The sequence below is a fragment of the Drosophila novamexicana genome, unplaced genomic scaffold (genome assembly GCF_003285875.2).
Source record: "Drosophila novamexicana strain 15010-1031.04,08,12 unplaced genomic scaffold, DnovRS2.1 tig00000308-arrow-arrow-pilon, whole genome shotgun sequence".
Lineage (NCBI taxonomy): Eukaryota > Metazoa > Arthropoda > Insecta > Diptera > Drosophilidae > Drosophila > Drosophila novamexicana.
In genome coordinates, this window is record NW_020824799.1 from 1197286 (window position 1) to 1404664 (window position 207379).

The window sequence follows — 207379 nt, forward strand, 5'->3', positions numbered from 1 at the left end:
CCTTACCCTCGACTTATTATTTCCTTCTCATTCCAGCTCAATCCATGCCCGTTGATTGATTCTCATTTCCTTTTCCCAGCGAAGCGCTTAAACCAAATATTTTTGCATTTCCTCAACGTTCGCGTCTGGATTTTAACAAATTTATTTGCATTTTTCGATATTGAACTTTTGTTATATATTTAGCCCGCACTCTGAACTTTTGTTAAAGTCCAAACATCCAGCATTGATTGACAAGTTAAATGAATATTTTCCGCCTTAGCAATTATGATGATTGATGGCTTCATTCATTTGCTTGTATTTTCATTAAGGGGCGCTCGATTTGTTACAAATATTTCTATATATAACTATGCACATGTGGATCTATGTGGTAAAAACAAGAGTCTAAATCATGGCATCTATTTGAACGTTTTTAATATTTGGATTTGATGCATTTACTTTAAAAGTAAGAGTGCGCTTGTCGGGAGTGCCCGACTGGGGGATACCCTCAATATCAAAATCGCAAGAGGCAAACCATCTAAATACCCTACAGTATTAGGCCATGTCTTTAATCGCATTCATTGTAAATATCCAAGCATTGTTAATACCCCTCAATGTAAATTCCATCCAAACATTGTTTCTACTGCTTTATATCAGAGTCTTTCGCAACTCTGTTAGAGGATTCAGATCCTATAACGGATCGGTCGCTCTCAGGAGCGACGTGTTCGTACATAACATACAGACCGAAGGATGGATGGATGCAACCAATATACCCTCTTTATCCTGTTTCTATGGGTTCAGGGTTCAACAAATTACGACTTGCACGTTCCAGAAAGGAATATTTTCCTCGTTCTCTAGCGTACTGCCCGGTCTTTTCGCCTTCTAGATTCTCTGTCTCTTAATACTGTTAGTGAACACTTAACACCAAACACTGATCTGAGCACTAGATGGAAAGGATAATAAATTTATAAATAACTATTATTATTACTTAGATAATCCTGTCAGATAGATCCTTTAGATGGCATCGCATATGTCTTACCTTTCGTATCTTAAGGAGCCAAGCTCCACTAATGTATCATCTAGTTCTTCACAGGGAAATATATTGAGTTGGGTTGGAAGCGAAGATCCCAAAAATATCATTTGTCAGATTGTCGAATTACGTGTCTTATTTTGGGAGCTCTCACATAGCTCTCAATATCCCTAGTATGCATGTGCCAAGGATTCTTCTGTTTTGTGTACCAAATGAAAAAAGTCTAAAAATAACTTTTTGTTTTGTTTAAGAGCTTTAATAAGAGCTCCTAATAAGTATATAACGAAAAACTTATCAACATCCAAAAATACGTACTCTAGTGCAAAACTTTATTTATCTGCACATGTATACGTAACTATATATACATATATTCTTAACTTTACAGTTATCATTTGAATCATTTGTTTATAGACACAAGTTATAAAATGATATCAGTTTGAACAGTATTAAAAGTATTACTGATTTGCTATTGATTGCTATTTGAAAGCCACAGAATACTCCAGATCGGCCTTGCCTGTGACCCAGTCTCTACTAGATTTCAGTTTCAGCTTATCGACATAGACAATGGAACTCAAGAGTCCAGCCCATTGAGCTTTTAAGACCAACATTGAGCAAACACTCGTCGGCAAGGCAAACAACTAGCTCCAGTCATAAATTCTTATCAACAACTTCAATATGCCACGCATAATTAAGAGACCTTTAAGCTGTCCAAGCTGACCCTTTTACCGAGTCTTATATACAACCTGAACTTTAGAGAAAGCAACGATCTTCAACAGCGTCTCGAGAAAGTCCCATAAAAGACTCGATGCCCGCCAAGGCAGATGCATAATTCACCTGAATGGATGCGTTAATGAGGAAAGCAGGGAATAAGTGAAAACGTTGCAGTCGATGTTAACCGACCTGGTAATATCCTACTTCTAAATTGAGATTTGACGAGGCTCTTTAGTAGTCCATTTCCATCAAAACAAACAGTTGCCAAAAAAAACAGACAAAGCAAAACTTGAATTGAGCCGCAAAAAATGGTTCAAATTAAAACAGTTAACGTTTCATAACATTTCTTTTACCATATTTGATAGAACGGAAAAATATAAATTAGAAGTCCGAATATTTCATTAAAGATATGAAGATTTTTCGAAACGCAGCTCAAGGCAGGAAGCTGGTTCAAACCTTAAAACCAGGCTAGCAAAGCCTGCCAAGATGCACAGCAAGATATTCGATTAATTAAACAACATACTCTTGTTCCGTTTTAACTTTATCTCATTTACCCCTAAATATCAGATAATTTGCAGCTTTTAGTTGCCAGCACTGGGCACCAACTGGGACTGGGAACCGAAGCCACAGATAACATGTCTACAAATATTAAATTAATATAATTAGGCTAATTAAACATTTGGTTCTAAATAGTTTTTTTCTTTTTTCTTTTTTTTTTTGTAATATGTGCTTTTATTTTGTTTATCAATTGTCAGCAAAAACAACAGCAACAACAACAAAAGCAACGTCAGCAACCAGGCGAACAGCCAACCAGGCGAACAGCCAACCAGGCGAACAGCCGAGCAACTGCCTATTACGATCCGACCAGACGAGCCGGCGCTGAGCGAGTTGTAACTGCAACAAAGCGGTTCGAATCAGTCTTATTAATGACTGGGCGATGATGCAAAAAAAATAAAATAAAAATGAAAAAAGCTGAAAAAAAAAAAACAGTAAAACTTGAAAAAAAAAGTACTGAAGTGAGATGAATTAACTGAGTTGAGCGCAGAAATCAGCAGAAATACCAGGCGCCAAGTCCCAGGTCCAGATTGCAATGTGACTGTGTGGGGAATGGATCAGCATACAACTAGTTAGCTCAATTGACAAATTGAAAGCTGAAAATGATATAACAAACGTGTATGCAGCAAGTGCTGAGCATGATTCAAGAATTTGATTTCAATACTTCAACATTACTTGCAGAAAATTTTATTTAAATTTTACACTTATCCTTTTCGATATTATGGCAACTTGTTAAGACTTTGTAGACTTGAAGTTGAGCTGCAGCTAAGCTCAATAATCCCTTAGGAAAGTACAACCAAAGTTGGGATACCCCTAGCATTTGGGATTCTTATGAGTACTCACGAGCACTTACGAGTACTTACGAGTACCTACGAGTACTCAGATGGTGCTTAGCTCATTTTTGATTACTTCCCTGTGCTCTCCGGATGTCCGAGTGACGTAGGCAATGCATAAATGAAAAATATGTTATGTAAAAAATTTACAATTAGTATTAAACAAATAAAGAAAATTTATATATAGTTATAAAATATATAAAATACAATCACAGACATTATTGAAAAGGATTGCAAAATGTATGCAAAACAGACTACAGAATACCTAAAACAAAAGAGTGTTAATAACATTTGAACTTTCTTATAGTAAATACGTGCACAAACACACACACACACACACACACACTAACATAAACACACCTTCCTGGGCCTGGGAAATGCGCTCATGATTTACATCGATGCTTAGAGTCCGATCTCTGTACAATTTTCAGGTCTTAAATAGGTCTTAAATAAAAAAAGTACATAAATACTAAATGAAAATGTTGTTCCAATATATTATCTATATTTTGTAAATGAATAGAAACACTGATAAAAAGAAAAACTCATTCGGCTTATGACATTGGGAGAATATGTAAGCGAAATTTTAGGAATCTAAGTCTTCATTAATGCAGGCCGAAAGTCGGACGGACATGACATGACAAGAGACTTTCTTATCATGAATATATATACTTTATGAATATATATACTTTTTACGCAGGAAACATTTTTATGTTTCCTTCCCTTTGTCTCACCCATTTTTAATGGGTTCAGCGCAGCAAATTAAAAAAAAAATATATTACTTATAAATAATCTAAGCAATTGCCTTCTTATCCAACTGAGCATAATTGACTAAGATTCTGGTTAAAAAATGACTTGCTCTGTTGAAAATTGTCAGGTGCCAATGGCAATTTTCACTTTCAGGCAGCATTGTTATTATTATTATTGAAGTCCAGGCAACGTTGGCAGACTCAACTGTTCTAATCTTTGCCTAACCACTTAACAGGCTGCCAGATATCTGGACAGACTCCTAAGTGGCTGCATAAACATCCCTTGATTGGAGAGGAATCTAATTCACAAGCCAATTGACGTCAGGCATTCGCATTTGGGTCCCCGATCGGAGACAAAGGTTCTGCATTGTCGAAGCGATTGTATCTAGATACTTGTCGATCTGGGCGGATATAACGCATCGACTGGCGCCAAATTAAAACCTTTTTAAAGTGGTATAAAGCAGTTCATTAAATTGATAATCAAGTTTTCGTTTTCGCCCAAAATAAAGGCAGCTAATTGATAGATGCACGCGACCCCGAAACCAAACCCCTTTCCCCTTTCATTAATGTTGCAAGATTGTCTCCAAGTCGTCCAAAGCATATCTAGATATAGATATTGGTATATTCGTAGTGTAACAAGTCCATTAATTAGCAGTTGTACACTGTTATACGCTGTTATACGCTGTTATACAATACAATACAACTCTTAAGCATTTGATTGCCGAAACCAAACCCCTTTCCCCTTTCATTAATGTTGCAAGATCGTCTCCAAGTGTCCGACTCATATCTATATGTAGATATTGGTATATTCGTATTGTTACAGGTCCATTAATTAGCAGTTGTACACTGTTATACACTGTTATACGCTGTTATACAATACAATACAACTGTTGAGCATTTCATTTGCGTTGTAAAATAATCAATTTGTCTGTTTCACGAATTGTTTACACTATTTATTAGACGAATTTGTCCCTAGGCCAGGTAGATACAGCGCCCACGTGGGTCTAAATGTGTTTCGGACCCGTGCCTGTAAAAAGGTGCTAATCACTGAATGTCAATTAAACCGCTTGCAACAGGTTTGGATTGGTTGCGCTTACCTTGATTTCCATAGAAGGTGAACAGCAATAGATTCAAGTCTTATCAGAAAACGTTATCTCTCAGAATTTGTATGATAAGCCCATCGATTGGAACCTATCCCAAGAACGATTGTGAGATATTTTCACCTGTAGGGATTTTCGGCTAATGAAGACCTTAAGCAATATCCCGTTAATCAATAGTGTATTTCAATCGTTGATTAGTTTCCTTGAAAATATATCTAAAACGAAAGCGTATCTCAATTAAACTTATGTTTACAGTGCCATAACAATAATAAAACGCTTACCTACATATTGATAAAATGAAAAAGAAACAAAACAATAATGCTGAAATCCATAGTGATCGACGGGGGATACCCTGTAATCAGGAATGATTTAGCCATTATATGGAAAAACAACATTTGGTATCTTTAAAAAGAACATATTGATAAAATGAAAAACAAACAAAACAATAATGCTGAAATCCATAGTGATCGACGGGGGATACCCTGTAATCAGGAATGATATGGAAAAACAACATTTAGTATCTTTAAAAATAACATATTGATAAAATGAAAAACAAACAAAACAATAATGCTGAAAATCACAGTGATCGACCAGGAGGATACCCTGTAATCGGAAATGATTTTGACATTACCAACTAGACATTCGTATATCAAATATGGAATAACAACATTTAGTTATTATTTTTTAGTTAGATTTCAAACAAAATACAATTAAGTTGGCTAAATAAATACAAATATCTTTTTGCAAATGAATAGTTCAATATATTTCGAGAAATTCAAATCTGTTATTAGCAAAACAATGAAAAACTTTCCAAAAGGCTTGAATATTTGCTTATCAGTCCGTTTTACAGTATTTGTTATACTGAGTCGAGTAAATTTTTATTGATTACAGGGTATAAAAGTGACTGAAAATCAAAGCAAAATTCCAATTATACAGCAATTCAAGTTTTATTGCTAGCCGCTCATAAACAAATTAAGTTTATTTCTTTCAACCAAATAAGAAGGCGAAAAGGAATATTCCGCGTGTCATCTTTGAGGCCAAAAATGAAAGAGAACAACCTCTCGAACTCGACTATCTGCACAGTCAGAACCACAAATTGAGGCAGATTAACAACTGATGAGCGAATTGGGGCCAACAATTGAATTATGGCAGCAAAAATAAACCATAAGGCACTCGCCTGGCGTCTAGAATCATATATACATATGGTATTTAGCTATATATATAGAGCCTAAATTACATATGGCCATTGAAAACATACGAGTTTACTAAACTATGCAATAAATTTGGGAATATTAGTTTTTATGGCGTCTCAAGTCGAATGCATAGGAAGAAATTTAAATCGAATGAAAATTATAAACAATGTGTAAACTATTAATAATTAGCATGGGAAATTGTCCAAATACGAAAGCCAACTGAGTGTGAGAAATACGTCGTAAATGTACACACACACACACACACACACCTATTTACCCATATATATAAAAATATAAACTCATTATTATATTCATAAAAATTTAGGACTCTCGATTTTAGTGTTATTGGGCTTATATTCCATTGTTAGGTAAATGCATTGTAAATGCAATTATTGCACTTAAAGAATAGTTAACCAAAACAACCATAAAGGCAACGAAAATGTTCAAACCTAATGCTGATCAAAACGTGGATATAATTAACAATTTTTGCTGTAGTTTGATGTATCTGCAGCAACTAGTTATTACATGAGCATAGCAACAGGCATTTGCGAAAAGCTGGCTTTGATAATGAAACACGAAATAATCATGTTTTTAGATGTCAATGCGAAACGAAAGTCTATTCGCCGAAACCTTTAATACACTTTAAGCTCTTTAGTACGGCTACAGTGTAGATAATTAAGTGCGTTCTACAGTGCGTATGAGCAATCCATGGACAACTTGAACTGCATTTGGATTAGTCTACTACTCCAGAACGTGCAGGCAAAACCAAAGATAAGATACGCCAATTCTCTGCAAATCTGCACAGAAATAACCAAACATTCGTGTTACGATAAGATCTGTCCGTGTAAAAGTTTTGAGCTAAGTACATTTCAGGTTCGTTAACCTGACGTGTTCGAGTAATGCAAAACCAAACACGAATTCTAAATTGCATTATTAAAACTAGTTGTGGGACTCATTTCACAAAAGGGTTGACAACTTGTTTATGTATGAAACTGTGGGAAAATTAGCCTTAAATGACGTTGAAATATTGCAATACAAACAAGTAAGAGGTTTTAGTCGGGAGCTGCCGTCTAGGGGATACCCTGAACCCTCTTCATCCAACATCAAATGCATATATATATATTCTATTTTAAAAGCAATATGTCAGGTTTGGTGACTCTAGCTCTTATTATTTACCGAAATTGCTCAAAAAACAGGATATCGATATCGATTTTTATCGATTGCTTGGAAACTGAGTAAGTTATCGATTATCGAAAACAAACTCGATCTGCGCAGGCACTAGGAGCACCTACATCTAAAATTTCTCTAGTTCTTGTAGGTTCTGAGATCCATGCTTTTATACATACGGACGGACGGCCAGACAGACAAACAGACAGGCGGACATGGCTAGATCGACTCGGCTATTGATGCTGATCAAGAATATATATACTTTATGGGGTCGGAGATGCTTCCTTCTGCCTCTTACATACCTTTGGATTTTGCACAAATACAATATACCCTTATACCCATTTTAAATGGGTTCAGGGTATAAACAGAAGCCCAGTTGTACAGCACGTACTGCAACTGCAAAGAGAGTTGTGGCCAACAGTTTCGGCCAGAAGCTGCTATAGTACAGCAGCAATAATTTTAAGCATGTCAACGTCTTTCGACGCACAGTCGGTTGTGGCTTTAGTCGGTTCCGATCGGTGGTCGGAAACATGAGCGAAGAGTGACTCTGATATAATTAAGCAGCAGCAGCAGCAGCAACTCTTTGCTGGTTTTGTTTGAAGTGTAACTGCTTTTTGGCTCTGCTGGCAACAAGTCAGCCAGTCAGCGAGCCAGCCAATCAAACCAGATAAAACCGATTTTAATTCGATTAAAGGGGTTTTCGCTACGCTCTTTGGCCAGGTTGTGGTTGTTGTTGCTGTTGTTGTTGCAGTCTGGGTAGTAAAGATGTTATGAGCTGGTGTGTGTGCGATAGTGTTAGTGCGATTCGCGTCACATTGTTACGAATTAAGTAAACAAAAGAAACGAGCTAATAGCAGCCTTAAGCACCTCAAAGAGGAAATTCTTAATAAACCGCAATAAATTATGCACAGAGAACCAAATTCGAGAGGCGTCAGTGTTAAATTAACAAAATGGCGTTACAATTAGCACTGTTAACATTGCGCCGAAAATACCACAAAAATACCAACGGCCAGCAGGTCCTAGCATGCAAGCGTGTGAATATACATATATGCTAGAAAGACAAATGCTGGTCACACTACATGACGGTTGCTGTTAATGTAAATTACATACTGTATTGTTGGTTTTAAAGGACTTTACTTTTATTCGCTGTGAGATTAACACGCTGCGGCTGCTAGCTGTTGTTGCATGCTCTTAACAGAGAGAGAGCGGCAACGCCACTGTTACTATTTTCCACATATGCAGGCCTGTGCGTTTGTGTGGGTGCGCGTGTGTGTTGAAAATGAGCAGGCAGCAAGCAAACAAACACTTGTTGAAAACTCACCACACTCACTCTCGCACGTTCGCACACACGCGCACTGCGCGTTATTCTTACGCTATACGTATTTGATTGGTGGCGTTAATCAAGCGAAAGCCGCAGCAGCAAACAGTCAGAATGGTGTCCATAATCGAAATGCCATAATAATCCAGCGGCAAACACTTGACAACGCTCAAACGACGTGCGACAGCCAGCGCGTTAAGTTGTAAGCTGTAAACGGCGCGTACAGCATTTTGTTAAAGCTAAATAACGTCAAGCGTTTCGTTAACGTCGTACTTCCCCTATGCGTAACAAGATTTAGTAGTTGGAATGCTAAGCGTTAAATATATGCCAGCATTTCGCATTGGCTGTTAAACGTTGCTGAAACTTCGTCGTGTGCACGTCATTGACGCTCCGTCCGGCTTCGTTTATACGAAATATACGATAACAGATAACGCCGTGCCGCAAACTCAAAGCTGGGCACACTCTTCACTCAAAGGTCCTGCTGGGCCCCTAAGTGCAATGCAAATGTGCGCGCTGAACAACATCAATCATTTATTTTAACGCGATAAAAAGTTGCACATAACAAGTGTTGAACCCACAAAAAAATACAAATAAAAAACCCCAAAAAAGTTCAGTTGATTCACCAGCAACAACAACAACAACATCCATAAAAATGGCAGATCGCTTTCAGATCTCAAAGGTTAATGGCAGTGCCAATGTCAATGCCGCCTTCGACGCGGAACCCGGTTGCGCCAACAACAATGCAGCCTCTGCGGAGCACCCCCCAAATGGTCCCGCCACAATTGTTGCAGACGGCGGCCACGCCCACGACAATCATCTGCAGCCCAAAGCAGCAGAGGGCGGCGAGAATCGTCGCACCTCGCGCCTGTCCTTTCGCGGCTTTGGCCAATTCCTGCGCAAATCCGACGCCGAGCGCAAGTTCAGCCTGGCGCAGCTAACCAAGTGAGTGCCACAGAATATCCATTTACTAATTATGAAAAAGCGCATCGAAATATTTTGCATTATTTTAGTTCAAGTCATGCATTTGCCATTTGTAATGCTTGAAAAATGTTTTCAAATCTCCGAACGGTTTAATGCCCCGTGTCAATTTTAATGCCCAGAAATATCAGAGTGTTTTTTATACCCTGAACCCATTAAAAATGGGTATAAGGGTATATTGTATTTGTGCAAAATGCAAATGTATGTAACAGGCAGAAGGAAGTATCTCCGACCCCATAAAGTATATATATTCTTGATCAGCATCAATAGCCGAGTCGATCTAGCCATGTCCGCCTGTCTGTTTGTCTGTCTGGCCGTCCGTCCGTATGTATAAAAGCATGGATCTCAGAACCTACAAGAACTAGAGAAATTTTAGATGTAGGTGCTCCTAGTGCCTGCGCAGATCGAGTTTGTTTTCGATAATCGATAACTTACTCAGTTTCCAAACAATCGATAAAAATCGATATCGATATCCTGTTTTTTGAGCTATTTCGGTAAATAATAAGAGCTAGAGTCACCAAACTTGACACATAGCTTCTAAAATAGAATATATATATCCATTTGATGTTGGGTTGGGAAGAGGGTTCAGGGTATCCCCTAGTCGGGAGCTCTCGACTGGAACCTCTTACTTGTTTTTTTTTTTGCGTATACAAAAACACTTTGGAGCACTTAGAAACAATAAACGATTTTTGCTCAAATTTATTTTGCAATTGTTTCTATTTCTCTTAATTGAACTGCATTTGCATAAAGGGGAAAATGTTTTTTACTGTTTTTGCTTAAGCCGAAAAGGAAGTCTGTTGTTTTTTTATTCGAATCTCACGAATGGAAATGGAAATAAAATTTCCACATCTTCAAATATTGTTAAGCCAAAAACTTGTTGATAATCTTTGTGATGATTCGGCAAGTTGAACTTTCGTATAAGCCATAAATTGAAGCCCTGGTATCTACGATACGATTATAAGTATATGGTATTATAGCTTGATAAACATAAAATGATTAAATTTTATTTATTTGCATAGATTTTTATTGCCAAGAATTTAATCAATTTCATTGAGTGCGATTCAGTTGAGCTAAATCATGCGAAAGTCGATTAGTATATTTAAATATTAATTGTCTCTTTTTTTTTTTTTAATTTATTTATTATAGTTTTCTATGTGTTTCTATAATTTATATAAATACGATTTGCATGCCAGGGTTATATTTCGTTTAATGTTGCCCTTAAACCTGAAGTCTGAATATAAAATATTTAAATTTAAACGTGAAAGAAAGGCTATCTTTGGCACGCCGAACATCTAATACCCTTGCAGACCCAAGCTTTTCATAATGCTTATAGTGCTTTGCCCGTATCTAAGAAGCGCAGGGAAAATAGTTAATAAAGGTTCTTAATCAAAAACCTAGTTTTCGACTGAGCGTTTCTATGGCAGCTATATGATATAGTGGTCCGATATTGACGGAATTTTGGATATATATGAGACGCATAGTAAAAGTAAAAATGCCGAGTTTAAGATATCTTGATAAACAAAAAAGTTTTTCATACAAGAAGCTACTTTTCGACCGATCATTCCTATAGCAGCTATATGATATAGTAGTCCGATCCAGCTGGTTCCGATGTACTGCTTGCAACAGAAAGAGGCATTTCTGCAAAGTTTCATAACAATAGCCTTAAAACTGAGAGACTAGTTCGCATCGAAACAGACAGACAGACAGGCGGACATATATCGACTCGGCTGTTGATACTGATCAGGAATATATATACTTTATGGGGTCGGAGATGTCTCCTTCTATGCGTTACACATTTCACGACAAAATTATAATACCCTCTGGAAGGGTATAACAAATACAAGGCGACAAAGAGAGCGCAAAAATGCATTCAAACGAAGCGTAAATTGTTAACTGAGTGCAAAATGTTGCCAAAAAAAAAAAAATGCGAAATCAAACAAATAAATAAAGTAACAGTGAGAAAAAGGCATGAATGTTTTTATTTGTAAAACTAAAATCAAGGTTACTTGACCTTTTTTTTTTTTTTTATTATTATAATCACGTACTCGAAACAAAAACTCCAATTGTTTTTTGTTTTTCTTTAGAAGAAGAGACGACCTGTAAATTGAAAATCGCATATCAGAGTGTAAAAATCGGCAGAAGTTGGCCTTATATAGTAGGAAACACGTGATATGGATATGGGAAATGGTCTGGGATGGGTTGGCAAAACATTGTCGATAAGAAAGGCAACATTATTAAATTGTTGCTTTAATGGGCTTGGAAATTGTTGAGAGTTTGGCAGAGACATGAGCTCGACTATCTAAATTATAGGTTATACGTTAGATAGATGTGAGAATAAACAAAATTAATTCAGGTTTTCTTTAGGCTTCTAGAGGTGAGCAACTCGGCAGCGATCGCATATAAGATTTCTATGGAAATATATTAAAAAGGTTAACTTTAAATGAGCCGATTTATATTTGAAGTGTGGCTAGAGTGCTCTTGTTGGGCGTGACCGACGAGGAGATACCCTCTAGCCAAAGCTCTAGGCTTTAACTTTAGAAATGATCTTATGTCAATTTTGAGGGGGAACGAGAGGAGACATTCAGAAAGTGATTCACTCTCAATCTGTGTGTACTATTCGAAAGCCTACGAGTCATGTGTATTCAACTCTTCCAATCTTCGAACTGAGGCTCAAATCGATATTTATCGATATTGTGAAAATGGTAGAAATATCGAATTTGCATTTGTATTCTCCATATGATATACAAGAATGCAAATTTAAACAAGACAAACTCAGCTCAACCTCAGCTCATCCTCCTGTTCAAGAATACCCATATATTTTATGCAGTCGAAGATGCCATCTGCTGCCTTAAATTTGAGCATACACCCTTTAACAAGTTTTTGAATGGGTTCAGAGTGCACGCAAGAATGTTAATGTAAGCACAAGACAGGTCATAAGGTCAGCATTTCGAGCCGCGGCTCAAGATGACATTAATCAAATCAACAGAAATTAGCACAAATTTCAGTTGGTTTCCTATTGATGCAAGTCGTGTGCTTTCGCAAGAACAAAATATGAGAAAACTGACAAAATAGAATTCAATTACCAAGAAGCCGTTCAAATTTTGTAAATTGAAATGTGGACGTAAATTCGATTTTGAAAACTTTGCGAACAGGGCAAACAAGTTGCATCAGCGTCCAGTTGCAAAGCAATATAAAACTGAGAAACTGTGAAACTGTGAAACTGTGAAACTGTGAAACTGGGAAACTCAAATGGCAACTAGTTTTCAAAGTCGAGCACTTTATTGTTGTTTTTGTGCCCGATTAAAACGTCGACACCTTGCATTCATATTTAATTGGAAAAATCCAAGCAATTTGTACCACACACACAAATAACTCTCAGCGAGATGCGTTTGTTTTGATTCAGTTTGGCAGCAGCTCTGATGACTTCTGTGTGACAACAACAAATTAGTCATTGGCAGATACCAAGAGCTGTGTGTGATATCATGCCCGAGCCGTAGACATCGGCTCCTAAACGAACTCAATTGATCGGACAGACAGCGGGCATCAGGGAGGGATGGGAACTGAGCTGGGACTGAGTTGTGTCTGGCGCTGGGCCTGCACAATTCCTCTTCAATTGTACAACTAAATTATACTAGCTAAATCTCAACGAAACCGCCGCACAACCAATAGATCAATACCCACAAATACACACACACACACACGCACACACAAAATGCAATAGGAATTGTTTATATTGTATCTTTTGGATGCGAGAAGGCGCCTCTGTCGCTGCCTCTGTCGCTGTCGCTGTCTGCCAGCTGAATTGAACATTAAGAAATCAAATGAATAACCAAAGAATATTGTCTTAACTTTTTCGAATTACAGCCCTCGTTAGTGTTTTTATTTCTTTCATATCATTCTCCCATTCGAATCTTTCTTACATGCACAGCCGTAAAACGCATCTCATGAGCTATTTATACCCTGAACCCATTAAAAATGGGTATAAGGGTATATTGTATTTGTGCAAAATGCAAATGTATGTAACAGGCAGAAGGAAGCATCTCCGACCCCATAAAGTATATATATTCTTGATCAGCATCAATAGCCGAGTCGATCTAGCCATGTCCGTCTGTCTGTCCGTCTGTCTGTCCGTCCGTCCGTCTGTCCTTCTGTCCGTATGTATGAACGCAAGGAGCTAGAGACTTGAAGTGTAGGTGCTCCTAGTTCCTGCGCAGATCGAGTTTGTTTTCGATAATCGATAACTTACTCCGTTTCCAAGCAATCGATAAAAATCGATATCGATATCCTGTTTTTTGGGCAATTTTGGTAAATAATAAGAGCTAGGGTCACCAAACCTAACATATAGCTTCTAAAATAGAATATATAAGTATATCCATTTGATGTTGGGTTGGGAAGAGGGTTCAGGGTATCCCCTAGTCGGGAGCTCCCGACTAGAACCTCTTATTTGTTTAACTATGTTTTCTTAAAGAAACTTTCAAAATAAATACGTGAATGTATAAAAGAATTAAGGCTTTTTTTTATTCCGAAAGAAAGTGGAATACAACGAAGGCGTTTAAAACTTTAAAACTGCAAAACTTAAACTGAATATTGCCAAGAAATATTGAAAATATAAAAAGTAAGATTTTCGTGTTAGACAGCCAGCCTTAAAACAAGTTTCTATTATATTTTTCAATTTCCGTCTCATATTATTTTAATTTATCATATTTTATTTCCAATCTATGCTTTATACTCTATAAAGTAAACTATTATTGGAACTCTATTAATTTTTTTTAGGCTTTCAGTTTTTAAATTATTTAAGCATACCCTCAACCAATCCAGTTTACTCAAAAAACAGCTGAGCTAAGTTTACAAACGAATCAGAATCTTTTTCAAGGTATTTTGGCTTTAAACAAAAAAACAACAACGAAAATTGGGCCCATACAATTGGATATATCCAAGCATACTAGATAGATGCCAATTTTGGGTAATAATCAAATTTAGCCCGTAAGGTCTATATGAAAATATGTACCACATGCCATATTTACAGAAGAGCGGGCAATTATAAAATAAAATGTTTCAACCAAAACCTGGTAACAAAGCGAACCTGAAGACACGAAGTTGCAAGCCGTTTACTTACTTTTATTAAGAGTCGATAGGTCGATGATTTGAAATGAATATAAAATTCGTTTGGACACTCAAAATTTACCTATTTCCGAAATTGTTCAACACTAGTTTGATTCACTTTCAGACATAAGTCACAGCCATTTAAGCGTTTCCTATAAGGAATCTTTGATTTATCTAAAATTTACCAACTGAAATAGAATTTCAGACTTTTATGCAAAAAGTATGCAACATAAAAATTATATTCTCTGTGACAAAAATGACAAGAAAAAAAAACATTTTGAGAATCATTGCTGGGCATCTTTAAAAGACACGTAGAATTGAAGGTCTTCAGCCAATTAATCTCTCTTTTATAATCAACTTATTTATGTTTATGCTCTTGTTTAAGACTTTTCTGTAGAATCAGCTGCATTATTATTTATTTGATATCTTTTAATAAGACTAAAATAAAATATAAAAAAAATAAATAAATAAGAAAAAACTGAGAAACAGGATTAACTAAAAATATCGCCATATAGAATTACAAACATATAATTAAATAATAAAATTATAAATAATTCTATGCGCTTATTTGTTATGATTCGCCCTCCGTACGTCCTTGAGGGCTGCCACAGGCCGATCTGGCGATCCCAATTTCTGTTTTTCGGCTTTCAATGCATTTTTTGCCTTTTTTATACTCTTGAGGAGAGTATTAGAATTCGCCATGAAATGTGTAACGCAGAGGAGCAGACGCCTCCGACGCCATAAAGTATATATATATTCCTGATTAGCATAAACAGACGATTTGATATAGCCATGTCCATCTGTCCGTCTCTCAGGCTCCCAGTTTTAAAGCTATCTTTTTGAACTGGAACTAGCCGGAGCGAGCCACTATATCATATAGCTGTGGTAGAAACGATCAGTTCTAAAGTTGGTTCTGCAATGGAAACCATTTTTTTATACTAAGATAACTTCACTTTCATTACTATCCTCATATATATGCCAAATCTTATCAATATCGGATCCCGATATCATATAGCTGATGTAGGAAAAATCGGTGGAATAGTGGGATCTTATGTGGTAAAATACTCTGTTCTTAAGGTAAATGTCTACAAGTGTATTAAATCTTCGGCGTGTCGAAGATATTCTTAGTTTCTTGTATCAAGCTATCTTTGGCTGTGGAATTGCTGTTTCTGTTTTCATTTCCAATCAGTAAATATACATAATCGAATAGAAATAATAATACAACATGCAAAGAGCCTGCACGTCTCAGTGGGCGAACCAGACAGAAACAGATCAACAAGCAGTGCAACAAAAAAAAAAAGAAATAGTATAAAAGCAAGGGCGATTTTTCATCAACTTATGAGTGTTTGCTCCCTGCCCCAACTTGGCCTTCCCCTTGGGCACCTTGACCAATCGTTTTTCTCAATTCTGCGTGTTTTATTATTATTATTTTTGTTTTTCAATTTTGTATTTTATTGTTGTTTTTTTGCATTTCCATCGAGCATGTTTTTTGCGGCACTCTAGTTGGTCTTTGTGCCTCGCTAGCTGCGGGCTACATTCATGCTGCCCGAGGCGATGTTAGTCCTAATGCCGTTTCATCAGTATGAAAATCCTTAGCTCTTCCATTGCGCAAACAATACTAATCGGATATTGTACTTCCTTTACAGGGAATCGCTGCCGCGCTTGGATAACTATCGCATCTCTATGCGAAACTTGAAACGACCCTCAATTGGCGAACTTCAGGGCGAGGCAGCAGATCAGGTAAGTCTTGACTCCGTTTACTCAAAGTGCTGACAATTGGAATTGTAATTGAAAACAAGCATTCAATTTTCATCTGTTTACGCAAAATCCGCTCACATGAGTGAATTTATTATTGCATTGAAAGTGTGAAAGTGTGGTTTCTTCGGCAAGAGTACGGCTCTTCTTCATCAGGATATTTAGGAAGCCCCTCCTATTATCAGACTTCCCTTACATTGCCGAATTATCATCATCATTATCATTATCATTATCATTATTAATATTATTATTATTATATTTATATTTATTATTATTATTATTATTATTATTATTATTATTGTGATTATTGTTATTATTATTATTATCATTATAAAATATTATTATTATTATTATTATTATTATTATTATTATTATTATAATTATTATTACTATTATTATTATTATTATTTTTATTTTATTATCATTATCATTATTTTTATAATTTTCATTATTATTATTATTATTATTATTATCATTATTTTGTCATTATCATTACTATTGTTATTATTATTTATTATTGTTATACATATTATTATTAATAAATATATACATATACTCCTTTTATGAGTATAATGTTGACTAGATATTTGTATAGCTTTTTTCACCAATTTCCACCCTTTTTCCAACTGTTTTTAATAACAAATGTGTCAACTATATAAATTATATAATCAGCTAACTTTTTACATAAGAAGCAGGACATTAGAAGAAATAGTTTACATATAATTCACAATATATACCGGCTACTAATATGATTAGCTATATGCATTATGGTTTAAAATGTTCAAGTGTATCGTGAGTATTTTTAATGAGCATGTGCTACATGCATCAACATTCCTACAACAATTCGTTTTGCTTGAATAATATTATTGTAATATACAGCAATGAGTCGATGCGAGGTTTGCTTTTTGAAATGAAACTCATGCTGTTTTACCGAACACTCTAAGCCCTTTAGTGCCGTGCCATAATCTGTGCTGTCCATTTCCATCGCCATCTGCATCTGTTTATGTGTATTCAAAAACATTTCAAGTGCCCAACCAATAAACAAAGCAAATCATAATATACACACGAATATATACTTGGTAGAAGCCCAAACTAAATTCGGCAAGAAATCAAAAATCAAAATTGTGTTGCTTTCCATATTCGTATGCTGGCAGCTGAGCATATATTATGTACAAACAAGTAAAAGTGCACTAAGCGAGAGTGCTGAACTAGCTGATACCCTGTACACAGGTACTGACAAGCATACAAAATATTTACAAATATATTCATTGATATATTAAAATTTCCATCGATCTAATCATTGATTTACATCAATTTCTTATCGTGGAAGAGGACATCCTGTGCATGGCTTGGAAATACCCTTTAGGCCAGTTCAAAATATGTTGGGTATTTAGTCGGCGTATTTTATAAGTGTATGTACATTATTTATTAAGACGATTGCTTTATTTATTTACTTGAACAATTTTCACATTTCTCATTTTCAATGTGCTCTCCATGACGTATACGCAATGTTATTTCTTGCACTTATCTAGGGGCCAACAGATTTGTGCGTGTAAACAATTCACAATGATGACGTTACGGCTCGTTCAACGCTATCTACGTCGAGTATTTTGCGTGTACACCTTTGCCAAGGGCACACCCTCGCCCTGGAACGCCTTATCATTCAATTAAGAGTAGCTGAGTAGCTCGAAGACCCTCCGGCTACTTAGTCAGAGTTCTAGTTTTTATGCTTATCGCAGCCAAAGCCGTAAACTTTATGCGGCTATTGCGGCTTGTGTATTACACATTTCTCGCATATTGTTTAATTAATTCGCTGCTCGGTCCACTACGGGCTACTGTGGCGCTTAGTGGGACAGCGTCAACGCGGCGTATAATAGATATCATAAAAATTGCATTACAGCGCCGCGCACTCATTAAGGGAATACCAATGAAATCGTCACATAAACTATAATTGGCAGCGTGCCTTAAAGTCTGTGTCCCAGACAAGCTGCAATAGTAGTTATTACGGCAGATAACGAATTTAAGTGAGACTAGCAAAGCATTATAGAACTAACACATGTCCGAATAGCAGATGCTGATAAATAATGAACAGTTAATGGGATCAACTTGATTGGAAATCTATTTGAGCCTAACGAATGCCATTCGCCAAAGGAAAACCATTAAATACTCTTGCAAAAGGTATTAAGGTTGATGTATCCATCATTAAATCAATAACTCTGCTTGCATCGGCAACAGCTTGAAACATTTACAATTTTTTCGATTTCAAACTGTCAGAAATTGTGATGTCTGTTAAAAATCGAGTTGCCAGATGCTTGAAAAAAATGCACTAATGATAAAAAATAGTACTACGGTCACACTCTCTCTCTGTTAATAAAATCTACGAAAGATTTATATCAAAAACCTATTCAATTGAATTGCCGCAGATAAAGAATAATTTAAGAATGTGCCTGAAAAGCTGATTCCTTTCAGCAAAAGCATATCAACTAAATTGAAACTAAATCTTTCATTAGAGCAGCCAGAGATTAATATTGTAGACAGTTATATTAAGCATAGCTAGACGATTGTAAAGTAACTCTCATCTTTTTGCAATATTATTAAGTTAAGTTAAGTTTTTTCAAACAAGATTCGACCCATTGCCAAGATATATCCATTACAGTTCTATGCAAAAAATTGACTTTAGATACAAAATTTAGTGAGATCTTTAAGCAAAACACAGTCATTATCAGTTCATTTTTATATTAAACTCAATTTTACCTATAACTAAAAAGATGAACCACAATTATTTTACAACTCAATATAAATTGTTGAAGAAGGGAAAAAGCTCCTGAATCGTAATCAAGGTGTTAATATGAATGTTTTATGAATCTAGACAGGCAATATAAAGCCTTAAGTAGATATTCATGTACTCAGTATACTGTGCAGCGAACCCACCGCCCCCCCCCCCCCCCCTCCTCACACTTCAACAAGCGTCTTGAAAGATGACACCAATAAGAGCCTTGAAGCCAAATTAATTGTCAACACAATGACTGGAGCCATGCAGGGCCACAAGGATATTGTTCCATCTATACCGCAGCGTTAACCCCCGCACGCTTGATAACAACAAGGAGCAGTGCAATAACAACAATTAGAACGCAACGCACGAGTCGGTCAACACACGCGCGGACAAGTCTCACAAATGCACAGGGCGTATCATTAAAATTGACAGCAGCAGCAGCCGACAGATGGCGCTGTCGTTGCCATCGATCGATTGTTAGCGCATAACGTTCTAATGCGACCAATAAGAAGAGTGTTAAAGCTGCTGCTCGTCAAACTCAACAAACACCCCACACCCCACACCCCACATGTACGCACACTATTCAATGCGTGTGTGTGTGCGTGTGTGTAGCACGTCTAAAATGCTGACAGTTTGTCAGCTCGATAAGCATTCACTTGAAAAATTGTTTACACACAACTTTCAATGAATTAAAAAACGCGCCAGACCACTAGAAAAGTGCCAAAAATTAAATGAAAAAAAAAAAAACAAAATATAAATTAAAAATAATCATAACAGTTCAAAGCACTTTTTGACACATTTTTAATAACACTTTTACAGCTCTCAAGTGGACACAATTTGTCATCATTTGGGTTTATCCTATGACGTTATCAATCGACGCTATCGATGTTAATAAGTATGCCCTAGCCAACAGTTGCTTAATAAACAGTTTAGCGGCTCTTAGTTAATACCAAAATCTGAGAAGCTGTAAATTAGAATGATTTGACGAGAATCATAAATAACAAATGCGCCAGGATTCAGAACTTGACAAAGCAGAACTTGGCACAGCAGAACTTGACTGTACAATAGACCCTACGAATGGTATAAAACCTATCAGATACAATGGCACAAGCAATTGGAATATACATTTCGAGTGCTTCGGTAAATGTTCGAGAATAGTTTCGGCTGGTACCACGCTGCGTATGAGCATTATTTGGCAGTTGTGTTTACATCATCGACAGCGCCTTTGGCGCATTTGGATCGACTCGTGCGACCGACATTTTCCATTTTCCATTTTGTATTTTTCTATTTTTCATTTGAGTTGCGCCCCCCCCCCCCCCCCCCCCCCTGCTGCACATGCCGGGCATTGTACAATTTACAATTCTAATTTGCAATTCATTTCAAAAGAGTCTTTGCTATTTATACAACATTTATCGATTCTTTTATGCGAATTCGCCGCTGCTGCTGTTTATTTAGCGCATTTCTCGAATCGTTTAACCATGCAAAACAACAATATTTTCATTGTTCTCGTCATTCACATAGATTCTAATAGGCACACTTCTAACGCCACAAAGGTCTAAGGCCCCTAAGGTCTCGAGCTCTAGGTTAAGCACAGTTGGCAAATATGAAAAACAAGGACTCCCGCTATAACTCAGAGTTTCGTGGAGGAGCTGACATCAGATAAGACGAGTTTGTAAGAAACTGCTAATTATCCTAGGATGTAGCTTAATAAGACCATGTGTAACAGGGTTATCAAGAGTTTGTGTATCTAGTTCTAGTCATATCCGTCTATCTTTATAGAAAGAAGACAGAGATTTGTAATTTGAATTGACAATTTTGAAGGTTAAGCTAAATTTAATATGCAGACTCTGTGTATAATATACACAGATGCAAAATATTTCACTTTTCTTAAGGTAAATCAGTAAATCAGAATCAAATCGAAATTCACTCCTTCAGTAAATCCACCATTCCAGGTGGAACCATTCTTTTCTTTCTAATGTTGTTTGCCACTTCAAATACTCACTTATTACTTAACGTAGAGCCGTAAATAATTTTAATTTAAATATAATAACTAGCTGTAAGTTGTCTTAAGGCATTTCTGATATCGGCCCTTAACTGATATGTATCCTCTTTTTTGTCTATAAATTTCCCGCTCTCAATCAGCTGTCGAATGGCTGCCACTTCAGACTTATTCCATATACATATTTATATATCTATCCCGCATGGCGCAATTCAAATTCCAATTGCAATTCCAATTCCGATTCCGTGTACGCATGGCTTGTGTGCAAAAACAAAAAGAAGAAAAACGAAAAGGAAAAACAAATTTCCACGCTTGGGCAAGTGGCAAACGAAATGCGCCTTTAACTAAACTAAATTAAATTGGCCCGGCCAGCGAGCATACAAACAAGCCAGTTGCCAGTCTCCCTGTCTGTCTGTCTGTCTGTCCATGTAATATGGATGTCCAGCTGGTTGTCGGGGCTAGCTCCCTGTGGGTGTGTTTAAGTGTGCTTGAGTGTGTGTACGTGTGCGTGTGTGTATCTGTCTAGCTGCCCCGCCGCTGAGCGCCGCCAAAAATGTGTAAACAATCAACATTGACCACCCATGGGGCCAGTCTAGGGCCAGGAGCCGTGCCGGGCTCTACTCAGCTCCAGGCTGAGTCAGTAACCAACTGCTCGGGACTGCTCCGAAGGGGTGTGTACGTTGTCCAACGCTGTCACACAATGCCGCGGCGTGTCCTGCCAGTCAGTCCTCCAGAGTGCCGAGTCACATTTTAAAAACATTCAATTATGTTGGCAAACAATAAAATAGATGATCTGCTGTCTGTCAGGCACAGCTCGCTGTACTGCGAAATATGTCGACCAAAATGTATTAATTTGTCACCATTGTAAATGGACTCGGCCAACAAATTTGTCATTTCACTTGTCCGATTTTTTGTTTTCTATTTGAAAAGTCGCAATAACTTCATTTCTCTCTACAATCAAATGATATCACAGATATTAATTTACAAAAAAGTAAAGACAGTTTTTCATTTTCTTGTACCAGAAATCGAGTTTCTAAGAATTCTTTTCCATTTCATAAAACACATAATTTGTGCAAAAAGAGTTAAAAACCTTATGAATACTTTGAATATTTGATATGAGTATTTGAATATTCGTATCCAGCCGCACTTCTTTTAAATAGATACTCAGAGTACTTTCTCCACCTAAATAGATACTCATAACGGCTGATTACTCTTTTAGCTCGACAAACAATTCAATTAGCACAAATTTTAATGTATATTAATTTCCATATGGCAATCAGAAATTCACAGGAATTTTATTGACTTTAATTCAGATGCCGCTTTGGTAACACACGATTTTTAGCATAGCTATAAAATCTACACGAGTTCCATTTACATGCAACTTGACTTGGTGTTAATTGAAAAATGGTACAATAAATTCATCAAGTGCGCAAATACCCTGTACTCAGGTATTTAAATTTAGACCTAGATATAGATATACGATATACTTATTTAATAAAGAGCAAAAGGGAAAATTCGTACTGCTATATTCTTTTAATTTCTAGATAAATTCTTTTGATCTAACTGTAAATTGATTTATAAATCTAAAAATGAAATTTCAAAGAGAGAAATAAACAAAGTAAGAGCCAGAGTGTTAAGTAGAGTGCGACTCAGAGCAACAATAATTGTTATCAGCAAAACTTGTTAAATATAAATCAAAGCATAAAATTCATGAGAATCGCATAGTAAGGCAATGTTGAAAAATACAGATAAATGTGCAGCTCAGCGGTGAAGTCAAAAAAACATAAAGTGAACTAGGTCTGTGTTTGACATAAGGGAGCGTACCCAGTGGGTATTACCCGGCCTTACCAGGTCCAAGTTTTTAACACTTCACTTTTCACTCTTGCTAAAACCTATCCAGCTTCAGCCACACTTGAATTGAAACAGAAAAGCAATTGCAACTTAAAATTAATAAATGTATATAATAAATCATATTAAATTGTTTAAATTTTAAAGATCAGATACAATACACAATAATCATAACGTATTGCTTAACAAGCTATTTTCCATTGTTCTGTTTCATCATCCGTAGAGCATCACGATACCAGATGCTGCGGAGCCGGAACCAACTGGTGGTAACATCAAGCTGGGATGGATTGTCGGCGTGCTCATACCATGCCTGCTCAACATTTGGGGCGTTATGCTCTTCCTGCGCCTCAGCTGGGTGGTCGCCGAGTCCGGCATTATGTGGTCGTTAATTATAATCGCCATCTCGACGGTGGTCTGCGTCATAACCACGCTCTCGTTGTCGGCCATTAGTACGAACGGGGAGGTGAAGGGTGGCGGCGTCTATTTCATTATATCCCGCTCGCTGGGCCCGGAATTTGGCGCCTCCGTCGGAGTTGTTTTTGCGTTCGCCAACGCGGTCTCCGCCTCAATGAACACAATTGGTTTCTGCGAATCGCTAAATGTGCTGCTGAGTGAGTAGCTTGACTCCTCCCGTCCCACCGTAATGAATGCATTTGAACATGCCTTAATTATTGCAGAGAACAACGGGCTAATTATCGTGGACAACGGCATCAACGATATTCGCATTGTAGGCTCCATTACGGTCCTGGTCTTGATCCTGATCTGCTGCGTGGGCATGGAATGGGAGACCAAGGCGCAGAATTTCCTCATCGTCACCATCGTCCTGGCCATATTTAATTTCCTGATTGGCGCTGCGATCGGACCGCGCGACGACGAAACGCTTATATCCAAGGGATTTGTGGGCTTCTCCTGTAAGTTGAAATGGGATGAGCTCCGCAAGGACTCGCTGCTAGCGCTGTGTCTCAATTGAATCATTTAACAGGGTCCACCTTTAAGGAGAACTTTGTCTCGGACTATCGCTACGCCGAGGGCGTTAACCACGACTTCTTCAGCGTGTTTGCCATCTTCTTTCCGAGCGTGACGGGCATCCAGGCGGGCGCCAACATCTGCGGCGACCTCAAGGATGCTGGCGCTGCCATACCGAAGGGCACATTCTGGGCCCTACTCATTTCCATGACATCCTATGCATTGTTTGTGCTGTTCGCGGGCGGCGCGGCAGTGCGCGATGCCTCCGGCTTTCCCCAGGACCTGGTCAATGGCAGCATTGTGCCCTCGGAGCTGCCCTGCATGCACGACGGCAGCTGCACCTGGGGTCTCTTCAACTCCTACGAGATGATGCAACTGATGTCGCTCTGGGGGCCGCTCATCTATGCCGGCTGCTTTGCGGCCACGCTGAGCACGGCTCTAACGAATTTGTTGTCTGTGCCGCGACTGGTTCAGGCTCTGGGCATCGATCAGATCTATCCGGGTCTCATTTACTTCTCGAAGCCCTACGGCAAACATGGCGAGCCCTATCGCGGCTATGTGCTGACCTATTTCATCTCGACGAGCTTCCTGCTGATTGGCGAACTGAATCTAATAGCGCCGCTCATCTCCACCTTCTACCTGGCCTCGTATGCCCTCATCAACTTTTGTACGTTTCACGCGGCCTTCGTCAAGCCCCTCGGCTGGCGTCCCACCTTCAAGTACTACAACGCCTGGATAAGTCTGTTCGGGTTTGCGATGTGCGTGGCCATCATGTTCCTTATCAATTATGTGGCCGCCATTCTGACCTTCGGCATCATCTTTGCGCTCTATCTGGTAGTCATGTACCGCAAGCCGGATGCCAACTGGGGCTCCACCACGCAGGCGCAGCAGTACAAGGCCGCCTTAATGGCCGTGCATCGTTTGCAGAACGTCTCGGATCATGTCAAGAACTATCATCCCCAAGTGCTAGTACTCGCCGGAGATCCAAAAACCCGCCCGCCGCTCGTCGACTTTGGCTATCTGCTGACCAAGAACAACTCCCTCATGTTTGTGGGCAACATAATACCGGTAGGTGTCCGTCTAAATCATGTCTATATCATTTGGTTAATCGATGGAATAAATATATTTTAGGTACGCGTTGGCTATAAGAATCGCCTGAATCTGCTGAAGGATGGCCAAAAGTATTTGGACGCGCGCAAAATCAAAGCTTTTTACAATGTGATCGACGGCTTTAGCATCGAGGATGGGATCAATGCATTGATCAAGACCACGGGCTTTGGCAAAATGTCGCCCAACATTGTGCTCGTGGGCTATAAGCCGGACTGGAACAGTTGCCGCAAGGAGGAGGTGGAGAGCTACTTTGCCATTTTGCAGTAAGAAACCAAAAAAAGTATATGATGTTGCAGCAACACCTTGAATCCTAACTACCCTCACTCTTGCAGCAACGCCTTTTCGCAGCGCATGGGCGTGGCATTGCTGCGGCTGCCCAACGGCCTGGACTTCTCGGAGCTAACGCCCGAGGTGACGATGCCCGAAGGCAACTTGGGCCACTTGCAGACGGCCAACGCCCAAGGCTTTGCCAACGAGCTGCTGCCCGCAGCGAATGCTGCCTCCGAGCTGCTGCACATCGACTCGAACTTGAACCTGGCCAGCATGGATAGCCCCAGTCCCAACGCCTCGTTCACCATGCCACAACAGGCGCCCATGCCCAACATGCAGCGCGGTGCCCGCAGCTACAAAGTCAACAATAGCGACGCCGCCGCCATTACCTACCACACTAAAGGTGGCTCCGAGGTGCCAAAGACTATTCTGGACGCGATGACCATATTCACACGCAAACAGGCCAAGAGCACCATCGATGTCTTCTGGCTGTACGATGACGGCGGTAAGTTCAACAATATTATTTACCTTCTTTGGACTTTGATGAATGTGTTTGCCAATTGTCAGGTCTGACTATTTTGCTACCCTACATCATCTCGATGCGTTCGCATTGGCAGAACTGCAAGCTGCGCGTTTTTACCATGTGCCATGGCAAGGACGAGGAGCAGGAGGAGAAGAGGTAAGCTGGGCCAGACAAATGCAAGTCCTTAAACAAATTTATATATATATATTCCTTTTGTTTTACAGCATGGCCAGTCTTCTGACCAAATTCCGCATCAAATACTCAGAGCTAATTATGCTCAAGGGCGTCCAAGACCAGCCACGTCATGATACGATACTCAAGCACAAACGGCTCATCGAGCCCTTCCGTCGCAGTGCCCGCAACGAGTTTGGCATCACAGACGAGGAGCTGCACAGCATGGCGGAGAAGACGCAGCGGCAGCTGCGCATCCACGAGCTGGTCGTCAAGCACTCATCGAACGCCTCGCTGGTGGTCATGTCCCTGCCTATGCCGCGAAAGGTGTGTATGCAGACTAAACATATTCCTGACTTTATTCCTACATACATTATCATTATCTTAATTGCAGGAGGCAATTTCGGCGCCGCTTTACATGTCGTGGCTGGAAATGCTAACGTCAGATATAAAGTGCCCCGTGGCGCTGGCACGCGGCAACCAGACGCCGGTGCTGACACTCTACTCTTAAGGCCAAGCCAACGTTTCCAGTTCGAGTACAATTTAGTATTATTAGCGTTTAGGCGTTCAAGTTCCGCGTAGCCACCCACCTACGGAATATGTACTTTTTATATAAAACACGAAGCAACTCCTAAAACACAATCCCCAAACACAACTTGATAGTCCTTAGAGCGTACATTATAGCCATAGCTTTTAAGTTGATGACGAACAATACTGCGCGTATATGAATATTGTCTAAATATAATGACTAATAATAAACACAACTACAATTTGTGGTATCTAATCCAGTTAAAGAACTTCAGCAAATCTTCATTGTGGTCAGCGGTCAACGTACTTTGAACTTTATAATTCGTGTATATGAGGGTGATTAGAATATGAACGGGTCCAGAAAGTGAATCTTAAGAAATATAAAGCATCAGTTATTACTTTTATGCGTTGAGGCTTGCAATTTGTGAATTAGTAATAGGCGCGACGTGGATTGTTCTGCAAAAGAAAAACACATTTTTAAACAATCTTTAGATCACGTAAACACAATCGAAAACTCACCAGCGGATTGGGTCGAAAACGATAGGCCAACATCATGCGCTTACGATATGCATCATACTCATTATCGCAATCCTCTGGCTGAGCGGCGCTGCCAACGCCCAGGCCCTGGTTGCCATCACGCTGTGGCGCTCTGCAAATAAAAGTTTTCATAAATAACAAGACATCTTAGAGATTTTTCTTAGCTCTACTCGCATTTGGAGTAAACTAATGGCACCTAAACCCCTATTATAATAATTTGAGAACAGTTTCTCTTCACTTACTTGTTGACGGGATCCACAATGCCGGCACCGTCTTGGCCTAATCCTTGGCCCTCTTTCCAGCCTAGCTTTTGTAGCATTTGGAAGCCAATGTTATCTTCTTTTAGTTTGTACTCCTTGTAATCACTTAAATCCGGCTGCCTGTTGTTTTTCTTTGCTTCGTACTGTTCCATGAACTTTTTCAGCTCCTCGGGCGGCAGAAAATCACCAATGTGATGCTTGCCCTCGCTCTGTTTGGTTAGCGCATTGGCCCACAAGTGTGTGGCCTCCATTTCAGCAGTACGCAGCTTGTGCTCCCAGGTGCCGCCCTCGATGTCCTCATCAGAGTCATACTCGTATTTAAACTTTCCGCCTCGTGCCAGGCGATCGATCTCCTGGCGCTTGCGCATCATGTCCTGGTACAACAAATTGACTTTGTAGTGCTCTTCGCATTGCTTCCATTGGTCCTCCGACAATTGAGTGGATCCATAATTAAGACGTGCGTACTGCAGCAAGGCCGGATCGTTGCGCGTGACTGTGCTCAACATGGGCTTGTTCTGGTTTCCAAAGGTTGTCGGTGCGCCTAGAGTTGATCGTACAACATTATATAAATTTAATGTTAATCCAATCTTAAGCTTTTCACTCACCTGAACCGCTTGGCAGCTGCTCCTTCTCGCCCCAGCGACTTTTGCGCTCGCGCTTGCGGCGCTGCCGCTGGGTCTCTCTATCGTCCTGGTGCAGCTCGTGCGGATCGCCGGCAGTTGCCATTGCAGCCTCCTCTTCTCGCTCCCGTCGCTCCTCGTCGCTCAGCTCGTTGCGGCACTCGATGCGTCGCTTAATATTATCGCGATTGCGATCCATCATGCCGCGCATATACTCATCATCTGAATCAAAATCGGCGCTAATTGCCGATTCCGGATCGTATTTGTCTGCTGCTGAGTTACTGTGGTCATCCTGCTGCTGCTGCTGTTGTTGTTGTTGCTGTTGTTGTTGCTGCTGCTGTATCTTGCTTAGCTGCTGCTCCCGCTCCCGCTCAAGCTTTCGCTCGCCGCGCTGGCGTTCGTAATCGAGCAGTTGTGAGCGATAGCTTCGATATTGCTCGCAGTTCTTATCATAAAGAAACCTATTTTAAAATTTTAAAGAAGAAGTGAAACTTACAATGAAAAATGCCCAATTGCATTCAGTATACAAAGACATTATATGAGTTGAGTAACTGTTTGTTTTTTTTTTTGGCGCCCATTTAGTAGTGTGCTTTTATAGAATCCTTCAGCTTACTCCTCCAGTTGAAAGGCGACGGCAACATACGGCCAGTGTGTGATATGTGTGTGATGCGTGCGCCCTAATCTCTAACATATTTAGCCTCAATCTAGACAAATCCGTGGAGTTCGATGCCATGGGCCAGCACCACCCGGACTACAACTGTACCAAATAGCTCCTACAGAATCGATTGCACAAGATGAGCTTCAGAGAACTAAGCAAATATTAAAATTTGGAAACTTTTTCATGGGCATTAGTCGTAAGTATGTCCAGTTCTGTACGTTTAAGCGACCGTGAACCTATTAGTTAATTCTATACCCCTGCAGAGGGTGTTTTTATTTTAACACGAAATCTCCGACCATACAAATATCAAGAGGTCGGTCAATGTCCGTTTGTTCATCCGTTAATCTATGTAAACTAGTCCCCCAAGCTACTTGTTTGTCTATCGGACTGAATCACTAAAATATATAACTCTAGAGCTGCGACAAGAAATATCGGAATATTAAATAACTTTGCCCATGGGAACGATCAGTCGAAGATTGAAGCTATGTTTTGAGGTCTGCAAGGGTATTAAATCTTCGGGAAACCGAAAATACCTGATCTTTCTGGTAATTTTCTAAATGCTGTCCACCACTTAATAGTTAAAGTGCCCTGCGCATGATAATGTGCAGCTGATTTACCACAAGGCCGGATGCAGTTCGCTTCTATGCAAACGTATTTTATCTTCGTAATCTTCACCATTTTCGGCGACCAGTGCGATAAGGTTTTCTATGCACGTTGGCAATGGTATGCACGTTTCTGAAAAAACTACACAAATTGCTTTAAAATCGTGCACAACGATTTGTAATATATATAAAATGAAAATAATTGAGATGTAGGAAGTTTTCAATTTGAATGGTAGGATGAAGGATCGAGGATATAGGTTACTGGATGGGTTACTAAGGGTTTTTGGCAGAACAGAACAGACAAAGGCAATTGCCCAGCTAACAATACACACCTTCGGCTGGAGGTGTCGGTGGCTGCACTTGCAACTGCATCTGCTGCAGCATCTGCAGATTCTGGTGCTGCTGGGGCTGTGACTGCGGCTGCTGTGATGCTTGCTCCTCTGACTGCATAGGAGGCGGAGGTGGTGGAGGTGGATTGATCGTCACATGCTCCGGCAGCAAACCCAGCTGCTCTGCCTGAGTTACATTGGGCATCTGTATGGCTTCCAGATTAATCTGCGGTTTTGGTATAGCATTCAGGTCAAAGTCTTTGGGTGCCGGTATGGCGTTCAATTGATGCATAGCTGATTCGGGTGGCATCTGCGTTGGTCCTAATTGCATATAAATTGGCGTCAAATTAGCCAACGACATGGGCAGCTGTGGCGGAGGTGGTGGCGGCGGCGGCGGTGCCACCGCAGCGGGATGTAGCTGCATAGGCAGATGATGGTGTCCATGGAAGAAGGCCGGCATTGTCATTTGAGGTGGCCCCTGTGCCAAAAGTGTTGGGTTGAATGCAAACGGTGGCGGTGGCGGTGGTTGCACAGCCTGCGGCATCGCTGTTGCTGTCACTGGCATGGTAAATGTTAAATGATTGTGCCCTGCGCTGGATACTGTTATGCTGCCAGCCATGGAAGTAGCTATCACAGCCGCTGCACTTGTCGCTATAGTACTAACCGCCAGATCCACCGACTGCTGGGGACTGTTGTTTTCGGTGCTGAGAGTATCCCCAGTGCTGTTTTCCTCAGTGCTGTGTGGGAACTGAATGTTAAGGAATTTCGCTGCAAACAAGAATAACAGTTCCTTACCTTGGCATTGGAACGGGCGCCACCATAATGGGCGGTTTAGGTTGTTCGTGTTTTTCAAGGATTTTCTTAAAGTTCTCCAGAAACGAACCGTCATTACAAAACGTATTTTTCACTTTGGGTGGTGGCTGCTCAACACTGGGCTGCGGCAGCTGTTGCCGTTTCAGGCTAAACGTAATTTTGCCCGTCTTACCAGTAAAACTGTTGAGCGTTTTGGACGTACCATCGTCGTTTTTAGATTTAGCAGCTGACCCCGTTAGATCGCCGTTTTCTATTTCCAAACCGTTTCCCTCATCGGCTGGCGCCGTTGCTGTTGGTGAAGCTTGCGATGGTGCTGGCTGCTCTTCCTCCTGCTCATGCTCTTCCAATTCCTCCACTGGCGTCGTCGTTGACGTTGACGTCTCAATGGTTTTCAATTGGGCAGCCAAAGTTTGAGCAGCTGCCACCGCCTTAGCCAGCTGCGCCGTGCGCTGTTTCTCAAGTATTTCCTGTCGCTTTTTGGCAATTATCTCCTCCTGCTTGCTCATTTGCGCAAAACGATCTACTCGATGATTACGTTGCGCCATATTTTATTCTTTTTAATCCTTTTTATCCGGGGCGCTTATATAAATCGTCTGGTTTGGTAGTTTCGTTCACTGCAAGTAAGACTATGCACATATAAAAATAAGAATGGCCACCCTGTTCGCCAGCAATGTGACCAGCGCTATTAAAAATACCAAATGATGCCAAATTCACAATATTGCCGCAAATACCAAATTGTCAACAGCACACTTTTATTTTTATTATTATAGACTGCTTGGTTTTGTATGATTTTATTTAAATCAGTAATTGGTAAACACATAGATATTGGGAAAGTAATATTTTTTCAATTATAACGATTTCAAGATTTAAGACACATATATTTTGGTTAAATGGCAATTTCACGCTTTTGATGAAAGTAGAACAATATTATTTTGAATTTTGTTGAAGATTGGCAGTGTTAATGATCCAAATATTATGTAATATGTTATTATAAGTATCGAATCAATGTTCACTTTAAGTGAAGAAATTTGAAAATATATAATTGGATATAATTAACAAGTATATCTAAATGCTTCTAAAATTCCAAACTGTTGTTAGTTCGAGTATGTATATATGTATATATATATATATATATATAAGTTTACACAAAAATAGTTAGGAATAAATAGTTAGTATTATATAAGAATTCCTTTAATAATTAAGCTAATTGTATTTAGGTACTATCAATCCTTTTAGCATATCAAAACTGTTTCCATCGGGCTGAACAGTTTCAATTGTGCCATTCACTAGTCTTACTTTTAAGAATCCAAAGTCATCGATTCCAATAATTGAGGCTTCCTTTTCTTGATCATTTTGCAGGCATATAGTAACGTTTTGATCACTAAAATATATAATGCGTAGTAAAAATATGTCCATATTTTTTAAAGCTAATAATATTACCTATGCAACCAAAGTTCATAATACAAGGAATAGAAAGTATCGAAATCTCCGTTTTGTACTTCAGCCAATATTCTTTCCATTTCATTAAAAATCATTGCAATAAATTGCTCATATTTGAGTAAAGGCAATTTAGCATTAGGCATTCGCACATTATACTCATTTATCATATCATTAATACACACCGTCGGTTTTGAATTGTTTAAATTAATTCCGCAGCCAATATTGACTATCGCTTGCGAGCCCAATAATGTGGTATTCACGATAAGTCCACCAATTTTATAGTTTCCATTGGCAATAATATCATTTGGCCATTTTAAAGCTATATCGAGTACCTGCAAAAAGCCAGATCAAAACCATATTTGTTTGATTAATTGTGATCTAATGTGAATGGCGGGGATGTGTTAACAGAAAACTATTGATACATCTTAACTTCGTTGAGTTAAATAATTAAGTTTACGAAAATTTACATATTATATATACCAAAGATCTAGTTTAAATACATATAAATTGGTTTCAATAGTATTTAATAAAAAAAAAAAAAAGTCAATTCAAAATTATATGCGGTATATACTATATATTGCGATAAAAATAATTAATCGATACATCTACTTAATCGAAGAGAAATATATCGATACAATCGACGATAGTTACGCAGCTCTACTACTTGGGTGTAGAGAAATTTCGTGCGTGCAGGCGACAACACGGCACCCGTTTTGTCTGCCCCCCAAAAACTATAAAAATTTTCGCGTTTTTCTCATAGCAGAAGCTGTCTCCAAGTCCGCATTTCGCAGGGCTGTTCATGTGTGCTTGCAGCAAGCAAAAAAAGCTGGTTGATGTGGACAGAATGTGTGTCAAAGTGGTGCAAACAACAAATGATTTGTAAGTGCGTCTGAAAAAATCAATCAGTTTGTACTGCTGGAAGGGGCGGGCGGGCCACAACAAAATGAGCAGCAGCGCCGCCGCCCAGCTGACTGCGCCGCCAGTCAGCAACAGCAGTAGCAGCAGCAGTAACAACAATACAACGACGACTGCAAGCGAAAGCAATCTAATCATCATACAGGATATGATTGATCTCTCGGCCAACCATCTGGAGGGTCTGCGAACACAGTGCGCAACGAGCGCGACGCTGACGCAACAGGAGATCCGCTGCCTAGAGTCCAAGCTGGTGCGCTACTTCTCCGAGCTGCTCTTGACCAAAACGAGACTCAACGAACGCATACCCGCCAACGGGCTGCTGCCCCACCACCAGGCTACCGGGAACGAGTTGCGCCAATGGCTGCGCGTAGTTGGACTCGGTCCGGAGTCACTGAATGCATGCCTAGCGCGTCTAACGACATTGGAGCAAACATTGCAGCTGAGCGACGAGGAACTGAAACAACTGCTTGCCCATAATTCGAGTACCCAGCTGGACGAGGAACTGCGGCGTCTGACCAAAGCGATGCATAATCTCCGAAAATGCATGGAAACGCTGGACAGCAGCGGCGCAGTTGCGTCCAACGTCGATCCGGAACAATGGCACTGGGACTCCTGGGATCGACCCCATCCGCATCACATGCACCGCGGCAGCATTGGCAATATTGGCCTCGGACTAAGCAGCGCCTCACCACGCGCCCATCATCGTCAGCATCAACATCAACATCAACATGCAAACAGCAAGCCGAAAATTGTTAACAACTCTGCCTCAAGCTCCCGCAGCGAACAGCAACCACTGACTGGCTCTCAGTTGACCTTAACACTGACGCCCTCGCCACCCAACTCGCCCTTTACGCCCGCCTCAGGGACGGCATCCGCCAGCGGCACTCCGCAGCGCAGCCGCAGTACTACAACAGCGGCGGGAACGCCACCACCCGCCAAAAAACATCAAACGCTGCTCATGCACAACAGCAGCGCTTCGGAGACGGCACTCGCAGAGCAGCCTCCACGGCCGCCGCGGAGCCGACTACCCACAGATCCTAGCCCGGATAGCCACAGCTCGGCCAGCAGTTCGGACTTTTTTGTGGATGGTGGCAGCATCAACAGCTCCAATGTCCTACTAGTGCCTCCCTCGCCAGGTGTGGCGCATGTGGGCATGGGTCATACTATTAAGCACCGCTTCACCAAATGGTTTGGCTTCGTGGCCACGTGCAAACTGTGCCAAAAACAGATGATGAGCCACTGGTTCAAGTGCACCGACTGCAAATACATTTGCCACAAGTCCTGTGAGCCGCATGTGCCGCCCTCGTGTGGCCTGCCACCCGAATATGTTCACGAGTTTCGCCAAACTCAGGTGGGCGGCAGATGGGACCCAGCACAGCACAGCAGCAGCAAGGCGTCGCCAGTGCCTAGGAAGAGCACGCTGGGCAAACCGCAATTGCAGCAGCCACAGCTGCAGCACGGAGACAGCAGCTCACCAAGCTCGAGCTGCACCAGCTCCACGCCCAGCAGTCCAGCATTGTTCCAGCAGCAGCAACTACAACTGGCCACGCCCAGCGCCTGCCAGCCGAAGCCAGCACCAGCAGCGGTAGCAGCAGCAGCAGCACAACAGGGTCAACAGAGTCAATTCAATTTCCCCAACGTGACCATCACCAGCATCAATGCCTGCAATAGTAACGCCAGCGCTGCTCAAACGCTCATATCCAATGAATCGCAAGCTCATATGGCCACAACGGAGTCTACGCTGACCAATGGCAACAACAACAGCAACTCCAACAACGGGAGCAGCGCCAACAACAACAGCAGCAGCAGCAGCTGCTCCAATGGTCACCTGCACTCGCTGACTGGAAGTCAAGTGTCCACGCATTCGGCTACCTCGCAAGTGTCGAATGTGAGTGGCAGCAGCTCGGCCACCTACACCTCCAGTCTGGTGAACAGCGGCAGTTTCTTTCCGCGGAAATTGAGCAATGCTGGCGTGGACAAGCGAGTGCCCTTCACCAGCGAATATACGGACACACACAAGTCGAATGATAGCGACAAGACGGTTTCGTTGTCGGGCAGCGCCAGCACCGACTCGGATCGCACGCCTGTGCGTTTGGACTCCACAGAGGATGGCGACTCGGGCCAGTGGCGGCAGAACTCCATATCATTGAAGGAATGGGATATACCCTATGGCGATTTGCACTTGCTGGAGCGCATTGGACAGGGTCGATTTGGCACCGTGCATCGGGCTCTGTGGCATGGCGATGTCGCTGTAAAGCTGCTCAATGAAGACTATCTGCAGGACGAGCACATGCTGGAATCGTTTCGCAACGAGGTGGCCAATTTCAAGAAGACGCGTCACGAGAATTTGGTTCTGTTCATGGGAGCCTGCATGAATCCGCCGTATCTGGCCATTGTCACGGCGCTGTGCAAGGGCAACACCCTATACACCTATATACATCAGCGAAGGGAGAAGTTTGCAATGAATCGCACGTTGTTGATTGCCCAACAGATTGCCCAGGGCATGGGCTATTTGCATGCCAGGGACATAATACACAAGGATCTGCGCACCAAGAACATTTTTATAGAGAATGGCAAGGTGATCATTACGGACTTTGGCCTCTTCAGCTCCACAAAGCTGCTGTACTGTGATATGGGCTTGGGTGTTCCACAAAACTGGCTCTGCTACCTGGCCCCGGAACTAATACGCGCCCTGCAGCCGTGCAAGCCACCAGGCGAGTGTCTAGAGTTTACATCCTATTCGGATGTTTACTCATTTGGCACCGTTTGGTACGAGCTAATTTGCGGCGAATTCACGTTTAAGGATCAACCGGCGGAATCTATCATTTGGCAAGTGGGGCGCGGCATGAAACAATCGCTGGCCAATCTGCAGTCTGGTCGCGATGTCAAGGACCTGCTGATGCTGTGCTGGACCTACGAAAAGGAGCACAGGCCGGACTTTGCACGCCTGCTCTCCTTGCTGGAGCATTTGCCAAAGAAGCGCCTGGCACGCAGTCCTTCGCATCCCGTTAACCTCTCGCGCTCAGCGGAATCTGTATTCTAACCAGCCAATATACAAATATATACGTTTATAGACACATATGTCATATATGTAAGAAGGCGCGCACACACAAACACACACACTCACACACTCTGATTCTATTTAGCACAATTTCACGTTATATGTAAATGTAAGCTACACACACACACACATAAGCATACATATGTATGTCATTTTAACTGTAATTGTTGTGCGTGCAAAATGTCAAATGTGAAAGTAGCTCTCCGGTAAGGGAAGCAAGAGAATGCGGAGAGCAAAGCTCACTTCCTCAGCCTCATGTATGTGTATGTACGACCCTACGACTCTCAAAGAAAAGTTCAAAGTGCATGTGTTACAAAAACAAAAAATTGTAAATATACATTTAAAGCAAATGAAAAGAAACTATACATATATGTGTATATCCAAATTATAGCAATTTACAAACGCATTGTAAATTAGTTTTATCTTTAATTATGTATTGAAAACAAATGTTTAATTAAAAGACAATGTTTAAATGTTAAAGAGCAACAACTAAATCCGAACGCATAACATAGGCATTAGACATTACAAATTACAAACATTAAAGAAAAACCAAGCACTGTGGCAAATCTAAATGTAAACGTAAATCAGGTGAGCAATTTTAAAATTGTTAATTATGTGTAAGCAAAGCTCTAGGTATATATTATATATCTATATATAAACAATTATATACATACATATGTAAAATGTGTATATAGTAGCAAACAAGTTGAATGCAAAATATACGGAAAAAAATGTCAAAATAAACTATTCACCACAAATCGAAATTTATTGTAACATTTGCAATTGGCTAAAAACTATGCAATATCAACAATTGAATTTACATATTCCCATTTGATTTCCACAGAGTTCTCATAATTTGTAAACTTTATGAATGTTCGCAAATTGTAGTTCAGTTTTAATAGAAATCCGAAAGATCAGATCACAAAAGAAAAAACAGAAATCGATGAGAACCTTTTAGACCAATTTCTATTGAAGCCCCTAGATAAGAAGCTTCAAAATATACAAAACAGATACTTAATGGTTGTCTCCATCATCTGTTTCACTGTTCGATTCAATTTTACTGAGGTACATAAGCCATAGGTATTGCATTTATAATCGTATTTAGGAAATTCAAATTCGGAATTTATATAAAAGTGCAAAACTGTGCAAATTATTGAACAAAATAAAAGTCATTTATATGGCTGAAACAATCGTCTTTTGCGATTGTTTCGAAAAATCATATATCTCAGATGTTCAGATTATGTTTTAAAAAAAATATTTGTTGTGCAAAAAATAATTAATATTTTTATTAAAGCCGATATATTACCAAACAAATCTGTCAACTGTTTAAGGCTTATTCGGGCTCTCAATGTAAAACCAATTGCAGTTTTCGTTTTTTGTCATACATAATCACTTACCCTATAAAGTTTATGGCCTCGTAGGGTGTTCACAATGGCAGCTCCTATCATGTGCTGTATCAAGGAAAGTCGTGTGCCCAGCGGCGTATCCATGGCGATGTGCAGCTGTGTCGAAAACATTGCGCAGCCCATGGGACTCAGCCACTGGTAAATCAAAAAAAGACAGTCATTGAATAGAATTGTATTGTTGAATGTTAAGGTTGCTGCTAGAACACTTACCTGATTCCCGCTGCGACCCGTGCCCGCTGTCTGCTGACGTGGCAGCACGGCAATGCCATGCATTAGCTCCAGATCGTTGATTACATGCATCGAGCTTGTTAATACTGGCGCATAGATAACCAAGCGTCCAATGTGCTCCGTTTTCAGATTCTACAAGAATGGAACAACTTGAGTCATATATACTGAGTGATTTTGATTAACAATGCGCACATCAAAGTAGTCAACAGTGGAGAAATCATCTGGACAAGCATGTATCACAATGGGCAACACATTTGTGTTCGCCACCGGCGCCTTATCATCCTTGCCACAGAACTTAATAGTCAGCTTGGGCGTTACGATGACATCGTCATTACCGCTACAACGTGGTCGCAGCTTCTCCAGTAGCTCAAATTTCGACTACAACGAGCAAAACGATTAGGACAAGGCAAGGCGCATAGCAGATAGCAACTCACCTCATGACGGCCCAAGAAGTAGGCCTGCTTGAAGACAATTCCGGCAGGGAGAGGAACTTGTGACTCACCGACTTGCACCTCGATATCCAGGTACTTGTGCAAGAGATCCGTAAAGATCTCAATGCGTGTGCGTTCGCTTTGTTTTAGGATTGCGAACTTAGTTTCATCAAACTCAAACTCACTGGGATTTGTCTCCAGGTGAACCTGGAACAAAAATTATTTGTATACCATCGGTAGATTATAGTTATTCGTAATATTCGTAATATACCTGAGAGAAGACGGCTTTTCCGCCGCTTAGCAAACTGTTAGCCAGCAATATACTGGGCGTGTTCCAGGTCTCCTCAGTGCCCAGTACTTTAACGTCCAGCTGGTGTGTCTGGCCGGTCGTGTCCTTCAAATCCATGGACCTTGGACATACTAGAGCTCTAAGCGGCGTTCGTTTCGTATTTTGATTTGGTTTTTGGTTTGTATTTTATCATGTTGTTGTTGTGAGTATTATCGTTTCAGTTTTGGGAAATGGTGGATAGGATAATAGTTTTGGGCACACATATAGCACATACGCACACACACAAAGCAGAAAAGAGAAAGTCAGAGAGAGAGAGAGAGATCACACGCAAGAAAAAGAACGATAGCACACGAGGAAAAAATTAAAGAGAACTCAAAATCAAGCAGAACAAAAATCATAGAACGATTATCAAATTCGTTGCGCGATTCATAAAAAAAAGAGTACATTTTAATGGAGTTAATAGTATATTTAAAAAGGGAAGTGCAATACACCAATTTAGAATTTGTACAAATTAAGAATAGATTGTAAAAAACGACACACAAGAAAACACATATGAAGATGAGATTTTAAGATAATATATTCGATTATAAAAAAGGTACAGAAATAGCGCCAATTTGAGCATGAAAGGTTCAAGAAACACAAAAGAGATTGGAATTAGTAAAAACTTGTTATATATCTTGGTTAAGGTATTCGAAAGTACAATATTAAGATTGGCGTATTTACAGTTAGTTAGTTCCAAAAATAGATTTTATTGCACTTGATAGATTCTAGCGTGCGCCTGCAAGTATGCAGCTTTTCGATGGCTGGGAAAGACCAAATGGTAGTCGCCTAAGCCAACATAACATGCATTGTAATACAAGAACAAGCTATCTATTCTATATATACATATGGAGATGTGATGGCAGCTTTGTCATGGGCAACACTCCGTGTAACTAAAAGGCGTGTTCATAATGAGTTTTATTTCGAAATAAGTCCACTTCAGTTTGTGGAATTAAATCGAAATCTAATTTTTAATAATAATGTATATCTTGTGTGGTATGTTTAAGTGTAGTTAAATCACACAGAAGATGACTTACGGTTTACGTGAATGCGTTTGGCTGGTTGACTCCTCGCTGTCGGTGGAAAAGTTTTTCTTAACCGGAGACGGTTGGTAGCAGAAAATGTGATGCATCATCTTCACCCGCTGCCACTTGTCATATGAGAACTGAACCAACTCGTTCTCCCGAACCTGTAATAAGAATGGGTTTAAGACCTGGATTTCGCTTGCTTTGTGACACACGATGCGACTTACCTCGGCCGTGCGATAGTTAGGCAATATGAAGTGTAAAATATCCGAACAGAGACTCAAGACCTTGCCGCCATGCAGAAAGTAGTCGACCAATATCTGGCCAATAGCCGGCGCCACAGAGCCGCATACCACCAGGAGCGCCGTCTGCTCGAGCCAATGCTTTTGTCCCGCCTGTTGCGGGGTTAGTGCATAAATGGTATACACGTTAGGCTCTAGAAGCTGGCGAAGAGTTGCCATTGCCGAATCACGTGCACTGGCGCTGTCCGAATAGACGAGCACATTCAGTGGCTTACTTTCGCCCAGGCTATCCTTATTGCGGCGCAAAACGGGACGCGGTCGGTTGGAGGATGAGGCTTTCGGCGGTGGCGAATTGGGCTTGACGGACACAAAGCTTTTGCTGGGCGTTGATGTGCTTGCCGCTGCCATGGTAGAAGTGTCCTGGACTGCTGTTGGCTTGGCGATAATCGTTTTTTCCTCTTCCTTGGGATTGCTCAAAACACTTTCAGCTGGAGAAGGCTGACTCAACTGCGTGGGCGATTTGATGGCCGTAGTAGTTCTTCCAATATCTTCAGGTGGAGCCGGTTTCTTCACTTGAGTGGGTTTGGCCGGAGAAGGCGTCTTGGTGGTGGGTTCCACCACAGCTACAGCCTTAATAATGCTTTGTGCTGCTGCAGGCGACTGCTCCGCCTGTCGCTGAAGCAACAAGTCCTGCTTAGGAATGCTTGCCTTAAATTCGTTGCGATTCTTTTGCTGCTCGAATTCGGTAGCCTGGCGTGCCAGTACGCTTAGTGCGCGTAGATCCTCCAAATGCTTCTGCCAGCCCTCCGCGCTAATCTCAGCCGCATTGCGCGATTGCCTCTTCAGATGATTGGCCAGCAGTTCAAACGGCTGCGGTTGACCCTCTCGCTGCACAGCTGCAAATGTATACGGTAGATATTATTAGATTATGTGTAGATCAATTCGAATTGCAATCAGCTAATGGGCTTACACTCAATCCTCATCAGTGGCAGCTGATCATTAATGAATAAATTATTTTGTAAAAATGTCATTATCAATAGTTTTGTGAAATGCTCAACATCCGTTTCGATGAGTACTGCCAGGTGGGAGTCTATTTTCCATGCAATTAGCTTACCATAGCATTCCAGCTGACGACGACGACGCCGGCGGTGATTGATACGGAGACAGCATAAAAAGAGACGAGTAAACAAAATCTGCATTATACATATATACTTTGTGCGAAAATAGCTTAGATATGACGCAATATTTTTTTTTATTGACCAAACACACGCAAAAAAGTGCTTTAATTCGCTTGACAAAATTAAAGCTGGCAAAAAACTAAAGTGTTTGAACTAAATGTAGATAACTATTTTTCAGTTTCAACTATAATTTTTAGATCCATTTTCCATCACATTTCTTATAAAGGGATATTAACAACAACAAGAAATTTTTGGTCCTCTAAACATTTGTTCGGGACATTTGTAAATAAACTCAAACTATATTATTTGACACTTCGATGTTAATAAGATTTGGCCAATATGTTAGTAGGATATTGAAGCTCAAAATCGTTGAGTCTAGTTAGAATAGTTTCCCCTGGTCCGATCCGACTGATTAGTTAGGAAAGGTTTCAACAGTCTAGCTTAAAGCCCAACGAATGATTTGCACACAAAATGACAAAAAGGGGCACTTTATTTGATCGGTTTGGCTAGGGACTCTAATCAAGTTTTAGAGTCGGAGATGTCGGATATCGAATGGCATATGACTTACCCGCACCGGTACGCTGTGTTGGGCGCCCGCTTCCCGTTGCAGCTCAACTTGCGCCTCGAGCAATAGTTGCAAATGTTGGCTCTTATCCGGTGAGAGAGTTACTCTGGGCTGCGGTTCCATTTCCGTTGGAGTCGCAGTGGGTGTAAGGGTGTCCGCTGCATAGGCGAACGGCAGCCAACTGGGCGCAGGAGGAAAACTAATCCATGGCGTTATTTGCACCGTTTGCAATGGACGCAGGCAGCAACCGTGCTGATTGCCATGCAACCACAATATATCCGTGACCTTGGCCGCATTGCGATTACCGCACAGCTCCGAGCTGGCAATTGTAGCATCTGCTCGCACACGACAACAAACACCAAAAATAATTAATATGGAAGTAGAGTGTGCACAATTCGGTGTGCCACACTACTCACCGAAGCCGTCGTCGTTGCCAGGTGGGATTGCATAGAAGGCAACGCTCGACGACTGTGCTAACTGCTCGGCAATTTTATTGCAGGCCCTTTGAATTCGCCAGGACTGCAACAAAGTGGCGCTCACGTAATAGAGGGTTAACATCTTGGACAAACTGGGGGCAACGGTCACAGAGCTTCGGTTTTAAAGTATGACCATTTGACACTAGAACGCACGCACAATAATATGGACACGGCTGCTGCCAAAGCTGGCAAAATCAATTTGCGGTTTCGTAATGTAAGCAAATTAGATTTGCTTTTATCACTGCTGGAGCACTCTGCCTCTTCCGGGCTTCCTTGGCAACGGTTTGACACAGTTTTTGCATTCCGCTATGCCATGACATTTATTGTTGATTTCTGCACACGCAAATTCGACGCGACGCATCAAAGCTTATCAAAACGCTTGATAACAAAGTGCGCCATTCACAATGAAGCGTTTAAATCAGCTGTTCTTTTGAAAATGGCTCCCAATAGAATATTTTAAATCGCATTCGAATCGTTCTTACCAAAGGAGCTAAATCTATAATTTATAATATTCTTCCTAACAATGTTAGTCATTAGTCTTTTAAATAAGGGAAAACGGCATAGCGCCAATTATCTATTTATTATATATTTCCAATTAAACAGTGTATGTATTTAGATATTTTCTTTGAATTATTTGTTAAAAATCTTACCGGTTGTGCACCACTTGCTGCCTAAGCCCTGCTTATAATCGATATCGATAAGTCACTATCACTATCACTATTGTTATCGAAATGGCTCTAAAGTAAGAATCGCTGTTATGATGCCGTTTGGATGTGCTAAGTTTCTAACTATTATTTTTATCACAACAATTATTATTTTTAACACAATTATTGTAAACTATTTGTCACTGAATATTTTAGCCAATATTTTTTTAATTTAGTGAACAGATATAAGTCATGGCAGATTTTCAGACATTGATGCACTCTGTTAATAACATTTTAGTACACTGTTAAGTGAGTAAGCAAAAGACAACACGAAAAAACACGCGTCAAAAAGAAACATCAAAAAAATAAATAAAGTGGTTTAACAAATATTTTAAGTGGAATTAAAAGCCCAGCGCTTACAGCAAATTGTTAGTTGGTTATATTTACATAAGCATAAGTGAAGTTTTAATAATATGATTGAAGACTCTGACATAAATTAGAAAACATTTGTGATAATGCAATTTTACTTGAGCCGAAGAAGCTCTTGCACTTAAACGAAAACGCAATACATTTAGGGCTTAGGCGGCAAACGGCATGTTACTGGGCTTGAACGAGCTGACCACAACGCGGCGACTTTTGTTTATTGTAGCTGTGCTGCTGATTGTGCTTTATGCAAAGAATAATATTTTGCCCAAATTGGAGTGGTATTGGACAGCGATTAGCTTATAGTCGACATAAAGATGACTGACAGACGTGTCTCGTACTTCTACAACGCCAATGTGGGCAATTTTCACTATGGTGCAGGGCATCCGATGAAGCCGCAGCGCTTAGCCGTCACTCACAGCCTGGTTATGAACTATGGCTTGGACAAGAAGATGAAAATTTACAGGCCGTACAAGTAAGCAATTGTTATTGCATACGTGACGAAATTAAATGCCTTTTTCCCACATTACAGAGCAAGTGCACAGGATATGCTGCGGTTTCACAGTGATGAATACATCGCCTACCTGCAGCAGGTGACTCCACAGAATATACAATGCAATTGTAAGTAACGACCTCCCATCATGCACTTACAACTCTACTCTCATTTTATTTTTGTATCCTAATTGCAGCCGTCGCTTATACCAAGTATTTGGCTCACTTTAGCGTGGGCGAGGACTGTCCCGTCTTCGATGGGCTTTTTGACTTTTGTGCCATGTACACGGGCGCTTCACTGGAGGGCGCACAAAAGCTGAATCACCATCACAGTGACATATGTATTAATTGGTCTGGCGGTCTGCATCATGCCAAAAAATTTGAGGCCTCCGGCTTTTGCTATGTCAACGATATTGTAATTGGGATACTGGAGCTGCTAAAGTATCATCCGCGTGTTCTGTATATAGACATCGATGTGCACCATGGAGATGGAGTGCAGGAAGCATTCTATTTAACGGATCGCGTGATGACAGCTTCGTTTCACAAATATGGGAACTACTTCTTTCCGGGCACTGGCGATATGTATGAGATTGGTGCCGAGTCTGGCCGCTATTATAGCGTTAATGTGCCTCTCAAGGAGGGTATTGACGACCAGAGCTACTTTCAAGTGTTCAAGCCGATCATTTCAGCGATTATGGACTTTTATCGGCCTACAGCAATTGTGCTGCAATGTGGCGCAGACTCATTGGCTGGAGATCGGCTAGGCTGCTTCTCGCTCAGTACTCGCGGTCATGGCGAGTGCGTTAAATTTGTCAGGGGTTTAAATGTGCCCACATTGGTAGTGGGCGGTGGCGGATACACTTTGCGCAACGTTGCTCGCTGCTGGACACATGAAACTTCGCTTCTAGTCGACCAGGAAATTGCTAACGACTTGCCCGTAACGGAGTATTATGATTTCTTTGCGCCAGACTTCACACTACATCCAGAGGTCAACTCACGGCAGGACAATGCTAACTCAAAACAGTATTTGGAGCTGATCGTGAAGCATGTGTATGAAAATCTTAAAATGTGCCAGCACTCACCAAGTGTGCAAATGGTGCAAACGCCGCCGGACGTTGATATAGAGGAGCTACGTATGAAAGAGGAAACGGACCCAGATGTGCGCATGTCACAGACGGATGAGGATAAACTGGTTGAAGCAAAGAATGAGTTTTATGATGGTGATCAAGATCAGGACAAACCAGATTCAGTAGAAAGTTAATTGTATACAATAATGGCACAGTATAAGATATAAGATATAAACAAAATGCACCTTTGGCTTTGAAATAGACAGACATGTATTTATTATATGTATATATATTGCCGACCAAAACTGGACAATGCTGAACGCAGTTTGTACCATGCAACAATTTACACGAATCCTTAATAGTGATTATAAATTTTTCGAAAATAATTATAAGATAACTAAATACATTAAATGCTGGCGACTTAAAACATTGTAAGTATTCTACAGCGCGGATAATATTTTACTTGTTTATAATCACTATTATTAGAGCTGGAAAATTGTCAACTCAATTGATTGAGATATTATTGGATGTGCGACTAAAAGTATTTATGGACTGAAATATTAAAGCTTAGTTAGCAAATCTAGTGACTTTTTTCCAACTCTTAGCCGTGTACATTGATAAATAATGGGGTGGGTGACAGGAACAATCCGTTTCGACTACCAGCCCGTTGTTGTATTGGCCAAACGTCGCATGCGTCGAGTGTTTCGATCCTGGTCACGTATTTTCTTTTCCATTTCGGCATCGGTTAGCGTCTCTAGGAATGGTGCCCAGGCATCCGCATCGCTCGGATTGCGAAAGGGCACATCGATTGTAGACAATGGAGCCTCGCTAAACGCATAGGTCCGACAATGCCATGATAGTTGACCCCGTATGCTATACGCAATCGCCGTAACGAATTCACCGCCCAGACCCAATTCGGCGCACAGCTTGATGGCAAACTCTTCGGGATTATTATTTTTCTCTGACATGTCCCATTCGACTTGGTCAACAAGCGATGTGTTTCCCACGTGAATGTTGAGTTTGACTATAACGCGTTGGTCACAGCTCTCCTCCAGTATGGGCGGATCGTTGGGGAACGCTTCGATTTGCTGGCGTATAGCCTGCGCAATGGCTGGAACGAATGGCAGGGGATTCAAATCGAGATCATCGCACAGAACTTCGGCGAACTGTTCAGGGGTTATCATGCTCTCATTTTTGTTCCATGTGAAAGTATCACGCAACTTTTGCCCCTCAAGTTCCATATCCAAACGTATGGGAACTAGGCACTCCTTCTGTGCTGCGTTCTCCAGACTCGCGGTTGGGTCTGTGTCGTCAAAACACATGGGAAATGTCCGCACCTTTTTAGTGTGCACCCGATTGCGATTGATGGGCGTCGCCTGAGGCACTGCATCAAGGTGGCTAGAGTTTGGCATTGTTGGTACATATTGTGGCTGCTTCTTTGATTTGCTCTCCCGCGGTACTGGTGTATCCGAAGTGTTTACCGAAACGGCGCGATATCTAGAAATGCATTTAAAATGTTAATACAGATAAAAAATGATATAAGTTAGACTGAGCCCACTTCTCATCATTGCCGGCCATAATGTCATCAACTTCTACAGCACGGAGTAGCGACACCGAACTCGCCAATATGTGTGAGCTGAGGCCAGAATCGGCGAGACGCTTCCTCTCCTCATTGGAGAGAACAATACGGGTCATACCCGGATACTTTTTATAGAGGATGCCACGGAAGTGCCGCATATAATTGCCCACCTCCGAGCCCACATAATAGTACTCGCCACCCTCTTCCAGTTGGAATGCCACTGGCTTATCACCGTATGTCTGCAGCGCCATCTTTAAAGCGTATGTACACTTGTGCAGGAAACTCTGCTTTATGCAAATTATAGATAAGTTTTATCAAATAACTTATTTCAATAACTTTTGGTTACAAAAAAATTTTCATGCAAACAGCGACATGGCGTCGTTAAGGTGACCAGCTCTCAGTAATATTGTGCCAATACAGGGGTGCATCAAATTAGCCATATCGCAAAAAACATCGTGTAAATAATTAAAGTTATCGATTATTTTACAATCATAAAGACGTACGGTGGCAATACTGTTGTCTATATGTACGAACGTTTTGATTGAATATTCTTAATTTAACAAGAAAGATGTCCTTATTGCGCTGTGTTGCCGGTGTAATAGCACTTGCGAGGCCCATTAACAATGCCAGTACAAGTATATTATGACAAATTTGTAAAGTTCATATATTAAGTACAATTTTTTTCAGTTCAAACACAGCGACACTTTAAACGCTGGGTCTCACCAACGTTACGTGAACTAGCACACCGGGTTAAGAAACAAGGACCACAGAAACCGGAGCCACGCTCTGGATTTGTTGAATGGAACTATCGCTCTGAGCTGTTTGCTTTCGGTAAGCGATTGAATGAGGAATTCCAGTTGCCGTTGCTGCAGGCAGCATTTACGCAGCGCACATATGCGCACCAGGAACAGGAGCGCCAGCGAAAGCTGGGCATTGCGGAAGCGGATCTGCAAACAGCCGACAACAGCCAACTGGCAGCCAAAGGCGCACACATTGCCAAGGCCTATGTGGAAGCCTATTTGCAGCATGCGCTGCCCAAAGTGCCATCGGCTGGACATCAAGCAATTGCAGCGTACCTGCTAGGCACTGAAACATTAGCTCATGTATCCACTCACCTGGGAACCAAGGAGCTCATCTTTTCCACAGAGTATCCACCAAGCAGCGAAACACTGGCACAAACTCTGCAGGCGATAATTGGAGCGCTGGCTGATTCGAGTGGCGTAGAGCGCGCATTTTTATTTGTGCGAGATTTTATTTGCACACAACTTAATCAAAAGGATTTGCTTGAGATATGGACACCAGAGCAACCACTGCAGTTACTCAGTGAAGTCTGCACACAACGGCAATTGGGTGAGCCGGAGCCACGCTTGTTAGGCGATTGCGGCAAAAATACTGTGCTGGCTGCAATCCAAGTTGGCATTTACGCTAATCGCCAATTGCTGGGCAAGGGATTTGGAGAGAACGTGCAGACGGCTACAGAGACGGCCGCTATCGATGCATTGCAAACGGTCTTCGAAATGCACGAAAACCGACGTCCCTTTGACTTTCGGATGCAACTGGAGGCCAAAAACGTGAAGCTGGGTTAGCTTGGGTGTTGCTAGTCAATTATATTTTTATTTGCTCTAAACACATGTACTTCCTGAATGGTCAAAAAAAGATTTGAGTTTGAATATCGTTAACCACGAAACAACTTGTCTATTATATTTCTTTAATCACTCTCTTCGCCTGCGGGCGTCCCGATCGGTGGCGTGCTAGCATCGTCCGGCTTTGACTCGAGCGAGAACGGCGGTATTTTGCAGTCAAAGGCATAGCCATCCTCGCGCTCCAGTCGAAAAGTTCCCCACATATGACCGCTGGGCGCCTGTAGACTCACATGGCTACTGTATTGAAAAGCTGGCAGTCGTGGACTCAGTATGGGCTCCTGGCCAACAACCCCGCGACCGCGCACTGTCTCCAGAGTACCAGACAATGAAAATATACGCCAATGCCGTTCACGCAGCTGCACACTGAGTTCGCCCAGATTTTCCAAACGTATGCAATACCGCCACTACAATAAAAATGAATGTATAGTGATTCTAAATGTTGACGCTTGAAATTCTATTCGGTTCTTTTCTCACCCAATAAACCGAAGATGCGGGCGTCTCGCGGCAGCCCATATAGAAAGGTATCACGGTGATGCGCACATTTTCGGTTGTCTCCTTGTGCACATCGCTCATGTCCAGCCATGGATGATTCTTTTCCTGCCATGCTTTAAGCGTATCTTGACCCACAAATGGCGGCTCAGAATCTGGAGCATTTGTTAGAAACTTGTCGAAGAGTTCGTGCTGCAACGGATGCTTATCGGTTGAGGAATATGGCATGATGTCATCGTGTGCAACATAATCCAATCCAGGAATCGCATACAGGCTGCGATTCGAATCCTGATTACCTAAGAAGGTGACAGCCTCAGTTTGGGCCCGCTAAAATAATGTATCAGTTAGCTTATTGCAAATAGGGAAACAAAAACATTCACTCACAATATACGGACAGTCCCTGGTGTCAATCAGCACCTGATAAAAGGTTTGCGTTTTGCCCTTAACATCTTTGGCATCGGTAGCACTGCTCGTGTTGGCATTAGTTGTCGTTTTGGCAGTACCCAAATTTGTGGCTCTCTGCGTGTCAGTGGCACTATTGCTTGCGTGCCAGGACGTGGGAGCATCATCGAGCTGTGAGGTTGCTGTTGTCCCACTGCCTTCGCTGCTCCCCGCGTTAACTCTCAGTGGTGAAGCCTCTTTGGCGCATTGCGTCGGCGTCGGCGTTGTTGTTGCCGTTATCTGCTTCTTAGGATTGTCCGAATCGCGGTCATAGACGCGAGCCGTCCATGGAAAGAGTATAACACCGCGATAGCCAAAGATTCGATGCAAGAACAGCTGTCCGGTATCGTATTTGCCTTCCTTTGCTTCTAACAGACGGCCAACCTCGGCTAGTCTAGAAGAATAAATATATAAGTCATATTATGCAACTTTTGCTTTTTGTTAGTTGGCGGTGCGCAGTGGGCCCACCTCCTAAACCCCTGACCCCACATGATAAATAAGAGAACTCTTACTTGGTTGGACTGACGGCCTGCTTCTTTACGTTTCGCTTCACTAATATATCACATTTATGCAGCAGTTGCCAACGCTTGTCCCATTTGAAAAAGTGCAGCAGTAAACCCATTTGTTGTCAATTGCAATATTTTGTAGAAAGTGCAGCAGAAGTCCGTTGTCGCCCTGAAAGAATCTTGGACCAGCTTTTATGCAACTGAATTGCGGTATGGCGACCAGTTATGTTGTTACGTTTTTCAAGTACATACAGTTGAAAGTAGGTACAAGAGCTAGTGAATTTTGTAATTTTCCTAATTTTGTTATTCTGGAAACATTGTTATTGAAATATTTAGTTTTGTTTTTTTTTTTTATTTTGACTTCTTTCCCAAGTCAATACGATTTATTTTCTGTGTTGCGCAGCAACACTGCGCAGAAATGTACTATCGATATATATTTAAGAAAACAGCTGCAATGCAGCTCTGTCTGACAGACCTGTCATCGTCTCGCTCTTTCGCCATTCGACAGATTTCCGGTATGTACGCGGATTTTATGCTATGGCTTGAAAAAATATGAAAATATAGCCGAATATTGTAATAAAACCTATAAATTATTGTGGATATGCATAGATGAACAATTGTATTGTGTCAGCAAAAAGTTTATGTGCTCTTAAAAAGTGCAACCGATCCGATGTTTATGGCTAGAAACCAAGTTGCCCACAAGTCTGCCAACCAAAACAAATGAAAAGCCAACTAATTGTGAATTCCAATTGTTTTTATGTAACGATGTAATTAAACTTTCGTTGTCGTTTATATTTTCAGTGAACTATGGCTGACACACAAGCTAAGCCCGCTGCGTCTAAAGCCCCCAAAGCGCCAAAGGCCGCCAAGGCGCCGAAGGCCGCTAAGGCACCAAAGGCAGAGAAGGCTGCCGCCACCGAGACGAAAGTATCTGCCAAGAAATACAAGCGTCATGGTCGTCTGTTTGCAAAGGCTGTCTTCACCGGATACAAGCGCGGTTTGAGGAACCAGCATGAAAACCATGCTATCCTTAAGGTAAGCATCCCGTACTTATAAGTTTGTAACATAATTGAATAAATTCGGTGGCTGTTTCAGATTGAGGGCGCACGTCGCAAGGAGCACGGCGAGTTCTACGTTGGAAAGCGCTGCGTGTATGTCTACAAAGCGCAGACCAAGAAGTGTGTGCCACAGCATCCTGAGCGCAAGACCCGTGTCCGTGCTGTTTGGGGCAAAGTTACTCGCATCCACGGCAACACTGGATCTGTGCGTGCTCGCTTCAACAGGAATTTGCCCGGTCATGCAATGGGACACCGCATTCGCATTGTAAGTAGCTAAATAAGGAAAAATCTGTATTTTCTCACTCATGTGTTCACTGTTGTTTCAGATGCTGTACCCATCAAGGATTTAAGTTAATTATTAACTTTAAATGACCTACAAAAATCCGTTTTCTATAATAAATGAAACAATTTAAATTTAAATGAAAGCAATGGTGTACATTTTTTTTATTTTAGCCGTAGCGCGGACCGTTCTTTCCCTTTACGAAATATTGGTGTAGGTGGCAAATATGTGTCGAAAATTAAATTGTCTAATTCTTTTCCATGTAGTTATTTAAAACAAAAATTGCGTTTCTTATTGGACTTTTTAACTTCGATAAATGGCCAGCTGTTGAATATAACAGCGGAACCAAAGAGTGACCAGCCTGCGTTAATAAATGTTATTTCAGACATTTTTTTAATTTCTCAAACAGCTTATTAACGTGGATTTTATTTTTAAAGGAATGCAATTCGTTTACATAATAAAGATGTAGCATTTATACATTTCTTGGATATTGATATTAGCCAATACGCATTTGAATAAATAAGATATTGATTTTAATACAATAGCTGTCACTTACACGACATTTCACAGCTAGCATTCCATTTAACCTTTCAAGTTTGATTGAAATTGAAATGCCAAGCGAGCTGTTTTGACATGATTCTTGTTATTGATAGGTTCATATATATAATAATATAGTTATTGTTATATGAAACGGAATATTTCATTGTTCTTGATTATATTCAAAAATATTATTTGCATTAAAATCATTGGAGGTATACCCTTATTGTTATCGATTTATAAATCGGTTAACAGAAAACTGTTAACGATTAAGAAGCAACTATGTATTAACATATTTGTAATTTTTATGTTTACCCCTACGGTCACACTACTTAGTCCATTTTAAATAAACCGTTCATTGCCGAAGGTGGCGTCGTTTTTCGCAGTACAATAATTGATAATTATACAGAAAAGAGCAAATTTTCCTCAAGAAATACCAACGGTATGTAAATAATTTACAATTGTTAGCTAATGAATAGCGCAGCTCAACATCGACTTGTTGCATATTGCGCTAAACAAAATCGATAATGTTTCGAAAGAGAATTATCATCTATTCACTTGTGTGTGTTTGTGTCATGGAATTTTGAGGCTATCCAAACTATGTATTTGCTTGCGAATGATGATGATGATACCGATGATGAAGAAAGGCTTCACACGGGCAACCATGTAAATGTATCTGTGTTTGTGCATGTATAGATGCATTCGTGTTGTGCAGCTGCTTTTATATTTTATTTAGAACATCTGCCAGAACGCCATTTGCACATATACTCAAGCATAAAAATAACACAGCACATCCCATACCCCGATATTCCTGATTACGCTCCACACTCGCCAACCGCACCAGGGCCTCTCGGCTGCCTTAGTGGCCATGTTTGCATTTAGCTTTTTTAGGCGAGCGACTGCATGCATCATACTTAATAATCGCATGCGCTGGCTAAAAACTAGCTACAGGCAGTTTTAACCGAACTTTTAGCACTGGCTAAACAAGGCATGCATACATGCGCTCATACATACATATATGACATACAAACTGTGTGCATATGTGTGTTCATTTTTTTTTCTTTGCCGTGTGTGCCGTGACGCTGCTCTTCGGGTCACTTTTTAGGCAGCGCAGCAAATTTGTCTGCTAATTTTCATTAGCCAAATGAGTAATATCGGTTGGTCAGCACTGGTTAAACTAGATTTGCTTTTTGTTATATGCGTAAAATATGTATTAATATTACGATATCTTATTGTTATTTTCCTATATTAATTTTGTCATCCGCTTTGCGTCTAGACATTGGGCAATAAACGTCGTAAACATTGACAATAGCGTAACAAGAGAGCGAGAGAGTCAAATCGAACCGGCGTAACTTCGATTTCAAGTTTCATCCAGATTGCTCATTACTCATAATTTCTGAAAAAAAAAAAATACTTACACAGACTGATAGAGCCGCTATTAATAATAACAGTAATCGCATTTGTATGTGTTACCTATGGCAGAGAAGTGCCGGTCGACGTGACCAATACATCGAAGTAAAAAGAACCATTGTCAATTATCATTGACGTATCTATATACATGTAAATATGTATGTACATATTTAAGGAAAATACATCTTGCATTACAATTTCAGTGCTCCATTTAGCATTTGTGATTGCATTTAAATAATGTTAGCAATAGGATAAAAGTCTGCTATTTAGAGATTTTAGACTTTTTGCATTATTCGGTCATTCACCTTGCTTTGTCTAACATACATATGTACATGTATTGTATATACATGCCTCAACATAATTGTGCTGGTGTGTATATGTATGTTGTGCATCCCCGGGGGAACTCGCTCATGTTTGCCGCCTCCCACCAAGCATGACGCATCATTGCCCGCGTTTTACAACACTCGCAAATGTGACCGCCTGTTGCCCCCACTTTGACCTCCTTCATGACCAAGCTGACTACAAGCTGAAGAACACACTTGCCAAAATCTTGAAAACAGAATATTGAGAGCAACTTGAGGGCCTACAACTTGCTTTTGTTTTGGGTGTTACTTTTCAGCAATCAAGAACAGTTCAGTCATGTTTTTGTGCATAATGTGCAACAGCTTGAAATCAAAATGAATTCCAAATAAACAAAAAAAACATAGTAACAATGAGAAAGTGTGTGGCTGGCTGTTCCGCAATTATAGTTAACGGGAAAGTGCAAAAGAACGCGGCGCTCAAAAATAGAGATAGAGCTTATGTATGTAAGTATGTGTGCAGTATGTACATATTATATTCGTAAAAATATATGTATGCATAAATGTATGTGTCTGTAGAAAAGTGAACACAGCCGACTGGGCCGTATGTGTGAGGTGGATGGATGGGGGTAAATGTTGTCAGTGCGAATGCTCCATTCTGCTGTTGTCTGAATCTGTTGAACGTTTCTCTCTATTCTGGCATTTTTCCGCATGGTTCAGTTGGCTAACGCCCGTCACCGTTGTTACTTCATTGTTGGCCGCTTTTGTAAGTGGCGTGACTGTATTCGTTATGTACTGTATCTATGTACATAGCAGATAAATGAGTGTATGCTTACAGTGTGTCTAGAAAGTTTGAGCCAATATTTATATGTAATCCTTATTTATGTGTATATACTTATATCTTTTCCCTTTATGCATTTACAGTTACTTTAACATAAGCATTAAATATGACATCCACCGAATTGAAAATTGGCTTGGGTACCAGCGCTCGTCCTTCCAGTCGCGTACTGAAGCCTCCAGGCGGTGGACATACCAACATCTTTTCGGAACCCGAAGTAGCTGTTAATGCACCGCGTTCCAAATACAATCAACAAAACTCTTCCAATATGAATGCATGCATAGGCTCGACAGATGCCAACAAGGTTGTGGAGAAGCTACGTGATGAGGTAGCCAGCCAAAAGGAGGAGCCAAAGCCAGCGCCCGTCAGCCAGCCCAAAGAAACAACCAATGGCAACAAGGCGGCGACAAATGAACCGGCACGTGGCCGTGTTCCACCAGGCGGTTACTCATCAGGAGGTTTTTGGTAGAAGATGAAAGATGGCTAAGCTGTGTGGCTGTCACGCATTTACTGACGCTCTTATACACTCATGCATACACACACACACACATACACAAACACAAACTCACCAAGCATCCTCAAGCCCATTATACATTTATATATATAAATCGCTTAATATACACTTATATAGCCTATACATTAATATTCATATTTCAAATCGGCTACTACGCAAGATGCCTAAAAACTTAAAATGAGAGTTATGCTTTATATCAACCTCTCTTTATCCTGCTCTCTGATTTTTGCATTTTATGTTTTTGTTTTTGTTCTATTAAGCAAACTATTTAATAACGTCATACGCAATGTTTTAAACTTTAAATGACTTCCGAATCCGCCCTAACGTACCATACAAATATGGAAGAAGCCCGACTTTGCATTTGTACTTAAGTGTTCCAATTGAAAATTGTTATGGTCTGCAAAATTTGTTCTAAATTCATTTCTAATTACATATATGTATTATTGCAAAAAATAAACTAAACATTTAAAATTGGATAAAATTGTTGTTTGAACCAATATATATCATATCTTCTGATAGATCAGTAGGATTTAATTGTCCCTTTGTTAGCGTAGGAAATTTGATGGGAGAAAAAAAAATGCCGATACGATATGCATGGCTGCGCCTTAAGTTTGGAATAAAAAACCCATGAAAAAGTTTCACATTCAACCCGAAGAAATACTCAGTAGACTTGACAGAGCACGCACAAGTTTTCCATTCCTAAACTTAATAGTATCTAATCAAATTGTCAATGGAGACTCGTGTGGCTGCATTAAAATGTTCGATTCATTTCTCTAGAGGCACATACATTCGACGACATGATAATTACTCGCGTATTAAACTTGGGTTTGTCATTATATCTAATATTTATTATACCTGATTTTACAAATATCATGACCATCTTGTCATTGTTCTTTTATAAAGTAAAATTATGTTTACGAATAAATACATTGTTATGTATTCATGAATTATCAACTAGAATGGCGCCACATTGACACATTTAACAAATTAATGCGCAAGCCCAAACAGCATTATTTATAATTTAAATGAAAAATTATGTAAGATGTTATAGACATTATGACTAAAAGCTGTTCTCGAACAAGTTCGGTTCGTTGAATTGTTCTGGTTGTTGAACCATAATAATGAGTCAATATTTTTGTTTTAGGCTAAGTTCATACTATAGCTAATTAGATCTTCATGTCATTAATATACGAATCTAATTCAGCATCTAGTTCTTCGGCAGTTGGAGCGGCTTTCCTCTCGCGCCGTTGGGCACCCGCAACCGGTTTTCCTCCAGCTGGACGTTTGAAACTTCCACGACGCGGTCCACCACCTACCTGCCCACCTAAAATCGAATTACTTGTTATATACAGGAGCATAAAGATTATTTTTACTTATACATACCACCGCGCTTAAATTGTGACCCTGCAGCTGCGCCAACACGACGTTTCACATCATCGGCAGGGACTGGGCGCGTCAGAGCGGCTACATCTGAGACGGCAAGTTGTATTGTCATAGGGCGACCATCTAAGGGTACGCCATGATATTGTTTAATAGCCTTGAGGGCGTCAGAACGACGCTCGAATATTACATCAGCGGTGCCTGCGGGAGATTATACAAATGCAACATTATCGAAAGGTTATAGAAAATAAATGCGTTGACGGACTTACCCAACGAGCGACCTGAACGATCATAGTGCACGGCAGCCTTCTTCATCGGACCAAAGTCATTGAATAGCTCCTTGATGTCCGTATTTGATACTCCGTAGTCCAAATTGCCGACTATCAAACGAGTTGGCCCCGTACTGTTGCCAGCACTGCCGTTTCGTTTTGGACCATCGTACATATCATGCTTCCAAGCGCTGTTTACATCACCCTAAAGGGGGGATTAGGTAGAAGATTTGTTGGTTGATTCGAACGGTACGCGTGGGGACAAGTTTCTGATCAAATATGTGGGAGATGTAGTAGTAGCAGCAGCAGCAGTTGTTGTATCCTAGCCACATCAAGAGGACGCCATCGAAGAAATGCAGAAACACTAAATATGTATGAATGTACATTGATTGACTGCCATTCTTTGGTCGCTTTGACAAGTGCAAACGAAAAATATTGAACGTGTTATAAACGGGGAAAGAAAAAGAGTTCGCAAGAAGCGCTAAGTCCTCAACGAAATGTAGGTCTGTAAAACTTTTAAATACATAAATGGGTTTGATTTCGATGCAATTCTGTGTATCTCTAGTTTTGCTGATGCCGCGCCATCCTTAACACAACCGAACAGTGCGGCTGTGCAATGTTTTTGTTTAATTTTTGATTTTTATAATTTGTATATGCCCACTGGCAGCCGCCATTTTGCAGCTATGCTTGTCCACATGGTACATGGTAAAAGTAACGGTGCAGATACCGTTTGTTCTGCATATGGTGGCCATTTTGATTCCTTGTTTGCAGCTGTTAGCACATTTGATATTGTCAGTGTTTGTTTTTATCAGATTACGTGAAAATCGCAAAGAATCGCGAGTGTCCAACTCGGGCTGTCCTTTTTATGCATATGCATGGATAATTTGCTGCTTTTTTGGCTCTCTACATGACAAAACGTAACGTTTCAATTACCCTTGCGAGCCGAGGCTTCTGTATTGCGCCGCTACCGCCACCGCGGCGACCTTTGAGCACACCGCCGGCACCACTCGCTGGTGCTGGCTTGCGTGGCGAGCCACCAGTAGGACCACCGCCACGGCGTGTTCCTCCAGTGCCAAATCGCTGTTGTCCGCCAGGCCGGCGTGTTCCACTTGGTCCACCGCGACCACCCTGTGGTTTCTTCTGTGTGCGCGTCGACTTAATGATATCATCCAAACTCATTTCAATTTTATCCACCATTTTGCTGATTTTATGTTTTCCTTCCAGATGCTAAAGAGATCGCTTAGGTTTCGTTGAAATTGGTTTTTTTACTCGCGCTGTAAACAATTTCCTGACACGAACGCGTGAAAATTTCGGCAACTGATGAAACCGACGCACGAGAACGAAAATTTACAAAAGTTAAAGATGGCTGACTTTTCAATGAAAAAGTGTGCTGTACAACATTGAAAACATGCCTACTTAGTGTTGTAAAACGCTTACGCAAAATATTAGCCTATCGATAAATTCACATCCCTCATCCGATTACAGTGTAATAATTTACACAACTGTCAACAACAAATATAAAAGCTTTAAAACATTCCAAAGATCTAATTTTAATATGTTTATTGTGGCTGTAACTGGTGGTATTGCCACAGGAAAAAGCACCGTGACCAAGGTTTTCGAACGTCATGGCATTCCAGTTATCGACGCGGATAAAATTGCCAGGGAGAGTAAGTCATACATAATACGAGATGTTGTAATTGAACGCAATTAGCGTACCTCAACTTAAATTAACTATACGTGACTACACCACAGTTGTAGAACCAGGTCAACCATGCTGGCATAAGATACGCGCCGCTTTTGGCGATGAAGTACTGCTGCCCAGCAAAGAGTTAAATCGTGCTGTACTGGGACGTCTGATCTTCGAGAACAAGGAATTACGTGGGAAACTAAACCAGATTACACATCCTGTAATACATCGCACAATATTTTGGCGTATCTTTAAGCTTTTCATGTCCGGTCATGCCTGGATCGTGCTGGACTTGCCATTGCTCTTTGAGACGGGCATTCTTATGGATTTTATACACAAAATTGTAACTGTGTCCTGGTGAGTGTCGCCATGATTAGTAGAATATATATACATGTATAATTTATTAAATTATTAGTGACTCGGATAAGCAGTTCCAGCGATTGTTAGCTCGAAATGAGCTGTCTGAAACGGAGGCGCGTCATCGCATTGACTCGCAAATGCCGCTAGAGAAAAAGTGCGAGAAATCGCATTTTGTTGTTAACAATAACGGCGACATGGACGAGACTGAAGCCGCTGCCATGCGCATTTATACCATGATGCAGGAGAGCAAACAGCATTGGTACAATCGTTTCTCACTTCTTGGCGTCATTTTGATTGTATGCGTCACAATCATTTTCCTAAGCACAACATTCAATGTGTGGCCCAAATCCTGGCGCCTTTAAGTGTTCCACGTGTACGTTTGTGTGTTCGTTATTTATTTTCTTTTATATGTTTATGTTTGTTCACACACTCACAATGCCGGGCACAATAAATAAAGACGCCTTCGCTGGATGCTATTACGACAAATCATTTTATAATTTTCAGGATTCGATGTACGAGTTTAAAACAAATTTTATCTATGATGTTTATATATAAAACTAGTTGAACTTAAGATAGGAAGTTGGTGAAGGTGGTGAAGAGTTTCAAATAATATTCATTCCACTGAACGCGCGTCCTTTATTTTCAAGTAGTTTAATTTAATTTGCCTTGCGCTAATTCGGCGAAGGCGTGGCAAGCAGCGCCGCTGTTTGTGCACAGAAATCAACAAATGTTTTTAATGCATATTTTGTCACCGCCTTTGTCACGTTATGGTTCAGCTGTATGGGATCTTGAACGACCATAGGCTTCTGAATCTGCAGCTCCGACTCTGGATTGTTATAAGCGTATTTCGTATACCTAAAGACAAGCAACAACTTAAGCAACCTCTACATTCATGATTCTATCTTATATTTACCTTTTTGGCATCTCTTTTAGAATTTTTGAAATAGCTACATGTTTTCTTCCAAAATAGGGGCAAACCATGTACCGCTCATAGTTAAACGTTGCATAGAACTCAAACAGTTCTTTCACTTTCTCCTTAATCAGCGGCACGCTAACCTCAATCTGCTGCACTCCCATATCGCTGAGTGACTTTTGTGCGAAATTCGCAATCCAAGCTGCAAGCGATACATATATATTTAGGGGAAGTACAACAAATTGTTGTCGTTAACAGCAGCACTCACGTCCCACCAGCTGCTTGGCTGGCAATGAATCCTCCTGTTGCATAAGTTCAATTGATGGAAGCAGTTGTTGGAGCTGCAAAAAGTAGATGACCATCAAAGCCATGCTGTATGTGGATATTTGTTCTGTTAATTTGCAACGCTCTAGCCAGGTTTTCAAATAGATGCACATGTACTGGGCTGCAAAAGGGGTCGAAGATACGAGATATTTAATGCATATATATCAATAAAGGCCTATGAGTAACTTACCTAGTGGCTGCGTTTCGAATATATATTTAAGCAAGTTTGTGTTACAAAATCCCAAGCTATTTAGGCATATATCACACTCGATGCCAGAGGCCAGATGACACGTCTTTATTATAGGCACTCTCGCCTGTTCAATGACCTATTAAACAAGGGGAAGAACAAGTTACTAATCTTAAAGCAATAGAAAAGCAAAAAGTCCCTACATTGATAATACGCCATTCGTTGCTTGCACAGAACAATTCCCGCAATATCCGAAGCCTGAAAAGAGTATCCTTGGAAGCGCGATGCTCGAATGTGTGAAAGCTATTGCCTGCATGTAAAGTGTTTAAATACGATCAATATGCAATATGCAAGTGGTTGTGTTTTATCTAGTACATACCAATATCTACAAATACATCCAAGTCAGATGAGCACGTGCCAATACCCGTTATCCGCGATCCGAACTTATATATGCGAACAGGTTCATTAGTAAAAGTGGATGTAAGTAGCTTGCATAGATCCTTTTCAATATCATCGTACTCCGGCATTACTTTAAGCTTATCCGCAACCTGATACTTATCTTTGAACATATGTGTTATGTCGCCTGTTGCCAGAGCTTTAACTTCTGCAAGGAAAACTGTTAGCACTGAAGATCTCTTCCGCTTGTTGCTTACTTTTTGGCAGCTGTATGGTCATCTTTGAGCGTGCTTCCACCTCAACACGCTTTTTCTCCTGTTTCGTCGGCATCGGTCGCTGTCCATTGACGGTGCCATTTGGATTGGGATTCGGATGTTGTTCGGCCAAATGTCCCACCGCCTTGGCAATTGTTGTGCCCACAATGCGATGCGTGCAAGCAGTACAGTTGAATGTTCGCTTGATTTTCTGCAACTCACTGGGCGGCACAAAGGTAAGTCCCCCAGCTCCTGTTACAGTTGGCTGGTTATTGGGAACCGGTTGGGCAGCCTTGGGTACTATGTAGGTTGGCTTCTTGTCCAGATACTTCTCAATACCGACAACAATGCGCTCCAACAAGTTCGTCAAATATGGATCCAATTGTAGATTACTTTTGCGGTTAACTTCTTCAAGGGTTTCCAAGAAATAGCTTGCCTCCAAAGTCAGGGGGTTTAGCTGTTGGTATAATAGAATTTTTTTCTTGCTCGCATTCTTCTAATTTGCAAGAAACTCACGTATAATAAGTTTATATGTTGCTGTTGATTTTCCGCCATGGCCTTTCGTTTTTTAGTCTTTTTTGTGGTTGTGACAGGGACGGTATGGACGGCTTTCTGTACAATTTACACAATTAATAAAAATAATAAATTCGTATAAATTTCCGTATTGTGTGTAAAAAAAAAAAGTTTAAACAAATGGGGGACGCTTTGTGAGAAGCAGCTGATTTGTACAGGGTAGCCACCTACAAGAAAGTTTGCCGGTTTGGGCTGCCAGATCAACTTGCTGTGTTCTAGTGTGCACATGAACATAAATACATATATATTTACATGTACATATGTATATGCCTACACTTTAAATGCACACTGAATAATCCACACAATTCAGCTGAAAGCCTTAGTGGCCTTTGAAGAACTCCAGCGTTGTCGACATAACGCTGCTCACCATCTTAAACGCAGGTTTTTTTTTAAATCAACTCACACTAGGTTCTGGTTTTCTTTTGTCAACTCCCTCATAGAACAGTTGCTCGGCATTGCTGTACGCCACTTTATCATGCCAAAATGAATCTGGGTCTTCGACTCTCATTTTAAGTTAATTATAATGAATCCAAGTTGCAAGGCAAAACAAACGCGAGACCAGTACGTTTTAAAACGCGCATGAATGGTACCAGAAAAATATACACACACATACAAGCAATCACATATACATGTACCATAAGCATGTATTCCCAGCAGGGTTGTCACACACCGATTATAAATTCATTAGATGTGTATGAAATGTGTAATGTTTGCTCCAAAGTTAAGCCACGAGACGGGTTATAAATAATTTTAAACATTTTCCGTCATAGTTGAAGCTTCGTTTTTGTGTTTATTTTTTATTATTTTTTTTATTTGAATCTGACGTATAACTCCCAGAACCTGGTCAAAAGGCGATCGTGCTTTTTGGTGCCATCCAAATACAAGATTTATCTTTCTGTTTAAACTTGTTTGGGACAAGATTATGAATATTCATACTACCGACGCTTTCCGAAGCAGATACAAGATGTAATGCCTACGAAAAGAAAAAAATCAAAGTTATAAAAATTCTACAAGTAATTTAAAGGCAAACTTGATTTAAACAATCTGATATTAACGGACGGCAATATTGTAGAATGTCTGTGGTAGGAGATATCTCCATTAGTTCTTTATGCATTTCTTTAAAATTAGAATTCGCATAAGGCCATAAAGTGTTGGATATTTACCTAGCTTTTAATAGTAAAAATGCTTCAAAATAAAAAAACACATTTAAATAAGGCGCGTTTAAAATTTCGCTTATGAATAAATATGTGTGGCAACGCCGAGCCAGGTAGTGTTGTCTTTAATAAATATCGATACATCGGCTGATGAGCCAACTCGATATCAAGCATCAATGCTATTTGTACTCACTTACACATGAAAAAACTTTCGTTTCCGAGAGTATAAATAGCAGTCGCTGAGAAAAATTTCATTATACGTTTGTGAAGCCTCATAGCCGGTAATTCGAACGTAGATTCTCTCCGAGATAGACCTGAAGCAGTTGCTCTACAGATTTCTGTGAATTTTCATTGTCGTGTGTGAAAAAAACATAAAAACTCAATATGGTAAGTTATATATATATTTAATTTTTTTTTTTTTTTTTTTACAATTTTCCTTTATTGTAAATAAAATTTTTTCATTGGCGACTCACCGAGTGCAGCCATGTTTCAAGATGGCGTTCTCGCAAATGTGATGACGTCATGAAGTAATATAGTTGAAAAAGTTTGTTGTGTAGCGAAATTAACATAAACCCAAAATTTGTTGCCTTACGGTTGATTTTCGTTGATAAATCTATGTGAACTTTAATTTCTTTCCACGTTGCTGAACGTTTTCTCTACATAAATTTGCCATCTCGCTCTCATAGATACATACGAGAGTTTGGCATCGTGATGGGTGCGGCTTTCGTCATTATCGATTTTTTTTTCGCACAACTCTGGCCTGCAATTAAACTTTCGCCATTTTCTGCTCTTTTCGTTTGCAGCGCGAATGTATCTCTATCCACGTTGGACAGGCTGGTGTCCAGATTGGCAACGCCTGCTGGGAGTTGTACTGCCTGGAGCACGGTATCCAGCCCGATGGACAGATGCCGTCCGATAAGACCGTTGGCGGTGGCGATGATTCGTTCAACACCTTCTTCAGTGAGACCGGCGCTGGCAAGCATGTGCCTCGTGCTGTGTTCGTCGATCTGGAGCCGACGGTGGTTGATGAGGTGCGCACCGGCACATACCGTCAGCTGTTCCATCCCGAGCAGTTAATCACTGGCAAGGAAGATGCCGCCAACAACTACGCTCGTGGTCATTACACCATTGGCAAGGAGATTGTCGATCTGGTGCTGGATCGCATCCGCAAGTTGGCTGATCAGTGCACTGGTCTGCAGGGCTTCCTGATCTTCCACTCTTTCGGTGGCGGCACTGGCTCTGGCTTCACCTCGCTGCTGATGGAGCGTCTGTCTGTGGACTATGGCAAGAAGTCCAAGCTGGAATTCGCCATCTACCCAGCACCTCAGGTGTCCACTGCTGTCGTCGAGCCCTACAACTCGATTCTGACCACGCATACGACTCTGGAGCACTCTGACTGCGCCTTCATGGTCGACAATGAGGCCATCTACGATATCTGCCGTCGTAACCTGGACATTGAGCGTCCCACATACACCAATCTGAATCGTCTGATTGGCCAGATTGTGTCTTCGATCACAGCCTCGCTGCGTTTCGATGGTGCCCTGAATGTCGATCTGACTGAATTCCAGACCAACTTGGTGCCCTACCCACGTATCCACTTCCCACTGGTCACCTATGCTCCGGTCATATCCGCTGAGAAGGCCTACCACGAGCAGCTGTCGGTGGCTGAAATCACCAACGCCTGCTTCGAGCCAGCCAACCAGATGGTCAAGTGCGATCCCCGTCACGGCAAGTACATGGCCTGCTGCATGTTGTATCGTGGCGATGTTGTGCCCAAGGATGTCAACGCCGCCATTGCGACCATCAAGACCAAGCGTACCATTCAGTTTGTCGACTGGTGTCCAACTGGCTTCAAGGTAGGCATCAACTACCAGCCACCTACTGTTGTGCCCGGTGGCGATTTGGCCAAGGTGCAGCGTGCCGTCTGCATGTTGTCAAACACCACGGCCATTGCCGAGGCCTGGGCCCGTCTGGATCACAAGTTTGACTTGATGTACGCCAAGCGTGCCTTCGTCCACTGGTACGTCGGTGAGGGTATGGAGGAAGGCGAGTTCTCCGAGGCCCGTGAGGATTTGGCCGCCCTGGAGAAGGATTACGAGGAGGTCGGCATGGACTCTGGCGATGGTGAGGGCGAGGGTGCCGAGGAGTACTAAACACGCTCCACACTTCCAGCCCGCACAGGGCAAGCGTCATTGGTGGGCGTTGAACACGTCGAAACCAATGCCCACGCATTGCCTTCGTTAACAAGATATAAAACAAGAAAAAATTCATAAAAAAAGAACACACTGGAGTAACGATGGGGAAACCTATAAAGTATTTTATTGACAGAAAGACAAAAAATATATATACACAGCAGATCGAAAAAGAATTTAAAAAAAAATCAGCTCTAAAATTGTGTACGAAATAAAAGTCAGCGAATAGTCAGTGTTGCCAGCAGAAAAAAAGTCGAGCGCATTTTCTTTCCATCTTTCTTCTTTTCCAAGTATTCCATTTGAGTTCACTGAACGGGCCTCTTGTAATTGAAGATAATCGCCGACGTGGCTGGGGAAAGCGGAGCGACAGCCTGACGCTCTATTAATAGTGGAAAATGGCTTTGGCTTTCTACACGACTGCGTTTTCCGCTGCGACTGTACCTGGGCGTGGCATGCACCCAAATTTAGCGCAGCCCCCCTTAAAGTTCACTACTATTGAAGTGCATAAGTACTTGGCCAAGCCTTATATCGATTTAGTGATGAGTCATGCTGCAGCATAACTATTTCGGAGAGGGGGAGGGGAGCACTCATCGCTAACAGTCAGACGATGACTTCATTTCTGTGCGGTAATTGTCGCCGGCCTGTACCTCTCCTTTTATGTATGCTTGTGCGCATGTACACACATACATACATATATATACTTATGTATGTAAATCTTTTAAGGGGTTGTTTTTGCCAATATAAAAAATTGAAACCTAGGTGAACCGGCTTGTTGTTGCCTCACGCGATGGCAAAAGTAAGCTACACCCTCCCTGCGCAAGTAAATGCCGAATTTTCGAGAAGCAGGCCAACAGCTGCAGCTATCGAATTTTCAGAAAATGAGAAGAACAACAGGAAATGCACAAAAAGCCGCACAGATGGCCGTTAGGTACATACATACATACACACAAACATGAAGTACCTACATATGCTAGCAGACAGACACCGTATGTGTTTTGAGGTTATAAACGCATACACTCATGCAAACAGTATGTGTGTCCGCCTATTATGAGCCACAATATACTCTTCAAAATGTTTTCTTAGATGCATCCATCTTGAAGTTTATCAACTATCTTACATTTCTGAAGAATATGAATAACATATACTAACAAATGCGAGTTGTTTTAATTACTCTTTATAACAGCTGCCATGATTACACATTATTCGCCTAAAAACAAACCCAATAGAGCGAAACAAAACCCACCATGTATGTACATACATACATACATACTCCCGTCTGACCATATCCGAAAATCTTATAAATACATACATATGCATGTAAACGTATGCATGTGTGTATGTGCGACAAATTTGTATTTGTGTGATTCAAGTTCAACTCAAGCGGTGATGACGACAGCTTCAACCCGCGGAGCCGGCTCTATCGTATTTTTGTGGGCGGGTGAGTGGGCAACAAATTTAGATTGATTTTAAGCACCACAAATCGGAACAATGCAAATGTACTTATGCATATATACATTCATACATAACCAAGTCTGGTTTTGGCATAGTGATCGAATGTTTATATTTTTGTGTTTGATCAATAAAGCATGCTATATATGAACCTAAAAGTGAAAGATTTCAATATACATATGTATGTAGATATGATTTGTACATAAGATATGTGTGTGTAGTACACTTAGGCACATCGTTACGATATACATACATGCACATGTACTTACAAACACATGCAGACATTTTACTGAGTACATTTATACGCCTGATATTTTAAAGACAATTCCGATAGTATCGATAAGAATTAATCATTGAATCAAAGTACCCATCTGGCTACTTTTACAATAAGGTGGCAGCACCATTAAATTGCCGGGCCTCGCATTTAATTCAAATACTGTTTAAACACTTTGTTTAGTAATATCACTCAGATACTTTAATGTTGTGTGAAGCGGTAGTGAAATTGAATAAAAAAAACTTTATGCAATCGTTTTTTGCCAATTTCAAAATACAGCCAATGGCCTTTTTTTCACCCAACATTCGTAAAACTCTCAAATAAATTTCATAAAGATCTTCGAAAATGAGCTTTCGATCCAATCGACTTTCAAAAAGATGATGGGTTTAAGACTACGGGAGTATCTGATATATAGCTATGGCAATATCGATTGGGCTGTTAATACTGATAATAAAATATATGCACTTTATTGTGACGGAAATGCCATAAAATTATAATGGCCTCTGCAAACAAAGAGTAGGCAAAACATCTTACTTTACAAATTTTTAATATAGTTCATTATAGGAACTATGAAATAATGTAATGCTAAGGAAATCACAATATCTGAATTTAACAATCATACTTAAAATTATTGCCCAAAAATACTATTTCGTTTATCATGTCTTCGGCACATTGCATTCCATTCGGCTGCTCGCTGAGAAGAGTTCGAGCTTGCAGAAGAGCCCGCTGGGAAGGGGCAATGCTGGCAGGTGTACCCAGTATTTTGCAGCTGACTTTGTAAAGCAGGGGAAACAGAACTCTATTTGCATTCCACCAATCCAAGACATTCGACATTTCGCGGAGTGACATCTTTCTGCTCAGATACTCGTTTATTTCATTATTTATTATATCAAGTTTCGAATCACTGGACATGGGCTCCAGAAAGTCCGTAAAAATACCATCTCCACAGTATTCAACATCGAATTTGATCTTTTTCCGAGTATTATCGGTTTCAACATAAAACTGCTGCATCATGCGCTTACAATCTTCAATTGTCGCCCTTTTATCGGATTCCTCAAATAGAAGCAGTTTATTTGTGGGCGGAAAAAGAAAGAGCGCTATTTTATGATATTTTGTAATGTGAACTCTTTCAATTGAATCCAAATGGCTCCTCAATGCACTCTTCAAAATCGTGGCTATGGAAATGTCTTCGGGATTATTGGAACAGAGCTTTTTCAGCTTATGCAGATGGGGGATTATGATGTGCAGCGTGGGCATGGTCTCTTCTGCCATGGCCTGAACAGATTGTTCAAAGCTGAGTAAAATATTGACAACAGCTTTAATGTCAGCGATGAGGATCGGCGTTTCCGACTTATCAACCAAAATTTCGGACACCAAATGCCAGTTGTCCTCCACAGACTTGATGTAGTACACAATTGTATTACCATGTAAAGAACTAGGCAATGATTTCGCATTAGTTAATTTGCCGGACTCTTGACAGTGCTTCACCAAGCTAATGCATGTTTGTAGCATTTGCTGCAACTCGCTAACTTCCTTGAAAACCTGATCCATGGCATTGTTTAATAAGCTGCGGATGCAGTGCACATGCTGCTGACAATCCGAGGCAGGCGTAGAGGCTTCCCCGCAGTCCGTAACAATGATTGGATCATCCACGTCCAAGTCGCTTTCAAATGCACGCAGGCATTTTTGAATGTGCTCTCTGATCTGGTTACCTGCAAAGGCAGAGAAATATTAAAACCTATTTCAATAAAATAGAACAAGCTGCCTAAAAATTGATCAAATAAATGGCATTGTTTTTGCTGTCCTGAAAGGATTTTAAATAGTTTAGTCTAAGGGTCTGTTTGCGGAAACTAGATTAGTTAAAGAGTTGTTTCTATTTGGGAAGGGATTACAAAAAAGGAATCAATGAAACTTTCATTAAATGCTTTAACAAATGAGTTCAAGCTGTGCCCAGACTTAATAGAATTTACCAAGGACTTGCAAGAGTTTAATTTTGTGGAGATTCCTGGCATTACCTTTCCTTGAATCCCTGTTCAATGGGGACACGGCGAGCAAGCGACTGATCATCGCAGATTTCTGGATATAGTGCACGGTTACGGCTGCAACAGGTTGTTTCAGGTAGTTGTCCATCCAGATAGACGATGTTATGCTGTATCCGATGTCCTTAGCCGTGTGCAGTTCCGCAGCAATAGTTTGGCGCTGGGATTCGTACAGGTCGGATATATTGCATGCTATGGTTGCTGGGCTTGGCATTAGAGCGTCTAGGTTGCCATTTTCACCGAAGTTGGCACCGATTGAGAGAAAGATGCGAGCAACATTTTTCAGGCCCGAGTCCTCAAGTATTGTCCAGGAGCGACAATTTGTCACCAGCCACTGGGCGGCCGCATCGTTTAGTCTGCCTAGGGTTTCACTGTCTACTTCCACACCTTGGGAGCTGCGGACACCATGCTCTTTTGCCTCGGAGTTGATGTAGCATTTGTGCTTGACCAGATTCGAGGTACAGGCCGAGTATTTGTAGACGTTGAAACAGTTTCGGCAGGCCACAACATTTTCAATTTTCTCGCCATTTTCATCAATCATTAGGGCAAAAATATTCCAAACCTTACTGCGACCGCGTTTTTCCCTAAGTTTAATTTGGCCATTTACTATTTTCCTCCTGAAATTTGAAATATGACCATAATTATTGGCACTTGTAGTTCCGTCTAGAGGCGAAGTGCATTCGGATTCCGAATTCTGTAAATCAAATTAATAATTAAAAAAATGTGTTGGCTTTTAAAATAAATATGTATATACCTGCTCGTGGTAGCTCATTTCGCTTTTAATCTCAAGCAGGTCCATTTCACTTGCATTCGTTCGAAATGTTTGGCCTCTTTTATAGAATAGTACGAATGTTGACGACGAGTGGGCCGAGAGTTTTCCACCACCAAATGAGACATTCGAATACTTAGAAAATTCAATGTAAGTGGTTTGGTGATTCGAAATACTCGGTTGGCGTTTCTGTTGTGCGTTTTGTTGTTGAGTGAATATGGGGTAGCTGCATTTCTACAAAGCGCAAGCGTATTTAACTCGTAGAAATCATAACTCACGACATCGATGTCTTTTATTTATACACAAACTCTAAATACCTGTAAATGCTCAGTATGTTTCGCTGCTGTGGTGGTCGGTCGATAACCGATAAATGCGATATGAGTACTTGAGTCTTACTAAAGTATCGATTCCTTTAAGTAGGCTTTGAATAAGCCGATTTTAAACACAAGCATTTCTTATTATTTGATAGGCAACAAGTATAACGAGCCAAGTTCAAAAAATTGTATAATGGAAAACAGCAAGGAGACGGGCATCGGCACCGATTCTGCGGCTGTAGACAAAGCCACGCTGAACACTGGAGACACCATGGCACTCAAGGATTTGCTAGAGAAGCGCCTAATTGACTGTGGCTGGCGCAAGGAAATTGAGCAACTGATACGCAACACCTTGGAGGAACGTGGAGTGGCCAATATTACGCATGACCAGCTTGCCGCAATGATCATACCAAATGTGAGTTAATGTCCATTCCCGTGTTGCACATTTAACAATTCGTATGTACATTCCTTTAAGCCAGGCTCGTGCTTTGGTGCCCGATGTCGTACGCCAGGAAATGCTGCTGCGTGTGCGCGAAGCTCTACAGTCTCCGTTGCCACCTCCTGGCAAGAAATGATGGACTCCCGGATGGGTATCTCTAAGTCAAATTGTTCTCGAAAGTAGTCATAGCTTAAATTCTATCATTGTTATGGTTTATTAACTTGTAATTAAGTAATCGTATATGTACATATGTATGCTTACGCCTGCTAATGCTACTTATGAATTGCGCCATTGGTTGTACAAATATATGTAATAAATAAACAACTTAATAATATATTTATATATATATATATATATTCTATTTGTATGTTAATGTGTCACATCCTGTACGATTGGCTAAACAAAAATAAATATACATAATAGTGCGGGGGGCATTGTAGGAACGCGGTTTGCGGGTGGCTGTGTGAAGAATTAGGCTATAAATAATAGGGCTAATTGTTAATTGTTAATTGTGTTACGTTTTACTTATTCAAAAGCGAGTCAATTGAAAAGTCTCTGAATTTGGCGTTGGAATCATCAATAAATAGCTGCGTTTGCTCTTGTTCTATTTGTTGCTGCTGTATCGTTGTTGTTGTTGTTGTTGTTGCTGTTGCTGTTGTTGTCGGCAACATTTTCATCAATTTGTTACGCGGCTTACGTAAAAATTTTGTATTTATTTGAAATTTTTGCGGCTTGCAGTTGGTGAACTGAGTTTGTGCTGTTGCTGCTGTTGTTGTTGTTGTGGTTGCTGCTGTTGATTGTTGCAAGGAGGATATTGTTGCTGTTGCTGTTGTGTTACCTGCAACTGTTGTTGTTGAGCGATAAGTGCGACGCCAATTGCGCAGCTCTGTATTTGAGGTTGTGGCCGCCTTTGGCGTGTTTACAGTGCCCATTGACGCAGTTGACGCTGTTGAGGCTGTGCCTCGCACTGTGGCGCCTGCATAGGCATTGGCACCAAAGCATTTCAGAAAGTTCTGCACATGTATGAGGCTGTCGTTCTCATCTTTGTGACGCCTCTGTCGCTGCCTGTCCTCGTTCTCGTCCTCCGCCTCGTAGTCGACCGACGAATGCTGCTGCGAGGACGATGAAAAGGTGGAGGAGCTGCTGGTGCTGCTGCTGAGCTATAATAGAGAATGCCAAGTTATTCAATAGCAAAATATAACTGGGGTGTTTCTGTGTGCTTACATCGTCTTCTTGGTTGTCGCGCAGCTGCTGAAAGTTAACAGCCGTTTGTTTTAGCTTCTTGTATGTGTGGGACTGGGGCTTGTTGGTGCTGGGCGGCAATTTGATGTGGCTGGTATTGCCGGGCTGGCGGATACGTCTGGCCGGGGTTGACTTCTTCTTCATGGGTTGCTGGGCCTGCTGCTCCCGACATGACTTTCAGCTAGATTTGGCGAGGTTATCGTCGCGCCTTAGTTGGGACTGTAACAGAACAACATATGTTGATTAACGTCAGGCTGCAGCTGTTAAGTAAACGGGTAGCATTAACAGTAACAGTTTTCTTTTTTTTTTTTTTTTTTTTTTTTGTCTTTTTCAGCGCTGGCACACAAAAACAACAAACAATTTTCCATATACGATTATAATACCGATTATTATTTTGCGTTTATCTGTGGCAGTAAATAATTGGAATGAGAAAGGCGGTTGCAGTTTGGAGCAAAAGAAAGCACATGATTTGGAATTGATAGAAATGTTGTTGAATGTCGATGGTGAGTTATTATGTACATTAAATGTTGAATAATGGGGCGGCATAAAAATAAAAGTCACGAATATGAAACAACACTCATTGAATGAATATATTGTATGTGTGTGTATCGAAATAACGAATATTTGCTGATGCTCAAACTTGCGCGCACACACACACACATACACATACACATGCACCCACACGCACACGCACACACTACCTGGTGATGCGTGCTGTAGAGCGCATGTTGCGCTGCGTAGGAGGAGGTGGAGGAGCTACTCAAATCATCAACGTGAACGCCGCCGGCACCCAACTGAACGTGAATGCTAGGATAGTGGTGTGGGTGGTGCGTATGCGAATGCGGAAGCGCGTGGTGTGCCCCACCATGTTGCAAACTGCCTGAGGAGGTTGTTGTCAATGTAGCTGTTGCTGCTGTTGCTGCTGTTGTTGTTGTTGTTGTTGTTATTGTTGTTATTGTGGTTGCAGCAACCGCTGTAGCTGACCCACCTCGTCCAATTGCCGCAGCGGCAGCACTGCTGGTGCCCAGGCTCATGCCCACGCCCAACATGTGCGCAGCAACTGCGGCACTGGCATGATGCGTTTGATGCAAATGCTGTGGCTGTTGTTGCTGCTGTTGCTGCTGCTGTTGCTGCGTTTGTAAATACGATGCGTGTTGTTGCTGCTGTTGATGCGTGTGCATGTTGTTGCTGGCGCTGTTAGCGTTAACATTGCTGCTGCTGTTACTGCTGCCGGCGCTGTTATACGCATGAGACGTCGCAACGTGTCTGATGGAGAGGTTCAACAATGATATTGCGATATATTTCGGCAGTCAGAGACTCACCTTAGACCCAAACTAGTTGAATTCCCCATGGGCAGGCTGCTAACCGAGGACATTGGCGTCGCTGTTGTTGTGCTTGGATTGGAATTTGATGATGCGGGATTGCTGCTTATGTTATTGCTGCTGCTGTTGTTGCTGTTACTGTTGTTGCTGCTGCTGCTGTTGTTGTTGTTGTTGCTGCTGCCACGATAATCCAGGACACCGCTGGCGCTGCTGGCCCGACTGTTAGCCATTGTCGGTATTGTTGTGTTTATAGCGGTCGTGGCCAGCGAAACGGCTGCAGCAATTGTTGTGGCAGCATTGCTGTTGTTGCTGCTGCTGTTGCTAGAGGCTAACGTGAAAATGACAAAAGTTGTTCGATTTGTTATATTTACATATGCCATTGCATGTTGTTAGTTTGTCGTGTGTGCGTGTTGTGTGTAGCTCAGTTGCATGCAACAAATTACGCGCCTGTAGAAAATGCCCAACAAGCTTCACCATTAAGCAGTAGCAGTAACAGCAACCGTTTCTGTTAGCAGAGATGTTAAATTCATATGAAAATGTTAAGCTCAGGGCTTAAACGTAACAGTAGACGCCCCTGTTAGTACATGCCATGCCCCAACTCGGCTTACAGTGAGACAAAATTTAAAAACGATTTCAAAAGAGATTTGAACAAAGAAAAAACACAAATTAAATAAATTTAGAATTTGCTTGTTTTTGTTTTGGTTTATAAACACATTTTATTCATTTTGAAAACAAATAAAATAAGGTAAGAATTCGGGTTTGTATGTGCATTAAAAGATAACTTAATTTTAATCATAGGTTAAGTAAAGAAAAAAGTAAGTTCTTGTTTCTGTTTGTTATATTAATCAAAAATTAATCTTAAATGTTGTGTATACCTAATTGAAGCTTAAAGCTTTGGCTTTAAGTACTTATGTGTGATTGATATTTAATAGAAAACTGATTGAAAGTGTAAATGCTTTGTACAATTTAACAATTAAGCCATTTGTTTTGTACCATCCATAGTTTTATTGTTAAAGATGTGCTTTGTTATGTGTGTGTGTATGTACATGAATCACTTGTACCCACTTAAATATAAATTAACATAATTAATGCGATATTATACGAAAATGCCATAGCATTAGTGTGTAGTCTGGCAACGCCAAGCAGCTCGTTACAAGCATAACAGAGACTGTTAATGTTGTATTTCATATCTGTACATTTACATAAATTCTGTTAGTAGCTGAGTGAATGGCGCCTCCATCTGTTTGTGTTTGTGTGTGTGTCTGTGTGAGTGTGTGGGTATGGGATTTGTGGAGAGCAAGTGCATGTGCCGACACCAAGAACTGACTGAGAGTGGATGCAGTGGCATCTACTTACCATGCGCCTCGGCTTTGGCATTGTTGATCGCACTGTTGAGCGGAATCTGGAGGCGGGCATTCACGGCCAGCAAATGATCGCGACGCGCTATCAGACTGGTCACATGCTCCTCCAGCCGCAAGTTCTCGCTCTGCAGCTGATGCAGACAGTTAAGCAGCGAGGCAACTAAGGATGCAAATGGGTGAGAGCTTTAGTCGAAGCACTGGGCGAATCTTGTGTCTGGGGGATTAGCCATACTCACTGTCAAAATGCTGGGCCTGTTCCATGAGAAACTGCGAGCCCTGCTCCCACTGGCGCTCCAGTAGCTGTTCCAGACTCTGCGGTATGGGCATGTTGCCATTGATGCCGCCGCCGCCGAACATCGATTGCAGCGGATTTGGTGCTGGCGTCGCACAGCTCGAGGACGTCGTGCTGGCATTGCGCTGCATCGGAGGAGACAGAGATTAGTCGGAGGCTTCCGATGTGGTTGACTAAATGTGATGTTTACCTGCTTGCCAGGAAACGGCACGCCCGAGAACTGTGAGCTCATGGAGTCGGGCGTGTAAATGGCATGATCCTGCACCTCCATGTGCAGCTGCTCCGATAGCTTCTGGGCCACGCTGCTGTTGGGATTCACATGGTTGCCCAGCATATGGGTGGCCGTGTGCGCTATGATCGAGCTGCTGCCCGAGACGCTAGAGACGCCGGCGCTCGTTATGCTCGTGGCGGGCGTGGCTGGAGGCGTGGGCGCACTGGCGGCGCCAATGCCGTTTTGCAGTATGCGCACATCCTTGAGATCCTGTTGGGTGGCAGCCACGGCTGCTGTGGCCGCTGCCGCTGCAGCCGCGACCAATGTGGCATCCTTAGCCTTGCGTCCGCGCTTGCGCACATTGCCGGCAGCAACGGGCGCAGCAGCAGCATTGATTGCCGACGCGACGGCCGTATGCAAGGCGGCGCCAATTTCCGAGCCGGGCGAACTGGGCGGCGAGTCCTTGATGGCGCTCACCGGCAACATGGGCACATCCAGCTGCGTGCTTAACGTTTGCGCCTCGTACGTGAACTTGAGGCCCCCACTATTGTTGTTGTTGTTGCTGCTGTTGTTGTTATTGTTGTTGTTGCTGCCCAGATTGATGCTCAAGAGGCTGCTGGTGGTGGTTGTTGTCGAGGTGCTGCTGCTGCTGGTTGTTGAGGTGCTGCTGCTGGTGCTGGTGCTCGTCGTCGTGTTGAGATCAGGTGTCCTGTTGTTGCATTTCGTTGTTGATTTCGTGTTGTTGTTAGTCGTTGTCGTTGTTGTTGTTGTTGTGGTTGTTGATGTTGACGTCATGGAAGAAGCATTTGTATTTATATTAGTAAATTGCAAAATTTCTAAATCTTGATGTTGCTTAAGCTGTTGCTGCTGCTGTTGTTGCTGCTGTTGTTGCTGATGTTGCAAGTGCGCAAATTGACTACTGACTGAGCTAAGGTTTGTGGGTGAGGGGGCGTTTGCGGTTGGTGCATTGCTAAGATTAACATGTTGCTGTTGTTGTTGTTGTTGTTGTTGTTGTTGTTGCTGCTGCTGATACAGTTGCGTTTGCTGTGCGCGCAACATTTTCTTATTCAACGGCTTGGCAGCATTGTTGCTAGTGCTACTTCTATTGTAACAGGCAACATGTTGCTGTGGCTGTGTGGACATGTTGACGGGCGAGTCTAACAGACTGACCACAGCATTGCCACCGGCCGAGGACATGGAGGATGTGGACGAGCACGAGGAGGATGTTGAGCTGCCGGCATGCTCGGTGGCAGACACATGACTGTTGCTGTTGTTGCTGTTGTTGTTGTTGCGCGTATTACGCGTTGTTGCCACAGTCGGCGGCGAGTCAATGGATGAGGAGGATAGGGTCTGCAACATCACAACCGGCGACGCGATCGCCGTCGGTAAGGTTTGTGCTGGGGGCGGCGTGGGCGTGGCACGACAGTGTGGCGAACTATGGCGACTGCTGCTGCTATTTCGGGCCAGCTTCTCGACTGTTGTTGCTGCAGCTGCAGCTGCAGTTGTTGTAGTTGCCGTTGTTGCTGCTGCTGCTGCTGTTGTTGTTGTTGTTGTGGCTGCAGCTGGCTCGGTTTTGCTTAGCGCAGCAGCGCGCTTCTTACCCGAACGTGACTGTGACTTGGTGGGCGTGGGCGTGGTCAGTGATGAGTTGGACGTGGAGGAGGATGCGGTGGAGTGCAGCGATTGCGATTGCTGCTGTGGCAGCTGGTGTTGATGTTGCTGCTGCTGCTGCTGCTGTGACGTTTGCGATGGCTGTTGTTGCGGTGTTTGGTTGTGACTGTGGTGGGTTTGGTGAGTTTGCTGATTCTGGTGATGGTGGTGATGATGGCTACCACTCTCACCAGACCGCGATCTACGTGTTGTCGTTGTTAGTTTGTTTTTTGGGGATTTGGTATTTGTTAATTATTGAAATTGTGGTTGGGTTAATTGCATGGTGATGGCAAAAGCAAAACGAGAGAGAAAGAGAAAGAAGAGAGTAACATTTTCTTTAGAGAGCGCATCAAGTGAGTCTGTGTGAGTCTGTGTGAGTGTGTGTGTGTGTGGTGAGTGTGGTGAGTGCAACACTAGTTAATAACACAAGGAAATAAATAGGGAAACACACCACGCGATTGATTTGCGCGACGAATTAAATCAAACTGTAAGAAAATCAATCAACGTGGGCAACATAACGCAACAAAACAACAGAACAGAACAGAACCGAAACTAACATTTGCTATATGTATATAACATAATTATAAACTGTAAGCTGGCAGCACGCTGTTAACCGCAGCATGTTGAATTTTGCGAGTGAGGTGAATTCGCAAGCCTCGAATATTTACCTGCTGCGGCGCGCCGGCGAAGCTTCCTGCTCCTGCAGCTGCTGCACCCTGGTCGTTTGCTTCTCAAAGCTGATCTTCAAATTGCCGCTCTCCGTCGTCGTGGCCGTCAGGTTGCCCGTTCCGGCGCTGCTGCTCACCAGAGCGCCCAGCGAGGGCGATGACTTGCCGCTCTGGCTTTGTATAACGGAGGCAGAGCCTCCTGCGCCCGCACTGCTGTTGCCGCTTGCAGCTGCTGTTGCTGTTGCATATGTGGTGAGAGGTGACTGTGCGGCGACTTGTGGCTGGTTGTGTTGTGCGGATGCGTGTGTTTCTGTTAAGGATTAACAGTTCATTTACAGCCGCTCTACATTCTGCTTGCTGAACAAAACTCACCACTGACACTGCCGCTGCTGCTGCTGCTGTTGGGCAAATTGATGCCAGGTACATTGGCCGTGGACAACGGCACCGATACATACAAGCTGGGTGCACTGCTGCCGCTGCTGGCAGCTCCCCCACTTGAGGCAGCATTGCTGCTGTCCTTGCTGCTGCTGCTGCTGCTGCCATGCTTGCTGCTGCTGCTACTCGTTTTGCTTGCCTCTATTTTCGCGTAACCACCAATGGCAGCTGCTCCCGTTAGGCTGCTCGCACTGCTGCTCGAGCTGTTGGCTGCGGCTGCGGCGGTCGATGTACTCGTTGTGGTTGCCGCTATCGTCGTCCCACTGGCCGCTATCGTTGCACTTGTTGCACTCGCTAACGTTGCATTCACCTCAGCTGTGGCGGATGTTTGGTGCGTGGGTGGACTCAACTCTGTGCGTTGCTGCAAAGGATTACAAAATGAAATTATTATAATATTATTGAATGTTTAATGAAACTGATAAATTAAATGTTTCTCTAATAAATTATTTGCGTGGCGACTGATTAACTGTGAAATCGACACAAACTTAAATAAACGGTCTCCATGTTTATATTTCACCACAAAAAAAGAGTTGCCATATCGCGACAATCATAACAAAATCTAGCTTAGCATGAGTTTTTGCAGTTAAATTTTAAAAATATATGTTTAAAGACAGGTTATATCCATCTAGTTTATGCCCTAAATCAAGTGGTTAACAGTTATTTGAAGTTAAACCTAATCTGAATAAATAGAATGTAGAATGGAATACTCTAATAAGCCGAACTTTTTCTATAAAACATTAAAGAGAACAAAATTTGTTCTCTATAAACATTTCCAATGTTAATAGCTTTGGCATGTGTACAGTATGTTTCCAAGTTTTGTCTTCCTCAAATGCAATCTTCCATTGGCATCTCTTGATAACCTTTGTTGTTGTGCTTATGTTGCTCATTTGCTGGTGTTTTTTTTTTTTTTTTTTTTTTTGTGGTCATTAAGAATCTTCTCGACACTTCCGGCCGCAAATTGCGGCATGTAAACACACATGTTTACAGCCATAAAGCATAACAACAACAACAAACAACTGAATCAAAACACAAGATTAACATTAACATTGGACAGTAACAGCGGTCTGTTAACAGACGCCACAATCAAAGCAAAGACCAGCCAACCACTTTTCGTGTTGTTGCTTTTTACTGAGTAGGGGGCACGGCGGCGCCGCATGTGTTCCATATAGATTATAAAAGCTGCCAGCAAACGGACGTGTGTACAGAATGCAACTCAAAGCTTATCGGCTGCGTTGACGTCGTTGTCAACGGTAAAAGCAGCAGCAGCAGCAGCAGCAGCATGTAATAAAATGAGTCAGAGTCAGAAAAAAGCAGCAGCCGCTGTCAAAACTCGGCGAGGGCAAGAAGTGCTGCAACAATGGACGAGTTTTTTTTTTTTTTATTGTGGTTTCCCATATGCTGCCAGATGCAACGATATGTACACACACACATACACACACGAACATGTGTATGCGTGTGTGCGAGAGTTTTAGATCGAGCAGCGAATGTTGCTTGCAGCTAATGCACAAAACAATAAACAGACGCTGAGAACAGCCGTTCCCATTCTCTCACGGTGTCGCGCTCATTCCCTTTCGAACTGTTCCCTTTGTTTGCGCCCTCTCTCTCGCTCAATCTCTCCCTCTCTTCTCTTCTCTCAGTGTGCGTGAGCACACTGTTGTTTATTTGGGTGGTGGGGGTTCAGTAGCAGTCATTATTGCTGTTGTTGTTGTTGTTGTGTTGTAGTCACGTAGACAGAAACTATGCACAGTGTTGCCACCTGGTCACAATGTCAAAATTCCAATCAGAATACCTGCCAGGCCAGCCTGTTCCAGCCTGTTGCTGCGATAAAAGTGTCGAATTTCCGTTAAACACCTCACACCTCATTAGATTTGGCCAAGGAAAAAGACAAATAACGCTTTTCATGGTCATCTACCACGAATTCCATTGACGGCAGCTGCTCGCGACCACCAAAAATGGCCGCCATTATTGAAAGTGATTATCCTGTTGCTGTCTGGCCCAGCTAATATTGCGTCAACCCCTTTTCGATAGCGTGCTTTGCATTTCGCATGGGTCACACTGTACTTCCGCACATAATTCAATTGTTGGACTTTGTTGCTTTAGGTCCTCTGCCTACTGCGAATTCAATAAAATGCGACAGCCGGAAACAAAATACCAACTATAAATATTATATTGTCGTATGTCTGAGCAGCTTTCAAAGGGGATTCTCTCTCTCTCTCTCTCTCTCACACACTCGCCCGATCAGGATCCAGGACAAACAACATTGCCTGAAAGGGTTGTCCTCGAGCACAGCAAATTTGTTGAATTACCTAAAATTGAAATAAACGACAAGAACTGATTGGAACAATGCGAGACCCAAGGAACTAAGCCAGGACCTTGTCCTCGCGATTGTCAAGCATTTCAAATGGAAGGGAAATCGTTAAAAAAAAAGGCTAGAATGGAAACTAATTCCAATGAAAATACATATATTGGCAATTTCAGGTATTAGAATATTCTGGTATTCAATTTATACCAAGAAGAGGAAGAACGAAAAATGATTTAAGGATATGCGAAAAGATTATTTAAGCTCGTAAGTACTCCGATCCGATTGATGTCAATATATATATGTGTACTCTATAAAACAGCTTTAAAACTGGAAGATAAAGGAAGATCCTGTCTCCTCCTTCCTCTACAAGGATATAAATATGTATATATATATATGCATAAATAAACTATGTTTGAGATGAATAGAAAAACTAGTGTAGAAAGATCATGTTGCAAGACATTCGCATGATTCGGAGCAGGGCATAAAGGAACAAGCGGCCCGCATACCTGGGCCACAAGACGAGCCAGAAGAAGAAGAAGAAGAAGCAGAAAATGAAGACGGGACACAAAACTGGCAGCTGTAACAAGATCGAAGGCAGGATCAGGATCAATCAGCTGCCAGGAAGCAACAGCCGCAACAGAAACACACAATAAACTCGGGGTAGCTACACACACACACACACACACAGGAGACGGGCAGCTGTCGTCAACTAGGCAGAGCCTGCAGGCACAGGATACATCAGGCATTATCCTTGAGCGCGCAAAACTGAAAGGGCTAAGGAACGAACAGCTGTCTGCGCCGAGAGCTCAAGAGCTTGCCCCATGCGCGTCACGTAGGCCACAAGAAGAAGAAGAAGAAGGAGCGCCCTAAATGCCACATGCCACATGCTACATGCCACATGCCGCAGACACCAATCAATAATCGGACTAGATGCAGTTGGCCAAAGCCAACTGGCCCTGTTCCCAGCATTACAATTGCAAGTTGCCCCGCTCGCCCCTCCCGAACGCCCTCGCCCTGGCCATGTGCCGCAGGTGCCGCTGCTCCCAGGTGGCAGGTGCACACAAGTGCAGCAAGTGGCAAAAACGATTGCATGACTCCGAATTATTGATTAAGTGCCAAAGATATATTTCGCCGTGTATCTGCTCGAATCGAACAGGATGTTAAATGGGCCGCATTTCTTATGCAAATTGAGGACTGCTTCGAAGGACTTTTGCACAAAGGATGTTAGCTGTCGGTGTGCCCTAAATGAAACAAAACACTTTTTGACAAAAAGTTGTTAAAAATACGCTCCTTTTAATAACTTAGATATCGATTCGAATTCCAGGCTTAAATATGGTTGAGGACAGTTCCTAGTCAGTTCCAGTTTCTAACTTATAAGTTTATAATAATAATAATATCTTTCAAAGAATTCCTTTAAGATTCCAATCCTAACGACAGCTCTTTATGATTTTCTTTCTATCAATATAGTTTGCTTCTTGAAATGAGTTTCCTGTGTTTTGGCCCTTTATTTTACCAACAATTTTCGGACAAAATGAAATGTAGCCCAATTTGAGATCCCATTTGTATACCCTGAACCCATTAAAAATGGGTATAAGGGTATATTGTATTTGTGCGAAATCCAAATGTATGTAACAGGCAGAAGGAAGCTTCTCCGACCCCATAAAGTATATATATTCTTGATCAGCATCAATAGCCGAGTCGATCTAGCCATGTCCGTCTGTCTGTCCGTCCGTCCGTTCGTCCGTATGTATGAACGCAAGGATCTCAGAACCTATAAGAGCGAGAGACATGAAATGACATGAAATTTTAGATGTAGATGCTCCTAGTTCCTGCGCAGATCGAGTTCGTTTCCGATAATCGATAACTTACTTCGTTTCCAAGCAATCGATAAAAATCGATAGCGATATACTGTTTTTGGGCAATTTTGGTAAATAATAAGAGCTAGAGTCACCAAACTTGACATATAGCTTCTAAAATAGAATATATATATGCATTTGATGTTGAAAGAAGAGGGTTCAGGGTATCCCCTAGTCGGGAGCTGCCGACTAGAACCTCTTACTTGTTTAACCATCGCGTCTTGAGCTTATGCTCTTTATATATTTATATATTCTCACTATATATCATACTTCATTTCATTGACTAAAGATCTTAAGTATAGAACTTGAATGAACTGAGAACAATTTTATTTAAGAGAACCCAAAAATTCCTACATATGATGATATAATTCCCCCATTTCATTACAATGATTTTCAGCTTTGGAGTACGATTAATCGATAGGCAATTAGAGGCGGGCCAAGGAACAATCGATTAAACAAATCGATAGGCAATTAGAGGGTGTATCTGACAAATTTGCAATCGATTCAACAAATCGATTAAAAATCGTTTTTAAAATAAGATGTTTCTAAGTTCAAGGATATTCAAAACTCTATTTTGAAATCTGTTTTATTTTGATGATATTTGATTTTATATTTCTGTTGTTATTCCTGATAAATCTGGAGAATAGCGAGAATATAGAAAAACCCTAAATCACTGCAACTCTAATTTAACTTTCATTTTGAATAGAATTATGTAGTTATTTATTTTTTGGGATCTGGCAATATTTATGAGTGCATTCCGGACTTTGGTTATCCCTATTTAAGGCAATCTTGTGGGTTTGAAAAAGTTCAGGATATGCTCGAAAAGAATCTAAATGGGATTCATGGAGGTTTTCCAAGAGCCAAGAGATGCTGTGAACAACATGGCGAATGGCAAATTTCTGAAAGTTTTTTCATCAGCTGCCAGATAAAACTCCCCAAAGCGCTCAAAATAGAACGTGAACTGTTAAAGGTGTCTTCGGGCTCGGTTGCAGTTGCAGTGGCAGATGCCACGTCTTGGGCGACAAGGGCGCCAATTGGTGGCATCAACTAGACAGATAGAGAGTGCGTCTTGGCTGGCTGCTTACCCCGGAGAGCAGGAAACGTATTTTTAAATTGTGCGGGTATGTGGTAGCTGCGGGGCCTCCTCCTCCGACCGCAGTGACAGCTGCTGCAGTGCCGCCGCCGATGCCCAGATAGGAGGGCGAGGCCGAGGCGGAGCCGCCAACGTACTCGATGGTGGCCGACGGCGTCGTCGAGGCGGACGAGGGCGATGATGAGGCGGATGTCGAGTGCTGGCTATTGTTGTGATGAGGATGCGGCGGCTGCTGCTGCAGATGGGCTGAGTCTCGATCTCGGTCGCGTTCCCGATGGCGGCGATGCTCGCGATGCTCGCGATGTTCGCGATGCTTGTGCCGATGCTCCTTGTCCTTTTCGCGTTTCTCGCGCTTCTTCTTCTTGTTCTTGCGATGCTCCTTGTAGTCGGCCATCTCCATGTGATTGTTGTTGTTGTTGTTATTGTTGCTCTCCGCCGTGGCGGCCATGCTCACCATGGTGGCCGTAAAGTCCAGCGTGCTGCTAACTGTGGTCGCCGCGACGGCCACAGCGGGCGCCACGTCCATGGGCTGGGCGTCCAGTGTGTCCATCATCATCATTTTGTACGCCGTGTGTGCGTGTGTGTGTGTTGTCCCTTTGGAGATCACAGTTTGGGCTTCTTCTTCTTCTTCGTTTTCTTGTTTGCCTTTTATTTTGTATTTCTGTTGTTTGGCTGCAAGCCAAGTTCACGTTCTCCGTGCTTTGACTGTTCTTTTAGCGTCAATTTTGTTTTGTGCCCACTGTGATTAGCCGAATGGCAGCATAGTCTTGGTGTCAATCTCAGTTTCACTCTCTCGCTCTCTCTCTCTCTCTCTGTCGCGCGCTCTCTCCCTCTGCTCTTGTTGTTGTTTCAATAGTTGTTGATTCGTTTTCAATATTATTATTTTGTATGCTCTTTAGGCTGTTATTTTTTTTGTTTCAAACCACGCACACACACACACACACACATACACACGTAAATCACAGTGCACGTACGTGAGAACCAACTGTCAAAGTGTGCGTATCTGTGTTGTTGTTGGGGTGAATAACTTGCGTGGCGGCGACTGGGCTGGCTGGCTCTCCCTCTTTCCTTCTCTCTGTTAGCGCAAAATACACGCGCTCTCTCTCTCTCGCTCTGGCACATACATAAACACGACTCGTTGTATCGTTTTATTTTCTTCTTTTTAGCTTCACACAAAACACACAAATTGAATTTCTTTTAGTTGGAAATTAGCTTTTTTTCTGGCAGCATTTAAAACATGTGCTTGGCTGGCCACGTGAACGAGTAATATTTGTTCAGTTTTCATACAAGAAAAACAACTTTTTGTTGTTAACACTGATGGCCAGAAAATGGTGCACACTTTACGCGCGTTCAATTTGCATTATTTGCGCCGTTTCCAGTAGATAAATTAACAAATTTCGACAAAATTGAACAATTGCAAATTGCCTGGATTGCAACAATGCACAAAAAACGAATACACATGCACTTCTTATGCATACACAAAAAACGACAACTTAAAAGACGAAAACCAGAACAAGACGGCGGCCGCGACAGCGTTGTGAGTTGCTGGCCGTGCGGAGTTATACTAAACTCTGCTCTCCGTCGACGGTTTTTGTTGCTGCAGTAGCACACACAAACATGACCCAGCAGGAAAACTACCTATGCATATGTCTGCCTTTTCGTGTACAGCGCGGTGGTGTTTTGCCTGCACGTACATACATATGTATATATAAACGTCGCACATTGTAGTGGTTACTTCAACGCTGTTTCTTTTTTTTTAAGAGTTTTGTAAATAGGATTCAACAAGTTTTCATATGTGTCTAATATTTTAAATATTATGAAATAATCTAACAGATTCTTAAAATAATGCAACCACGACTGACCCAACTGCATGCATGAAAATATGCTTCTAAAATGCCAGCAAATATTTGATATATTTTATATAAATTTATGTTAGTGATAAACTGATACGTACAGAAGCGCTTTGCACTTCATCGCTTCCTACTGGGTATTTGAGCATTAAGTGAGAGAGGAAAGCGCCGTTCCCAGTTGTTGTTGTTGTTGTTATCTGCAGCCGGTTTTCAGTGAGGGATTATTGAGGTATGTATGTATGTGTGTATAGACTGCATGTTATGTCTGCACGTAGGCCAGACACACACACCATCACCAATACAAACGACAGCGACGTGTACAAAAACAAAATGAAGCGCGCATAAGAACTCCAACTTAGCGACAGCATAAAAATAAACACACACACAACTACAGAAAGTAAGCACAATTTAACTGGAAAAACGTCACCCAGTAAGCAAAATTGAGAGCACAGCGATAAGGTTTAGTGACGCAAAAGCTTAATTGGTAATTATATTAGTTTTGAATATAGGGGAAATTATCAAGAAATATTTTAATCATACAAATTTCCCTATGACGCATTAGTTCATACTATTTTGAACTTCTCATAATTATTAATATATAACAACTACAAAAATTAAATAAAACATTGATTTTGTTTGACTATTCTTATCATATTTTGTATAGCTAAAGATATTTAAAATAATAATGAAAGCACCTAAGGCGTCCATATAGAATACATCTTAGCTGAAATGCCTTTCGTCGGACAAAATGTTGACTGGGAAGCGTTCGACAAAGGAGAACGCATAAAAGTGAATCTTTCACAAGCGCTCAAATACACAGATACAAATGCACACACCAACACATATGCAAGCTCTAATACACAGCGAATGTCGTAATGCTGTTGATGTTGTAATAATATAATACGGCAACAACAGTGACGACAGTGTTATCAATGCAGACAGCCAACTTTAAATGACCAGGAAGCGAAAACGACGAAAAGCTTAGCAAAACAAATTGTAAGAAGAGGAGATAACAAATAATAGAAAAAGTACTGGAAATTATTTGCTCGTTTAATTGGGCTCAATATTTATAAATGTTTTATACGATTAACTGTTCCTAACCACTCGCATCTTATGGGAACAGTTTGAGCTGCGCGTGAGCGCAAATAGACCAAAGAGCGAGAGCGAGAGAGAGCCCATTGCAACATACTAACAGACAACAACAATGTTTGTAACGATTGCTCGCGCTCTCTCCTTCGCTCTCGCACTCGCTTCTGCGTATGTGTTTCGTGTGCTTTATGCAATGCTATCAACGGGGGCGGGTGCTGCATGCAGGTTAATTCTGTTGTTGTTGCTGTTGCTGCCTGAGCCAGACAGCGCCGTCGACGGTTGAAGAAGACAAAACAGGAAAATGAAAAATAATTGAATTGTAAGACTATGTTAACAGGAGAATGAGGTGGCAGCAGAGGAGTCCCACAGACCAGCGACCAGACCACCAGACAGACGTTGGCAATTGCCAATAAATAAAAAAGAAGAAGATTATTTGCAGCTGGAGTCGGAAGAGCAAGAGGTAGCATAATTTGTGATGCAAATAAATGGAAATACAAAGACCGAAAAATCATGGGGTAGAAAAAATAACGTAAGTGGCATTTACCTGGCGACGCAAAACAGCAAGAGGAGCTGCAGCTCGGCTGAGCGTGCCTGTTTTACAAAACAAACAACGCAAAGCGACTGGAAAATGGGAACGGCACAAACATTGCCGTTGCATAGTCAACGGTTGGTCATGTTCCTTACCCGCTCCCGCTCCCACTCCCACTCCCACTCCCACTCCCACTCCCTGTTATCTGTCCCGCTCCCACTCAGTCCGCTAGCTTGCTTGTAATCAAATCAAAGAAGGTGGCAAAGAGCACAATAATGGCGCCGGATTGTCATAAACGTACAAAGCTACAAAATTAATTTTAATATGCAACTGTTGTCGTTGTTGTTCCTTCGGGTTTCTGTGACAACAAAGAATTTTCGCTGTGACGAGAGCGACAGCAATTCGACATGCTTAATTAACAGACTCTAAAGCTTGAACCAATGTAATATCCATTAATGCATATGCATCAGACCGAGAGGCTCTGCTCCCGGGCCAGACAGGTGCTTGATGCTGGTCGCATTTTGGGTTTTCGGTCCGCTCGGTTGGGTCATTCAACTTTAAAAAGGGCAACAGGCACATCAAGGGGCAAACAGAGCATATTGGGTGCAAATATTTGGTCAGGCCACGTTTCACTGAATAAACTCATTTCATGTGGCTTAAATTGATAAACAAAAATGCATAAAGGGGCTATGGATAGGCAAATATATTTCAAAGATCAAGTTTTATTAAAAATGTCAACAGCCAAATAAATATTTACAGCGCGCGCGCACACACACACACACACATGGGTGGGTGGGAACAGTGCATAAGAGAAGAGTTACTGTCTACGCACTGTAAGTGAATTAACAGTCATTTAACAGATACAGCAGTAGATTAGCTGTAACTGGCAAATGCCAAACAGTATTAACATCTATAAATGCAACATCTGTTAAACTATTCTTTATAACAGTTTCCGTGTCAACTATGAGAATATGTAAAAGGTAAACGAGTAGCGTTTGGCGTTATAAAAGTAATATGTACGGCAATAAAACTCAGACAGGACACGTGTCGCGCCTATGAATACGTCAAATGCAGTAAGGACGAACGCCGGCAATGCACACCCGCAGCCAAAAAAAAAAAAGGTGTCGATTTTGTTGCCGGGTAAACCTGACTGTAGGTCTGATGATGTATAAAACAGTTAATTGCTTTCGGAAAAACATTTGCCGAAATGTTTAATTTTTATGACTTCTTAGAGCGGGGAATCAGTTAAGCCGCCGGGACAACAATTTTTATGAGGCACTGTGTCATAAAACGACAAGCTGCGTCAGCAAAAAAAATTTGTGCGATTCTCTCTTATACGCAGTATAAGCACGTGTGCAATAGTTCAATATCAATTTTGATATGCGCTCATAATTGAATACAGTTACGGGTGACAAATTTATAAATTATCACCAACCACCCCACTCACACACACAGACACACACACACACACAGCAGGCAGAGGGCATAGACACAACCACCACCAATACCACAGTACTGTAAATAACACAGCATGAGGTCCTTCCGATTATGATTATTCTCTTTTTGATACACTTGCCGAGGACAATACCAAACTTGTCGCGAAATGTGTAGAAGAAGCTATTTTCGATCTGATAAAGTATAAACATATACATGTTCTTGATCAGTATATGTATATGAATGAAAGTTTTTTTTAGTTTCGCATTAATCTTATACAAATATGAAACTCTGCTTCTTGAATACGAGTAAAGTTATAGATGAATACTTCTGCAAGGGTATTTGATCTTCGGCGTGCCCAACATAGACGGGCTTCTTGTTACTTTTGCAGTCTGACAAACCCCCCGTAGTTTGTGATTGTTGCTCTTTACAATAAATGTGGTTATTGTTCCATGTTAAAAATGAATTGCAATTTCGACTTTAGAATTTGTAGACAATGTGACCAGCTTGAGAACAGCCCCAAATGCACATCCCCCCTCCCCCCGTTAGAGCGGAGAGATTTGGTAATGTGAAATCGATATTTTGGTCACAGTCACGTAAATGTAATCGATATATGGGAAGTGGAAGGTAATCAAAATGATGAATGTTATGAATGAAAGAAATGTGGAGTATATCAATCAAATTATAAATGGATTTAAAAGGCATAATGAAAACCATTTATTTGCGTTGATTTACCAACTTGGAAGCCTTGGGATATGTGTATGTTCCTGAACCTCAACACGCCTACTCACGTATGTCTTAATGCCATACTTTATTTCTTAATCAAGATCGCCTTAATATGCAGATAGACACACATATTTCAATAACACATAAATCCATTCGCGCCACTGATCACAAGATATTAAAGATTAATTAAAGCCAAAAAGAAAAGTATATATATACGCTATATATTTATATAAATATATGAACTATATTTAGAGCTCATCAGCATAGTCATCCGCCGACGTTGTTTATCAATCGGAAAATGTTAAGAGCTGTTTTCCATGTGTCATATGTGCAAAAATGTTTGAAAAACGATTCACTCAAAAATAGACGCTGACTAGGAAGGTCTAAAATTATGGCATAGCTACGTATCGCAGCGCGAACAACGAGTGAATAGCATATCGAAAACACACCTGGCTGGCTGCAAACGACCTCAGACAATTTATTTCATTTATTTTTGCTATTGAAAAAAATTCATGAAAATAATATATGTATATATGCTTGTTGTATATGGTATGTGGCACTCGGATGAGTGTGCCGCTCGCCTGGCATGGCAACGTCAGCTATTTTTCGTTGCCAACGTCATTTCAAATACTAAGTATACCGAGAAGAAGTGTTCTATTGCTCGACTTGGAGATACCCTATACTTAACAATTAGTTCTTTAATATGACATACAAAAGATATATACAAAGGGCTTTATCTATTTCAAATACTAAGTCAACTAAGAGAAAGTGTTATATTCCACGACTTGGAGATACCCTATACTTAACGATGAGCTCTTAAGTATGGCAATACAAAAAATATATACAAAGGGCTTTATCTATTTCAAATACTAAGTCTACTAAGACAAAGTGTTATAGTCCACGACTTGGAGATACCCTGTACCCAACGATAAGATCTTGAATAATACCCTATACGTAAAGTTGAGCTCTTAAATATGTCATACACAAGTTATATGCACAAGTCACTACTTATAAAAATGATTATTATCCAGAATGCTAAAGTAAATATCAAATACTCTATTATATTAAGAATTTAACTCAATTTATAGGGTATTTTAAGACCTATCACAAAATAAGTGCAACGCTTTTATAAAATGTATTTGGCAACATTGAAAACATTTGAAATGAATATCAAAAGCCTTAAACATTATGTGTTTCATTGTACTAATTGGCATTAAATATGGAATATGTCCTCAAGGATATTTCACGTTTTCCCAGCTGAATATAGATTTTTATTTCGATTTGTTATAAGAAGAAGCACAAACTTGAACTGTTGTTATTCAAACTATTTTTTGCGAAAATCAAGTATTTGCTCAATTTAAAGAGAACCCATTAAATAGATGACTTCCTTGCTCTTAAGTGTCATTATTTTATTTATTATTATTATTATTTTTCCATATATGATCCTAGTATTCCATCGATCTTTCCTATAGCAGCTATATGATATAGTGAACCGATGTTAATAAGATTTTGCATACATGTGGGGGGTATGCTAAAACTAATAAATGTCGAATTCGGGATAAGATATCTTACAAAACAAAAAAATTGCCCATACAAGTACTTGATCTTTGACCGATCGTTCCAATAGCAGCTATATGATATAGTTATCCGATGTTGATAGGAATTTACAATTATGTGGGAGCATAGTACAACTTCGAAACGGCAAGTTTGAGTAAGATATCTTGACTTCCAGAAAAGTTTCTCATACAAGAACCAATTTTGGGCCGATCGTTCCTATGGCAGCTATGTGATATAGTGGCCCGATCCGGTCGGCTTCGATACATGTACTGTCGGCAACAGAAAGCAAAGTTTGAAGACGATAGCTTTATATCCGAGAGACGACTCGGCTGTTGATACTGATCTAGACGATATATACTCTATATGGGCGAGTATCTATGCGTTATACATTTCATAACAACATTTTAATATCCCTCACATGGGGATAATGAGCGATATGATCATTTTTGACAACAATAAGATACTAGATTAAGTATTCATCCTTCGTAAAGAGAAAGTATTAACTAGTTAGCCAAGAAACTTACATGCAGTATTTGAAACGTTTGCCGTAGGAAATAAAAGGCATTAAAAGTATTGTAAGGAGTTTTGAGAAATTTTCGGTTGACATTTCCATTACCTGAATCATATCATATTTACTTTGAGGAACGTATTCAATTCTCCAAATACTCTATAATTCTTCAGTACAACATCAAGCTGTGCAGGCTTAATTAGTTAGCTAAGCAACTTTTATTCATATGTAACTTTTGCCAGAATATAGAGATTTGTAAATATTGCAAGAATTGTAAATATTTTGTTAGAAATTTTCGGGTGATGACGCTGACATTAAAAGTCAAACGTCGCCATTTCAATTAGTTCAAAGTGCTTTTCAGTTTCGAAAATGCGACATGACATGAATTCCAATTTCAATACTATAACTGACAAAATCAAGTAGCTCAAGAGCGCATTTTGCAATAGGATAAAAAGCTGAATAAGCACGTGGCAAAACAAAATGTGTAATAAACAAATCAACTCTCTTGAGTGAAACGTGGCAGAGGCAGAGAGGAGCTTTCTCTCTCTTGGGCGCAATGCAGCATATTAGCATCATATTTATATTTAGAAAATCGTTTCGAATACGCTTATGGAACATTTCGTATGCTTCGAATGAGAACCGACTATACACAGTATATATGTATATATATATATATATATATATATATATATATATATATATATATGTATGTATAGCCACGTCGACACTTAAGTATAGCCAACGCAAGTTGAGCAATTATTTTGTATTTTTCACGAAGTCGGTCGATCGGTCGACAGCTAAATATAGACCAAATGCGGTGGCTCAATCTGAGATCCCAAAGAAACGTGAAATCTATATGGACCCCCACTGAAAATCAAATAATACAGGTATGCCAACAAAGAAAACAAAAAGAATATTAATTGTTAAGTCAGAAAATACAAATTCCAAAAGATTCGCTTTGTTTCCATGGAACCCACTGGGGCATATATTATTGGATGTTATGTGTGTTGTATATAGAGCGAGTCCAAGTATTTGCATGAAACCGAACATTGCTCATTGAATTCGAATTAGCAGAAATAAGGAAAACAAAAACAAAAACAAAAACGAATATTTCAAAAATATCATATCATCAAGATTTCGCAAGTACTTATTAATATACAAACTAAATAAGCTAAATATACATACATATATCATCATCAACATTATTTATCATTTATCATTTATCAGTTATAATAATTATCATCGGGAGCAATAGCTCTCTACATTAGTTCTCTGGTTTTATATTGGAGCATATTAGATACTTTCTTTCGCATTGAAGTCGATGAACAACATAAATAGAAATATCTCCGCGGTACAGTTGCCCCTCCAAACTGTTAGCTGCAACTGTGCCCAATGTTAGCCTGCATCATCTGCTATCTCTATTATATTCTTTTAGTTTTATAATATTATTGTTATTATTGTTAATTTATATTATATTTTTTTGCCTGTGCCATTGTCGGTACTTGATTCGTTAGTTGGCGTTCGATAGTTAATTTCGTATTATTTGTTTTGGTTTTTCGTAAGTTTTTGAACTTCATTTTTTTGTTGTTTGGTTTATTTTTCAAAGTTTCTTTTATTTATTTTTTTTGTTTAGTTTTTTTTTTGCTGTTTTTTCTGTTTGTAAAGCTTATTCTCACATAACCTAAGACAAAAACATAAGCAGTTTCTGCATTTCGTTCATCAAAAATCGTTGGAAAACCGAAGACTAAGTTAGCTAACATTTTGGATAAGTTGAATTAGTTTCTGGGTAACAGCTAGAAGTTGATAACGGAAAATAATGGTCGGAACGATAGCTGCTGTTGCTGGTAATTTGAATAAGTTGTGGCTGGGGTTTTGCATTTGTTTTCTTTTTGTTTAGAACGTTGTCAAAGCGCCCGCGCCGAGGCCATAGCCCACGCCCTTGGGCCCGAAATTGCGGCTGTAGCAGGAGCGGCAGTAGATGTCGCCATCGGGTCCATCGTTGAGATTCGTCGAGTCGAGAGATTTGCGGCAATCGGAGCAGTAGAAGCAGCGCTTGTGCCAGATGCGGCTCTTGCTGATCATCTGTTCGGCGGCGAAGACAGCAAAGCCGCAGCGCGGGCAGCCGCCGGAGGTCTTCTGACCATTCAGTGGACCACCGTCGGGAAACTGGATGGTGGACTCGCCGCTGGTCGAGACAAGCGTGGGCGCATGGCCATAGCCAAAGCCCTTGGGACCAAAGTGCTTGCCGTAGCAGGCCTTGCAGTAGATGTCGCCATCGGGACCGTCGCAGGCCAGCATCGAGTCCAGTGGACGATGGCAGTCGGTGCAGTTGTAGCACTTTCTGTGCCACATCTTGCCCTTGGAGAGCTGCTGTTCGGCCGCAAAGACGGCACCGCCGCAGCGTGGGCAGCCCTCGCCTTCGGGCGCCTTGATGGAGGTGGTGTCGGGATTGATGAAGGGGCGACTGGAGCTGATCTGATCCTCGGTCAGGCCATCGGTTTGCAGGAAACCAGAGCCGCAGGCAAAGCCATAGCCATGTGGTCCCCACTTCTTGCCGTAGCAGGTCCTGCAGTAGACATCGCCGTCGGGTCCGTCGGTGGCATTGATCGAGTCGAGCGTCTTTTTGCAGTCTTTGCAGTTGAAGCACTTCTTGTGCCACTCACGGCCCTTGGACAGCTTCTGCTCGGCGGCAAAGACGGCGCCACCGCAACGCGGACAACCCTCGCCGGGACGCGCCTTGATCTTGTCCACCTCGATGGCGGCGCGCATTTGCGGTGCGCCCTCGTCGCTAGCAATGCAATCGGACTGGAGGGCGCCACCGCCCTGGCCATAGCCGTAGCCCTTGGGTCCGAACTGCTTGGCATAGCAGCCCTTGCAGTAGATGTTCTTGTCGGGCGCCTCGCAGCACAGTATCGAGTCGAGGCCCTTCTTGCAGGTGCCGCACTTGAAGCACTCCTTGTGCCAGCCGCGTCCGCGGGCCAGCATCTGTTCGGCGGCATAGACATAGCCGCCGCATCTGGGGCAGCCCTCGCCCTCCGGCGCCCTGGCGATGGCGCGCGGCTCAAGACGGGCGCCATTCCTTACCACATCGTGGCCGTTCTGGAACTGTGCGCCGTTGTCCATGGAGAGTGTGCCGGCGCCGGTGCCAAAGCCGTAGCCCTTGGGACCGTATTTGCGTCCGTGGCATACCTTGCAGTAGAGCTCGCGCTCGTGCTCTGTGCAGTTGGTCGAGTCCAGGGATTTGTTGCACATGGAGCACTTGAAGCAGTTCTTGTGGAATACATAACCGCCCGCCAGTCGCTCCTCGGCGGCGTACACGCTCTTGCCGCAGCGCGGGCATTTCGGGGATTCAATCGGTTGTAGGGGCATTATGCGACTGACTGTATTTGTTTATTCGAGTTGCGATATATATCTATGTATATATATATATATATATATATATATGTATGTTTCCAATCAAATTGAGCACTAACCACGACCTGGGGTACAATTAACCGTATCTGTATCTATGTATATTATGCTTATTATCTGAAAGTGCAAACAGAGAGCAGAATATAACACCACATTCAGTGCGAGCATTGTCTCGGGCGAAGCGAACTGAAGCAAAGCTCTGGCGTTGCTGGTTTTTTGATGGAGATGTTGGTTTTTGTATTCTTGTTCTGTTGGTTCTGGTGGAGGTGATGATGATGATTTAAGCGCTGCATGAGACGAAAAGTAGCTGATCTAAGAGTCTGCATTAACTCTACATTTTAGTACATGTACCAAACACAAATTTCAAGCAATATTTTCCTTCAATATATTAATTTTTCCTCTTAAATGAGCTCATGTATGAAAAAGCTTAAAATTTAGCATTGTTTTATGTTTTAGTACATGTAAAACAACATGTCTGTGTCGTTCTAAATATTCATGTCATGTTAGTCTCAATGCTGTTAACTGATCTAAAAGTCTGCATAAGCTCTAGCTGAGGCTGTTTACATACTTTTTAGTACATTTACAAACACAAATTTCAAGCAATATATGTTATTTTCATATATTTATTTTTTATTTTAAAGTCCATATCTGAGTTTAAAGAGCTTGAAATTTCGCCATGTTATATATTTTAGTACATGTAATAAAAGTGTTAAAACAATGTCTGTGTTGTTCTAAATGCTCGTAACAGGTAGCTGATCTAAAGTCTTAGTAGCCTTTGAACATTTTTTTAAATAAAGCATACTTTAATTATATTTACATATAAGTTAGAACTGACATGTTGATAACTTTTTAATCTGTATTTATATTTCGACTCTGTTTGCTTTAGCTGATCTAAAGTCTGTAAACATTTTAGAACATGTGCTAAATTCTATTCTCTAATAGCTTTTCGCATTCAATCTATATATCTTCATCTTAAGTCTGCTCTTAGAGATTGTTTTATCTATCTAAATGATCACAACAAGGTATTTATCGAAATATGCTTGGAAATTTAGTCCGAATTCTTTTAGCTCTTAGCTAATCATCTGTCATAATCAACATTATGGAAGCGTTCATAGTGTATGCTAATGAATATGTTTTCTTTTTTTAAAGAAAATTACCCAACATCCACGCATACAAACACACACACACTATCTATCTATGATGGGCTAAAAGAAAAACAGAAATATTTCTTTTTGAATTGGAAAAATTCGTGTATTGTTGCTTGCAAACAAATTTGAGCAATAATAAATGTGTATCTGTCTCTGGCTGCGAGAGAAACTTTTATAAAAATAACACAGGTGAACACATAAAAATATGAACGCTTCTCGCTTCTCTATGACCAAAATCCATCTATTCCAATCAGTCTGAGTCACTGTCCCGGTCCGTGTCTTGGGCTTGCGGTACAGTGGGTCAAATATGTATACATGCATGCGAATGAAGATGTTTACTTTTGGTAACTGAATTGGTTAGTGCAGGTGCAATATCGTTACAGCGGCCACCACGTTTTAGATATGCATATAATATATATATATATATATATATATATATATATATATATATATACATATATATGGATATATGTGAAGGAACAGCACCTACATCGACACAAACACCACACACGGAGGAACTGAGTACTGAACTGGAAGATTGCTCAACGCAAACTAATCTATAGAATTGTGAGTGCACACGGCACACGGCGCTGGCTTTTTGCTCCGTCTTCAGTTTTATACGATTTTTCTATATTTTTGTTTGGTTTGTTTTTGAGTTGATTTGAGAAACTTTAGATGCGGAACAATTTTCATCTAATATCTCGCCAGAGAGTGGAATGGAAATATGACTGTGTGCGTAGCTCAGTGTGTGTGTGCGTGTGTGTGTGTATGTGTGTGTGTATCTCAAAAGCAACCAAGGCAGCGGCGTCTGTGGTTTTTCAACTTGTTCTACACACACACACACACACACACACACACATGCACACACGCGCGCATTGAAAAGTTTTTCATTTCACATCATTCGGGCGATTCTCTTGCTGTTTTTCTTTTTGTATTTTTCTTTTTTATGTGCGGTAACAGGGCGAAAATGTTGTGCGAAAATTCTTGCTACGCTTGTGCAGCTCAACAATTCGACTTGAAAAATGCATTATCATGATTAGCTAATTGAATGCTAGGCGAATCTCCATTCCGATTGTTTACAATACCGCCAGGTTCCATCATAAAGGTCATCAAGCATTTCGGATTTATGCTTTTGCACAAATATATATAAGATAAATATCTAGATATATATAAAGTTTCTATATTGGAAGTGTCCTGGAAACTTTACGCACATTTTACTAGCCTCCACACATTTGTGTGTGTGTTTTCTTTTTCACGCCAGGCAAAAAGCTTTTTCACTAAAAAACAGATCTATAAATACGAGTTCGTGGGAAATGTTTCCCCAATGGAGCTACATTTTGATTCTCTTTAGTTTCGTTATTTCTTGGTATTCTTTTTATTTTTATTTCTATTTTTTTTTTCGTGGTGTCAAAATGTGTGCCAAATTTGTGCGGCGCTTCTATAATTAAACTTCATCATATGCAGTTTGGTGGCAGCTTTAACCGATATTTTCAGAGCACAGTACGACTTTTTCTATATATATATATATATATATGTATATATATTTGGATGTATATGCAGCTGTGTGCGAGACTCTCGAATATATTTACTTTTCGTTCGTAATAATAAAAATTCGCAAAAAATGTTCTTTCTTAATTGTAGTAGAGCCTTTTGGCTTCGGTTAGCAACGATTTTCGACTGAGCGTGCTAGAAAATTGTCAACTTTTTGTTGGGGGGCCCGATACCCTGGCGCTACGTGGGCTGAGACTGAGCAACTTTTGTCTGCACACGGCACAACGATAGCGACAATGACAACGAGATGTTTGTCGCCGCAGCCAAACGATAGGGATGGCAATATACCCAAAGAAAAAACAAAAGACAAAAGACAACAACAAAAGCAACCAAACAGGCCCAACAAATCAAAATGTTGCCTAGTATAAGACGTCTTCAATGCGATCATTGTCGTAAATTTGATTGAAAATTTAACATCGCATATTGCCGAATTTTCCAGTAGCCAAATGACAAGGCAAATGTTAATCTAAAAATCAGTAATTATTCATTTAATACCCTGTAGCCACAGTTGTTGGGCATTATAGAAACATATTGCACACTCTAGGGCCACAGCCAACAGGGCATCTTCCGGTCGAGCAAACATTGATTCTAATTATTTTTGTGGTTTGTGGTTATGTTGTTCATAAATTAACGTACACTTTGCATTTAATTAAAAATGAATATGCATCGTTTTGGCGTGCATATTTTTTGTTATTAAAGGCAAATTAATGGGGCATGGACACGTCAATGTACATCAATCACATCGAAAAATAGAAATGGAAAATACTTGATCGAATCGAAAACAGACAGCGAAAATAAAAAATACCCTAATTGCTGCAAATCAAAACATGTTTAAGCGCTCTAATCATTGATTAGTAAATACCCTGTATCTGGAAAAAAAAAAACGATTCGATAGCATGCAAAAATAAAATCAATAGAAAAAACAAAGCTCAAACTCTAATTTTGCTGAGAATAAATTTCAATATTTCATAACATTTAAAATAAATGACTTCAAAGTACTTTTTCACGTTTTCGTTTGGATCTTACAGAAATTATATCGCGTCTTCAAATCGCCTCTCAAACCAGAGAATTACAATTCGGATGCGACCATTGACAAAGTTTTTACCTTATCAGACATAGTTTTGAATTTAACTTCAGTTTTCACAACTTTATATCATATTTTTGTTTACCCATTTCATTAGCTTGGATTTTGATTTAAAATAATGCTCGTATAATTATGTAAACATAATTAACATTTTTATATTATGTTAAGACAATGCTGTTGCTGGTATAACAGAAGTATAACATTGATATTTATGTATACATATAAATTGTTAAATGTGTAAAACAAATATTTGTTAAATTATTATCGTTTACGTGTAGATTTGGGTGTTTTTCTCTTCATAAGGTGTATAATATATACCTTTATTTTTATCGAGAACAGAAAATAAATAAGAAATAGCCGGGTAGATCGATTCAGGTTAAAAAAAGTAAAGAGCTTATAGCATCTTCATACAAGTTGTTTACATTTAACCAATCAGTTCTATGACAGCCCGAGGTAAATAAGATTTTTTTCCATTAATAAGAAGCATAGTGAAATTACTAAATGCCCAGTTTGGCCTAAATATGAAGATATAGAAAAACCTAATAGTTTTTATTTTTATACCGATTCATCCTATAGAGCTATATTGAATGCTGGTAAGATTTTGATGATGTGTCAGAACTGCTAAAACCAAGTTCGGTAGAGATATCTTAGGAGCAAAAAGCTTTAGGGTTTTTTGCAATAAATAACTACATCATGATATAGTGGATCGTTTCGACTGACTTTTAACTGAGAGACTGCATTTGAACTGTGAGACTAGTTTGCATAGAAACATACAGACTGACGGCTGATCCAGGCTATATAAACTGATGATACTGGCATGGCATTACGTTAGATGTGTCACAGAATTTATAAAATGATAACACCCTTTGCGGGCGCATAGAAATATAGAGGGTATTATTGAAAAACACGAAATTCTCGAGCATTTCTTTGGGGTATGCGCACCTACATAACATATATTGCACATGTATCGAGATGCGCACCTTGTGTTTCTAGACGTTTCATTTATATATTTTCAGAAAGGTGTATGCATTAATAATTGCATTTCTACTTATAAATATGATACGAAAGTTGGCAAAGCGCCTGCGCCGTCGGCTGCGCGAAGCGAGCGAGTGAAATGGTTATAGATTCGTGTTGGCCAAACCAGCCAGCCCATCCTCTCCAACTGATAGTCGGGTGTGGGGGCCGAGAGCGGCAACAGCGCTGGCACTTGACAAGTTGTAGACAAGTGTACAAGATTAGAAGACTATTATTCAAAAGGCAACTTTGTAGCCAGGCGAGAGCATGTTGGCAGTTGAAGAGAACTCAAAGAGTGTCGAATTGACTCAAGAGCTTTTGCTCTTGCTGCCGTTGAATTGCTTATTGTACTATTTATAGGGCGTGCTCGCAGAGAGCCAGAGATATAAACAAAACTAGAAATTGACTCACCCGCTTGGAGCTCTTCTCGATTTCCTTCTCAAAGTCCGTCAGAGGCGTCAGCGTCACGTGCACATCCTTGATAATATTCCGAAATGAGCTGCAACATCGAAGATTTATGTTTAAGCAGAGTCGCCTAATTGATACATGATCGTTGATTACCTGTTGTGATCGTCCAGGTTGATGCTGGTGATCGATTTGGCTGCGTCCACCTTGCGCTTTTTGGACGCCGAGGAGTTGCTCGCTGCCGACGGCTGACTGTGACTGGTCGTTGTTGTGGATGTTGCTGTTGCAATCGATGATGATGGAACTGTCTTGCTGCTGCTGCTGCTCAAATTATTGCTTGAATTGGAGCTGCTGCCACCGAGGCCAAGTGGATTGGCCACGCTGTTTGCGGACGTACCAGCGCCCGACAAACCCTCCAATTTGCCTGCATTGCTGTTGCCAGTCATGGAGGCAGACGCTTCCTTTAAGGCATTGCTGTTGCTGCTGTTGCTTGTGGTTTGCAGCTCGGCTCCGAAGCCGCCGCCCAAATTGCTGGCCAATTGCAGTTTGCCCGTGACACCGGCCCCTGAACTGGGCAAGGCAGACGTGCTCAGGTTCTGGGCATGATTACTATGCTCACTTATCGAGGCGGCAGTCACGCCGCTGCTAGATACATGTGATGCCGAGCTGGAACTGCTGCTGGCCGTTATGCTGCTGGCACTGGGCATGTTGCTGCTGCTTGTGGCAATACTGCTGCTGCTGCTGGCAGCTACGACGGTGGCTTCCTTCGCGATGTCCTTGCTTTTCGATGACTTTGATGACTTCTCGCGCGACGACGATGAGGAGGAGGACGATGACGAGGCTGATGAGTGTGTAAAACTGTTGTTCGATGAATTGCTACCGCCATCCTTATCCTTGCCGTCCTTGCTGGCACCTGAGCCGGACTGTTTGCCCAAGCTTTTACTATGCTTATCCTTATAGCTGCTGCTCGAGCTGGTGGCTGATGATTTAGTACTTGAATTGCTGGGCCCTATTGCACTGTTTCCGCTGCCGCTGCCGGCTCCAGATACAGTGTTGCCTGTGATGGAATTGCCGCTGCCGCTGCCGCTGCCGCTGGCACCGCTAGGGTTTGAGGCATGTGTGGCGGCAACGTTGCCGCCGACAGCGCCCGCTAAGCTGTTGCTTATGGCATTATTGTTATTGTTGGCGGAGTTGCTGCTGCTACTGCCGGATAGAAAGCTGTTTGCAGTTGAAGGAGTTGCCGCAACGCCTGAATTGGAGGTGCTTGAGGAATTTGGTAGGCCCGTTGCTGCTGCGGAGCTGTTGCCCGATGACATCGATGATTTACCGGAGGCATTTGATTTGCGCTGCTTGGATGAGGATGAGACATTGCTGCCACTGCTTGACAGGCTTGTGGAGCTGGCGGCCAATGTGCTGCTGGTTATTTTGATGCTTGTCGCTGAGGTGGAGGCTGAGTTCATGGTTGAATCGATTTCCTTCTCGGGCGACGAGCACGAATCGGAGGAGGTGTCATGTTGTACGGGTTTGTAGGGTGGTATAGTTTTGACGTTTCCGCCCTTTTTCTGCAATATATATGACAAGGCATGAGTGTATAACAAAGAACACACAAAGACATACTAACCAATTTACTGTAGTGATGCTGGCAGTAGCCGCAGTACTTAACATTGTCCAGATAGTTGCCAGCCTCCTCGCAGAGCAGGCCCAAGCTTTGGGCGCAGGTCACATGGAACTGCTGCTTGCAATTGGCCTTATTACACTGCATGCAGGCTCCGACATTGGCACGATTTGGCTTCCCGATTTCCAAGCAAATGTAGCAGGCTGTAAATGAGATGGAAAACAGTTAATGAATGCCACAGCTACTGCAAATATGACTCACTCTTGGAGTAGCGTTCTTGCGGTATTAAAGTCAGTATAATGGGTTCCATGGTGGTCACGTTGCCAAACCGAATCTCGGGTATGTACAGGGCGCACACAACATGGGCCCAGCCGCTGGTGTCTGTCTTCTTGAGGGCGCCATCTCGTGAGGGGCAAATCTCGCAGCGTACACGCGAGGTGCGCTCCTGGGACTCGCATTTCCGACAATACCAGGGTCCAGTGGGCACGGTAACGATGCCATAGCATGCCTGATGCACGGCAACGGTACAGTTTTGGCCGTCACAGTAGACGAGCGGGTTCTCCGGCCACCCCCGCTCGTCCGAACAAACGCAACAGCCGCCCACCATTTCCTTCATATCGTCCAGCTTAAATTTTTTAATTTTGATTAATTTTCTATTCAAGTTGGTGGACTGAATGGTGTCGTCGTTGCTGCTGGAGTCTAACAACTCCAGTTTTGCATTTACTGATGAAGGAATTGCGTCTGTTTACAAACACCCACTGCAAAATCAAAGAAAATATATAAATAATTAAACCTAGACTTACATAAACTCGACTTTTCAACAAGAAACAAGTCTATCTGGAACACAATTGACTATATCTTCATTAATGTCTAATATTTCTAATACCCCGTAAAACTTGGGAAACATGTTTTTAGTAGAAGTTAGCTAGGATTCCAATAATATTGTGTTTCATAAGCTAACATTTTTCAATCATATTTTTTTGAATATATAAATACTAGCCGAAGCTTTTTATTGTATTTGATTGTTTTTAAAGAGTTTACAGGATTTAAGATATGCAAATCTTGTAGGCAGAAAAAACTTATATGTGATTAAAACAAACGTTTATAATTATTTGAGTTAACATATCTTTGATATCGTGATATTATAAAGAAAAACAGGAGATTGAATATAGGAAATATTGATATTCCACAATATAAAATTGTGAGTTTATAAGTTTAAAACGGTTTATCACAAACATAATTGTATGTATACAAACATCTAAGCTGGTTCTCTAATTACTTGCATAAAATTGTCATTTTATATGCATTTGCTTATATGTATTTTATTACAGAGTGCTCAAATTCGAAACGCTGATTTTTGAAGAAACTTTTTAACTCTAAGTTCGACTTTCTTTAGGTTTGACCAGCTAGACACTCTTCCTTTAGTAAGAAAACTTAAGATACGCCTAATAATATATAAATATATATATATATATACATTGTCACATATGAGTATAAGCTGCTAGATCCTTTAACAGAGACTGTGAAATTTTGAATGACAGACCGAATTTTTGTATATTACAATTTCTGTGCGTGACGATACTTACCGGAAAATGATTAGATTTGGTCAATTGACACGTGCAAGCAGTCAACTAACCTTGAAAAGCGTATAATGCTAAAATAAATAACAGGAAATATATATGATGAAAATGTTTAAATAGCTAAACAATTAAGCTTAATTGCCTTTAGGCAAGTTCTATACAGTTGACACAAAAACGAAAGTCTTTCAATCGATATATCGGCTAATTGTGTTATCGATATTTGCAGTGGCCGGTTGCATTGCAGGTGCCATATGCAAGGTCATTGGCGCATTCATTAACAATAATATTAATCATAACAATAACAACAACAACAACAACGAAAACAATGACAAGCGGCAGGCCGGGCCGGTTTATTTATTAAATAATACTCAACGCAAATACACTGTGCGCAAGAGCGAGACAGCATAAGCGCACAATTCACACATACAAAAGTAGGTTCTGTTTGCAAAACACAAAAACATGCACGCACACACGTACATACATAAGCTGTCAATGTCAAGGTATACATTTTGTTGGTGCCGCCAACGCACTTCGTTCAACAACTGTTGTTGTTGTATTTGATTTTGATTTGGGGCGCACAAATTATGGCGATAAACATATCAACATCGTCCGACTAATGGGCACAATAATCGAATCCCATAAAAATACCAACAAATTTCGGTTACGTGCACCGATCACACAAATACACTCACACTCTCACACACATGGACATTCGAACGGACGAGCATTCCAATGTTTGGTTGGTTCATTGAACTTGACGGTGGCTCGCTTTTTTTTCATTTCTGTTTGTCTTGATGTAAACAAATTCACCGACAAAAATAAAACATAGTTTAAATTCTACACAGCTATTGTTTTAATTTGAAAATGCACTTAGTGTTGTTCTTACGCCACGGTACAATATCATATTATGTTTAATTAGCACAAATATTATGCGCATGCATATGTGGGTCGCATCTGCCGAGATTTTGTAGCTACTGCAGCAGCAGCGACAACAACAACAACAACAACGACGGCACAAGCATAATACCGACAGCCGCCGAGTGCCAGCCATGCTGGCTTTCATTCATGCTCAGTCTGTGTGTGTGCTTATGTATGCGGGTGTCTCGTTGTACCGTTATTGGGTCAACGCGTTGCCAACTGCCGAAAAGGTAGCGGCACCGATGCGCGTGTTGCCAACTGCTACGGGACCAACATTTATACGGTAAGTGTAAATAAAAGATCTGAACACATATACACACTGATACACACACACACACACATACACAGACGGATAAAACGAGGCCGTCCCGCACGCAGCTTTTGTAATGTTTACAATATGACGTTGGAGCAGGGGTAGCGGCAGAGCAATGCACTTTCGACGAGAACGCCTACACGCAGACAGATACACACAAAGATTAGATGTATATAATGGTGTATATACATAAATATGAACGTATGTGTGTGTATATAACGCGAAATGCCGCATAAGGGGGCGCATTGGGGGAGGAATGTAACGGCACTTTATGTGTATATATTTTATATGTACATATGTATGTATTTTCATCACTTGAAGCAAGATGCTCTGAAGGGGCTGGGCTGGGCTGCGCCGGAGTAGGAGTTGGAGCAGGCAGCGATTGCGAGGGTGGTTTGTGTTCCGCTTTCACACTTAAAGCATGCCACACAATTGAATTTCAACCAGTTTTCCACAAAAATGTGTATACCCAAAGCTTCAAATTATTGATTTTCTGCAATTACATTAAAATTAACTAGACATGGGCACTTTAAAACGTCATCACATTCACTGGCAGGGTGAAAATTAAACCCAAGACAAAAACAACAACAAGATCAGCAACAGAAAAAAAAACAACGAAAACTAGTTTCAGTCCAAAAACAACATGAAAATGCGCGCGGTCAAAGTGGTCAAGCAACGCGAAGCGGCACACGCACGCACACACACACACACACACACACACACACACACGTACGCATACACAAATAAGCTAAGCCAAGAGGCATAAAAGAAATATCTGTTTAGGGAGCGGTAGCAGGCCCACCGTCAGCGTTTAAGCAAGAAATTCTTTCGATACGCGTTTGTTGTTTTCGTGAGCGTACTATATATATTCTTATTGGAAAACCGGACACAATGTGAATATTGATTTTCTTTACCAGGCACTTTATTTGTCCAATTTGCGAACTCGTTCGAAGGCTTTTCTTCTTGATTTTGCGTTCAATTTTGAAGTTGCCAAGGATTTACCTAGTTTTTCTTTAGCCGCAAAAGCCGGACGGTGACGATTCAGCCGCCCACGAGTTACAGAGCACGCAAGTAAAATAATCAACACACAAAAAAGGCGCTGAACATCCACCAGCAGCAGCAACAAAAACAACAACAACAACAACAACAGTATGCACGAGTATTTACCTTGTAACTTGTTTGTTGTTGTTTCGCTCGCACTGCAACCCAACTCGATGTTACGCCCGAATGAGACAACAACACCTGCACACTGACTGCTGTATACAAATGCAATTCTTTGACGACGTTTCAAACTGCGACACTTTTACTAGATAAACCGCTTTTAATAACACTTTCTAGCTTCCCGAAGCTACATTAAAACATTATAAATTATAGCGTTTTCAGTCGACTTGCAACTTTTACAACGTTTTTAGACCACTGCGACCGTGACTCGCAATGGTAATATTGCAAGAACAAGAAAATCAATCGATGAATTACAGCAGTCGATATATGAAATATCGTTTGCAGCGCAGTCAGCGCAATTTTGCGCTCGCAGCCAACTTCAAGCAAAATCAGCTGTCAACTAACAGAATTCTGTTGACACCAATTAGCATCAACAGACTGTGTTGCAACAGCTGTTGCGAAAAATCAATTTTGCAAATCCGCCTGTGTCTGTGCACGTATTTTATTTAAACTATAAGAAAAATGTCCTCCAATGCCGACTGCTTTGTTGTGCTACCCGTTAACTGTGCATCTGACTCTCTAATTTTCGGTCGCAATGCCGAGGACGCAGACGCCGTAGGCGGCTTAGGCGTGTCAACGGAAGTCTGCTACTATGATGTCAGCGACGTTCTGGAGGGGAAGGTAAGCCAACAGCCAGACATACCTTAATGACTCATAGTGAACACTTGCCACATGTCAGACTGATGGCGGCGCTGCTTTAGAGCCGTCGGCCGATGCTCTGCGCGTTATATTGCAAAAACCGAAGCCGGCCCTTTGGGGCGGCGACTTTGGTGCTAACGAACGAGGCGTGGTCGTCAGCTTGACATGGAGTGATGGGGAACAGCAGGCGGCAGACAGCGACAGCTTGCTGGGCACGGACATTGTGCGGTAAGTTAAATTACCTATATATAAGCAAGTATATTTTAATTAACATGTCCTTTACAGCATCACGCTGGCCGAGTCCAACGAGGCGGAGGCGGCCGTTGACCGTATTGGGGCTTTGGTAGCCAAGCACAGCAATGACAGTGCCAAGCTGAACTTTATAGTGTGTGATCCCACGGCTGCCTGGATATTAAGCAGCGCCGGCAAAGTCTGGGCCGCCGAGAAGCTGCAGGCCAGCTGCCTGCGTGTGCCCAGCGGCGGACTAACCGTAACCACAACCATTGACAAGTCCAGCGAGGGCTTGGATACGGCCGCTAACTTTGCGGCTGCTCATGATGCGGAGGCGCAGGCGCCTGAAGTCGATTGGTGCGGCCCGAAACCCGACGGTGATGGCAGTTACACGCAGCAGAATATGTTCGAGACGCTGCGCGTGGCGAGCGGTGCTGGGTCTCGAGCGGCAAACGTTTCAATGCTCAGCAGCAAGGGCAGCTCAATTTCGTGCCACTGGTTTACTGGCACGCCAAATGCCGCCGAGTCAGTGTTCAAGCCGTTTGTATTTGCGCCCAAGCCGCGTATATCGCCGCTGACCCAGGTGCAGGCTGACGCAGAGCAGACGCTGCTGCATAGTCTGCATGCCAATCGTAAACCGGCTGCATTGGAGCATTTGAGGAGCTTGGAGCGCTCCTGTGTCGATGAATTGAACAACTACTTTTCGCTCCAGGATCATGCCAGCGATGAGCTGGACGAGCTGCTCAAGGATTGCGTTGAGGCCGAGGTCAAGTTCTATCGCTAGACCAAACAAAAGGCGCATCGCATCACGTTATTATGATATATTGATAATCAACTAGCTTGCGACCAGGACGATGCTCCAATTCGATTCGACTTGTGCATTCCACATATACATATAAGTACATCATTAAATTGATAGGATACTCGAAAGATTAGCTCACTGCGAACTATTTAGGAATTTGTCTCGTTTATTTTATAATTTTCTATGTTAGTTTTGTGCAATTATTTATATGTTTATGCTTTTGCGTGATATTTAATTATTTTTATAGAATTTATTGTCTCCTATGTGCAATCATGATCTTCATTTCTAAGTATTATGCGTCCTTTTAGTTTGCAGTTTGCATTTAGCAGCTAATTAACGATTTAAATACTTGCATACTTGCATATATACATATTAAATATACAAACATACATAATATAGCTCTCAAATAAACGCATAAAAAGCTGCATTTATACAAATATCTATGGAATTTTAATTACAACCGTGCAATGTGGGCAATTAGACGGACTCCACGACCAGATTCGTTTTGAAAATTGTGTTCTCATTGTGCAGCGCTTCCAGTTTGGTTATCTCGAAGGCCTGATATACCTCTCGGAAGTCCATTATGTTGCGCGGCGAGCTGTCCATCCAGAAGCGATCGAATTCAAAGAACAGGTAGCAATACAATTTATGGAAATCCTCGAGCGTGCTGAAGTTCTGCTTATGCAGCGCCACCTGATTGTAAAAGTGTGTCTTGGCCGCGCCCGTGCGCAGCAAGTTGAATGCTAGGGCGGTGAGATTGATGCCAACAATGGCATAGGTATAGCCCACAGTGGGATGCATCGAGTGCAGCAGCACATGCTTGGCGGCGTCATTGTAGGCGCTCGCAAAGTACAAGAGATTTTCTAGGCCCAACATGCCCATGCCACGAAAGTCCGTTTTCGGATCGTCCCCCTGGAAGCCGATGTCCTGCCACTGCTTGGATATGCGACCTGTCAGCGGCGTCTCGGGCATCAGTAGCTGCCACAGCTGCAATAGCTTCTGCTCGTGCTCCAGGTTCTCCGAGTCATATGGCTCGGCACGCAGCTGCTCCACCTGATGCATTAGACGTTTATAGCCCCAAATGGTGGTAACGCAATTGCCAAAAAGCCTGCCGAAATCCGGATGCACAGTACTCTTGATTCGTTTTACATGCGAAACAACTTTAACGGCGCGTGGAGCTGCAAAGCCAACTTCTATTGTCGAATACACAGATTTAATTTAATTTAACGCTGACTCACCAAAGTAAAGCAACTCTCTATCGCTAGCATAGGGCGCCGCCTCGTCAAGTTCTCGTAACATGGTCTTTATTTCTGGCTGATTCGACTGTAAAAGGGAGCGTTCGATTTGGCGGCATCTCGGCGTGCCCGCTTTTGCTCCGTAGCATATTCGCTGGAGCTCGGAGAGGCGGGTAAACACATGTAGGAACCACTTAATAAACGGCCGTATATAGCTAAATATAAACGGTAGAATTTTGTCCAGTATAAACATTTTGCGATATAAAAATGTTCGTGCAAATCGAATGTTTAGCATTTGTTTAGCGCAGCGTTGCCATGGCGTTGCGTTTGTTATTCACAAGAAAAAATATGGACAGCGTGGCCAGAGGTTACGTGGTGTAAATGCGCGTATATAGAACTTTTATTTAACAGCTGATTGCAGCAATAACAATAGAATAACAGCGAAACTCTTTTTTTCTTGTAAGATCTGCGGCAGTGTTGTTAAGGTGTGTAAAGGTTTGCTCAGCTGTTTCATTCAAAATATACATATTTAGCAATCCAACTATGTAAAAACACAAATCAGCTGATCGAGAATTTATAAATTGATATTATCAAATAAACTGAAGTCACATTTTTTTTGTTTTATTTTTTTTTTGCAATAGGCTCTGTAATGCCCGCAAAGTAAGTTTTAATCCTTTTTGTGAGTTACCAAACTTGTTATGGACTTCATTTTTTTCTTTAAAAATCCGAGCTTATTTATATACGAACTATGTACATATATATATATTTTTATTACTAAAAGATAATAAAAAACGTCGACCTTCCTTAAAATGGAACCTTATTCAGTCTTAAACTTGCGCTTCATTAAAACAAAAGCCAGATGATAGAACTTAATAGCATAGTCCCAAAATGATAAGCCCACTTTGCTAGCATAGTGTAAAAAAAACCGGTGCTAGCTCTCCGTTAGAGTTATCAAATTCTTTATAGCTTAGTTACAATCGAACTTTAGAAGGCACTCGTTGTTTCTATTCCATTCAGTGAGATAAGCGTCAGTAATGCGAGCCCAGAACGGCAAACTTTGGTCAACTTTGCACGAAGGTGCGTGTAGTTAATGTGTTTTCAAAATAAGCCTGTGTTTATATAATATTTTCAATAGCTTGCTGTATATCTAATTATCAAATGTGATTAGTTCCATTAACATTCATGTTATATGTAGGACTTCTGTTAAGGTTGTCGGTAGCAAGTTGATATTGTTTAACGCACATGAAAGCTTTTTATTATGCTTTAAACACATACAAATATGTAAAATAATAATGAACCCTAACATATTTTAAATATTTGGTCTTGTTCTTTCTAACGTCTCAGGCAAGTATGAAGTCTGCAGTCTGGCTAGGGCGGATTTGGAGGAAGCGCTTAATGTATGTATAAAATAAAAGTATATCACAAATAATAAACTGTATATTTGCATATACATGCCCAAATTCATCTACATGAATACATAATTAGTTATGTCAAAAATGTAGACGAGAAATACAAATATGTTCGCGCATTTTATTAAAGCTTAAAATTAGCAATGCCGCATGATGTGCTGAAAGCATGATACAAAAGCGATTTGGAGCGCCGAGAGCTCCGTGGCGTCGGTGGTGTAATGGTTAGCATAGTTGCCTTCCAAGCAGTTGACCCGGGTTCGATTCCCGGCCGACGCATGTCACTTTTTGCCTTTTCTTTATTTTATTTGTTTTTTATTTTATTTATTTTTTAATATTCAGTTAAAAAATATTTGAATATATTCTAATTTTACCATATTGTAGGTGTTGGACGACTCGTTCTTTATCAATGAATCAGTTTGCATCGCCTGTGAAATAAACTTGCCTCAAAATGCGCAGGCGCGTCAAGAGTTGCGGGAGCTATGCCGTATCACCGCACAGGATGGAGTTTCCTTAATTATGAGACACGTGGAGAGTTGTCGGATTGTTGCCGTTTCCTTTAACAAGTTGCAGGCAAGTAGCATATGGGTCAACAATTATATCTAGCCTATCTAAACTTGTATTTAAATTCTAGTTCGCTCCTCCGCCTGGCGAGGATAATTTCTTTGTTAAGTTCTACAATGAGCAAGTGAAAAGTCCTCAGGCTAAGTGTCTGATGGATTATATGATTACGATGGACTCAAAGGTCGACGTGTGCGCCGTGTACAGCCTGGATTGCGTATGTGAGCTTATGTTTTTGGCCACTCTGCCGGACTTTCGGCGCCTGGGACTTGGTCGCGCTCTTGTTGAATCCACCGTTCAACTCACTCGTGAACTTGGCCAGGGTCGTGGCTTACAGGATGTGGCAAAGGAATTGCAGGATAAACGTCCTGCGGCGGTCACTGCACTCTGGACCTCCGTATACACCCAAAAAATTGGCAATGCTGTGGGTTTTACAGTGCTGAACACAGTACCTTTCAATGAGTTTGAATTAAATGGCAAACGCTTTGATGAGCGTATTGGACCAGAGCATGAATTTAGTCAACAAGTTATGTACAAATTTTAAGAACAACAAATTGTCTCAAAAATATAAAGAAAAGAACGGTTGCAGCAAAAAATTTCGATGTGCGTCGGCCGGGAATCGAACCCGGGTCAACTGCTTGGAAGGCAACTATGCTAACCATTACACCACCGACGCCACGGATAAAGATATTCACTTTTGAGTACTTAAGCGACGTACGTTTAACAGGGATGGTTTACATTTTGCATATTATTTTATTTTTAAAACTTATTCCATGTTAAATAGCACAATGAGTTAACAGTATTTGCTCTTTCGCTAATTTTATGAATGCGTGCTTCTTTTTTTTTTATTTAAATTAAATTTGAGTGCAAAAATGCAAGATTTTTGTGTTCGTTTATTCGTTCTGAACATTTTTATCGTTTATGTGGCTTTCAAAAAGGTACCCACTGCCAACTGCATTGCTATGAATCGTTTCTACTTATCCCAACCCTTTATAAGGTCCATTGTTGATTTCAATTTTTGCACTTTACATAAGCACTTTGAAAAAAATAAAGTAAAACTTTTCAAATGAGATTAAAATGTACACACATTGCGTTACCCAGTGTGCTCGCCCAGGCATGCACTCAAGAGGATTTCGCCAGCCTTAATGCTCAGTGTCAACACTGTGGATGGACGTGGACAGGGATCAAGGCATCAGTGTGATAAGCATTTCGGAGCGCCCCGACCCGGATTGCTTGTCTACCTCAACAATACATTTGGGTTTTTAATTAGAATTCGAATAAAAAACGAATTGAAAATCGTTGTGCCAAATGACAATGCGTTGAGGTCGGGACAACCCCCTTCGCCGGCAATTGCGTGTAATGATATAGGGTCCGGGGCATTGGCATTGGCATTAGATAGGGTAAGTCGGCATAGAGGCGGTTACGCTTGATTGTGCTATATGACGTGTACATAATTCGCAGCTTGATATTAACTAGAGTGCGGCAGCACTTAATTTACCGGAGCTTTAATTACATAGCACAAGTTAGGGAAAACTTTGCAGGTGCTGGACAATATGGAATTTTTAAAATTAATAATTATAATTCGAGCTAGTTGGCAATATATTAATGTGAATTTTGATATCATATATATGTCTGTATACCTAAGTTACTCTCTGCAGCAATAAGACGTATCGCTTAATTTAGTTTTAGGACTGAGTTAAAATTTATTATGATAACAGAGATATATCTTTAAAAGCTGATCCGAACTAGAATAATTATAGTACGATTTGTATTTTTGAGTGTATACATTTCGTGAGAAAACGGATACTAAAACATGGCTAGAGTGGTTCGTCCTTTGACTCTGTACTCCCTTTTCTATGGAGTTTATACCATCTAGCTTAAGCTGAGATTGTTTTAAGAACAAATTGGGCATCATTTAAACTATATTAGCTTTATTCCAAGACAAAAATTAAGATCATTTGGGCATTAAGCTCAATTGGACTGAAAAATAGAACAAATTAAAATTCAATTTAATTTTTTTCACTAAAAAGTTGTGCATGATAATAAGATCTTTATACTTGAATCAAGTAAAACCGGCATGAGCATACTTTCAAAGCCAGGATTTTATTTTATTTAAGTACAAAATTCTTTACAAATAACCGAGATTTAAGGCCAGTTTTCAATAGGTTTCAATTTGTCTTAGGAAAATATGATATAACATTTAGCCTAAATAATATTTTCGGGACTTTGATCTATGCGTGAGGACAACAAATATGTGTGTGTTTGATATGAGAGTCTTCATTTAGGTCGGACCAACGTCGTCTGGGCCCTGCGTTCTAGCTGTTATCCTCAATCGGTTGCCACTAGGCAACAACTTGATAAAATTGAAAACTAATTTGTTTATACAGCTGCACAAAACGAGCAGCGCTGGCAATGAAAACAACGAACCAACAACGCCGAGATGGCGGAGGCAAAACAATTTGTTTATCATGGGTAGCCTTAGTGAGGTCGCCGTCAACGATGATTTGGCTGTCGGCAGGAGCAGGAGCAGGGGCAGGGGCAGGGGCAGCAACAGACACGGGAAAAAAGGACAACAAACAAGCTGGTTTGGGCTCGCAGGAAAGGCGCATCGCAAGCAGCCAGGTTGAGGGGTGAATAGAGCTCTTGGTACTCGGATCTCGCATATTTTGACACCCCTGTCTGGGTTGTTTGATATGCGCGCCGTAAGATATGCAGCAGATATATTTGTGCAACAGACGCCTTTTTAATGGAGTTGTTTCGCCCGAATGCTAGACAATGCAAATATTTGCATTTGTATTCGGCGCTTTGCTAATGCTTAAAAATTATGCTGGTTGACAAATTCTTTTTTATTTATTTTTTTTCTGAGTCTCTGTTTGGCTGCCACACTTCATTAATTAGACTTAGACGCTGCTCGAGAAAATCATCGAATCATCCGGCAGCAAACAAATTGCAGGCAGCTGCTCTGTATCCTATCTTAACCCTGTACTCTTGCCTGCCGCCCACTATTTCACTCCCAATCAAGCCGTACACTTGTCCTGCGCATTCCATTCTTAAGCATATATGTATACCGTGGCACTTGAATGCCATTTGGACAATAATTCCGCTTAAACAGATAAACGTGCCCGGAATCAATGAACAATTTAATGTGTCTACCATGTGAATACAGTGCATCTCTCCCCCTGGCCAACAACAGCAACAACAACGCGAAAGAACCCAAACTTAATAAGCTTATAACACCCCAAATGCAACCCTGGCGAGTCCAAAGTTTCGACTGCCTCACGCTGATTGGCCAGCAGCACGGACTCCGCCCATTTGGCCACACTTTTTGCTTTGATATGGCACCGCCATTGATATGATAGACGACGTTCTACGGTGTGAGTTTATACGGAATAGCAACCCCTCGCTCAGCTCTTATCGAACGTGTCCTGCTCCTGGTCCGGGAACTGGCATTCGTTTTGTAGCTGTCGGCGCGTTCGCTACCAAATCGCGCTTCAATGTTGCAATTCGCGTTAGAAATATTTTAAACATTTCGCATTGACATTGTCTATTGGCGTAGTATTAGACGGACTATGAGTGTTAAAGAGTGCGGAAGCATCTGATGTATAAATTATTTATGTGCAATTTGAAAGTATTTTGATTGTGGTGTATTTTAAGCTTAGAGGATATTGGATACAATCCGATGAACAAGGTAAAAGATGTTACCTGGTACCGTCGCTACTTTATAGTTGAAAGAATTACTTTTAGATTCTTGTTTTAAAATACAATAATAATAATAACAATAAAAATCGAATTTCGAATTTCCATTAACAAACTTCTTAAATGAGCTTAAGTTACGTCTATTTATATTAAGTTATATCAACATTAAAACATAAATGAATTATAAATAAAATTCAAATTAATATTATATTATATTCTAACTTGGAAGTTTGATTTATGATATGTTTATATGGTTTACCTATGTCTATAACTAACCCATAAATACAATGATATTTTCATGCAATTCAAGCCTCGATCAATTGTTTTATGCTACCTTCATGATGTCAAATAATTTTATCAAAAATGTTTATTTAAAAACCAAAGAGTCCCTTCTGCCATAACTTATATGTGGACAGATCGTTTTCCACGCTTTATTTAACTGCATGCTGCAAACAGAAGGATTTTGGGCTAATATTCAGATATTCATTTATGCATGAATATTTTTTTTTTGGAAAGGCTTATAAAGTGTTACATTTCGCGGCGTAACAATATTAATCCTTGCACGAGTGAAAAACGGAGAACTTTTTAATTGAGCTAGTTTAAATATGGGTTAATTTGATCAAGAATAACTTAAGATTACATTTTAAGTGATAACCCTTCAAGTTTGTTGTTTGTATTCGAAAATATGCCTTATATGAAAATCGATTTTCATAGATTTTGGTAATATGGAAAGAGTTAACGATTATTTTAAACAAACTTGATCTATTCATTCATATATCAGTTGGACAGCTCATCATCTCAGCTGTTGGTGATGATCGAGAATATGTTTGGGATCGGAGATGCCTCTGTCTGCTATATAATTGCAAAACAAAACAGGGTATAAAAGTCAATTTGGTTTAGAATATTGAGATTTTCTTCTGTGGAAATTTTAAACACTTACAATTAAATACGGTTTCTTTAGGAACTACGCATTTACTGTTCTATAATCCTTTCATTTTCAATAAGTTTTATATAACAAACTTTACTAATCCCATATGCATTTCAAAGGGTGTGTGATATCTAACCAAGCCGATGCTCTATCTTATCTTATCTGGAGTATTTGTATGTTAAACATGTTTATTATCTATTTAACAACTGAACAGGCACTTACCACATCGACATGAATTTATATGATTACTCAGAAAAAATCTATAAAAATGATGTTGTTTATCATTTTCAGATTGTTCAACTACTGCTAAAAATCAAGAGTCAAAATCAACGGCACGCGCCGCACTTGTTCCACGCAGGAGACGATCGAATCGAGTCGTAAGGTTCCTCCGTCCGGCACGTGCTGGGCACGCGTCGCCAATCAGATTTATATCCGGAGGCGTTTTGTTTGGCGTTATGCACTTGTCGGACAATTAGCTGACATTAAATTGAATAGGACAAAAGAAAAGAGACAGAGAGAGAGAGATAGAGAGAGGGAAAGGGAGACAGAGAATTGCACTTTGTAAAATGTTTTCCATGGACAATTTCGACTTGGAGGCCACCATGGCTCGGCACTTCTTCGAGGGATCGCAGGCGACCAACGCCTCGAACTCCAGCTCCGAGTACTACTTCGGGGACGAGCACAGCTCGGAGAGCGACGACGATGACGATGCGTACAGCAGCGGCTTCAACAGTGACCAGGAGAACAACGAGAAGACGTAAGTCCATCTCGACCGGCTTACTCGAGCTCAGGTGCTCCGATAATAATCGATTCCAGCTACTCTCTGTCTAGCCGTCGCAGTCATAAGCCACGCCGCTTGAAGTGCGCCTCGCAGATGGCCCAGCAGCGGCAGGCGGCGAATCTTCGGGAGCGACGACGAATGCAGAGCATCAATGAGGCATTCGAGGGTCTGCGTACCCATATACCAACATTGCCCTACGAGAAACGCCTCAGCAAGGTAAGAAATACCTAAACACGTTTTCTCAATTAGAAACTATTTGTAGGGATTAATCAAAGTTCATATCTTATGGTTAATGTTTATTAGTTGAAAGTCGCTAAATGGGATAACAATTGTTTCCACCTATTTTCCGGGCTTAGTAGCGAATGCTTAATTCGATCGGGATAATATGGAAATTTGCATACATAATCTTAGGCACAAAAGCTCTTGTGAACAATTCATCGAGAGTAATTTGAATCAATTTATTTTAGTTAATACATAGGTAGTCTTTTTTTAATAGAGATGGCCGGATTTTAAGAGCTCAACACGATCACGCAACTAACTCTTTCAATCACGCACGGGAAAAATTACCCAGACACGGTCCAGTCCAGTCCACCGCAGTTCAACATGGTCGAGAATAGCGAAGTTATAATTTATTCGATTTCAAAATTGAAGACAGTTGTGTTTTATTGGAAGATTAGAAGATACCTTCAGGATCTCTTAAATCTCATAAAATTTTGCAACGATTTCAGGTCGATACGCTAAAGCTGGCTATTAGTTATATAACCTTTCTGAGCGAAATGGTCAAGAAGGACAAGAACGGCAATGAAGCTGGCCTCAGCTTGCAGCGCAACTACCAAAAGGAGCCGCCCAAGAAAATCATTCTCAAGGATCGCAGTAAGTTGTCAATCATCCATCAATCATCAATGTGAGGTGGGCGGTCAGCGGGTGCTGCTGGACACCAGGTCTACATTTAATGATATAATTCAGCCGGACTGTTAGTTGCATATTTAAAGTCCATTGGTGCGGTTTGTTCCCATTTGGATTGGGAATGAGGGTTGCTCGGGTCTGAGCTGAGTTCCATCTGTGGGCAACCGAGCGCGGCTGCTGCGTCTGCCTAAGTGTAACTAATTAGAATTTTCACACTTCTAGCCCGCTTCGCTTTGCGGGCTTTGCGTGACTGCCAGTCAAGCAAATTGTTTTGCTCATTGCCGTCGCATCGATCATGAAACACGGCTGTACACGGGCCTGGCTCTGGCACGGATGCGGCTGCGACTGCGAATGCGTACACGAAAGGTTTTCATTAGCCTAACGGGAGGGGGATGCCACAACGGATTAAGGGTTTCCGTGCGCCAGCTCATAAAAGTAGCTTTAGTTACGGTTTTTTGGTTAATAATTTTTCTATTCAATATGTATGACACTGCAGTACCCTCGACTTCTCGTCGAGAGAATCCTGATCGAGCCAATGCATCTGCATAACTAATAGCCAACCACTTGGTCTGCCAAAGGGTGCTATGCATATATATAGTAATAGGGTGCGATTTCTCCGTCTGATTTTGAATGATTTGCTCAATTTTTAAGTTTTTTTTAACTATTTTTTTTTTTCTAATTTCAACTTATGTGTGTCACAACAGAAATTTATACTGGTTAAACTTGGGTTAGAAGCTTGTTTGGTTGGAATTTATAGCAAAGTGCTTTGCACTTAGCTGAAAATTTACAGCTCTGGGCCTATGGGAATTTTAAAAATATCTTTATTAGGAGTTTTATTTGTAGACAAATTTATTTGCATTTCAATAGGAACTAACATTTTTATACCCTGAACCCATTAAAAATGGGTATAAGGGTATATTGTATTTGTGCAAAATCCAAATGTATGTAACAGGCAGAAGGAAGCATCTCCGACCCCATAAAGTATATATATTCTTGATCAGCACCAAAAGCCGAGTCGATCTAGCCATGTCCGTCTGTCTGTCCGTTTGTCCGTCCGTCCGTCCGTCTGCCCGTCTGTCTGTCTGTCCGTCTGTCCGTCTGTCCGTCCGTCTATAAGAGCTAGAGACTTGAAATTTTAGATGTAGGCTCGACCGAGTTTGTTTCCGATAATCGATAACTCCGTTTCCAAGCAATCGATAAAAATCGATATCGATATCCTGTTTTTTTTGGCAATTTTGGTAAATAATAAGAGCTAGAGTCACCAAACTTGACATATAGCTTCTAAAATAGAATATATATATGCATTTGATGTTGGAAGAAGAGAATTCCCTAGTCGGTTCCCTAGTCGGGAGCTCCCGACTAGAACCTTTTACTTGTTATAGATCAAGTTGTATACATTTTCTTAATAATCATTAAATAGATCAGAAAATATTGTAAGATTTGTTTTTAGGTTTCGCCTTAGAAAAAAATTCCATATAATCTTGACAAAAAGTAGAGAGAATTTAATGAAAAAGTAGACAACAACATCAACTGCAGTCGATCAGTAGGTATACGATAGATGTGTTTGGTTCTTATTGATGATTTTGGTTTACGCACTTAAGTTTCTCTAAACAAAGAAATGAGAGAGATTTGACGGATATAAAAAGCCTAGTTTTTAAAGGAAAGATTAAAAATGGAAAATATCTTTTCATACAAACAGATTTTCTAATAGATATATACCTAATGGGTTCGGGGATATTTATATTTAACACATTTCCTTACAAAAGTATAATATAAACGGCAAAGATATAAAAACAAATTGAGAAGGATTATAGAGTTTACACTATTTTCGCGATTACAAAAAAAAAAAAAATCTCAAACTAAGATTATCTACTTGCTAAATGTTTACAAATATAAGATCCAATACTAGAAAGAGAAGATTTTTGAACAGATAATAGATTAAAATAGTTAATTAACCCAGTGTAATCATAATCAATATCTGCATCAATCAAAATTCTACAATTAGTAAAAGAAAACAGATGAAACATTTGGATTACACTTGAATATAATTCAGATAGGGAAACTGACTATGTATATAATATTATGGGAATCAGACACATGAGCTAAACTCAAGAATAGAAAGATCAAGATATATATATGGATGCTTGCCGTGATTATAATATTTAACGAAATCCCCAATATAAAAAGAAATCATCAGTGAAGCAGAATTAAGTAGAAAATTTGTCATTTATTTAGTTGCAAGGTGTAGTAGAGGACTGAGGCCTATACCAAATCCCTGATAAAGCATTATTTAAAGAACATGCGACATGCCGACGTACAATTTGTTATGATAAAATCCAACATGACAGACACCTTGCCCAAGTTCCAACTACAGCTCCTACTCCCATCCCCACACATAACAATCGACATGAGGAACAACAAAGCACAATCGACATAATCATATCGTGAGAAATTCGTCACAGTCCAGCAGATGTCTGCTGTCGCCATCGCAGAACAATTCATGGGTCCTGTTAAAGGGCAACCGAGGCCAAAGAGACCGGAGACCTGGTGGTGGGGGCCGGGAGAGTGCGGGGCATGTGATACGGCAAAAGCGTTTTCATGCTTAACGGGCATTAAAAATGTTGAGCAAAAACAAGAATGAACAAAAAAAAAAATGAAAGAAGAAAAACAAAAGCGAAATAGATAAAAATCGCAAGCCCCCAAACGAGCATTGGGGGGAAGGGGGGCAACAGAACGCCCATTGGTTTCTGGAATCGGTAGGATACGGCTGCAGGGCACGCGCCTGGCATATGTTCACACCAACATCCAAGATGACGGGGTGGAGTGGGAAGAGTGTGAAGCTGGGTGGTAACCGGATGGGGTGGCATGTCGCATATTTGAGCAACACCCGCATGAGGCACTCGAAAACTGTGTGCGCTACAAATTACCAAGCTTGGATTGTGATTGGAATGGGATGCTATACTGCGTGCAAGCTGATTGGACGCGGCAGTAGATGCGGGGGTAGGAAGGATTTGTGTTTGTTCAAGGCAAATGGTGGGTCGCACAGCGGGCGGCCAGCTGCAACAACAGCAGCCGGGGCAGACAAATAGCAGGAATCATGCGAGGAGTGTGAACCCTTTCCCTTTGCTTGTTTACGCTGTGGCCGCTGATGTGCTTGTAATGTGCCCGCTAATGGCATTTGCTCAGTTTTTGGCAACAATTTTAATTGACGGGGCGGCACTTGACTTGCTCAAATTGTTATAGAATCTCATTTGAACTCTTTGTTACAGCCGGCGGCATGTCGCATTCCTTATCGTGGTATCGCAAGGGCGATCGCTATCCGGGCAGCAAGCTTTACGCACGCACCTGGACACCAGACGATCCCAATGGAGCAGCCAACCAACATCCAGCTCAGCCGTTGTATGCCAACAATACCGCAAAGGGCAGCATCAGCTCGAATTCTAGTCAAAATCACAACAGCAATCAGAGCAGCGAGGACTTCAATATCAGTGGAGCAGATATAAGCGATGCCGGTGCCGCAGCGAGCATCTTTGGCAGCGGAGGTGGTCTTTAAAAGAATATTACGACAATTTGCAGTGCAACTCCTCTCAACTAGTCACGTATGCTAGTCTACGACATTTAGTGTCGCCTTTAACATATATTTACTATATACATATATTCCAATTTTAAAATATATTAAAAAAACATGTTCTGTGGTATTTAATTGCTATAAGTTTGCTTATATCTAAATGTTATACTATACTTAGTGGCTTAGTTTAAAGTTAAATAAATTCGAGTATTTAAATGAAACGTGTACAGTTATTTTAAAGAAATACCAAAGATGATGCAAGGAAATACCAAATGAAAAAATACCATACCCAAGTTGAACCTTTAATTTTTGGCCATTTGCAGTTCAAGCGAATGGGGCAAAAGGTGCAATTTACAACTAAATAACGTACTTATCAGCACAACATATTGAACACCTGGTGTCAGCCCCTGTTGCCGATATCATAAAAAATAAAACCAAACAGACAGAACCCAAGCACAAAGCACAAGTGCAGTTTTTGGGGGTGGGTGCTCGGCTCGGGTTCGGGAGTGCAACTAGAAAATTATTTCCGGTCTTCCGACATGCACACGCAGGGCAGAGACTACAACAAATTTGATAAAAAGACAAGAGAATGGGCATTTATTATTATTTTTAAGCGTTATAGTTTTGCTGCAAGCGTAGCATTTAAAAAATCATTATGATTGTCATGTTCAGGCTGGGAGAACCGTTAGATGGACAGCTGTCGTTTCTTTCGCTGTCCTTTCGGCGCGTGTATACATTTGGTAGCACAATTTAGATGATTATCAGCAATTAGGCTTAGCTTCAGCAGGGTGGGCACAACTGTGGTGTGATTGAACGTTTTTGATAAATCAATCCGATCATATGTAAATTAACGCGTCACATTTCTGTTTATGATGTCTGGCAGTTAAATCGCAGATTTAATTAACTCAACAGCTGTACGATGAGATCTGGTCACTTTCTATTTTAAATCTGTGAGACAGCACATCGCGGCGTTGCCACACCAGCGCATATGCCAGAACGCAATAAAGCTTTTTTGGACGCCTTTCAACACTACGTCGGCCGCACGCGCATGCAATTTGCTTGCGTTTATTTAAAATTTTAACTAAAAGTTCAAATGCGTTTTGCACAAATTGTTGTGGGACCCGCTGGCAGCGGCAAGGCATGCTAAAAACATACAATTTTTAATTGGCCTGGTGATGATCTAATTGCCTTTCACAGTCTACATATTGCAGCTATATGCAACAACATGCGACGGACAGTAAGAGAAACATTCAGGTTGTGAATTTGGATCCAGCTGCGGAGCACTTTAACTACTCGCCGCTTGCGGACATACGAGAGCTAATACATCTGGATGATGCCATGGAAGATGAAGAACTACACTACGGACCTAATGGGGGCTTGATCTTCTGCTTAGAGTTTCTCATTGAGAATCAGGACTGGCTCAAGGCGCAACTGTGCGGTGGCGACGATGAGCTAATGCTGGGCGAGCCAGACGATGATTATATACTGTTCGATATGCCGGGCCAAATAGAGCTGTTCACACATCTCAAGATGGGCAAACAGTTGGTGCAGCTGCTAGAATCCTGGAATTTCCGCATTTGCGTAGTCTTCTGTCTTGACTCGCAGTTTATGGTCGATGGCGCCAAGTTTATATCAGGCACCATGGCAGCACTTAGCGTCATGGCGAACATGGAGCAGCCGCATGTGAATGTACTGACCAAAGTGGATCTGTTGAGCGCAGAAGCGCGCAAGCAGCTGGAGCTATATTTGGAGCCAGACACGCACAATCTTATGGGGGAGCTGACCATTGGCACGGGATTTGGTGAGAAATACCGAAAGCTCACTGAGGCTATTGGCTCGCTCATCGAGGATTTTAGGTGAGTGTCTGTAAACTATAGTAGGGCGTGAAGGAACAAGAGTTATATACATTCTCTAAGTTTTAACGAAGCTTATTCCATTCCTGCATAGTCCATCCTCCTCCTCGGAGTCACAGTTATAGGTTTCACCGTTCTTACACTTAAAATTTGGCCCATTGCTCTCCAATTAAATTGATTTTTTAGTTAAATTCTTAAAACTGTTTTAAAAAACCTTTACTTAGCATGCAAGAAATGGCATATAACATTCCATATACCCATTTTTTTAATTTGTTTATAAAATATTTCTGTGTATATTTCAACTATCAAAGCTGGCCTTAATGCAGCAAATGCACTTAATATCTATAATTCGGCACTAGATTCATGCCTTGTTCTTGCGCGTTGGATGAAATGGGTGTTCCATTTGGGAAAGATCCGGCGGATTGTGCTCAAATGCATTGATCTCCTGCATGCCGCTGTTGGCAATTTGCCAAAGTTCTGGATATTCCGCCTTAAAGGTGGAGTACCATTTCTGTACCAGCGGATACGGCGATAAATCAAAGTCAATAGCTTCCAGACACAGTGTAGACGATACCAATGCAAAGTCTGCAATGGTAAGATTGTCACTGGCTGCATATTTGGTGCCCAAGCGCTGCAGATACGTCTCGAACACATCGAGCGCATTCTCCACCTTCTTCAGAGACATGGGCGTGCGCTCGTAGTCGAAGAATATGGGGGCCATGCTATGCGCCGAGATTGGCGCATAGTAGAAGCTCATGTTGAAGCACAAACGTTGATTGACCAGCGCCCGTTCGTTGGGCTCCTCTGGATATAGCGTCGATAGCGGCGCATACTTGTCGCACAAGTATTGCATAATAGCAATGCTCTCGGACAGATGGAAGCCATCGTCGTCCAGCACTGGTATCTCCTTTTGTGGATTCATCTGCGGGTAATAAAATATTCAATTATAAAATCAATTTTACTGCTGGGATTTGTGTATGTATCATACCTTGGCATAGTCCGCTGTGCGGTGCTCCAGCGCACAAAAGTCCACATTGATTAGCTGATATTGAATGTCCAACGCCTTGAGGGTCATTCGTACGGCCAGCGAGGGCGGACCATCGGATACGGCGTACAGCTTCATCGTGTAAATGGGTCTGTTTGAAATTATGCAAAAAACAGAAAGAAAAAAAAAACACGATAGCAAATGAGTATTTGTGTCTAGTCGAACCGGTTTCGTTTGTGGCCAACAAGCGAGTTTCCACTGGACAAAAGTGAATGTGTTACATAGGTGTATTTCTTGTTTTTGTCATTTATTTTATTTTTTATATCTCGGCATTTACCTAATTGGAATCTACTCCGTAAAATTGAAGTGCGCTCCTAAGCTCCTAAGACCAACTGAGGCTAAAAGCCCAAACCGTGGTTAGTTTTCAATATTTGTGCAACATTTCAAGTTGTTTAAGTTAAGCTTAGTCGACCATCAATTGCCCTGTAAATTAGTTCGTCTAATCTGCAACCCGGCAAAGTGTCTATTCCGCTACGGACTCAATTTTATTGTTGATGCTCTGCTTAACCCGAATAAAATTCTTATTGTGCACCTATTGTGTGACATGCCCCTTCTACTCCAAATAATCTGTACTTACTCAATGCTGCCATAGTTTTCCATATCGGTCACTTCCTCGACCACTTCGATGATTGCATCCGTGTTGTCCTCCTCAACAGTCATGAACTGCCCTTCTTCGGGTATGCCTGCTTGCTCGTGATCCTCTTCCTCCTCGACGACTACGTCCTCCTCATAGTGCTGGTGCTCCTGCTCTTCTGCTTGCAACTTCTGCTTGGCCACATCTTTATTTAAGGAATCTTCCCCTTTCGCTCTTGTTGTGGATGTGCTGCTGCTATTGTGACTGCTGCTGCCTGCACTGTTGCGCGGCTTTTTATGGACCACAATGCCGTCGGTGAGATTGGACACGTTGAGCTGTTCGACGGATAGGTCGCCGTATTCTTGTTTGATTTGCTCCAGAGACTTGCCGATGAAGTGCAGTGGTCGGAACTTGAGCTTTTTGTTGTTCTTCTTGTTGATCTCATTAAAGAGTCGTCGTTTAATGTCGTCCTCGCTGAACGGATGACTATGGCTGTTGTAGACGCGCAGAACGCGTATGGAGCCGTCTTTTTGTGTGGCCGTTGATATGCGGCTTTTGCAATTGATCTCCGGATCCCGACTCTTGATGCACACCCAATAATTGCGAGAAATGAGGCCACGATTCTTGGCATGATAGATGTATCCATCGACGCAAAGCATCTCGCTGCCTTTCGCAGAGCGTAGTGTGCAGATTTTGGTTAGATCCATGTCTGATGGCGTTGCTGTCAGCTGCGTGTTGTTGCTTGTGGGCGCTGTGTTGGTGCGACGCTTACGTAAATTGGTCAGTTGCGGCTTGGGTGTCGATGTGATGGGCTCGATGACCTCCAAATCATTGGGAAGTATTTCAATTTTGGCACTGATGTTGTCGGCGCCATCGTCCATATACTCGACAATCATTGAGGCCGCCTTGGCTTCTTCGGGCTCCATTTTGATGCCATCAATGCCAATGACCTTTTTCATAACCACGTTAGATCGTGGTGACTGGTCTTTCGGTTTCTCATATTTGCCTTCCTGTTCAGTAATTGCCTCTCCCTCCTCCTCTGTTTCCACCTCGTCCTGACTCTCAAACTCAACTTCCTCATTGCCAAGTGGCTGTCTGCCGACCTGTACAGTTTTTAGATTGCCTCCTTGCTTCTCTATTGCATGCAGTTTTTCCTGCTTCTTCTGCTGACTTATGCGCCGCACTATCTCCTGCAGATCGGGCTTGTGCGTATGCTCGCCATTGATGCGCAACACCTGTGGCCCGTGCTCGACAGGATCTAATGTAACGCGAACGTGACAGCTTTGCTGTTTGTCGCGCCGCATGATGCACGTGAAGAACATATGGCCATTTGCACGGCTCTGCGAGTCGAAGTGAAATAGATGCCGATCCAAGCACAGCACCTTGCGACCCTTGGCCGAGGGCAGGAATGTGAACTTGGTCAGATCGGTTTCGGTTAGCGGATCATAGTTGGGCGGTGACATATAGTTGTCAATGATATCAGCTGCATTGGGCCATTTAATTTCGTCATCGGGATGGGGCTGATCCTGCTGCTGAACGGGCTGCACAGACTCGGAGGTGTCTACGCCATCCATGTTCATGTACACCTCATAGTTCTCCTCGCAGTCTTCTATGATAATTGAGGCGACATCGTCGCCCTTCATCTGCGACTCTAAACTCAGCTCGGGGTCAAAGTACTCCAAATTGGGGCACTCCTGAAGCACTTCCACTGTTTGCTCATCGTCCACCAGAAGAATCTGGTGTCTGGCAAACATTTGCATTAGCTTGTCCGCCGAATAGTGTGGATGTATATGCGCATCCGATTCCATAACATGCAAACGATGTGCACCGGCTAGCGTCGCCTCCGTGCAGATCCAGGCGGTGCATTCAATGTCCCGCTTGCGCACACACGTCCATCGGTACATGTCACCCTTGTACGACTTGCCCGCCAGATAGTAGAGATGCCCGTCGATGCAGACCATGACGCGTCCATCGCGACGCCGCAGCATATAAACCCGATCTCTGTCCTGTAACAATTGAAAGGAAAGTTGTCTAAATTTATATATCATTTTATGCTATGCTCTTTGTGGGGATAGAAATGGACTAAGCCCGATTCCTGAAAGAATATTTTAAGCTTAAACAAAGCTCTTATCTTATTCTCTCAATACTCAAACTAATGAACTTTACTCTTGAATGAGATTATTCTAAAACTTGAGTATTAGATATACTAATGCAAGGGTAGATACTTTTTACAAAAAGAATTACGATTTAAAAAAGTATATACTTTTTTCATTAAATTTATGTGAAAGATTATTAATTGGGGGCGAATCCAGAAGACGAATATGTGTCCAGTTGTGAGAACAGCATATCAAAATAGAAGAAATAGTCTAAATCAATTAAATTGCGATTAACTTAATCAACAGATATTTCCTAAAATATATATGGCAATAAATTAAAAACTTTATCAGGGTTCAAGAGTTCCAAATTGCTTTAAACAAAATTGTTTATTACAATAATTGGCATTGGCGCACACCTCAAAGTCCAGTTGAAAGGAATATTGCAGTGATTCGCTGTCCCTGCTTGTGGATATCCATTCGGGTGGATTGAGGCCCGCCGTAGCGCGCTCGTATAGGCGGGCGCGCTTGGGCTGGGTGGTGCTGTAGGCATCGTTCATTTTCATATTGGATAGACGCTTGCGCTGGGAGACTTTTGTTATTTCGTGATCGCTGCAGCGTGGATGCACATGCTCCTGAATAACATCGACTACAACGTGTGTCGTCTTGTCCATTGTATTTGGCACTATGGTAGAGATGCGGGATCGACACGGCGTCACTTTATCCTTCCGCCGATTGCATAGCCAACGATATGTGTTGTTTTTGCCAATGCGATCAAAATGATAAAGATAATCATCCACGCAAAGCATATCTACGCCCTTAGCGGAGCGTACCACATACACTTTGGACAAGTCCATGTCCGTTTGCTCCTCCATTGTTTTGAATTATAGTGCGGTTGTAAATTCAGGGTTTTTTAGCTGCTTTGCCGTTTTTGGTGTGTGCCCAAAAAATGTTGTATCAAAAATGAGTCTATTTTGCTCTTGTTGTTGCTGTTGCTTGGGATTTTTTGGGGTATTTTCGACACACTTGTCCGTCGCGCCAAAAATTTGTGGGCTTTGCACTTAAGTGCTGCAATTGAATTGTATTTTGTTTTATTACGTAAAACTAAGCTTTATTTGTAATATTAAGGTTGAGTTTATGCGCACATTTTACGACGCGACGAAAAATTATTTGCTCTAACCAGGGCTGGCAAATATGCCGCGTTGGCGTTGCCACTGTGCAGCCTGTACATTTATGAGATTAAACTAAAGTTTTTATATATTTTTTAGTTTGGTGCGTTTTTTTCCACTGAATGTGGACGATGAGGAGAGTGTTGGTGATCTTTTGCTGCAGATAGACAGCATTATGCAGTATGGCGAGGACGCGGATGTGCAAGTCCGTGATTTTGATGAGCCGGATGAAAACCAAGACCGGGATCCGGATATGTAGGGGTCTTCAAAAGCAATGTAAATAAATTAAAATAGGTATAAATAAAAATAAATAACAATTAACGCGTCTTATAAGGCATTATCTACCGATGTTTATGTTTAATTTGAAGCCTGCAGCCCTGGTTTCTGTGCTGTTTTACCAACACTTTCCAACACTTTAATTTAGGTGTTTTTTTGAATGCGTAGCGTCGGATCCCATGCATATAAACAACCAAAATACTTCATGATATTCCAAGCAAAATATGGATAGTTCAAATGAAAATAGTATCGCCGCTTCAGCTGCAACGCCACAGGATATATCGGCACGCTTAGCCGCACTAAATCGTTGGCAAGAGGAGCAGAAACGCCTGTTGGAGGAGCGTCAAAACACTCAGCGTTTAATGTTGGGCTTGGAGCAGCGCAATATGTACCAAATGCTTGGACTACTGCAAAACGAACTTAAGAGCAGGGACAACGATATTGCAGATGTGACTTTAACAGAAAACAATGACAAGCAAAGTAAAGAGCAGGACCAGGAGCAGTCATTTACCATAGAAATGCCACGCCATGCAAACTACCAGCAGGAAGAGGATAAAGCTCAACAAGAGTTCGAACTCACAGAGATTGCTACTGGCCAAATAAGTCCGCGACCAGCGAAGCCCAAACGTCCGTTTCTACGCCGTGGTGATGGTCTAAAGCAGCGCTTTAAAGTTGATCCGGATAAATTACGTCTTAATAATTTGCCGCGCTACAAGTTTGCCAATGCACATCCACAGTATCGCACGCCAACATCGGACAAACCGAAGAAACGTAGTATTTTAAAGACCCACAAAGAGTCAGGTGCTGTAGAAAAGGCAAATGCACAGCCTTTACCTCTGCTATCGCTCAAAGAGCAGCGCTTTCAGCAGCTATTGATGAATGCCAAGCATGTGTGCAGCTCCACCCCGGATCTAAAGTCTTCCTCTAGCTCGACCAACAATACCAAATCCAGCGTATCGCCTAAGGTTCACTTTGTCGAGCTTAACGACGCAGAACAAACCAAAGGACAAACAGCTGATGATGAACAATCCTCCTGCGAGACAAACTCCAGTGCACTGGTAAACGTGTGCTGGGCCAAGGTGCTGGACACACAGCAAATAAAGCCTCCAGTACTGCATCGACGCACGGCCCAAATACGCGTTGAAAACGACGACAATGTCAGCATATTTGAGTTGCTTGAACAGAAGGCGCGTGAGGGCAACATTGATATGAACTCCAGCTTCATACGCACATTTATGGCACGCAAGGAACAGCGACGTCAGGTGGACACCGCCGACGATAGTGATCAGATAGTAATTACCGAGCAATTGCGCGAAATGCGACTACAGCCAGAGGTGTCTGAGGTTATCAGTGAAAATGATGAAGATGAGGATGAGGACGAAGAGAACGCTACCTTGATAAGGACGCCGCTAAAGATTGGCGCAGGAAAGACTCAGGTGCACGTGCGCTTCTCCGACTCCAATGAGACTCACGAATATTCAGATGAGGCAACGCTGCAGGAGGGCACGAATGTGCAGCTCTTCGAGGAATTTAAAACGGCGCTATTTCAGGCTCTGGAACAGAGAACGGCTCAACAGGCAAAGAGCGTCGCAAGCAATGAGCCATTAACGGAAGAGCTACAAATCCAAGCGAATCTGGTGCGGACGCGTCTACAGGAACTGGAAACAGAAATAGCCACATTTAAAGAGCAAAATGCGCAGCTGCTGCGGCTGAAGCAACAGCACGAGCTGGATCAAGCCAAGTGCGCCCAGGAGCATTTGGAGGCAATGGATCGTGTGCATGATGAAAAAATACAAGCCGAGATCTATTTGCATGATGAGCGGATGAAGATAGAGGAGGAGCGTCGCAAATTCGAGCAGCAAATGCGTCTTCAAAAGAGCAATGTGAATAGTAAAGAGAAAAGGGAGCTGGCGGCGCTAAAGCAAGAGGTGGAAGCCCTTCAGCTGCAGCTCAAGCAAAAGGATCAGACTCACGTGTCAGCGCAGGCGCGACTTCGTGCTCAGCTGCGTGCCACCGAAAAGGAACAGCGCAGCTACAGGGACGAGATCGAGCTGCTTAGTCGCGAAAACAAGCGACTGGAGCAGGAGCTAGTAAAGATTACGCGCGAGAACAACAGCAAAATGTTGCAGGAAATCAATCGCAACATTGCGCGTTTAGCGCCAAAAGTGGTAAGTACTGACTATCATATTGAAATGAAACGAACTCAAGTTATAAATTTAGCAGGAGACAGCGCTGACTTCGGCAAAGCATATGGACGAGAATGGCAAACGCCAAGCTAAATCCATAAGTGACATCTTGCAGGACTCGGCGGCGAGCAAGCAACGTGTGTCCAGTCGTCGCCACAGCTGTAGTCGTAGTCGCAAGAAATCGGAACAACTGAATGAAAGTTACGCTTCGAGCAGCTCCTGTGATATAGACGAGGTTGTGCCCCAAAAAGCTTCAAAACCAGCACCTGCGGGCCCAGTCGATGTCGAGATAGCCCGTGCCGAACGTAACAACAGCAGCAACAGCGAGTTTAAGCGTGAAATTGTAAATGCAGACGGTAGTAAGGACATTTGGTATCCAAATGGCAATCTCAAGAAGATCAGCGCAGATGGCATGAGCGTGCGCATGTTGTATTTTAATAAGGACATCAAGGAGACAGATATACGCGCCGGCACGACCAAGTATTATTACGCAGAGACGAACACGTGGCATACAAGCTATCTGGATGGCCTAGAAATACTTGAGTTCCCCAATGGACAAACCGAGCATCGGCACAAAAATGGCATCATCGAGATTCACTTTCCAAACAATACCATCAAAACGGTCGATCCCAGTAATACGGAAAAACTGGAGGAATGGCGCTACGCGGATGGGACGCATCTGGTGCAGCTACGCAACGGTGACAAGATATTAAATCTGCCCAATGGTCAGAAGGAAATACACACCAAATTGAATAAACGGCGCGAGTATCCCGATGGCACTGTCAAGCTCGTCTATCCCGATGGCAGCCAAGAAACACGCTACTCCAACGGGCGTGTGCGTCTCAAAGACAAGGATGGCGTCCTGATAATGGACACGGATTATGCCAAGTATTAGACGTGTTTATCAGCTAGATATAGGTTTAAAAATATTTAATGCAATTTAATGTAATTAGTTATGCATAAAATAAATAAAAATTGTTGTCTTTAATTTGTCGAAGGAATTAAAATGCATTTTGAATTACACCATCGGTGCCTCAGCAATATTCAGATGAATATTTCAGTTGTCAATCTGCAGCCCGATCAAAATAAGAGAATATGATTCATGGAACAGATCGAGCGTAGACGTACTGCACCTCGATTCTCCTCAGCCAGTCCGCAAATGCATTACCCAAAGACAAGTCAAACTCCTGACTGATGAACTTGTCAAGAGATCGATTAAGCTGCTCTAAACCCAAACCCTTGATTATCTCGTTTCTATTCTCCACAGCTTCATCAAAGACAGAATGGTTGTTTGGGTGGTCGACAGCACTTTCTCTGAAAGTCAGGAAATCGAAGCTGGAGTTCCCCAAGGCAGCGTCCTTGCTCCAGCTGTTTAGAGCACAATGCTACCTTGAGAGCAGGCCTACATGGAACAAACACAACACAATATGGTTTAGGGTTTTATAGTTTCTTATAAAGGGTTTGCTGAACAAAACACTACTTTCCCTAGTTTGGCAGAAGTACTCAGATAGGGTACGGGAGCGCCTTGGTGAATCAGCAGTCGGGCTCTGGGCAAGGGATCTTAAGAGTCCCTTGGAGGGTCTACTAGGAGAACATTACTGCTTACTTTGCCATAACAGGAGAAGGCCTTACACATTATTTTTTTATGGGTTGTTTTTTTGAAGGGATATAAAGACGATTAGGGACTAATCTCTTGGTTAACTGGCTATTATCAATTCATTTTAGCCTTTTTTACAAAGTAATTATCATGTCATATTGTAACAAATCAAAATTAAAACAATTGTTTTACTGTATAAAATACACTTATAATAAAGTTACACTTATATTGAACGACTCATTGGCTGTCAAATGCATGTTGTGACTCGGAAAAGCTGGCATCGGTGTTAACCGCGGCTAGAGAAGATGCTTGCAGCATCTCAGGATTATCCATGCCTTCAGCCATCATCAGCTGTTGCTGAAAGAAGGCTTCGTCCTGGTCAAACAGTTTGGATGCAAATTGGACAACTTGCTGATAGGTGAACTCGCATTTGGCACGCAGCCCCCAACTGTAGGTAATCTTGGGATCGTCGTAGGGACTAAGCTGTGATCGCTCTCGCTTCAGATATTGTTGTTTAACGAACGTATCCTCGATCAGTTTGGATATGTTTTCGCCAAAGTATCCGTGCTCCTCGCGCACGTTAACTCCCATCATGTCCAGCATGCCGTAGAGCTTGTCCTCCTCTATATGATTGCCGCGCAAAAAGATGTACGTAAGTATAATGTAGAGCAATGTAAACTGTGGACGCTGGGCGGACGTTAGTTCGTATGTGGATGCCGCCGGTGCCTCGGCTATGCAAACGTATCTCTTGGGAGTTCCTTCAAGCTGGACAAGCTTAATGCCATAGCGTGTTTCGAGTAGTTGGGTGACTAACACGAATCGCTTGCTCAGCTCGTTCTTGTTATCCGCCAATGGCATCAAATCATTGTACTTGATCGGCACCTTATTCGCCGAATGACACAGTATATAATTCAGAATGGCGCGCACTTGGTGGTCTATCTCGACTTGTGGTGCTTCCGCCTGGGTTGGCACCGTCCGCGACTGCGAATGCGTTGTATTCGTTCTGCGTGAGGCATTTCGCGAGGTGCTGGCCATTATTAGTTTGATATTTACTTAAACTAACTTTTACTTGAGCGCGAAATCGCAAGCAGCTGCTAAAAATAGTCACAGGGTTGTCAACATTGCGAACTGCTGTTACATCGTACAGTTGCCAAATGAGTATTCTGTTAAATGTAATCGATAACTTATCGAAGTACAAATTCCAATAAGCAACAAGCCAGGAGGAACACTTTAATAATGTATATGCAGTTTTATTAGATTGATTGTGATGGGCAAAAAAATCCGTAAAAATAAAGAGGTTCGCCCAATATCTTTTTTATTGACCTATTATATATTTTATATATTATTTTAATGAACAATATGCAACGCTTTTGTCTACTGTTATATCTCTGTTATATTTGCTAGATTAAATGTTAATTTAAATAATTTGCAGTTTTTTTTGCCAATAATTCTGATAAATGTTTTCAATAATGTCTTGAATCTTTTTAAGCTCTTTGGATTATTGTATTTTATGTATTAAACGGCTACAGAATTGCAAATCGAACGAACGTATTGTTTAAACTTTTGAGGTAAGAAAATAGCTAAGATCAAATATGGTGTGCTAACATGAATTGAGATCTCTTGAAATACCGTTAGCGGCTTGATTTGCATGTCTAAGCCGGCCTCAAAGTGTGATTTATATAAATCCCATTAACCTTGCACTTACAATTTTCACTTTGCGCACTTTCATTAACAATCAGCTCATTGAAGGCATCAAAGTGTGCCAAAGTACTTGAGCACAGTAGTCCTTATGTTCATCTACATACTCTAACAATGGGCCTATGATTATTATTGATTAATTGCCGCCTACTGCTCGGCATTTTGCTAGCTTAGCACAGTCCAATTGCATTTCAGTTAACTGAGGCTCGTCGGCTTGAAAAGTTCTCTAAGCGCAAAGGCTTTTCACATATCCCAGCAATTGATTTTGATGAGCATTCAAATTGCATTTATCGTTGAAATTGTGTGTAAAGTGTTTTTTTTTTTAATTAAAATGGCAAAAATATTCGCCGATCAGCAGGAAGCAAACAACTTTCAAAACTAAATGCGAATGACATGCACGGTCAACATTCACCCCGTCAGACAGACAGACAGTCGGATGAAATTGAAATGCATTTTGTGCAGACACGCGCCCAGACTGCGCCTTGGACCCGTCTGCCGGCTTTGGTTAAACATAGTTTATTGCCTTGAAATGTGTGTTTTAGTGAAAACTAGTTATGTACCTGCGTCTGGATCTGTTGCGACTGCGTAACTCTTGCCACACGCACACACACACACACACACACACACACACACACACATGTTGTAATTATGTGCAGGCGGAAAACTCTTGAGCACATTTTGAAACTGTTTGACCAGGCGGCAAGCCTTTATTAATGCTCCATTGTGGCACCTAAAACAAAGTAAATTTTAAGCTCAATAATGTATGCGTTTCTTTTGTTATCGCCTGTCAGAAATGGCAAGAGTTCCGTTTATTTGTATCTTCTTTGATGCTCGAACAAGAACTTTGACTTGGCCAAAAATTAGCATATGAACGGAGAGTTCTCATATTGGGCGAGGTCATAATTAAAATCCACCTAAAGTGAAATGTCACGAGTTGTACAATTTTGTAGAAACTTGCTGGCCACATGCATGAGTTAACAATAACAAAAACGCAAACACACACACACACATAAATGCGTTGACGTTGGCTTTCTATACACACAGCTTTGGCTTTCAAAAAATGCTCAGTGTAATGTCAACTTTGTCAGATACAAGTGCTTTTTTTTATGGCGTTTGGCTAATTGTAGTCAGCGAAGAAAATGTTGAAAAGAAAGTCAAGGTCTTTGGCAAGACTGCGACAACAAAGTTGCCCTACAGCTTTGTAAGCTGTAAAAGCCATTAAGATATAGCGAATGATAGACCGCAAGTCATTTAGAATCTCCAACGACTTGTGTTGAAATGGCTTAACAAAAAACTATTAATAAATTAATAACAAAAATTCAAATAACAAAGAGCATGATCGAGCTCAAATGCGAAAGTCGTGGCTGGGACACACTGATGGCAAAAGTGTCTTAAATATTTTTCTAATTTCAGTACAATAACTTGTTTTTCTTTGAAAAGTAAACTAACACAAGTTGGAGTGCTCGACTAGGAGATACCCTGCATGCTGCAAAGAGCTGCTGTGATAAATATTCTAGCTGCATTCTATACATACATACACGAAAAGAAGCAGGTGTGCTTCATCTTACCTTAGCCCTACACTTTTACTGTCCGATCTTTATAATATTTTCAGGTCAAAACTTTCCCCTTCCAAATGTATGTCAATAGCAAAGCCCAATCTATCCTATAGCTGAGTTAATCCTTTTGGATATGTTTACAGTCTGCAAGAATCTTTGGCTTCTTTAGCTCTTAAAAGCTCCGAAGTATGCTCTAAGAATAGGATATCAATGCCAATTAGAAATCAATTTGATCTGTGCTAGCAATAGGATCTATTCGCTAGCTTTTATGATTTCCGAAATCGACGCGTTCATATGTACTTGTCGACTTGTCTCTTGATGTTGAATAAGAATACGTGTACTTGTTTTCGATCGGAGATGCTAAATGAGTATTCCTAAAACCATAATACCCTTCAATGTATTCGTTGGGTATAAGAAAAGTAAGACTTAAGTTGTGATCCATTTTTCATTCAATTCATACATGTGCTACAAGCACTTGAACCAGTCCACAATATCCGGCGCAGTGTTAGAAAAATATTCAGCCATATTAGCCGGCTGTTCTTGGCTTAAGCTGGTTGCGTGCTGTGCTGTGCTGTGCTTGAAAGTGGTCTACCTTCAGCGGGCTGTTTGGCATTCTTGTCGAACGGGTGTCAAGCTGCTCGTGAAGTGCACACGCGCCTCCGGCAACGGCAACAACTCCAGCCTCTGAGCCGGCATTTTGATTAGACGGCAAACGCAAATCGAATCATGACTGTGCTGCGCGACCAGTTTTGGAATTTGTGCTAAATATCAATAGGTTTAACAATTAACAACATATTTCCCATTTGCATTATTCTTGCTGTGAACTCGTTGGCATAGCCAAACGTCTATAAGTTCTGTTCCAATTAAGATATTGCCATGTTGACCTAAATGGGCCTCAACATTTAATCAGTTTTGCTTGCCTGACTCACAGACAAATGTCTGCGCTGATAATCAAATTAGGCGCTTATCAGCAATTTTGCAAAACAACAATAGCACTAATTAACGAGTAATAAATGTGTGTAAATATGTAAATGCTGGCGACCAAGTTCACTCGTGCATGCCAAATCGCGCATACGCACCGTGTGCTGCGGCACACAAAAGCCAGCGAACTGCATGTGGCGCTGGGTCCAGAGTATTTTCTCTATTTAATATATAATAATAACACGCTAAGCGGATTTCAAATATTTGTGGTGGGGACAAAACAAGACCTGCAAGCACAGACTGTACGCTTTGAGTAGAGCTCAACGTGATATTGCCAAATAGAAAATGCGTGCAGAGTGACTAATTTATTAAAAGTTAGCGGATGAACAATTAATACTTATAAATGACCCGCACTTATCTTCTATTTATATACCAATACATGCATATACGCTTATTGACTCTCTTTGGCCAAAATATTTGTGGCTACATTTCGTGAAGGTCATCAAGAAGTTGCTTTTTTTTATTTTTATTTATTTCCTCGGGCGCTTGTTGCGGTCTGTGTTTGGGTTTTGCCTTCAGTTTTTATGGCTTTTGTTGCTCTTGAGATTCACGATCACGCTGGCTATTCTAACTGCTTTTTATTTGAGTTTTATATCTAATCTATTAACGGCATGTGATCTTTATGGCTCCAAAGTGGGCCAACAAAAGCCAATGCTTCGTCTACTTCGCTTTATATAAAAAAAAATTGTATTAATTATGAATTAAATACAATCGCATCTTAAGAGTCTAATTAAATGTTTGCTGCTTGCATATAAATCAGCGCGTTTTTTTGTGGGCCTGAAATACCCGTGCCATGCGTCACCTGGTTCTTCCAAAAATACCCCACATGTACGTTGGGCAAATATTAAACAGTTGCTCATAAAATTGAATTCCGTTTTTTTCGAACAACGCGAACATTTTAGTGACGTTTTTTAACCAACTTTCGCAGCGCGTGAAGGTCGATTGACAACTTTTTTGATTTTTTTTTTTTCAACAGACTCAAATCGAACGTGACAAATGTGAATCACAGTGTTTTTTTTCGTATTTAGTATGCAGTCCTCAACTTTGTCGCCAACAGCCTTGGGCGAAAATTTGCATTTGAGAAAATATTTACCATAAATTGATTACATAAAACTTGGCCCGCTTCCTGTGTGAAAGCTTTCACAACGGTCACATAAAAGTGCAATATTTTGCTATTATTTTTTTTTTTTATAATTTTTGTATCGCGTCGCATAAATTTGGCAAGATTTTGGGCCAAGTGATGCTCACACAGATCACTGAGGAGTCACGGCCATGGCTCATAGACTGGCTGGCTGACTGGCCAATATGTCAACGACTTTTGCGGCTGGTGTCAAAATGTCAAACGACTATTTAAATGACAATTTGAAGTGTTTGTTTTTGTGGGTCAATTGCTCGCTAAACAACTTGAGCTTGTTTAGGCAATGACTAAATTTGAAATGCATTTGTGTTATAAAAGCTTTTGTTGTGCATATTATACATGTAGTATTCGGCATTGGACAAGCACACATTTGTACACCTGTGCAAATAATTTACTAGTTCTAGTTTATTTAAACAAGCATACTTAACCGAACACTGTGGTGCGCTGAGGGATAAGGGAAGAAGTCAGACCTATAAATTAATTAAATAATTATGAAATATCATACATCATAAATGCTATTGCATTGACTCTGGTCATATTTTATTGCAAATTTTTAGTTATACTCAAACAAGTGGAAGAATGTGAAAAGCTTGCGAAATACTGAAGTAAATTGCATATACCCGTAATCTTTGCTTCTTTTCACCTACATTCCAGCATTCTTTCGCATAAAAGTTAATAAAGCTGGACAAATATTATCTGAAATTACCATAAGCAAATGCTCTGTCGGGAGTGACCGACTTGTGGATACTTTGGACCCAGCTCTGAGCTGCCGTTGCAATTATTCTAGCTTCCTTCTATTCATACATATATATATGTACATATGCATACATAGATACGAAGCACGCGATTAATGATGCATCGATTCTTACAGATCTCGGGGAGACGATGCAAGCTTTCGATTATTTATAACAAACTAAAGCTGCGTGTGTAATACAATTAAGCAAAATATTTTGCCAATAGCTATGAGGCTCATATTAATTTATATTTATTTGTTAGTATATGCTCGTTTTTCGTCATCCATCTGTCCATCATTTGATTAAACTAGTCTCAGTAATTCGATATGCGTGTGATTTGTCATCAGTAAATCGCAAGAAATCTGATGCCAACGAAGTGACTGCAGTCTGGGGAAAGTTTAATAATAATTTCCTAGCATGATTAAATGAATTAAAAACACGAATTTTGTACAGAAATCTACATAGAAATGAGCCGAATGCCAAGCCAAATATATTTCCACGTTACATAAAAGCGCAAGCGAATTTTAATGAGAGGCCAAGTATATGGTTTTATTTTTATTGTGAGGTATTCATAGCTGATGTCTTCATTTTGGTTACACATGAAAATTTGCGCGTCAAATCACACAGAGGTTTTTGTTATTTGTAACGCAAAGTCAAACCCGAATCATGAAATCAAAGTAATCTCATTTCGTGGCCCAGGCCAAGCCGGTTGCAACAATTTCAAAGAGCTACAGATAGCAACAAATGTGTGATTCAATTCGTTTTTCGCTTTTCCTTATTTGGTCATTAAAAGCGTTTAGCTAATTGGTTTTGCAACGCAGCTAAATGTTTTGGGCCTCATTACGTCAATACTTTGCTTTTCGGATCACTTTATTTGTTGGCTAGTCGCCAGTTAAGTAAATTAAAGCCATAGTGAGATCATATACGAAATAATCTATTCAAAATTTATACTGCAATTTCGATAAATATTTATATATTTATTATGCATCTGTGCATGTATATCTGATAAGAGCATTAAATACGTGTACATGTACCAATACATTACCAAATTAATTGATAAAAGTATTAGCCGCCTTAATTGAGCAAACCCGGGCCAGATTGAGCATATGGCCAAGCGAATGTGGCCGAATGTGTAGCAGCTGCTGTTGCTGTGTGTGAGTGTGTGTATCTGTGTGTGTGTGTGTGTGTGTGGTGTTGTCAAGTCGGTTAAGCGACATGCCACCAAAAATGATTGACAATCACTTTATAAACAATTTCGTTTGTGGCCCGTGACTCGGAGACTGCCAGACACCGCGAGACACCCAATACATTCGCATTCGCTGCTGCTGCTTCCCCATTGCAGTCGACGGCGGCAACCAGTTGCATATGAAAGTAAAAGTAAAGCAACGCAGTCGAAAACAAATGCATGCCTCAGCCTATGTATGAAATACGCCTTTATATATACACACACACACTTGCACACACATAAGCAGCGTGCATTTTAATGCAGCCGAGCATACATATACACATGTCTATATAAACATGCTGATACATATATAAAACAAACAAAAGCCAAGCTCAAGCAGACAGCGACACCGGTTGTGCCTGCAGACAAGTTGTTTGTATACGTATATATATACATATATGCACATATATATATGCGAGCATTTAGTCACAAATGAAATGCGTTCAAAAAGGCCGCTGCGCTTGCTGGCCGAAACGCAGACTCCTGATAAAAATATTGAAAGCCCAACCGAAATGTATACGAGCCGAAATGCTTATGAGCAAAATGATATTCAAAGACATGACATCATAGGAACACAACGTTCTGCGTGAGCCTGGGAATGGGAAACGGCAATTGGGCATTTCTTTGAATATTGAAATGACTCAAAACTTGTCATGTGTATTTCTGAATTTCTGCATCTGTTTGGAATACGTAAATAAAACTGTGTCCTTGCCTGTATTGTTTTGTTGCTCGAAAAAGAGTTTGTTGCCTAAGTCATTTGTTTATACGGAGCGTAAACTTAGTTTTTCGTTGTAAATGTGCTTGAAATATTATGTTATATTTTTTAATAGTTGCATTTAGGATTTTGTTGTCTAATTTTCGATATCCAGGACGTTTTTTCTGTCCGTTAACCGTGACTCATGCAGCTGCTGCAACCTTTTCTGGCTAGCTTCCAGTCAAGCTAATATGGTTATTGTTGTTTTCTATTATGCTTTGTTCACATTAGTTATCTTTCAAAGCCATGTTCAGCTAGCAGCTTGTTGCTACATTCAAGAAATGAGTGCATAAGTAAAGTTGCAAAGTTTGTTTGTTTTTTATTATTCTTTGCAGCAGCAGCAGCAGCCCAAGATAAGCGGCAAAAACAACAGCAAAACACACAGCTGACAGTGTGACTAACAATGGAAATTGTACCACAGTGCCATTGTGGCGCTCACTTGGCCAAAGTTTGTGCAATAGCATAAGCGCATTTTGGAATTTTTGCATTTTTGCATTTAAAATTACAACCGCAACAACGCGAACAACGTGAACAACTCTAACGCTAACAGACACTGCTGCACATTTTCATGATAGTTGTGGGCTTTAGGTTTACAGCTTTTGACGTCTCTTGGCTTTTGTGCTGAACTCATTGAGTCACATTTCTTTGACTGATGAATTTGGCCAGAATTCGCCCTGCCGTTGATGTGTGCTGACGGTTTCTGGGCGCGTCTTCGCTTCGATGGCATTTCAGCAATTGCATGTTCAGGCATTTTTCGGGGCGCAGCCTGGCATTGAGATGATTATGGCTTTTTCTTAGTCCGCCTACGAGTGCTTACTTACTACCTATATATATGTGTGCGACACGCATGCAGTTAGCTGGAATTTTGTAAGCCGCCTTTTATGCTCGCTGAAAGTCAGACGGCGAGTTTATAGACCCCGCGACAAATCTTAAGCAGTGGGCGTAATCGCACCAATAAGTGTCAGCTGATCTTTTCATTGAGACATTGAGACTCGCACTGAGACTGAGATTTTGGTTGGCCGGTTCAAAGAAATTCGCAGAGCTTACCTTGTCAAATTTATGTAGCTGCAGCCTTCCTTTGGTAAATTCAAAAATCCAACGGCTTTTGGCAGCAGCAACACACCCACCACATACACACACACACACACAGGCACAGGCACAGAATAGACACACCTGAGGCATGCGAGAGCGCGACTTCGATTTCGATTATGTCAAGCAGCGCTCTCTCACCTGTTGCGGGCCTGCAATTGCTCAGCTGTTGCCGCCAGACAAACTCAACACAGTCGAAACCGAAATCAAAAAGCAACTCAAACCAGTTGGCAGGCATTTGCTGTTGCCTGGTCTCGTGATTAGAGTGTTGGCCACGACGACGTGGCCGGCGCCGTGGTGAGTTAATATCATGAAAGATCGTCATGTTGTGCTCTGAGCCTAGTTCAGGCCCCACCGCGCGCTCAGTTGGTGTATGTGCTTCAGCCGGAGCGGTTGCTAGACCAAAACGAAACGCACGCGTGTTAAACTATTCTCTAGAAACGTGGCCCGTGCGCTTGGCCACCTTTGAAAACCTTTGCGCAGCGGGTTAGTGCAAATCATAATACCAACAAGTATTCAAGTGTGCGGCTTGTGCATATATGTATGTGTGTATGTGTGTGTAATGGTTATATGCAAAGCACGGCTTTCTTCTTAGCAGACGCTCAGACAACGAATGAAATCCAGTGAAACATTCAGCTGAAAAGGCTGAATGAAAAAATTCCATTAAAAATCCCGAAACGAAAAAAACAAACAAGTTTTTCACTCCCTTCACAGTCTCTCTCTTTCTGTATCAACTGTTGTTTTCTTGTGTGTTTTGTTTGATTTTTGCCGTTGCCATTTCTACATAAAAGGAGTGAGAGTGAAATGTGAAATGTCAAAGTAAATAGCCGGGCACAGCAACTTTTACAATGACATCATTTGGAAAACAAACTTTAGCCGAAATAAATAAACAAGTATTAGTTATTTATTTAAATAGAAACATGCGCAGTTCAACTGTGCGAACTGTAACGTGCCGTGCATTGTTTTTGGCAGCCGCTAACTAATTAAAATTAACCCAATATGCAAGCCAAAACATGGCCAAATGCACGACAGCAGCAGCAGCAGCAGCAGTAATAGTCGAGGCAGCATTGATAGCATTTGTGGTTTTCTAGTTAGTCGCAGTCGGCCAAAGTTGCCGCAAATAATGCCACAGAGCCGCTTCCAGTTGTGGTTTGTTGTTGGCGTTTGCAGTTGCTCGCGGAACCGGTTCAAATATACATTTTTGCGGCTGTAATTTGGATCTAAAATGTTTCTTGTTGTTGCTGCTGCTGCTATTGCATTATTGGGGATTGCATGCGCATTGAATATTTCTTGAATATTTTTACCAGTTATTGCTTTTAGGACAGAGCAGAGAAAGGCCAGAACTAGAGAATGGGGCACAGTTTGAACTGAGATAAAAGACTTAGGAAGCGAACTTGACTGCAACTAAGTGACATAAGAAATCAATCAAAAAAGCGCATGCCCAGAAAATTATATATTATTATATTGAGCAACATTTTAATAATATATTTAAAATATTATTAGCGTATGTAACACGAAATATAAAAGTTGCAGCTAAAATTAAACCCCCAAGATTGTTTAACTCAACTTTCAACGGAAATGACAGCGTTTCGGTTACCAAATAGATTGCAAAAAAAAAAAACCGTTACGAAGGTACAAAATCACACACACCAAAAGCAAAACAAATGTCAAACGCGAAACGTGCAAAAAATTAACGATATTTAACAAATGCGCGGTTTAACAAAGTATTAAAAAAAGAGAGAGGCAGAGAGAGAGAGAGAGAGAAAAACATCATAACTTATGATATGAAAGTGTTGTTAGATAATGATGCGGCTTTGAGACCTTTAACTAATTTGCTTGAATTTAATTTTTTAGTCATTTGATTATTTCGAAATTAACAACAAGTGCAAAGGTGTGTGAAAAACTTACCAAAAATCCATACCGAAAATACAAAAAAAAAAAAAAAACAAAATCAAAATCAAAATGCAAGCGTGTAGAAAAAAAAGAGCTCCGGGCGACACAGCGTCGATTTTGTGGAGTAGACTCTTTGTGGCCAGTCTCTGTGGATTATTGCTGCTTGGCATTCAAATTGAGCGTGCGGCGTCTGCGCCTGCAGGCGAGGATGATGCTGCAGCCGTTCCCACTACGATTATGCCAGCGCTGGATACAACAACTGAAGCTGCCTCCACAACGAACATAACAACAACAATTGGCGTAGAACAAAGTAGCGAGTCGACTGCGACTGCGACTGCGACTGCGAGCATGCTGGATAGTTCAACGACTTTGGGTCCCAACAAATTGAACGCGAGCGAAGCTGGTGAGTTAGAAAAGCGAAGGCACGAAAATTATAGATAGCATAGACATCGCCCGGGCGCGTCTCGAAAGCTTTTCAAACACTTTAATCTCACTGTTCTCGAGTCCGATGACTCGGGCCCCATAATCAAATTTCGTTCTTTGAGTTACCAATTAACGCCGCTACGCGACGTCGTGTGCCGCCGCCCGTTTTCGTATCGATCGGTAAAGCATATTTCCATAATTACTCCCTTTTTCGCTTAAATGGAGCGCACCAGCTTGATAAACGAAATTTCGGTGTGCGTCATTTTCTTTAGATTAATCATAGACAGAATTTTGTTTCGGCATCTGTTATTAGTTTCCTGTTGAATTATTTCGTTAATTACGCGGCGCTTCAAAGTGAAACTCAAAAAAATGAAAACTTTTCTTTTAGCTGCTGCGGAAATCATTTTCAAAGTTGAAAACAATTTCGGTATCAAGTGAAGCATTAAGCAAATAGTAGACAAAAGAGAGATATGTATCAAATATCTATGTTGATAAATTAAACTCTAATATAGATTTAAAATTGTACTTATGCTGAAAGTTAGCCATAAAGCTGCCCTTCGTTTGAATTGAACTAAAAGTAAATAGAAATTCGTCAATAAATTTCTAGACACATTTGTTCTAATTCCTTTATTTAGATAAGCTTAGTTTCTTTAGTAAAGTAAGTGAAAGGCCCCTGCTCCGCTCACCGATCGAAGCCTTAACTCAAAATACACTGCTCTAAATTGGGTTAGCACTTTAATTGCTTAGCTCTATTCTCTGTGGAGTCTGTGGCAACAGTGTCTTTTATAATTAGTTGGCTGTAATTTTAGGTTTAATGTCAGTTGCACATCAAACGTGTCACGTTGCCGGCGCTTTGCAACAGAGTTAACAGCTGCTTTGATGACATGAAACGTGATTATAACTGGTGCTCTTTTACCTGCTGATGATACGATTAAAAAGGGGCCACACAGATTGTTCAAAAGCGAACAAAAGACTTGAACAACGAACTGAGCCAAACGCCTTTTACTTATCGTAGATGTTTTGACTAGCAGTCTTTTATTGTGACAAGCTACTTAACAAACTTTGTGATGCAAATAGATATTTGAATATACGCATGAGTCATGTCCTTCACCTGCGTGCCCACTGACAACTGTTACACCTTTTAAATGTATGTCATAAATGTTTGTTTAAGTCATTTGTAGATTTGGGTGCCACTTGAAGCTCGTGTAGGTACTGTGTTATGTGTACACCAACTCCGCAATAATGTTATGTTATGTTGTTTTTGGGCAATGCCAATTAAAACGGCGTGCAGTAAATTAACTTGAACTCAGATGGCAAAAAATCATCATAAATCATTTAGATGCCAAACACCCCCACAAAAAACCTGACGCAACTCTCAAAGATGCTGAACACATCTCAGCCCCCATGTACAGCATTAGTTAATGAATAAAAGAAGTTACCACATATATCTTAACAAAGATCTGATGAGCTGGCTTTCGTTAACTGATAAAAAAAATGTGTGGGCTAATTACTTGCATAAATTAAATATAGTTATATAAATATGCCCAGGTCTGAATTGCAATACATATATTCATACGTACACATTGATCTGCCCTATTTATAGATACAAATACATTTTATGTGCTTACTTCAATGCTAGAAAATAATCTATAAATGTTACAATTAGTGCCTAATTGCACGACAGTCGTTAAACTAGTTTCCAATTGACAGTTTAAGCTCAATGCCTTGCTAGTTATTAATTACGCTGTCGTTAGAAAATCTTATATAAACGCAAACAAGAAATATGGTTTTGTTCCAACTGGAAAGTTGACCATTTGTAAGCTTGTTTTTTAATAATTTATAAAATGTATTTTATTTTTAGTCATGTCTGTTTTTAATCCGATTTAAGACAAGCTACATGTATCTGTATTTAAGCGAAAAGAGACTAACTTTTTGTTCTTTTTGTTTTCATAATCGAAACTTTCTAATTTTGACATATTGGACATTTTAATATTTTACAGATTAAAATAACAAGTCTGCTTTTAATTATATGTTTATCATCAAATGTATCAAAACAATGTCGAACTCGTGTAATCTTCAATAGTTGGAGCTTTGCATTCTCTTTTGGAAAGGTCTGGTTATCTAGTCATATAGCTTATGTTTAAATTAATACATCTTTATATGGTGCTCATACTGGAATGATGTTCCTTTATTAAAATTTTATTAACATAAATATATCGTAACAGATATGCAATACATTTTTTATACCCTGAACCCATTAAAAATAGGTATAAGGGTATATTGTATTTGTGCAAAATGCAAATGTATGTAACAGGCAGAAGGAAGCAACTCCGACCCCATAAAGTGTATATATTCTTGATCAGCATCAATAGCCGAGTCGATCTAGCCATGTCCGTCCGTCTGTCTGTCTGTCCGTATTTATAAACGCAAGGATCTAAGAACCTATAAGAGCTAGAGGCTTAAAATTTAAGATGTAGATGCTCCTAGTTCCCGCGCAGATCGAGTTTGTTTCCGATAATCGATAACTTACTCCGTTTCCAAGCAATCGATAAAAATCGATATCGACATCCTGTTTTTTGGGCAATTTTGGTAAATAATAAGTGCCAGAGTCACCAAACTTGACATATAGCTTCTAAAATAGAATATATATATGCATTTGATGTTGGAAGAAGAGGGTTTGGGAGCTCCCGACTAGAGCCTCTTACTTGTTTAAAATATATTTGTCATCGGAGGGTCACCTTCTAATTAGAAGCTAGTTTAGCTATTTAACTTTACTTAATCTAATATTTTAATATATGTTCTCCAATCAAGCAATCAGAGTATAATAAATAGATTAACAAGTAATTTGTTTATTAGCACTAAAGTCGAGTTTTTGAAATATATAATTTCTGTTTGCCAAGCTTAATAGACTTGACCGCTAAGGCCCACAATTGCTGTACACGTTACAGGCTTGTAAAAACAGAAACGAAGCAATATGCAGCGAGATATGTAAATGGTTTTTGAACAAAGCCAAGTGCAAATAAATTGCAGCTTGTTAATGAGTTGGAAAATTGCAGAGCACGTCGAAAAGTTGAGTGCATAAATCATTTATGTTAATTTTTTGCGGTTTGGCCCAACCCCAGCGAAAATTGGGCGCTAATTGATGGCCTTGCATTGGCTAGAGTCGAGGTGCAGATAAATCGAAAAAGTGCAAAATCCTATTAACTGGCTCAAACGCAAGTCAGGGCCTGCGTTCGTCATGGCTTGCCAAAATACAATATATTGAAATATATATATGTATATATAATTATATATTGTATATACAGCTGTACTTATTTTACAACTAACTTATGAAGGTCCCCTTGCACAATAATACACATCACGAAATATTAAATTCAATATCATAAACAAAACCAAAGGCCAAGTAACGACCTCAATTATCGGTGCAGCTCATCATTTTCAGTTTTTTGGTTACTTTCTTCAAGGAAAGAAAAAAGTAAATAAAAATAAATTTCAATTGGGAAATCATGAGTTGCGATTACGTTAATTGTTTATTACCGCTGGCTTCTTATTATTGCAAACGAACGCACTTGGAAATTTGCATTTGCATACTTGATGCACGATGTCGTGGAACTTGAGCGGAAATTGAATTTTGAACTTTGCGAGTTGACAAGACTTCAAGCAAAAACTATCTACTTTTAAGGAAGCGTTTCGATATAAAACAACAGTCTGTGAACGCATAAAGAAATCTTTTATTTTCGCACAATTTATCATCGGAGTGTCGCAAGTCTTTTGTTTGATGCTTCCATTTTTCATTTTCTGCCGAGTTTCTTATTAATATGTTATTTTTAATTTTGTTTGTTTCTCGTACGAATTCTGCAGAAAACCGCAGATAAACAAGTTTGTGGCCTAAGTTATTTGTTATGTGTGCTCTTTTTTTTTCAAGGATAAAGATGAAATTTGCTGTGTGAGAAATATGCCAAAAATGAAAAGTATTTTTCACATAGGTGTGGCATGTGTTATACGCATATATACATATGTATATATATATATATACGTCTGTTTCCCTTGGGCTTACCTTTCGCTTGGAGTTCATGCACGATTAGCTGGCAAAATTTAACGTCCGTTATAATGAACCGATAAGTAAAAGTAGCTTAAAACTTTTTAACAAAAATAGCTAAAGATCGTTAAGACTTGTGTGTGTACGTACGTATGTGTGTGTGTGTGGACCAACAACAACAACAACAACAACTACGGCAAATAGTTGTTAATTGCAGCTTGTTTGTTGTTGTTGCTATAACTCCTCTGTACATTGACACTAGCCAGAGGCTGAATTTTGAACGCGTGAAAGTGTAGACAGTGCTTGCATTTAACAATTAACATTTCGCCCATAAATATGAGTGCATGGATTTTCGAACTGAAGTGTCAAAAAACATGTCGCAGTCAGTACATAAAACAGTGGTCTATGAACTTTCCGTGAGATTTTTCCTGCATCGATCGCTTGACTTTCTCCGTGCACAGCGTCATCCAAAAAAAAGAAAAAATTGATTGCCTGCATCAGGTGATAGAACAACTGGTTAACACCTGACATAAATAGCAGCCAAATGCCAAGTGAAAATCTGTATAGCTGAGCCCGAGCTCCTGGCTATTTGTGTCAGGGGCAATTCAATAATGCAGCCAGATAATTATAACTTGTTTTTTCAGCCAAAAGGCTATTTTATTTATGCATTTACTCAATTGCATACAGTCAAAACGCTATGTTTACGTACGTAACGCCCTCTTGTCTAGACGTGCGTTTTTCTATCATGATTTTCCATTAGGTAATTTTTTATTTTATGTGCGCTGAGAAAAATGTAGCGCAAAAAGTCGACTCCAATTAATGCAATTTAATTAATGTGTGTGCGTGTGTAGAGTTTGTGTACTGGGGTGTTTATGCAATTAACTATGTCATTGAACGGTGCACAGAATGCTTTCAGGAAGTGGATACTTAGTTAGTTGGCTGGAAAAAGAGGGAAAGAGAATAAGAGCATGAGTAAATTGCCTTTGGCGTTAGAAAGAAAAGAATATATAATGAAAAAGAGGTAATCTAATTGAGAATAAACTGTAAATCAAATTGATTATTTATGAACTGCGCATTTTTTTTTCTGTTATCCAAGCTGTGCACACATATATAAAGTAAAAATAAATTGCATTTTTATAATTTTTATAAATTATGTAGTTAAGCTCTACATAAGATATGCCCAAAGGCCGGGACGCTTGCGCTTTTTCCTATAGTATTATTTATAATATAATATGAATGTGTTAAGGTTAATCTTTATAACAATAATAAAAAGATATTCGTAATCCAAACTGAAATTCTTTCTAACATGAGTCTAAGATTTAATTAAAGCCTTAGTCACTTCCATTTGTTTTGTAGCTTATGTGCCCAAATACCCTTTAGCTGGCCGTGTGCCATTCGGGTGACCTTCAAATGGAAACGCACTTAGCACAAAGCCTCTCACATACGAAACACTTGCAGCTCCAATTCCAAATCCAATTGCAAGTGGATTTCATGGCCGGCCAAGCAACTCGGCGAGCATTCACTCGGCTGTTGTGCCAACTGAAATGTGTGGTGTCATTGCATTGAGATACAAATATAGTTATAGATACGCAGATACAGCAACTGTTGATGTGATACGGCTACCATATGGCCAAAGCCATCAATTTAGCCAAGTTAAGTGGCTTTTGTGTAAAGTCATATGTAATTTTTGTTGGGGTCTTTGTCTTGGCCTCTCCATGGACGATGACACGCGCTGAAACGTGTTTCTGTTTTCTTCTTGCCTTAGAGCATTAGATGCGCTGGCTTCCCCCACAGCCTCCCCCTACGCCGGCCTCTGTCCGAATTCCAAGTCAAGTTGCATTTTTCATTGGCTGGCCCGGGCACATGAACTTTCGAGTTGAGCAGTTGAAAAGGTCAAATGCTGTTTTACACGCTGCCTTTTATAGTGGAAAATAATTTTGTTTTATGGCTAGCCAGCTAGTCTAACTGCCTGACTATTTTCCCTCCGAATTTGTTGTTGTTGTTGTTGTTGTTGTTGTAGCGGACTTTTCTAATGCCTTTGGCTTGGTATTTTACCCCATCGAAAATGTCTGCCTCACCGCTAAACATTATTCTCTGTCTTCTCAGTACAAGTCATTAGCTAGATTGAAAGGTAGATAAGGCGCAAAAAAACAAAAACCTGGCATCCAGCTATCTAAACTCCAACTATGTACTGTTTAGCCTTAATTTATTTAACCCATATTAAACTGCCTTAATTGAGAAAAAATATGTTCTTTGTTTGCAGTTGAAAAATCATTGGCGCATTCAACAAACCCACAAAGCCTTGTTTTCAATTATTTACATCTTCAATGTATAAGAAAATCATATGAATATACCCAACCTAGGATCTATTAGACCGTGTTGGCTGGGTGAAGGGAAAATATCGTCAAAAGCTTTTACTTATAAATACTTTAGGGTTAGCTAGTCTTGGTAGTCTTTTATTTTCTAAGCTTAGTTTCAAAACGGACGAAATCTATTTGAAAGTATTTTTTAAAATGCGCTCGAGTCATCTTTCCACAAGCATTATACTATATGTGCAAATCCCTCTCCCTTCACTCCAGTTTTATATCATGTTTTTATTGTTTCAAAAATTAACATATTACATACGAGTAAAACCAACAACATGCACTATCATCTCCTCATCCTCGGCCGCACAGAGACAAAGACTTTAAAATTTCAACGAACAAAAACAAAATAATCAAATTTCTACAACAACAAAGAAAATCCAAAGTCTGGCTTTAATTATTAGGCCACATTAACACCCTGCCAAAATGCGAGTATATATACATATATATATATCCAAAACTGTATACAGCTTTCCAAATGCAGGCGACGCGCCGCAAAGTGCCGCTGATTGCGTAATATCCACTCGTATTTGTTTATAATTTTCAAAAGTTTTGTCCAAATCAAACTAAAACCGGATCAGATGGCAGCCAAAGCTGCTCAAGTGGGCAAATCAAATAATTTTGTTTTGATTCGGTTCGGCTTTGTGAATACGTGGATACGTGGATACGTGACACACACATTATGAAGCAGACGCATGCATGACCGTTACATTGCCCAAAATCCAAGCAAATGTAAATGAACATATACATTTACACATATATATATATATATATATATACATACTATTTACTGTCCCCCCATCATTTGTTGACACTTTTTGCGCGTTAAAAAAGCTTGACCCAACGGACAGACCCACTTCGAAGCACCATGAAGCATGGACTGTGGTTAATGGTCATTATGCAGTGCTCATTATGAATACCGAGTGGGCCGTATGTGACGTGCTTCCGGTTGGCTGGCTCGACATTATTTACCACCAAAATAAATAGACGAATGTCGACCAATGAGTGAGGACTCTTTTGATTATACAATTGTATACCCTGTATACATTGTAAGGAGGAAAGGAGGCTTCTCCGAGAGCGTATTTAGTGTATTCTCAATGAGCATCCGAGTTGATCTACCCAAGCCCGTCTTCCTTTCCGAATGTATGAGACTTTAAATGTTAAACATAATTCCTCTTACAAAAATGTCAGCTTGTATGGTATGCAGAGTTCCAGAAAGCTTTACTTTTTGAATACCTCAATCCATTCACCCCGAAAATTGGAAACAACTCACTCACCAAGGTCTCATGGTCTTTAGCTATAGTATTTACACACATTTGAATACACAATTTGTGTGTGTTTTGTGGAAGAATTTGTTTGTGACGGCAGCTCTCTGCTGGATACAGGGTATTTCCTAGCCGGATACTCCTAACTATAGCACATTTACTTGTTTTTATCAGAAGACATTCGTTATGGCATTAGTCTTAGCATTAAAACTGAACTAAATAATTTGATTAAGACTTTCCCACACAATTCTTACGTAATATTCAAGATCTATCAAGTTGATGATTTCAGAATCAAGATAGAGCTGATGTACAAAATCGTAATATTTAGTTAATATAAGCTCCAAGTAGAAACGACTTTTTCCCCAAACAAGATGCGACCAGTAACTTATAAAATTCCTTGAAATTCTAGCAAAAACCTCGGACTAAACTGCTCTGTCATAGAACGAAGTTCTTCACGATTGTCCATATTCTTGATACAGTCTTATGTACGGAGTTCCGTTTAATGGTTTGCTACTGTAAATCTATTTGGTTTGCTGAGCTGCCAAGAAAGACATCCGGTTTGCATGCATGCAGCTCGTAGTGACAGCTTGTCAATTCTAAGCACATCATTTGTAGACCTCTTATGGACCCCTGACCAACTCCTTGCATTGCTGTCTGTTTGTTTAGAGCCGCAAAACGTGCGGCGACTTGAAAAAACCGCAAATGAGTTTCAACTACCGACAACGTTTTGCATTTCTGCATAAGTGCTTGCTTGGTATTGTTGAAGTTGTTGTTGTTGTTGTTGTTGTTGTGGGTGCTGGTATGTTGTTGCCCACAAGTTGTGGGCGTATTAAAGAGAGGCATGCGGATAGAAGCCATTGTCATATATCATAATCAAGCAGCTGCTCGGCGTAACTGTGCACATCATAAACAAGGCTGAGAGACTGAAAGTCCATTTGACATGGCTAACAAACAAGTCAAGTTCGTTGCCTGAGTCTTTTGTATATGGCAGATAAGAAAAAAATATCCGATTGAAATGAAACAAACTTGCATAACGGCAAACCAGAGACCACCAAAAGCGCAGCAACAAACTCTACCTATCTGCCCGTAAAGGCATCTAGGTGTGTAAGCGTACAAAAATAGTTTGAAGCCAGTTGGGAGCGCTTAACGAGTGCCAGTGAAAAATGAAAATCAATGACAGTAAAAGACAAATTGTGCACCAAGTAAAAACGGACAAAACAAAGGAGCTGAAAAAACGGCAAGAACTGCAGCATCGACTATTATAAACGGCTAACCGTGACAACAGCAACAGCAGCAACAGCAACAACAACAACAAGAACAAGAAAGAGAAGAACAACTACAATAGCAACGGCAGCAGTAAAAGCTGCAGGCAGCATAACGAACTGAAATTCAAGGTTCAAGTCAGTAACCCTATCGCAAGTTCTGGCCCCTCAACTCTCGGTAAGAGCAACAATAAAAGCAACGTCTGGGACCAAAGCATAAAATACACACACAGTGGAAAGAGACGAGAGCATTTACGAGCATGCTGCGGCCCAGCCCGGCCCAGCTAGGGCTCTGGGTCTAGGGTCTCTGTCTGGGCTAACGAACTGAGCTGAGCTCTCCTATTTTTTACTTTTTTTTTTCTTAGCGTTAAATTGGCGTCCGTTGAACGCGGACTTTGGCTCGGCCTGCCGCAGCAGAGCCAAAGGCACTTTTTCTTATTGGAGCGACGACAACTGTGCCTGGCTCCAAGACCAGATCGGTGCCGCCTGCCGCCTGCTGCCTTGCCTTTATGCTTATTACCACGCATGCATGACAGACCCTGCGTCCATAGGCACACTCGGACGCATAGCTCTCCGTCTATGTCTTCGTCACTGGCACTCGACTCGCCCCCATGGGGGCACATTTGCAGCGCTCGTCAAGTTGACTTGCGGGTGTTTTTCTTTTGGCTTAAGTTCTTGCCTGCTGGCTGCCTTGCCATGAGTCAGCGTAGGTACTATGGATTCATATGAAATATAAAGTAATGGACGCATGTGCCTCGTAACCTGAGTAGCTTAAGTTAAAGGTTGCAACTACATGAAAAGAGTGTGTAAATTATATGCAAACTACATTACAAGTTCTTAATAAAGAACTTTGCACGCCCAAATAGATAAATCTGCAGCCAACAATAATTTTAAATCTTACAGCTGCATAGATGTACATTAAATCAAGACTGGGGCCTAACTAACAAAGTTTGTACTAAGTATATATGTTTTTAAAAAGGATGCAAAAAGACTGCTTGTGGGTAGAATTTTCCAAAAAGCTTTATTAAGTTCTTATATGGACCTCTAAAAATAAGCAGAAAAACCTTTGATCCCATTCTACATGCGCCTGATATATTCCATATATTGTGCATCTCAAACTCATGGGGTAACTAGTTTTATCCCCAATTAGTTAGTTAATTAAACAGTCAGGAAAAAAAGTTGTACATGAAGCGAAAATATAGAAGAAAACCCTTTTTGTACGAATCTCTACTCAAGTACATACTTATTGAAATTTAGAGAAAACATGATAATTGATTGTCACGAAAAAAAAAAACATATATTATGTTAATCTTGATTACATTTTAAACTGCTGCAATTGGTATTTAGACCAACTAATGTTTTATTCAATTTGGTTGCCTGGTTTGGAACGAGTTGATATCATTTGGACCCACTGTGCCAAGTTAGAGTCAAGTGTGTGGCTTTTGTTGTAGTTGTTGTTGTATAATACAAGCTAAGAAGGCCATACTAAAGTCATCATTTATTTATGACATGAGCTTTTTGCCCCCAAACTATGCCCGAAAATAAATGTAATTATATAAGAGCGAAGGAACAGAGAAGAACCAAGATAAAAAACTTAACAACAACAGAGACTCTGAAGAATAACAACTTGCCCAACTCAAAGTTCCAGCCGCAGTTGTCGCGCTCTCCGTCGTTCCTAACCGCGTTAAAGCAAAGCTGAAAGAAGAAAAAAAAACTCTGAAGAGCCAAAGACAACACACAAAAAAAAAAAAATACAAACAATATAAAAAACAGAAATATCAGAAGAGATGCGACTGGCTGATATTTTGGCATCGCGGGGCTTGTCCGTACGCCAATGCTTCCAAGAACGGCGGGCCAGGCCCGATGATTCAGCTGGCGAAGACGCAATCGCAGCTTAATGAATACCTTGCCGATTCTGAGGAACTGATGCTGCGTCTGCGCAGTGTACAGCCAAACAGATATTACGAGCAGCTTTCAATGATGGCGTTGCAAATGATAAGACGCGTGAGATATTTCCAATACGTTAAGGTTTAGCTATTTTTCTTTTCTTTTTTTTTTTTTGCTACGGTTTCCGCTAGCCTTGCGCAAGAATTCTTGCTGATGTACCGGTACCGTAAATGTGGGCCAGCTTAGCAAATAGATGGGCAGCTTAAAGTTTATTTACCCCTCGAATGGGTCAATAATGTCAGTTCTAACTGTCCGAGAATGATTGAAATTGGCCATAGCTCTTTGCGGTGCTTATTAAACAGAAAACATTTGCAGAGCTGAGAAATGTCTTCTTAATATCGCTCAGCGATCATAAATATAGCTCGGCAGGTATTAAAACAATAATAATATATGTTACAGAAGTTATGCGCTCATCTTGGAAATATATTCTTAAGAATTAAATTTATCACAATTAACAAAACTTGAATCGAATCCTGATTACTCAGCTCCAACATTATAGTTGTACTTCAAGAATTGCCGCTTAGCCTTGACCTTTATTTTTAAGCTAATTAAACTAAGGTCTATTTAACTTATTAAAAAAATTATTACCCCATTCAGATTGGGTGTTATAGCTAAAAGTCTCTATCATCCTCATGTTGATACATTGAGTAGTACTGAAAAATGTATACTCTCATTTATCGTCAAATATTTCAAGAATTCAATTGGGAAAAATTGAAGCAGATGGGATACAAAGAATATACCATTATTTCTTATGCATTTATGTACGATGAATAATGCATCCGAAATGAGATAAGAAAAATTAGAATTGAAAAGTGGAATTGGGGTAGCTCATATTCCGACTTAAGTGCAATTATATTTGCTAGTATTTCTATTGCTTAACTCTGGTCTTTTTTATGCAATGCCTAGTTCTATTATATTTAACTAATTAAACTAATATTCCATTTCCCTAGTTGCAGCAATCACCACGATGCCGCCAGCAGCTGTCGTTGGCAGCGCCACCGAGCATGGCAGTCCCGAGCAGGAGGAAACTACGTTGCGCTCCACGAGCATTGAGCCGATTACATCCACGGAGCCGACAACTACGCCGCGCGCTGAGAGTGAAGCTGCTGTGCAGCCGCAGTCGATTGTGCATCCGTCGGAGCTGGATCAGACGCATATACAACACATTCCTTTGAGGGATGAGCATGCTGAGAGCGTGGGCGGCGATGCCACCACGGAGCAGCAGCAGCTGCAGGAGAAGCAACAGCACCAGCAACAACAAAACGAACTGTTGCTCAACCAAATCTCCAATGAGAACGACGACGACGCCAAGGATTTTAATAATTTCCGACATCCGGCAACGCTCATAACAGCCAGCAACAGCGATGAGAACGAGCCCGCCACCAATGAGAATGAAAGTGACAACGAAAAGCCCGCGCTCACATCGACAACCAGTGCAGCAACAGCAGCAACAACAACAACAGCAACGTCGACGTCGACGATCACAACAACTGCAGCCCCAACAACAACGACGACAACAACAGCAGCAGCAGCAGCAACAACAACAACTGAGTCCGAAGATCCCTATCATGTGCATATACTGTCCGAGAATCATGATCGCCTGGCCGAGCACGAAGATTATCAAATGCTGTCGAGCAGCACCGAGGAGGGCGAGCCGGCGACAACAACAACTGCAGCGACAACAACAACAACTGCAGCGACAACAACCGAATCGCGGGCTGGCATTATTGTCAGTATGGAGAACAAGGCAACAGCGCAGCCAGCAACTGAGACGACATCAACATCCCGAGCACGCGCCATGAATATGAATGAACCCGAGACCCAGCACCCGACGGTGCGCGCGGTTGACGCGGAGGAGGAGGCCACCACAGTCATGCCGCGATTCGCAGTGGATGCGGCTCCAGTGATTAGCATTGTTGAAGGACAGCATGTGCATGGTGTGCAGCACCCAATCGAGGACGAAACAAGCAACAGCACAACAACAACAACAACAACTCATACGCCATTGGCTGCCTTTGCGGGCGAGGGTCGCTCGGCAGGAGGCGGCAGCAACGAGGACGTTGAGCTACTGTTCCGACACAATGCCACCATGCATCAGGCTCTGATGGATCTCAGCGATGTCAGCATGGACGAGGAGCGCACTGAGCTGATTACAACTACAACAACAACAACAACAACAACAACAACAACTTCCAGCACGTCAACGCCGCAACCGGAAACGGAAGTGCCGAAAATAGTGGAGATCACGGCCAGCGGGGATACCATGCATCGCGAATGCTTGGCCAGCAACAAGAGCTATAAGGTGCGTACATATAGTACTAATTTATTTGAAGGCGACCAGCTATGCAGCTAATAAAGAGGTGTACACCCACCTGGCAGCCAACATGAGCTAGGCATGCAGATTGTGCGAATGCATTTATGTGTATGTATACAGACGCCTTCCTTTTTGTCTGCTCAGCAAACTCTGGCACTTCCTGGCACGCAACTCCAATTTGCCTTGTCGTCACTTGATTGCATAATGTTCAACAAGTTTGGGCCACTCATAAAAACCGGTCAACTGGCTGTAAAGAGTTTGTCGCAGCTGCTGCTGCTGCTGTTGCTGTGTGCACTCGAAAAAATATATTTGGGTGCACATTTCCCTTGTTGGCTGTTTTCGCGGTTTCTTGCCGCAATTATGCAAATATTTGCGGGTCTTAAATCGAAAAATGCCAGCAAATTGCTGACCTATGATTGATGTCGTTGTCGTTGTCGTTGTCGCTGTCGCTGTCTCATAATCAGGCCCAGCCTCTGTTTTAGTCTGGGTCAATCAACGCCACAATATGTCGATCTCTGTTAGCTGCTTTGTTGTCTGACTGTAAGAATCGCCAGCTTTTCTATCTATCAGCTTATTAACGCCAGCGTCTAATATCCATAAATTGCTACACGCCTCTGTGCGTCAGTCCGAGTGTGACGTGTTCATCAAACATTGCACCCAAGCCAGAGGCATTAAACGAGTCGTGTGTACATTGCTCGCCAATGGATCGCAGTCAGACTAGCAGCAGCAGTAACTGCAGCAGTAACAGCAGCAGTAACGCCTCCGGCCTGCGCTACTGACCAACCCATTCAGCTGTTGCTGTTGTTGCTGTTGTTGTTGTCGAGAGCTCTGCTGTTGATTTTGTTTTAATTAAGCGGTCGCTTGGGTTTTCTTTTAATACCCTAACAACAAATTATGCTGGGCCCTACGAATTTGTTATGCTCTTTGTAATAATTGTAAGAAAACAGCGGGCTAATTAATGCATCTATTTCAGCTCTGTTTGCAGGGCATATTTTTGATTATACAACAATTAAGTTTTCGTTTTTCGAGTCACCTTTAAATAACAGAGTATTTTCACTGCGCTCCTTAATTAATTTAGTTATTTTTTATTTTTTTTTTTTTCATATTTTAAATTGTTTTTGCTGGACTATTCATAATCGGGTTTACGGCACGTTTCGATATGAAATAATTTTGCTTTCACTTTTAATGAATTGTCTGTTGTTTTTTGCTCTGTTATTTCTTATAAATTGCGATCGATCGGCAGCGGACACGTGCAACATGCCACGCCGCATGCCCCAAATAGTTTTTACACTGAGCAGGCAAATAGCTTTTAAATTGAACACGCTTTATGGGCCATACGAGTATATAGTTTAGTATGCCAACGCGAGCTTGGCTTTAGTCAGCATGTAATGGCCATCGCTTTATGGCTTTTCAGATTAAAAGTTCTCTGGAAAGCCTAATGTACATTTTGTTCAAAGGCGTTAAGATGTGGCTAGGGCGCGAAAAATCGCACATAAAGCGTATTCAGAGAAACAAACCTACGCAATGCTTAATTCAAAGAACAAAAGACTGCATAGCTCTGGGTGCTAAGCAAAAGACTCAGGCAACGAACTTGATTCCAATCTGTGCGTCTAGTCGTGCGTGTGGGTCGTGCCGCCAGCCAGTTAAACCGGAGCTTTGACATATCTGCTTATTGGTGCACTCAAGTCTCCAAACCCAGAGCAGGAAATGTTTACCAATTTTCTTCAGTACCCAGTTAAGCAGTCGACAAATGAACAAATGAACAAATGATTGATGAGCTTCCCCCGCGCACAGTCTGCTCTGCAAATTGACGCAAAATTGTGCACAATTTGTGCTACACCCGCCTTTCACATAAAATTCGCCAAACTGGAACACTGAATCTATTGTCATTAGCTGTCAATTGGGTCACAGTTCTAAGGCAATCACTAAAAATAACCAGCTACTTAGTGCTGGTGAGATGTTTTTTTTTTTTTTTCAGAAGCGAAAGCTGCAAGCAATATAACTCGAATAACTCGAATGCCACCAAATGGAACTGAAACTTGTTTTTCGCATAATTTGTATGCACACTTAGAGAATAAAAAATATATAAAAGTACATTCTTTTTTTTTTATTATTTCAATTGAACACAATTGAGTTTATGCTCAAGCAAATTGTAATTATTAAAAGTCTCAAGGGACATTTTCCCGATTCGAATTTTTGTAATAGCTTTCGCAATACTCTCATTTTAGTTCAACTTTTTTAGTTTAAATTACAAATGTGAACCCTGAAGGAGACCTACTCCAGCTCTTAAGTATTCCACATTGTGCTCGCTGTTCTGTTTATTTCTAATTTTTTGATAAATATTCAGTTCTATATTTGACTTTTATCTTATTCATATCTGCCTCCTATTTATAATTAACAGTCAAATGTTTTGTTGACATCAATCTTAAGTTGAATGCATGCGCAGATATAATACAAAGATTTTAATTTACGGATTTCTCTTTTGCTTCAAAAGCATGGCGAGAGCATGGAGCGGGACTGCGATGAGCGTTGCACCTGTAATCGCGGCGAGTGGATTTGTGAGCCGCGCTGCAGGGGTGCCACCTATCCGCGTGGCAGCCAACGCACCATGGCCAATCCGCATTGTCACGAGCGTCTGGTCGAGGAGGACGAGTGCTGTAGGACAATGGAATGCGACGAGCCATTGCTGGAGCCCAGCGTGGCCACAGCCGAGTCGGGCATGCCAGCTGTTGCTAACAACAATGAACAGAACGAAGGTGAGTCCAGGTCAATGCAAGCCGGCAGATGCAGAGAAAGCTCTTGCTGTGGTTTGCCAGTTGTTGCTTTGTAGCCTTTGGTCCATGCTTTAACGCTGTGTTTTCTGTGCTTTCCATAAACGTCATGTGCTTTCCACACACAAACATATTCTGCCACCTTCCATACACACACATACGCATCTGATCAGACACCACACCCAAGCCACGCAACGACTGTCATTACCAGGGCGGCGTCTACAAGTTCCGCGAGCGCCTGGAGATCGGCTGCGAGCAGATCTGTCACTGCGATGAGGGTGGCGTCATGGACTGCCGACCACGCTGCCCGGAACGCAACCACACGCGTGCCGACAAGTGTGTCTATGTAAAGGATCCCAAGGACGTATGCTGCCAGCTGGAGCTGTGCGATGTTACGCTGGACGATCACGAGCAACAGCAGCCGTTGGCTCCATTGCCATCGCTGCATGGTGGCCAGAACAGCATTGGGGACGAGCACGAGCAGGAGCGCAGCTTCGGCCTGGAGGAGCAGGCGCGCGACGCTGGCGGCGCCACGCCCACCTGCAGCTTCAAGGGCGCACAGTATGAGCTGGGCCAGCAGTTCCGTGACGGCTGCGAGCAGCTGTGCATCTGCAACGAGCAGGGCGTACATTGCGCCAAGGTGGAGTGTCCCTCCACCTTTGGACTGGACGTGCTCAATCCACATTGCATACGCTGGGAGCCAGTGCCGTCCGACTTCAAGCCCGTGGCGCCCCACTGCTGTCCGGAGAGCATGCGCTGTGCGGATAACGGCACCTGCACTTACCAGGGCATGGAATTCGAGAACTGGTCACCCATTCCGGCCAATCTGACGGGTAAGCTAACAACACATGCTCATTCAAAACATTTAGCCATACATGGCCTGCCTCCTTGACATATTCCAATCAAGGTTGCGAGAAGCATTGTTACTGCGAGAACGGCAAGGTGGAATGCCGTCCGGCTTGTCCGCCTGTGCTGGCGCTGCCGCCAGCAGATTTGCCCTGTCATCCGGCACAGGCACGTCTGCTGCCCATTCCCGATGATGAGTGCTGCAAGCACTGGACATGCGCACCGCTGGCGCCTAAGCTCGGCGGCGCCGGCCAGCAGCAGGAGGAGGAGGAGGCGACACAGCAAGAGCAACAAAACCAATCCTCAAATCCGACTGGTAAATATGGCTAGTGAATGCATAAAAGAGATTTTCTCTTAGTGTATTGCATGCAAAAGTCTAACCGAACAATTCAATCTCTTGTTTTAGCTCCGTTTACACTAGACTTGAGTTTAGTTTATGGTATATTATTATTTATGTCTAAATTTAGGTTGAGGTGTAAACGGAGCAATTATGTTAATTGAAAGCAATTGGAAAATAATTCGAAAACTCGTTATCAAACATTTTGAAAGCATATTCATTTATATCGCCCATCTCTCTCGCATGTTTCCAAAGCATTTTTGGCTTTTCCATTATGATTTCATACCACATACTAAGTTTGTGTATATTTTTGCGCTTCTGCTACTTATCTTGCGTTCTTTTTCTCTCTTTATTTATTTATGTTTTTAATGACCCCGAATTTGTGCTGTATTATATATTTTTGAATTTCTATGCTCATACGAAACAACAACAAACTTAACGCTATGCATTTGTAAATAATCAAAATACCATTCAACATGCAACCAATATCAGAAACAACAACAACAACATCATCGACAGCGACAGCGACAACTACAACGACAACAGCAACCACTTCGACGGCGGCTAACAAAGGGTTCCACGAGAAGCCAACGGATGTTGACTATGAAAAGAAATCACAGCTAAACGCCTTTTATCCCACGCTGGATGGCAAGCCGCCCAAATCGGGCGCGGGTGTCTTTGACAAACACGATAAGCTTCACAAGAAGGCCCAACAACAGCAACAGCAGCAACAGCAACAGAATGATATCAAGTACGATGTGCACGAGGATCAGCAGGAGGACGAGGTGAACAATGGGCCACCATTGCCGCCGGGCGGCGGCTTCGTGCCACTGCAGCTGGGCGGCCACTACAACGATTATCAACAGCAGCAGCAACATCAGCAACAGCTCGGACCCTTTGGCTTCTACAATCCAGGCAAGCCCGGCTATGAGGCATACAATCCCTATGAGCCGTATGGCATTAATCCGAACGGCATACCGCAGGGCAAGCCTCCGCCGGTGCCTACTAGTCAGTCGGATCTATTCAATATCCTGGGTGCTGAGCAGCCCGGTCATCCGGCACAGACACTGCCCCAGAAGGACAATCACAATCTGCCCTCGCATGTGAGAATCGAGCAGATTCTGCAGCACTTGCAGCAGAGCGTACCTGGCGGAGCAGCACCTGGGCCACAACAACAACAACCACAACAGCAACAAGAACGACCGCTGCCGCCGCATTATGTGCCCATTGTGCACAGTGGAGTGCCGCCGCCACCGCCTCCACATGGCATTGCCATAGTCGATGGCCAGCCCGTGGCCTACGAGAGCTATCCGCTGATACCCGGCCTGGGTGTGCCACCCCCATTGCATCATCCCCAGCAGCAACAGCAGCAACAACAGCAAAAGCAGCAAAAGCAGCAACAGCAGCAACACGAATCCTTGCAGCAGTTGCCTAGCATTACGCCCAGCTCGAGCACCAGCTCTGGCCTATCCACACAGGCCAGCGAGCACAGCCTGCATCAGACTCAGAGCCAGGGCCCGGACAAGCGACCCATCCAGCAAGCAGGTTGAGATCCCACTATTCTAGTCAAATCCCTCATTGCTTATTCTAGTCTTTCTCTCTCTCTTCATGCCGTATGGACACTGCTATACTGATATACACAATGACAGGGTTAAACTGTACTAACTGTGACTACTCCGAGTTCCACATTCAATCCACATACACTCTCCCACACACACACACATACACTCACACCTCCATTACCAGTCATCCGCATCATTGTTGCGCTTCTTAGAAAACGCTTAACCTAAACTAATCCAAACTTATAATTAGAAATAAGCGTGAATCAGCCAAGCCTATTCTAAATACCTATTCCAAATCAAAGTCTGCTCAGATATGTAGAACTTTATTGATTTGTTTTGGAGTTGGATCTGGGAATAGACATCATGATGCAATATTCAATACTTGGATTCTTTTTACAGGCTTCAACAATCTGCAGCCTGATATCGAAGTGCACACGCTGGAGCCCATTGATCCGCGTACCATTCGCATAGTGTTCACTGTACCCCAGGTCTATGTGAATCTTCACGGACGCGTGGAGCTGCGTTATACGAATGGCCCGAGCAACGATACGTCCAGCTGGGAGCAGCAGATATTTGCACCGCCCGAGGATCTGATTGCCACCTCACAAATGGAATTCGATTTGCCTGGCCTGGAGCCCAATTCGTTGTACAAGGTGAAAATAACGCTGATCCTGCGCGATCTCAACTCGCAGCCAACGAGCAGAGTCTTCACGGTTAAGATGCCAGCGGAGAGAACGATAACGCCACCGCCGCAGATTTCCGACTATAGGCCGGACTTCCAGGATATATTCAAGACCGTAGAGGATCCCGAGCTGAATGTCAGCGAAACGAATGCCACCTGGCTGCAGCTGACCTGGAAGAAGCTGGGCGACGATCAAATGGAGTACGTTGATGGGGTACAGCTGCGCTACAAGGAGCTCACGGGCATGATATATTCCTCCTCGCCGCTGATACACCGCACCCTCACCAGCTACACCATACAGAATCTGCAGCCCGATACGGGCTATGAAATCGGACTCTACTACATTCCGTTCGCGGGCCACGGAGCCGAGCTGCTGGCCGGACACATGATCAAGGTGCGCACCGCACCCAAAACGGATGTCTACGGATTCGATGTGATGGTCAATGTCACCAAGGTAAAGACACAGAGTGTGGAAATATCCTGGAATGGCGTGCCGTATCCCGAGGACAAATTCGTGCACATTTATCGCGCCATCTATCAGAGCGATGCCGGCAAGGAGGATTCCAGCGTGTTCAAGGTGGCCAAGCGGGACAGCACAACTGGCACCCTGATCATGGACCTCAAGCCAGGCACCAAGTATCGCCTCTGGCTGGAAATGTACCTGACCAATGGCAACACCAAGAAGAGCAATGTGGTCAACTTCATTACCAAGCCAGGTGGTCCAGCGACGCCGGGCAAAACTGGTACGTCATATATTAAATAGTTCGAAATGTCTTTAAGCTGAGCTTTTCCCATTTCAAGTCTTGCGTGTTTTTGAAAGGATTTATTTGAGCTTTAAGAATCTTGGTAACCCTTATCAATCATCATATACATATATCTATACTCATATATATGATATTCAATATCCAAAACATTAGCTTGCATTAGAACCATTTGACCTTTATATCTCTTAGCCTTTTACAAGCATCATTAATGGCCATATAGATAATGATCATGTTAAGCCTCCGTTTATTCAAAACGAATACACTAATGTCCGTCCGCTTATTCGTATAATCGTCGTCTTGAATTCGTTATTAAGAAATTTCAAAAATTATTTTCTGTTTCAGTTTACCTCTAGTCACGAAATTTATACTAAATGTAAACTGTGCTCTTTATAAATGAGCTATATCTAATCATTAAGAGGCTTTAAAATCGGTCGGTTGCAAAATGAGTTTTTCTGTGGAAAAATACGCAGCTTTTCAAGAAATTTCCACTAAAAATTAACAATTACGAGCAACACTATTCTCCACACGTTTCATAGTTCTACAAGGGTATTCAATCTTCGGCGTTCCGAAGCCGTATTTTCTTATTTTATATAAATATTATTGCCATAAATGTTATAACTTACCTTTACCTTTCTTTTATCTATAATTTGTCTCGAAGATTTTCCATTCTTATTTAATTTTCTGGGTTTTTCAATTTCCTCAGGAAAACTGCTCACTGCGGGCGTCTCAGATCAACCAGTCGGCGACTATTACGGTCCGCTTGTTGTTGTTTCTGTGATTGCCGCACTGGCGATAATGTCGACGCTTGCCCTGCTGCTGATCATAACCAGGAGGCGAGTGCATCAGACGGCTTCGATAACACCGCCGCGAAAGAGCGATGCGGCCTATGACAATCCCTCGTACAAAGTAGAGATACAGCAGGAGACAATGAGTAAGCGCTGACAATCTGTGACTTCTTCTTATATGTTTTCACAATGAGATTCTCGTGCTTGCAGATCTGTAACGGGCCAATCTGATGGGCAATACTCAACGCACCCCAACTAGCTAAAAACAATGTTCTTGTAAATACTTCAAAACTCAAACTCAGTGTCAGTAAAAACGATGAAAAGAATATAATCTTCCATTCCCCGGCGCAGGATTTAAAGGATGTCCACACTTAAAGGCCGCCATGTTGTATGTAGTGATTAAGGATTCTTCTAAATGAACTAAACATTTTTTTTGTTAAACAATTGTGACTCGTGTATATAGAGAAATAGAAGAGAAAACTGAGACCCCAAGAAACCAATTGGCCTCGTCTGGGGCGTGTGAAATGTTAACGTTTACGCAATTCTTCTAGCGATTTCTAAATGCATAGTTAGTTTAACTTGTAAATTGTAGCTTTACACATAATTTAAGAACGAACAACAGCAGTTCTTCAAGTAACAGTCCATAAATATTTAATTAGCTTGTAAACGTACAGAGATATGCAAACCTTATATATAAATAAAATATTAAAATTATACCACTCGTTTTTCTTTATCAGGCCACATTATTCTTTTTTTAATTGTTGATAATGGAAATATCATTTCGTCCCATTATCAGCTAATTATGGCTACAATTTTCCCAGTTTAAATGTATTTATCAATTTTATTGTTTTAGTTCTTTATTGTTTGTAGTAAGAGAAATAAAAACATGCAAAAAATTTGCCGAATTTCCATATTCATTAAGTTTCAAAAATCACATATTCCTATAATTTTTTGTTGTTGTAACCAAACTTTTTTTTGGGCCGCATTAATAATGAAATGTTTTATAAAATATTAAGAAAAATATATATATATATATATGTTATTTGTTTGGCCATGATTTTTGTGACATTAAACTGGTAACTTTTAGATGACTTTGCCTCTTAAGTTTTCGATTACATACTTTACTTCAATTTGCTTGCAGCACCAACAACATATATACTTAAATACGCACGTATATATATATATATGTATGTATGTATGTATATACAAAATGCACAACTAGATTTTGGTTTGAAGAATTCAAAATTCAAAAATTTCGTAAACTAATGCCACGCTACATGCTAAGGCTTTTGATTTATGTGTTAAAACAAATAATATTATAGCAAAAAAGGGGGGAAAATATATATGTATATATGTAAATGTATATGCAAATATTCTTTCGCATTTGGCATGAACAATTTCTTTGTGGTTTGCTTTAAAATTCTTGTACACATTAATAATTAAATGGGGGTTTTTTTAGTTTGTGTTAAAAAATTTACAGTTTGCGTTGTTTCTTTTTTGTGTTTTTTGTTTTGTTTAGTTTTGTTTTGTTTTCGTTTCTGTATTTTACTTTCGTATCTCGCTTTCGCATTAAAGTAATCACTGTTTAGCCTCCGTTCTTTGACATTAAGTTGGTTTTTTGCTGTGTTAGTTGGTTGCTTGGTTGGCTTAGACATGGCAGGAGAGACAACATGGAACTTTGGCAATGTCTACGTCTACTTGGTGCTGGTGCTGGCGCTGGCACTAATGCTGGCGGCAGCCTCGCTGTTGCTGGTGCACTGCTCGATGACGCTGTTGCCCTCAGCGTCGCTGGTTGTGGTTGTTGACGAGTTGCTATCGTGGTCGTCATCGTCCACCTCCGATTGCTCCTCTTCGCCATCATCGGCGTCTCCTTCGTTGTCTTCGTCAACGGCATACACATCGTTTTCAATTAAACGCAAGTCCATGCTATCAAACGAGTCGGTTATAACGCTATCATCGTCGGTCGTCGTCTCATCTTCTTGGCCGGACGTATCGTTATCCATATCCATATCATCGTCACCATGGTTGCTCTGCTGTTGCGAGGGCGACTCGCTGCCGCTGCCCGCATCGATGCGCATCTCCTGCATCAGCTCCTGAATCAGTTCAGTCTCTATTTCGATGACACCTAGATCCAATTGCCGCTTCGTCACATCCATTAGCACATTCTTGACATTGCGCGCCAATAGACGGAGATGCTCATCGCTGCACACCGTCGCGTTGCTTATGTAGCGTATATAGTCCTCCAGATAATAGTTGTTGAAACTATCGCGACATGGCTCGCCACTGGCGAACTGCTGGTGGGTCAGCAGCAGCTGATTGATCAGCCAGTTTCGACCACCCTTCAGTACTTCGATGGCATCCCTAATGCATTGTCGTCCCAATTCGAAGTTTCGATACAACGGATAGGTGATAACGCGGCGCAGAAACGCCACCAGGACGTCCCGATAGTTGTCGAACTGCTCAAAGTAGCAGAACAGCGGACACAATATGCTGCGCGTCCAGCCTGATTCACAGGTGGGCTCGTTGTTGGTGGTGCGCACATCGTAGCATATGGCCAGCACAATGCTGATGAGGCCACAGTCTATTTCGTTCTGCACTCGGCGATCGGGTTGGCTGGACTGGAACAAGGCTGTCGCCGTGGACTCTTCAGCGATGTCTGAGCGACTGCATAGATTGTGCAACAAATGCGCCTGCTCCTGTGTCATGGACGTTTCGTAGATTTTGGGCTTGTAGCGCAGCGGGTTCTGATGCCCAGCTGGTACCTGCAACTCTACAAAGTTCATTTTGTACTGTTCGCGCGAAAAGCGCTTCATCTCATCCGCGACACGCTCTAGACGTCGTTGTAGGGGACTAAGCCGATCTGGCTCCGGAACACGGCACGTTGACCTGTCCAGCTGGAATGATTGACAATGGAGATCCTCGAACTGCTTTGTATAAGCTTACAAGAACTCACCTCACTAGTCTGGAGCGAACCATTGTATCGACTGGCGTACCCATAGCAAAAATTGCTGGTCATCTTATAGGTGCGCTCGTGGGCATCAAGCTGCAATTGGCACTGTTCGGTAATGCGCTTCAGTTTCCACTCATGCACCAGCGGCTCCTTGTCCTGCAGGGTATCCGCCAGCGAGGGCAGGTTGAGAAACGCGGCGATATACTCCTTACGCGCTGTCTTTGGTTTCGGTGTCACGGCGCTGCCAGCTGCACTGCCGCTGCCCACAATGGCAACGGGCGGAAGGCAGCGCAAATATAGCTGGTAGCAGTTCTCGGTCGTGTCATATTTGACGTACAACGTTTTCAGGCCCCTCAAGTCGAAAGTGCGACGGCTATGGAATCTGCGTAGGAGATTGCGATAAACGCTGGGTAAATTACATACACACATATTAATGAGGCATGACTCACCTGTATAGCTTGACATCGGCGTAAAAGTACAAATCGTTGTCGCCAATAAATATGTCGACGTTCCTTATGCGATCCAAATTCACATGTACTGCAGCAACTGTCGCCGTCGCCGCCGTCTCCGCCTCCGCAGCCACAGCCCCTCGCTCACAACAGGCCTCCTCCGATTGCTCAGGTGATGGCGTGGACTTTGGTTTTTCTTTGACATGTGGATGTGGTATCACAACGCTGCACGTGTTGCCCACATAGCTGTGTGTAATTTGTCCATTTAACATATTTTAATTTTACAAAGATACTAATGCTTTTCAAGTATAAACAAAAAAGAATTTTAGAGCAGCAAGACTATCGGCGACAGATTGTGGTGGCTGGTCGATTGATTGTTTCAAAGTAGCCCTGTGTAAAACACCATGCCACTGCTAACCAACACTATCAATTCAACGAACCATGACCAATAGATGGCGCTTCAAGACGGTGGCGCTATTGTAATTATGCCTTTAAAAAGATAATTTTAATTTATACCTATTGTGCTCAACACGTTCTTTAATTAATGGAGTGATTTCATCAGGAAATTAACGAACTTATAGATATTGTTGATAATATGCTAATGCAGAGTGTCTCCCTATGAAAATATCACAATCCTAAATTCCAAATGGCCAAACCCAAAATACTTAAATTTACAACTGCTGCCCCAGCAGCAACACAAGTTGCTTTGCATCTCTTGCCGTCCCTCTCGCTCCAAGCGGCTTGAATGCTTTCTTCAGACGAAACAACAATAACAACAACAACAACAACGACAACAAGAGCCCGTCTTGAGCGAAGTCGTCAGCGTGATTTGCTTTTTAGTTGTTGTTGCTGTTGTTATTGTGGCTGCTGCTGTATTTTTTGTTTTTGTTTTTTCTTCTTCTACATTTCTGGCTCGTTTCATGCTGACCCACTTTTCGTGGCAATACGTGCGATGTTGACGCCGCAGCAGCAGCGGCAGCAGCAGCGGCAGAAGCGACTGCGGTCTGCACAGTGGGCTGCAGTCATGGTGAAAGCTTTGCCTTGCTATAAAATAACGCTTGCCGGGTCAGTTTATGCGCACTGGTTACACTGTGCGGCGCAAAAAGTCATAAACTGAATTGCCAACAGGTTATAGCTGCAACACGGTCGCAGTCGCAGCCGCAGTCGCAGTTGCTGGGAGTAGTAAAAAGGGCCATGACAGTGACACTTTGAAGTTTGAGGTTAAATTGTCAATGTTGTTGGTTGCTGTTGTTTTCTGTTGTTGTTGTTGTTGTTGTCTGTTGTCTGTTGTCTGTTGTTGTGGTTGCTCTTCGGTTGCCCTGTGCCCAAATATTGTCGACATATTTTGTGGCGGGCACTTTTGTTGTTCGTTGTTGCATTTCAAATCAAAAGACTTCAGCAACAAACTTGCATTGACTGTGCACTTTTCTTAAGCCAATGTGCGTGGCACAAATTTTGATTGGCGCACGCACCGAAATGCTCGCATGCTTTTATTTAGTTTATTAATTATTTTTATTTTTTCTACCTACACTCACACACACATACACACACACACACACGCACACATTCATATTTGAAAAGTGAAATTTCAAAGTAGAACAAGCCACAACAAAAACAACAACAACTACAACACGTACAACTGGCCGTGCCACGCAACTTGCCGAGAGGTTCCAATAAAAATGAGGTCACTTGTCGCTGACCAACAGCGCCAGCAGGCGTCTCTCCTACCCAAGACTTCTGCCCCCCCTCTACCCCTCTGGCTCACCATTGTTGACTAGATCCCGCGCCAGAGTTTGGCAGGCAGTCGTCGTTGCTGGTTGCCGTTGCTGTTGGCAGTCGTCTGCCTTTAGAATACTGCATTATAAGTAAATTAATTGCAGTCGCGTCGCACTTTTCGGCTTTAACTGTTGTTGGCCAGTTTTAGGCCAAGCAACGTGTGTGCCATTAAGAAGCACCACGAACTTGACAACGAAAAGGAGCGCATGGAAATGAATCGCAACACAAGTTGGCCTCAAATCATAAATTGATTAACTATCGCAAATATGCTTAAGATAATATTAGTTCACACACAAGATTTATAGATTTTTTAATTTTGTTATAAAATAACCAAATAAATAAATGTAAATACACAAACGTATTTAAGTTAATACGCTTTATTGACAAAATAAATAAGAGTTCCGTCTGTGAATTGTTTTTATTTTTACTTTTTTTATTTGTTAGTTTTTAACTTTATGTATCGGTGTCAAAAGATCCATAAGTTCATGCTAAACGCGAAAGTTTAACTTTGAAACTTTGAAATTAGCCCAATTTCGTATTCCCATAAAAGTTAATCTGATCTTTGTTGGATTCTTTGCTTCCTCTGCATATAATATTTTCGTCTGTTGATATTTATGTGTGAAAATAAATGTAATTATTTACTGTTCAAAGCAATAAATCGTATTATTATTACTTATAAATTGTATTATTATTTTCACGAATATTTATATTATCCTATTCTCTGAAATCAAACCATTTATTTTAAAGATAAACTAATTCCTTAATAAACTAATTCCTTTGATAAACTAATTCCTTAATAATAATAGTTCGTAATGAAAATATTTAATCTCTCAATGAAAATGCAGAGCTTTTGCTGAGAAAAGACTTAACTTGTTTATACATACATATATTTATTATAGTAAAAATCAAGTCTAATTGTGTATTTCATAAGATTTTCGTTGTGCACTGTTTGCTTTTGCAGTTAATTAAAGTTGAACTCGAAGTTGGAGTTGCAGTTGGAGTAAAAACAAAACTGGCACAGTACTTAAATATTAATTTAATATAATGTAATTATAGCTATGATTTATTCTGCCAAGAATCTTGGTCAGCTGGCCGGCGAGGCGTGAAGACGCCGCATTGCAAAATCGACGCCAAACTTGAAGTTTGTATTTTGGTTTTAATTCTCTTGTGCCTCGACAATTAACCGAAAACTCAAGTGAATAAATTATTAATATACGAACATGATCAGAGCTGCAAATGTTGCAAAAAGTGCACATTGTAAGCATGGCTAATGTGCAGACTTTTCTCACCTGGTCACCTACTCACCTACTCCGCCTACTATACCACCTGCTCCGCCGCCTCCTTCTGACCCATGCTGCCACTTCCTGCACGCGAGCCACTTCCGTTCTGTTTTGCCAGCTCGAACTCAGTGTTGAGCTCTTCATGTGCATCCATCAAAGCCAGCTCAATCAAGAGCAAAAGTAATCAAAATAACAACAATAACAACAGCGATGAATCAATGGAAAAAACACAGCAAAACAAACAAACAAACAAATCATGAAAAGTGGAAAAGAGACAAACCCAAAGGGGAGCAGCAGAAGCATACAAAGCATATACACGCACAGACACAGGCACACAAACAACATTGCCAAGAAAATCATTTAAAAAAATATAACAATAAATAAACACACACACACACACACCTGGAGCTAGACATGTGTGTATTAAAATGGCATGCCAGCAAATAGCAAATAGCAAGTAGCAGTAAATAGCAACAGAAACAACAATAACTACAACAACAACAACAATTTCAGCAGCAACATCAAAGCACAAAATAGAAATGGAGAGCAACTTTCACCCAAGGTCATTGTGTCTTTAACTGCGCTGCAGCAGCAACAGCAACAACAGCAGCAGCAGCAGCAGCGGCAACATTCACAACTGCCGGACAATATGCGACAAAGTTAACAGCGGCAGCGGCTGCGCAGCGACTGAGGCGTCGCTGTTGCCATTTTGCCAACTTTATTGTAATGTCTATCCGTCTGTTTTTCTGTCTGTCTGTCTTTCTGTCGGTCTCTGTCTCGATTTTTGTCAAAGGCAGAGTTGCAGCCAGGCGAAAGGCGTTGCCCATTTGTTTTTTTTTTTTGGTAGCCTGCACCCAACGAAAATGCTTATTGCAGGGTATGCAATGGTTGTGCGGATCCCATAAGTACCCACAATCAGTTGACAAAAATAGCTATATTATCCTTATAACATAATATTATACTCATAATCTAAACATAAAAAGCCCTAACAATGAGGTAAGGGCATAAGTATGAAATGGCAACATAATGGGAGAGCCCGATAGATAAAGAGAGAGAGAGAGAAAGAGAGAGGGAGAGAGAGAAAAGGCAAGAGATTCATTTAGTGTAAGACAAAATGCAGACACAAAGTTTATATGATTCGCAACACAGCTCGTATACATAATTGTTATAAACAAAACATGAAAACTTGCTAATTGTAAATGAATTTATGAGAATCGTAGAGTAGGGCAATATTTTCAAAATGCTTTTTTATTCATTTTCATTGGGATTTAGTTTGCGTTTCATATAGGAGAGAAACAAACATGCGTACATACATATGATTTTTATGCATATCATAGATATTCTTAAATGATATTTTTTTATATTGTTAATTAATTTAATATAAACATAATATTTAAGATACTCAGGTAACTATTTTCGGCGCAGACCTGTATGACCGGACAAGTATGTTGTATAAAAAATTACAGGGTATTTATCCAGCGATAATCTTTATTGCTGGTGGTGTAACGCCCTTTTCTGCACCGAATATATAAACTCTGACTAGTTGCTTAGTTAAATTTTTATGTGACCAACTTGTTTCTGCTGCTGTTAAAGAGATCGCAGTTCAGTGATTTTTTTGGGTAGTTAAATATAATGGAACTACAGACATTCCATAATCCAAAAAGGAATGCCTCTGTCGAAATATTTGTTTATAAATATCGAGCATTTTATGCTCAATCGTAGTTGTAGGTATTGGGGCTTATATTTTTTTGAATGAATAATATTTGATATCAAAAAAGTCTTAGTCAATATTGATGATATTAATGATCAATGTCATACTTTACCTGAGCGGGATACAAGACCGAAAAAACTGTTTATCGCTCATACGACCTGTTGCACTGCATTTAATATTTACTATTCTCAGCTAATTCTTAACTAAAATCTCACCTGTTTTTTTTGTTATGACATGTAACAGAAGGAAGCTGCTTAAACATAAGAACCACAAAGTACGCTGGCCGAGAGTGTCGCAACCTAGAGCCAAGCTACCCTTACGAAAGCTAGCTACCCTGTATTTCGGATCTACTGGTGCACCATTAACTGATTTTCTGCCTCTTTAGGATAAGTGCTGATCTCAAGCCGATGTCACCCAGCGATTTATATGGTGCAAGAGGTTTGTCTATTTCGTTCGTATATTTAAGTGAGCGATTATGTTGGAGGAAATATGTTAACTCCATGAACTTCTGATTTGAAATTATAATTTCTATATATACTTAAGCAAAAATAAGTATAAAAATATGCAGCGGCTATGCTTCTGATAAATACGTTCTTAATAAAAATCGGTGTTTGTAATTCGATTTTTATTGTCGACTCAGCTGTTTGTTCCGATCAATATAATCCTTATCTTTATCGGATCGGTGATGCTTGCTTCTGTCTTTTATATATATTTGCCTAAAAAATGATACCCTGTTTAATGTGTAAGAAGAGATAGTTTGATTGTTGCCTAAATATTCCATCCTTATCGTTTATGGTCGTGAGTTTAAAACCTGCTCATTATATTATATTAGTTACACCCTGCCCCGAATGATGAAGAGTATATGGGTCTATCCATTTGTCTGTGCATCCAGTCTGGCTTAACTCATTTGATTCACAACCACGTACATGTGTCTCCATGGCAGGCGATTAGCTGTTGCGATGCTCAGTTATGGCACCCACGCCCATAACTGTCCCAAATGAGTTGACTTGGCTGACTTGTCGGATTGTGGCCGTCAGAATCTTGGCCAGAAAGTGGGTCGAGAAGAGAATGGGAATGAGAATGCGAATGCGAATGAGCAGAAAATTACATTTAATTGGCATAAAACTCAATTAAAAATGCCAAAAAGATGAGAGACAAGCTGAAGATGCTCATCCAAATGAATTACGGCAAATCTCATTGTTAATTTGTTGTTTGGCTTTGCGACGGCCAAAATGTTTGCCAGTTTTTATTATTTTTGTTTGACCCCCGACCTGGGGGAGCAGACAAACACGTAGCACATTTTGATTAGAACAAAACGTGGACACTATAAAAGGGGTTGCGTCTCGTGGCGCGAGCAGCGAAGGGGGAGTCCGGAGACAGTGCCATGATGTTGCATAAATTTAAGTGCCACAGATACGAGGCGCAAGATACAGAAACGAGTTACAGATACATGCAACAACGACGGCTACGTTGAAGAAAACTGAAACGAAGCCAAGCTGAGATACAAAAGCAGCATAGAAATGCGGATGCGATGCAAACTACACAACATACTCCAGACTCGTATTGCTGAAGCTATCTCTGTGTCTGCGGCTCGAACCCAAACTCGAGCTCGAGCTTGAGCTGCGGCTCCGACTCGGACTCCGACTCGGTCTCCGTTCCTATCTCCGTCTCTGCGGTGAAAGAGCATGCGACCGGGCAAAGTATCTTTGTATCTCATTGCCGCTCGCCTCACCTCGCCGCGCGCCTCTTGCTGCCAGGCCGGTTAACATTTCAAATCCGCTGTGGCTGCCTTAGTCGCTGCTGCTGTTGCCTCTGCCTCTGCTGCTGCGGCCTCCTCTGCTGCTGCTGCTGCTGCTGCTGCTGCTGCTGTGGCTGCTTCGTGCGGTTCTCCAGCTCGAGCAAGAAGCGATGGAAAAAAACGAGTCTGGAAATTAGGTCAGTGGCACAGTATGCATGGCATTTTGTTACTGTATTCGTGCCGCTCTCTGTCGCTGTCTGTATCTGTGTGAGTGCGTGTGAGTGTGTGTGTGTGTGTGGGCTTTGGGTTTGCCTTTGGCTCTTAGCTCTGCGCATTGCTTTCTTTGCGGCGGCATTTGTGGTCAATATAATAATTCTGACTTGTTGGCTCGCTTTGGCGCACAGCTCGGCTGGGATTGACTTGGTTTGGTTTGGTTTGGCTTTTGTTGGCATCGTTGTTTTTGTCGCCGTCTTCAACTTACCGCATATTTTACCATAGCCAGAGCCGGAGAGCTGGAGTGCTGGCACTCGCACCTACTCAGTTTTTCTGTTGGCACAGACTGGCTTCTAAGTCAGGTTCCACCTAATTGCTGGCGGCACATGTGTGTGCGGCATTAGCAATGCGGACACCACACAGTTGCCACCTAATCAACCGAATCACTCGAATCACTTGAATCATCTAATTTGAGTTAATAATTGACTTGCTTTTGGATAACCTTACGTATACTTGATTTGCAGGGAACAAGAGCACACAACATGTTTTCTGTTTTTTAAATATTATTATTTTTGTACATTTAAAATGACAAAGTTTGTATTTCTAGAAGGGTAAACATTAAAATTAGAAAAATAAATATTTACAATCGAATTGTTTAGAAGTACAAAGTGATTTGTTGCTCAACTTGAATAAATAAATTGCACAAAACTAAAAAAACATTAAATATTGATTAAGTTATTTAAATTAATTACTTTATTAAATAATATGTGTTTTGTTTTCTTTTGTTTTTTTTTTGTAATTGCCTTTATGCATAATGCATTTTCGCTTAAGTAAATAGCTTCAACAATATTCGTTTGTTTTAATATGTACTAAGGATTTGTAGCGTTAAATATTTCCAAGATTTTCACACGAACATAAATATATATTTAATATATTATTTATTGGACATATATGCATGCATGTTGAATTCGCGCGTTTAATGTATTGTAAGATTAACATAAACTTTAGCAACAAATTTTTAAAAAACAAATTAACAACTTTTAATGTAAGTGTAATAAGATTTATTACTTGAGTACTTTACTATTTCATAAATATCTTTATCATCATTATTATTATTATGTATTTAATTTGCTTTGTGTGTGTTTGTTTTTTTGTTTCCGATTTAAGTTCTTATTTCTAGTTTCTAATTAAAAAATTTAACACATATTGTTATTTTGCCAAGCCCGCTACAACTTATGCTAAGTATATATGATATATAAATATATATATATATACACAATATATAGTTTTATATATATATATATATGTGTGTGTGTGTGTGTGTGTGTTGTTGTTTTTTTTTTGTACATTTACCTAATATTATTATTTTAATTTATAATTGTATTGCTTGTATTGTTTAACGCTTAGAGTTTCTTTTCAACACAATGAGGTACATAAATTATACAAATTACAGACATACAAATTTCTTATATGCAATTACTTAACGAACATTCGGCTAGACTTTAGCTAAATTCTAGCTACATTTGCATCTCTATTAAATATTTATACGTGTTTACCTGTGCCAGGGCCTTAGGTGCACGAAGCGCGCAGGTTTGCATCAAAACAGAACAACAGTTGCAAAAAGACAATTGGACGCTTCGTTGTTCTTACATTGCTTGTGGTCTCTTTGCCATGGAAATCGTATATACAATATACGTATATAGTATATTGTTGTCATTTTAAGTGCACCAGATAGGTACCGAGAATTCTGCTAAAATACTATTTCTTTTGAATTTAAAAATAAATGGTATATATTTCTAAAACAAAGCAAATGTTGATTGAATGAGGTCTATAAAATAAAATCTATAAAATTATTGACAACTAATTTGCAAATACTTCAAATATATGACTGAAAGCATAGTAAATATTTTTAAACTGTTGCTGCATTCCCAGATTCATTTCGATCTATAATACTTCATTTATAACTTAAGTAGGCTGTGCGATAATCAAAACATGAATTCATAATAGTTGGTTTATGCTTACAGACAATTTACATTCGAATGTTCGCAAACATTCTCAATGGAAATCGATTCTAAGAGTGACCAACTTATAGTAGTAATGGAATGCGGCGTTGCCAGACATTTTGCTTAGCTCACAGTTAAGTTGGCTGCGCCTCAATTGACTTTGCTTGTGTTTACAATTTATAAGCCAGAGCTAGTTTCTATCTGCTATTAAAATTTATAATAATTATGCAACAGGTATTACTGCTAATTTTCACATTGGGTCAATCCGAACAAGCGCAAAAAAGCTGATATCCTTCTAGTTCTAAGAGAATGCTAATGAAATTGTGTGGAGGTAGTAGGTTGATATTAAATACCATCAACAATGCGTATTGAAGAATTTCGATGAAATAACATTTGAATGAATCCAGACCAATTAAACTATTTAGTTCTGTCATTTACCCATTTACCCATCCTCCGATGCCCGACCCCTAACTAAACCGGGTTACTGACTAACTACCAAAGAGCGAAGAGATCAAAAGCAACCAACAACAACGAATATCAAGTGCTATGTGTATGGCATTGCTTCACATCCCTGGTTCTTAGGGGGGGGGGGGGGCGATGGCAAACAGCCTGTGGGCTACGTGAGCAGCTCCAGACTGGCTTTGGTCAAGCAATGCGATACACGAGAAGCTGCCGCACCCAAAGACCCGGCCATGCACACCCAGTCGCCGGTTGCTCGGCGCCCGGATTGTGGTGGCCGGGTGGCGTTGGCGGGCACTTTCTCCGGCACAGCACACAGAAGCGCGACAGCAGACGGCGGCTGCAGTGCAGCGGATCTGGCTGCGTGCTCTGTGTGCTCTGTACTCTGCGTGGCTGCGTCAGCGGGCAGAAACAGTAGCTGCTTTTGTTGCTGTTGCTAGTGGCGAGCGGGTTGTGGATGTGGCCGCGGTCAGTCACGCCCAATTCTCTTATGTATCTGTTGATGTTTGAGCAAGTGCGCCTTCTGGCGAAAGGCCTTGGCGCACACGTCGCAGCGGAAGGGCTTCTCCCCTGTGTGCGTACGCAGGTGCACCTTAATGTTTGACTTGTTGAGGAAGCCCCGATTGCATATGCTGCATCGATGCACCGGCTTCTCCTTGCCCAGCAGACCGCTCAGATCGCTGGCACTGAAGCTGGCCACGCCCGACGGCGACATCGCGCTCAGCTGAGGCGCCCCACTCTCGCCCTGGATCTGCCCCTGGCCGGCCTGCTGCTGCTGCTGCTGCTGGCTAGACTTCTTCTGCGCCCTGGAGCGCTTGGCCTTGGGCGTGCCAGAGGGCGCATTCGTGGTGCTTGTCGTATGCGGATAATTGCTCAGCATGTCCGGACTGCACAGTCCGCCGTCCTTCAGTCCAGCGCCAGACAGGCCGCCGTTGGGCGTCAGCTGGTACGCCGACTGCTGCTGCTGCTGCTGCTGTTGCTGCTGCTGCTGCTGGCTGGAATTGGGATTGTTGGTCAAGTAGCGCGGATTGATCATCAGATTGTTGTCCGTGGTGCTGACCACAGAGCCCGGCGGACTGCAGCTGCTGCTGGCCGCCGACAGCTCGTTGCAGTATGAGGTAGAACTGGGCGTCTCGGTCTTTAGTGTGGTGGTTGTCGCCGCCGTCGAGCCCGCGCCTGGTGGTCCATGCTGCAGGCGATTCTGCAGCAGCGGCATATAGCCATGGCTGAGTAGACTCTGCAGCGTGGAGCTGCTCGCGTGCACCGGCAGCGGCGAGTGGGGCAGCATAAAGTCGCTAAGCGAATCCTGCTGCGAGACGAGCACCTTGCCCTCCTGCTGTATGCAGTTGCCATCGATCCAGGCGTCCAGATCCATCCAACTGTCGCGCGTATCGTTGCCCTCCTCTTTGTCCAGCTGATTGGGCACCGTGGTGTCCGCTATCGCAGATCCAATAATCGCAGCAATGTCATCAATGCTGTTCATGTCCACGTACTCGGTCAGATCCTTGTAGATGCGCACTCCGCTGCCGTGCAGCGAGTCGGCCACTTGGTCGATGGGCGTCAGAGTGGATCCGCTGCTGGCCAGAGAGGAGACACCACCACCACCACCATTATTACCGCCTCCGCTACCATTGCCGCCTGTGTGCCCAGTGGCGTTCATAACACAGCTGTCCGCTACGGAGTAGAGCTTAGAATCTAACTGACTATCGGCAAAGAGCTTGACATCGTTCAGGCAGGCGTCCGCATCTGCGCTGAGTACGCTCTCGGGCAGGCCGGTTGACGAGGATACGATATTCTGCTCCTGGGAGGAGCCGCCATTGCCACCACCGCCGCCGCCCGTTCCGCTGCACGTCGTCGCAGCCGTTGTGGACGTGGGATTCGCATTCTGATTGCCGTTGTTCGACTGCTGATGCTGATGCTGGTGCTGCTGCTGCTGGTGGTGTTGGTGTTGCTGATAGGCGCTCTGTATGTAGTTGTTGTTGCTCTCGTCGGGCAGCCGCTGGGCGATCGCATGATAGTGGTGGCCGGAGATGCCATTGATGGACAGGTGGCCGGTATAGCCGGTGAAGGGTGGCAGCGGCTTCAGGTCGGACAGCGCATTCAGCGAGGAGCTGTTCAACAGCAGATTGTCCAGCACATCCAGCGAGTTCTTCTGGTCCGCATCGCTGGGCAGCGAGTCAAGGTCGTGCTCCAGCAGCAGCTTGTGTCCGTCCAGCAGATATTGGTCCTGGCTGCCGGTCTGTGTGGGTCCCCAGCAGGGGCTCATCAGTAGGCTTTCGACTTCTGATTCACTTGGCCCGTTCATGCTGCACAACTTCATTGTCAGTTGACCCAGCCGATTTGTAGAAATTTTTGGTTCTTCTTCTTGCGGAAAATATCGAATGGTGAAGCTGTTCTTGCTAAAATACATACAAGAAGAACAAAAATACCATCATTAGGCGCGAAAATATATTGAAAAGCACATTTGAGGTCATCTCAGCTAGTTCAGATACAAGAGTAAGTATTATACTATAAACTATTTAAATATTCTACTACGTTTTATATTCTAAAAGGAGCTTTGAGTATTTAGCAATTAGTTCGCAATGATATGTACTTTTTAGTCCCAAAAAGCGGTGCAAGCAAAAGGAACTGTTCGGAAATAAGGACTTTGAGTGGAATTTAAATAATTTAAGCATTAGACATTTTAAAATGTGTCTACAAGATCATCTGTATATAAGATTTATGTTTAGCCGGAATATTTCCATAAATGATTAATAAGATCAATAACTGTATTTTAAACATCAATTCACATTTTTAAGTCAAATCTGAGGAATTCATCAATGTCTATGTCGGTTTATACTAAGCGCGGCTTACACGTCACTTCCGTTAGATTTATAATCCATCTTTGAGTATCTGTAAGATCTACAGTTGCCCCATCAGGCGGCCGCTGCACTTGCTGACAGCTGGCTAGAGAGACAAGCAAGCTGATGGCCCCTAATCTGAGTTTAATAAAAATCCCAATACGGATTCTCTAAATACGAATATTAATCGAAGTCCATTTGGGCCGAGCTGCATATCAAAACATTTCCACGGCGATTACTCATGGTAAGACGCTGCCAAGTGGTGGAGAGGGGGAATACAAAAAATAACAACAAATCGATAGCCAGAATGGCCAATAATAATTTCCAAACGGAATTTGGGTCACAACATTAATAATCAGTTAAATTAGCATATAAATTGGTAGAAATAAACGCAGCGACAGAGACGCAGCAGAACTTGAGCCCAGCTACATAGTTGGATTCGGATATATATGTATATGGATAGACTCCACACTCTGACAAAGATATGAGGGACCGACAATGAAAGTACAACAACAACAACAACAACAACAAGCAGTATGCGACACAGGTGCAGAGTGACCCCCTCCCGCCTTCATATTCAAATAAGAAACTACAAAATATTCAAGACCAATTGAATAAAAAATCCAAGAAAATCGACGAGAGACCCCAACAACAACAACAATTGCTAGTGCGAGTGTAGAATTTGAGTGTGTTAGCTTTTTGGGAGAAGCGAACGGTAAAGCAAATGAGCCAACAAAAATAAAGACTTTTTCTTATTTTGTGCATAAACAGTTAAGTTGAGTTTTTGAGGCTTGGCCACTTTTATGTATAGCTGTCTGTGTGCCTGTCTCTCTCTGTGTTTGTGTGTGTGTGTAGAAAGAAGAAAGCATACAACACCAAATTGGCCAATATACTTACTCGCTCGCAGCTAGACTTGTTTGGCATTGGTCAGCGTGTGAGAGAGTACAGACAATTTCGCTTTCAACAGGTTGTCGTAGCAACATGTTGCTAGCTCAGCCTGAGAAGAGGCGCAAAGAGCAGCAGAAGAAGCAACCGACGGCGACGGCGACAGCGACGGTGAGTGCGACTGCGACTGCGACTGCGTTAGCGGCAGCGACGTTAGCGTCAGCTAAACATGAGCAGCTAAGCGTGGCAGCGGCATCAGCCAAACTACCGTTACACGAGAGACCTGCTGACATACTTCCGTGTTCGGCAGAGCCGAGACGAAGCTGCCACGAAGCTTCGACCAAAGCTCAAGCGCAGCTTTGCGTGCACTCACACAACAAATTAAAATAAAATGGCGGCCAATGCGTCTAGGCTTAATTTGTGTAAGTAATGATAAATAAATAGTTGATGCACAATTATTATTTTTACAATAATAAATAAATAATTGTAGCATAAAGGTGGAATTAGATGGGCTATATTTTAAATTTCAAACAGTGTTGTAAAATATTGCAAATATGTGTTAATCAGTTGAACATTTTTCATGTGAGTCTTTTATGCTTTAGATATCAAGTGACTGTTAAACGGATACATAAAATAAATAAAATATATAAAATATAAAAAGAAATATAAAATATAAAAAAAAAATAAATAAAAACTACGATTTTTACAGTCTTGACTTGTTTTTAGGTGCCATTACTTGCACTATCCCTCTATCTTCGCATGTCTCATGTTCTCTTCAGCTTCTAGTTGGCTTTTTATTTATACCCATCCCTTTTTTTGTCTTCTTCTTATTGCTGATATTTTTTATTTGTTTTTTTTTTTTTGTTGTTTGTCTCCCCTTTGAGTGACGTTTTGGATGCGCCTACAAGATTGGCGTGAAATATTTTATAGACATTCTGATTCTTTTATTGTTTGACTGAGCGTCACTTTTTACACATTTTTGTTTTGTTTGTTTGCTTTTTTTATTGTTAAAGTTAAACTTTTATTATTGTTGCTGTGGCTACTCAACATTTTTTTTTGTTTTGTTTTGTTTTAATGAGCCACATTGTAACGGTTGTTCGCTGCTCTTTTCGCATTTGAATGGCCCCAACACCTACACACACACACACACACACACACACAGACAGAAATTGCGTGGGTGTGCCGCACAACAACAACAACAACAAGAAAGCAAACAATGCGCCTCTATTGTAATTTGAGCTTGTAAATGGGATTTTCAGATTATGGTCAGAGAGCTACACATTTGGGCTCCGATTCGGGTCGGGTACGGGCATTGCTGTGGGCATTATAATTACTCTTTCTGAGTGCTTGTTGTAACCTGTGTGTGTGTGTGTGTGTTGGGCGATTTTAACGGTTGTTTTTTGAATGAATTAGTGCAAATTTTTGACAAGCGAGTGATTTTATGACCCTGAGCTGAAAGCCTTTTATGCATAACTCGGTCAGTTTGTGGGCGCACTTGAAATGCCGTTAAGTAATTATAAATCAGCTGAGATTGAATTGAAATGATATATATATATATAAATATATGCATATGATTAAAAGCTGTTCTAGCTAGATAGAAAGCTCTTAAATCAGGAGAATATATTAACTGCTGCGAGTTCAACTAACTCTTCCATGCCGCAGTCAAATTCTTGTTAACGTAGTGAAATGAACTTTTCGACTTCAACAACTACTTATGGCCAGAACAGCAACAGGCCGTCAACAAGAACGCTCCAACAGCTGCTGCAAAAGTTAAGAAATTGAGTTCTTAACTCTACAGCAAAAAACAAAAAAAAAAGAAAAAAACGAGGTCCACAAGAAGTCGACGAGGGCCAAAGTGAGAGACTTCGGCTGGGCATCTTAACGGAAATTGAGTTTAACCTTTGGCGGCAATCAACTTCCGTTTAAATGTTCGAACACGAAGCAGCGGCAAAGGTCAAAACGTTTTTCCACAGCCAAACACCAAATGGCCAATACTGAGAGAACTGGCAAACAGTCGGTTTTTTCCTGTGGCTATACGGCCAAAATGAAAAGAAAAATCAGGTCGCGCGCTGGCGTCGGAAAAAGCGAATGAAAAATTATTTGATTGCAAAATTTACAGCCGCTACGATTTCCACTTGGAAAACCGCACGTACAATGCCAGCAACACCTCGAACAACAATAACAACAACAACAACGAGGCAAGGCAAGGCTACCAAGCGGTTTTCCAAGCAACCAACTTTGACCAAGACCGAGAAGCCGAAAAAAGCAGCCGCAGCCTCACAAAACGTGTGGCTGGCATTGAGGTCGCCATCACTCAATGAAGGTTGCCCCAACGCCGACTCTGCCTGTGCCGCTGCCTCCATCCTCAACTGCATCTGCGACTTTATCTTAAGCTGTAAATGTGGATGCAGCAAATTGCTGCGAGTAAGCAACAGCAACAACAGATAAAGGTGGAACAAATACCAAGAACCGCCAACTGGCAACAATGGGAGACGAAGACGTGCTCGGTTCTTGTTCTGCTGCGCACTTGACAGCACATGTGGCACGTGTGGTGTCTGTGTTGTTGTTGTTGTTGTTGTTGCTGCTACCATCCACACAGACTCCAACTGCGACTGCGACTGCGACTGGCCAACTAACCGCAACTGCACACAGAACTTCAGCTGATTCCCCAGACTTAGATAGAGGTGTGGGCTCCGGTACAAACTGGACCAGGTCGTCGTTGTCGTCCAATGGTGGGCGTTGCCGATGGAGCAAGGCATAAAAGCCAGATACGACGGGGGTGTTGCATATGAATGATGGCTCAAGGTGTAAATTAAGTTCGTTATTAAATGGTTCAGTTGCTGGAAAAGGGGCTTGCACCCGACACGAAAGCAGCTTTTTAATCAAGTTTTGCGGAAAGGAAGTTAATCGAGAAAAATACAAAAATTAAGTCCGTTTGAAGGGTATATAAAAGACCAAAAATTATGACATTAATAAATTGCAAAGTACCCTGTAATGATCAATCAGAAAAGATCCGAAGGAAAACAATTTAATTGTTAGGAAACTGCAAAAATTAAAATTGAAAATAATTTTAATGCATAATAGCTCAAAATGTTGTATAAATGGAGAGCATTTAAGAGCTTTAAGAATATGCTAAATGCAAATATAAACCTGTTTAGGTAGTTTTATCAAATTCCAGAGATAGTTTGCAGAGCTGACAGCTTACTTTGAATACCCTGTAAAGGGTAACTAAAGCCTGAAACTGACAGTCGAATTCTTTGTAAATACAAATAAGTACAGCGTATCATCTAGTCTAGCATTAATTATTTCAGTTAAACTGCCAATATGATCATAAAATATTGCAATTAAACTTTAAATAAAACAACAACAAAATTGCTAGAGAAACAAGGTTTATGCCTCAATTATGTAAAAATGACTTTTATTTATATATTTTTTGAAGAAAACTGTAATTTAATTGAATTATTTCAACTTTGTTTAAAGAAAGTGCAATATATTTACTAAATTTTAATGTTTTTCTAAAGGTTTTTATAACTAAAAGATTAGAATTACTTTCTGAGGAATATCAAAAGTATTTGAAATAAATTTACGTTCAATTTTAAGCTCGGCTTGGGATTTTTTTATTTTTTACACTCAAAACAATTTTCTCCGTTCGACTGGCAAATTGTGTGCTCAAAGCGAGCATCCTTTGTAGTTTGCTAATTTTATGATTGGAACAATAAGCCAACAAATATCTAATGCTCGGGCTGGCAGACCTTACTGGCAAGGTGGGCAGCCAATATGAGTCCGACAACGACAGCGCCAATGACAGCGAGATGACAGCCCGGCGATAAAGCCAAATGGAAGCGCGGTCAGTTTGCCGGAAAGCTGACTGCGCAGAGGCTTGGCGCTATTTTTATGGCTGAGGCTGTACAAGAGGCCCACAAGAGGAGTCAACACCACACCCTGTGTCTGCTTGGCGGTCGGTCTAACCAACCAACTAAACAGCCAAACAGCCAAACAACCCAACCGACAACTAACAACAACTATGCAAATTTTGATGTTGTTTAACTATTTTTAGTTGGTTTTTACTTTGTTGTTATTTAAATGACGCCCTCGTGCCTCATGCGTTCGTTTGCCGAAACACTACATACCCTGTACTTTGTCCAGGCATGGTTCGGGGTATGCTGATACAAATAAATGCAGGAATTGAAGCCAACTCAAGAAAAGTGTTGCTCAATGAAAACAAATGGAGCTGCATGTTTTTCTTATTTAGATGATCTTTAAATAATCGAAGAACTGAAGACCTATAGGTTAATTTATTGTTCATATAACCTGTTAGAAGAAACAAATTATTCAGACATTTACAGAGTATGTGGCAGTACATGATCTTATTGTCTGTTTTAAAGCTTAATGTGGTCATCTGAGCCGGCAACAACAACAACAACAACAACAATAAAGACAACAATCCGGCGTGTCTGGCGAGCTGAATCCCCGAAAACCCTAAACATTGGTCAGGTCAGCGAACTTTTCAAAAGCGCGCGTCTAAAATTGATGTTTATTGTTGTTGCTGTTGTTGTTGCTGTTGTTGTTGCTGTTGTTGTTGTTGTTGTTGCCGCTGAACACATATTATTTGCGTAGTGTTTTGATTTTGCTGGCAAATGTGCAAATTGAACATAAAAGCAGATTCCATAGCCTCGAACGGGACTATTAGTATAAATATTCTAAGCTAATTTCGAATTATATCACATTGAGCAATAAATTCAAATTAATATTTGGCAATGGTAACAGTCATGGGACAGTTATTCGACTGTTGACCTGAATACCTATACGAAAAGGTGGGCGTCGATTTCAGCTTGATTAAAGCCAAATTCAATCGTTAGTTGGAAAATAAGACTGAAAATAATTGTCGTCTCTCAGCGGGTGGGAGGGGGGTAGGCAAGCGCATAAGAAGATATAAAGTAATTATCAAATCTTCAGTTAGTTTGCTTTAGTCAAGCTTCACTGTGAATGAATTGATATGCCACAGCTGCAAAGCTCATCGGATGCAGCTCAAATCGCGGCGGCTTTAATTGATTTAATTGTGTGCTCAATAACTGGGCGCACAGGTTGAAAAAAAAAAGCACTAAAAAGTTCAGTTAATGAGGAGAGAAAAGTAAACCCAAAATCTAAAAATCAAATCCCCCCAACACCCGAAATGCAACTTAATGCTCAGTCGAATTCGCTACGCCCGTTGCCGCTGCGGCGCACTAATAAAGTTTTCTTACACTCTTCCATAGGGCATTTTAGTTGTGCCATGCATTGTGTAACGCCTAGCAGGAGTCAACTACGAAATCTACAGTATATAAATCCTTGCTCAAGAAAAACAATTCAGACGATATAGTCTATCTTTCTGTCTAAGAGAGAGAGAGAGAGAGGGAGAGACTTCTCTTAGTCTTAGAGCTATCTTCTTGAGACCTTGTATCGCCAGAATAATATCACGTTATTATATAGCTGAAACAGGAAAGGGCAGCCTGATTGAAAAATGTGTTTGCTTTTCAATATATCTTGACTAAACTTGGCATTTTCTAACATATAAGCAAAATCTTATTAACAATTTTTTGCTATTTTATATAGCTCTATACAAAGAATCGATACCCTTAAATGAATTTGTATATGGAAAACTTATTTGCTATAGCTTTAGGCTACATATATTTTTTGATTAAAATTCTTTTATTTACAACTGATATGCTGTTGCTATAGCTAAGCTACATTTATCCTCGTGAGGACCCTATGGGCTCTATGAGAGCAATCAATCATAAATGAAGTTTTTGCATAAAAGAGTATTCAATCTTCGGCGCGCCATTAACTTTGCTGTTGTTGTAGCAGCTGTGCCTATTTGGTGATGAGCGCAATGCGCTCCCAGCTTGACTTTGACGGCGACTCCGGCTTGAAGCTCTCCTCTCTTCTCTGGAGCCGCCGCCTCGCTGAATGAGTAAGCGTAATTTTGCGTCATATAACGGTACAAACAGCCGCTACTGTTGTTGTTGAGGTGTGTGTGTGCGTGTGTGTGTGTGTGTTGGCTTTTTTTTTTGGCTGCCATTCTGTTGTTGTTGTATTTTAGACCATTTTGGTAGACAAACAAACGGTTTTTTATGATTTATTTTTAGCTTGGCAAAAGCGCTTGGCAACAATCTTAGCTGTAAACGCAAAGAACTTTACTTCCGAGTGCAGTTAAGAGTTTGGGGTTTGGGGTTTTGGGTTTTGGGTCGGGGTCAAGCGGCTCGATCACCTTTAAGAAGCGCCTCGACAGAATACGCTCTTGGATTGCGCACAAAGGTGAACTTGAAATAATTCGAATCCTTTCTTTGCATTTATTTCAAAATTGTTTGGAAAAGATAGATGGATTAACTAACAAAAAAAAAAAAAAAAGCGGCGATCCACTCTAATTACAGCACTAATTAGCAGGTGCTGTATTTGAGTATCTGATAGATGCGCGCCTACTTGTGAAATTCGCAATTGTCTCTTATGTAAAGCAGCTCCCAGTTCTCAGTTCTCAGTTGGATTGGCTATGCCCCTCTGCACCCCTCTGCTCCACTCTCCCGCGGGGCCAGTCCTATGTATTGCGTTGTATTTCGTAACAGGTGAGTAATATCGGAAACGAATACGGTCAATGACTTTTCGCTGATTTGTTTATAAGCCAGGCTGGGGAATGTTCTTATTGGAAGGCCATTGACTTAAGTTATTTGGCTCCTAGAATATTCAGTCACATATTACTTACTTTTTCGTTAAATTGCAGCCTTCAGCTGTTGCGCATCTTGAACTAAGTTTCAGAAATTGTTCAGTTCTTTTGTTTATCTTCTATTTGTTATTATTATTACAATTACAATTGCATAATCCTTGTTCGATTTTCAGCTATGGTTTGCTTGTAATCCTTTGACGCACAATATTCCAATCCTTTAAGACAGTTTGTTATGTGGTTAAATTTATGGCATACATTCATATCCAACTGGATGTGTCAAAGTGTTTGCATGTTCGATATGGAGATGTCATCATACCTGAATATTAATAATGCGTGCTTAGTTCTAGGTAAGTTAACGCCTTTGGCCCAACAAATTAGAATGATTATTAACAGCAAAACTTTAATTGGAAAATTATTGTAATATTAGTTTGGAAATTGTTATTCTGAATGGCATGCACACAAAGTTATTAAATAAGAGTACTAATGTTACGGACAACAAAATAAAATTGAAATGAAAAGCATAAACATTTTTGTATACTCACAAAAACAATGGGAGGAAGACATAAATATATATATGCATAAAATAATGAACGGGGAGTAGTACGAGTGGGTGGTATATAGTATATATATCTTTTAATCCTTAGATAGCACACAAAAACCCTTGATGTAGGCTTTTAATATATGTATGTATATATCAATTTATTTCTTTATTTATTGCATTTCCCATGTATGTACAATGGACGACTTTTGACTGATTGTATTTTCGAGGGGACTCTGAGATGACGACATATATAGGACATATATTCGTGTAATATTTCGATTTTGGTGTGAAAATATTTACAACAGCGTTCTTAAGGAGTTCGTTTTGATTGTTGTTGTTGTTGTTGTTGTAGACGGGTAGAGTATAGATATTTTGTTGAATATGGATATATATGTATATATTTATATCTTTGTTATATTTGTTGGTTTGAATTTTAACTTTTTTGTGTATTTCCTTTGCTTGTTTTGATTAAATGTATTGCACGTTTGGCTGATTGCACTTGCACTTCTTTTTCTATTCTATATGCTTGTATATATATATATAATTATTATTTATTTATTTATTTTCATATATATACGTATATGTGTAGACAATTAATTCGATATTCAGACACTATCTGGAGCAATCTGTAGGCTTGCTCTCAACTTTTTGTCAACCATTTTCACAATTTTTGTAACGCATTTTAAACATATTTATCTCTGTTGTTATTGTTGCTGTTGTTATTGTTGTTGTTGTTGTTGTTGTTGTTGCACACTGGCCACTTATTTTATTGGTTGTTCCAATTTCTGTTGCTTGCTTTTTTTATTATTATGCCACTCTACATGCGGCGCGCGCGTGTGTGTATGTGTATGTGTATATGTATGGGTTGCAGTGTCTATCTGAGAGAGTCCACGTCCACAGCGGCTGTGTAGCTGAAGCCGAAACGGAAGCACACGCGAAACCAACGCGAAAAAAACTGCTGCGCGCCAAGAATCGCACAAATCCGAAGACGTCAACGGTAGAAAGCCAACTGTGCGCAGGCGCAACACGAAAAGAAATTTTCGAGCCGCAGCGGCCCAAGAAGTCGCTGTCAACGCTGACTTCGCAGTCGTCAGCAGCATAAGCAGCGATCAAAGAAGTTGCGCTCACCAGGCCGGCCACTGAGCGCGCACCAGTCGTCCGAGAGAGCGAGAGCAAGCACGAGAGCAAGCCGCTGCAACATGTTGGGCTGCCAACATGTTTGGCCGCAGGTGCTGCTTTTTTTCTGCCGAGGTCACAGTTGCCTTCTGCGCTGGCGGTCAAAGTCAGGGCTAAGTTTGTTTATGTTGCGTGCGGCATCTGAGAGAGGTCAAAATGAAGTCTCAGCAATTGATTGCAAATTATTGGCTAATATTATTTAAATTTCAATCAATAATGTACATTATCTAGAGTTATTTACATATTTTTGTGCAATTTTTTAGGTAAAAAGTTTGCTAAGTTCTAACTTTGCTGCCATACTTGTTTGATGCTCGCTCTGATGCTCTTTTGCTCTCTGGAGCACTGCGTCTCTTTCATTTGTATGCGACTTCTCTTTCCCACTCAGTCTCTCTCTCTCTGGCAGCACAACTTGACCTACTTAACAAAAATTTAACATTTTTTCCTGTTATTTCGCCTTGTAAACATGCGAGCAACAATTACAGTTGCCGGCGTCGATATTGTTGCTGCTGCCGCTGCTGCTGCTGTTGAGGGAGCGTCGCTGCGACGCGTCGCTGCATTTGCCATTTTGTTGTTGCATTTCCTCTTTGGCTGCTCATTTCGCACTTGTTGTTGCTTTGCAGGCAGCGTTGATTGCCGCTGCTTGATTGTTGCTGTTGCTTTGTTGCTTGCTTGCTTCGTTTGTTCGTTCGTTCGGTTTTTGTTTCTGCTTTTTGCTTTTTAGATTTTTCTGTTTGTTTCCAGCGCTTTACAGCTAACGGTATCGCTTCGAAAATGAAAGCTCACACACAGACAGAGCCAGAGTCAGAGCCAGATACAGATGCAGATACAGATACAGATGCTGATACGAAGACCGCAGACCACAACACCAACTCGCAGGTTGTGAACATTTTTGTTTTTGCCCACGACACTTATTGTTGTTGTGCTTCTTGTGACGGTATTAGCATAAGTCCAAGCAGCAGCAGCCGCCTCATCATCCGCTTGGCCTCTTGACCAAATGCAACCGCGTCACTTGGCTTCTTCTTTTCGGGGCTTTTTTCCCTGGCACCGCCAGCTTCAGTCTGTCGCAGCCTTCGCTGCGATCATGTTCATGGCTCATGATTTGCTTTTTATTTTTTTTCCTCTGAAACCAGCTTGCAATTTTTTTGTTTGCATAAATATTTTATGATTTTACAAGATTTTTACTCATGTTTTTAATATTATTTATTTGTATTTTTGTTTTGCGTGAGTCATGCGAACTTCATTTTTTTTGGGTGGGTTGTTTAGGTATTTCTTTGAGATTTGTCACCCGGCTGCATTAAAGTGTTGCAATGAATGGCAAGTTTGTTGCCTAAGTCTTTTGATTTTGAAGTTGGAAAGTAAACAGAAATTTATTTGTATGCGTGATATTATAATTTATCTAATTTATTTCTAGTTTGAAACAGGTACTTCCCCCACCCGAACCCCCGATTTCAGACGTTTTTGATTAAAAGTTGTATAGGGTCATCTTTACGCTGCAGGCAGAGCATAAGTCTTTCCGTCTTATGGTTGATTAAACTTTATCTTTTGAAAGATATTCTTACCAATAGGTTAAGCTTATTTGAATTCCACCAAAATACATTTTTTTAAAATTTCATATCCGGCGATCTACAATTTCTTGTACTTAAATATTTCTTGACATATTTTGAAAAATATACTTAAACATACTAAAGTAAGTAGTCCTTGATAGTCTTAGCCATCCTTCCAAGTCTGCAGCTCTTTTTTTCATGTCAACAGCGGCAAATAGTTGTTTGCCGCCAGAATAGACAGAGCCCGAAGAAAGAGCAACGAAATTGAGCAGAAAATGGAGAGTCAAGCTCATGGGTACGGCATGTAATGAACGTCACACGGCACACACGAAAGCCAAAATACAGTTAGACAAATTCTATGCACGTCAAATGTCAATCTCAGAAACAGTACAAACAGCACGGCAACAACAATGCGCCAGAGGAGGAAGAAGCAGAAAAATAAAAATCAATCTTGGCATTAAACATGGCAGGGCGCAGAGCTTCGGCGCAGCTTTTGAAGAGCGGCATACAAAACTAATTGAACTTGGACAGCGTGACACTTCATCAAAAATAAGAAAAACTAAAGAACAGGGGGAGGGAGAACGGAGAACGGAGAGGGCCCCAAAAAGCGAACAATGTAGGAAAGTGCTGGGCCAGGTCGAGCTGGAGTCAGGCCCATCACTCAAGCTATTTGCTCCAGACAAATAAAACAAGCTATCAAATTAAGGCAAACGCCACGGGAGTAGCACCTGGAATAGGGCCCAACGGTAAAGTTCGAGTGCATTGCCATTAACCACAACCAATATTGACACGGGGGTCAAAGTCAAAGCCAAAGCCAAAGCCACACACATGCGGCCCGAACAAGAATTGTGCATTTGATAGGGCCAACTTACGAAAAATGGGTTAAAGACACACACCATATATACTTATATGGGTTAGGCAAAGCTCTGTAGCATGAGCCTGGCAGTATCTACTTGATGGTGGAACTTCAAGAAAATCTTTTAGCACCGCAGGCGGCACCTGCTGACCGCAAAAGATTGTAAATTAAGGTGCAAACAATGCTGAGACGCACACAAACACTTTGTCAGGCTCTCTTTCAATTTCTGCGCCTTTCTATTTGCCGCCGCGGCACCAACTGCAAATGTGACAGAACAGTTGCAAATCGCCTTGGGTGGGTCCAGGACTATTCTACCTGTGCTGCCCGAGTTCTGACATCAATTGAATTGTCTGCCGCCTGTTTTCTTCTTTCCTTGTTTGTTTGTTATTTTTCGTTGCCAAATTGGCAAAACAATTCTCGCCCAAATTGCGAGTAGCGCTAAGAGCACACTGAGGCGACGGTGGCAATATTCTCAGCAGGAGGTGGTTCCAGCTGCCAAGCACCCCCTGCTATCACAGTCTCGGTTGTGTTTTCATCACTTTATTTCATTTGAGACGGCAAAAATAACTAAATTGTTGCAGGGAAGTCGTTGTATATACAAAATTTGATTTAAGTAAGCGAGACACGTCGAGAGGGCCGACTACGAGTTACCATGTATCCATAATTTGAGCTTTTCTTTTGGTAAATTTGCTGGAAATGTATCCGTTAATAGCTTCGGTGCTTAAATTCTGATCATTATGTAATTATCAGGGCTTAAATATATCATTTAATGTGTGCATATGCCAAAACGCAGAAAGGAAAATGTTCATGGTCTCTGTATATTACTATAACTAGGAGATATGTGCCTGGCGCTTATATCCACCATCTCTAGATATTGTATTATAACAGATCACCCGTTCATGTAGACAGGAAGACGAACAGCCTAATGGACAGGCAAATATCTGTATCCACTCCTAAAGCAGACCAAGAAAATACCTTAGCGGCAGTAGATGATTTCAGCTGCCTGTTACATGCTTAAGCACATAGCCATAATACTCTCTTTTCTTACCCTTATTTTTAATATGAACATAACTTTATTAAAACTTTAAGATACAATTAAAACAAATTCGCTCTACAAATCTTATATCAAGCAAGTTTCTAAAATAATGCTAAAAAGCTTATGCTTTTATGTAACCAATGCTACACAAAGAAAAACTGTTTGGGTATGGATAAGATATCTAGAAAGACAAAAAGGTTTTCATACAACTTAATTTCGGACTGATCGTTCCAATTGAAGCTATATGATATAGTAATCCGATGAAAATAAGACTATGCATAAATGTAGGGAACATAGTGAAACCTATAAATGGCGAGCTTGATCAAGATATCTTAAAAAACAAAAAAGGTTTTCTTACAAGAGCCTACTTTTCTTCTCCTAAGCGTTACACATTTCACGACAAAATTAAAATACTCTCTGCAAGGGTATACAAATATTTATGTAAAATTCAAACAAATTTGGACCGCGCAGGCCCGGCGCATGACCGATAGTAAAATGTATAAATAGAAAATTACAACTTATTGAAACGAAGCATTTTACCATAAGCAATCATATTCAGAGCATTACAAAAATGGCTTTGCTCAAAGCCACCAAATATATGTCAAATATTGCATAAATTTCGCATAATCCAGCATGAACAACAACAAAAACAGGAATGTAACAAAAACAACAACAACAACAACAGGGTAATTTTTGCATGCATAATTTGTTGTAAGCTGTGCCAAGGTGCGGGCGTGAGGCCACAAGACAAAAGAATTCAAAGTCGTGGCTGGCAAAGGAAGCAGGGGGACTTATCAAAGCTAATAACACGCAAACAACAGCAACAACAACAAGAAGTGCAACAGCAACTACAGACAATAAAAATAGATGGCAGGCATAAAAAAGCAGAACAACAAAACGCACCACTATAAAAATGGTAAATAAATTGCCATGTAGGAGCAGAGCGAGAGCGAGCAATAGGGATAGAAATAGGGTTAGATAGAGATGCGATAGAAAGAGAAACAATAAACAAAAAGAACAATCTACGACAACAGGAGAAGAAATGGCAGTCGACAGACGACGACGACGAAATATGAATGTAGTGCAAAGCGTAGGCGTTTTAACAGACTATGGAGCTCCATGTGGAGACTGACCCGGTGGCTGAGCAGAGGTGCAGATCATGATAGAGCCGAGCCGACTGTTGTAGGTGGGCAACAAGCAGTTAGCAGTTAGCTAGTGTGTATGCCAAGGCGAGGGCGAGACAAAGGTCAAGCCGAACGCAACTGGCAACTGGCAGCCAGCAACTGGCAGCCGGCAACTGGCAACCGGAAGTGGGTCAACGAAAACCGGATCCGCATCGCAAACACCGAAACGCCAAACGCAAACGCAGCTGTGTGTGGAGAGAGATAACCGACTGCAACAGCAACAGCAACAATGACAACGACAGTGACAACAAAAACAACAGCAACTGCAAAACAAACAATGCAAAAAGCAATTGAGATGCAAATGCAAATTGCATTGCCCACATGTGTATGCATGTGTGTGTGTGCGTGTGTAGATGTATGTGCTGCCTGCCATGTTGCCAGCAACATAAATAAACATCAAAATAATGCACACCATTAACATTGCCAATGGCCCCCAAAATGCAACAGCTCTTCGATGAGGCGCACGCGAAGGTGCAACGGGAGCAGCTACAGCAGCAGGCAGCAGGCAGGCAGTCAGGCAGACTGGCAAACAGCATGGCCGTTGAGGTGTCATGGGCATGGGTATGGGCCAGGGGATGCTGATGGTGCAGCATGGCACCAAGTCGATGGCAGACAATGCACGGCCGACTAACTCTTTCGTCGGCAAGGGGCGACGCGACAACTTTTTTGTACTCGTCAGTTGCCTGTTTGCCGTTGGCTCTAATGAAGTTGCATGGCAGGCAACGGCGCAGCTGAAGTTGGACTCAGGCAAATAGAAGAGGGTACATACACATGTCAGGCGGTGTCCACAAGTTGGCTAGTTAAGTGATATAAGAAACTGTTTGCCACTTAATCTTAGGTGATCTCAAGATTATTGAGCGAGTTCCTAATTTAAGTACACAATTTGTAGAAAAACATATGTATATATATATGCAAATATATATATATATATATATATATATATATGCATACTTAGATGGATTCTTATACAAATATTTTGTATCTTTGATTCTATTGCTCGCTCGCCAGCCAGTTTCCGCGGGATTGAGACATATTTATGCGCTTTTCATTGATAGCTGAAGAGTTTATTGCATTCAAAACGAAAGACTGAGGCAACGAACTTGCTTACTTGAAAACAGCAATCCAACGATTGCGCGTTGTGGACTTGACTTTATGATACATCTGGGCTGGGGCGAGGTGAACTTTTTGTGCAGCCAAGCGCAGCGCAGCAAGAATCACAACGAAGACAGCCAGCATAACGGCCGAAAATCAGTTGGAAAACAGAATCCCAAAAATAAAACAGACGACGCTTGGAAATTATAACGCAACGCAGCGTTTTGTATAACGGTTACCGGCGAGTCTTAGTTGAGCCAACAGACAACGGGCCTTTTTTCACTTTTGCTGCATCTATGAGATACAGATACTCGCACAAAGCCAACTGACTGCCACCTGCAGCTCTGCGACCGTAGAAGATGCAGCGCGATGACTGCGCGTTTTTTTCTGTTCCATCCCTCCCCCCCCCCCCCCCCCCCCCCCCCCACACTCTCCAATCCCCCTGTCGATGTGTTGTTTTTATATCAGTTGACTGTTTTTTAATTAAGTTTTGGGTGGGGGACATCTTTGAAAATGTCGAAAAGTCGGCAGCTTTGGACGCTGATAATCAGTAAAACGTAATGGGCCGTTGAAGTCTGTGCAGGATTGGGGAAGGGGGCCAACGTCATCGTCGCCGCCGTCGTCGTCGCCGTCGCCGTTGTCTTGCCCGACTGGGTTACCGTTTAAGCGCCTTAATTGTTTAATTGCCATAGGCATTGTTGCACTGCACGGTTGGGGGGCTTTTGGTGTACCGTTGTGACAGTCCACTGAAGCAAATTAATCGATTTGCTGCCACAGTCACAGTCACAGTCGAGGCTTCACATGAGCTCGATTACCAATTCTGCCACCGCAAAGCCTTAGCAACGTGGGTGAACAGCCTCCGAAGTACAGCTGCTGCACTCGCCTTTGCTGCCCGATCTCCCGATTTGCAAATACACCCGCCCAGTTATCCCAAACTCTGTGACGTCTCAGCTTCTTGTTTCTGTGTCACTTTGCAACCAGTTTGTCATTAAATTCAAAGCAAAGTTTCCACTGCATCTCTTAAATACAAGTGGAGAGTGCAGGTATCTGCCGACGAACAGCCTTTTTCTTCTATTCTTATAACAAATGGCTGAGCTAGCTCAGTTACCTTAATAGCTTTTAGTTCGAATCCTGATAGTGGCAATGTGTCAAGTTTGTTGCCTAAGTCTTTTGATTTCGTGCGAATTTGTTCAATTACTTAGTGGTGTATTATTTTTTGACACACTATTTGAAGCGAGAAGAAGTTTCATAAGGCCTAAAGCCAAGCCATGGAACCAACTTAGGGCAGAATTCCTTACCCAATATCTTACCCCAATGTTTTGCAAATATAATATAATATTACTCCTCTCACAGTCTATCTTAATTTCACAGGGAAATCCTCTTCTTAGTCTTTTTTCACTTGAAAAAAACTTTGATTTCAATACAAGTGAATATGAAAAGGCACATGTATTGGGGCTTACTGTATTAGATGGAATTTAATATTAGACCTCATATATCAATATATGCTAAGCTTCCGAAAGGCCTTCCAAATAAATTAAATTATTATTCAGAAGATACAGAAATTGCAATTTGAGCACTCATTTATTATCTGTTATATTCGCATAGGTCACGCTTGTCCAAAACGTTTGCATGTAACCGATCGGAGGAATTGCCTTTCCTTTGCTACCTACTTAAGGCGGCTGTCAAAAAGTTCTCAGAGCTGAGCCTGGCATTGCCCCTTTGAGCGTCGCATTGGATCTGGAATTGAAACTGTAACTGGGGATTGGGGCGTCAGCTTTGCGGTTGCCACACAAAATTAACCCAATTATGAAAGGCGCAACATAATTAAAGTGGACATGTGGCCGCTGACGCCGCAGAAGAGCAGAAGGAGCACAAGACTTGGCAAGTTAACCACTCGTGGTTGCAGACACCACCAGAAGCACCAGCAGCAGCATCAATACCGCCAACAGCACCGGCACCCGCATCGGCACCACAACGATATCCACCCCACCAAGACAAGAAACAAACCCGAACCAAATTGGGTCACGTGCTCAGCTCGCATCGCATCGCAGCGGCGACTTCAACTGACAATTTTACGATATGGCCAAGCTGGCTTGGAGGTGACTTACAGAGTGGCTGATGCAGTTGGAGCTGGACTTGGAGCTGCAGATGGAGCTGCAGATGGAGCTGCAGTTGGAGACTGCGGCGCAGGCAATGTGCGTAGCCAAAAGGTAAGTTGCTGTGCTCGTTTGCAGCGCAGTTTGCCTAAAAGATTCGCACCGCTCGACAAGTGCAATTCATTTTTATTGTTGTTGTTGTTGTTGTATTTGTTGTTGTTCTGTTGTTATTGCTGGCGTCGCGCCCATAAATTAAATGCACAAACAAGTTTCGCATCGCATTGTGAGATTAAGTGAAAAGGGGGCAGCGGGTGACTGTGAGACGGATTCAAAGACGGCTGCAGAGACTGACACTGAGACTGAGACAGAGACAGAGAATTCGCTGCTTTCGCATATAATTTAGCTTTGGGCTACATAATTAATTCCGCCAGGCCGCCCAACGTTTTATGTAGGCCCTAACCCCAGTCCCCGGCCCTGGCCCTGGCTCCGACGACGGCCCCAGTTCCAGTTGCAGACCCAGTCCAAAGGGAAGGAGTACGCATAGTACGTGATATGGGCCAACAGGTTTTCCGGCGCACTTGTGCCATCGCCAAGACGCCAAAAACAAAAAAATGGTAATAAAAAAACTAAAACCAAAATTTCATATGCGTCGTCGATCCGTGGGCTTGAAGTGGGTTTCGGGTTGGCCGTGCAGCGCTTCCACTTGATTTGATTTTGGTATTCCATGCACCGTTATTCAAAATATTCGAAAAACGTTTTAGCCGCCATCTGTGTGTGTGTGTGTGTGTGTATGCATGTGTGTGTGTGAATGGGTGCGTGTGCGTGCTGCTTTCAAGTTACAGAACCGCCGACGACGACGCTTAGCCACAGTGGTCAAAACTAATTACAATATTATAATATTTAACTAATTTATTAAAGCTAGTTAGTATACCAAGATCTAGGTCAGGTATTTCAGATACAAAGTATCTAGCTATCTTTATCTAAAGAACAACATTTATACTTTCTGCCTTACAATTGGAAATTAGGTAAAATAATTGTTAAATTCTTTCGCTCCACTGTGCGATTGAAAGTGTGGATTATTGGATGCACTTGCACCTGCACTGAGCCAGGCAATAAGTTTCATATACTACAATTTCGACGCACTTGAGGCCCATCAATTCTGCTCATTGCTGAGGCGAGTTACGAGCGGACTCACAAAATGCTTAGGTCGACGGTTAGTTTTCCAGCTTCTTAGTTTGTTTAATTACAAGCAGCTGGCGACCGCATTCGCAAAGAAAATGGAAATGGAAAATTGTGCGGGCAAGTTGAAAGTATCCAACACAGAAAACTTAGACTTAAAAGCCCCACAGACGGACAGACACACAGCCAGAAGACAGAGGCAGACTTAGACTGCGACTGAGACTAGAGCAGGCCAAGTGTGGAAACTAGTTGAAGTCGGTTGGTATAATAATTGTAATTGTTGCTGCTAGTTGGCATGGTAATGAGCAGCAGGCAGCAGGCATAGACTGATTATCATGAGTAAGCATGATTATGCTTATATGTTTATGTTTATAGAGCCATGCGAGTGTGCAGAGAGTAAAAGTGTTCGCATTGTAAGTGGATGTGTGTGTGTGTGTGTGTGTGTGTCTGTGTGTGTGTGTGTGTGATTAGAATAGTGAGTGATGGGGAATGTAGGCCAAGTCTATTATACTGCTATTGGTAAGCCGAGTCTGAGTCAACGTCTACAGCCGCAGGCTTGAAGTGAGCTTTGAGCGGCACCCAAGCACTTCCATGCACATGTACTTACACACACTCGAGTTTGCATGCTTGGGTAGCTTTTAAGCTGTAGAAAACAAAGCTGCAAACCGGTTATGAGCTGAACCGGTTCAAACCCGAAATTCAAATCTATTTTAACACTTTTTACTTGGCATCGAACCTTAAAGCAAACCGGTTGCCCAAAAATAAACCAAACCGAAACCCTAACCAAAGATTATTTAGTACTAAATATAGTTTAATTGATATAGTTTAATATTAAACTATATTAAAAAGACAAAAAAGGGAAATGGTTTTAGCTCGTCAAAGAATTATACTATTCATTTATTTGGGATTTCCATCGACTGGTCACAAAGTTAGGGTATCCAGTATGTACAGGTTCCTTCCCGGTCTTCCTTAATGTATATCCCTTGCTGATATCCTTTGCTGTACTGAGTACCCTGCATGTATTATGTATGCTACATCCATTTGCTGACCCCCATCCGACATATCTATTTTCAAACAAACAACACAAACGATTAAAAAGAGGGCGTGGCGCCCGCACGCCAACTACAAGTTAGACGCTGAGCCTTACTTGAGTTCCGCCTCAGTCATCGACGCTGAGCTTGGCTGCTGAGTGACGCCTGGCGCTTAACCTGCTGGCCAAAGGAAGAGCCAGACGCCGACACAGAGACCCACAAATGTCATCATTGCACAATGCAACGTGCTCGCGTCTAATGGACACTGGCATCGGGATCGGGATCGGGGGCCTCAACGCGTCGCTGTCGACAGTCGAAACAAATTGCCATGGCATATGGCGATACAAGGGGAAGCGGGGACTTTATGTGGCTTGCAACTTCCTTGTGTAATTTGGTCAAGTTTAGTGACGCATACAAGTTCCAAGTCCGGCTTGGCCAAGTATGCCAAACAGCAACAACAACAACAACAGCAGCGACTAGTTAGTCAGGCCCAAGCCTATGCTATCTGGTATCCATTCATGCCAAGCGCTATCGCCACAAACTCACTCCCCGTTTGTTTCTTATTCTCTTTCTCTCTATCTCCCTCTCTCTCTCTCTCTTTCACTCTCTCTCGCGCTCTCTGTCACTCTCTGTATATGTGTGTTAGTTTTGCCAATTATGGTGTCCTCCTTATTTTGTGTTGTTGTCTATCTAACTGGCTAGTTGGCTTGGCTCTTGGCTGTTCGCTGTTCGCTGTTGACTGTATTTGTTGTAGTTTTATTTGTATTTGTATTTGTTGCCGTGGCAGTGGCTCTATCTTTGGGCTGTCATATTTGTCTGTCTCGTCGTCGCGTTCGTTGCTTGAGTCTTTCGTTTAGCTGCCGTTGCCGTAGCCGTAGCCGTGTCTGTTGCTGTTAACGTCGTCGTCGGTGTTGGCTCCAAGTGGGTCACTTGCGATTTCATGACCGACTTTTAGTTTTTTCATACTCGCACACACTGTCTCTTCAGTCTCTTCCCTCGTTGTGTGCAGTTATTTATGATTGTTTAGCTGCTGGCACAGGCGAATCCCATTCAATGCCAATGGCCACTGTTCGCTGTTAAAGAAATGCTTTCTATGCGTCAGCGTATTTCAGTCCGAATACATTCCATATATATTTTGATGTACATAGTATATCAAAACCTTAAACGCTATTAATTGGGCTTGGGTCTTGTGTCGCCATGGACATGCAAATGGCAAACGTATTTGCAAGTCGTTTCTTTTGCCCGCTATGCTCCATTTTGAAAGTGACAGTTAGTGCTGTGGTCTTTTGTGATCTTACTAATGGCCTTTTAGGCGAGATACATAGATACTTGTACGTATGTACGTGTGTGTGAAACAATGCGAAGGTTCTTGGTGGTTCGCTCCGGCTATTTGTTCGGGCTCGTCGTAGTCACATATTTTGCTTTCGTTAACGCTTCAGTTGCGAAGACAAAATAAATATATCAAGATGCCAATTATGCGCTTGGTTCCCTCGCCGTGCTCGATACATTGTTATTATATTATTCTGGGCAGCAGCTTATAAAGTGCCCTCCACCTAGGCCCTCGTCCCGGCGCTACGTGATTTACCGTATATACGTACAATCGAAATATAACTCACAAAGACCAGCAATTAAATAACAAAAAGAAAATTATCTGTATGCATTTGTTTGAGTACTTTTCATAACTGTTAACAGCCCCTCCCCGCCCCCTCCCTTCACATACCCCTTTTGACCATTGCCCGACGGCTTGGACCATCCCATCGTTATGGCCATTTCACTGCAGTGGCCACAAATTGAATTTAATTGCCTTGTTTCGGGTTCGAGCTGCCTTTTTGTTGCTTTTTAACGACTTGCTGAAATTGTTGCTTAATTCTATAATTATTTATGCATTCTGCGGCGTTGTTAACAAGTCTCGTTAAATCTTTATTGAATATAAAATGTGGGCATGACACTCTCCAGAACCGTCAGAGCCGGACGAGTTCATCCTCAGGCTCAGGCTCGGCTTTGCCAGAACTTTATCTCTCGCTTTTATGCGATAAGCGATGTCCGATGCTAATTGTTTCGACATGTACACATATACAGATACACATAAATGTATTTGTAACGCATATGCTGCAACAATATGTGTGTGTCATGAGATGAGATACGGCGAAAACATGTTTTCTTTTGAGGACAAATAAGAAGAACAATTTTTATTACATCCAATTGCTACAGAACGTACTGCCAATAAAATAAAACATTTCTTTATTATCAAGCTTCATATAAAATGCAAATTTAAAATTTCGTAAATTGAATTGTACAATTATTAAGACATTATTATTTTTCTGTCGAAGAAAATAAATATGTATATATTTCCGACAACTTTTAAATAAATAAAAAGCTCTCCTGCTTATGGCAATAATAATTGATTTTGATTGAAAGAGATTATATCTCATTCTTATACTCTTCTAGAGGGTATTCGATTTTTGTCACACAACGTGTAAAGCATTGGAAAAGCTGTCGCCGGCCTCATAAATTATATTCTTGATTAGTACCTGCAAAACGCCTCTCAGTCAATAAATTTATAAAAGAGCGTATTTTTGTTGCAGGCAGCCGTAGTCGGCCGAAGTGGATCATCAGATAGCTTCCAGTCGAAATTCGATGCAAAACCGTATCGAGTCGGGGTATAAATGTATCAATCCTTCAGGAACAATCGGTTTGAAAGAAAGCTTTGGCTTAAAAGCACCCTAGGCCACAAGCCATATGTGAAGATAGCTTTTCTTTATTTATTTCTTCAATCAGTCCCAAGAACTTAGTTCCATGTGATGTTCTATGAATACTTCCACAACAATTTAAGCTGAAAGTTCAGATCACAGAATATTCGCCTCCTTTGGCATTGCAAACCGTTTCAATGCAAAACAATTAAGTACGTCTAGAAATGCATATAATAGCCGCAGCGTGCTAAATGCGGCACGGCTTAACCAGCTGCTGGAATAATTGTTAAGCAACAGCAGCGAGTGGAAGACGAAGCAGGACTGAGACTAGGAGCTAACTGCTGCTAAACGGCAGTCATCATTATGATCATCATTTTTATTTAACATAGCTGCTGGTGCGCACATCAACGCGGCAATCAAAAACGATTAACAAGATCGCGACTGCAACTGCGACTGAGACTCGAAGTCCGAGTCGAGCTGCTGTGGCACATCCCCTTCTGCTGCCGCCTGCCTGACCCACTTGGCTCACCTGACAGATGTGTGTCAACTGCAGACAGAGAATTTTACAAGTTGTTAAGTGTTTTGATTAAAAAACTAGGAACTGCTTTGGCAGCGAGTGCGAATGTTATTATAGTTGCCAGCCAACATGTGCAACAAGTTTAACAACTCCAACTTTTAAGGCGACTCCGGTTTCTGTTTACTCTGAAATCCGGGTGCAGGAGCCACAGCAAATGTAGTGCAACAATTTGGTGTCATGTTGCCATGTGTCATGTTTTGGGGTGTTTTAGTCTTTGCCACAAATAAGCACGAGTACACTCGTACCTCACACGCACACACCATTTGAATCTGAGCTAAGCGAGCCGAGCGTATCTTTTTAGCCAGCCCAAAACAGAGCTAAATTTTAATTATCAATCTGAACACCCGCCCAATATAGTTTTTGGAACAGAACCAAAAGTTTAACAAGCATGACTTAGGAAGCCACAAGGGCCACATTGCCTACTAAGTACCTCGGTGCCTGCTACAACCACAGTCATATATACACACTGCCAACCACTCGAGCAAAGCACGCGCCACCGAAAAAGAAATAATTCGAGAGGCCTAAATAACTATACTTTGTATGACAATAAGGTCTAGTTATCCGGAATCAGCCTACTTTTAAGTTTGTAAGATATATTTAGATACATTTGTTTTTGTATCTCTATATATGAGCTATCGAGCACTCAGGCGACTAAGAAATAGAGAATTCGTAGCCCAGCCTTTTAGCCATAGCCTACATTTAATTTAATTTGTTATCAAGTGTTATTTTCTGCCCTGACGGTATAATAGTTCAATGAAAATAGATGTCCTACGCCTATAATTATTCATTTCATTCATTCTATCATTTTCGACCTAAGAAACTAAAAAATAAAAATTCTTGTATACATACTCTCAACATGTTTATTATGTATTTTTAGTTAACCTCTCCCATTTCAATAATATGGGTGAATATTGAGTTTGGGTGTAAAACAAAAATTATAGCTTTATGATCATCAAACTTGATTTGCGAAGCTCGTATATAAAGTTTAGATATGTGTCAAAACCTAATCCATTCCATTAAAAGTTGAATGGAACTCATTTTTGGAAGCAAAGCCTTGGAATTTGACATTTCCATGCATTTGGCTGTCATTTTAAGGCGTTGAATGTCTCACAAAGCTCGGATGACAAAAAAAAAAAGGAAAAAAGAAGCAAGCCAAGATGTTGGATAAAGGAAGGAAGAAGAACCAGGCAAGCGGCGAGAAGAATGCCGCACACGCTATTTTAGAGCTTGACTTTCGGATATCTCCTAGTCAATTATGCCCGACTAGAGTGATACAATATGTTTTATTAATACTGCCTATTTCCGGTGTGTTCGGTTAACAAGACTTCAAGTAGTGTTACTGAGCATATCAAAAGACTCAGGAAACGAACTGGCAATAAGTATTATAACTTTTGTTAAATCTTAAATGCACCAAAGATAGCACATCCTTTAATTACATCTTAACGAGCTTGATTTTCGATTATTGATTAAACGCCAGCTAGCTTTTCTTACGAACCAAACTGCATATGATTCCTGTTCAGTTGCCCAAACGAGCTACCTTTAGATCTGTGGCACAATACTGATATGTGCTGCCTGAACGCTTTAAGAGCAACTCCAACAGGCTTGAACAACTTTCATTTAAGTGCGCCCTCTTGGTAAGCAAAACAACAACAACAAAAACAACAACAACAGAAAATACCATTACAATACTCAGCAGCAGCCAGTCAAAAAATATTATAACGACGTGATTCTTTTGCATTGTCTGGCATCTCAATCTATATATATATACTTTTTTGGCACGAGCAGAATTGCAAAAACATACTAGAAAGAAAGAAAAAAGCTCATGCCTGAAAGTGTGCGCATAATTAGCCCTATTTGTTGTTGTTGTTGTTTCTGGTTGCTATTATGATTGTCGTCTTTGTGCCAGCAAATGAGCATCTATTACACTTCTTTTGTTGTTCTGTCTGCTATTGTTGTTGCTTTTGCCCTAATCTCGACTCTGCGCCAATGTGAAAGTAACAGTTTTTGCCAATTTTTGGCCACAGCAAACATTTTAGCCTAATGTACTTATAAGTTGGGCTTCTCTTATTATGAGCACCGGACAGCTAACAGTTTTGCAATGTTAGCGGAAAATTGTGTGGGAAATGCTTGCAAAAATTTGAGTAGAATCGTTGAGAGTTTCGTTTATTCAATTTTGCATGAATTAACTCTGTTTTACCTGAATTTAGGCAATTTTGTTAAATGACATTTTATTTTGGCTCAACACATCAAAAGACTCAGGAAACGAACTTGCAGTGTGTATTGTAATATTATTTGTTCAAGCGATGGATTGGCTAAAATTATTAAAATTTATTAAAATAACTAATGTTATGTATTTATTCTCTGTCATCTTTTGTTATGGTCATATGAATGTCAAGCCGATTTTATGCAAACATAGGAAATGTCGACAAAGTACAATAATAAATAATACTAAAAGCAATTGAATATTGGCTGTAGACATAAGTAAAGCTAAACTATTTTCTGTAACACTTTAATCAAGCATTTCTTTAGATTTTCAGCCCATTGACAACATAAACATACCATATGCTTGTGTAACTCTCTTGCAATTCCTGTCAAGGCTGGCAAATTGCACACACGTGTGCGAAGCGTGTGTCCTGAAAAGGATACCAAGGGCTGGCTGAGTCACGACGCGTGTCATTTGGATATTATGTAATAGATTACAAAATATTGTCTGTCAAAAATATACTCAAGGTCATGACAGTTCTACATCATCCGTCATCTATAAGGCAGACATTCTAACGGGTTAAGGCTTTTGAGTTTTGCATAAGTTTCGAGTCTGGGGAATTGAACGCTGCGCTGCGGGTTACTCGAAAACTGAAACTGGGTCAATTTTGTGTCACATGCAAAACATTGCCGTATGATTTACGACTGCCAAGAAACGGACAGCAACTGCAACTGCAAATGCCACTGCAAACAAGATACGATTGCGGATGCGCTGACGCTGACAAAGACCAAGACGCAAACGCAAACGGGAACAGAGAGGAAGATAGGCGACGCTGTCATCTTTTGTCATGGCCATAAAATGTCGTTTTTAGCGTGCCTTGCTCTAAGGCGTGCTCGCTGACTGTTTCCACTTAAGTTCGTTGTTGTCGTCGCATCGTCTTTGTGTCGTAAAATCGCGCATTTCACTGTTTGCTGTCCTTTGACACGCCTGCCTATCTGCCTATCTGCCTACCTGGCTGGCTGGCTGACCACCTAAGAGCGGAGCAACCTTTCTTTTGCCATGGTCTGGCAAATGATGCAAAAGCGCATTTTACTTAATGACCTTTCCATTGGGCCCGGGGACGAAAGGGTTTCCAGCTCAGTTTTCCATTTGTGGGCGTTTTGTTGTCCCAACTTTATGGCCTCACTGGCCTGCAACACTTTTGCATCATCAGTGAACCGAATTCGAATACTTTTACCACCTATTTAGGCGTAAAACAATTCGTTAATATACTCAATGCATATCAGTTCTCGAACCAGGTTTCCACCAGGCAGCAGCAGCAGCAGCAGAAGTCGCTGAGATCATGCGTAAGTAAATAACAGACCCGTTGAAAATTGGGTCAGGGCACACCTCTTTATAGCTGCCGGCTCATTGACAGATCGATCTGGCTGCCAGGCGGCCCAGCACAGACGAATCTACATCTCACATAACTCATAATAAGCAACGCCTACAAACCATATAAACACAATATCTTGACCGAACTGACGCGCTTCACAGCTTTTTAACGAGTCCACACTAAGAGTTATAAAAGAAGAAATGCTTTACAAATATTGAAAAGTCTGGCAATGTTAACATTGTTAGGGTAAAGGATTCGCAATTAATTTAACAAAAATTTTGTTTTCAAGTTATATATCTATATACTTTATCAGGTTGATATTGATGAAATTTTTCTGGAATGTGTATCATAGCGAAGCTCGAAACTTTCAAGTTGGTGAAAATGTATATGAACACGAAAATACGTTGTTTTTTGTCAAAACTCTGCTTTTAAGTCAATGTTCCAAAAAGAATAAAAACAGATAGATATTGATTAAGAAATTATATACTTTATGGTCTTTAAATATCGCCTTTCATGCATTACTAATTTCAAAGATCGTAAGGATTATTAGATTTTTGGCAATATTGTATGATATTATGGTCTACTGACCATTGGAATTTTCTAATGTGAGATCTGGGTTCGCTCGAAATATATAGGGAATATATATTATATATTAATTAAGTTTAACAATATTAAGAAGTGATTAATTGAAGCTCGCTTATAACTTCGTTCGTCTAAAAGCATTTCCAGAATTGATGGCCCATTTACAGTTCGCCTTTTAAGGTGTTGGGCATTAAAACGCAACCGCAGCTCACATTTGGGCAAATAATGCGCATTTTGGCCAAGAACATTGACATATTCAGGTTAAAGAGATGCGACTCAAGCCCACTTTTGATCTCATTTGCTTTGCAAAGAGCGCCAGCAAACCCAACACCAACATCTAAAGAAACAACGACAAAACCAACAACAACAACAACAACACGACTGTTAACATTCTGATTCACTTTCATGCGCAGCGCGATCGTCGATTCCGATTCCGATTGTGATTGTGAGCCAAGCGGCTAAAACCGAAAGACGCTTATACAAATAAAAGCCACGACAAAAACACATACACACACACACACACTCACACAAGCAGACGCATACACGCACAGAATGAAATGCAACAACAATTACAACAAAGCTGAGAATGAGATTTTATTTGCTTAACCAACGCTGTGAATATTTAATTTGCACACACGCACACACACACACACACGCACACACACATACACTCGCAGCTTTAACGACGCTGCTGACCCACTTTTGAAGCAGAGGCAGCTTTAAAGCTGACTGCAGAGAGCCATTCGACGCTAATAAGAACAGCAATGCCGCCATTACGAATACAAATACTCACACACACACACACACACACACACATATTGTTGTTGTTGGTGTTGCGTGCGTGCCGAGGAAAGATACTCACTAATTAACTCAACCAAAAGTCAGCCGAAAGAATCAAGCGACTCATTTGCAAATTATGCCTGTGAGAGCGAGAGGTAAATATGCCCAAAAGCTGAATGGAAGACGGCTGCGCGAGCGAGAGATGAAAAGAGTGTAAGGCTTTGGTGAAAGGGCATGCATCAGCGAAGAGGTAACACCCATATAAATAATGCTTAGGAAACCCCAAAAAAAAGTTGGCCAAAAAATACAATGACATCATTTTATCCGTTTAGTCAGTGGGTTAGTTAGCTGGGAATGTAAGATCGCCAGAAATGCTGAAAGAGCTCATAGTGTGTATGCTATATAAACAGGCATATGGCATATAGGCATATATATTTGCGACATATCCGCATTTTGTTTAACCAGTTAATTCGAAAACAACATCAAAGTTCTTACAACCAACTAAGTTGAGTAGAAAAGTAAATGCAGGTTATTTGAAATGAATTTTGGGAACTTTCGTAAAACAAGAAATCGATCTGAATACTACTGACATAATGCCACATTCTCAAAGAACAGCTTTCACTGCATTAATAATTATTTTTGCACATTTTTATAAAACCCATTAATTTGCTGCAGCTTAAGTTCTGCACTTGATGAATCAATCTGTAAGTCCCAACGCTCCTGCATCCAAATTGTCTCTCTCTCTCTCTCTCTCTCTCTCTCTCTCTCTCCTTCTACTTGGTAATAATCGAGATCAGTATTTCAAACACCCACACCTAACTAACACTAACGCAGCCATCACGCACCCTTCTGCATATGCTATATGTAATTGTGTATACATATGCATGTATGGGTCTACCTCATTTATTGTTCAACACTGTTAAGTAACCATCATCATCCAAGTTTTGTTTATGTTCGCTGCTTTGGCCCAAATTCTTGAAAGCTGACAGAGACACACACACACACACACGTACAGTGCGGGAGACAGAGGGGTTGGAGGAGAGTTTCAGTTCCATTCCCAATCGTATTCCAGCTGTGCGAGTGCGAAGAAAAATGCTGCGGTTCTTTTTCTTTAGGTAGGGTAATCATTGTCATGCTGGCGATTCTGTGCATTATTTCGTACCCACGCTTCTGCCTTGGTTACTTTTGGCTCTTCTTCTATCTGCTGCTTCTTCTTCTTCATTTTGTGATGATGATTATGATGATTCCACTTGATAGCAATTGTAATGAGCTTTAAGTTGAATGTTGGCGTTCTGCCCGCCTGATCATCATCATAATCGTGATTTTCTCAAGAGATGCAGATGCTGGCACCATCGTCATCATTTCTTGGTCACGCTGCGGTTTCCCCCTTCCCCCTCTACCACCGCACACTCCATCGTAAAAACTTACTTTTTGTCTTCTTTCTTCGTTTCTTTCGTTTTCATTGTTTTTGCTTGTTTAACCAATATTTTGCCGCTCGATAATGAAAGGAAAGCAAAACAAGAGACGAGTCGAGCCGAGTCGAGTGCCCCCAAAACAACAATACTTTATAATCATCAAGAGTGAATCTGCTTGGGCATCGACTCGCCTTCAAGCTGGTGAAATGCTAGCTGTTGTTGTACTCCGGCTGCTCGGCTCTCCAGTATTTTGTGGGCACCCCACGGGCACAGGGCACAGGCACCGACTTGACACTGTGTTGGCTGCTTTCTTTCATTCTGTTATGGGGGGATTTCATAATATTTGCAGTGTGTGCAGATGTGCGAGTGCGTCTCTTTCACTTACAGGTGTGTAACCCACTTTTACACGCCAACAAAGGTCTGAGAAAAATTCTTAAATGGTTAATGAATGATGCGACCCGCGTTTCCTGGAAACGACATCGTTTCGTGTAGTTACAGGCTTACTTCGGCCCATTCGCTTAAAGGGCCCATTACCAGAAAAGACAGTCGGCGGCATTTATAAACATACCAAAGCTTTGAAAAGCTTTTCTGGCGCCTAAAAGTAGGCAACGAAATCGCTTCAAGTTCAATTTCGCTTCAAGTTTTCAATTAATTCATTTTGTGTGTGCTATAGAAGCCCTAAAAAGCGAATTGCCAATGCGCAATTATCATTTAAACGTAGACAGATACATTAACTTATGAGTCTAATAAACTAATTAAGCGATAAGAGATCAGACAATTTAAATATTGTACTCAAGTTGCTTTTATGTTTATTTCATTTTGTTGTATTCTGTCTCATGGTATGAAACACTGTTTTTGCTGCAAGCCGTATGCAACCCTTATTCTATAGAGCTTTTGCAGTGTTTATTTTTTTTTTGTGTACAGGGTGTTTTCTAGTCTGGCAGCCTTTAATCATTCAATGACCTTGCATAGACATATCTGAGTTATGGTAAATTGTTGGAATAATGAGTGTTGAAATATACACAAACACTCATTCATACAAAAGGTACAATGACCATGTAGGCTTTTGTTATTTTCAGTTTTGATGCAGAAATGCCTTTATAGTTTAACTTTACTCTTCTCTGAACTTTAGAGAGTAAAACAAAAAAAGTAATTTATTAAATATTGAAATCGACTAAAAAAAACAAAGTGTTTTATTTAATTGTATACATTTCAATATAAATAGACAAATCAGGCCATCGAAAATGGCTTTAATGATAATTACACGCACAACTACAGTGTCCAGCACCAGGAAGCCATATAGAAAAAAAAGGAAATTATTACAATCGTATCAGCTAAAGTATATTGCCGCCTCCAGATCCGCTGATAAGTACAGACTGGTCAGTGTCGTGTTTCTGGGTGTAGTCTGTCTGGAAGTTGCCAGCTGTTTCCCTCCCGTTTCAATTATGCAATTGATTCGCTCACTGTTGCCGCAAGCTACAAAGTTACAAAGCAAATATTACAGCATATTCTAAAAAAGAGAGGGCCTCCCAGGCGCCTCGACACTGGCCCAGTTAAGGTGTGTTCTAGTTCTAGTTTATGCAGACGCAATTTATCGCTGGCGACGTCATCAACCACATGCGAGCCCCCTCGACTCTCTGATTGAAAAACGTGCAATGGTCGCTCTCTGAGCGAAAAGTGCGACGCACAGAGAAGATAATAC

General features: G+C 41.3%; 28 protein-coding genes, 1 long non-coding RNA gene and 2 other non-coding genes across 52 annotated transcripts; 17 read left to right on the forward strand and 14 right to left on the reverse strand.

The window, feature by feature from the left end:
• The first annotated feature begins 8813 nt into the window (after window positions 1-8813).
• On the forward strand, window positions 8814-26919 carry LOC115759627 (bumetanide-sensitive sodium-(potassium)-chloride cotransporter). Of its 2 annotated transcripts, none has more exons than XM_030700614.1 (10): window positions 8814-9571; window positions 16357-16450; window positions 23309-23696; window positions 23763-23996; window positions 24068-25119; window positions 25183-25424; window positions 25494-25936; window positions 25999-26110; window positions 26179-26452; window positions 26520-26919. In XM_030700614.1, exons 1-10 carry the CDS (start codon window positions 9282-9284, stop codon window positions 26634-26636), a joined length of 3246 nt encoding a protein of 1081 aa, XP_030556474.1. In that variant the 5' UTR covers window positions 8814-9281; the 3' UTR covers window positions 26637-26919. The 2 variants fall into 2 exon arrangements, with proteins under 2 accessions (XP_030556474.1, XP_030556475.1); XM_030700615.1 differs by lacking the exon at window positions 8814-9571 and adding an exon at window positions 16216-16290.
• On the forward strand, window positions 17418-19321 carry LOC115759629. Its single transcript, XR_004017540.1, has 3 exons — window positions 17418-17695; window positions 17796-17877; window positions 17998-19321. It is a non-coding gene; the product is annotated as an uncharacterized LOC115759629 (long non-coding RNA).
• A 91-nt stretch (window positions 26920-27010) lies between the features above and the next one.
• On the reverse strand, window positions 27011-31199 carry LOC115759628 (SURP and G-patch domain-containing protein 1). 3 transcript variants are annotated; one of them, XM_030700616.1, is made up of 7 exons: window positions 30455-31189; window positions 29663-30396; window positions 29346-29472; window positions 28056-28531; window positions 27433-27991; window positions 27173-27302; window positions 27011-27109 (listed from the first exon to the last, which is right to left on the reverse strand). In XM_030700616.1, the coding sequence occupies exons 1-7, from the start codon at window positions 31015-31017 to the stop codon at window positions 27083-27085; spliced, it is 2616 nt and encodes an 871-aa protein (XP_030556476.1). In that variant the 5' UTR covers window positions 31018-31189; the 3' UTR covers window positions 27011-27082. The 3 variants fall into 3 exon arrangements, 2 of the variants coding, with proteins under 2 accessions (XP_030556476.1, XP_030556477.1); XR_004017539.1 differs by lacking the exons at window positions 27011-27109; window positions 27173-27302; window positions 27433-27991 and having other exon boundaries at window positions 28462-28531; window positions 29262-29472; window positions 30455-31199; XM_030700617.1 differs by lacking the exons at window positions 27011-27109; window positions 27173-27302; window positions 27433-27991; window positions 29346-29472 and having other exon boundaries at window positions 28340-28531; window positions 30455-31198.
• Window positions 31200-31312: 113 nt separating this feature from the next.
• LOC115759617 (biotin--protein ligase) lies at window positions 31313-42090 on the reverse strand. 5 transcript variants are annotated; one of them, XM_030700596.1, is made up of 12 exons: window positions 41708-42090; window positions 41295-41626; window positions 40519-40675; window positions 39534-40444; window positions 39319-39470; window positions 38225-38381; window positions 37957-38160; window positions 37715-37900; window positions 37505-37654; window positions 37286-37429; window positions 31913-32244; window positions 31313-31853 (listed from the first exon to the last, which is right to left on the reverse strand). In XM_030700596.1, exons 1-12 carry the CDS (start codon window positions 41847-41849, stop codon window positions 31676-31678), a joined length of 3045 nt encoding a protein of 1014 aa, XP_030556456.1. In that variant the 5' UTR covers window positions 41850-42090; the 3' UTR covers window positions 31313-31675. The 5 variants fall into 5 exon arrangements, with proteins under 5 accessions (XP_030556456.1, XP_030556459.1, XP_030556458.1 ...); XM_030700599.1 differs by having other exon boundaries at window positions 40663-40675; window positions 41708-42088; XM_030700598.1 differs by having other exon boundaries at window positions 38225-38363; window positions 41708-41849.
• Window positions 32618-37136, forward strand: LOC115759619 (kinase suppressor of Ras 2). Its single transcript, XM_030700602.1, has one exon. The coding sequence runs from the start codon at window positions 32856-32858 to the stop codon at window positions 35868-35870; it is 3015 nt and encodes a 1004-aa protein (XP_030556462.1). The 5' UTR covers window positions 32618-32855; the 3' UTR covers window positions 35871-37136.
• Window positions 42091-42747: 657 nt separating the features above from the next.
• LOC115759620 (histone deacetylase 3) lies at window positions 42748-44606 on the forward strand. Its single transcript, XM_030700604.1, has 3 exons — window positions 42748-43309; window positions 43367-43455; window positions 43524-44606. Exons 1-3 carry the CDS (start codon window positions 43152-43154, stop codon window positions 44585-44587), a joined length of 1311 nt encoding a protein of 436 aa, XP_030556464.1. The 5' UTR covers window positions 42748-43151; the 3' UTR covers window positions 44588-44606.
• Window positions 44607-45026: 420 nt separating this feature from the next.
• Window positions 45027-46352, reverse strand: LOC115759621 (SWI/SNF-related matrix-associated actin-dependent regulator of chromatin subfamily B member 1). Its single transcript, XM_030700605.1, has 2 exons — window positions 45952-46352; window positions 45027-45890 (listed from the first exon to the last, which is right to left on the reverse strand). The coding sequence occupies exons 1-2, from the start codon at window positions 46221-46223 to the stop codon at window positions 45050-45052; spliced, it is 1113 nt and encodes a 370-aa protein (XP_030556465.1). The 5' UTR covers window positions 46224-46352; the 3' UTR covers window positions 45027-45049.
• A 125-nt stretch (window positions 46353-46477) lies between these two features.
• LOC115759419 (39S ribosomal protein L44, mitochondrial) lies at window positions 46478-47578 on the forward strand. The gene is made up of 2 exons (XM_030700316.1): window positions 46478-46607; window positions 46660-47578. Exons 1-2 carry the CDS (start codon window positions 46541-46543, stop codon window positions 47556-47558), a joined length of 966 nt encoding a protein of 321 aa, XP_030556176.1. The 5' UTR covers window positions 46478-46540; the 3' UTR covers window positions 47559-47578.
• Window positions 47579-47584: 6 nt separating this feature from the next.
• On the reverse strand, window positions 47585-49404 carry LOC115759418 (polymerase delta-interacting protein 2). Its single transcript, XM_030700313.1, has 4 exons — window positions 49058-49404; window positions 48489-48939; window positions 48090-48431; window positions 47585-48019 (listed from the first exon to the last, which is right to left on the reverse strand). The coding sequence occupies exons 1-4, from the start codon at window positions 49165-49167 to the stop codon at window positions 47681-47683; spliced, it is 1242 nt and encodes a 413-aa protein (XP_030556173.1). The 5' UTR covers window positions 49168-49404; the 3' UTR covers window positions 47585-47680.
• Window positions 49405-49833: 429 nt separating this feature from the next.
• On the forward strand, window positions 49834-50529 carry LOC115759420 (60S ribosomal protein L35a). The gene is made up of 3 exons (XM_030700317.1): window positions 49834-50086; window positions 50147-50374; window positions 50436-50529. Exons 1-3 carry the CDS (start codon window positions 49859-49861, stop codon window positions 50457-50459), a joined length of 480 nt encoding a protein of 159 aa, XP_030556177.1. The 5' UTR covers window positions 49834-49858; the 3' UTR covers window positions 50460-50529.
• A 743-nt stretch (window positions 50530-51272) lies between these two features.
• On the forward strand, window positions 51273-54017 carry LOC115759471. The gene is made up of 2 exons (XM_030700405.1): window positions 51273-51368; window positions 53560-54017. Exon 2 carries the CDS (start codon window positions 53583-53585, stop codon window positions 53940-53942), a length of 360 nt encoding a protein of 119 aa, XP_030556265.1. The 5' UTR covers window positions 51273-51368; window positions 53560-53582; the 3' UTR covers window positions 53943-54017.
• Window positions 54018-54812: 795 nt separating this feature from the next.
• Window positions 54813-57007, reverse strand: LOC115759470 (THO complex subunit 4). The gene is made up of 4 exons (XM_030700403.1): window positions 56570-57007; window positions 55637-55841; window positions 55371-55568; window positions 54813-55311 (listed from the first exon to the last, which is right to left on the reverse strand). The coding sequence occupies exons 1-4, from the start codon at window positions 56831-56833 to the stop codon at window positions 55154-55156; spliced, it is 825 nt and encodes a 274-aa protein (XP_030556263.1). The 5' UTR covers window positions 56834-57007; the 3' UTR covers window positions 54813-55153.
• Window positions 57008-57123: 116 nt separating this feature from the next.
• On the forward strand, window positions 57124-58201 carry LOC115759582 (dephospho-CoA kinase). Its single transcript, XM_030700550.1, has 3 exons — window positions 57124-57303; window positions 57389-57680; window positions 57739-58201. Exons 1-3 carry the CDS (start codon window positions 57192-57194, stop codon window positions 58043-58045), a joined length of 711 nt encoding a protein of 236 aa, XP_030556410.1. The 5' UTR covers window positions 57124-57191; the 3' UTR covers window positions 58046-58201.
• An 89-nt stretch (window positions 58202-58290) lies between these two features.
• On the reverse strand, window positions 58291-61116 carry LOC115759580 (terminal uridylyltransferase Tailor). The gene is made up of 9 exons (XM_030700548.1): window positions 60734-61116; window positions 60274-60369; window positions 59761-60214; window positions 59487-59711; window positions 59311-59417; window positions 59111-59246; window positions 58865-59041; window positions 58597-58798; window positions 58291-58538 (listed from the first exon to the last, which is right to left on the reverse strand). The coding sequence occupies exons 1-9, from the start codon at window positions 60836-60838 to the stop codon at window positions 58355-58357; spliced, it is 1686 nt and encodes a 561-aa protein (XP_030556408.1). The 5' UTR covers window positions 60839-61116; the 3' UTR covers window positions 58291-58354.
• Window positions 61117-61746: 630 nt separating this feature from the next.
• On the forward strand, window positions 61747-63920 carry LOC115759581 (tubulin alpha-1 chain). The gene is made up of 2 exons (XM_030700549.1): window positions 61747-61871; window positions 62288-63920. The coding sequence occupies exons 1-2, from the start codon at window positions 61869-61871 to the stop codon at window positions 63635-63637; spliced, it is 1353 nt and encodes a 450-aa protein (XP_030556409.1). The 5' UTR covers window positions 61747-61868; the 3' UTR covers window positions 63638-63920.
• Window positions 63921-65047: 1127 nt separating this feature from the next.
• On the forward strand, window positions 65048-69278 carry LOC115759439 (enhancer of yellow 2b transcription factor). 2 transcript variants are annotated; one of them, XM_030700354.1, is made up of 3 exons: window positions 65048-65114; window positions 68677-68936; window positions 69001-69278. In XM_030700354.1, exons 1-3 carry the CDS (start codon window positions 65063-65065, stop codon window positions 69094-69096), a joined length of 408 nt encoding a protein of 135 aa, XP_030556214.1. In that variant the 5' UTR covers window positions 65048-65062; the 3' UTR covers window positions 69097-69278. The 2 variants fall into 2 exon arrangements, with proteins under 2 accessions (XP_030556214.1, XP_030556215.1); XM_030700355.1 differs by lacking the exon at window positions 65048-65114 and adding an exon at window positions 68570-68588 and having other exon boundaries at window positions 69001-69277.
• Window positions 69279-70289: 1011 nt separating this feature from the next.
• On the reverse strand, window positions 70290-100057 carry LOC115759434 (protein AF-10). Of its 7 annotated transcripts, none has more exons than XM_030700342.1 (12): window positions 99575-99989; window positions 99320-99516; window positions 97855-99260; window positions 97705-97792; window positions 76079-76502; window positions 75707-76016; window positions 73368-74097; window positions 73122-73302; window positions 72881-73045; window positions 71525-71852; window positions 70904-71468; window positions 70290-70421 (listed from the first exon to the last, which is right to left on the reverse strand). In XM_030700342.1, the coding sequence occupies exons 1-12, from the start codon at window positions 99927-99929 to the stop codon at window positions 70380-70382; spliced, it is 4791 nt and encodes a 1596-aa protein (XP_030556202.1). In that variant the 5' UTR covers window positions 99930-99989; the 3' UTR covers window positions 70290-70379. The 7 variants fall into 7 exon arrangements, with proteins under 7 accessions (XP_030556202.1, XP_030556203.1, XP_030556205.1 ...); XM_030700343.1 differs by having other exon boundaries at window positions 70327-70421; window positions 71191-71468; XM_030700344.1 differs by lacking the exon at window positions 70904-71468 and having other exon boundaries at window positions 70338-70421.
• Window positions 90895-95324, reverse strand: LOC115759435 (muscle LIM protein Mlp84B). The gene is made up of 2 exons (XM_030700350.1): window positions 95234-95324; window positions 90895-92613 (listed from the first exon to the last, which is right to left on the reverse strand). The coding sequence occupies exon 2, from the start codon at window positions 92452-92454 to the stop codon at window positions 90979-90981; it is 1476 nt and encodes a 491-aa protein (XP_030556210.1). The 5' UTR covers window positions 92455-92613; window positions 95234-95324; the 3' UTR covers window positions 90895-90978.
• A 3641-nt stretch (window positions 100058-103698) lies between the features above and the next one.
• Window positions 103699-105023, forward strand: LOC115759436 (secernin-3). Its single transcript, XM_030700351.1, has 3 exons — window positions 103699-103966; window positions 104025-104212; window positions 104270-105023. The coding sequence occupies exons 1-3, from the start codon at window positions 103808-103810 to the stop codon at window positions 104997-104999; spliced, it is 1077 nt and encodes a 358-aa protein (XP_030556211.1). The 5' UTR covers window positions 103699-103807; the 3' UTR covers window positions 105000-105023.
• A 453-nt stretch (window positions 105024-105476) lies between these two features.
• Window positions 105477-106625, reverse strand: LOC115759437 (ELMO domain-containing protein 2). Its single transcript, XM_030700352.1, has 2 exons — window positions 106256-106625; window positions 105477-106195 (listed from the first exon to the last, which is right to left on the reverse strand). Exons 1-2 carry the CDS (start codon window positions 106545-106547, stop codon window positions 105495-105497), a joined length of 993 nt encoding a protein of 330 aa, XP_030556212.1. The 5' UTR covers window positions 106548-106625; the 3' UTR covers window positions 105477-105494.
• A 180-nt stretch (window positions 106626-106805) lies between these two features.
• LOC115759438 lies at window positions 106806-109044 on the forward strand. Its single transcript, XM_030700353.1, has 4 exons — window positions 106806-107329; window positions 107597-107649; window positions 108043-108231; window positions 108293-109044. Exons 1-4 carry the CDS (start codon window positions 107287-107289, stop codon window positions 108761-108763), a joined length of 756 nt encoding a protein of 251 aa, XP_030556213.1. The 5' UTR covers window positions 106806-107286; the 3' UTR covers window positions 108764-109044.
• Trnag-ucc lies at window positions 107866-107937 on the forward strand. Its single transcript has one exon. It is a non-coding gene; the product is annotated as a tRNA-Gly (tRNA).
• Trnag-ucc lies at window positions 108824-108895 on the reverse strand. The gene has a single exon. It is a non-coding gene; the product is annotated as a tRNA-Gly (tRNA).
• Window positions 109045-111705: 2661 nt separating the features above from the next.
• Window positions 111706-118265, forward strand: LOC115759513 (pancreas transcription factor 1 subunit alpha). Its single transcript, XM_030700457.1, has 5 exons — window positions 111706-111907; window positions 113135-113600; window positions 113675-113840; window positions 114353-114497; window positions 117800-118265. Exons 2-5 carry the CDS (start codon window positions 113410-113412, stop codon window positions 118081-118083), a joined length of 786 nt encoding a protein of 261 aa, XP_030556317.1. The 5' UTR covers window positions 111706-111907; window positions 113135-113409; the 3' UTR covers window positions 118084-118265.
• Window positions 118266-119114: 849 nt separating this feature from the next.
• Window positions 119115-125154, forward strand: LOC115759490 (GPN-loop GTPase 3). Its single transcript, XM_030700428.1, has 3 exons — window positions 119115-119236; window positions 119296-119954; window positions 124932-125154. Exons 1-3 carry the CDS (start codon window positions 119192-119194, stop codon window positions 125089-125091), a joined length of 864 nt encoding a protein of 287 aa, XP_030556288.1. The 5' UTR covers window positions 119115-119191; the 3' UTR covers window positions 125092-125154.
• On the reverse strand, window positions 119993-124895 carry LOC115759489 (glutathione S-transferase 1-1). Of its 2 annotated transcripts, XM_030700425.1 has the most exons (4): window positions 124083-124895; window positions 121574-123576; window positions 120940-121087; window positions 119993-120873 (listed from the first exon to the last, which is right to left on the reverse strand). In XM_030700425.1, exons 1-4 carry the CDS (start codon window positions 124536-124538, stop codon window positions 120313-120315), a joined length of 3168 nt encoding a protein of 1055 aa, XP_030556285.1. In that variant the 5' UTR covers window positions 124539-124895; the 3' UTR covers window positions 119993-120312. The 2 variants fall into 2 exon arrangements, with proteins under 2 accessions (XP_030556285.1, XP_030556286.1); XM_030700426.1 differs by lacking the exons at window positions 121574-123576; window positions 124083-124895 and adding an exon at window positions 121274-121346 and having other exon boundaries at window positions 120015-120873.
• Window positions 125155-125324: 170 nt separating the features above from the next.
• LOC115759486 (trichohyalin) lies at window positions 125325-128216 on the forward strand. 2 transcript variants are annotated; one of them, XM_030700422.1, is made up of 2 exons: window positions 125325-127276; window positions 127329-128216. In XM_030700422.1, exons 1-2 carry the CDS (start codon window positions 125333-125335, stop codon window positions 128187-128189), a joined length of 2805 nt encoding a protein of 934 aa, XP_030556282.1. In that variant the 5' UTR covers window positions 125325-125332; the 3' UTR covers window positions 128190-128216. The 2 variants fall into 2 exon arrangements, with proteins under 2 accessions (XP_030556282.1, XP_030556283.1); XM_030700423.1 differs by having other exon boundaries at window positions 127332-128216.
• A 778-nt stretch (window positions 128217-128994) lies between these two features.
• LOC115759501 (MAGE-like protein 2) lies at window positions 128995-130125 on the reverse strand. Its single transcript, XM_030700442.1, has one exon. It carries the CDS (start codon window positions 129924-129926, stop codon window positions 129129-129131), a length of 798 nt encoding a protein of 265 aa, XP_030556302.1. The 5' UTR covers window positions 129927-130125; the 3' UTR covers window positions 128995-129128.
• Window positions 130126-138469: 8344 nt separating this feature from the next.
• On the forward strand, window positions 138470-161612 carry LOC115759429 (putative epidermal cell surface receptor). 6 transcript variants are annotated; one of them, XM_030700337.1, is made up of 10 exons: window positions 138473-138607; window positions 139921-140362; window positions 152209-153560; window positions 156067-156328; window positions 156517-157176; window positions 157251-157460; window positions 158022-159071; window positions 159488-160513; window positions 161238-161465; window positions 161530-161612. In XM_030700337.1, exons 2-10 carry the CDS (start codon window positions 140029-140031, stop codon window positions 161535-161537), a joined length of 5130 nt encoding a protein of 1709 aa, XP_030556197.1. In that variant the 5' UTR covers window positions 138473-138607; window positions 139921-140028; the 3' UTR covers window positions 161538-161612. The 6 variants fall into 6 exon arrangements, with proteins under 6 accessions (XP_030556193.1, XP_030556197.1, XP_030556192.1 ...); XM_030700333.1 differs by lacking the exon at window positions 158022-159071 and having other exon boundaries at window positions 138470-138552; window positions 157251-157505; XM_030700332.1 differs by lacking the exon at window positions 158022-159071 and having other exon boundaries at window positions 138479-138607; window positions 157251-157505.
• A 712-nt stretch (window positions 161613-162324) lies between these two features.
• On the reverse strand, window positions 162325-165032 carry LOC115759431 (protein SHQ1 homolog). The gene is made up of 3 exons (XM_030700338.1): window positions 164719-165032; window positions 164273-164651; window positions 162325-164213 (listed from the first exon to the last, which is right to left on the reverse strand). Exons 1-3 carry the CDS (start codon window positions 164988-164990, stop codon window positions 163014-163016), a joined length of 1851 nt encoding a protein of 616 aa, XP_030556198.1. The 5' UTR covers window positions 164991-165032; the 3' UTR covers window positions 162325-163013.
• Window positions 165033-174367: 9335 nt separating this feature from the next.
• On the reverse strand, window positions 174368-176218 carry LOC115759560 (ichor). Its single transcript, XM_030700526.1, has one exon. It carries the CDS (start codon window positions 176216-176218, stop codon window positions 174368-174370), a length of 1851 nt encoding a protein of 616 aa, XP_030556386.1.
• Window positions 176219-207379: the final 31161 nt, after the last annotated feature.

Excerpts from the sequence above, each read along its gene's own strand:
- LOC115759627 (XM_030700614.1), top strand. The coding sequence starts at position 9,282 with ATGGCAGATCGCTTTCAGATCTCAAAGGTTAATGGCAGTGCCAATGTC. Across the intron at positions 9,572-16,356 it reads AGCCTGGCGCAGCTAACCAA|GGAATCGCTGCCGCGCTTGG; the intron begins GTGAGTGCCACA and ends CTTCCTTTACAG. Across the intron at positions 23,997-24,067 it reads GGGATTTGTGGGCTTCTCCT|GGTCCACCTTTAAGGAGAAC; the intron begins GTAAGTTGAAAT and ends ATCATTTAACAG.
- LOC115759628 (XM_030700616.1), bottom strand. The coding sequence starts at position 31,017 with ATGGCGCAACGTAATCATCGAGTAGATCGTTTTGCGCAAATGAGCAAG. Across the intron at positions 29,473-29,662 it reads ACCGACACCTCCAGCCGAAG|TTTTTTCAGAAACGTGCATA; the intron begins GTGTGTATTGTT and ends CAATTTGTGTAG. Across the intron at positions 27,303-27,432 it reads ATTGTGGATCCCGTCAACAA|AGCGCCACAGCGTGATGGCA; the intron begins GTAAGTGAAGAG and ends TTTTATTTGCAG.
- LOC115759619 (XM_030700602.1), top strand. The coding sequence starts at position 32,856 with ATGAGCAGCAGCGCCGCCGCCCAGCTGACTGCGCCGCCAGTCAGCAAC.
- LOC115759617 (XM_030700596.1), bottom strand. The coding sequence starts at position 41,849 with ATGTTAACCCTCTATTACGTGAGCGCCACTTTGTTGCAGTCCTGGCGA. Across the intron at positions 38,161-38,224 it reads GAAAAGCCGTCTTCTCTCAG|GTTCACCTGGAGACAAATCC; the intron begins GTATATTACGAA and ends TTTTTGTTCCAG. Across the intron at positions 32,245-37,285 it reads GAGGCCATAAACTTTATAGG|GTACTCGATATAGCTTTAAA; the intron begins GTAAGTGATTAT and ends GGCTTTTTGCAG.
- LOC115759620 (XM_030700604.1), top strand. The coding sequence starts at position 43,152 with ATGACTGACAGACGTGTCTCGTACTTCTACAACGCCAATGTGGGCAAT. Across the intron at positions 43,310-43,366 it reads AAAATTTACAGGCCGTACAA|AGCAAGTGCACAGGATATGC; the intron begins GTAAGCAATTGT and ends CCCACATTACAG. Across the intron at positions 43,456-43,523 it reads ACAGAATATACAATGCAATT|CCGTCGCTTATACCAAGTAT; the intron begins GTAAGTAACGAC and ends TCCTAATTGCAG.
- LOC115759621 (XM_030700605.1), bottom strand. The coding sequence starts at position 46,223 with ATGGCGCTGCAGACATACGGTGATAAGCCAGTGGCATTCCAACTGGAA. Across the intron at positions 45,891-45,951 it reads ATGGCCGGCAATGATGAGAA|ATATCGCGCCGTTTCGGTAA; the intron begins GTGGGCTCAGTC and ends ATGCATTTCTAG.
- LOC115759419 (XM_030700316.1), top strand. The coding sequence starts at position 46,541 with ATGTCCTTATTGCGCTGTGTTGCCGGTGTAATAGCACTTGCGAGGCCC. Across the intron at positions 46,608-46,659 it reads CATTAACAATGCCAGTACAA|TTCAAACACAGCGACACTTT; the intron begins GTATATTATGAC and ends AATTTTTTTCAG.
- LOC115759418 (XM_030700313.1), bottom strand. The coding sequence starts at position 49,167 with ATGGGTTTACTGCTGCACTTTTTCAAATGGGACAAGCGTTGGCAACTG. Across the intron at positions 48,940-49,057 it reads CAGGCCGTCAGTCCAACCAA|ACTAGCCGAGGTTGGCCGTC; the intron begins GTAAGAGTTCTC and ends TTATTCTTCTAG. Across the intron at positions 48,432-48,488 it reads CCAGGGACTGTCCGTATATT|CGGGCCCAAACTGAGGCTGT; the intron begins GTGAGTGAATGT and ends ACATTATTTTAG.
- LOC115759420 (XM_030700317.1), top strand. The coding sequence starts at position 49,859 with ATGGCTGACACACAAGCTAAGCCCGCTGCGTCTAAAGCCCCCAAAGCG. Across the intron at positions 50,087-50,146 it reads AAAACCATGCTATCCTTAAG|ATTGAGGGCGCACGTCGCAA; the intron begins GTAAGCATCCCG and ends TGGCTGTTTCAG. Across the intron at positions 50,375-50,435 it reads TGGGACACCGCATTCGCATT|ATGCTGTACCCATCAAGGAT; the intron begins GTAAGTAGCTAA and ends CTGTTGTTTCAG.
- LOC115759471 (XM_030700405.1), top strand. The coding sequence starts at position 53,583 with ATGACATCCACCGAATTGAAAATTGGCTTGGGTACCAGCGCTCGTCCT.
- LOC115759470 (XM_030700403.1), bottom strand. The coding sequence starts at position 56,833 with ATGGTGGATAAAATTGAAATGAGTTTGGATGATATCATTAAGTCGACG. Across the intron at positions 55,842-56,569 it reads AGAAGCCTCGGCTCGCAAGG|GGTGATGTAAACAGCGCTTG; the intron begins GTAATTGAAACG and ends TCCCCCCTTTAG. Across the intron at positions 55,312-55,370 it reads GTCACAATTTAAGCGCGGTG|GTGGGCAGGTAGGTGGTGGA; the intron begins GTATGTATAAGT and ends ATTCGATTTTAG.
- LOC115759582 (XM_030700550.1), top strand. The coding sequence starts at position 57,192 with ATGTTTATTGTGGCTGTAACTGGTGGTATTGCCACAGGAAAAAGCACC. Across the intron at positions 57,304-57,388 it reads GGATAAAATTGCCAGGGAGA|TTGTAGAACCAGGTCAACCA; the intron begins GTAAGTCATACA and ends ACTACACCACAG. Across the intron at positions 57,681-57,738 it reads AAAATTGTAACTGTGTCCTG|TGACTCGGATAAGCAGTTCC; the intron begins GTGAGTGTCGCC and ends TTAAATTATTAG.
- LOC115759580 (XM_030700548.1), bottom strand. The coding sequence starts at position 60,838 with ATGAGAGTCGAAGACCCAGATTCATTTTGGCATGATAAAGTGGCGTAC. Across the intron at positions 60,215-60,273 it reads AACATATAAACTTATTATAC|CTAAACCCCCTGACTTTGGA; the intron begins GTGAGTTTCTTG and ends TTATACCAACAG. Across the intron at positions 59,418-59,486 it reads GGATGTATTTGTAGATATTG|GCAATAGCTTTCACACATTC; the intron begins GTATGTACTAGA and ends CTTTACATGCAG.
- LOC115759439 (XM_030700354.1), top strand. The coding sequence starts at position 65,063 with ATGACGACAGCTTCAACCCGCGGAGCCGGCTCTATCGTATTTTTGTGG. Across the intron at positions 65,115-68,676 it reads TATCGTATTTTTGTGGGCGG|GCAACAAGTATAACGAGCCA; the intron begins GTGAGTGGGCAA and ends ATTATTTGATAG. Across the intron at positions 68,937-69,000 it reads CCGCAATGATCATACCAAAT|GCTCGTGCTTTGGTGCCCGA; the intron begins GTGAGTTAATGT and ends CCTTTAAGCCAG.
- LOC115759435 (XM_030700350.1), bottom strand. The coding sequence starts at position 92,454 with ATGCCCCTACAACCGATTGAATCCCCGAAATGCCCGCGCTGCGGCAAG.
- LOC115759434 (XM_030700347.1), bottom strand. The coding sequence starts at position 99,929 with ATGAAGGAAATGGTGGGCGGCTGTTGCGTTTGTTCGGACGAGCGGGGG. Across the intron at positions 97,793-97,854 it reads AACCTGGACGATCACAACAG|CTCATTTCGGAATATTATCA; the intron begins GTAATCAACGAT and ends TCGATGTTGCAG. Across the intron at positions 74,116-74,172 it reads GCTTCTTCCATGACGTCAAC|AACGAAATGCAACAACAGGA; the intron begins ATCAACAACCAC and ends CACGAAATCAAC.
- LOC115759436 (XM_030700351.1), top strand. The coding sequence starts at position 103,808 with ATGTCCTCCAATGCCGACTGCTTTGTTGTGCTACCCGTTAACTGTGCA. Across the intron at positions 103,967-104,024 it reads GCGACGTTCTGGAGGGGAAG|ACTGATGGCGGCGCTGCTTT; the intron begins GTAAGCCAACAG and ends GCCACATGTCAG. Across the intron at positions 104,213-104,269 it reads CTGGGCACGGACATTGTGCG|CATCACGCTGGCCGAGTCCA; the intron begins GTAAGTTAAATT and ends TGTCCTTTACAG.
- LOC115759437 (XM_030700352.1), bottom strand. The coding sequence starts at position 106,547 with ATGCTAAACATTCGATTTGCACGAACATTTTTATATCGCAAAATGTTT. Across the intron at positions 106,196-106,255 it reads TAGAGAGTTGCTTTACTTTG|CTCCACGCGCCGTTAAAGTT; the intron begins GTGAGTCAGCGT and ends TTGGCTTTGCAG.
- LOC115759438 (XM_030700353.1), top strand. The coding sequence starts at position 107,287 with ATGCGAGCCCAGAACGGCAAACTTTGGTCAACTTTGCACGAAG. Across the intron at positions 107,330-107,596 it reads TTGGTCAACTTTGCACGAAG|GCAAGTATGAAGTCTGCAGT; the intron begins GTGCGTGTAGTT and ends CTAACGTCTCAG. Across the intron at positions 108,232-108,292 it reads TTTCCTTTAACAAGTTGCAG|TTCGCTCCTCCGCCTGGCGA; the intron begins GCAAGTAGCATA and ends TTTAAATTCTAG.
- LOC115759513 (XM_030700457.1), top strand. The coding sequence starts at position 113,410 with ATGTTTTCCATGGACAATTTCGACTTGGAGGCCACCATGGCTCGGCAC. Across the intron at positions 113,601-113,674 it reads CAGGAGAACAACGAGAAGAC|CCGTCGCAGTCATAAGCCAC; the intron begins GTAAGTCCATCT and ends CTCTCTGTCTAG. Across the intron at positions 114,498-117,799 it reads AATCATTCTCAAGGATCGCA|CCGGCGGCATGTCGCATTCC; the intron begins GTAAGTTGTCAA and ends TCTTTGTTACAG.
- LOC115759490 (XM_030700428.1), top strand. The coding sequence starts at position 119,192 with ATGCGTTTTGCACAAATTGTTGTGGGACCCGCTGGCAGCGGCAAG. Across the intron at positions 119,237-119,295 it reads GACCCGCTGGCAGCGGCAAG|TCTACATATTGCAGCTATAT; the intron begins GCATGCTAAAAA and ends TGCCTTTCACAG. Across the intron at positions 119,955-124,931 it reads TCGCTCATCGAGGATTTTAG|TTTGGTGCGTTTTTTTCCAC; the intron begins GTGAGTGTCTGT and ends TATATTTTTTAG.
- LOC115759489 (XM_030700425.1), bottom strand. The coding sequence starts at position 124,538 with ATGGAGGAGCAAACGGACATGGACTTGTCCAAAGTGTATGTGGTACGC. Across the intron at positions 123,577-124,082 it reads CCTTTCAACTGGACTTTGAG|GACAGAGATCGGGTTTATAT; the intron begins GTGTGCGCCAAT and ends CAATTGTTACAG. Across the intron at positions 120,874-120,939 it reads GCACAGCGGACTATGCCAAG|ATGAATCCACAAAAGGAGAT; the intron begins GTATGATACATA and ends TATTACCCGCAG.
- LOC115759486 (XM_030700422.1), top strand. The coding sequence starts at position 125,333 with ATGGATAGTTCAAATGAAAATAGTATCGCCGCTTCAGCTGCAACGCCA. Across the intron at positions 127,277-127,328 it reads CGCGTTTAGCGCCAAAAGTG|CAGGAGACAGCGCTGACTTC; the intron begins GTAAGTACTGAC and ends TTATAAATTTAG.
- LOC115759501 (XM_030700442.1), bottom strand. The coding sequence starts at position 129,926 with ATGGCCAGCACCTCGCGAAATGCCTCACGCAGAACGAATACAACGCAT.
- LOC115759429 (XM_030700337.1), top strand. The coding sequence starts at position 140,029 with ATGCAAGCGTGTAGAAAAAAAAGAGCTCCGGGCGACACAGCGTCGATT. Across the intron at positions 153,561-156,066 it reads CCAGCAACAAGAGCTATAAG|CATGGCGAGAGCATGGAGCG; the intron begins GTGCGTACATAT and ends TTGCTTCAAAAG. Across the intron at positions 157,461-158,021 it reads CCAGCAGCAGGAGGAGGAGG|CAACAACAACAACATCATCG; the intron begins AGGCGACACAGC and ends CAATATCAGAAA.
- LOC115759431 (XM_030700338.1), bottom strand. The coding sequence starts at position 164,990 with ATGTTAAATGGACAAATTACACACAGCTATGTGGGCAACACGTGCAGC. Across the intron at positions 164,652-164,718 it reads GCCGATGTCAAGCTATACAG|ATTCCATAGCCGTCGCACTT; the intron begins GTGAGTCATGCC and ends TCTCCTACGCAG. Across the intron at positions 164,214-164,272 it reads GTTCGCTCCAGACTAGTGAG|CTGGACAGGTCAACGTGCCG; the intron begins GTGAGTTCTTGT and ends CAATCATTCCAG.
- LOC115759560 (XM_030700526.1), bottom strand. The coding sequence starts at position 176,218 with ATGAAGTTGTGCAGCATGAACGGGCCAAGTGAATCAGAAGTCGAAAGC.